This window comes from Panthera tigris, chromosome A1, assembly GCF_018350195.1.
Source record: "Panthera tigris isolate Pti1 chromosome A1, P.tigris_Pti1_mat1.1, whole genome shotgun sequence".
Lineage (NCBI taxonomy): Eukaryota > Metazoa > Chordata > Mammalia > Carnivora > Felidae > Panthera > Panthera tigris.
The window spans coordinates 101,093,145-101,381,502 of NC_056660.1; the positions used below are offsets into that span (position 1 = coordinate 101,093,145).

General features: G+C 40.3%; 1 protein-coding gene and 1 long non-coding RNA gene across 7 annotated transcripts; both read left to right on the forward strand.

Moving 5' to 3' along the window:
• Nucleotides 1-49,771: 49,771 nt before the first annotated feature.
• On the forward strand, nucleotides 49,772-54,164 carry LOC122231264. Its single transcript, XR_006208454.1, has 3 exons — nucleotides 49,772-49,962; nucleotides 52,403-52,514; nucleotides 54,047-54,164. It is a non-coding gene; the product is annotated as an uncharacterized LOC122231264 (long non-coding RNA).
• A 31,792-nt stretch (nucleotides 54,165-85,956) lies between these two features.
• On the forward strand, nucleotides 85,957-189,079 carry CSNK1G3 (casein kinase 1 gamma 3). 6 transcript variants are annotated; one of them, XM_042982865.1, is made up of 14 exons: nucleotides 85,957-86,406; nucleotides 116,134-116,561; nucleotides 124,438-124,478; nucleotides 129,145-129,214; nucleotides 143,014-143,162; nucleotides 144,720-144,954; nucleotides 160,107-160,192; nucleotides 160,317-160,401; nucleotides 162,745-162,893; nucleotides 164,897-164,992; nucleotides 168,665-168,760; nucleotides 178,109-178,215; nucleotides 178,822-178,845; nucleotides 188,599-189,079. In XM_042982865.1, the coding sequence occupies exons 2-14, from the start codon at nucleotides 116,384-116,386 to the stop codon at nucleotides 188,651-188,653; spliced, it is 1,371 nt and encodes a 456-aa protein (XP_042838799.1). In that variant the 5' UTR covers nucleotides 85,957-86,406; nucleotides 116,134-116,383; the 3' UTR covers nucleotides 188,654-189,079. The 6 variants fall into 6 exon arrangements, with proteins under 6 accessions (XP_042838799.1, XP_042838808.1, XP_042838815.1 ...); XM_042982874.1 differs by having other exon boundaries at nucleotides 162,748-162,893; XM_007086857.3 differs by having other exon boundaries at nucleotides 85,960-86,168.
• Nucleotides 189,080-288,358: the final 99,279 nt, after the last annotated feature.

Consider the following 288,358-nt stretch of genomic DNA (forward strand, 5'->3'; position numbering starts at 1 on the left):
AAACTCTTCGAGAATTTCCTGTACTTTAGAAACAAAAACACTGTCACGTGGGTAGGGGAATTAAAAGTATAGGTTTTTCCGGTCCCCTGACAACCGAGTAACTAATTAGCACAATCAAGACCCCAATTAAAGAAGGCATTCCTCCCAACCTTCGGCCTTTATTTTAGGAAAGATGAGAAATCTTTTGGGGGTTATCTACCTTGAAAATGGACCTCGGGCAGGGTAGAGGGAGAGAACAAGGAGGAAAAAACAATCCCCACCCCACCCCCATTTGTGCCCAAAAGGAAAGGAGAAGGATGTGAGATCGGGCTAGACGACTTCTAAGACCCTTTTCCGTTCCCTTCAGAGCCCCTTGAAATGAGGCATTATGCAATATAAAACCAAATCATCTACTTTGGGTTCATCACTGAACAATGCATTGTTTTGTGTAAGATGTACATACAGAATCCAAAGTAGATACCATAATATAGTAAACCATCAAGTACCCAGAACCCAGCTTCAACAATTATCATTTAAAGACCAATCTTCATCTGCTCTGTTAACTTGCAGGAAGCCCCTAATATCGTATCAAGTCATCTCCTTCGATATCTACCTGTGAAAGAGAAAGATTTTTTAAGTAAGATTTTAAGAATCTTAAAAGATCTTTTAAGATTCTTAAAATCTTACTTAATTGCATTATTTTACCTAAAAAAAAATAAAATAAAAATAATACTCTAAAACCTTTAAGTATACACCGTTGAAATTTCCCTGATTGTCTAATAATTGTTTTCCAGTTGTTTTCTTCAAATCAGGATCCAAAGAGGTTCCAAAACACAATGTACTTGGTTGACCTGTCTTTTGCCTCATTTAATGGATAGGTCACTCCCAATTTTTTTTTTTTTCCCTTGAAACTCTTTATTAAATCAGTTGGTCATGTATCCTGCGGAGTTTGCCACAGTCTCAATTTTGTGGATACAATACAAATGTCATTATTTTACACACCCTCTATGGAGCAGTCTAATAAATATGTCTACACCGACAATACTCAAAGATCAGCAAACAGATCAACAACAGCAAGCAAAATACAAGCTTATTATGATGTAAAACACTCTTTAGTTTAAGCCTTAGACAAAAGGAAGCCAAAGCAATGAAACCAGTGTCTCCAAAGGAGAGAATACTCCTGGAAATCAGAATCTGGGACCTACTTCTACGACTTACCTGCTAGGTGACCTTAGACAAGTCCCTTCACCTCTCTGAGCCCCCGTTTCAGCTCTACAATAGTAGTATACATAATTTCTTAGTTCAGGACCTAAATGTATTAAAGGCCGTTTGGTTATCATCTTTTGATATGAGCAATAACAGACCTTAAGTTAGTAGCTGTAGAGAACTAGGAATTGCCATCAACATGGCCTCATTGTTTTTGTTTTAGGATCTCCATCCAGCAGGGCTGAAAAGCTACATTGTAAGCCATCACTGGATGCCAGAGAATAATCTCAAATCAGAAAAGAAAAATCTGACAAATCAGTAAAATTAACTCAGAAACTTTTTCACATAGTACCATTTTCATATAGTTCCCTTTAACTGGACTTTCCCCCTCCCCTGAACAACACGATTACTCTCAAAATCATGTCATCAGAGCTTCTGAAGTCATCGACGTAGCTGGTTCTCTTTTTACATACTGTACAAAACTAACGACAGAAAATTCCCCATCTATCCCATCCAGAAATGAAATTATAATGCGAATCCGCAGCGATAGCCTCTTCACCTGTTATTCTATCATCTAATTTTTTCATATGTGATATTCAACAGTGGTAACTTCAGTTCTGGCATAAACCCTATGTCAGCTTAAATTTACTTAGGTAAATGCTAATAGGATATAAAAATGTTGTCTAGTCGACAATGTGAGATCCATTATAAACATGCAAATTCAAATTGTCAACCTAAAAGCGTATCACATTAGGTAGCTTTCTCTTTCTATGAATTTCTATCAAAAAAACAAACCCCAAGAAAGCAAAGTATTTTGACTCATGTTAGGTCTTTTTCTGGAGCTATTTTACATTTTGGAAAAACACACTCCTTATAGTATGCCTCTATAGTTTTTACCTTTTCAGCAATATTTCTGGCCCAAGACAGGAAGGATCAGGAACTATGTTCCCCTTCCTCAGTCCTTTCCCTTGTCTTTTCCCCTTGTCACCCTACACACACGCACTCACACACACATGCGCTTAGTACAATTCCAGACAAGCTAACAGGAGTAACAACGTGAACACATTTATTGAATAAGTGCTATTTGTAAGAGCATGGGGCCAGACCCTGACCCTCCAGAGAGTCTTAGAAAATAGTTTCCTTCTGGCAGAGGGAGTGAGAGTGGAGGTACTAACTGGTACTCAGTGTCAAGATGACTTCACTTCTTGGGGCGCCTGGGTGGCTCAGTCGGTTAAGCGTCCGACTTCAGCTCAGGTCACGATCTCGCGGTCCGTGAGTTCCAGCCCCGCGTCGGGTTCTGGGCTGATGGCTCAGAGCCTGGAGCCTACTTCCCATTCTGTGTCTCCCTCTCTCTCTGCCCCTCCCCCGTTCATGCTCTGTCTCTCTCTGTCTCAAAAATAAATAAAACGTTAAAAAAAATTTAAGATGACTTCACTTCCAACTCAGCCTCTGATATCGTTAAACTTGGCGATGAATTCAGGTGTCCTTACTCCCCTGAAGAAGGGCCACTAACACCCATGATAAGAGAGGCAGGGGAGCCCCAGAGGGAAGACCCATGCATACCAGCGTTCCAAGTTTCCACCCTGTTATTAGCTTTGTGACTTGGCCAAGTCACTTTCTTCTGAGCCTCAGTTTTCCCCTCCGTGAGACAGGGTGTATTTGTGAGGATTAATTGGCATTGTTTCTGTGAAGAACTTGGGCCATAATGAAATCTCTGAATGTGGTAGCCATTTTTATTGTTCACGTGGACGGATAATTTATTCTGGTCTTCGTCATTTGTTTCTTTTTTGGTTCTACAAAGACAACCATATTTTTTTTTATATCCCCTCACCTTGGCCTATATTTATGTTCTAAGAGTTCTAAGGGTGATATCTGCCCCCCCCCCCAAAAAAAATGTTTGTCTCCCTGGCTCTTGTGAAAGACCAGAAGAGAGAGTTCCAAAGTCCAACACTCCTTCAGGTCAGGCAGTGCTATTAACTAGTGACGAATGCTGGGCTGCACCAGGACAGAAGCAGAGCACTGTGGTTGTCTAAAGGGACAGCCCTTCTCTCCCCAGCTGGTTATTGCCATGCAGCAAAAGCCAGATTTTCCAAAATTCCTTAAGAAGCTAGAATTATAGATTTTAATGTGCACGCATTTGATTTTTAAATGCTTGTTACTAATTTCAGTTAAAAACCAAAACAACAAATGGCAGCCCTTGGATATACACAATGTGGTGGACCTCACATGCTTTGGTCTCCTCAGATGCTATAAATATATTCTCATTAAAATCAAAGACATAACCCCCCCCCAAAAAAAAACCCATAACAACACAATACAAGCCAACCAAAACTTTTTCCAGCCACACTTTAGTTACCTCTGACCTACATTCTGTAAGGTGGTTCTAATAGGCATCCCTGAAGGGCAGAGAAAGGATAGTAGAAAGGAAAAGAGAAGAGATTATCTTAAAGTGGGAAGGAGAGGGGTGAGGGACAGTGTGGTGGGGACCCGCATTCCAACCCTTGACAGAACTTTCAGGAAGGGATTAGCAACAGGGACTAGAGCTGATGGATCCCCAGGGAACAGAGACTGTAGACCCCCGTTTGTCATACTTGGCACAAGTTCTTATGCCCCTATTTTTTTAATGTTTATTTATTTTTTAGAGAGAGAGACAGAGCATGAGCAGGGGAGGGGCAGAGAGAGAGGGAGACAAAGAATCCGAAGCAGGCTCCAGGTCTGAGCTGGCAGCACAGAGCCTGATGCAGCGTTCGAAACCACGAGCAAGATCATGACCTGAGCTGAAGTTGGACACTCAACCGACAGCCACCCAGGCGCCCCATCTTATGCCCCTAATTTGACACAGAATCAATCAGCAAAGTCACTAGAAGAGGCCATGAAGTCTTGGATGATGGTTGGCTTATCAGTGACCCAGAAGAGCAAAACCTTGCAAACAGCCCCCCGCCCCGCCAAAATTTGCCCTGGGTAAGGACCCCAGCACCTTTGCACCACATTTTGTGTGTGCAGTAGGAGCCCCCGTGATGACTGAGATTGAACTTCTGCCTGGCCGGGGAAGCTTGAAGTAGAATTGAAGAATCTGAAGAAAACCCACATTTCTTGCTCTCCCTCCTTTGTGGAGTAAGCTTCATGGGGTTACTTTTGGGCTGGGATGAGCTTTGAGGCACCCAGTCATGGTGTTTGTCACAGTAGCTCTCTCCCGGAGGCAGGGTAGACACCAGAGAGTGGGAGACCACGTCCTACTCCATAGAGACCCTTCTGGAACTGTGGGAAAGGGCTGCAGGCCAACAGACGGTGCTGCTCAGATTTGTTTTGAAAAGACAAGGACATCAGTAGAGCGCCCGCTTTCCAAAGGCAGCCAACTTTGAGGGGACTTCATCTGAGGGAGTAAAGGACACAACAGATGGTATGTGCTGGGATGAAACCCCCACCACTGTGACCCTGTGTCATTGAGAGACACTATGTGACCCTCAGGGACTTTGACTCACCTGTTATGTAATCTCTGATGGGTGTCAATTTCTCCCTCCTCGAAAAAGCTTCCTTTTGAAACACCGAAGCCAATAGTAGAGGAAGAACTGGTGCGGGCCTACTCAGCTGTCCGGAGGAGACATTCCCCAGGCTTCTGGGTGTTTTGGCCCACAAAAGTCTGACCCCGCCAAACCGTAAACCCAGTCTTCCGTACTATAAAATACCTCTGGCACAGGAGTTCTATTTAATGCCGATGTTACAAGTGCATCTGAAGGGTATAAAACTATTCCCTGCCGCTCTGCCTTATAGTCACCATCAACCACCAGAAATTACAACAGACAATAATTGCCCAACATCCCTGCCCCCCACCCTGTGGATTCAGACAAAAAAAAGCTCTAAACATATGGCCTGGATTCAGAGGGAGACAGAAGGCTCTCTCAACTTCTCACCCACATCCCTGAGCGCTAGCCCAAGCGGCCCCCACAGCCAGCAGCTAAGCAAGCTTAGTCACGTCATTTCATGAGTGGTCTAACGGAGCCGATATCCCTTGGCAGCTGCATAAATCACAAAACTGTCCTTCCCAAGTTACTGTATGTGTTTTTGCCGCCAGCCCAGAACTTTTCATTTGCCAGAACGTGAACACTTCCAGAGAGACCCTATCCAGCAAGTGTAGCAGGTAACGGGGTGTCGAATGGGGACTTTGTTGCCTTGGAGTCGTCACCCATGACTCACAGGATGACGAAGAGGTGTCGTGCCTCCTTTGTTCTGAAGAGCACCCGGGACAACAGAGGCCCAGGCGCCTCTCCTGGCCTTTGGAGGAGGTGACCACACTGGCTCAGCATGACCATCAGTTGAGCAGTCACCTAACGCTGTGCTCAAACATGATGGGCTGAGGTGTGGCCAGTGACAGGCCTGAGGGTCTTCCCATTGGGGAGAGCGAACGTGCCCCCCTCCTCAGCCCAGGCCGAGTAACGAGGAGTAAGTCAAAAGGAACTTCCCACAGACATGGATGGTCTTTCTCATCAGCAGCTCACTGTGGCTACTCAAGTAGTTAAGTAGGAAGAAGTGAGAGAGAGAGAGAGGCTACGCGTGTATGTGTGCGCATGGGTGTGTCAGAGAGAGAGAAAGATTAGCATTAGCAGCCGACATCATGTTTCGTTGTGGCCAAAATGCATGAGATCCCCATAGATGAAAAGAATATGGCAGAAGGTCATTTCTGCCGAGCCATTCTGGCGTCCAAGAGGCCAGACCACCAGGTAAGGAGACTGCAACCTTGAGAAGCTGAGGCGTAGACTCCAAGAGGGGAACTGATCTGGTTCCAGAAGTTGAGCAGGGGGAATCAAAAATGGCTGAGTTAAGGCAGGTCTTCGAGAGCACGACGCAGTGTTTTGGGAAGCTCCCCACACCACCTCGACCAACATTGCCTCTAGAAAGGATTCGCACCTAAGTCCCAGGAGAAGCAGCAGTTAGCTGGGAGCCTCTCACACGGCAGCAGAGACTGACAGATCTTGAACAGAGAAAGAGCAACGGACAAGACAGGACCACACCTGCAGCCGCTAAGTTAGGGATATTTGCAGCCATTCTCCATCTTGGATCCCAACTCTTTGGAGGAGTAAGGATCTCAAAAGAAAGGGAGGAGAGAGGTGAAAAAGTGGATCCCACTTCTCTCCCCATTCAAATCCCATAGGTGGAAACTTTGCTGAACAGGGAAAATGCGAGGAGATGAGAATTCAAACAGATGTGAGTTAACATTTTTAAATGGGTTAAGGGGAACCTGGGTGGCTCAGTCACTTAAGGGTCCGACTCCTGACTTTGGCTCAGATCTTGATCTCACTGGTTTGTGAGGTCAAGCCCCACATCGGGCTCTGCACTGACAGTGAGGAGCCTGCTTGGGATTCTCTCTCTCCCTCTCTTTCTGCCCCTCGCCCGCTTGTTCTCTATGTCTCTCAAAATAAATAAAAATAAACTTGAAAAAAAATTGCAGCAACATGGATGGAACTGGAGGCATTATGCTAAGTGAAATAAGTCAGTCAGAGAAAGACATATATCATATGGTTTCACTCATATGTGGAATTCGAGAAACTTAACAGATGACCATATGGGAAGGGAAGAAAAAATGAGATACAAACAGAGAGGAAGGCAAACCAAAGGAGACTCTTATAGACAGAGAACAAATTCAGAGTTGATGGGGGTGGGGATGAGGGGGTGGGAAAAATGGATGATGGGCATTGAGAAGGGCACTTGTTGGGATGAGCCCTGGGTGTTGTATGTAAGTGATGAATCACAGGAATCTACTCCTGAAGCCAAGAGCACACTGTATGTTAGCTAACTTGAAAATAATTTTTTTTTAAATAATAAATAAATAAAATGGGTTAAATTGGGGATGCCTGGGTGGCTCACTTGGTTGAGCTTCCAACTTCTGATTTTGGCTCAGGTCATGATCCCAGGCTCATGGAACTGAGCCCTGCATTAGGCCCTGTGCTGAGCATGGAGTCTACTTGGGAATCTGTCTCTCTCTCTCTCTCTCTCTCTCTCTCTCTCCCCTCTGCCTCTCCGCCCCTCCCCCCCCCCGCTCACTCTCTCTCAAAATAAAATAAAATAAAATAAAATAAAATAAATAAAAAGGGTTAAATTGGTCTGAACTAATATTTTTTATAGCTGGAAGTGATCAGAAAGGTATAATCAAGCTGTCGTTAAGGGGTGGGAGAAGGAGACTTAACGGAGCACAGTTGGAAGGAGTAACTGGAGAAAAATGGAACCATTTCATCTTTGTACCTTGACCCAGACCCGAGTTCAGACTGTTGAACAAAACAGTAATTTAATAGTAATCAGTACAAATCAGTACAACAAATCAGTACAACAAAACAGTAATTGTAATAATAATCAAATCCTATCAACCCTTCTGAGCTTCCCAGCAACCATGTGGAGAGAAAAGCAGGTATTTCATTAACATTGAGCACAGGAGAAAACATGAAGTTGGATAACTTGAAACTGGATAATTGTGGAAGATCAGTTCTTTTGACAGCTTGTGTTAAGCTACTCCAGTGATTTCAAACTGGGATACACATAGGAGCCAATGGAGCTGTGGCAGGAAACTGGATTATACCAACTTGTATGCCCTATCGTAAAGCAACCATGTTAGCCAATGGTTAAGAAATTAAAACATGAAGCTATATGGACACAAAAGACCTTTTGCATGACTTTAAAAGAAAAAAACTTAATACTTCAAGGAAATTTGTTTGTACTACGTCATCAGCCTTTAACGTCCCCACGCGCCCCATCAATATCGACCCCGCTCTCCAGCTGAGGGATCACTGGTTGGATTTTTTTGAAAAGCTCATCACTTGCATTCTTCAGCCACATCTACTTCACTATTCTCAGGGGTGAAAGGGAGAAAGATAATATCTAAGGGGAAGGAATGTCTTACTTCCACATAGTGCTCCCAGGGTTTGGAGAAGATTAAATTTATTTTCCTAATTATACGTTGAAGTCATTGTTATTTCAATACGGTGAATCAAGTTCTTAGGAAGTCTGACTTGGACATTCTAATTCCTCCAGATTTAAATGGTTGGATGTTCAGTTGTGAGGTCCTCTTGGGTTCATTGAGTGTGATAACAGAATGTTAGTGTACTCTATAAATTGTTACAAACGTGAACTGCTTTTTCATCATAAAATGATTCATGTCCCAGACAAGAGTTGATTATAAGGTAAGAGTTGATTACGGTGATTTTTTTTTTTTAACTTTTGGCTAAAAATCTGCAATGTCAACATTGACTGGATTATCCTAGCATTAGCCGGAAGTATGGAATCTCCCAAAAATCAAGATAGCAAATTCCAGTAGATTGAAGAACACGTTTAATTTGTTCATTACCATACTCCTGGTGCCTAGAAGAGTGTCTTGAGTGAATTTGTAGCAGACGCTCCATAAATTCTTGTTAAATAAATAAAGTGACATTTACAATGATGTTAGAACTGTATCTGCACCAAGTGATAGACAGTATTAGAGATAAGACTTAGATACATGGAGGACAAAGGTGAATTCGTAATTCGATGCAGAGTAAGACATGTAGCTAGGGAACTGTCTTGCTCAGATTGCACTAGTCATTCTGTGATGCATGAAGAAACACTTTGCGGTCTGTTTGATTTCACAAGCTTTCTAACAAAATGAGAAGAAGTGATTTCTTGGGCTAGAGGAGAAAAGAACAATTTACAGTGATACTTTGGGAAAAACTTGAAGGTTAAGATAAACAGATGATTTTATAAGGATGTCAGGGATGAGAGTGGGTAGGTTAACTTAGAGAAATAAGATTATTATACTAGTGTCAAGAAGAAAAAGAGGAAAATTTGAAGGAAAAAAAGAGAAATAAATTATTGGACTTTATGAAACACTAATGTTTCATTAGTGTTCTAATTAGCAGTACCACAGAAGTCTGATAAACAAAGATGATTGCTTTATTAGGGAGAGAGAAGGATACTTAAAATAACACAGAGAAGTAATTAAAAATCTAGACGTTCACAGAACTTAAAGAACTTTTTATTTATTTGAGAGAGACAGAGATAGAACAGGGGAGGGGCAGAGAAAGAGAGAGAGAGAGAGAGAGAGAGAGAGAGAGAGAGAGAGAGAGAGAGAGGAGATCCCAAGCAGGCTCCAGGCTACCACCACGGAGCCTGACATAGGGCTCGAACTCACAAACCGCAAGATCATGAACTGAGCCGAAACCAAGAGTCAGACACTCAACTGACTGAGCCACCCAGGCGCCCCATAGACTTTTACAGAATTGAAATTTTGCAGAATTGAAACTGATGCTCACAGATACAAAGAGGAGTATCTTCCAAATATGTTTTCAAAAGTATGTGTTTGTCAGCTGTCTCTAATAATTCTTACCTAAATAACATTTGTATTAAACCAAGGCATGGGATATTATAGTTTTGTCTACCATCCAGGCAGTGTGGACTGACAAACCAGGTTCTGTTATCTCCATGAAGGAATATGAACACACCAAAATGATGTCTATTCAGCAGGTTAAGGATAAAAAGACAATGTATTACTTGTTCGTTATTATTTTCTTGTTGGGAATGTTAATACTATTTTGATACATTGCATCCCAAATTCTTGTTGAAATTAACAACTCATTTTGTCAAGAGCACAAGTACCAATGAAGTACAATCTATTAATTAAGTTCCACAAGACCGGGACCTTGTTTGTTTCGCTCCCTATCCCCAGGGTCTAGAACAGTGCTTGGCACACAATATAGGCATTCAATGAATATTTGTTGCACAAATTGGCGACACTATGATGGATTTTAGCCAGTAGATGGGCTCTAAACCTAGGCTTGTGTGATATATTTGACTAATGTCCTCTACCATGAATGTATAAAAATGTTAAACATTTTCTTGCAATATTCATTTCTTCAAAAGAAAATGCTACATTATTTTTTTTTGTATTTAGCCAGCGGCTTTCCGCTTTTGTCAAACTTTTAAACCTCAATTTTTTAAATGTAGAGATCAAAAGTTTTCAAGGACTTTCTCCTATGTCTTAATTGGGCCAAAATAGAACCATAAGGCACCATCAGATTCCCAGGGGTTTCTTTAAATTTCAAATATCCAAGTTCACACTGCTGTCTCACTTGGAAAATATACTGCTGAACTCAATCAGAGGGATTGAATAAATTTATCATATATCTACATTCTGTCAAATTCACTGGTGATTTTTTTTAATTAAAGTAAGCTTTCAAGTTTCAGGAAAAGTGATCAGATATTCCACTTTCTTTCCATTTGAAAAGCACCAAATGGTATAACAAACACATTGCAATGAACCCAGTTATCATCCTATCCAAATAGTTAACTTAACCACTTCTGAGACTAGTGCCTAGGGAGAGCTCGTCTTACACACACGGTTAGGTTTCTTTTTCTTCTTGTCCTTTGCCTAAAGCGTTTCTGCCTAGATCAATTAGCTTTCGCCCTACCCAGCTTGGTTCTCATGAGTATGGGTGCCCTAATGTTATCATTTTGACAGAATCCATTTAAAACAAACTACATACTTCAATCTGATGCTGATAGTGAGACAAAATGATTCTATACATTTTTTTCTCCCACTCCTCTCAAATTCACATTGGCTATATTCAAAGATAATAACGTTTCCAGGTATGTTATTTATTTTGGTTAAAATTTCACTTATTGAGATATTTTGTTCACAAGTGCTACCCCCTAAAGAAAGTCTTCATGTGTTAAAATATTCTATATTTTAGGGGCGCCTGGGTGGCTTGGTCGGTTAAGCGTCCAACTTCGGCTCAGGTCATGATCTCCCAGTCCGTGAGTTCGAGCCCTGCGTCGGGGTCTGTGCTGACAGCTCAGAGCCTGGAGCCTGTTTCGGATTCTGTGTCTCCCTCTCTCTCTGCCCCTCCTCTGTTCATGCTCTGCCTCTCTCTGTCTCAAAAATAAATAAACGTTAAAAAAAATTTTTTTTAAATAAAAAAATAATAAATATATATATTCTATATTTTTGGAAACAGAACCCCCAAATAGGCTCAGATTCGCTCTTTGGACCTCATCGGAGACTGCTTTCCATTTTAAAATGTGAAATATGAACCTCCACACGCAAACAAACAAAAAAAATGGAGTTAATTTAATACATTTTCCCTTAATTTAAGAACTCTTTCAGCGTCACTATTTCTTTTTCCCACTTTCTTGTGTCAGCAAAGTGGAAATCAATTTCAATCAATTTCAATATTCAGCTAGCCTGTGCGGCCACATGCGATTATGATGTGCAGGAATGTAGGAATCTAGCAAATTAAACATAAGTAAATAATGGGGGGATGGGTGGCAAAGTGCCTGTGCTTCTATGACGTACAGCATGGGGGCGCCTGGGTGGCTCAGTCGGTTGAGTGTCCGGCTTTGGCTCGGGTCATGATCTCACAGTTTGTGGGTTCGAGCCCCGTGTCGGGCTCTGTGCTGACAGCTCAGAGCCTGGAGCCTGCTTCGGATTCTGTGTCCCCCTCTCTCTCTGCCCCTCCCCCACTCATGCTCTGCCTCTCTCTGTCTCAGAAATAAACATTAAAAAAAATTTATAGTATACGGCATAGATGCTGCTGAGTTTAATGGAGAAAAAGTAGAAACCTCAAAATAAACATGTTTGAAGGGCAGAAGATTTCCCATCAAAATGGAACACAGCGTTTCCACCATTATTTTGGCACCTAAGTAATATTCAAAAACATACACTTTCAATGTAGCTACGTAGAAAAGAATCATGTAGATTACCTGGGATTTGGGTTTTTTTTGTTGTTTGTTTGTTTGTTTGCTTTTTAATTACCTCTCCTTCCCACACATTTAAAGGTACTGATTTCTTATACACACAAGTTATAGAACAAAATATGAAATGAGGGGCACCTTGGTGGCTCAGTCAGTTAAGCGTCAGACTTCGGCTCAGGTCATGATCTCACGGTGGGTTCGAGCCCTGCATCCGGCTCTGTGCTGCTAGCTCAGAGCCTGGAGCCTGCTTTGGGTTCTGTGTCTCCCTCACTCTCTACCCCTCCTCCTCTGTCTCTCTCTCTCAAAATAAATAAATAAATAAATAAATAAATAAAATGATTTCACCAAAGAGGGGAAAGGTGTTGTTTTTTTCCAAGTGTCCCTGCTTTTATTTTTCTAGTTTTAATTTATTATTTTAAAATATTTCAATAAATGTAAAGAAATGAATTATTTGAAAAGGCATCATTTTTCAAAAACATGAGGATTATTTTTGTGATACTATAAATAGTTCTTGAAATCTCTCTTCACTGTAATAATTCTTCAACTTGATGATCTGATACATGAATTATTCACAAAGAAATGTATCTTAATCACTTATCAGCACTTATATTTTAAGATTAGAGCTCAAGGACATTATAGGTAAAACACAGTTTAAGCACAAATCCTATTATTGAGATTTGCTTCAAGATCATTGGCATTTTGTGATTGCTAAAAGCCCTCCTCTCTTATAACCAACCATATTATTATGCTGTATTTAATGGAAACTTTTGGTATTAATATTTAAGATGCTATGTAAGGGAATTAACTTAAATTGAGAGTTAAAGAGACTAAGTCAGCTTCCCTTGCCCTATTCACTCCAATCTATAAGGTGGAATTAAGTTCACGCTAGAATCACAAATCTATATTTTGAGGAATTCTTCAATATTATACACATGGTATCAGCGTTAGGATGCTTTCAGCTGTGAGAAATGGAAAACTTTACCCCAATTGGTTTACAGAATAAGGGAATGGTTGCAAACGGTGCTTTAGAAGCAGGACAGGGGTTTGGGGTAGATGTAGTCCCTGTGAATTCCTTCTCCGTGCTCTCTTCAACTAGAATCGTTCCATTTTCAAGGTCAGCTTCCTTTGCTGGAGAGAGACTAAAACAGTCTCATACTTCACATCAGCACAAAATGGCTTTCAGAGAAAGAACTTGTTTCTTCTGGGGGCTTTTCTCCTAACAGTAAGGAAATTTCTTTCCAGCCAGCTGAAGTCCATTGGCTCACATTGGCCATTGGTCGTTTCTGAACAATTCTGTGGCTGGGGGAATGCACAGCCAATTCCCTGGGCTCTATTCCTAAACCAATCACCGTTGCAAGTGTTTGAGATTACCCTTACACCACCCAGGCCTAGTTCTGGGACTGGAGAGGAAGTCACTTTTCTCTGAAGCACGTGGGTTTTGGAGAAAGTTAGGGCACACTGAGGTAGGGTGAAGGGAGAATTCTCACAATGTTTAGCGGAATATTGTAAAGCGCTTTTTTCCCCTATGTGATGTGGATCTAAATATTCAATAAAAGGCAATAAAACACTATAGAACACTAATCATCAAAGTGGGGGGATATCAGAAGCAACTAGAAATAATTTTATCCAAGTAAAATTACTTCCCATTCTGATTTGCACCTTATGAGGCTCTCTTGCTTGCCTGGTGGAAAATTAGTTACACGTAGGAGCCATGTTGGATCCGATGGATGACGGGGGTTAAAGAGATTGAGAACCATTGCCATGGAAAAAGCTTTATGATGTGAGAGATCAAAATAAATGGTCCATAAGAAATAAAATAATGTATCTGGTTATTGATATTCTCTATCTTGGTGCCTGCCTCTTTTCACTTGCTATTTTGGTTTTACTAATCCTGTGGTAAAAGCTATTATTATTTTTTTAATTTACTATTATTACTATTTCTTTCTTCAAGAAAAAAAAAAAAACAGATTTCCTCTAACCTAGTGCTAAGAAATTTTAGCCAAACTTGTTTTGTTTTGTTGACCCTGTATTTCACCTAAGACCATGTCTCTTGGTAGAAAATGGCTCAGGACTAACTATAGCATTTCTAAACCTTTCTCAGCAAAGAGCAAAAGAAATTTCTAGAAGAGTCCTGGCCAGCAGCCCTGGTCACCTTTAGATGGTAGAGACTTCCTCTTGGAAACATTTGAATAGAACTGTTTTGTTTTGTTTTGTTTTGTTTTGTTTTCACATGAGGTCCGTTTTAAATTTACTATTTTTATAATTTTAAACAAAATAAAAATTAAATGTAGAAAATTGAAAACGTGTAGAAACATAAAGAATAAAATTAAAAATGCTTTTAATCTCTTCAGTTAAAGAACCATTAATAACATTCAATTACATATGAATCAATTGTTTGCACAATATCTATATATCTATATATAGATATATAGAGATATATACTCACAGACACATATAGTGTTTTTATTTACTTTATTTCAAATAAACCCTTTTCTCCTTTTTTAAAAAAAATATTCATTTTTTTAGAGACACAGAGAGAGAGAGAGCACTAGCAGGGGAGGGGCAGAGAGAGAGGGGGACAGAGGATGTAAAGTGGGCTCTGTGCTGATAACACATAGCCTGATGTGGGGGGTCTAAATCACGACCCTCGACATCACGTCCCGAGCCGAGGTCAGACACTTCACCGACTGAGTCACCCAGCGCCCCCATATAGTGCTTTTAAAACGTAGTACTTTAGGGGAGCCTGGGTGCTCAGTCTGTTGAGCACCCGACCCTGGATTTCAGCTCAGGTGTTGATCTCAGGGTCGTAGGATCGAGCTCTGCATGGAGCTTGGAGCATGCATAAGATTCTCTCTCTATCCCTCTGCCTTCTCCCCTGCTTGCTCTCTCTCTCTCTGAAATAAAAAATTAAAAAAATAAGCAATACTTTAGCAGAAATGCTGTTTTGTAAACTGTTTGCTTTGTTTAATATACATTTCCCCCATGGATTAGTAATTCTTCTAAAACCGTCACATAAATAGCGGTATTTAACCAATCCCAATGGGGAAACATATCTTAGTCTTGAAAATAAAACATATTATGAAGCTAGAACATCTCAAACAGACATAAACCAAGCTCCTTTTTGAGCTACCTGAGTCCGAATTAGTGCTAAATCAGAAAACCAGTAAGCAAGTGAGGAACAAAACCACACATTGTAAAACAAACGTGTGGCAAAGAGAGGGAACAAGGTTGGAAAAGAACTATAAATCAAATGTACACTGGAATTTCCCGGAAATTTCAGATCCAGGCCAGAAATGTTGCTTTGTCTACGTGTGTCTGCCCTAAACTTCTATGATGAGCTGCTCCTTTGCCAAGATGAGGGTCTTACTGATGTCAAGGTTGGAGATGAAGGAAAAGGGAAAGGACCCAGAGGTGGAGGCCCCGCCCTATGCTCAGAGGTCTGTTTAGATCCTGGATATGGTATTTTCCAGAGAACACACAGAGAAAGCAGCTCTGTCTCCTCCCAGCTTGCAGTGGACAAAGTGTGCACTCAGAGGAGGGACGTCGGACCCTGGAAACATGTACTGACCCCAATACTGACAGTGGTGGCTCAGGGTGGATCTAGAAGTGTCCTTGTCCTGAGGAGTATCCCTTCCCGGACAACTCAAATACTAGAAGACCATTATTTCCTCTTACCTTACATGGCAAAGCCGCATTTCTAAGATCCTTTGTAAACCGCCTTCACGATTTTTCCATATGTGCCTGTCACGAGTACGATCGTTAATATTTTTCTTCCAACGGACTCGCTTTTTTTAAGCTTAAATACTTTATGTGAAGTAAAAAAAATATACATCCTGAATTCAATCGGAAAACAGAATCACCACAAATGGAATGGTGGGTGACCTCATGAATTCAATGAAAATAAACACACAACAAAAATATCTAGTATCTAGTGAGGGGTGGATGCTGTTGCTTGCCAAAGGCTCTTGAGCCTGAGGCCTGATTTCTGTTTGTTTAGGAAAAGCTGGGGAGGGGGGGACGGCTATGGGTAGGGAGGAAGTAGCAGGTGTTAAAAACATTACTAGCAAACTCAGACTGCCAGATGACTTCCTCGGATCTGCAAGGGAATTCAATCACTCTCACTACGTCATTCAACGTTAGGTGTCCTGTGGGGTACCTAGAAACACTGTGCTGGAGAAGCGACCCTCCTCTGAAAAGGGCTAGGGAGAACCTCCCAATGGCACCTGTAGGCCAACCTTGGGAGGTGTTAGGATTTGAGGTGTTCCCGTAAAACCCTATATACTCTGTAACGCAGTGATGGGTTGGGTAGGGAATGCTCTCATCTCTGACGAACACTCCTATTATTGCCTGTGATTTGCCATCACCCCGCCCACCCCCAAATTCCTATCTTGAAGCCCCAACTCCCAGGACCTCAGAACGCGACTGTATTTGGAGACAGGGCTTAGAAAGAGGTAACTGAGTTAGGATGAGGTCATTACGGTGGCCCCTAATCCAATATGACTGGTGTCCTTATAAGAAGACAAAATTAGGACACACACACAGACATGGATACACAGGCACACATAATGGAAGACCGTGTGAGGACACAGAGACCACAGCCTCTTACCAGCCAGGAAAGAGGCCTCAGGAGAAACCAACTGTGTCGACACCTGTATCTTAGACCTCTCGCCTGCAGGACCTTGAGAAAATAAACTGTTGTTCAAGCACCTAGTCTATGGTACTTTGTTACAGCGTCCCTAGCTGACTAATACCTCTCCTAAGAGGGACAAAGTTTGTTTGTTTTTAAGCTTATTTATTTATTTTGACAGGGGGTGACGGGAAGGAAGGGCAGAGAGAGAGGAGAGAGAGAGAATCCCGAACAGGCTCTGTTCCATGAGCACGGAGCCCAATGTGGGGCTTGAACTCACGAAACCGTGAGATCATGACCTGAGCAAAAATCGAGAGTCAGACGCTTAGCCGACTGAGCTACCCAAGCGCCCCCAAGTGGAACAAAGCTTAAAAGAGATTTTGTACAACTGCTTTGATTTGTTTCCTGAAATATTACAAAGGTACTAATGCCTGGCACACATGTGGAGCCCGTGTGGATTTGGTTCTCTGGATGGTAATGGGGATTGTGAAGGCTACGAATGCTAATTACATATTGAGACACGTCCAATAATGCATACACAAGGTGTCTGTTCAAGTCAAGTGATTAAAAGCAATCCTGCGTATTATTGATGTCACGAAGTATGTATTCAAGGGAAGAAACAGTCTTAGGTTAAAATAGAGCATAAGTCTGATGGATGGTGTTCTCAGAGGTGTGGCCCTTGCCCCAAGAGGCAATTGGAACTTACCCCAAAATATGGCCCCCATAAAATCATAAAATGATCCATTAATGACATAGTGATTGTCTCTATCAACAGATAGCCATGTTCTGGTGTACAAATTTGAAAAGCCTGACTGTCCACCCGGTGTCTGAGACCCAGTCTGGCCACTTTGGGGGAAAAGCTTCACTCCTGAGGCTGGCAGCAAGCTTCTGACATGGAATGTGGATCATCCCTCCAGGCGTGTTTCCATCTAGCTTTTTTTTATGACTCAAGGGAGGAGCCAGATGATAGCTTTACCAGTAACACAAATGAAAGATTTTTCTGTATTCTGTTCCTGCAACCTGCTTGAGAATGGAAACAGGGCAGGATAGTAGAATATCCCTGAGATGCTTCTGCATGAACTTGATGACCCAGTAATGCCACAGCCCCAAGAGATATATACACCTGTGCGACCACGCTTCACAGAAATGTGATTATTTGAGCCATTTGTCCTTTTCATATTTTGTTTTTGTCCCTCTTGCTAATACCCACTGCGATCAGGAATTTTTTAGTTGATCACTATACCCTCAGCATCTATCCGAGTGCTTCACACGTAGTATGGGTTCCATAGGTACTTTTTGAAGTAATGAATAAGAGCCCAAGGACATAGACTATGAAGCTAGAACAGCTAGATTGAAATCTCAGCCAGGTCATTAAGTAGTCCGGTGCCCTTGGGCAAGTTTACTTAATCTTCTGAAGCCACAGTCCCTTCATCCCTAAAATGGCTGTAACCATACCTACTTCGTAGTGTTGTTTTAAGGATTCAGATTAGCATAGCACCTGGCACATAAGTGCCTAATAAATAGTAGTATCATTATAAATATTCTAAGATAATAGAAGAACCAAATCTGTTTGTTTAATTGACAGACAATGGACTGTGTGGACAAAAGTAGATCATACAAATTATTGGTTTTATTACTTTTTTTTTCTGTGTGCCCTGTAGAGTCTTTTTTTTTTTTTTAATGTTGATTTATTTTTGACAGAGCATGAGCGGGGGAGGGGCAGAGAGAAAGACACAGAATCCGAAGCAGGCTCCAGGTTCTGAGCTGTCAGCACAGAGCCCGACACGGGGCTCGAACTCACGGACCGCGAGATCATGACCTGAGCGGAAGTGAGACGCTCAACCTACTGAGCCACCCAGGAGCCCCTGTAGAGTCTTATTAAAAAAAAAAAAAAAAAAAAAAAAAATCCTGCCGTGCCTGGATGGGTCAGCTAGTTAAGCGTCTGACTTAGGTTCACGTCATGGAGTTCGAGCCCCGCATTGACTTTCTGCTGTCAGCATGGAGCCCACTTGGGATCCTCTGTTTCCACCACTCTACCCCCTACCCCGTTCTCTCCCTGCCCCTCCCCCACTTGTGCACTCGCCCGCACGCTCTCTCTCTCTTTCTGTCCCTCTCTCTCAAAAATAAATAAATGTTAAAAAAAAAAAAAGAAATTAAAGAAAAATCCTGACAACCAAAACATGTTTGAAAATACTCACAATATTATACTCCAGTATAGGAATCAGCCTATTTGTTTATTTTAGAATTTTGGTATTCAAATCTAGTCAACATATTATATTTTATTTGTAATTAATGCATAATTCAGTATATGCAGACTGTTGCATATATTTATTGAAAATAGTCTATTATAGCATAAAACGACTTTAAATATTTTTAAGATTTTTCTGTATTTAATGGAGCATTCCACATATTTACCCACTATTAAATGTCCATAAAGAATAATGATGTTAACATAAATCACTATGAAAAATTCAGATTATAACTGGTTTATGTTAGCATCTAAATGAAACACTTTTGTAACAAAAAAATACATGCAGTCAACGTCTTTCAATTGCCTGTTATCTAGAAGCGAGTGTGGGCGTGTGGGTGTATATTTCAGGAACATAAGACACTCTTGGGTCCTCTCAATATAAAGGGTTGTAGTTAAAAAGGGAGTCTCACAAAACTGGAAATTCCAGTTTAGCTTTAGAGATATGTCTACTGACAGCCTTTCATGGAAGAACAAATAGCTAACAGTGAATTTTCCATTTTGATGGTTATTTTTGCAGGAAAAATAAAGGCTTTTTAATCATGTATTCTTACCTGGGAATCAAACTGTTATAAAATATTGTGTTTATATGCTTGATTATTTATCAGGTCTGGGACTACATCTGATTTTCCACCATAGTAGGGAAAGCATATGTACACATACATGCACACACACACACACACACACACATACATAATACACACAGAATACATACCGACCTATTTTTAGGGGAGATTCACTATACTCTATGAAAACTATTATACGTGTCTTTATTCAATTATTTTGAAACAGACCCTGTCTTAAGGAATTCTTTAATGGAGTTTATAATATCTTCAAGGCACAATTATAAGTAAATTGTGTCATAAAACTGTAGACACTTTTAGCTCATTTACCCAAAGCCTTGCAAAAGCCATCTATAAATAAATACTCATATATGCTGTGAGAGAATACAGGAAAATTATGACATAAATCCCCACCCAAAAGGAAATAAGATATCCTTGTAAAATCAGTAGTGACCATATGAACAAGACAGGATTTTGCACATATATGCAAATTGCATTTTATTCTGATTTTATACAAACATTTGGCAGCTTTCCCCATCTTTTCTGTTTTAAAAGACCGAGTTAAGGAAGAAGAAAATCATGTTTGTATTTTTTATCTTGCATTACTTGTGTCTTGACCACGTAAATGATCCTATGCCTTTCAAGGATCATTCTTGGAATGTGTATTGTGTCAAAGTGAGACACACTGAGTAAAGAACTCATTCTTCTCACTGGAAGGGGAGAAAGCAGACATGCCTCCTCTCTCCTCAAGATATGGTCTGAGAAATTCTGCTGTAGATTTCTTTCTTGATGACCTGTAATTTAAGCCTGAGTCCCTCGTCGCTGTTTCTATATAGGAAATCTGCATACGTTGTATTAGAGACCACATATGTTATACTTCTTTCTACTTTTTGTCTTGTCTGCAGGCCTGGAAGGGGGGTTTCTCTATACCCTTTAGAGCCCCTGGAATAACACGGAACCTCAAGACTTTGTTGAGCAGGTGTCTGAATTTACCGTGTTCCTCAGGAAACAGTGGAAAAGCACTAACAGAGGGTGGCTTTCTCTCCCGAGCATGTGATTGCCCCCAATTAAAGGATAAGTGGGGACACAGGTGGCTACATGATTTTCACAAAGGCAGTGTGCTGTTGTCCTCATTCACTTCGTGAGTTTCAGGGTCTTTTGTGTCAATGAGACAGAGAGTACACGTTGCATAGTATCGTTTTAGAGAGCACAATACAAGAATTCACAGGGACTGTAGTCTGAAGCATGCTGATGCAGACCTAGATTAGTTCTGTGGTCTCTGGTGTGCTTTGACTTTCACTGCCAGTGACTAACCGAGTTCTTTAGATAATGACTATCAGAAATTATTTTTCACAGGGGCGCCTGGGTGGCTCAGTCGGTTAAGGGTCCAACTTCAGCTCAGGTCATGATCTCGCGGTCCGTGAGTTCGAGCCCCGCGTTGGGCTCTGTGCTCACAGCTCAGAGCCTGGAGCTTGTTTCAGATTCTGTGTGTCCGTCTCCCCTCCCCCGTTCATGTTCTGTCTTTCTCTGTCTCAAAAATAAATAAACGTTAAAAAAAATTTTTTAAAAAGAAATTATTTTTCACAATTGTCATGTGGACTCTCTCCGTAGAAAACAAAGCCTTTCAAAGCATTTTGTCCTAGCAACGTGCTTTTTTCTTTTTTTTTTTTCTTGGCGGAATTCTAGCAGTTTGCCTGACATTTAGGGACAACGTTTTACATATGAAGCTTTGAAACCAAAATGTAGGAAAAGCAGCTCCTTTAGCTAAACTCGGGGCACCTGGGTGGCTCAGTCAGTTAAGCATCGGACTCTTCATTTCAGCTCAGGTCATGATCTCATGGTCGTGACATCAAGCCCCAGATCGGGAGGGCTCCGTGCTGTGTGTGGAGTCTCCTTGAGATTCTCTCTCTCTCTCTCTCTCTCTCTCTCTCTCTCTCTCTCTCTCTCTCTCTTTCTCTCTCTCTCTCTCTGTTCCTCTGCCCCTCTCCCTGCTTGTGCATGCCCTCTCTAAAAAGAAACAAACAAACAAAAACCTGGAGTGCCTATGTGGCTCAGTCAGTTAAGTAGCCGACTGCAGCTGAGGTCATGATCTCATGGTTTGCGAGTTCCAGCCCCGCAACAGTCTCTGTGCTGACAGCTCAGAGCCTCGAACCTGCTTCAGATTCTGTGTCTCCCTCCCTCTCTGCCCCTCATGCATTCATGTCTCTGTCTCTCTCTCAAAAATAAATGTTAAAAATTTTTCCTAAATAATAAAAAAGATTTATAGAACAAAGTATGATATTGTCACATATCAGAACACTATGCATCTGTCAAAAATGATGGTGATTAATTCCACCTGCATTTATCATGGAAAAGGGCACAGAACATAAAGCCTATTTTAAAAAACGGATTGCCCCACAACCTATAGAGTATTATCCTAATCTCAGAATCCCATGTATTGAGACACATCTGGAAGTATGTTACTCAATCTATGAATAGAGATTATCTTTAGGTGCTGAAATCCGGCATGGTTTTTGTCGTATTCTAAACATTCTTCTGCATTCTTAAAACTATGACACTGAACATGCTTTGCCTGTATATTTTGAACAAAAAAAGCAGGTGACCTCTCCTCATTTTCAGGTAAAATCTTTTTTTATTAATGACAATGGTTGCTTTTAAAACGTGGGAAACACCCAAGTCCCTTACACTCTGTAGAGGCACATGCGTTTTATAATTACACAGTATTTTTAGTAAATCAGCGTGAATCTTTTATGCCTGAGGCTTTGTCTAAGAGTAACCAGTAAAACAGGTGTGCTAGGTGGAGTAGACCATCTGTTTCTCTTCATAGAGATTTTTTTTTAAGAGGATGGAAAGGATTTAAAATATATCCTCATTGACTGAAAAGCTAGAAGAAGACAATTGATACCTTTCCTACAATCCAGCATTACCTTCTGTTGTTGTTTTTTTTCAGGGAACATGTATTCAAAAACAACCAACACACACTGGTCACAAAGTTTTGCAAAAGAAGGCTTTGACTCAGGCCAGAGTGTCAAAGTTTACTTGCCAAAGGATGTTAATTAATAGCTGAGGTTAAGATGAAAAGAGCCATAAATGACGAAGTTCTTTCCAGAAAGTCCCAGTTGTGATTAAAGTTTTGTCTTGTACTAGAAAAGTCTGGGGGTCTCTTGAGTCAAGCAGAGAAAATCTCTCTTTGTTTTCCCTGCTTTATCATTTCCGACCACTGCCTAAAGAGACAATTAAGGAGCGCCTGGGTGGCTCAGTCGGTTAAGTGACTGACTTCAGCTCAGGTCATGATCGTGTGGTGTGTGAGTTCGAGACCCGTGTCAGGTTCTGTGCTGACCGCTCACAGCCTGGATCCTGCTTTGGATTCTGTGTCTCCCACTCTCTCTCTCTGCCCTGCTCGTTCTCTCTCTCAAAAATAAACATTTAAAAAAAAAAAAAAGAAAAACTTCAGCCCTGAATTACTTTAACAATACCTTAGGCAACGTCTGTTGTACTCATCTCAGAGATTTCCAAGCATGACAGAGGTGACCCGGAGGGGTCTGTAGTGTGTCACCACTAAGTCTAGATAACTATGTAGTTTGAACAGGCAGAGCATATACTGCTTTTGCAACCCTGCATTTTATGTTTTTGAAACGACTTGGCAAGAACCTCCAGTAGCCATGAAAATGCACCGTTCACGTCTCCTGCTGCAGAGTGCGCAGTTGATGGGCAGTCCAGCTTTCGGGATCCACATCAGTGTACGACCTGAGGACACATTTCCGCTGGGCTGTTCCCAGCCGGTGACTAAGCACAGAGGGCTTAGCAGGGCACACCTCTTGCTGCCCAACACGGACACGGGGCTCTCGTACAAGGCTCTTTCCACTCAAGGACTCACCCTTGGGAGGCACCTGAGTGGCTCAGTAGGCTGAGCGTCCAACGTCGGCTCAGGTCACGACCTCACAGTTCATGAGTTCGAGCCCCACGTCGGGCTGTGTGCTGACAGCTCAGAGCCTGGAGCTTGCTTCGGACTCTGTGTCTCCCTCTATCTCTGCCCCTCCTCCACTCTCATTCTGTCTCTCTCTCAAAAAGTAAATAAACATTAAAAAAAAATTAAAAAAAAAAAAAGATTCACCCTTGGGATGGCCAAAACTCACTTAGACCCCTACAGTCTGAGATTTCTTTTCTATCCTCTTTACTTTCCTTCACGCTTCACAGGGTTAGACCTACATTATGGTCTGATGTCTCCTTCTTCAGCCTCCTCCTACTTCCTTCCCTTTATCTTCCACAAATAAATTTCCTGCTTGTCTAATCCTATCTTGGCATCTGCTTCTCAGAAGACCTGAACTAACACAAAGGCCGATCTCTAACACATGGTCATTTTAATCTTCTGAAACATAATCATATCAGCGAAAATCTATAAACCCAACGTTTATGAATGAAATGCTGATAGCCAGAAATCACAAAATTCTTAGTTACCATAATCACATATTCCATGTAATGTTTTTAATTAGAGGAATGTCAACTTAATTGCATGTGGTTTGTCATGCAGTTCCCAAGGAGACATCGTATCTCTAGAACTCATGTGTTTCTCTCTTTCTCTCATGGGTATGAAGAACAAAAGAGAGAGATTTCAGTATAACACAAGTTACTTGGTAAGCGTCGTTGTTTGCTAAGTTATGTGCCATCGGATTCTTTCCATATAAAAGCAAAATTCTTTTCATTTTAAAAAGCATACCTTTTCAAAGATTTTTTTTAAATTTTTTTTTAACCTTTATTTATTTTTGAGACAGAGAGAGACAGAGCATGAACGGGGGAGGGTCAGAGAGAGAGGGAGACACAGAATCCGAAGCAGGCTCCAGGCTCTGAGCCATCAGCCCAGAGCCCGACGCGGGGCTCGAACTCAGGGACCGCAAGATTGTGACCTGAGCTGAAGTCAGACGCTTAACCGACTGAGCCACCCAGGCGCCCCAGCAAAGATCTTTTTTTAAAAAAAACTTCTAATTTTGAAATAATTATACACTCAGAGCAAGTTGTAAATATAGTACAGAGAGACACCATGCATCCTTCATTCAGCGCCCCCCCATAATAATAAAGATTGACTTCCATTTCTATACACAAATATTTCAAGCTCTAGTTCAGTGGCCAATTTATTCATTTAATTTAATTTATTTATTTATTAATTTTTTGATGTTTATTTATTTTTGAGAGAGAGAGAGAAAGGGCAGGAAAGGGGCAGAGAGAGGGAAACACAGAATCTGAAGCAGGCTTCAGGCTCTGAGCTGTCAGCACAGAGCGTGATGCAGGGCTCGAACTCATGAACCACACGATCATGACCTGACCCAAAGTCAGACATTTAACTGATTGAGCCACCCAGGTGCCCCTATTTTATTTTTTTAAAATATTTTTTAATGTTTATTTCTCAGAAGGAGAGAGAGGGAGAGAGGGAGGGAGAGGGAGAGAAGGAGGGAGAGGGAGAGAGGGAGAGGGAGGGAGAGGGAGAGGGAGAGGGAGAGGGAGAGGGAGAGGGAGAGGGAGAGGGAGAGGGAGAGGGAGAGGGAGAGGGAGAGGGAGAGGGAGAGGGAGAGGGAGAGGGAGAGGGAGAGGGAGAGAACCAGTCGGGGAGGGGCAGAGAGATAGGGGGACACAGCATCCAAAGCAGGCTCCAGGCTCTGAGCTGTCAACCCACGAACCATGAGATCATGACCTGGGCTGAAGTTAGATGCCCAACCGACTGAGCCCCCAGGTGCCCCTCAATTTATTTTTAATTAAACAAAATTGATATCCTTCAACCATTTTAACAACCTTCTGGAATTCACTCTAGCTCTCCCATGGGATTTAGCTCACGTGGTGCCTCTGTAGCATGCACCAGAATCACCTTGGGAGCATGTTTACACAGAGACCCTGGGCTTTTCTCAAATTCTCTAGATTTAGGTGAGAGTCCCAGAAGCTGCAGTTCTGATAAATTTCCTGCCGACGCCAGCGATGGTGGCCGAGGCATCTCGTCTGTGAACCAAAGGATGAAAACCGCGGGGAAACTACAGCTAATTCCATGTGTTCAGAGAGGCAGGGGGAGCAACTCCAAACTCTCTGAGAGTGAAAACGCCCCTCATGGAACTAATTGTTTTGTTCCCTGTAAATGTGTGATGGAGAAGACGGCGAAACAGCGAAGCCCGGCCAACATCCGAAGGTTGTCTTTTCAATGAAATTAAGTTACTAATGAGTGACAGTGGCATAAAAAGTCAAAACCTGATTAGTTGAGTTGCCATCTGTCCAAAGCAAAAAGCCACCCACAGAGATGAAATGGTTTGGATAGATGCCAAAAAAAAAAAAAAAAAAAAAAAGCCTTCAAAGTAACCTCTGTAAGTGATTCAGTATTATCCAGAAGAGAGAGGCATTGACTAACCGGTGTGAACGGTCAACCTGGAACAGGACCTGATGTGGTCATGTATGTTTCAGACCCCTCCCACTCCCCCGCACTAACCCTGGAGAAGACTTATTGCTTCCATGATTACACTTGACACGCCTATAGGAGAAAAATGGCATTTGCCTTTCTTTCCCGGCAAACTTCTCATCTGCTTGGAAATATTCCCTACATAAACGGACAAATCAGCATTATGGACTATATCTCAGACTCACAGGAGTTTTGTTGGTCCCTAAGTTGTATCAACTCTATAAACTCAGATTGCAGAGAATTTCTGGAACCGCAGGTACTGGTATCTGTGAGAGTGCATTGCCTTGGTCAGTCCGAATTTACACATACACCTGTATCTCATCCCTACACTACACGTCCTGAAAAATCATCCACTTTAAGTGCATGAAAGTTTTTCGTCACCTACAAACACTCCAGAGAAGAGACCACTACGTTTCCAATGTGAGGATTGTCAAGAGCTGTGAAGACTGCGATTTTTACTCTGCCTGCTACCTCACAACTTAGCCTATCACAGTCTCATGGATGCTGCTAGAAAACATGAGAGCCCTGGATCAAAGATGCGGGGCAGCGATAGGAGTAGCCAGGGCGTCAGCATTGTTGTGCTGGTTCGCTGACCCCCATCACTCGCGTGACAACATGAAGAGGGCCAGGTGGCCGCAGTAACACACAGGTGGCTGTGTTACAGGAGAAAAACCCTGAGACGAGAGAGCCAGGATCTTTTACAATGGGCAGTAAGCATGCTCTAGTGGGAGGGGTTATCTTTGTTATGCTGGATATTACGCATGCCTGCCCATCGTTCCAGAGGCTGATACTATCCCTATTTTCTGGGCTGCAAGCAAACCTAACTTTTGCTCTAAAGGGCAGCAGTTTATTCTCCAAGTGTGCTCACTATACAAACATCTTTGAGAGTGTCCAGAACAAAAGGCAGTCAGTACCTGGCTTATAAGACGTGCAGAAATGTGAAAGACCCACAGAGGATTGCCTCCTATCAAGTATATTTAACAAAATTCTGAGTCCTGAAAGCATGAGCTAATCTTAATGGTTTTCTTCGAGAAATCTTGTCTGTCCCTGATGCTATTCATATAAATTAGAACTAGGTAAAACTTACGACCCAGGCTAGTCTACTTTCAGATAAAGACAGATTTATTATAATACGTAATATAAAATGGCAGAATATATATATATATATTTTTTTTTTCCAGTCATGCCCTTTCAAATACATGCCCTTTCAAATATCAAGGGAAAAACCTTGATATTTCTAATATTCCCATCATTGTAAGCTTTCATAATGATTATTTGGATTCTGTTTTTCTTGCGTTTAGAATTGTTAGGAAATAGGCCAGTTCTGACCTTATCCAGCAAGACGACTCACTAGTGTTTAGAGCCAGTCCCGAATCTTGGGCATTTTGAAAGGTTAGTAAAATGTTACACTGTTTCATTATTACTACTGTGGTTACACTTTTCTTCTCCCTTCTGCTTTTGTTTATGTGATGCTACAAAATACTTGTGATGCTCCCTTGATAACTCATACCAGACATAAAGTCTCCTATCAGAGATGAGAGGGCAGTGGAAAAGAAAATCTTATTGTGTGTTTATACTAACTGGAACATACCGTCTTGTTCTCTCTTTCTGATGAGATGGTGAAAATGATCATTTTCATTTGTTGAATTTTGTGTACTTTTATTTTTTTTTTAATTTTTTTTAATGTTTATTTATTTTTGACAGAGAGAGACAGAGCATGAGTGGGGGAGGGGCAGAAAGAGAGGGAGACAGAATCCGAAGCAGGATCCAGCCTCTGAGCTCTCAGCACAGAGCCCGACGCGGGGCTCGAACTCACGGACCGCGAGATCATGACCCAAGCCGAAGTCGGACGTTGAATCGACTAAGCCACCCAGGCGCCCCTGTACTTTTCTTTTTAAAAAAGCATTTAGCATTTTACACAGAGCGAGTGTAAATCTTTAAAATACAGTGGGTATGGGGCGCCTTGGTGGCTTGGTCGGTTAATCGTCCGACTTCGGCTCAGGTCATGATCTCACACTCCGTGAGTTCGAGCCCCGCGTCGGGCTCTGTGCTGACAGCTCAGAGCCTGGAGCCTGTTTCAGATTCTGTGTCTCCCTCTCTCTCTGCCCCTCCCCTGTTCATGCTCTGTCTCTCTGTGTCTCAAAAATAAACGTTAAAAAAAAAATTAAAATACAGTGGGTAACCTTGAGGAAATTCCCTGTCGCTTGTGGTTAAACTCTAAGGGGAAAATGATGACAATCCTTTCTAATTTTTGTAACTGTAATTGTCTACGGCAGATTCATTTGATGTGGATATTAACTTTGAAGGCAATAGAACACTCCTCCCTTGGAGTCAGTTATTCTTTCATTATAAGCAGGCTGCTCCCTGTAAGAATAAAAACAGTTTTAGCCTCTTCAAAAGCTCGTTATTTTGAGGGGCAGGCTCTGGCTTGATAACTGGAACCAGTTCTGGCTCATGGCCAGCTTTGTCTCCTTCCACACAAACATCCAGCGGTTGCCTTGGATCACAGACCTGTAGTGTGGAAGACGCATTAGGGAGTTCTGGGAATTCTCCACACTTTAGGCAGACTAAATGGGCAAGCTCCAGGGTCCCACCATAACAGGAACGACAGAAACAAAAGCAAAATACATTTTCTGGGGGAGGTTTTGTACTTTTCGGCTGGTGTGATAAAATCTTAGAATTTGTTCAGAAGACGCGGGCAGGCCATCCATGTACACTACGCCTTTGTTTTTCTTGGTTGATAGCCAACGCTGGTTTCAAGGTTAGGGAATAAGCCTTGATGGGCCAAGGTCATACAGCTGGCTGGTGGCAGAGTCAGGAGTAAAACCCACCGCCCTTCCCTGTCAGAGGTGTTTTTCTCTCTCCTGCCTCCTCGGGCACTGGGCAGATGCTATCTACCCTTCTCCTCGTGCCTGTACTCTGGGCAGTACTGTGTCGGATGAATTAGCCTCAGGCATAAATTAGGCAGTTTTCATTAATGCTTAAAGATTATTAGGGTGCCATTAGCAAATGAGACTTTTAGTGTAACTAAAGGCATGCTAGTAACTTAAAAGAATTGATGTTCGGGGCACCTCAGTTGGTTAAGCACCCGACTCTTAGTTTCAGCTCAGGTCATGGTTTCACTGTCTCATGAGTTCAAGCCCCGCATCGGGCTTTGCGCTGACAGGGCAGAGCCTGCTTGGGATTCTCTCTGTCCCTTTCTCTCTCTGCCCCTCCCCTGGTCACACTGTCTCTGTCTCTCTCAAACATAAATAAACTGAAAAAAAAATTTATCTTCCTCAAAGTACCTTGAACCAAAATTGAACATTTTAATTGAATTGACTAATTTAATAATCCAAAACTTTTGTCCTCCCCCAAATTATTTAAGAATGTATACTTTTCCGGGCACCTGGGTGGCTCAGTTGGTTGAGTGATCAACTTCGGCTCATGTCATGATCTCACAGTTCATGAGTTCGAGCCCTGCATCGGGCTCTGTGCTGTCAGCCCAGAGCCCCTTCAAATCCTCTGTCTTCCACTCTCTGCCCCTCCCCTGCATGTGCGCCTTCTCTCTCTCTCTCAAAAATAAAATGAACATTTAAAAAAGTATGTACACTTTTCATTTGATGAATATTCTATCGTATTCTCTTCACATATTCACCTTGGTGTCTATTAATGAATCCCTGAGTGGTTGCATAGTGATTTACCTGTGTCACATACTTTTATTCAGTGACAGAAACTTGACAATAAAGATAAATCCAATACTCCCTGGACTCATGTCTCTCACGATTTAAGAAAGAATAAAAAATACATAAATAGAAAGTCACCTGGCTTGAACAGGAGTGCAGGGAGTCGTAATGTTGAAAGACCTTCACTTTCTAAAATATATTTGAAAATCTCTGCTTTTGCTACTAATACAAAATCTTATTTTTCTCAGATAATCAAGACCATTAGTTAATAATATTAATGGATAACTAGAGCATATAAATATAAAATATATTTCAATACTGCTTATTAAAAACAAAAGATTTTTATATTTTTCTAAGAACTTACATGTACATAGTCTTACTTCATTTCGAAACAACTCTGCGGGGGGCGGGGGGGTGGTGCCTGGGTGACTGTCAGTTATGTGTCTGACTCTTTGCTTTCTGCTCAGGTCATGATCTGGAGGCTCCATGGGTTCCAGCCCCACATGGGGCTCAGTGCTGACAGTGCAGAGCCTGCTTGGGATTCTCTCTGTCCCCCTGTCTCTGCCCATCCCCCAATCGCATTGTGTCTGTCTCTCTTAAAATAAACAAATAAACATTAAAAAAAAAAAACCCAACTCTGGAAAGTAGGATATAATGCTGTCATCATTTTACAGGTGAGGCACTTGGACTCAGAAATTTGGCATCGAGCATATTGTAATGGGTTAATACACTGTGAACTTACTGATATCTATCTCTGATCCTTGCCCCTGATCAAGGTCCTCTAAGCTGGGGCTCACACTTAACGCAGATTTTAACCCCAGGCCATTTTTTTTGGCCCCCTGAATCACTTCCTCTTTTGCCTACCACGGGAAGCCAGAAAGAAACGTAAATTCACTTTTGCCTCAGCCACTGAAGCCTGGAGTAAAACTTCAACAGAAAGTAGCCCATTGTATGTTCTTGGAACCCTTGCCAAAGATCAGCTGCCTGTACATGTGTGGGTTTATTTCTGGGTTCTCTGTTCACTGGACTGTCTTTATGCCAATACCATACTGTTTTCGACAGATGAATAGACAAAGAAATGTGATATATACATACAATGGAATATTATTCAGCCTTAAAAAAAGGAGGAAATCTTGCTATTTGTGACAGCGTAGACAAGCCTGGAGGACCTTATGTGAAATGAAATGAGGCAGTCACAGAAGGACAAACACTGTCTGATTTCACTTACAGGAGGTATCTGAAATAGTCAAACTCAATAGAAGCAGAAACCTTAAAAGTGGTTGCTACAGGCAGGAGGGCAGGGGGAAGGAGGAGCTGTTGTTCAAGGATATAAAGTTTCAGTTAAGGTAAATGAATAAGTTCCTGAGACCAGCTGTGGAACACAGTGCCTGTGCTTAACAACATGGTATTGTGTACTTCGAGAAGATTTGTGAAGAGAGCTGATCTCACCATTGGTGTTCTCAACACACACACACACACACACACACACACACACACACACATTGTAGCCTAGATTAAAAGGTTAAAAAAAAATGGTCTTAACCCGTCACAGGCTAAACTGTCAAAGACCAGAACTCCAAACCAACCAACCAACCAACCAACCAACCAAGCAACTACATCCAAAAGACGTCCTTAGCATTCCTAATGGTCAGGTAGAACCTTCTCTCCTCAGATACACATCCCATCTTCAGTGTGTAAAGTTTCTACTTTCCAAAGGCAGAATGAGTCAAAGGGAGAAAGGTTGGCCTTCCCAGTCCCCTGAGTTTGCTATTATTCTACTCTCTTTCCATCATTTCCTGGCTAGCTTACCACCGTCAACACTGTTTACGTGCTTCCGGTGATTTGGGGGTTTTTTTGGACTTATTGCTTTTCTTGTCATCAACTAGAACCCCTCAGAGAGGAAATTCAAGTGACTAGGGGTAAAAAAAAAAGTGTGGCCAAAGAACCAGTATGGGACTACTTTTGTCTTACTTCAGGTTCATCCCATACATCAAGCCCTATCTCCGAACCTCTTTATATTTTTAATTTTGCTTCAGTCATTTGAGGGTTATTCATGAGTACTTAAGTAAAACTGCCCAAATTAAGGAATAAAAAATTCCAGAGTTTTTATATACTGATTAGCCACCCCTAAGTTAAAGAACTATTTGTCTTTCAAAGCAAACTATAGTTAGAAATCTTTCAACACTAATTAACTTATAGTAATGTAAGCAGTCTCTAATTTTTACTTTGATTTATAAGACTAACGAGTGGGGTCTGGAGTCAAACTGCCTAGGTGTGCCTGATCGGGGACTTCCCCACTCATTCACTGTGTGATCTTAGTTATTCAACTTTTCAATGACTCATTTTGCTCATCTAAAACAAATCATGGATAACGAAAATATCTATCTCATACAATGGATGCTTTAGGACACATGAGGTGTTCAGAAGAAATGTCGTCTAGGTCACGGTGGCACATGAGCTAGTATTCATGTGAGGACACTGGCTTATTCCCTTACCTGTTGTTGCAAGACTTCTGGCACCCCTTAAAGTCTCACCAGTTGATTTCTGGGATTTTCCAATAATGGTTCCCATGAGCTCACAAAAAACTCGTATTCTTCCACTTTGGCCTAAGCCACTGAAGGGCATCTTTTGGCTCTGTGCTTTTGGCCCTGTGGTAAGCTGGTGATCAGCCATGGCGAGGGTGCCATTTCTAGACACTTCCAATACTGGATTCCCACTGCACCAAAGCCAAAGTCTGTTCCACCTGGGAAGGAAAGGAATATCTTTCCTGCCTCTCGATGTCATAGTCTACCTTCCGGGGGTATGTCTCAGGGAATTTGCTCCTTTGCCTCATGCCTTCTGCCTCTTTCTCCACATAAGCTCCACATCTGGGGCCCTGGTTGGAAGAGCAATGATAACTGAGGCCAAAATCTCCTTGTCTTCTCCACACCTTCCTTCCTCTTCAATTAAAAACTCTTCTGCAAAGGGACTCATGGAAGTCCCACCCAACAGTTCCTCACATGAGCTTGGTGAGCTTGAATCTTACCTTGGGCTGAATCCAGGACTCTGATTTCCCCCCTGCACAATTACATAAAGATACTAATGAAATCCTGACACCCTCTTTGAGCCAACAGCAGACAGAGTTTCCTTTTAATGCTCCCTTTTGGGCAGTTCCCGCATTACTTTCAGTAACTACATTTTCTAAACAAAGTGAAGCTTTCCATATGCTTCAGTGATTTTTAGCACGTTGCTAAGTGGGTACAGTAAAAGCCTGAAATGTGTGCGGTGTGGGTAATACAGTGCCAGAGACAGTGTCACATGTCTACTTCCTTGAATAACTTTCCATCAAAAGTACTAAATTTCTCCATAATAGCAACCATTAATAATGTTCTCAGTTCAACGTTATATCATTCGAAACAATCAACTGATTTCATGTTTTGAGGCACGGTTTCTCTTTGAGATTCAAAATGGCAGACCGAAAGGGAATTTTGTTATGTATAAAGCTCTGGGAAAAAATACGAAGGCTTTCACGGTAGTAGAGAGTGGCAAACTGTATTTCTCCGCAGAGCATTCCTGATGGACAAGCTTAGTGAGGGGACACTTGACTGCGGGCTGTACACAGTAATCCGAAGGCTACCTTCTCTTCATCCCTCACTCATCGTCCACACACTGGTGATTAGGAATTCCTGCTCCCACCATTAATCCTTTCCACCATGAACACACTGCCATACAATTTATGATTGCAGTTGCTAATGTATCCTGAAGCGTATCTAACCTTCAGTTGCTGTCCCCCCCGGCGGTGTTTCCAGTTTTGTGAGTTTTATCTGACTCAGCTTTCATAGAAAATGGCAGTGTCCTGAAGAATTACTAATCACCGGGCCCGGAACTCCATTTACCGCTGTATTTCAATAACGTGCATTTTTCTTTAACCCCGGTGATCTGGGGAATGTTGAAAGAAGGCTTTATATAGCGTTGCCCTAATATCTGCCGAGAGATTCCCTAAGCCTCTAACTCTGTGCCTTTCAAGTGTAGTGTCAGCTAAGGGGATGGATTAGCTCGGCACGGAGAAATTGGAAACAAGGCAGCTTGCCCGAAATAAAGGCTAGGGGAAGATATTAAAGAGTAGAGACACCTGCTTACCAGCAAGGCCAGGCTGTACAAGTAGCAGTGGAAGCCTCAAGCCCCAAATTGACATGTACAATCGAAAAGGACTATCATTCCCGCGCAAGCTTTTCAAATCGCTACTAGGGCCCCATCACCATCAGGAACTTCCCCACTAACATCACCTTGTGAACATTTATATTTCAAAAATAGCCTGCATGGAAAAATCAGGGTGTTTGTCTTAATGTAAAATGAGATTTTATGATGGAGTCAAGAATATATTATTTATAAGTTGTAAAGGGAAGAACGCCCGTCAAGGAACTACCCCAGTCATTCAGAAACCACTGTTGTTCCTTCATCCTCTAATACAGCTCGCGGGGACTTTCTAAGCCAACATCCACTTAGACTCCGGCAAATGACTGAGCTAACTGTCCGAAGTTTCATAATTTTAGAAGAGACAGCCACCACCCTGGAACGCCGTCATTCCTCTGAATATGTGTGAAGGATATAAATTGTGATTACTTTCGATCACAGAGACAGAGAGACAGAGACACTACACCAGGCCTGCGAATTTTGTAATGGTGCCCCTGGGCTGCCCATCACTGTCAAATTCCTACTGGTATTTCCATCAAAAAGGAAGGGAAGGGAGGGCAAAAGGAATGTGAAAGGAAGACAAAAATCTTAGTCCTTGAAAGTCGGCTCACATATCTGCAGTTAATATATTCTAAGCTTTGATGATTTGGCAGGTGCAATGGTAGAGACTAATGTCCAAATTTACCTGGCATTTATCTCAGTGTATCCTTTGTCTCCAGACCCAAACTCATCTGGAAGCACCATGCACAGCACACCATGATATCAGCCCCTTAAACCAATGGGCTCTTTCGTCTATCAAGACAACCCACCAAAAAAATAAGTTATTACTTTTGAGTGGTTTTTCTCCCCCTAAAGGGGTAATAGATTTTCACCTGACCGTCTACATACACTCATTCAGTTCCTGCTGGTGACAAAGTCCAGTCTTTTATCAAGTGATTACCGAGGGCATGGAGCACAACGTATGATCACATAGACAGAGGTCGTTCTCCGTGGAGTGAGAGAAGACCCATATAGAGAGTGAGCCCTTGACCCGGGACTCATAAACACAACGCACTTGCCAACTGAAGTCACTGGTTAAGAAAAAGGAAAGTACGTCATATTAGGAAACAAACCTGGTTGCCCAATGTTTTCTGTTGAGTATTAAGTTATCCTCAGCACTTTTGCCTCAGGTTAAGTAATTCAATCACTTTCGTTCTTTGCTCAGAAAACTCTCATTTCCAGATACTTAACAACCAAGTAGTTCACACTTTAGCTGTGAACTTGGATTGGATCCTGATTTGAACAAAATAGATAAAAGATATATTTAGGGTGATTGGAGAAATTTGAAAATGGTTATATTAGGGAATTAGTGTTAATTTTCTTAGGGGCTACCATAGTTTTACATGAAAACATCCTTATTTTAGAAGTTACAGCTGAAATATTTAGGCGTGAAGTGTGACGTCTGCAACTTTCAAGTGCTACACCCACACGCGTGCACACACACACACAAACCCAAGAAATCATGAAATCTTTAACAAGGTATTGAGTAGTTATTCAATGTAGCATTCTTTCTACTTTTCTACATTTTTGAAATTTTTCACATTAAAATTTGGATAATAGTAATTTCTCTTCCACAAGTGGAGAGAGCTTGAATTAACCAAGACACTTCAGGCAGGGCCAATGGTTAAAATTCAATACAATAAAATAAAGGCAAGAATTCTTCTACCAAGTTAGGTTGCAAAGGAAAAGAGATCTGAATTTATTTCATTCATTCGTCTACTCAACAAATTTTTGCTGCATATTTATTTATTCGGTGCTACACGGTATGGGGTCAAGTGAAAACCAGAAATTCCTTCAGGAACTTGTAATTCAACAGTAGAAATTGTTAATTTTGCCTCCTACAGCTTTCCATCCCCTTCAACAACTCTATCCCACCGTCATCTAATGCAGGTACAACACTGCTGAAAATCTTCATCAACCCTTGTGTGGATCACTACAATTGCCACGGACTTGGTCATGCCATATTCCCTTGCTAGAGATCCTGGCCCTCCATGGACCTCATACCTCTATGATTAATTGGGTCTCCAGGCTTATCTATCATCACTTCACACCTCAAAATCTACACTCAATGTAAATGAAATTGCTTCCCATATTCCAGATGACCATGTTCTCTCTCAGTTTTAGGGTTTGCATGGGACATTCCTTCTCCTTGAATTCTACTCTCTACTCTACTCCTCCTCTATCTTTGCCTGTCTACCTCTTATTCTTTATGCCTCATATTACATATTTCCTGCAGGAGGCTTTCCTTGACCTCCAAGGTCATTGCCTTGATGACACCACGTCTACTTTCCGTATCATTCCACTTAGCACACCATATTGTAATGGCCAGATTAATAGCCTGTTCAGTACTTAAAACTTAGGAGGGTGCACTTCTCACTAGGAACTCTGTATCACTGATAAGATAAGGATAATAACATTGACTGGAAACATCCCATGGATATTGGAGAAGTTTTCAGTTCTTTGTATATGAGTAACCTGAAAGTAATGGTTATTATCATATGTCACTAGGGAGAAATGGTTTTTTGATGAATTTCCAATACAGCCCAGATGGCAATATATTAGCTGCTTTTTGTGTGGAATTCTAATCTATTTAGGAACCTGAAGGAAAGAAAAACTTGACCACATGGTATATCCTCAGTCGGATACCATGTGCCTTCGTTTAAAAAAAAATTTTTTTAAGTCGATTTATTTATTTTGAGAGAGAGAGTGCAAGAGAGAGTGCGTGTGCACAGGTGAGCAGGGGATGGGCAGAATCCGTGCGGTATGCACAGAGCCTGATGCGGGGCTTGAACTCATGAACCAGGAGATCACGACCCGAGCAGAGATCAAGAGTCAGACACTTAACCCATTGAGCCACCCAGGTGCCCCAAGATACCATGTACTTTTAAATGGCACATGAACACACACACACACACACACACACACTAAAAATGTAATAGGACAAGTGAAAAACTCATAATCTGACAATATGCTCCTTAACTCCCCCAATTATTTGTTGAAATATTGACTAGAAAGCCTTTCCTGGGTCTTCTGGTAATATAAATAATTCTAATTATAGTACTTTTTTTAAATGTTTTTTTATTTTTGCGACAGAGAGAGACAGAGCATGAGTGGAGGAGGGGAGAGAGAGAGACAGAGAGAGAGAGAGGGAGACACAGAATCCGAAGCAGGCTCCAGGCTCTGAGCTGTCAGCACAGAGCCTGATGCAGGGCTCGAGCCCGTGAGCCATGACATCATGACCTGAGCTGAAGTCGGACACCCAACCGACTGAACCACCCAGGCGCCCCCTAATTATAGTACATTTTGTGCTTTACTGAGTATCTTGTTACTGAATGCTCGCTCCTACGTTTCCCTCTCTTTCTTTTCTTTCCCTTTCCCCTTCTGTCATGGATTATTAATGATGGCTGGCTCTGATTTATTAGCCTTCTTGCACAGCGTTTCTTAAGTGCATCGTTGACATTAACAGGTTGCCAGGACCGTGACGGCCATAATCCCTGTCGCATTTTTCCATCGAAACACTTGCTGTTTTCCCCAAACTTCATTCATCACTGATATCTTTCCAAAAACCAAATAAATATGCTGTCTACTAAGCTTTATTTTTAGCAGTATTTTGATTCAGCATATTTTAATTTTGCAATTCGGCTTAAAGGAAGCTCAAATGTAACATTATATATTCTTATGCACACATCCCTAAGAATTCCTTTTATAGCTATAAAAACCAACTAGTGCACATAGTATACCAGTTACTAGGCCAAAGTGATAACTCATCCTCTTTTGAAAAATGAGGAATCACCCTGATTTATATTTATCACAGTAGTGTATCTACCCAGGTTTCTATCATCGGACACTTTCAAATATCTACAGTAAATGATGTTCATAATGACGGACTTGAAGAGCCTACAAGGTCAGGAATACTAAATTATGGGCGGTATATTTTTAGTGTTGAGTACATTTAAACTTTAATCCTTTTGAAATGTAATGTGCGTGTGATATAGGTAATCTAGATGGGCATATTTTTCACCACTAACTGTCCTTAGTTTCGTTTGCTTAATAGAGGGCCCTGCAGGCACAAAGTTGTTAAACATTCCAGGTATTTTCCTGGTTCTCATGTAGATGCTTTTGTTTTCTGTATGGGAATGTTAAGTGGGTCATTTCAAAATTCAGAGAGAAAAATGTATAATACATAGTTATGAAAGTTATTTATCTACAGTTATCACCAGAAAGAGAGTGATACTGAATTTTTCACCAACTGCCATTTAATGGTGTCGTTTACTGGCAAAACATGTGAGCACAGCTTGTAGTAATTTGAAACAGATTCCTGATCTACCTGTATATGGCTCTGTGGTCATCCCCAGTCTCTGCCTTCTTCTTTTGGAGAAACTGAGGTACAAAGTGTTCATAATTCTATATAAGCAGGGCATGAAACTTGGCTTTGAATGCTTTTTTTTTTTCATGGCCAACCATGAATCTTTTCTTTAACCCAAGTGCTCTTAGAATATTCAGGATTAGAAAAAAGGCGGGGGGTGGGGGTGCCTGGGTGGCTCAGTTGGTTGAGCATTCAACTCTCGATTTCTACGCAGGTCGTGATCCCAGGGTTGTGGGATCAAGCCCCGTGTTGGGCTCTGAGCTGAGTGTGAAGCCTGCCTAAGATTCTCTCTTTCTCTCTGCCCCTCTCCCCTGCTCATGCTCTCTCTCTCTCTCTCTCTCTCAAATTAAAGAAAATATATATATTCAGGATTAGAAAAAAAAATCAGCATCTGTCATTGACTAATCCAGGAAAAAAAAAACATGCAGTGTGTCTTAGTTTAGATTTTAACGTGTTTTAAAATAAGCTTTAGATTTCTGGCGTTGTTGATAAGAGATGAAGCAGAACCCAAATGTTTCTTTCTTTGCCTTTTTTTCACTCAGTGAACTTTGTATCTTTTCCGGTAATGAAAGTCTTGTTCTAAATACAAAATTTGAAAAAAAAAAAAAAAAAAAAGAGGGGGAACAAATATATAATCATTTCTAATCTTTCTGGATTTGCAGAAAAAAAACCTCTACTAACATGGTGGATTGTGTCATCACGTTTGTATTTGTTTAATGTTTGCTTTTCCCTGAAGGCTGCAGTCTTCTGGAAGCAGCATTGTCTCTGCCCTAGGCCCTGTCCCAGCCAGAGTGCCTAGTACAGGGCGTGCTCATAGCAGGTGCCCAATAGATATTGGCTGTTGAAATATGACTGTCTTCTGTGTGCTCTTATGTATGTATTTTTGCCTCCAAAAACATAGTACTATATAGTCCAGATGGCATGCGTTTTCAAGTAAAAATCCTTAATACACTATTTAAAAGATTATCTCAGGTGATACAATGGTTGATACCTTCCTCTGCTTCTAGTATAAAAAATATATATATACTTCATAAATCTTCAAGTAAATACTTCACCACATAGTACATGTTCTAAGCCAGATCACACTCACATGGCAAGAAATCAATAGAGCCAAGCATAGATACCCAGCAAAAGACATTTATCTAAATATTAATAATGCTACAGTGGCTTTTCCAAATTTATAGGACCGCATCTTGTTAATTTGTGACAACTTCTCAAAGGAAAGCAGTTGAATTACAGTGCTCTCATGAGACTAGCCTAAGCTATAACAAAAAGGAGGGTAGGAGGACTGGGACAGAAAAAATCACTAGCCTATCCAGAGCAGATGGAGTTTTCCAAGAAACTGTAAAACCAATGTATAATTATAATGGTGACAGGTGCTTTAATGTAGAAAAAAACCTGATAGAACCTCTCATCGGATGCCTAATAATGATATTTCTCTGAAAATCGGAAACAGTATCTAAAATGAAAATATTGGATTTGATGCCTGTACTCACTGTATACCTCCCCATGAGTACCAACAACTCATTAATCACCAAATACAATCGTTATCTCTTTTCAACCATTGATTTCATTGACGTCTCTTTTTTTTTTTTTTTCATTTTTAATATATGCAAGGCACATCCCAATTGCTGTGACTTCCTTTACCTTCAACACTTTGTATTGGTTTTCGTCTTCCCTCTCTGACCATGATGTTCCATCCTTTCAATGTACTGGGCTTCCTTCCCTTGCTTTGTAAGTATTGATATTTCATTTTCTGACTCTCTGAACTCCCCTCAGGCAATTTCATATGCTTTCATAGATTCAATTTTAGGAAGCTCCAGAACCGTATTTCCAACATCCTGGTCCTTTCCCCTCCATCCTGTGAAATGTTTGGCACCTAGCTCACTCTTATTCTCCACTGTGAGCTACGTTTTCATCATAGGTGACTCAGTATCCTGGATGGCCCGTCACCTGCCTCCCACATCTTCTATGACTTATTCACAGCACCTTCGCCACACACTTCTGTGGTCATTCCTTGCAACTTTTAATGAACTGAAAACACTCCACCATCAGAATGACTAATTTAAGTATTCTGTGCTGGGTCCAAAACTTCCTCTTTCTCCAGTTTCTTCTTGAGCTATATTCCCACCACAATTTTTCTAAAGCCTCATTAGATCTCCAGTCCTTTGACCTTTTATCTTTCTCTGACAATCAACCCTTTGACTTTCTTTCTTATCGAGTGTAGTTACTATAATTCAACACTTCAGCAATCTCCTCCCAACATCCCAAACTTCCTTCACTCGATTGTTCTTCTCTTCTGCCTCCTCGCCAAGCTCATTCAGGCTACAACACGATGGTGGAGAAAATGGTACAGTAGACAGGTTAATATAGCCCAAAGTCGTGACTGTGAACTTCAAATCTCCCAAGGCCTGGAAAGATATTTATGTTACTTAGCCAACTCTCCAGCTCTTCACCATGTTATTCCAAAATATTTCTCATTATCCTTAAAGATCTGACACCCTCTCGTCTACTTCTAAATTCTTTCACTTTAAGTAGGCTCCACACCCAGCACAGAACCCAATGTGGGGCTTGAACTCACGATCCTGAGATCAAGACCTGGGCTGGGATCAAGAGACAGACACTTAATAGAGTGAGCCACCCAGGTACCCCACTTCCAAATTCTCAGTTACCTGCAGATGTTTCCATTTCCTACTTCACAGAGAAGAGCATAATCACAAAAGCAATTTCCTCAACTTGTCATTTTCAGATGTCACTTTAAGACATCTACCTCCACCCTTTCTTCCTTCCATCTTACTGTCGTCCATTTCACACACATTTATTGAATGTCTTCTATGGGCCAGTCACTGTGCTAGGTGCTGGGAATACAAAGACGAAGAAGATAGATGCAGTCTCTTACCTCCTGGACCTTATAGTTTGGTGGAGAAGAGATCCATTAAACAACTATCCTAATAATTAATTAAATACATTTGTGACAGGTGTTGTTGTGAAAACAGGATCATATATCAGGAGGACCTAAACTATATTTAAAATAAGACTTAATGAGAAGTAGGAGTTGTACAGGCTAAGGTATATATATATATATAGAGAGAGAGAGAGAGAGAGGGAGTTTCAGTCAAGAGAATGGATAGGAGCATGCTATGTCCAAGGAAATAAGAAACGGTTGATGTATCAGGAATACAGAGAAATAAGTATAAGGTGAGATTGAGGACAGATAGATCCTTGTCAATCACGCTAAAGATTTTGGCCATTTTTCTAACAACAGAGGGGCGTTTTGGTCAGGGGGAGTATATAATTGAGTTTAGTTTTATTTTTAACAAATGAAACACATAATTCTGGCCTTTGAAAGAGATTGCTCAAAATTGGGGGTGGGGGTAGGTGGAGACTGACTGGATTGTAATGAGGAGAAAATGTATAGGGCAGTTTGCTTCTACATGGAACACATTTGGGGATGGATATTGTAGAAAGGGCAAGAGTGGAGGTAAGGAGCTTACCCTGTAAGTATATATACACTTGAAAAGATCCCTCCTTATACCAGGAAGGACACATGTCACAATATGGCACATGTAATAACTTACATAGTTTAGTATGAGGAAAAGATTGGGTAGGGAGTTAGAGACAGTGCGGTATGTCAACTTGGCCTGGGGAAATGGGTAAAATAAAGATGTCATCATCTATGGTGATGTAAGTTTAGACACAAGACACATTTCAAGAGGAAGGTCTATTTTATGGAGTGAGACACTGGGTGTGAGGGAAACTCCAAGGTTTCAAACTTGGGTGGGTGAGTTGGTGGTACTAATTTTGGAAATAAAAGGCTGTTGCTCTGTTTCCATCTTAGAGATTTTTTTTTTTCCTCCCTTAATGAAGCAGGGAACAAAAATAGGGACATGCAGGGCAAGGAATAAAATGGCGAAACTGACCAATATCCAGAGGCGACTAAACTCAGTCTCCATTTCGTGACTTATTTTTTCGTAAGGTTTCCCAGAATGGCAAATCTACATTCAAGTAGAAGTTCAAAGTTATTACCCATTTTTGTCTGTCAATTGGCAGGGGGAAAAAAAGAGAGTGATAATGCCTCATATTGGTGACGGTACGGAAAATTCTGCACTCTCACGTACTTGGAGTCAGATAGTGAAACAGAACGAACTTTGTACAGGTGGCAATAAGCAGAGAAACTATTTTCTTGGGAAAAGTTCCATTTCTCCAAATTTACCCCAAAGAATGAATTGCAGGGGTGCCTGGGTGGCTCAGTCGATTAAAAATCCAACTCTTGATTTCAGCTCAGGTCATGATCTCAAGGTTGGTGAATTCAAGCCCCGTGTTGGGCTCTGTGCTAGCAGTGTGGATCCTGCTTGGGATTCTGTCGTCCTCTTTCTCTATCCTTCCCCTTGCTTGCTCTCTCTCTCTCTCTCTCAAAAATAAATGAAAATAAACTTAAAAAAAAGTGGATTGCAAAAAGTATAGGTATGAAGATGTTCACAGCAGAGTTATTTATAAGAGTGAAAAATTTGGAAACCACCTAAATGTCAATTTTCTGAATAATAATTAAAGTATGGCATATGTGTACAAGGAAATGCCATAGAGCTGTTACCCAGAGATATGGATCTTTATGTATCAACACTGAAAGGTGTTCACAATACAGGCAGAAAACAAGTTACCAAATATGGTGTGTATGATTGCATTTACAACACCTAATAAATGTCTGAAAAGAGACACAACCAGAGAAAGATAAAAAATTATTTTGGAAAGATATGCAACCAAATGTTCAATGTGACTAAGAATGGGATTATGACCGTTGCCTGGTTTATTTTGCTGGTTTCTACTCTCTTGTATTTTCTAACAATTTGGTAGCTGATAGAGATTGTTCTTATAAGGAAAATGTTACTTTTAAGCTTAAAAATCCAAATCTAAGCAATTTGGCATAATACGTACATATCAACATTCCCACCCATCTACGTGTTTAATGGGCTATCCATTTTAAAAGGGAAAATAAATTGAAACTTTGGAGCTGAGATAGGTAAATGAAAAGCCATTTCATACTTGGGATACTACGGACTACTTTCTTCTTAATGTGATAACCTCTTGAATGGTTCTCTAGAGACTTGAAAGTGTTAAATCACCTCTCAACAGAGAGTAAGATGCAGTAAGTAAAAATGGCCTGTCAAAATTGGACAAATACCCACATAAAATCTAATTGGCGGCACCCTCCCCCAGAGTAAAGACTAAGAACCCATTTCCCGCAGAGTGGACCTGGGTCCAGAGCAGAGACCATTCTTTTAGGGATTCGGGTCTCTCCACTATGGACACAGCTCACTTTCAGATTCTTGGAATCTTAATGCAGAAAATGATGATGAAAGTGCTTTTTACTTGGACCACTCAATGAAATGAATGGATTATTGAAAGAATAATTAAGATAAATAATTATAGGGCCAACAAGACAGTCTGAACATCACAAACTTTACGAAGCTGAACGTGACAAAATAATAATGCTGCTGTAAAGTAAGGCAAAGACGTTGCTCTTAGAGTTTACTAAAACCAATACCAATGAATGATATCAGAAAAATCCCGTGTCAGATAATTCCGGCTGCCACAACAAATACCACAGACTAGGTGCTTAAACAACAAACATTTCTTTCTCCCAGTTCTGAGGACAGAAGTCTGAAAGCAGTCGAATTCTTGATGAGGGCTCTCTTCCTACTTTTGTCCTCATATGGCCTTTCCTGGGTGCGCGCACTCAGAGAAAGATCTCCTGTGCCTTTCGCCTTGCCTAAGGGTATAAATCACATCCTGGAGACCCCCCTCTGAATACCATCACAATGCAGATTAGGACTACAGCATATACTTTTGGGGGGAGATACAATTCAGTCCATAGCAAATGCCCACCTTACTGCCAGAGACAAAATGTCTCCTTAAACATACTGTTACTAGTTATATGGGTTTTTTTTTTTATTATTACTAGTTATTTGTTTTTTTTCTGTTTTCTTTTTTAATTTTTTTTAATGTTTGATTTTTTGAAAGACAGAGAGAGACAGAGCACGAGCAGAAGAGGGCCAGAGAGAGAGAGAGGGAGACACCGAATCCGAAGCAGGCTCCGGGCTCTGAGCTGTCAGCCCAGAGCCTGATGCAGGTATGGAACCCACAAACCCGAAGTGACCTGAGTCAAAGTCGGATGCTCCACCAACTCAGCCACCCAGGCGCCCCAATGCAATTGGTTTTCTAAAGGAAGAAACGAGTCAACAAAAGTTCATGCTGACTCCTTAGAAAAAGGGAGAGGTCGGAGAAAAAAAACTTAGCAATACCCGCTCAGCACATCCAGTGGGGAGGGGATCCTCAGGCCCTATAACTGCTCGACCCAATCCTTGTGGCAGGTGACCATAGCTCAGAGGCTAAGTCAGGTTATCATAGGGTCTAAAGCATTTAGACGTTACAATTGTCCCTCCACCCCTCTCAACTACCACTGCTCTCTCTCTCTCTGTGTCTCTCATTCTGTGTTCACGAAATAGCTTCTGTTTGTAATGTGCTTTCCCGTACGGATTTTGTAAAGGGCAGGAATGTGCTGTTCTTGCAGACTGGGGAAGTCCGTGGAATGCCTGCATTTCTCCTCTCAGCTAGCCAACTGTCATTCTCATTTATACAAGCCACCTTCTATGAGCTCACTGGGTGTAAGCTGGATATCCAGAGATTAAATATAGTCTAGGAATGTTGATCAAATAAGAGAACCTCTCTTAACTATTTGCTCATTCATGGAATTTGACCCCTTGTTCACAGCCTTCCTCTTTATTTCAGACTCTGCCATCCTCATGGGTGATTTCAACATCCGTATAGATATCCTGTCTAACATTCTGGCTTCTTTGTTCTTTGACATGCAAATGTTCCATTCGTTTTTCCTTTACTCCACCTCACCCACCTGCTCCTATGGCCAGTTCCTAGACGCCCCCGCCCCCACCTGAGACTCTTTTACGTTCCAAATCATCAACTCATATTTCTTCTTCTCTGACCACAATCTCTTTCCAGCTGGCTCATTCACTGCTCTCGTGTCAACTGCTTCCTAAGTTTCTCTAAGGAACCAGAGCTATTTAGAGATTGCTCCCAAATTTTTGCAGCCAGTTTTTAAAGATGTGTTCTCATTTGTCTTTCTTTTTTTTTTTTTATCAGGATAACATAACATAACATAACATAACATTTACCATCTTGACCGTTTTCAAGGGTGCGATTCAGTGGCTTTAGGTATGTTCACACCGTTGCACAACGGTCTACCTCCAAAACTCTTTTCATCTTGCAAAACTGAATCTCTGGACCTATTAAACACGAACTCCCAGTTCCCTTGACCTCTCCCCACCCCCTCTCCCCAGCCCCTGGCAGTCACTAGCTCACTTTCTGTTTGAATTTGACTACTCGAGGTGCTTCCTAGATCATACAGGAGTTCCCTTTACGGGACTGGCTTATTTCAGTTAGCATAATGTCCTATCCGTGTTCATCCCTGAGTCTATCCAAGGTTCTTCCATGTTGTAACGCAGGTCAGAATTGCCTCCCCTTTTAAGGCTGAACAATACCCTATGGTAGGGTATAGACCGTGTCTTGTTTATCCATTCATCTGTGGGTGGACACTTAACGTTGCTTCCACTCTTTGCCTATTGTGAATGATGCTGTTACAAACATAGGTATACTCATTTATCTTTCTTGTTGCTGTGAATCTCCAGAAGGTTATATAATGTACTCATTTATGAACCAAATGAGTATGAACGTAATTCCTCAAACATTTGCCATCCTCAAACATTGCCTTTCCGGAAAATGTAGCGATAATTCAGATCTACCTTGTGATGGTGCTGTTTGACCAACCCATCTTATACTTGCAAAATGCAGTTCACTGACTGGCTATGCTATCGATGGTTTTGAATACGCCATTAAAGCTGGCTACCTACCATATATTTATTAAACATGGAAGGTATGTGAGGAACCTCCTTGAGAGAGTTTAGACCAATAACATGGCTGTCAAATATAGCTTTTCAGCGGACTTCTAGTTAATTGCATGGTCAGCTCCCCTCTCCTTTGGGTACATGGGAGGATTTTACTTCCCTACTCTCACTGCAGTTATGAGAGGCCATGGGATGAGTTCTGGCAAATTGGTCACATGAAGAGTGTGTGCATCTCTCCTAGGCTGAAGCAATGTAGGTTTACTTCTGGGCCAAAACTTTCTTCTTCTGCTGCATCCACTAAGGAGGCCACTTGTGCCAGATGGTACAGCTATAGGATGGTGGGACCGCTAACAAATGATCACTGAGTAGCCATATGGAAAGGCATTTGCCCTGGACAGTTGCCCAGAACCTCAACAGACATTTTGTAAGCAAGAAATAAACAACTGAGATTTGTAGGACTATTTGCTTCTGTAATATAACCCAGGCTGTTCTGCCTAATATGATAGTGGACCATTTAAGCAAATTGTGGGTTGGTATACATCCATTTTTTATCATGCAATTAAAAAAAAATGAGGCTAGTATGTGTTAATACAGAAAGATCTTCCAAATATATTAATTTAAAAACTAACATACAACAAAATATATATGGAGTATACATTTATTCTATAAAATAGAGTATATATTATGTTATGTACATAAAATACAAATAAACACTTACCTAGGTATTGAAAAATCTGTCCAGAGATACAAAAAACTGGAAAGGGAGCTTGCCTTTTGGGAAGAGAGACAGGTGTGGGAGAGATAGTTTTCACTGCTTGAATACTTTTTCATATTTAGTATTTAATAATATTTTAAAATAATGAATGTGCATGGATTACCTGGTCATAAATAAATAAACATTAAAAATAGTAATGAAAGTCTCAATCAATCCATTGGTTAGGGAAACAGGAAAAAAAGAATAAACTTAAGAAATCATGCAGTAATCAGGATGACAAGTCTTGATAGCTAGTAAATACTGGAAATACAGGGAGGAAAGAAGTCAGAGATAACCATAGCATAAATTCCATGATGGCAAGAATTGGGGTCTCTTTTGTTTACTGATAGTAAACAGTGAGGTATGGACTCACTGACTATATAAGTTATCAATTATTGCTATGTTGAAAAAAAGTTTTTGTGCTTTGCCATTTATGTCAGGTTTAGAAGTTGGTAATGTCTTTCCTTATTCGTGTAATGAAATTTCAATAAACGGTTCCTTTATTTTTATTTTGGCCTACTCGCTACTGTCCACTGCAGGTTGAAAACGTTCGATGAAAACATGTTAACAAAATATAAAACCACATCACGGAAATATAGAATTATACATAATGCATTTGAAGTTATCAAACGTTAAGTTGTTGGGACTTAAAGGTCTTTATGAACCCATGGCCAACTAGAAAAACATAAGCCACTTTAGAATTCAGAAATCACTGTATAGAAAATAACTTTGGCTTTAAGTTATGGTACCATTTGTATGAAGTTATTCCTGATTTTAAAAATTTTATTTTTCGGGGCGCCTGGGTGGCTCAGTCGGTTAAGCGTCCGACTTCGGCTCAGGTCATGATCTCACAGTCCGTGAGTTCGAGCCCCGCGTCGGGCTTTGTGCTGAAAGCTCAGAGCCTGGAGCCTGCTTCCGATTCTGTGTCTCCCTCTCTCTCTGCCCCTCCCCCGTTCATGCTCTGTCTCTCTCTGTCTCAAAAATAAATAAACGTTAAAAAAATTTTTTTTAAATTTTCTTTTTAAATAATCTCTGCACCCATCATGGGGCTTGAACACACACAATCTTGAGGTCAAGAATTGCACATTCTGCTAACTGAGCCAGCCAAGTGTGTCTCTTCCTGAATTTGATTTAAACGGTGTTGTTTAGAACCTTCCAAACGACAGCACCAATTGCTTTCAAGTTACTCTATATCTTGCCTACCAAGTCTAAGTTTGGGATCCTTTCTTCTCTCTTGTGAGCCGTTGGAATTTTGTACCGATACGCGATAAACAGGATTGCCCATAAGAACCACTGTCCTTGCTCTTGAGAATTTTGAAGCTATTTCAGCCATGTAAAGGCAGTGGAGTCATATGCCACAGAACAGTTTCTAATCTCTCAAATGTGTCAGAGGAAGACAAATCATCTGGTGTGGAGGGAACCCCTTTATGTGTCAGCAGCCCAGTACCATCTTCAAATACAGGCGGAAGAAATGCTGAGAATCCTCATGTTACTTGAGGAGGCAGAGGGGATCACCTTTCTTCTTCACAGGCACAGGTAGCCCAGTGACCCAGAAAGGGATATGGGAGGCATCCCCCAGTGGCAGAGCTCGCCTCCCAGTGACTGTGCTGTGGGCACGTCCGCAGGTGAAAGCGGACCTAACTCCACAGTCCACTAGGCTTGGTGCTCAGTGATGCCTGGGCTGAAATCGAGACACTTTACCATGCTAATAAGCTGCTACCTTAAACTCAGCCTCCCCACTCTGGCCCAGAAGACTGATGACCAGGCACCTGGTCTCACATGGCCTCAACTTTTTCTGGGCTGTTCCCATGCCATAAAGCTACTTGGGTGTCCCGTGTGAACTCTATGCAGAAAGCTTTCCCCCTAACCTTTCTACTTTCAGATTTATTTCTGCTTTCCCAACATCTGACTTCATTCATCACTTTTTCTTTGTCGTTGGTATCCCTCCTCCATCATGATGTATACTCACCTCCTTGATGCTGCTGCGACCAGCCGCTTCAGGGAAGTATCTTACCTTGCCCTGCTCAGTCTCCTTCTCTCAGGCTTCTGGAGGCAACAACTTGCACGGTACCCTCAGCCCTCCAGTGGAATCTAGACAAATGCTCAGGAGATTTCTGGATACTGAATTCAAGAACTCCCATAACTGGTCACCTCTGGTATCTAAAGGAAATAGGATAGTCAACTTCTCACTGCATTTGTTAGAGTACGATGTTCTGCTCCCCCAAAGTTAAATTTCATTTCAATAAATTGCAGGAAGTTGTCAAAATTCTTTTGCAACACAGAAATTGTGTTGTCTTGAAACCAGGTTGTGCTAAATGTAAATTGTTTTCACGGAATCAGATTTTTATTTATTTATTTAAAATTTTTTTTAATGTTCATTTTTGAGACGGAGAGTGAGACAGAGCATAAGCAGGGGAGGGGCAGAGAGAGAGGGAGACACAGAATTTGAGCAGGCTCCAGAGGCTCTGGGCTGTCAGCACAGAGTCCGACGAGGGGCTTGAACCCACTAACCGCGAGAGATCATGACTTGAGCCGAAGTCAGACTTTTAACCAACTGAGCCAGCCAGGCGCCCGTTTTTTTTTTTTAAGTTTATGTATTCTACAAGAGAAAGAGAGAGGGTGTGTGGGTGCGAGAGGGGGAGGGGAAGAGAAAGAGAGAGGGACACAGAGGATCCAAAGCCGGCTCTGCAGCAGCCCGTGCTTAGGTTCTATAGAGTCTCAGGGTCACCACTGTGTTAACCGGCTCATCGCAGGCACAGAGTGTCTCAAGGAATGTCCAATTTTATTACAAACATCTCATTTGCAATAGGAGGTTCATGAATGGAGTTCTCAGGACAGGTGTTCAACCCCTACCAGGAACCAAGAGCAAGCCAACAGCTGTTTCTCAAAAGGAGAAGTATTACTGGTCAAAGAGTATGTGCTTACACTCAAACACCCTAGGGGCCTCTACGGTGGTTTGTTTATTGGAATTTTCATAGGATTTAGACAGCATTCCAATCTGCTGCGGAATTTTTGAGTCCTTCTGGATTCACTAGGTCATAAAGAGCTGCCTACTACAAAACTTACATTTTCTAGCCTTCTCAGATCCCACGTTCCGCTCAAAATTCGCAGCCACTTGGGCTTTCTTGTAAATGAATCAAAGGAGCACACCTGTATCATATGTTACTTCCAAAACCCAATGAGGCTTGTCAAGTGTTACAACTTTTTGTTTACCGCTGTCCGATGCAAGGTGTATTAAGTTGTCTTTCGTATTGACAAGGATATCCCTATGTACCTCAGACAGGTGAGAGGCCCATCGAAAGTCATTGCTACTTTCTATTACTGGGTATTCTCAGCAGGAAACAAGATATATTCGACGAGCGCGATGCCCTCTGAAATGATGAGACCATCAAGGACGCTATGGCCAAATTGGCATAGAGTTCAAGAGCTCCTGTACTCCTGAGACAGGATCAGTATACTAGGCTCCTGCCAAGTGATAATCACCTTCTGAGCTTATTTATTGAAATAGCATTGGTGAGATCAATAGACATAAACCCAAAACTGTTTTTATTTGCTCCAGTAAAGAAATGATGTCTGGATGGGCCTCTTTGATTTGAAAAACAGATTCAGTTCGCGATCATCAACTGGGCGAGAATGTTTAAGACACATTTGGGAGACTCAGGTGATTTCTGCATGGGTCAAACGAGCTACTGCTGCATCTTTTAAGTCTTTGAGGGTAGCAGTTAACTTTGTATTTCTACCCCACCTTTCCCAGCCTCCTCCCAAGGATATGATATGGCTTTCAATTTACTTTCTGATGGGAAGAGGAAGTTCTAAGAGTTTTCCTGGGTCCTTCCTACCACAATAGGCTGGGGTGACCATACAATGTATCACTAAAACCAGTGTATTTTTGATAGTGAATGGAGTACTCTTAATGATTATGCTGGAAAAACACATTTTGGTGCCTTAAGGGTCAGTAATCCAGTGCCGGGATTTGGTCAATTGCTGAGGTTATCTGTATGGATAGTGCACTTAGGAACCAGGAAAATCATCGGATGTGATTAGGAACATGCTGGGCCTCCTCAAGCTGGATTCGGGTCGCAACTATCGTCATTACCTGATCTCTTTTAGCCTCCATTCTCACCAGTGGACCACACCAACAGTCTCCCCAAAATTAGCGTTCCCAAAAATTAGTGTTAGCTCAGAGCCAATGTCCAACAACCCCTGAGAGGACGGGGTATTTCCCTCTCCTCATTGCGCAGTCGTTCTGGTGAATGAATAATTTCCTTTGTGGAGAGCTGGAAACAAAATCATAGAACGTACTAGCATATTACAGGGTGCTTTCTTCAAGGCATCATGCCTCCTCTCCATGCGTTAGGGATACATGTGTATGGACTCCGGTCTGAGACTTGTAGGTGAAAATCTGTGGTCATTCTGGGAGCTGAAAGCAGGCCTCTCCAGGCCCAGAGGGGGTATTGCTGTTGTTAATAGAAATCAAATAGAATCTCTGAGGGCTATTCTCTACAGGCTGTAATTATAGGCTTGGAGATTATCAGGGTCGGTGGAGGTCAGGCACAGGGACTCAGGTTTCCCTTGTGTGAAAACTTCCTCAGGTAAGGCTATTACAAACGCTTCAAGCAAGATGGTTGCAGACTTATCCAAGGAGGAAAGAGACTACCCTTTGAGAAATTCTCCGCCTTCCACGTATCCTCATTACTCTCCTTATAGATCCACTCTTTCTCCACAACTGCTCTACTTGTCACACAAGAGATGGAGAAGAGCTGTGGATTCCGTGGACATGATTCAACAGCCCACCAGATCAAATTCTGAATTTTATGTCTGGCCATTTTAGTCCAGCAACTTAAAGAGATGGAAGATTGTGTGTGTGTGTGTGTGTGTGTGTGTGTGTGTGTTTTGTAAGCCCTGCTGTAGGAAGTCGCTGTCATTCACCAACTTCAAGCCTTTGGGAACCAAATGGAGCAACTCTTTTGTCCGGTTTTCCTCAATCCTTATCCTAGGTTAACCCTGAGATTCATTGTCCGTGCCAGGACCCTTGGGAGAGTGAAATGGGTATGCTAAGGAAAGTTACACTAGGACAGGAAGCATAAAGGATCCAGGAGACACTGGACGTGTCAACATTCACCTCAGGCTCTGTGTATTGTGTTATGGCATTAGCCATGGGGCTGCGGAAGGTCTTATCTTCAGTGGATATTTCATTCCAGGTGATCATATGATTAAATCTGAATGAATAGGCAGCCAGAGAAGCGTGTCTTAATACTTGCTTATAAATCCTGGCACAACAGATAACCGATCCCAGACTCTCCGCATTTCCATCGGCATCTGTTGCCAGGAGTTTTCCTGTGTTCACTCGTCTTACCAATTTCTTACCAGTTACAGTATGACTATCAAATGATACCTGACAGAAAGCGTTGCATTGCCTGGATTCCCATTAAGTACCTGTTTTACTTCAAAGGATGGTATGTTCCAGAGTGCCCAGAAGATGTGATGTGGGGTCATCTAGTTCAGTGGTATCTGATACCAACATCAAATCTACCACAAACGGCCTAACAGCTCTCATTCAGTTATATGTTTGACATCTAATTACTATCATGTACTCTAACGGACCATCGCCTAATTCAAAAATAATTAACACGAACCATTTGCCTTCTACATAAATGAGGGCATATTACATAGTCATTTAAATGTGTGTTTTAGCCAAAGCAATATATTTGTGTAATTTGCAGGTCACTTCGGGCTCCATGATTCTATGAATGTAGAAAACTCCAGCACGGAAAAATATCTGAATAATTACTTATCCCTCAGTGTCACGTCAGAGTTACTGTAATTAATTAAAAGGTATGTGCTTACAAAGCTTAGGGTGGTTTTGGTTTTTGTTTTTCGTGCATGCAACAGAGGTGGGCTGAAGGGAAAAGAGCTGTCAGGTTTATTCCATGCTTTGGCAGAAGGAAGTCAGTGTAGGCGTAGTTCAGGAAATCACTCTGTCACCAGTCTGGAAGATTCTGAAGAGAGATGCTTGACAAGAGGGTGAGCATGCCTGAGTAGAGGGAACCACCCTTACGGACTTTGCAGATTTCAGCGTGGGTGTGGTGCTGTTGACTTTTTCCTTTTTGACATGGGTTGCACCCCTTACCTGCCAAGTTGGATTTTAAGCCTTTCCGGCTATAGGACTCTACCATTTGCAACAAGATATATACATTTCCTATGTGGTTACAAGAAGCCTTGCTTTGGGAAAGTTGACGTGACTCATGATCCAAATGTTGCATTCTGGAAAATGAAACGATCTTTTCATGGTTCTATTTTGAAAAGTTCTTTGGCGATTATTTAAGCGACCCACCTTTGATGTCAAATAATTGTGGTCTTCTCTTGGACGGAAGCCTTGTTACACAGTAAATGTTTCCCAGAAACTATATTTTAGAAAAGAAACCGAAGGAAAGAAATATTTAAAAGCAGATGTCTTACAACCGCTTTTGTGCTTTAGAGGCAGACACGGTTCATCTGCCATGTCTGCTTTGTGTGTGTAGGAACTCTTGGATTTGGTTAATAATGATGAAAAACAGTATTATAAAATCAAGAAAGCAACCACAGCTTGTCCCTGGAAAGTCATTTTTATTGAATTGCCCCAAAACTACTCAACTGACACGTACCAAGCAAAACTCTGTGATTTGATGTTCCTTTATCTTGAATCCAGTTTTCCCAGTTGGAAACGTGGGCTTTGATCTTTATCTGTGAATTGCTTAATGTAGGCCTCAACATGTTCCATTTTGTAAGAAATTACGGTGCTCCACTTCTGGAATGAATTTCCCCAGGGCTTCTTAAATGGTTTGCGCTTTAATGCATGATAGTTGAAAATTTTCCCAATTTGATCAATTCCTTTTAAATTTGAATGAGACGCTACTTTTCCTCACGTACTCAGATAATGCCATTGACTCACGGCCAGAGGGGTGTGCATTTGGAGTAGATTTTGTAGCAGTGGTGATGTGAATCCATCGAGACCTGGATTACTCTTGGCCACTGGAGACGCTTCTGTTAGGATACTGGTGTAGTCTTTAGCTGTAGATCAGAATGAAACCCGGAAGTTCACACAGGCCCTACTTGTAGCCTGGGTCACCTTGCCACTGTTTTCTGACCAGTAGAATTAACTGACAGCAGACAGTTATTTTCATCTCTGAAGTAGATCCAGGCTTTTGCTGTCTTGTTTTCTCTTTCCATTTCCTTAGGTTGGAAATTGCTTTATTTGCTGATATTTCCTAGCTTGGGTTGAGTTTCAAGCCAAGGACATTACTGCAAGAGGAACAAGAATAGAAAATCAATACCATATTGATTGCCCGTGAGAACGATTATGAATAACTTCAGTTTCCTCTTTGCAGGTTTGGGCTCATTGTTCTATCTTCGCCATTTACGGCTTTCCGAATTTTTACAATGAAAATGTTGCGATTGAATCAAAGGCGTGGACAAAAATGATCGTGTCTATACAAGTTTGTAAATTCTTAAATGGTATGCATTTTGAAAAAAAGCTTTCATAATGGATATCAAAAGGATTATTTTCCTCTGTAGCTTTTTCATAAGAAAAATGTCATTTTCCTGATCACATTGATGGTAAAACGGTCATGTTTAGCCTGATCAAATTTAAGCTAAAAATACTTACCTGTCCACAGTAATTTTCACTCAATTTCAGTACATAGGAAAATATATTGTTTGTATGATGATGCATTTATTTTAGATCTGGCGTTCCTTTCAAACTTTGAGCATGAAAGAGACTATTTAGCAAGCCTATGAACTTAGACATGTTTTAAATTTTAAAGAGATCCTAAAGAACTAGGTCAAGGCTTAAGCAATTTGGGGCTTTGGAGAACGTATTCTTTAGCTGTGTCAGAAAGTGGGGTAGGAGGAGGTTGAGATGGAAGAATCTGCCTTCCTTGGTAGGCTCCTGAAGAAATACCATTCTGCAGATAGAAGGCGGTTCTTTGGGGCCCTCTAAACTGCAAGGACATTGAACCCCACTTTACCTTTGGGAAGGCTAATTCCGAAAAGAACCAGAATCTTACTCTCCTCTTCAGTGCTGAATCACTGACGCTCCTTTGGTTGCAGGCAACAGATACGACCTCAGCTCATCTAAAGGAGAAGTCATTCACTGGAGGGAGATGGCTATTTCCAAAATCCAGGAAATACTGACGATACAGACTTCAGTAAGGACTGAAATCAAAGCAGTGTTGGTGATCTAGGTGTCCCACTGAAGTCCAGATTCAGGAGTGAAACAGCATCGATTATTTTTCATCCCTCCTGCTTTCCTTTCAGATTCAAATGCTGAGAGAAAGAGAGAGAGAGAGAGAGAGTACGATTTACCTAGGTAGGGCTCTGGACCTAGGGCGGGCAAGGCTCTTTGATGGATATATTATTATGCCTTTATTCTTGGGGGATGGGGAGGGGGTCTCAAAAGGAAGCAGGAAACTATTACCAGAAGGGCAGGGACAAACCAAGAGATATCCCCTACAGGCAGTATTTTTCTCCCTCTAACATTTTAGGACTTGTTATAATCATTGTGCCCATACCTTCATAGCCCTATATACTCGACACTGTCCTCAGCTCTTCCCTACTCTTTCCCCACTTTTTCCACCACCCAAAAAGGATTTTAAAACTCTAGTTAGCTTTGAGAGGACTAGGCATTGAGGAGTTCTTGCTTTAGTTAGGCTATGCCTTATGGTTTAGTTCTAGCATAGGCTCTGCCTTGCTCTTGAGGTCCTACCTTCTTGTTTCTGAGGTTCCAGTTTCTGTTGACCATGACCTTATCTTATTTCCTGGATCTGAGTTGGACTTGAGCCCTGATTTGCTTCTTGCTAGGCTTGGGTGATTTCCTTCACTTCCAGTGGGTACCCGGTGCCCTGTTCTCTTCCAGAAAACTCCTCTGGAGCTCTCTGATTGCTTCTAGATTTCCCAGCATAGTGTTTCTCTCATCAGAACACTTTTGATATTCCTGGTGGGATCCTACTGAGGCCAAATGACTATTTGCCAAATTTTCTCTCTCTTTTTTTTAATGCAGGAACACCTCTTTATACAGTCTTGGCTCATCCAATATTCCCATTTAACTCTACCTTTTAAATTTGCTTTAGTTAAATATTGAATAGACATAAAATCCTAATGATAATACATGTAAAGTTTAAAGAAATACCAAATAATGATCTCCAATGTACTGACCGCCCAGTTTAAGAAACATGATGCAGGGGTGCATGGATGATTCAGTCGGTTAAGCCTCCAACTTGTGATTTTGGCAAAGGTCATGGTCTCACTTTCATGAGATTGAGCTCTGCCTCAGGCTCCAGGCCTGAGAGATTCTCTCTCTCCCTCTCCCTCTGTCCTTCCCCCACTTGGGTCTCTTGCTCTCTTTCTCTCCCTCTCAAAAAAAAAAAAAAAAGAAACAGGATGCAATGTCATTCTCTCTCTCTTTTTTCTCATTAGATATTAATATTTTATTTATTATTTTTATTTTTTGAAGTTTTTATTTAAGTTCCAGTTAGTTAGCGCAGTGTTATATTAGTTTCAGGTATACGCTATAGTGATTCAACACTTCCGTACATCACCCGGTTTCATCACGACAAGTGCCCTCCTTCATCCCCATCACCTGTTTCACCCATCCCCCACCCCCACCCCCCTCCTGGTAACCATCAGTTTGTTCTCTCTAGTGGAGACGATTTCTTAGTTTGCTTCTCTCTCTCTCTCTTCCCCCCCACTTTGCTTGTTTGTTTTGTCTCTTAAATTCCACATAGGAGTGAAATCATATGGTATTTGTCTTTCTTTGACTGATTTTACTTAACATAATACTCTCTAGCTCCATCCATATCATTGCAAATGGCAAGATTTCATTCTTTTTATGACTGGTTAATATTCCATTATATATATTACATACATGTAATGTATATATACAAAGATATATATATATACTTTAATATTTTATTTATTTTTGATGGACAGAGAGATGCAGAGCACAAGCGGGGGAGGGGCAGAGAGAGAAGGAGACATAGAATCTGAAGCAGGCTCCAGGCTCCGAGCTGTCAGCACAGAGCCCGACGCGGGGCTCGAACTCACAAACTGGGAGATCATGACCTGAGGCGAAGTCGGACGCTTAACCGACTGAGCCACCCAGGCATCCCTATATACATATATATTTGTATATATACATATATTACATATGTATATGTATACATACATATATATGTATATTACATATTGTGTATATACAATATATGTATATATACATAATATATGTATACACACACACACACACACCACCTCTTCGTTATCCCTTCATCAAAGCCAGAAAGAATATCCAATGGGAAAAAGACAGTCTCTTCAACAAATGGTTTGGGATAAGTGGTCAGCTACATGGCAAAGAATGAATGTAGACTGCTTTCTTACACCATACACAAAAATAAATTCAAAATGGAATGAAGACTTCAATGTGAGACCTGAAACCATAAAAGTCCTGGAAGAGAACACAGGCAGTAACCTCTTAGACATTGGCCACAGCAGCTTCTTTCTAGATATGTCTCCTCAGGCTAGGGAAAAAAAAGCAAAAAACAAATGATTGGGACTACATCATAAAAAGCTTCTGCACAGCAAAGGAAACAATCAACAAAAATGGCATTCTCTCTGAAAGTAATTCTGCCCGACTGGTTAGAATGGGCCCATCCACCTTCGAGGTCAGAGAAAGCGTGTTAGAGCCTCAGCTCTAATACTGCCTGAGTGATTTTAGGCTACTGCACCTCTCTGAAACTTAACATAACCTCACAGTTTTGTTATTTTTAAAAAAATTTTAAACGTTATTTTATTTTATTTTTTTAATGTTTATTTATTTTTGAGAGACAGAGACAGAGTGCGAGAGGGGGAGGGGCAGAGAGAGAGAGACACACACACACACACACACACACACACACATAGAATCCGAAGCAGGTTCCAGGCTCTGAGCTGTCAGCTCAGAGCCCGATGCAGGGCTCAAACTCACAAACTGCGAGATCATGACCTGAGCTGAAGTCAGATGCTTAACCAAACCGAGCCACCAAGGGCCCCAATGTTTATTCTATTTTTGAGAAAGAGAGAGACAGAGCATGAGCATGAGCATGAGCATGAGCATGAGCATGAGCATGAGCAAAGGAGGGGCCCAGAGAGAGGGAGACACAGAATCTGAAGCAGGCTCCAGACTCCAAGCTGTCAGCACAGAGCCCGACGAGGGACTCAAACTCAGGAGCCACAAGATCATGACCTGAAACGAAGTCAGCGCGTAACTGAGCCACCTAGGTGCCCCTCACCTCATAGGTTTGAATTAGATGACAACATGTTTAGCGCTCCGTAGATAGAAATGTACTTTTTTTTAATCTGAGGGCTCTCAGTGAAGGTCTAGCACACTGCCCCTCCTCTCAACCTTTTCAAGCCCATTTTGCTCTGATGTAGGATGTTCACTGGGAGTCAAATCAGAGATCTTAAATTCATTTTGATTGAATACTACAGGATTGGCCTTAGAGCAGACCAGTGGGGACCTAGGGGTCCTGATATGGGAAACAAGGATACACAGAGAGGGACGCCTGGGTGGCTCAGTCAGTTAGGTGTCCGACTATGGCTCAGGTCATGATCTCGTGGTTCATAGGTTCAAGCACCCCGTGGGTCTCTGTGCTGACATCTTGGAGCCTGGAGCCTGTTTCACATTCTGTGTCTTCCTCTCTCTCTCTCTCTGCCCCTCCCCCTTCATGTTCTGTCTCTTTCCCTCTCAAAAACAAATAACCATTTTAAGAAAGTAAAGAAGGATACACAGAAGGCCATGTTATTTGAGGATTCGTTATCCATACCCTGAAGTTACAAGGTTACATAGGGAACTGAAGGTTTCATAACAGAAAATGATCCATCTTTAACCTGATTGCTTAATCACTGATCCCCTTTAAACACCCCTTCTATCTTAACACTAAATCATCTTCATTGTGGGTCAGTCTTTGCTGGAGTGTCTCCATTGTAGAACTTATTATGCTAGATGTTTACTATTTGTTTAAAGATTTTCTTTCATACTAGACAGAGCTCCTCAAACGTAGACATCTTTCTTGCTTTTCCTGTTATCTCCCTGTACTCAGCACTGACTGACTCTTAATAATAAATGTTTCATGAAAGTTGGAGAGGCAGGATTCAGCCCACCCAGACTTTCTTCACATAACTTTGATCTAAAAATAGCAATTAAGTTTTACGTATGCAAAAAAAAAAATGCTCTAAGATTGCTGCTTTGATACTTAAGAGGAACCAATAATCAAATTTCACACATGATTCCTAGAAACGTACAATGGTGTCAAATTGCCCTTTTGTATAAATTTTAAAACTCGTAGCCTGTGTTCCAAACTTCTATCTTGTGATTCCGTCGTTAACTGCTACCCAGTTCTGATTCTCTGTTTCAGGCTGGCCTTGCCTTTTCTTGAGTGGGCAGGGAGAATACTCTATATTCAGCCAGTGACAGTGTGCAGGAGCTCTTAATAGGAGCACTCAATCTGCCCCACAGCTACCACATACACTCTGGGTTCCCCACCCCCAGTGTAGTGTCACATTATGAATTTAGGGAATGCTCTACAAAGTTGGCAGACAGAACCACACCCATCGGTTAGTTAATTTCAGTTTAAATGGTTACGTCCAAGGGAATTGCCACCCGTATGTGAAATTCCCTGGTTTATATAATTCCAGTTTTTCTTTTCTTAAAAGAAACCCCATTCTGCTAGGAATAAGAATTATGCAAAATTCTCACAATTGCGAAGTTGCCTTGCAGAGGTCCTTAAGAGTCTTTTAAAATCCATCTCAGAGAAAAGGCTGTAAATATGTAAAATGTTGCATTCAATTAGGAAAAACAACAGAATTTAACGTATCAGAGTCTAAGGAGGACATAATCAGTACTTTAACAGTTACTGCGTGTGGGTTGATTCTGCAGTGGCTGAACAGCTCAGAATATTGAAAGAGCAGTATTTCTATGCGTGGGTAGTGGGCGGGAAGGGATGTCCTAGATGCAGGCAGCTAAATGGCAAACATGTTTGCGATTGCAACGCAGGGGGGAAACACTGGCGAGGCTTAGGAGGGTAAAACAATTAAACACAGACTTCTAGTCGCCGGCATGCATCAAAGCCAGGGTCAGTAACCTAAAACCCATAGTCTAATTCTGGCTCTCTTAAAAGAGTCCTGAAGAATCCTCGGTCTGGCTCTCACCAGCCCAAACTAGATCTGGCCAGACACAAGCTGCCAATTTGAGATATTGTAACTTCCCTTTTTTCCCCCTGAAGCCATTAGGGCTTCAACAAAATTGTACCACTGAACCCCATTCCAGGTTCCTGAATTTAGAATTCAGTTGTGGTTGGCTTTGCATGACTGAGAAAGAGCTGAGTGACATTTTAATGAGTAAATTCCAAGGCGTATCATTCTTAAAAAGATGAATTTCTAGGCTTTTTAGGCATACTGGGCTTTCAGTCTTTCTTCTCTTGTCAGTTCTTGTTGTGTTTAACCACGTTAGGGAAGTGAAACCTGTTTGTTTTGGAGGGGTGGGGAGGATAAAATCATATTCAAAGGCAATTTGAATCTCGAATCCTTTTTAAAAATTTTATTTATTTATTTATTTGAGAAAGAGAGAGAGAGTGGGGGGGGGGGGAAGGGGCAGAGAGATGGAGACAAAGGACCAAGCAGACTCCACGCTGTCAGCACAGAGCCCAATGTGGGGCTTGAACCCACAAACTGTGAGATCATGATCTGAACCGAAATCAAGAGACGGACGCTTAACTGACTGAGCCACCCAGATGCTCCCGGAAGTCTTTTTTAAGTGAAGATAATTATTATTAGGTTAAGCACACTAGAGAAAAGAACCAGCAGAAAATGAAACAGCCATCACACGCAAACACACAAAAACACCAATCAAATGACAACTCTTAAATATAAAAAAATGTTTGAAAATGTATGGGAGTAGGACAAGAAGAGGCTCCAATGGGAGCACTCTAGGAAGAAGACAAGACTCTTGGGAAGAAGTCTACGCTTTTCGAGGGAAGACAGTTGGGCATTCCAGGAGGCTCATGCGCAGAGGTAAGGAAAACAATCACTTTCAGAGTTGGAGCCCAGGGATTCTGGGAGGGTTTGTCTGCAACAAAATTCTCACCTACTTTTTGGTATCTCTTTCCCTTGAAATTCCTCCTGGAGAGATTCTTGGGGGCAAGGAGTGTGAGGGGTTGTGTCCACCAAGTACCATGATGGGTGTTGCAAATGTCCCCAGAAGTGGTTGTTCTGCATTATTATTATTAATGGGGAATTGTTTCATCTAACATCTAAAGACTTGGATGTTCAATGAAAATTAAGAGAGGGTGATCATTTTGGAGCATGGACCACTGCCATGGAAGTATGAGAGCATTTGGTTAGGACTGGAAAGATGGGAAAGATTCTAGTGCATTAGGAAATGTGGAAGGAGGAGGCATGCTGGGGGATGGGGTGGGGAAGGCATTCTATTTAAGTTATAGTTCTTCTTAGGACTTTAGGACTACTTCAGTTTTAGTTTTCTTCCTTTTTCTTTATGTTGATTTATTTTTGAGAGAGAGAGAGAGAGAGAGCTCGTGTGCACACACAAGTGGGGGAGGGGCAGAGAGAGGAGGAGACACAGAATCCAAAGCAGGCTCCAGGCTTTGAGCAGTCAGCACAGAGCCCCTCATCTGGGGCAAACTCACCAACTGGGAGATCATGATCCGAGCAGAGGTTGGACGCCTAAACGATTGAGCCACCCAGGCACCCCCAGTTTTAGTTTTCTAAAGTTAGGATAAGGATGATGTTTTATGCTTTCCGGTAGTTTCTCCAATCACGTGATACAATGTGAAGTGAAAAGAAGCCACGCTTCAGAATCAGAACCCAGTTTGAAACCACTCTCCACCTCAGGCAACGCGTGAAGTCTCTGAGACTTAAGCGGGGTTAACGATATGGTTAGTGGACTTATGTCAGTTACCTATCCAGGCTTCAGTTCTCTCATTGGCTGTCTTGGGAAAATCCCGTATGTCACAGCCAGTGGAAGTCTGGCAAAGATGAGAACCCAATCTTACCTCTAAGAGTTGACTTTCATGGGTGTAAGCCAATCATTTCACCCAATTTAGGCTAGAGCTGTATGGAGAGACATTTTAGGGGGACTTTCGGGATATGTACTAACTCTCCTACTGTAAGGAACACTCTATCCCTATATATGGTGCCGAGTGTTGATGTGAGTCTCAGAGCAGTTGCAGCCATTATTCTACCAGAAGGAAGTCAGCTGACAGTGAATTTGACACATGAAAGAGGGCAGGGCTAAGGAAACTGCAGAGAAATTCAGCCTCAGCAGTCTTGACACTGTACCTGAAACCCCACCTACTGCTGGACTTTTTAGCTGATATATTCCTTCTGTTACCAAAGCTGGGTTTTGGTGTATGTGCTGTTATTTGCCATCAAAAGATTGCTTAACCCATACGTGTGTGTCTTGCAAGTTTTGTGAAGATTATGGCCTAGCACAATGCTTCGTATATAAATAGTAGTTCAAGCAATTGTAGTTCCTTTACAAAAATTAATTGAACAAATACATGGGAGAACGCCCATTAGGCCATTCTATATAAGACGTGGCACCAAGTTCTAGGTCTAATGCAGATAAATAAGACTGGATCCCTGCTCTCAAGGAGTTCACAAACTACTAACTGGTGTGTACTAGTCTTTCCATAAAGTCCTTGACGATCACTGAGAAAGTATAAGCAAGCAGAGACTGGATTCTTGCATGTGGAATAGAAACTTAGGGTACCCAGAACTTAAAAAGTTAATTCATGAATGCAGAAATAATAGACTATAACGCTAAGTCACCTGACTATATTAACATGGGCTGTAATAAATAAGGCAGTCTAATACTTTCTTGAGAAACTTACAAATGGCACAGAATCAACGTTAGGTAGGTTTTAGTTGTGCTTTCTACGTCTCCACAAATTCCAGTGACTGCAGGGGCCCCTCTTGGTATCGTTTAAAAATACAAACATTCTTCTGTGATTCAGAAGAATCCTGAAGTCTAAGTACAGCACGATTGTGAACATGTTCTATTTAAGTAAATTTAACACAGTTCTAAAGGATCTGTAGATATTTCATAACACAGAAGCATTCCTTTCAAGACTTCCAGTTGAACCTCTGTTGCTAGTAGTGTGTGTGCAGTGGGAGAGTAGTATTTTTAGAGCCCAAATACAGTTGCTATTATGAGCATTTTCTTAAGAGGAGTAATACTCACTGGTAAATATTACTTAAAGCCAGTTGGCTTTTGTAGTGAGTTAGATCTATTCCTTGAGAGTTTGGGGAACACTACCCGGTATATTGTTATGACTCTACCTAATGTACTTCTTACATTAGTGTCACATGCAATTGGGTTTCATAACAATTATTTGCATATTATAACTGTGCAAAGTAATTTCCTTCCGCTATGTCGTTCTTTGCAAATGGGAGCACCAACCCCAAAGTGGGTGGATCATCCTGAAGTCAGAATTGGGGCACCTGGGTGGCTCAGTCGGTTAAGCGTCTGACTTCGGCTCACGTCATAATCTCGCGGTCCGTTGGTTCGAGTCCCACGTCGGCCTCTGTGCTGACAGCTCAGAGCCTGGAGCCTGCTTCAGATTCTGTGTCTCCCTCTCTCTCTCTGCCCATCCCCCCACCCCCCAATAAACATACTTTGAAAAAAAGTCAGAGTACATCAATAAAGAATTTAGAAAATGTCACTTATGTGGTAATTAGGCTGGTTTCAAAAAAGCAAGCATAGGACCCAAGCTGTGTCTAAGATAATTTCCTCTGTTATTTCAATGCAATCCACTTTAGCCAAAGGATGTGCTACTCTTTTTTTAGAATCTCAAATGTTGGCCTATTTAAATGAAATTTCAGTAAGGAGTTTCAATAAATAATATCCAGTTTCACTTTCACAGGCAAAAGTTAATCGATAATCAAGTGTATGGAGTTAAAGCAGCTTCTCTCCCAGGTAGGACATAATATCCATGTAGTGCTTCTTCAGGAAGCAATATGGTTTCTCGAAAAACGAGGATTGAACGAAAAAAGAAGGAAGATAAGGTACTAACATAAGGAATAAATACATGTTACTTCTAATCACCATCCTGATGTCTCATTTAATTCAGGGTTGCTGGGGGGCGCCTGGGTGGCTCAGTCGGTTAAGCGTCCGACTTTGGCTCAGGTCATGATCTCACGGTCCGTGAGTTCGAGCTCCGTGTCGGGCTCTGTTCTGACAGCTCAGATCCTGGAGCCTGGTTCAGATTCTGTGTCTCTCTCTCTCTCTGACCCTCCCCCTGTTCATGCTCTGTCTCTCTCTGTCTCAAAAATAAATAAACATTAAAAAAAAAGTTTTAATTCAGGGCTGCTGGATGATAAGACGTTCTGTGCTCGCCCAAGATTTTGAGCTAAACTTTTGAATCTCCTGTTTGATCGATAGCTACAGCTGCCCTCCACATTTCAGAAATCTTTCCCAGTGCAAGTAATACAATGTTAGATATAAAAAACTTTGCTTTACATTGAAAACATGAAGCAGAGAGGTAAATATCCAGAAAAGATGGACTGGCCAGCAGCGATTACAAAGAAGAGAAATTTGTTCCCTGTTTCATGTTGTTGGTTTGTTTTTTCTTCTTTGTTCATTTGTGCTGTATCAGCTTGAGGTCAATTCCAGTGATGAATGGCTCTGTCTCCTCGTCTTCTTCATCGTCGTGGTAAATCCTTGTCTGCTTATGCAGAATTCAAGTAATTCAAGACCTTTTGGAACTGAGTCAGTCCTTGTGCATCTATGATGAAAAGTGAAGGTCACTTCCAAATGAGACAAGGTGGTGTAGACCTCTTTTTCCCCTGTGCCTTCCTGCTAAGCATAACTATAAGCCTTAGAAATGGTGCAAGAGACAACCAAAGGAGAAATGTAAAATGTGTTTACAAGAACGGTAGTTAGGGTGTCTCCTGTACTCCTACCCAACAAAAGAAGGTCACCCAGATCCAGAGTTTCTTGACTTTCAACTTAGCAATAGAAGGCAGCTCAGGTGGGCTCACTCCTTCCCCCAGATTACACTGAAGTCCCTCTAACAACATCAAGTGAGCCTGACATTGCCAAGAAGGGGGATGGATTGGGAACATTACCAGAAATAAGAGACCAGAGGAGGTACTGTTTTTCTCTGCTGGATCTGAGACTCTCCTTTTCAATCCTTTCCCACTGAGAGATAGTGAGGGAGATAGGCAGGGCTAGCAGATGAGAGTCCATAGCCTGATCTGGGAGATCTCTTTGTCCCCACAGGTCTGAAACTGTCCTCCTTCACTCGTAAACAGCCAGAGCAGCATGGGGAGGTGGGGTGAGGAAGCACAAGTACCAGAACCTCTTTTAAAGATGAATTGATACCCATTTTACACAATCTCTTCCAGATAAAAGAAGAGGAGATAATGCTTCCCAACTTACTTTTTGAGGCTAGTATTATCCTCATACCAAAACCAGACAAAGTCCGCACCCAAAACCAAACGAACAGCAAAAGTACAGACTAATATTTCTCATGAACATAGATGCAAAAATCTTTAACCAAAACATTAGTAAACCAATCGTAACTGTGTTAAAAAAAATGTACGTCATCATGAGGAGGGATTTATTCCTAGTTTTACAAGGCTGGTTAAATATTCAAAAATCAGTCAGCGTAATCTACCATGTAATAGGCTAAAGAAGAAAAATCATAACATCATGCCAGCCGATGCCTAAAAAGCATTTGGCTGCAAACACCTGTTCATGATCAACATGTCCAGAAAATTCGGAACATCAGGTCATTAGCACAACCCTCTACAGAAAACCTGCAACTACCATCATACTTGATGGTAGAAGACTAAGGTCAAGGTAAGCACACCCACTCTCAGCATCTTAATCACCATAACAACGGGAGTGCTAACCACTGTGGTAAGGCAAGAAAAGGAAAGAAAAGGCATACATTTTAGAAAGGAAGAAATAAAACAATCTCTCTTGGCAATCGACAAGATTATCTACCCACAAAATCTCAAGAAATCTACAAAATAAAGCCCCATGGACTAGTAAGGAAGTTCAGCAAGATCACAGAGTACAAGATCAATACCCAAAAACCAAACACATTTCTATATACTAAGAATGGATATTCAGAAACTACAATTAATAATGCAGTTACTGCGGTGCCTGGGTGGCTCAGCCGGTTAAGTGTTCGACTTTGGCTCAGGTCATAATCTCACAGTTCGTGGGTTTGAGCCCGCGTTGAGCTCTGTGTTGACAGCTCAGAGCCTGGAGCCTGCTTCCGATTCTGTGTCTCCCTTTCTCTCTGCCCCTCCTCCACTTGCACTCTGTGTCTGTCTGTCTGTCTGTCTCTCTCTCAAAAATAAATAAAACATTGTAAAAACTTTTTAAATAATGCAATTACCATTTATCATTGCTCCAAAGAAAATGTAATACTTAGATATGCCTATAAGAAACTTTGTACAGAATCTGTATGCAGAAAATTCTAAAAGGCTAAAAAATTTTAAATGCTGACAAAGGAAATCAAAGGAGACATAAGTAAATGGAGAGACATATCAAATTCACAGAGTGGAAATCTCAACTGAGTAAACATGTCAATTCTCAAATTCTTCTATAGATTTAGTGCAATTCCTATCAAAATTCCAGCAAGAGTTTTTGAGGACATAAACAAGCTTATTTGAAAATTTATATGGAGAGTTACAGGCCCTAGAATAGCTTTAACAATCATGAAAAAAGAATAAAGTGAAAAGCATTACTCCTCCTGATAGTATGGCTTTATAATTATATAGCTACAGTAATCCAGAATATGGTATTAGCAGAGGGATACCCATAGAAGTCAATGCAACAGAATAGAAAACTTAGAAATAGACCCCCACAAATATACTTGACTGTTTCTTGACAAAGGGGCAAAACCAATTCAAAGGAGAATGGTAGATTTTTTCTTTAGAAACAGAGCTGGAGCAGTTGAAAAAGCAATTAAATAAGCAAAATGAAAAAAAAGACCACACACACAAAACCTCAAACTTAACCTCAAACCCATATAGATGGCAAGGAATCACATGAAAAGATGTTCAAAATCATTAGCATTTAGGGAAATGCAAATTAAATAACAATGAGATATCACTACACACCCACAAGAATGGCTAAAATAAAAAATAGCGACAGCAGCCAGTGCTGGTAAGGCTGTGGAGAACTGGGGCACTCATGCATTGCTGATGGAAGTTTAAAATGGTTGGGCCATTCTGGAAAAGAGTTTGGCGGTTAAAACAAAAATTAAACATCTAACTACTACCCAACTCGGCGATTGCGTTTCTGGGCATTTATCCCGGAAAAATGAATACTCACATTCACACAAAAAACTGTACTCAAGTGTTGATAGCAGCTTTATCCATAGCAACTAAAAATTGGAGTCAGCCAAGATGTCTTTCTGTAGGTGAAAGGTTCAACAAAGTGAGGTAAATATGCTGCATGGAAAACTACTCAGCAACAAAAAAGGATGGGATACTGATACGTACAACAATTTGGGTGAAGCACCAGGAAACTTTGCTAAGGAAGCCAGTTCCAAAAGGTTACATACTGTATGGGTCCATTTACATCCCACTTTTGAAATAACAAACTTTCAGGGGAAGAACAGGCTGCCGGGAGTTGCAGTGAGGACGGTCCTTTCAGAGGAGGTGGGAGGAAGGTGAGTGTGCTTATTATAAAGGAACAACTTTTATTTTACAAAGAGAATGCAGAGGGATCCTTGAAGTGTTTAGTATCCCAACTGTGGTGGATATATGAACCTACTCAAGGGATAATATTGTATACAAGTTCACGTACACACAACTAGGTATAAGTAAAACTGGGGAAATCAGAATAAAGTTGATGGATTTTATTAATGTCAATATCCTGGTTGTGATATTGTACTGTAGTTTAGCAAAATGTTATCATTTGGGGTAAACTGGAAATAGTGTACAAGGGATCTCTGTATTATTTCTTTTTTTTTTTAATTTTTTTTTTAACGTTTATTTATTTTTGAGACGGAGAGAGACCGAGCACGAACGAGGGAGGGTCAGAGAGAGAGGGAGACACAGAATCTGAAACAGGCTCCAGGCTCTGAGCAGTCAGCACAGAGCCCGACGCGGGGCTCGAACTCACACACCGCGAGATCGTGACCTGAGCCGAAGTCAGATGCTTAACCGACTGAGCCACCCAGGCGCCCCTGTATTATTTCTTATAAATGCATATGAATCTATAATGATTTCAACAAAAATTTCAGTTAGAGGTGAAGTCAGCTATATACATCGAAACATAAAGTTTGCAAAGTTAGGACAATTAAAAAGAAATCGGTTGCAAATGTATGCACCTTCATGGTCTAATTTCAGAAGCTGGAAAACAAGGACAGAACGAAATAATCTGAGATAACTTGATACAAATGATGCATCCATAAAGGATTCTCCTAGGTAATTAGGTTCTTTGTCATTATATTTAAGCTTTAGGAGAATTCATGCCCTTTCCAAAATGCTCTTTGGTAGGGGCACCTGGTTGGCTCAGTGGGCTAAGTGTCCAACTTCTGCCCAGGTCATGATCTCACAGTTGGTGAGTTCAAGCCCTGCTGACCGCACAAAGCCTGCTTCAGATCCTCTGTTTCCCTCTTTCTCTCTCTGCCCTTCTTCCACTCACACACACACAGACACACACACACACACACACACACTCTCTCTCTCTCTCTCTCTTTCAAAAATAAATAACAAAATGTTAAAAAAACGATCTTTGGTGCTTCTGACAGAAATAACACAGTATTTGGAAATTGGCTGGTAGCAATTCTAGCATCAGTGACTAGAAATATTTTGACATGTTTTTGAGGAAATATTCCTGTATAAGTTCAAATTCCTCCAAGTATTTAAAAAATCTTGTAATGTTTATTTATTTTTGAGACAGAGAGGTGGGGGGGGAAGGGCAGAGAGCAAGGGAGACACAGAATCTGAAGCAGGCTCTGGGCTCTGAGCCGTCAACACAGAGCCTGATGCAGGGCTCAAGCCCACCGACCATGAGGTCATGACCTGAGCCAAAATCGGACACTGAGCTGAGTCACCCAGGCTCCCCAAATTCCTCCAAATGTTTTTAATGTACAAGGAACAATCTTGCCTTATACTCAAATTTCGTGTTCTCAAGAAAATGTAATTTTTAAAAAAGTGTTTATTTATTTATTTATTTAGAGACAGGGCATGAGCAAGGGAGGGACAGAGGGGGTGGGGGGTAGAGAATCCCAAGCAGGCTCCAAGCTGTTAGGGCAGAGTCCAATGCAGGTCAAACTCACGAATCATGAGACCATGACCTGAGCCGAATTCAAGCGTCCGACGCTCAACTGACTGAGCCACGCTGGTGCCCCAAGAAAGGGTAATTTTTAATAAAAGTATAACTTATAAGAAGAGCTTAGCCATCTACTGTGACCATTTTCTACTTTTGTGCTGAACCAATTCATGAGGTCATCCACTGGGACGTTAAGTTTTCTACATGACCAACTTTATCGTTTTTATAATAATTAAGGTCATTGTAAGGAGGCTAAAATATAAATCATTCCAAGATATGTAACATATCACTCGTCCAATGCTCCTTTCAGCATCGTTTCAAAAGTTTTAGTGTAAGCAACCTTCAAACAAGAAATTTTGGTATGGTTCCTTATCATCTGTTGTCCCCCTTAGCACAGATTGGAAGAGAGCAAAAAGGAAATTGGTGAAAACATCAGTTGGTGCTAACCTTTTTTTTTCCTGTATAAGATGAATATATAGGGGTACCTGGGTGGCTCAGTCAGTTACGCATCCAATTTCAGCTCAGGTCATGATCTCATGGTTCTTGAGTTCGAGCCCTGCATAGGGCTCTCTGCTGTCAGTGCACAAGCCTGCTTTGGATCCTCTGACCTCCTGTCTCTCTGCCCCTCCTTCACTTGCACTCTCTCGCTCTCAAAAATAAGTAAACATTAAAAATTTTTTTAAAAAGTTGAATATAGAGAACGACTTATCCATGCAAATGGATAAACCTATGCATGACAGTATGCCAAAAGGCTTGATATGTCAATATGGTTTTCATTGCAATGTGGTAATACGATTTCCATCTGAGCTTCGTTCTGAGGTTGTGATCTTCCCCGGTTCATCCCTTGGCCTACAGAAAACTATTGAAAGGTTTAACTTTAATCAAGGGGTCAGCCTATGATGGCGGTGAGGATCCCAAAACAACAATAACGACAGTAATAAATTAACGTATGAGAAGGCAGTGAAGTTAAGTCAAAGCTATAAGCAGACCAGAAATTACATGCCTAAAAGCCCTTCAGTGTGGAAATGGTCTGAGTCAGCCAGAATTCCCCTGGCACTTACACCTCCAAGAGTCAGTGGAAACCACATCAGTTCTCAGAAGCATGTGTGCGTTTGGAGCGGTGGGCATGTTGCCAGTGCAGTCTCTCCATGGTGATCGTCTTGTTATAACATCAACCATCAGAGAACCATCAGCCCGTGAAAGACAAAGCAAAGGCAATATTTTAACCTTAGTTAATATTTTAAAAACACATATTAATATTAGATATTTGTGTAGCTGGTACTAGTTTTATGGGCACTGCAAATTTGATTATAATTTCAACTCTTAACAGTCATTGGGTTATCTGTTAATCTTTCAAAATGTACTCCATGGTGTTTCAACCCCTGAGAGTTAATTAAGTTAAAATGAAATGCTATCCTGAGCATCAAAGAACAATCCCACTAATGAGGAAAATAAAAGAAGGTCCCTATTTTCAGGAGTTCTGCTATTAAAAAGGATATTATAATAGAAAAGGCTGTTTTGTGATCTCTTACTGATAGAGAATAAAGGACAAAAGCTGGAGTGTCTTGGCAAGCATCAACATCCAGAATATTTTTCTAGGACCTATACTGATACCAAGAAGTATTCCTAGTATGGTAATAAGGCAGATTGACATGGTCAGGTGCTGGACAGCCAGTTGCTAAATAATGAGGAATTTTGTAAGATGATTGGTACCACGTTGGCAGCTTAAAATTGGCCATGGTGGGAATATTTATATCGCAGAAATTAGCAAATTCTGCAAACCATATCTCCCTTCTCTTCGGAGAGCCATTAGTTAAACACTGACCGCCATACCACTGGATGTAACTTACATTGGTGGTGTAAGTGGTCTCTTACGTTTGTAATTTTGAGAGGAGGATCTGAGAAAGGTCCTACCTATTTTGAAATCACTTCGTAACTAGTTTGCTACAATAATCATGAGGCCACCGTTCGATAGAGTAATGTACCCAGAAAGTTGGTCTGATGGTGAGCGATAACTTAGAAAATTAGAGCAAATTGCTGTGTATACTCTTGTCTAGTTTACAGAGCTCTCAACGTGGTTGGTGCCATTCGATCTTTACAAACAGTCCTGGAAGGCAGGTTTCAGTGTTATTCTCATTTTACAGGTGTGGTAATTGAAGCTCAAATGGATTTAGTATCTTGTCCAAGGTTACACACCAATGATGGAATGGATCGACTTAGGCTTTCCATTGTTAACTTCGGAAAACTTCTATGTCAGGTCTTAGAAGGAAAAGTATGCTAAGTTGGGCACACACGCTAATTTGTTTGGACTGGGAAATCTGGGTTGGAGAAGGGTGTGGACGATGAACTGGGGCTCCAATAATGGGTAGAGTATTCCCAAGCAGCAGGGAACAATAAAATAGTACTCGATAATTAAGCAGGGAATAGCTCGGGAGAAACTATAATATCAGAAGAAGGCTAGGGATTGTGCCAAAGGTAAGGCTGCCTTCAAACACAGGTGATTAACTGAAGTCATCAAAAAAAAATCTAAAGTATTATAAGATCTGGAGATTAAAATCGGGAAGTTAATGTCTGGAAATGAGCAGTTTTAGGAAGTGGCTCCACTCCTAACCTTGAAGATACTTAGAGACGTAAGTTTGGTTAAGGGTCACTTTAGCAATTTACATCATTCTAGTTAATGGGGTGGTTTGTGTGGGTATAGAAGTAGGTTGGTGTGGAGAACAGGAAAGGTAACTAAAGAGGCCAGGGAGAAATGATCATAGGGACTTTGTTCTAATGTACAGAGGCCTAGGATGTAGACCATTTGAACCAAAGAATGATGTTGCGATTAGCTCAGGTTCTAGAAGTGGGATTAAAGTGGAATTCATTTCATAACACTTGGATCTGACTTAGCTTCCAAAAACAGAGGTACCCTTTACTTCCTGGGCTTTATTTCCAGTAATTTTATGAAGCCAGTCGTCATAATCCAATCTGAGATCTGGGAGTCTACAGTTTGTAGAAAGAGATGGAATTAAAAATGGGTGGGGGGAACCCATTTATACCAGAGATCAACAAAACTTTACTCTGGAAGGGGCATGGGTCCAGGAGGTTTTTTGGAGGTTCATGTGGTTCAATTTGTTTGCTCACATGAGGCCATATGGAGTCAAGGTCCTTAAAAGTATGTGTGTGCTTGGGTGGTGGTGGGGGGGGGGGGGGTGGGTGACATAAAAAACAACTACACTCCACAACAGAACACCTATCTGTCTTTCTATGTTATATACATAAACATGCTTATATATTATACACACATATATACATTCTGTAACATATATTATGTATGTGTTATAGAAAGGCAACATATTATACACACATACATTTAGAATCTGGGCAGCTACAAATTTACCGTGACACCCCTTGGGTCTGCCCACCCCATCCTGAATCTTGTTCAGGCCTGCCCAATGGTATGGTGGCAGTCTCCTGCCACATTAAAGAATCCCTGAAACATATAATCGACTTGCAGACAGTAGAGAGATACATGGGAAACTTTTATTACTGAGACCACAAGAGAGAGATCGTAAAGGGAGAAAATACATTTGAGGCAAGAAGGGGATAAGAATTAGACCTTTGGGGGCACCTGGGTGGCTCAGCTGGTTAAGCATCCAACTCTTGGTTTCAGCTCAGGTCATGACCTCAGGGGTCCTTGAGTTCGAGCACCGTATCAGACTCTGCACTGACAGCATGGCACCTGCTTGAGATTCTTTCTCTGCTCCTCCCCTACTCATGCTCTCTCTCTCTCGCTCTCTCAAAATAAATAAACTGACAAAAAAAAAAAAAAGAATTTGAGCTTTGATGGGCTGGAGTGTCTACAACATCATGCTAGATCATTTTGTGACACGTTTTGTTTTTCAGAAGCATAGATTTGATAACCCATGATAAACTTATTTTAGTCATGTTCCTTAGGGTGAGACCTGACAAAGATGTGGGCTGATTCTCACATTTTCACCTCAGACTTTCCAGGCTGTTAGAGTCCCTGCTGCATTGTTTACGTTACATGGGAAAACTCTGTGTTAAGGTGAGACGGGTGGGGAAGGCATGTAGAAGGGAAAAGTCAAGAAATAAGTAAGAGGTTTGGGGATCTAAAGTTATTTCAAAGTTTTTGTCTCCATAACTTCTGCTCCCCTGTGTTCCTCAACACGGTGGATTATAATGATCTGTTCAAAGGAGAACTGACGTGGCATTCACCAAACGGGAACAGAGTAAGGAAGGAGGCGGTGTTCTCTTATTCTCCCCACAACAAAATCACAACCCTTCACTGGAATGCAGCCCATATGGGTAGCATCAAATCATGAAGCAAAGAAGGCCCTGGCTTCACCCTCAGCATGGACTGCAATGACAGGGGCACTTTAAATTCCGAACACTTGACATTTGATAACCTTCATTTAGCCTAATGAAAGCCTCTTGGCTTGGAGAAAGAAAAGTGGTGTGCCCTAACACGCACGCACACACACACACACACACACACACACACACACACACACATTAGTTATATTCTGAATCGAACACCTCTCCACACCTCCACACATAACTGCCTGCACAGTCTCACCTCTTCAGAGCCACGAGAGAGGTCTTCCCATGGAAATCCAATTATGGCCAATTCTTTTCTAGAATTCACCAGCCACTTCCCTTTACATACCTCATTTGCAAAATGGACTTAATAAAAGTCCGCACTCACGGGGGTTCTGAAATTAAAGGAGTACTTGGTATATGGTAGGCACTCCATAAGTGTTCAGTGGTATCTTTGTTATTATTAGTGTTGGTATTATATTGATTTGATGTGTAATGATTTGAGAGTTATTTTGTACTTAAGATTTTTGGGGGGAGGCGCCTGGATGGCTCAGTCGGTTAAGCATCTGACTTCAGCTCAGGTCACGATCTCAGGGCTCGTGAGTTCGAACCCAACATCAGGCTCTCTACTGACAGCTCAGAGCCTGGAGCCTGTTTCAGAATCTGTCTCCCTCTCTTTCTGCCTCTTTCCTGCTCATGTTCTCTTTCTCTCAAAAATAAATAAATGTTAAAATGTTTTTTTCCATCACTCATGGTGGTTTAGTTGATAGTAGCTTGGGAGCGTCATTAACCACTGCCAAATAAACAAGTTCCCGTGATTATACATTTTGAGGCAATACATAAAGAATGCCACGTGAAAAGCATCTTCTTGCGCAAATGATTGCCTGCCCTCGCTTCTCTGTTTGGGACTATATTTGAAAATGCTGTTTGTTTTCTCTGTGAAAAATGTATTGATTTAATAGCACATTTGTCCTAATTGGCAGTCATACGGGTTTCCTTGTACCTAAGTTTTGGCTGCATCAGAAGTGAAAGGCCTTTCTCTTTGAGGCACCTCTTTGGAACCCCTGGTGCGAAATTGCGGAGTATCATATTTAGGTCACACCGGCCCAAATACACTCTCCAAATTTGAAAGAACAAAACTAGTCATTTTCATGGAATGTGCCAAATAAACAAACAGAAAAATTTTTGTCACCTATTTTCTATACTTCTGTGTCATTATCAAAAGAACCACAACAGATAATAGTATAACAAGATAAAAATAATAGGGGAAGTAAGAATATGTAAAACAAGATTATTCCAGAGTCGGTTGACCAACATGCATGTCATAAGGTACATGGACTATTTAGAAATAGGCTACGAAGCCAGCTCTACACTTCCTAGGAATCAGCCCCTGAAGTAAATATAAGAGTTAAATGATTTATCACATCTGGTAAGATGAGAGCAAACGAGCTGTTTAAAAAAAGCACAGCTCCACCTGGTATTGTAACTGAGAAATTTGTTCCTTGGGTCCTCGTGGAGAAGACATGATGTGATATAGCCAATATCATCCCTAAATATATTCCTAGTAATTACCATAATGAGTTTCACAGGCCTGTTCCTTATAATGTCCCTTGATGTCAGCAAGGTCATAACAGAAGGGAACGGTTTGGTAAAAGCAAATCTATAAAGGTGTGCATTGGGGGCAGCGGAAGAGACACAAAATAACGTGGGCCAGGTCTATCTGACTAAATACAATGATAAATTTAAGAGCATCTCCAGAAACTAGACTGTATATATTTTAAAAAACCCCCCAAAAATATTTTTTCAGATTCATTTTCAAGAAGTATTGCATGATAAGGTGGTTTAAAGTTACCCTCTCAAACAAACACCTCTCTTGCTAGGTAATGGCAAACCCTTTAATTACAGTGACATCCTCTTATCAAAGCCAAGTGTAACCAGGGCGTGTTTGGACAAACACTCACTTCGAACAATGTAACCTCCTACCGAGTCCTCAAGGATAAACTAGCTGAAAAGAGTATCTGGTATATGGAATTTTAAGGAGTTCAAAGTTGGAGAATGTTTACTAAGATTAATTATTAATGACGATTGTGTACATATGTGGCTGAAAAGAGCAATATACCGTACAATGAAGCCAATTGTACACAAGCAAATATTGATGCTTTGATTTAAAGAACCTCTCGCTCTTTGGGACTTGACATTTAGAGGCAGAGTTGATCAAGAAGCATGACTACAAACCGAGGTAATTCTCTGACTGGTGCTGTTTCCGGTGAGTGCTCTAATTCTCGAAGCTGTGCATAGAAAAAGGTCTCAGTTTTTCCTCGGCCTGCCCTTCTCCATCTCTCTCCCATACACGTCCTTACAGTTGCTCTGATTCGGCTTGGTATAAATTACTAATTTAGGATCCCTCTTCCCTGTGTTCCTCCTTCCCTCCGTCACTCCTTTGCCAGCTGCGATGCACGGGAGTCGTTTTACTAAGAAATTCCTCAGTATGATAGTACGTGCCAGGGTCTCCTTATTTACCTCTCCTGCTACATCCTGAACAGCAGTATAAATACACGGACTTTGGAGTCAGACACACCTGTATTCAAATCCTAGCTCTGCCATTTACTAGCTGAGTGATATGAACACTTTGCTGTAATTCTCTTCGAGTCTTACCTTTCTCATCTATGAAAAGAAGAAAATGGGGTGTCTGGGCGGCTCAGTTGGTTGAGCCCCTGACTCTTGATTTCAGCTCAGGTCATGATCCCAGGGTTTTAGGATTGAACCCCGAGTCGGACTCTGTGCTGAGAGTGGAGCCTGCTTAAGATTCTCTCTCCCTGTCTCTTTCTCTCCCTCTGCCCCTCTCCCCTGCTCTCTCTGTCTCTTTAAAATAAAATTTAAAAAAAAAGAAAAGAAGAAAACGATACTTCTCTATGACGATTAAGAGATGTTTTCTAGAAAGTGCCTAACACTTTATTTAGGCACTCAGTAGTTGTTAGTTTCACTCTATCCCGGTTCCTATTACATAAGGCTTACAGGCAATAGTGATAAAATGATTCTAAGAGTGATGTTTGTAAGTATGGGGTTCTTAACAACTGGGGTTAGGATTTACCTTTTTTTTTAAAAAAAAAAATACTCAAACTCAACAGAACAAATGAATCACCAAACAAAAAGCAGAATCAGACCTGTAAATATAGAGAGAACAAACTGATGGTTGTCAGAGGAAAGGGGGGGGGTGGAGGGATGGGCAAACGGGTGAGGGGGGAGTGGGAGGAACAGGTGTCCAGTAAGGGAATGAGCAGGTCACAGGAATAAAAGGCACAGCATAGGGAACATAGCCAATAGCATTGTAACAGTATTGTCTGGTGCCAGATGGTAGCTGCACTTGTGACTAGCACAGCTACTGTATAGAGAAGCTGAATTACCACACAGTGAACGAATGTGCCATTGTGTGCCACCTATACTCAAACATTTTTGAAAAATAAATAAAGTCCTCAAACCCTTCTGTTTGACGTGGTGCCTCCTAGAATAATGGCCCCCGAAGATACTCACACCTTAATCCCCAGAACCTGTGACTATATTATCTGACATAGCAAATGAGGCTTTGCGTTGAGATTAAGTTAAGAATTGTGAGACAGGGAGATGATCCTGGATTATCCCCGGTGGACTCAATGCAATGACAGGAGCTCTTACGAAGGAAAGAGGAAGACAGGAGAGTGAGTGACAGAGGAGGTGTGGTGAGAGAAGCAGAATTCAGTGAGGTGATGCTGGTCTGAAAAATGAAAAGGGGCCTTGGGGCGCCTGGGTTGCTCAGTTGCGTGGGTGTGTGACTTCTGCTCAGGCCACGTTCTCGTGGTTTGGGAGTTAGAGCCCTGCGTTGGGCTCTGTGCTGACAGCTCGGAGCTGGAGCCTGCTTTGGATTCTGTCTGTCTGTCTCTTTCTCTCTCTCTCTCTGCCCCTCCCCTGCTTGTGCTCTGTCTGTGTCTCTGTTTCTCTCAAAAATAAATACAACGTTAAGAAAAATTAAAAAAAAAAAAAAAAAGAAAATACCTGTCAGGTCATGATGATTTCTTTGTGTGTGTTTATTTGAATTTCCAATTCAAATTCAGGATACAAGGCCGTTTAGTTGGTCTTCTTTTTTATTTTTTTTATTTATTTTTTTTTTTAATTTTTTTTTCAACGTTTTTTATTTATTTTTGGGACAGAGAGAGACAGAGCATGAACGGGGGAGGGGCAGAGAGAGAGGGAGACACAGAATCGGAAACAAGCTCCAGGCTCCGAGCCATCAGCCCAGAGCCCGACGCGGGGCTCGAACTCACAGACCGCGAGATCGTGACCTGGCTGAAGTCGGACGCTTAACCGACTGCGCCACCCAGGCGCCCCAAGTTGGTCTTCTTTTTTAAAAAAAAAAAGGTTATTTATTTATTTTGAGAGAGAGAGAGAGAGAAATAGAGTGGGGGAGGGACAGAGAGAGAGGGAGAGAGAGAGAATCCCAAGCAGGCTCCATGCTGTCAGCACAGAGCCTAACGTGGGGCTTGAACTCACTATTAGATTATGACCTGAGCCAACGTCAGATGCCCAAATGACTGAATTGCCCTGTACAAGTGCTCTGTAGTTGGCCTTTTTTTTTTTTTCTTTCCCATCTGTATCAATATCAGGGATGGCAGAATTAAAACACGCCATAATTACTCATTTTGCTTCGTCCTATATCACAGTCTCAGAAGAACTACATCAATACTACTACCAACAATATCATTACTGAAAAGCCAAATCAAAACAAAACGAAACAAAAACCACATCTTTTTTTTTTTTTTTTGGTAATTTTTTGTCCTTAGGATATATCTCATGAGGGATATATAGTCAAATTACTATATTTTAAAATCACTTGGAAATACAATCTTTTAAAACATCATTTAACATGTGCAGGAGAGAATCATCCTCTTTTCCCTCTACTTACCAATCATCATGTCCATATCTGCCAGATAATTATTTCTATTGCTGTGGACAATGTTGTAGTCTACTGAGTTTAATACTAACAACAACGATGACGATGATGATGAACATTGACTGTAGCAATCACGTACAATTGGGTTTTCTTTACCTGGATATGAATGAATGCTGAAGCCAGCTTCTATTTTCTCTTTTGCAACCTTAATCGTGACTCAGTAGCCTGTTCAACACTACTGATAGACTTCCAGTAAGATATTAATGCCTTGTTTAGAGGCGCAGAGGATGAAAATGAGGACCACAGCCCAAACACTGCACACATAGATTCTCTTTAATATTTATTTTTTTAAATTTTTTTTAATGTTTATTTTTGAGACAGAGAGAGACAGAGCATGAATGGGGGGAGGGTCAGAGAGAGAGAGGGAGACACAGAATCTGAAACAGGCTCCAGGCTCTGCGCTGTCAGCACAGAGCCCGACGTGGGGCTCGAACTCACAGACCGCAATATCACGACCTGAGCCGAAGTCGGATGCTCAACCGACTGAGCCACCCAGGTGCCCCTCTCTTTAATATTTTAAGACCAGAACGAAGCTGATAAGGCAGCTTGCAAAAACAAAGACTACCCCATCACTAAGTACTGACATAACTGTAGTAACTTTAGAATGCGCAATGTGTTATTTGCTCCATCGTAAAGAGACCCAGCTGATTTGTCTTTGCTGATATGAGTCAACAAGAGTTAAAGAACACAGGTAATATATGGAAAGGAAACGAGACAGAGGGTGAGATTGGCTTTGATGGTCATGACAGTGATTGACAAAAATACACTCGTAGGAGTGAGAGTAACAGTTCTAGAAAGCAGCAAGTATTGGCATTTGGTTGAAGTTTCTTCTCAGTTACATCAGGTCACCCAAGCTGGCAGAACACAAAGCATTAAGTCACAGTCCAAAGGGTTAGGTCTGCGCTTGGCAGGGTTCCAGCCAGAAGCTGAGGTAGGGCTCCGGGTGACTGAAGCAGACAGCTGCACTGAAATACAAAGCTTTAGCAGGGTGTGGCCGGCTTTGTCAATTAGGAGAATATGAGCCTAAAGCCACGGATCCTCACGACAACAGTAAGGCAGAGATTATATTAGGGTGAAGCCAAGGGAGCGAAGCAGGACTGAACCACAGCTCGGAATTCAAGTGTTCGTGTGGACACAGAACCAGGCCTCACGAGAAAGGATACAAGTAGGAGACAGCACTGAGCGGAACCAAAAGCCTAGTGATCAAGATTCTTCAGTTGAAAACAGTAGAAATGGACTCTGGGGAATGCAAACAAAACAGAGTTGTATGAAAGTTGTATCTCTGGTTGGGGCTGGGGTGGGGGGTGGGTCTTACAGAATTGTCAGGAAGCTGGAAGTCCTATTTTGGGCAGAATCCAAAATACTCCGAAGGCTAAGATGCAGAATGTAGGAGCTACGTGGTCAAGGTGCTGCTCTTGGAATGAAGTTGTCATTCCAAATATTTTTAGATTCCATGTACCTCCGCTCAAGATTCAAATCTAGGGAGAGAGCATCCATTTGGCATTCTTTAGACAACGTGTTCCCCATTAAGTCTCCCTCACCTAATACCACAGAGCCCCTGGCCAGAGACTACAATGACAGGGAGAAAATTCACCAGAAGTAAATTTGGGGGCTATTTAAGAGAGGGTAAACAGGTGCTGGACAGCCACTACACCATAAATGTCCAAAGATACATGGTAAAATCAAGAGAAACGGGGCCTGAGGCAAATTTAAATAATGTTTTGCCTGTAGACACAAAACCCATTCTGTATGTCTTAGACTTTTGAAGCTATGGAACTGCTTGGAGACCTGACATATTCTACTTTTTATTACCATTCACGTTGGATTAGAAAATACAGTTTCCTAAGGGTCACGTGACAGCTAACAATACATATATACTTACTACTTACTCTACGCCAGACACTGTGGTAAGCGCATTACAGATATGTCGTCGCATTTAATCTTCCGGTATCAGTGTGATGTAGGAAATACCGACTCACTTTACAGTTGAGCCAACTGAGGTTCAGAAGCCTTAAGTGGTTCAAGGAAGGGAAATGGGAGGAAACTGCAAAGCGGTATAGTCCTACTTATAGGAGAAGGAGAATGAGAACCAAACGCAAGTGAGGCTCTAAGTAGGGTATCCTCCCACATCGATTTTAACTTCTGTTGACCCTGCGACCATGTTCAGTCAGACACGGCAACAATAGCATAATAGGAACAGTGGGAGGATGAAGACATGTCAGGAATTTAGCAATACTGGTTGGTGAAGAGGGGGCTGAATTTAAGACCAAGCATGACACAGACTAAAGAAACAATTAGACACAGATGCTGACCCAAACGAGGTAGTCCTCTGTTTCCTGTCCAAAGGGCACATGAAGGTCAGACATGACTTAGACAAGCTTTAGTACCAATGTGGTCTTGTCCAGAAGAAGATTATAGTAAACCAGTAAGCCTAGTCAGTGTGTGGTATTTGGAGAAGTTCATTGGTCTGAGAGTAATCCATCCTAGCAGGACCCTGGCCAGAGACGTAGGGTGTAGTCAGAGCTGGGATTAGAGAACAATTTTCCATGTTGGATGGAGTTCTGGGAAAGTCTATAGTTTCAATTAGAAAGGGACACTAAAGGAGGCGATCAGTGCTATGGACTGGGAAAATATTACAGGGGAAAACAGATAGGGAAGGGGCATAGTTACCCAGAGTAGCACTCTGCTTCTTCAGCCAGAGGACTGCATGATTCTCATGGGTGAGGGCTGATGAGACACTCAGTCTTGGTCAGATTTGGCTCATGCAGTGGGATCTTGGAAAATATAGTTGTGGGGAGAAAAAGAATACCAAGGGATGGAAAATGGAGCAGGGGCCAATCATTACAACCATCTCTAAACCTTAGATTCACATATTACCCAGAGTTCAAGTTGTTCTTAAAACCAATACAAAAAAAAAAAAAAAAATCACAGCTTTAGCTAACTCTTCCATTTATCACAAAACATTCTTCAGATAGCCACAGTTGCTCACAAGCTGCCAAAATTCAGGCCTACTAATGGAAAAACACAAAAATTAAATTGCCTAGCTAGAGATTTAGCCATTCTTTTTGGCAAGACTCTTTTACACTTTTCATGGTGTTTAGAGCGTTTCTCTACACGCAGTTTTCTTTATTGAAGCTCTTTTTCTCAATAATGTATTCTTTCCCTCTTTGAAGGTTTAAAATTGTTTGTCTACCAGTTGTCTTCCTTAACAAATGTCCTAACCTTCAATTTCTCTTTTATTTATAGATGGCATACTCTACGTAGAAAGTATTCCTTTGAGGATTGGTATGCCCTGAATTGTGTCCTCCTCCCCAAAATTCATGTTGCTGCCTTACCCTCTAATATGATGATATTTAGAGAAGAGGTTTTTTGGAAATACCTAGGTTTAATTGAGGTCATGAAGGTGGGGGCCTCATGATGGGATTAGTGTCCTTTTAAGAAGAGCTAGAGAGAGCGTGAGAGAGATCCCGTGCAGTGAAGAAAGTCTGTAAGAACATACAGTGAGAAGGCGGCCAGCCATCTGACAGCCAGGAAGAGAGCTTTCAGCAGAATCTGACCATGTTAGCACCCTGATATCAGTCTTCTGGCTCCCAGAACTGTGAGCAAATAAATTTCCGTTGTTGAAGCCCCCCAATCTATGATATTTTGTTTTGTGAGCCTGAGCTAAAACAAGGAGTCTTAACAATGTGATTTTTATTGCACATTACTTAAGATTATTATTATAAAACACAACAAAACCTTTCAGAGAAGTTTTGTGATTCTGTACCTGGTTGTTGTCTGTGACTGGCTTTTTCCCAGCATCTTTCCTTGCCTTCCCCTTGACTGCAGGCTTGACTGGGAAAGGTTATTTTCCTGGTCTTAGTAGAATACGTTGCTGTGCTCCCGGGCTCTGACTGTTATGACAACGTCTCATTTTGCATCCCTCTTGTTTCTACTTGAGCATTTACTTTTTCTTGATTACCTCTTTCTTCCAGGTAGTTTACCTTAACGATAAAAATGAAAAGGAAAGACATAGTTTGGCAATTTCTCAAGTCCTAGCCTTTGTCAGTCAGCAAATCACCATTCTAGGTTTACCATTACAGTTAAATAAAATATTTGCAAGAAGAGAATGAAGGCTTCTCGTTTTCATTTTGAAAAGTTTTCGTAAATATCTTAATCTCATGATTTTATATTTAAACATATTTACTTATTACATCATCTTGGGCAAGCTAATTAACCTCTCTGAGACCATCATTCCTCACTCCTAACAGGAAAAAATAATAACAGCTGCTATATTACTTGACAGGGTTGTTGTCAGAATCAGACAGAATGATTACAAGGAGTTTGTACAAATGTCTCCTGTTACATTGTTAGCTGGGAAATATCTGCCTGTATTTAACTCAGCCACATTGGCCACATAGTTGATACACTGCACCAGACTAGAGGGCTAGGTTCATCTTTGGTGCTCTTTTGTATTTGGGGGTTATTTCTTGATGAATTTCTGCAAAACAAGTTTGGCCAAGGAGGGCAGTTTAATGGCATGAACAAGGTGTGTAGGATGGAAATGATTATAGTACAAATCTCTACGATGATGCTCTCATAATCCTCAACGGTGTGCTAGGAACTTGGAATTATCAAGTTTCTCTTTTGACAAAATGCTTTCTTTCCAGGTCCTACAAACGCGTTGCCTGAGAGAATGTAGGTATATTTTGCGGAGAGTAAAGCTGGCCACTTCCACTTTTTGTAAGCAGTAAGACTTGAAGTGGAAGCAAGAAGGAAATGGAATTGTTTTCCTGCTTAAAACTCTCATCGAAGACCTTATTTCGACATTCTCCATGGGTGTGTGTGTGTCAGCGGGGCTACTAGGCATGCACAGGTGTGAGAAGGGGAGAAAGAGAAGAATCAGAACATGGAAGGGAGACACTGGAATATTCACACTGTCTCAGATGTGAAATTAAAGGCCCCCAGAAAATTTCACTTTCTTTTTCTCCTTTCCTCAAACATCCACTTGATAAATCCCCTTTTTTCCCCCCTAAGAAATATATGGGTAAAACTTCTGTTGGCTCTTTTATCCTGTTTTTCACAGTAATCTTTATGGTTGTTACATGTCTAAACAGTGGAACAAATATTTACTTGTGTCAACAGAGGTACACATTCAAAAGAATAAAGTTCTGGGGAAAAAATGTGACACTGCTTTGCAAACATGTAAAATATTAATAGAACATAAGTATCTGAAGAGTGGCAATGCTAGGGAACATAAAAATTAATTGTCGTTGATGTATCATACAGCAGATGAAAAACTGTGATGTCTGTTTATGTTGAGACATTATGCTGCAAAACAAAGTTTTGGTAGAGATACCTGTGGTTTTTTCTGTCATTAACATAAGCTATCTTCACACTAGCAAAATCTTCTTACAATAGAATGATATGGCCATCTCATCGGCTTCCTACCTAGGTTACTTGCCAATTTTAATCTATAGCAACTTCTAAGCCTAACTTCAACAAAAAAGTCTTTACCTAAGGGTTAAAAAATGTAAATCTTTATTCCTATTCACATCTAGACATGTGATTTGATCATATACTTATATACCTGTATTTCCTTTTTAAAAAAATATTTATTTTTGGGAGAGTGCAAGTGGGGGAGGGGTAGGGAGAGGGGGACAGAGGATCCAAAGCCAGCTCTGAGCCGAGGCCAGCAAGCCAGATGTGGGGTTTGGACTCACAAACCATGAGATCATGACACTGAGCTGAAATCAGAGCTGAAGTTAGATGCTCAACCCACTGATCCACCCAGGTGCCCCCATATACATGTGTTTCTTTTCCTTTTTTTTTTTTTTTTTTTTAGCGTTTATTATTGAGAGAGCATGAGCATGGGAGGGGCACAGATAGTAGGAGACACAGAATCTGAAGCAGGCTCCAGGCTCTGAGCTGTCAGCACAGAGCCTGATATGGGGCTCAAACCCACGGACTGTGAGATCATGACCCTAGCCGAAGTCCACACCCAACTGACTGAGCCACCCAGGCGCCCCCATATACATGTGTTTCTTAAGCATTTCTTAGAACTTTGAGGGGTGGGTAGGAGGTATTCTTGATCTAAACTGAGCTTTTTGAGGCAGAGTAGAAAAGGGTTTGTTAGTTGCCGATTACAATGTTTGGAGTTCCCTGTATTGCAGACATTTTTTTTTTCCCCTTTATTTGAGATAGGGTTAACTTTGTTTCCTGTCTGGTATTGGACCCTGGCAAAGATCAGAAACCTTGGGATATTCAATCTGATTAGGCAAATTATTCTCAAGTCTGATCATGCAAAAATCTTAGTTGCTTCTGAGTAATAAAATGATGGTGGTCTGGTAAACACAGAAGCAGGGCTCTTATCAGTACCAAGTGATAGCCAGTTCTTCACCTCCAGTTTAGGAAAGAGTGTGAGGAGAGTGGTAATCTATCAATAAAAATCGATTGTAACAGAAAACAAAAACAGCCTCTTTCCGTATAATTACGCCTGTGAAGTTTACACATTAACCTTATCATCAGGTAGGGAGGGTATCATCAGGTAAGGTAGGGAGGGAGAATATTTTCATTATTTTAAAGCGCATTGGTTTCACTGGAGACTTTTAAGTTTTTCCTGAGAGTGTGAGACAGAGACTCAAGCGTCGTGACACAGAGCGCATCAAAACATAAAACTGTTCGATACATGAATTTTTAAGCAGCGCCAGGCTATGAGTTTTCTTCATGCACACCTTAATGCTTGTCTTTTGAAAGAACTCGAAACATAAGTCGTATTAGGCAATCGCTAACAATTAAAAAGCTGTATTTTCAGTCCTCTGCAAATGCCTTCACGGCGAATCCATTTCCGTAGCGGTCTTTCAAAGTGGCATTATCTTCATCCCACTTAACCAGCTGTTAAGAGACAGAGAGAGAGAGAGAGAGAGAGAGAGAGAGAGAATGGCATCTTCTGCGTTTTCCGTGTGGGCAGATTGGACTGGGAAGTGGAGTTAGAAAACACCGGTTCCAGTCTGTGTTCGACAACTCGACGACCTGACGGATGTTTGGCCTCCCGAAACTTCAGGAGGTTCCCTTGAGACACTGAGATGGTAACGATCACGTTATACACGACCTGAGCCCACCAACGGAGTTCTCTACAGGCAGCAGCTGGGATGCAAACGTCAGCCACAATTCCCATCTCTAAGCAGCCGCATCCCTGCTACAGCACTGGGGTTATAACAAAGTGTATGTGGGGGGGGATGTCAACCCAGTGAGGTCACTCCTTTAGGCCGGGGCCCCCAAATTCTGCACCTGGAGGGCTGTGCCCCGCAAAGCCTCGCCAACCCGATTTGGCACAATGGCGCCCTTAGGCTCTTGGCTCACCCAAGCCGCGGAATTTTTAGCAGCTCTCCTTAATCACGGGAGCCTTTTTCTCCCAGTTCTCCCCAGAGACCTCGTCAAGCCTCTCCTCCCCTGGCCTCGCCCAGGGAAACGTACCCGTATCCACTATTACTCCACATTCCCCCTCACGCACCGCTCGTGCGGAGGTGGGGGAATGGAGGAGTGGCTTGGCTTTTATATGCCTTGCCAGCCAATGAACGTGCCGCCATTCTTCCGGTCGGCGAGCCGGCCAATCCGAACAGGCCGGTGTAATCTTCGGCTCTACTCGGCTCTTTTCGCTGATGCGGGAGCTTGGGGGCCACCGCCGCTAGAGAGACGCTTTCCTTTTTTTATTTTTTTTCCATGTGTTCACTTCCGGGTCCGGCGCCGATCCGGATGCCCGAGGCAGAAGGATGTTTGACCTCCGGATAAGCGAGGCGCCGCTGTGCATTCATTCCCGGCTGCATCGGTGGCGACAGCAGCGACCCGGGCGGCGACTCTCCGGCCAGAGGCGGCGGTAGGAGGCACCGGCAGTAGTGCGGGGACCGAGTCCGAGCCGAGCTGCGTTCCCTCCCTCGCTCGTTCCTTCCCCCCCTACCTCGCTCGCTCCCTCCCTGCGTGGCTCGCTTTCCTCCTCCGGTCGCCGGCGGGTGTGATGTGCCGCCGCCGCTGCCCCCGCCGCCGCTGACTGACGGAGCAGGGGGCGCCGCCCGCGCCCGGGACCGACCCCGCGAGCTCGCGGCCGCGCCTCTGAGGTAAAGCCCCCTCCGCGGTGGCGCGCGGCCGGCCGGCCCCGGCCCGGCGGCAGCCTCGGCGCGGCCGCGGCTCCCTCCTTCCCGGGTGGGGCTGGGTGGGCTGGGGTCCCGGGCCGGGAGGGCTGGGGGTGCGGCGGGGGCGGCGCCGCGGGCGGGGGCCGCGGAGGAGGGGGTGGGCGAGGATCCCGGCGGGCGGAGGGTGGGCGGGAGGGGCCGCGGCCGGGGGTGAGGGCGCGGAGGGCTGGGCGCGCGGGGAGGGGGCCGCGGGCGGCGGGCCGGGCGGGTGCAGAAGTTGCCGAGCGGTGCGGCGCGAGTGGGGACGCGGGGGAGGTGGGCGAGCCGGGAGGAGGCGGGGGCTTCCTCGGGGAGGGGTTTTGAGGTCGCGAGCGCAGCCCCAGCGCTCCCGATTGTGTCCAAGACAATTACCTTCGGAGTGGGGGGTTCGGGAGGGCGGGAGGCATCGGGCTGCTGGAAGGAGGTGTCAGGGGCCAGCATTCATTCCAGGGGTAAACTTCCCGCTGGCGTGTTTGTTGGGGGCTGGGGGGGGGGGGTCCGGGGTTTACCTATTTCATAGAGCTTTCGACTTAGCTCAAAACTTAACCGAGGCATATGTGGGGGGTAACAAAATTTCTCTGCTGGCTGCTGTTACCGTGCTGGTTTGTTTGTTTATCCCACATGCAGGGGAAGTGACACACGGAAGCGTCCACAGCTCCCACATTTCTTTTCTGGGCGGTGGGGGGGGGGGTGGTGATGGAGATGTGTGTGTGCTCGTGGGGTGAGGGCAGTTAGGCCTGTGTTAGGATCCTTCCAGTTCCCCCAGGGAAGGAGGAAAAGTTAATGGGTGGGAGAGAGCCAGGGAGAGTGTGTGTGGGAGATGGCTACTGTTGCTACACTGTGCGAATTAGTTGTAACTGTTGTAATGAGGACCCAGGCTGGCCAGTAAGTGACCCCTTTTTAACCTTTTGTTTTAGAACGTCGACTTTAATTGGAAAACTAGAAACCTACTGATTTTTAGTAAGTGAAGAAAATAAGTCAGTATTTATTTCCTGTGCAGTTGCTTCTTGTGAATGACATTTGCCCCCAGAGAGGAGAAGATGTTGAGCTCCATCTAAGGAATACTTAGGATACTTTTTAAAATGGAAAATACCTACTTTTTAAAGCCTTGTATGTATTTGTGAGGAATATTTGCTTTCCCTGTAAATAGAGAGTGGAAGAAAACACACATTGTAAGAATAAGGCAGGATTAGAAAGATTATGAGGCCCGTTTAAGAAAACGTTTTCCACCAAAAATCAGTTACAGTTTGTGACATTCTTAATAACTTTTTGGGGGGGTGGGGTGGAGAGATGTGCTTAGTGTATTTCATAACTATTCCCAAACTTTGTTCCAACCGTGTTCTGTATTTTGTATATATTAGCTTTTATAGTTGGACATAAAGTGAAAATTGTATTTATGGGCATTGAAAAAAGATACCAAATAAACTGCATTGGCATAGATTCTCTGAAGTGTACAGACTCATTTGCTTACAGGGAGCTTGCATTTCTGGAAATGCATCAGGTAGTAGTTTTTATTAGAATGGGGACAGAAAGGTTCATTTTAATGTTGATATATATGAGACATTTGACGGGAGGGGATCTTAGAAAATGATCATCTTCAGGGATGATTTATTGTGCTCTTTGCCCTCCTCTGCTATTCATCAATGCAAACATTAATGTATTATGTAATTATTGAATTTTCATTGTTAGATTTCCAAGCGGTAACCGTTAACAAAATCTTCAACACAGGCACTTCATTTATTCCTTCAACTAAAATGCCTGGGATTAAAATCAAGGAATAGTGTAGTTCAACCTGGACCTTAACCATGTACAAAGGACCTTTACTCTGTGGTTAGAATGGAAGAGTGGGTCGACTATGAAGATGAGTCAGACCCTGTAGCTGTCTTAAAGGGAGACTCGGACATGCAGAGATAATTGCAACACAGGACACCTGTGGGATTTATTAGAGGTGAATGGAAGCATGGTGTGTGTGTGTGTGTGTGTGTGTGTGTGTATGAGAGACAAAGAAATACTAATTTTTGAGTGAGGAATTATTAATGACTTTAGAGCTGCTAACACTCCATTTGGGCATTAAAATATGTTAAGGGACAAAACGGGGGCTTCGTGTATGTGTGTGTGGTTGGGTATTATAGGGCCTGTTGGTCTGGACATGAGGCTGCTGTGCCACGAGGTCTGTGTGGGAGAGGAAGCTGTGAAAATAGGTGGATATCAGGCCATGGAAGTCCAGAATGCCTTGTATTTAAAAATGAGTCAGTTTGAGATATAAAGGTCCAAATGTACAGATTTTATGCTTAGAGGAAGTAGGTCGGCAAATAAGGATGGTAAGTTGAAGGAAACAAACTATAACAGAATAATCAAGTTGTTACCATTCCTGCTGATGGGAGGAAAGCAAAAAAGTATGTAATCTAAAACACTTCATACCTGGCTTTGTCCTGTTTCTTTACTTGAACTTGAATATGGGTGTGTCTGGTAATCTGGTAATTGGTTTTATATGAAATGAATCCAGGCTGTGAAAAATGTGCCTTTGGAAGAAATGGGCAGCTCTCTGTTTATTTCTCTATCCTCTCTGTAATCCCCTGCATACTGGCAATAGAATATTATTCTAGTGTAGTTTATAGATTAAGAGATTTTCAGAATGGAACAAGTGGTTGTTTAAATTTCAGAGGGTTTCCCAAAAGGATGTATCAAACTATAGAGGGAATGCTGAAGTATTAAATTTTTTAAGTGTTTATTTTTGAGAGAGAGAGAGAGAGAGAGAGAAAGAGGGAGAGAGCGCAAGAGTGAGTGTGAGAGGGCAGAGAGAGAGGGAGAGGCAGAATCCAAAGCAGGCTCCAGGCTCTGAGCTGTCAGCCCAAAGCCCAACGCTGGACTCGAACCCGTGAACCATGAGATCATGACCTGAGCTGAAGTCGGGCGCCTGACTGATTGAGCCACCCAGGTACCCCTTGGGAATGCTGAAATATCAAACAACAAAGCAAAACACAGGTCATTGGAGAGTTAGATTATTGTTAATACATTCGTAGTGAGATTCATCATGAGTAAACTGAAATGTAAGGAATCTGTGTACAAAGAGAATTGACCATAACAGTGGAATGATAAAATGGGAAATGTCCACAGTTCTGGGTAATATGTATAAGGTTTTTAGTTATCTTAAATATTAAATGGTCCTAAAATAATTTAACCCCTAAATTTATCCCTATCAAAGAAGTGCTTCAAAAAATACTACCCTCACGGTAACAGTATTTAAGTCTGTGTATACTCACGAGGAAAATTGTTTGATGGGTTTTACTAACTGTTGCCCTCTAGGTTTCCAAAAAGGATTAACATTATAACTGAATCTGTATTGTCTTGAACGTTCCAGTGACAACACTAATACCTGTTAAAATTTATTAAGTGCCTACTTTGTAGAGGGAGTATATAGATCATACTGTTAAGACAACTCTATTTGTTAGATGGCGTATAACCCTTGTTTTTGACATTAGGAAATGGTCATCCAGAGTTTAGGCAACCTTTTTAAGATCTAGCAGAGTGCGTATTTAAATCATTTTCTTTTTCTGACTTCAGAGTCTTAAACTCACCGATCTGTTGTTTTTATAATTTTCCATCCTCTTTGTGTTTTCTCGAGTGGTTGGTGCTTAGTGGTATTGATTGGTGTTGTTAGTGTATTTCTGGGTGTCAGTTCTTCAAAATGTAACTTCTTTTTTGGAAATGGCAGTTTTTGAGGTGTCTGTAGTTCTCTAATTATAGAGATTCTATAGGAACAGACAGAATGGTTCTGCCGACAAAAGCTACTTCAGAGTATACTTTAGTGACAGTCTCTAGGACAGAACTGTATTTGGGATTATTAATGTGTAGAATCAAGTGTGTATTATCTGTTAATGTGAAGTGAGTTTGGAAAGGCTCTGTATTACTCAGAAAATAAGGAATGAGAGAGAGATGTGAGGACAGATAAGTTTTGCAGACACTTTGGAGCCTGCTATTAGGCATGTTTTTTCTAGCTCCTCGCTCAAAGCTGGGATTTAGAAACCATAAATGTTTGGGTTTCCTCCTGTAAGGGGAGCTCAGGAAGGTGTGTGGTGATTTGTCCTTAAACTATAGTAAGTGACTGGTTATATTCTCTCCTGCCAGTCCCTGCCCATCATTTTTTTTTAATGAGAAAAGAATTCTTGACAATGATCTTGAAGTGGGTATGTATTTGGTAGAAAAGACACACACTTTGGTCATTTCCTTTACTAATGATAGATGTATCATACAGTTATAACTTACTTTCGTGGAAATCCATAGCTAAGTCATGTCCACATATGCCTAAATCACATCCACATTTGTTTTTACAGCTTTCACTGGAATTAAGTAAAATCTCAGAATAGCCTTTTTCTTAAGATACAGATGAGTTGTTAGAAGGTTGATTGGTGGCTAGAATAGGCAGAGACTCTTGGGAACAGCCTACTGTTGCAGGAGACTCTCTTAACCCTACCTGTTCAAACCCACTCAGAAGAATTCATTCATTTACTGCTTGATGCCCATGCTACATCGAATGGCAGTAGACTAGGCTCTAGTGTTTTTTGTTAATATTAAAAACATTTTTCTTAATGTTTATTTTTGAAAGAGAGAGGGGCAGGGTGTGAGTGGGGGAGGGGTGGAGAGAGGGAGACAGAATTTGAAACAGGTTCCAGGCTCTGAGCTGTCAGCACAGAGCTGCATGCGGGACTTGAACTCATGAACTGTGAGATCCTGACCTGAGCTGAAGTCAGCCGCTTAACCAACTGAGCCACCCAGGTGCCCCTTTTTTAATATGTTTTTAGTGTTTTATTATTTTGACAGAGAGAGGGTGTGAGTGCGAGAAGGGGAGGATCAGAGAGAGAGAGAGAGAGAGAGGGAGAGAGAGGGAGAAAATGAATCCCAAGCAGGCTCCATGCTGTCAGTGCAGAGGCCTGATGCAGGGCTTGATCCCATGAACCATGAGATCATGACCTGAGCCAGACCAAGAGCTGAATGCTCTACCAACTGAGCCACCCAGGCGCCCCTCTTTAGTTTGTTTATGAACTTTACTTTCTTTCCTTTTTTTAAAAAAAAAAATATTTATTTTTTGAGAGAGACAGACAGAGTGCATGCATTGGAGGGGCAGAGAATGAAGGAGACACATAATTCAAAGCAGGCTCCAGGCTCCTTGCTGTCAGCACAGAGTCCGACACAGGGCTTGAACCCACGAACCATGAGATCATGACCTGAGCCAAAGTTGGATGCTTAACTGACTAAGCCACCCAGGCACCCTTGTTTTTGCACTTTTAATCCCACTAGTTATTTGATACTTACCAAGAATTATTTGTGTTTGCACCCAACAAGTTGTTGATGGCAGTTGTACTTGATGTCTTAATTACGTAGTTGAATGAAACATTATTCAGTGAACTTTGGAGGCAAAAGTTATAGGGGAATGTAGGTGTGGGTAAGAACTTTTTAAATTTTTTTTTAACGTTTATTTATTTTTGAGACAGAGACAGAGCATGAACAGGGGAGGGGCAGAGAGAGAGGGAGATACAGAATCTGAAACAGGCCCCAGGCTCTGAGCTGTCAGCACAGAGCCCGACGCGGGGCTCGAACTCATGGACCGGACCGTGAGATCATGACCTGAGCCGAAGTCGGACGCCCAACCGACCAAGCCACCCAGGCGCCCCAGAACTTTTTAAACAATTAGGGGAAAACACCCTAAAAATCTCAAAAAAACTCTATAATAAGATTGCTTTTAAGCTCTGTGAGATGTCTTTCTATGTTTATGAAACAGAAACTGGAAATCACAGGTGATTTATAGTAGGTGTGGTTTTCTCAAGAAAGACAAAATAGAACTGCGGTCTGTACATCCATCCATACTTGAAGGAAAGGCCTTGGCCTTACATTCAAAGATTGTCTTGGGAATGTACACTTTTATATTTTATTTGCCATAAAATGTTTAAGATGTAGATTTTTTAATGATCCCCTTTTTAGCTTAGGAGCTCTTGGTTAATATATTAAAGAGGGTATCTGCTTCTATTATATCATCTAGCTTATGCTCTCTCTTAGAGATTGATTTAATAGCATCCTCTTATAAAAAAGAAAGAAATTCTCGTATTCCTGGCTGTATTCATTCAGACCTCAGGGTAAATTGTTTAATTATGTAGTCGGGTGATCAAGCTGCAGTTCTCCCATATTTCCCTATATGGTCCCTGATCTGATTTCGTATTCTTCCTTTCAGTTTTTATGTAGAGAGGAGCCTTCTTAGAATCCCAACATCTGCTCAGCCTGTGTAGGGACTGCTGGAGTGAATTGGTAGAGGAAGTTGTCCCTGGGAAGAGGAAATGCCATACCCTTGAGGTGTAGCAGGAGCCCTTGAGCTTGGTACAAAGCATGCTGGCTGGCCTAGCAGCTTAGAAGAGCTGTCCTCCTGTCTTGTCTAGCTCAGCTCAAGTAAAAAGGAAAACTTTTAGGTATAAGAAAGGAGGTCCAGGTTGGGGAGGAAAAGACAAATGGGGTAGACTGTTTATCTTGGTGTTGCCTCATTATACTGCCTGAAAGGCAGTAGGTAGTTTCTGATATGGAACACTGAAATACTGAGGTAGGCTAGGTTAGTTTTTCAGAGCTTTGGTCTGCCTCTCAGTGATTTTTTTGGCTCTGCTCTTCTCTTTGTGTTGGATTCATCCTCAGGGTGGTAGCAAGATCACATCTAGACATGCATTGGCCAGGAAATGTTTTGCACAAGCTCACCAGCATACTTTTCCTTTCATGTTTTATTGACCAGAATTAGGTCATGTGTACTTCCTCGCCAGTCATGACAAAGGGAATGGGGTTATCATGGCTGGCTTCTGTTAATCAGGATATATCCCCTGCCATAGGGAATGGGGTCACATTTTCCTGAGTTACATGGTGAGGGGCGGATGTTTATATATTTTTTTAATTTTCTTTTAATGTTTATTTTTGAGAGAGAGAGAGAGAGCACGAGCGGGCCGGGGAGGGGCAGAGAGAAAGAGACGCAGAATCTGAAGCAGGCTCCAGGCTCTGAGCTGTCAGCACAGAGCTCGACGTGGGGCTCAAACTAACAAACTGTGAGATCATGATCTGAGCCGAAGTTGGACGCTTAACCGCCTAAGCCACCCAGGTGCTCCAAAGGGTGGATATTTTTAAAAGTTGTGGGAAAGAAGAACATGGAAGCAAATGGATCTGTTAAAGAGGCAATCAATAGTGACCACTGCATCTACTTGTTTTGAGAATGAAAATAAATAATGCATATAAATGCACTTTGAACTTTAAAGGGTTGTACAAATGTAACGGATGAAAGATTAGAGAGCTGCTTCTATGTTGCTATCTTAAATATGCTCAGGTATGAATATTTTAGGAGCTAAAACACTGTTAGTTTTCATATTGACTAACTTTGAGTCAATAAAATCAGTTATCTAAGTTGTAACATTGTACCTTTTTTCCCTGAAACTCATAAAACTATTATAACTTTAAATTAAAATTTGTACCTGTGAACTTATTTAGAAATATTTTTCTGAGTCGCTGCCCTCTCTCCTCTCCAAAAATTGCACATTGCCCAGGCTTTTGATCTCATCGCATTTCTTTAGTCACACCTAGAAGACAGTAGGTACCTTGGGGAAATGGGAGTTTATCAGTCAGAGGAAGGGTTTGACTTGAATCATGGAATCATAGTAAGATAGGAGGAAAGGATAGTTTTTACCCATCTTGAGAAAAGCAAAAAAAAAAAAAAAAAAAAAAAAAAAAAAAAAAAAATTGGTGGGGGCATGGGGAGGCAGGGGCAAATCACAGAATTTTGGAATTGAAATGTAATGAAATGAATCCTGGGACGGTTTGAGTGAAATGCTCAAGTCACATGCCTGGTGGGTGGACTCTTCTATGCTACTTGCTGGTGAGGTGTTCTTTCTGACCCAAGAGGTGGGACGCCATGAAAACATTTGTCTGCTTTGCAGTTTTGCTTGGGACCATGGGCTAGTTCTGGAAAGCCGTCAGCCAGCTGCTGTTAGTACAGATATATGTTTCCAGGCTTTGGAAAATTTTAGCTAGAGGATTTTTTTTTAAATAAAGCAAACAGATTTTTAAATCTTCCCTGAAGCACAGCAACACAGACACACACACACAGACACACACAGACACACACACACACACACACACACGTAACCTCCAAACTGGCCTGCTTAAATAAAAATGCAGAAGTAGAATAACATATATTTTTAAGTTCAAGAAAGTTGTTATCTTAAAGGTTTCTGTTTCTGTAATATATATAGAGTGTGTGTGTGTGTATTGTACATGTATATTGAGATATGTGAATGTATATATGAAGGATTTTGACCGTTGTAATTCTGGTCATTGTAATTGTTGCAGTTGTGAATATACAGAGTAAATCCATCCATTCTCTGCAAGGATATTTATGTTAATGGCAGTTATTTATGAATAGTGACATTTAGAATGATTTTAATTTTTATACTCTTTATGTGTCTCTGTATCGTTTGGATTTTCTGCTATAATATGCATTATTTTTGCCATCAGGAAAAATAGTAATTTTTTTTTTTTTTTTTTTTTTGAGGAGGAAAAAAATAGAATCCTGGGGTAGGATGTTTTCCACCAACTTAGATTTTAACATATGATTTTGCTTTTATTGTATATTATCTTGAGTGAAGTGTGCCTGGAATGTACTCATACTTTGCTTTTAGAATTTGCTTTGCTTTTAGAATTGTACTTATTCAAATTGTTTACCTTAAAATTATAAGTTGAATTTGGCCATGTAATACCTTTTGTGATGCAAGTGAATAGTATAAAAGCAGACTTAACGAATATTTTGTAATAATTGTGTTACCTATTTTTTTAACTTGTTTAAATTTCAGGTGGTGTACTTGGCATTGATTTAGAGTATGTTGTATTAGAGTCAGAGGTGAAGTCACAGTTTCCCTCTAGTAAAAAGGGAAGTGAAAATGTTTTTTTCCCCATATAGCCAGTCTATGTCATGTCTGTTTTCTATTTTTGTGAAATACTTATATTATAGTCTAGCAATGAATATTTTCAAATGGTAGGCAAACATAGCAGGTAATGTCATAGGCTGAGAATAGAGAAAATTCCTGGTATTCCACTAGTTTTATGGTGTGCAAATACATGCCTACAAGAGCTTTTAGCAAAATCCTCATGTGAAGAGCAGACGTTAATTAGTATTGTTTTGGAGGTGGAAGCAGTACATGTCAGTTGTTGGCGACATTTTTAAATACTGGTGTTTGTAGATGCAGATTTTTATAAGATTTTTTAATACGATTTTAATATTATTTTATGTGCTTTTATTCTAGAGATATGAAAACAATATGAATCGAAAATATACATCTTACAGATGTGGAATCTTGTAATAGCAATATTCATTTAAAAATGGTAGATTATTTACTGGGTTCTTTCTTCCTTCACGTGAGTGTCAGGGCATATTGTGGCTCATATTCCATTATACATTGGGGTTCTGAAAATACTTGTACTTAATGAAATATCAAAATGTAATCAGCTCTTCGAAATCATTCCTTTGATTTTGATTTATTTTCTGATAATCTGTTAAGGTTGGTAACTGACATGTGTACTGTATGTATGTATATTGTATGCTATGCTATTTATACACATTCCAGTTACCAGCTACTCATGGACTGACTGAAAACTAAAATCCTGATTGTTGGGAATGACAATATGAGATAAGTCGAAGTGAATTTTACTATATGCACTTGTTTAAAATTTTCCAATTGAAAATCAGTAACTTTTTTTTTTCTGTGACCGAGGAAATGAGAAGAAAAATGGGTAGTTTTAAAGATAATGCTTGCAGCCTTTGCTGTAGGGAGTATTACCACTGAGTTAAAAATAAGAGAGGCGAGCCTGGGTGGCTCAAGTTGGTTAAGCGTCCGATTTCTGCTCAGGTCATGATCTCACAGCTCCTGAGCCCCGTTTTGGGCTCTGGGCTGACAGCTCAGAGCCTGGACCCTGCTTCGGATTCTGTGTCTCCCTCGCTCTCTGCCCCTCCCCCACCTATGCTGTCTCTCTCTCTCTCTCTCTCTCTCTCTCAAAAATAAACATTATAAAAATTTTTTTTTAAAAATAAGAGAAAGCATTTGTGGAAAAGGCAGTGTATACCAGTGGCTCTCAGCCCTGACTTCACATTAACGTTTTTTGGGGACCTTAAAATGGTAGATACTGGGCTTTTATCCCTGCTAATTGGTATCTGAATCTGGGGAGTGGGGCCAGGACATTGTTACATTTTAGGTTACTACAGGTGATTCCAATGTGCTGCAGGGTTTGACAATGACTGATTTCTCCTTGTCTTTATACATATCCCTTAGCTCTTAAATTTGAAGTTCCCTTTTTAATTGGGATGGGGTGTGAAAGTGAGACAAGAAATGCACGGACATTTGCAAGAGGACCAGGTTAATAGCAACTTCTCTTTATAGTTTCATACCCAGAATCCTTAGGGATGCCATTGTATTCATTGCTTATTAGCAATTGTTGCTAAGTCCAGCAGCAAAATTAGAGGATTTTTAAAGTTTGGAAAATTTGTTAAAGGGAGATTTATCAAGAATAATTTAAGGCATCGTCTCAGATGCCCCTGAAAATGTTAAGAAACCTAAGTGGTAAAAACAGTCTACTTTTTAAAGTTATGTAAAGTATAAGAAGGCAAGAACTGTTGCTCATCAAAGATGTGTTAGTTTTAGCATATATTTATAATATCATTGAGTTGTATTTTTCCTGGGGCATCAGGATGGAAGAGGTCTTAATAGTTTAGTGTAGCTGCACTTCTGCTTTACTCTCTTTCATACCCTTGTTGATGAGGAATATGTGTGTTCCCCCAAGTGGAAACAGTTTACTTCAGTAACAGTATATTGTGTATGTAGTATGTTGTCTGTATTGTACATAGTCCGTAACTGTGTACATATAAATGCACTATGATAATAGGGTTTTCTGGTTATTGTATCTTGTCGTTTATGACATATCAGGGTCCTTTTTTGTGACTCATTTGCTGCAGCTTCCTAGGTCACAGACCCCTTTACCAGTTATAGCCTTTTGTGGCAAAATGAGAACAAGCCGTTTTATAATGAATTCATTATGTTAAATTCCATTCAAAGAACATGGCTTTCATGGTGGCAAAATTGGATTTAGCAGTTCCTCTGTAAATTTAAGGGTTAGATATTTTGTAAACTGCTCTAGTAGGAGAATTTGTGGTAAAGAAATTTAAGAGTGGGGGTGCCTGGGTGGCTCAGTCGCTTAAGCATGTGGCTTCAGCTCAGGTCATAATCTCATAGTTTGTGAGTTTGAGCCCTGCATCAGCCTTTCTGCTGTCAACATGGAGCCCACTTCAGATCCTCTGTTATCATCTCTCTCTGCTCCTCCCCACCTTTTCTCTTTCAAAAAAAAAAAAAAAATTAGGAGTGGCGAGAGTATATAGGACATGTTCTGTGTGAACCTGAAGAAGACTTGTAGAATTATTTTGTGTTCACCAAAATTCCACAAGAAAACCAGCACATGACAGTGAGGTTACCGGTAACATTTTGTATATACAATTAGTAATTGAGTAATGGCTACCATTCTAGGGGACCGTAATTTCGTATCAACTATTCTAACATCCAGAGTGCTTTGAAAACCAAAAATATTTTCTTGTATGTTTGGCACAAATTGTGTTTTTTTCCATGAAACTTGTTTTGAACTGTTGTGTCTCTTTTTCATGAATTTGTAGGTTTCAGTGCAGAAATAGTTAAGTGTCTGATTATAATGTTCTGTCCTGTATCTTCCCGGCCTTTGCACAGAATATATGGTGCATACATATGTATCACCCTTCAGACGCCCCTAGAATTCAGAATTCCCAATCACGTTTGACTGCAAGAACTTTGGAAAAGGGCCTGTGGAACTGCATTAATTTGTTTCCACTTCTTGCTTCTTGATAGAACCTACTCAGTATCTCATTCCTCTGAAATGGACTTTCAGTAAGTCGCTAGTAAATTTCTCTCGCTCTTCTGCTCTTATAAATCTATACATGCCAAGAGGCACTTTATTTTAATTCATGTTTGTTTAACAGTTGTTGGAAGCTTTTCTGTTTTTTTGGCACTGAGTTATTAACCCTGGTCCTGTGGGCCCCAGTGTGGTCCCAGAAGCATTGTGTAATTAGGATGCTTGGGATGGAAAATGTTTCTGGTAACTGGCATAGCTGAGTATTCATCACACACTCTTTTTAGTCCTTGGGGTTATGTAATTTTACCTCTGTGCCTGGTAACTTCATGCCAAAACACCTGCAGGCAGCCCTCTTTTTACATATCTTGGCTTCCTTTTTCATAACAGAAAGAAGCAGGGGTGTGGTTGTAATGCCTCTGTTTTAGTTTCCTTAAACTTCCTTAATTTGTTTTTAAGACCTCACTGCAAAAATCTATATACTTAACTCAGGCTTTTTGCCCCCCAGCATCTTTACTAGTTTTTTTCTTTTCTTTTCTCTCCTTTTCTTTATTATTTCACCCTCCCTGCACCCTTGAAAATAATACTTCTCAACAAGAGAAGTTCATGATTATGGTATTGTGAATTAGGGAAAGTTCCCTGCTGGTGGGAAGGTGACAACTATGCATATCTGGTAGTTCCCTGGAGAGGACCTTACTGTAGGGGAGTGATGACTGCACTGCTAGATAGTATTCTGTGGACATGGTCTTTGCCTGCTTTCCCTCCCTAAACATCGAGGGGTGATTGGGTAGTGACCACTCTGGTGCATGCGCTTTTCGCTGTGTTTCTGAGTTCACCAAGATAGTAGGCGTTTTAAGGTGTAGATCCTAATGGGAGATACAGAACTTACAGAACTTATGTTCCCTTGCTGTGTGCTCTGAAAGCACTATAATTCTCATGTTCATATCATCTTTATATTATTATTTGTTTAAGCTGTGTGATGTGGCAGGGATTGTGATGGTCTTGGGTGCCATTTGACTTCCTGTTTTGGCACATGATAGGCCTCTTGTGATTGCTCTTTTGTTGAATGAATGGATTGATCATTTTATCTTTTTTATTAGGGAGATTTAACATGGAAGAACCTTGATTAAATGCCTCCAGAGGCACCGTGCTCACTCCAAACCACTTTAGTCTGAATCATCAGAGTCGTATGAGATATATCTCTAACAAATACATTGGTTCTCCTTTAAGTAAAGCAACAAACACAAGCATCTGACTTTGTTACTCAGGCTTAAAAGTAGAGAAATACTTTATAGAAAGGTTTTTCTTTCTTTCTTTCTTTTTTTTTTTTTAAATGGTGGAAGTTGACATTAAATGCATTTATGGGCTACCTGGAAAACTTAAAGGAAATACTCAATTTTTTGAGCATTTCACTTAATTCTGATTTTTTCCCAAGGTATTTTTTACATTAGATACAGTTTTTTCTTTCTCTTTTTAAAAATGTTTATTTATTGGGGCCCCTGGGTGGCTCAGTCCATTGAGCGTCCAACTTCGGCTCAGGTCATGGTCTCATGGTTCATTCATGCGTTCGAGCCCTGCCTCCGGCTCTGTGCTGGTAGCTCAGAGCCTGGAGCCTGCTTCGGGTTCTGTGCCTCCGTCTCTCTCTCTGCCCCTCCCCCTCTTGCACTCTGTCTCTCTCAAAAATAAATAAACATTAAAAAAATTGATAAAGTGTTTATTTATTATCGAGAGAGAGAGCCAGTGTGCGTGTTGGGGGGAGGGGTAGCAAGACCAGGAAACAGACTTTCAAGCAGGTTCCTCGCTGTCAGTGCAGAGCCTAACGTGGGCCTTACAAACCTTGAGCTCATTATCTGAGCCCAAATCTAGAGTGGGCCATTTAACCAACTGAACCACCCAGGCACTCCTGTTTCTCCTGTTCTTAAATTTTTGCACGCTAAAATTCACTGCCCCTATAATTGATGCACAAAACAATTCCATTAGTCCAAAATATTCCCTCCTGCTGCCCCACTTGTAGTCAACTCCTTTCCCCACTCCCAGCCACTAGCAATCCCTGGTCTCTTCTTGGTGTCTTTAATTTTGACTTTGTCAGAATGGCCTGTGGTACGTAGCCTTTTGAAGCTAGCTTCTTCCACTTCGTATGGTGTATTTGAGATTCATCCGTGGTGAAGCCTGTGTCATTTCTTTTTGCTGCTGGTCAGTATTCCCTCATGTGGATGTACCTCAGCATGTTTATCCATTCACTGTGCGAAGCGTTAAGTTTCCCGATTTTGGCAGTTAGGAATAAAGCTGCCCCAAACACCCGTGTGCAGTTTTTTGGTTTTTTTTTTTTTTTCGTTTTGGTGAATTTAAGTTTTCATGTCATTTGGTAAATTTCTAGGGTTGGAATTGTTGGGTCATAAGTGAAGTGTGTGTGTGTGTAAGTGTATTAGAAACTGCCCCAATTTTCCTAAGCAGCTGTATGCCCTTTTGCATTCCCACCAGAATATAGACGAGGTCTAGTAATAAGCAATTCCTAAAATTTAAAATTGCCATATTGAATTATTTTTTAGTAATTAGCTTGTGAACTTGGTTGCATACCAGAACATCATGACAATAACATAGTTTTGAACGTGATATTTTTATTGCTGTAAACCTATCAGATAGATAGTGATTGGGGTGGGGGGGTTCAGTTTCTAGGGCATGCAGTCTTCATTATGTTTTGGAACTTTTCTTTCTTGCTCAGGTAAGAGAGCCCCGATCTCCGTAAGAAACACTAGACCTTAACCCTAGTGTTCCTATTGGGGCCTAAGTGTCTTTAAATTCTGTGTCTCTCTCTTCAGGCTTTTGCCCTTAATTTTGAGAAGGATTCTCTTGGTTTGGTCCGGGCCGAAACAAATCCTTAGTCTGGAGAAGTGGTAGTTTAATATTTTCTATCACTTGTTGCATGTTTCATTCTAAAATTGTGTAGAAGTTGACTTGGTTGTTCATGATTTACTGTCAGTTACAACGTCAAGTTCTTGCTATGATGAAAATTGACACTATTAGCTTCCGAAATAAAATTCTCAAACGTTGATTCCCTTGAATGAACCTTTTAATTTTGTGACCTTTGCCTACATGAGGCTGTTACTTGTAATTATATTTTTCTAAATTAGGAAATTGGCGCTATAGTCAGGAAGAAAAATATAATTTCATTATGAGAACTACATATGAAACAGCTACTGACTTTTCTGAAGTACTTTCTCATTTATCTGGCATTATTAGTCACTGGCCTGTTAGACCAATTAGAAGATTGAATTTATACTAAAATGTTTTCTTTTAGTATTTTTTCAAGCGGTAACCTTTTCAAGTACACTTCTCAGTGTTTTCTAAACATACTCAGATCTTGCTGAGTCAGGGTTCTCATTTTGCACATCATTTAGTGTGCTGTTATGCATAGACTGTGAATCTATTGAGGTGTATAAAGTTGTCTTCTTGGTTCTCTGTCATGTTTTGACTAGTCACTTCAATTTTTCCTTTTATGTTTGATTTCTAATAATAAACTGATCAGGATTATTTTAAAATTAAGGTAAAATATAGTTTAGGGGCTCTTTTTGTTTAATGAGCAGAGTACACATTTTGTGACCTCCTTTAAGTAAATTTTTTTCCTCTGGTTCATAGCTCTGTTTTGGAGAGTTGAAATCACAGTATAAATGACCTTTGATTTGTGAGGTGTTACTCTCCTTGTAGTACCTCTTAGAGCTATAAATTGCCTGCCTGTCCATACCTTTTTCTTTCCGTCTCTCCTTGAAAAAGATATGATCTTAGAAATTAACATTCCTGACCTTGCAAGAGGTAGTTTCTCTGTCCGTTCGTTCATTCATTCATTCATTCATTCATTCACTCATTTCTGCACTAGGCCTTTAACAAATGTCTGCTCTGTATTATGTGTTATATTAGACAATGGGGAGACTGAGTTGCATAAAATCTCCTTCCGTTGAGGACATCGGATTAAAAAACGGGTTGTCTCAAAGTTGAATAGTAAAAACATTGCATCTTGTCTTTCCTTTAAATTGGTTGTAAGGTGGAGAGGTTTCATCAGTTGTCTTTTTCCATCAGGAAGCTCAAAGGTTGTCTTTCTTTTTGTGAAGTTAGCAGCAGTTGGTACTTTCCTACTTCCATTAGTTCATTAGGAGTTGCATAATGATGGTATTGGAATTCTGTCATTTCTTACTCATTAGATGGGAATGTATTTAAAGAGAATATTCTCCTCATCAGTTAGGGCTGATCCTCATGATTAACAGATTCTATATTTGCAGTTTTCTCTCCTTGCTAACATTTATTTGTAACCCTCAAATCCACATTCTTGGTGCTTTTCCAGGCATTCACGGATATTCACATGCACGGAGTGGCAAAAAATTCAAAGTACCTGATGTGCATGTTCCCACCTAAAATTGAACAAGGTGATGTTCTACCTTCTTTTGCTTTTTGGTGCATTTTTGAGGCCTTTGGATTTTGCTGCTTAAAATGGCCCCCAGTGTAGCACCGAAGTACTCTCTGGTGTTCCTGAACTCCAAAAGGTTGTCGTATGCTTTATGGAGAAAAGTATGTTACATGGGCTTCATGGAGGTATGAGTTTTAGTGCTGTTGGCTCTGAGTTCAATGTTAATGACTTAATAACATGTATTAAATAAGGCATCTTTAAATTTTTTTTTCAACGTTTTTTATTTATTTTTGGGACAGAGAGAGACAGAGCATGAACGGGGGAGGGGCAGAGAGAGAGGGAGACACAGAATCGGAAACAGGCTCCAGGCTCCGAGCCATCAGCTCAGAGCCCGACGCGGGGCTCGAACCCACGGACCGCGAGATCGTGACCTGGCTGAAGTCGGACGCTTAACCGACTGCGCCACCCAGGCGCCCCTAAATAAGGCATCTTTAAAGAGAAACTTCTGTGAAACAGGTTGTATATTAATCATTGGATGAAAATGTTGTGACCACCGTCTTGCAGGAACTGAGCTTCCCTAGGAACAATGGTCCAGCGTTCCCCATTGCAGGGTTTGCTGCAACCGTATAGAACATAACTCCTGGGACCAGCTATTTTTAGTTTTGCTCACGTACAGGAGAATATCCTTTTTAATCAGAATAAAAAATATAGTTAAGAGAGGCACGGAAGTCGGTAGTCTTGAAGAGGCATGGTGAGACTTTCTCTGGGACAGGTTCACTGCTGTATCCTGAGACCCTTGCACTGTGCCTGGTACAGAGTAAATATTCAGTAAGTATTTGTTGAATGAGAGTAAGTGCTCCAAAGCAGAACAAGACTTTCCTTGATGGCTTGGAGTTGTTTTTTTTTTTTTTTTTTAATTTTTTTTTTTAACATTTATTTATTTTTGAGACAGAGAGAGACAGACCATGAACGGGGGAGGGGCAGAGAGAGAGGGAGACACAGAATGGGAAGCAGGCTCCAGGCTCTGAGCCATCAGCCCAGAGCCCGACGCGGGGCTCGAACCCACGGACCGCGAGATCGTGACCTGAGCTGAAGTTGGACGCTTAACCGACCGAGCCACCCAGGTGCCCCGATGGCTTGGAGTTTAATACCATTCCTGTGTTTGGGGTTTTCAGCCATGTTTACGTTTATAGACGATGAGATGACCTCCTCATCGACATTGATATGGTGAATATTCCATTAATACAAATTTGATAAGACCTCTACTTGATTTTTCATTCCCATCATGCTTTTAAAGGATCAGGAGATGAGGGTGATGTATGCTTCTCTGGCTGTGTATATAATAAATGTTTGGGGTGCTGGACGTTCTCAAATGAAACATTCCCTCCTGTTCCAACTATTGAGAATCTAGCTGTGATAAGGGGTATTTACCAGTGAGAGTATAAATTCACCTGTGAAACTGCAAAGAGGAGGAATAAAAGATACTTTGAGGACCTATGAAATAGTCATATCCTAGTTACTAGAAAGTGGTCAGACCTGGATAGTTAGAAAATTAACTTAATTAGGGGCGCCTAGGTGGCTTAGTCAGTTAAACGTCCAACTTCGGCTCAGGTCGTGATCGCACAGTTCGTGAATTTCAGCCCCGTGTGGGGCTCTGTGCTGACAGCTCAGAGCCTGGAGCCTGCTTCCCATTCTGTGTCTCCCTGGGTCTCAGTCCCTCTGACTCACCCCTGTCTGTGTGTGTGTCTCTCTCTCTAAAGAATGAATTAACATTAAAAAAAAAATTAAAAAAATTAACTTAATTAGATATTCAGTAATATTTATGTACATTAAGAAAATTGAGACTTCAATAAATTTTTCTCTTTAAAAATTGACTCAGTTAGGGGCCCCTGGGTGGCTCAGTCGGTTAAGCGACCGACTTCGGCTCGGGTCATGATCTCACGGTTTGTGCGTCGGGCTCTGTGCTGACGGCTCAGAGCCTGGAGCCTGCTTCGGATTCTGTGTCTCCCTCTCTCTCTGCCCCTCCCCATTCATGCTCTGTCTTTCTCTGTCTCAGAAATAAACATTTAAAAAAAAATTGACTCAGTTATAACTGGTTATAATATAGTATGTTTTGATACTCCTAGGCTATCTCTTTCAAACTTAGGAATACATTTTGACCACAACTCATAGAAATATATTTGTCACAACCTATAAAAATATATTTTACATTGTGACCCAGTGATACATATGCATTGATATAAAGAACGAAAACAAAATCTCATTGAACTAAACTATTCTTCATGACATATGTGTACTCCATTTTCTTTTCTAATTAATACTATTTCATTTAAACAAGTGCTGCTTGAGACTTACTATATTAGTTTAACAACCTGCTAATTTAGGGTCATGATCTGCAGTTTGGAGAACACTGCTCTAATGGAACTGATGGCTGTTTTTAAAGACTAGAATATCCTGGATCTTGATAGGCATATACAAGGGGCATCACTGAAATCAGGTTTAAAAAATGTTAAGTGTTGTAGATGAAAGTTACTAAATATCTGTGAGACAAAATAAGTTTCTGTAGTATGCAATTAGAGAAATTAATCTCCATTTTTGACATTACAGTTAATGATTTAGCTTTTAAAAATAAGTGTTTAGTCTTTTCTTAGACAACCACCGTTGAGCTCATGCCAGAAACCAGTAACTGGGACATTTGCTGCTAATAGAAGCATGTGATATAACAGCGAGCCGTCATATCACAGATATCTTTCTTCATTTAAATTTCGGAGAAGCCTGGAGACATGTATTGTAATGTAATTTTTAGAGACTGAATAAAGCATTTGAAACACTGAATGGGTTATTTCATATACTAAACGTGGACTTTTTCATTTAAGATAACAAAGCAGTGAGAAGTCGATGCTCTGACAAGCAACATGTGAAAAAAAGTTAATTTTATTTTTGTTTTTTATTTATTTATTCAGTTTTTAAAAATGTTTGTTTATTTTTGAGAGACAGGGAGACAGTGCACAGGCAGGGGAGAAGCAGAGAGAGGTAGGGAGACACAGAATCCGAAGCAGGTTCCAGGCTCTGTGCTGTCAGCACAGAGCCCGACGTGGGCTCGAACCCACAAACCTTGAGATCATGACCTGAGCCAAAGTCAGATGCGTAACCGACTGAGCCACCCAGGCACCCCAAAAAGTTAATCTTAAAATTTCTGTCACGTCTAATTTTGTGTTTGCAAAAGACATTGATTAACGTGTTCAGCATGAAAAGATAACCGTAGGAAATGTTCATGCTTGATATTACAGATTCACGAAACAGTCTGTATGTACTGCAGCAATATTTGGGAAAGTAGGTGGAGTATTAATCAGCATTTAAAAAGATTTAGAGTTGCTCATTAATATTTGAAAGCCTTAGCTGGCTCTGGGTGGTTTTTTATGAGGTAGAAGATACTATACTGATAAGTTCTCAGACTACCGTGTTTCATCTAGTTGCAATCTAAGAGAAGGTCAGTTGGCTCCATAACATATTAAATTATTGGGCCATGAAGATGAGAGAATCTGATTTTCTGTTTTCTGTTTTGAAGATTCATCAGCGATCATCAAATGAGAAGTATGCCAGTGGCCTACATTTCTGTTCATCTAATCAGATTATGTCTAATGTTTTTTGTATTTAGCAGCTCTTTTTTATCTTTATTAGTGGATGTTACTACATCAAAATTGTAATTGCTTATGAAAAGCAAGGCAGTTGATGAAGTTTATTTATCTCCTCTTGAGGATAATTTAAAGATACATCACTTTAATAAATTCTGTCTTTTAAATATAGATATTGAAGTCAGTATGCCCAGAATAATGATAGAGTCAAACATAATTTGGAAATATTTTGTTAGTATTTGTGCACATTCATGTAGTTTTAAGCACATTAACTAGATCCGGGTCTATTCATTTTGGTTGTAGAAGGTTTAGGGTTTCAGTTAAAGGGGTAGTATCTCTTATAAAAGTTAAAACATCCTTAAGCCATATAGATCATTATTTAATTCGTGTTAAAAGGAAGCATATGCCAGCCATATTTGTATGAAACTTTCTTCTCTCAGTAGTTTTGTTATCTCTGGATGCCTCATTTTGAAGTTTTCACGCTGTATTTTTCCATTCTCTTCCTTGTAGTTTTTGAACTTAAAACTGCGGAGAGAAATGTTCTCTTATTGCTATCGACTGCATCTATAGGTATAATACTCTACCAGGATTATGTGTGGGCTTTTAGCAACTGGGGTAGCTTTAATGGACGCTCTGAATCTTGTATCTGCTTATATTTGTTTTTGCGTGACAATTAGACATCAGAAATCAAAAAAATAAATTTGTTAAGTATGGGTAGTGAACTGCATGGTATCCGTTTTGTATTTAGTATTACATAGTTCTGTTTCTTTTGCTTTAAATTTCTTTCTTTATTATTATTTTTTTAAATTTTAGAGAGAGCATGAGCAGGGGAGAGGGGCTGGGGGGGGGGAGAGAGAGAGAGAGAGAGAAAGAGAGAGAGAGAGAGAGAATATCTTAAGCAGTTCCCACATTCAGTACAGAACCTGACGCAGGGCTCTATTGCACGACCCCAGAATCTTGACCTGAGCTGCAGTCAAGAGTTGGACGCTCAACTGACTGAGCCACCCAGGCACCTCACATAGTTCTGTTTCTAACGTGACTTAACTTTTCGCTTGATTTCCTCACTTGAAATTTTTCTCAGTTGTTTTGTGGTGTGTTTATTGAAAACTGCCCTCAGTTCGATAACAAGGTTGGCTTTTTAATAAAGTACAGGTGTTATCTGGTTTTTAGGATAGATTGTTCCTGAAAATGTACCTATAAAGTAATTTAGTGAGAAAATAACAATACACTTTTCAGTGGTTCTTAACTTTTTTAGGATCATATAATGTTCTGACGATCTGTTGCAAACTGTGGATTCTGTCTTCATGCTCAGGAGGTCCCTGGAGTCCAGGTTAGGAATTCTACAACTGTTTCCAGTGTTGGTGGACTCTGTTGTCATTCAAAATAAACCAAACCAAAACAGAACAAAAACTATGATTTGTAGAAGCACTTAATACTTTACTTTTCAATAACTTGAAATATTCTTATCAAGTTTTGACTATTTTTTAGTTATTTTAGGATGAGTTATGTATTTATTCACGGTAGAATTAACATTTTTATTAAGTTAATGACTATATTTGCTAAAAGCAAAGATGTATTAGTCTCTTGCCTCATATTCTAATATTTGAATTTTTCAATACCACTTTTTTTTCTTGAGGAAAAATTAAAAACCTGTCAATCGAGGTGCCTCGGTGGCTCAGTCGGTTAAGCGTCTGACTCTTGATTTTGGCTGAAGTCATGATCTTACGGTTCATGGGATCGAGCCCTGAGTTAGGCTTTGCACTGGCGAGTGCGGAGCCTGCTGGGGATTCTCTTTCTTTCTCTCTCTCTCTCTCTCTCTCTCTCTCTCTCTCTCTCTGCCCTTCCCTGTGCCCTTCCCTTGCTCACGTGTGCTCTCTCTCAAAATAAATGAATAAACATTAAAAAAAAAACACAACCTGTCAGTAAGTTATAAAAGGGGAAAAGAAAATTCCTTTGTACAGGGTTGTTTAATCAGGGTCATAGACTGAGCCACCCAGGCTCCCTCACCTGTTGTCTTCTGTGGCTTGTTGAATGGTGAGTTCCCTCCTCTACCCCAGGTTGGTTCAGGTTATGATCTGGCAACATTGAGGTGCTGTAGATACTGAGAATATAGGCTGGCAAAAGGGAGCAGTCCCATGCTGCAGATCCAGATAGAAAGGTACCGGCTATACACTAGGAGGTAAAGTGGATAATAACATGAACTCAGGAATTCTACTTTTTGTTCATCATGTTCTAGCTATACCACGCACATACAGACTTGTTGATGCTGGTCATGGTGGTGCGATTTCTTTACATGTTTGTTTCCTTCTTGGTAAAAGTAGGGGTTCATTGTAATCCTACTTACAGTTTTGAGAATTGATGGGCTCATCTATTTAAAGTACTTAGCATAGTAAGTGCTCAGCAAATAGCAACGATAGAAATTTTACATAAAAATATTGGCTTCTGGATTTTCTGGAAAAATTGGAACATCTAGCTTCCTGAATGGCAGCAGTTGTTTACAGCTGAGTAATAGCTGCCCCTTTGGAATGGGGATATGCTTTCCAGTTTGCTCTAGTCCTCAGTATTTCTTCTTGTCTTATTCTCTGCTTGATTCACCCATGTATATTATCTGCCTTACTCATTTGGACATTTGGATTTGTGACTCATGGTCTACTGGTGTTATAGCTGAAAAAATATCTTCACTTTTCAGAACCGATTTGTCTCTGGTGCTAGGATGAGTCAGTATGGAAAGCAGAAATGCAGACAGTGTTAACAGAGTACTTCAGGCGAGGGAGTGCCCTCTCATCCAGGAGATCCTTGGGAGCTCTGGTAGCACACTGACTGGCATACGAGAATGAGGTTCACTGAGGTGTTTCAGATGAACGAAGAGCCTGATGTTAGGGAGCCTGCTGATATGTAACTGGGAGGGCTCTAAGTTGGAATCGTGCAACTGAAACCTGGAAATGTTTAGAGACAGGAAGAATTCATTTATTAATATGCGCTATCTCTTGACTGTCCTACATGCCCAGTGGTGTGCTAGGTTCAGAGATCACAAAGTTACATAGAAGAGTACTTGTCATCAAATTCAACAGGCAGTTAAAATATTGCACATAATGTAAGAGTATCCTTAGAAGTCTCCTGGTGTAATTCAATTTTATAGTTAATAAGAGAAGCATAGATGAAGCCTTGCCCAAGCCTTCACAACTAGTCGGTGTTCCAAGACTTCTTTTTTCTAATCCTCCGTAGGCAGGTAGCATCAAAGAGGTCTAGAAGGATATAGCAAGGATTCCCAAGACCTGGGAGAACTGGCATATTGGAGCAGGGTACAAAGATTGGGACTTAGGTATGAGGGAAGGTTATTTGACCTTACATAGAAAATTGGAGCTCGAGATTCTTTTTGGGGACTCAAAGAAGTAAGTGGCTATGTTGGAGAAACCCATGTGGCAATGAACTGTAGATAGCTTCTGGCACCTGTAGGTATACTGTGTAGGACCTGAGGGTATCCTCCATCTGGGAGCCAGCAAAAAGCACGGGCCCTTACTTATCCATGGCGAGGATGTGAATTCTGCCCGTAATCTGTAGGGGTTTGGAAGAGAAATCTTTCCTACGTCAGCCTCCAGATACAAATGCAGCCTAGCTGATACCTTGAATGAAGCCTGTGAAACCCTGAGCAAATGACTCGGTTGAGCTGTGCCCAGACTTGTGATCCACAGAAACTGTGAACTAATAAGTGTGTATTGCTGTAAGCCATTGAGTTTTTGGTAATTTGTTATAGTGCAGTAGAAAGCTAGTAGTTTTGATCACATCCAAGTGTACCGTATTCTCCAGTAGAGTGCTAAAATAAACACATTGCTTTGCCGTCTCATTTGAAATACACAGTCCTCACTCCACTGTGCTTTAGAAGCGTGACAGTCCCAGCAGTTTGTGGTTTGTGCTGCGTTGTGCAGCAGTGGGAAAGGGTAAGAGTGCCACATATGGTCTCTCGTAACTACTCAGCTCTTGTAGCATGAAACAGCGGTGGAGATATGTAAACAAAGAAACGTGGATTCATCCGTAACACAATTTATTTGTGAACAATACAGTTTGAATGTCATATAATTTTCATGTGTCACAAAATATGATCACTCTTTTAATTTTTTCCCCCAGCCATGGAAAAATGTAAAGACCATTCTGAGTCTGCAGGCTGTTCAAAACAAGCAGCAGGCTACATTTAGTCCGCAGGCTGGAATTTGTGGCTCTAGCGAATAGCCACAGTTGTAGGCAATTCTAACACTGTTAGACAGTTGCTATAATAGGGGAGAGTACTAGCACTGTTTGAGATCCTTAGTAAGAGAATATTCTAACAAAAAATCTAATTTGTTAAAAATATTTTAAAGACTAAGAAATCTATTATTACAGGTTTATGAAGTTTCCTGAATGTGGTGACCTGGATGGAGTAAAACAGGAAACAGCTTCATTTCTCACTAACCAGTATTATCATATATCTACTTCGATTATTCCCCCTTTGCCACTCATAGATGGCGTCTCAGTGAGTTTCTATTGCTTCCTTGTCACATGTTTATAAGAATAAGTTCACGTTTAGCAGTGGACTTATTTTCAGGTATTAAAAGTACCTGTTGCAATTTTGAAGTTCAGTTTTAAGCTGATAGGTTGCTTATTTCTACCACTGTCTCCCCACGTCCCTCTTTCAGGTTTGGCCCTTGGCTCCAGAACTTTGGGGAAGGGATTTGGGTTTGTCTCATGACTCTTTGTTCCCCCCATTCATTATGCTGGTTTGCTCCTCCCTGGTCCATGTCTGGTAGAGGGGTACGAAGGAGAAAGGGCAATAATAGCCCTTTAATGTATGAAACACTTTCAAATGCAGGCAGGTTTGGTTCTTTAGAGGTTTCACAAGGACTTCTGTAAAACAAACAGCAGACCGAGAAATAGTGCATTTTGTGAGGCTATGCATGTATTATAAAAAAGGCATTACAAAAAAAGCATACATACCAAACTGAAGGTAATTAATGGTTATTACTTCTGGGTAGGTAAAGGAGACGAAGGACAAGGGGTATGGGTATCCCAAGGGGTATTTTTACTTTATTATTTGAATTCCTGTTATACATTGAATGTGTTTTGGGTGTTTGATTAAATATAAACAAAAAGCTACATGTATTGAAAATAACATGAAAAATTATAAGAGGAAAATTACTTCTAGAAGTAATAGAAGTATAGAAGGGCCCTTTAAAACTTCTAAAATAAAATACTGATATGTTCCTTAGCTTTAAAAAAAACATTTTAAGATAACTTTTATGATAATGTTATAGTAGGGAGAAAACATACTTTCAGCTAACGCATTAATTGTTTTGGATGTGGGTTATTTCTCAAAGTCACATTTAAAAAATAAATAAAAGTCATACTTTGAAGTGTTCCTGACATATAATATGATGCAGAGGTTTTAAGTATAGTTTGATGAGTTTACAAATGTAAACTCCTTTGAATACTCCTTTGAATACAAATGTATTCACCTTTGTAATCCTCTCAGTTACAGTGTACATTTCCTTTCCCCAAAAGGTTCCCTCATGTTACTTTTCAACCAGACTTCCTAACACCCTAGGCAACACTGATGTGATTTCTGTCACCACAACTCATTTTTGCCGATTCTAGAACTTCATATAACTAGAATCATCACTCGAATATCTGAGAGGTTTTTCTAAAAAAATTAAAAATTTAAAATATATACAGAGCTTGGGGCGCCTGGGTGGCTCAGGCAGTTGAGCATCCGACTTCCGCTCAGGCCATGATCTCGTGGTCTGTGAGTTCGAGCCCCGCGTCTGGCTCTGTGCTGACAGCTCAGAGCTTGGAGCCTGCTTAGGAGTCTGTGTCTCCCTCTCTCTCTGCCCCTCCCCCACTCATGCTCTGTGTCTCTCTCTCTCTCTGTCAAAAATAAATAAACATTAAAAAAAATATATATATACAGAGCTGTTGATATTTTCTGTTTCATCTTGTAACCATATGTTGGATTTTTCAAGAAATTTGTCCATTTTATTTGACTTACCAAATTAATTGGCATAAAGTCGCTCATAATTATCCTTTATCCTTTTAAAATCTATAAGTTCTTCAGTGATATTCCTTCTTTCATTCTTGTTTTTTGTTTTTTGTGGATTTTCTCTTTTTATTTTTGGTCCTTTTTTCTAGGAGGAAATTTTCTAGGTCACTTTTATTGACCATTTTCAGAGAATGAATTTTTTGGCTTTATTTACTTTCTCTATTATTTATTTTCTATTTTATTGATTTTGCTCCCTGGATAATTTCTTTGGATCTCCTTTCAGGTTCATTGACACTTGGTTCTGCTTTATGCAATTTACTCTTAAGTGCATCCATTGAAGTTAGTTTTTCATTTCAGATATGAGTCTTTGAGTTTGCATTTTTTTGTTTGATATTTTGTCATTTATCTGCTGAGAATTCCTGTGTTCATTCATTGAAACTATATTTACGTACACGTCCATGGGATATTAACAATAGCTCTATTAAAGTACTTGTTCAAGTATTTCTATTTTGCTCTTCTCTAGCTTTTTAAGAAGAAAACCTAGATCACTGCCTAAAAACTTCTTTTCTAATGTAGGCATTTAAAGCTTCTAATTTTGTTCTAAGCATTGATCTATTTGCAGCTTATAAAATTTAATGTTTCATTATTACATTTAGTTTTTTTCTGATTTCTCATGTGACTTGTTTTTCACCTTATGAATTATTTAAGTGTATTTAGTTTTCAAGTATTTGTGGATTTTCTAGATATATAGTTTTTGACTCCTTATTTACTTCTGTTTTTTTTTTTAAATGTTTATTTATTTATTTTGAGAGAGAGAGAGAGAGAACACAAGTGGGAGAGGGGCAGGGAGACAGAGAGAGAGAGAGAGAGAGAGAGAGAATGAAAATGAATATCCAAACAGGCTCTGCTCTGTCAGAGCCTGCACTGTCAGCGCAGAGCCTGACCTGGGGCTTCATCCCACGAACTGTGAGATCACGACCTGAGCCAAAACCAAGAGTTGGATGTTCAACTGCCTGAGCCACCCAGGTGCCCTAATTCTGTTTTGATGAGAGAATATGCTCTATAATATTTTAGTTATATGACACTTAAATTATGGTACTGCATATGATCTTTCTTGGTGAATGTTTAAAGGAAATAGTATTCTGCAGTTTTTGGATGTTGTATTTTGTAAATAGTACAGGGTCATTGATGGTAATATTTTGATCTACTCTATCAGTATACATCCTAATATTTTTGTCTTCTGCTTCATCATTTACTGAAACTACATTGTTAACATTTTCAACTATCATTGTCTTTTCCCTTTAGTTTTTTTAGTTTTAGTTTTGTTAATTTTAGTTTTTAGTTTAATTTGCTCATACATATTTATGACTTTTATGTCATTCTGTTTAATATTTTTGTATTATGAAATGGACTTCTACGTCTTTGGAGATATTCTTTTGTTTTGATATTTACTTTGTATGATAATATTATATAGCCTCTCAAGCTTTCTTATACTTGCTGTTTGCATAGTATATCTTTCTCTCTTCTTTTACTTTCAGTTTCTTTGTGTCTTTGTATTTGAAGTTGTTTTTAGAGATGCATAGAGTTGGCTGTTGCTTTTTTATATTGTCTGACTATTTTTGACTTTTGAGAAAATGGTCCATTTTCATTTTATGTATATTTATAAGTCTAGCGTCTTGCTGTTAATTTGTCCTCTATCTTGTTTCTCTTTTGTTTTAATGAAATGTTGTTTACTATTTTTATATTTTGTCTTAGCTTTTTGGCTATTCCTATCGTAATTTATTTTTATATGTGGTCTAAGTGTTAGAATACATATCTACTTAATATTGAACCACATTATTCCTCACCAATATTGTAATTTATTTTTATATGTGGTCTAAGTGTTAAAATAAATATATATATGTTATATGTATATGTGTTCTTTATACATATATATATATGTAGCTACTTAATATTGAACCACATTATTCTTCACCAATATAACAATCTGAAAATAATGTAATTTCATATACCATCCCCCAATGTGTGTTTCCATATATTTTACTTCCATTTTTGTTATAAATGACCCTGAAAAATTATTTGTGCTTCAAACAGTATTTTTTAAGGAAATGAATACCATGCATTTCTGATTTCTAGTGCTCTTGATACCTTTTGAAATTTCCACATTTCCTCAATTTGTAGGTTAATGTTTTTCATGGAACTTGGGACAATTTCAACCATTATTTATTAATTTTTTTTTTTTTTCTGCCCCATTCTCTCTCTCTCTTTTTTTTTTTTTTTTTTTTTTAATGTAATAGAACTTTAATGGCTATTTAGTAGTTTTGAAGACCTCTTTTCTAATTTCAGTATCAGTCACCTTGGAGTCTCATTCCTTTGACAGCTTGGTTTCCTGACTGTGCAGGAAATCTGTTTATTTGCATCTCTGGTAATTTTTAACTGTGTGCTAGACATTTGATTTCAACTTTGTTAAGAGTCCGGGTCTTTCGTCTCTTTAAGTTTGTTGAGTTTCTGGAATGGAGTTAATTTAATTGGATTATTCTTAATCCTGTCTAGGCTTGGTTTTAGGCTTTAGTTGGGCCAGTCTAGGGTAGTTTTGATTCTAAGGTATGGACCTTACTCTTAAGACCTGGCCTTTGTGGTGGGTCAGCTCAGTTCCTGGGACATTACTGAGATTTCTCCATCATGACTACATAGGAACTTAAAGCTCTCCCAGCACTGTGCAGCCTTTAGTATGTCCATTATTCATTTAACCCCATAGTAGCCATGATCTACTAGATATTCCAGAATATCGCCACCCATATGTGTAGTCTAGTTTTTTGCCCTACCACTACCTACCCCCCAGCACTGTACCACTGCCTCACTTTGTTTACCATGTCCTGCAAATTTCACTTGCTTCAGCAGTGACTCTGATCTGTGATCGCTTTGTACTATCTGTGTTTCACCTGTTCGTGCTGTAGTCACAAAATTATTTCTGGCTAGAGAGCTTGGGTAAAGGTGGGACTGACGTTATGCATTTCCTTCTTCTCAGATATCACAGACCACAGTGCCTATTATCCAGTGTCTGAAAAAGAAGTTTCCTAAGTTTTATCCACTTTTACAGTTATTTACAGTAGGACATAGTTTCAGTATCAGTTATTTCAGTATCAGTTTCCTGTGATGGGTGGCAAGAATATTCTTCGTACTACCACTTCTGAAGTACATTTCTGTATATAGGTAATGGGTAATAAATATTTGAAATAATGAAGATCAAATGAGAATGTGTATTCAGAAAGAACTTGAGAATTATTGTGTATGGACATGTGGGAGGACATTTTAAGTAAAGTCTTTCACTCATTTGCAAAATGTATTCTCTTTTTCTGCTTTTAAATGGAAAATCTTATATTGCCTTGCTGGTAAGAATTGAAATGATTTTAAGTTGGGAGGTCTTAAGTTAGTGAATGTATTATATTAGCTTATGAAATAGTACATTTTTATTACATTTTTAATTTTTAATACTTTTTCTTTGGTTTTGTGATCTCTTTGGTATTAAAGTATAGGACAGATAGTAATGGCCACTTTAAGTCTCCTGTGGTTTGATTTAAGTGGGAATCCATAAATTGCAATAATCCATTGCCTAAACTTAATGTTATTAATTTCCCCAGAACACATTCTTTTAATTCTCTAAGTTGACCAATTTTCTTTTCTTAATATTTTAGCTCTCTATCAATATCAGCTTACATCGTTGAAAGGATAATTTGGAAGACATGTTTTGCTGAAAGGACAACTGAGAAAAATTTTACGAATGGGATGAACACGCGCCAGTTAACAGACTACCTACTGCAATTTGAATGTTAACAATTACCCACCTGGTACAGTTAACCTAGTGATGTACCTATTCTCACAATACCCTATTTCAGTGTGCTTGTCTTGATTAAAGAATTCAAAGTGGAGTACCGCAAACTTGATATGGATAATAAAAAGAAAGACAAGGACAAATCAGATGATAGAATGGCACGACCTAGTGGTCGGTCGGGACACAATACTCGAGGAACTGGGTCTTCATCTTCTGGAGTTTTAATGGTTGGACCTAACTTTAGAGTTGGAAAAAAAATTGGATGTGGCAATTTTGGAGAATTACGATTAGGTAAGACTATTTTGTTTATTCCATTATGTTTGAAGCGTTTTTTTAAAAGCTAAAAGTACTTTCTAATGAAAATCGTTTAGTTACTGTTTAGTTGTTTACCTGTGGTAATTTTAAAGAACATAAATATTGGAAATTTCTTATGTACTTGTATTTTTGTTTGTAAGGAATTCCCTACTATAAGAATGTGTATTTACTTGAGATCACCCATCTGGAATATGAGTAAAAAGAAAGTAAATTTCAAGCCCCGACAAGCTGATAAAAAACACCCCATAAGGTGCCATTTGCTGTGTATTTTTAAGAATGATGTTTAGGCTACTTTTTCAGATTTGAAAACATTTAGTTAACTGATCACTTCAGGAGGATATGTATGGCTTAAAGTCAAGGTAATATACTGAAACTGCCAAAAAAAACCCCCCAAAACAGTGAAATTTACATATATCCAGAGTGGCACGAAGAAATCTATATTCTTAATAAGGCACACAAGGTGCTGATTCAGTTTATTTTTTCTAATCAGGCAGGTTTGGTAAACATTGGTCTAATTAAATCTCCTAACTCTACATTAAAGGCAATTGAAACTCGGTGAGGGAAAGTTATCTGCCAGATGTTACACAGCAATTTAATGACATAGTTGGGACTAAAATCTAGGTTTTTAACTCCTACAACAGTAGAGATGTGGCTTTCTTGAGTGAAGAGAAATAAGAAGAGGGTAGCATGGTTATATGGGCGTCAATATTGAGGTACCCTGAGGCTGTGGTCAGTGGACCACTGAGAATGCAAACTTGAGAAGGAAAAAGGAAAAACTTGGCTTCACAATTTTCCTTAGATGCAATCCCACTTAGAAGAAATAAATCCAATTGTGTGTTTATCTATTCGATTAGTTCTCTTCATCTTGTAAAACACCTGAATTTGTAGGTCACCCTTCATTTTTATACTACTTTGTGTTGTTAAGGCACATTAAATCTTTGAATGAAGCAAGCCAGTAAAAGCCAATGACATACTTTGTAAATAGCTGTGATTGACGTGTTTGGCAGACTCTTGCATTTTAGTAGGGACTCAAATGTTTGGAAGGGTGAATGTTTCACAGTTTACTTTTTAGGAGATTGAGCTAGATATTTTAAAATTCTTGACTGTTTCTGATTTTGGAATTAGAAAATCTAGGTTATTTACTTACTAACTCTGAGCTCCATTTATCCATCTATTCAAAGCGTGTTGCCTGTCCATCATGTATGAAGCATGACTAGGCACTGATAATACTGGAAAAATAGAAAAATTGTTCTTGCTATTATGGAAAACATAAGTCATTTAACCACTTGAGGCATCAAATTCCTCAACTTGAAAATGGAATTCTTCCTGCTTGGGATTCTCTCCTCCTCTCTCTGCCCACCCCCCCAAACATAAATAAATAAACTTAAACAAAAAGGGGCACCTGTGTGGCTTCGTCACTTAAGCATGCCACTCTTGATTTCTGCTTACGTCATGATCTCATGGTTTGTAAGATTGAGCTTGCATCCGACTTTATGCTGACAGCAAGGAGCCTGCTTGGGATTCTCTCTCTCTCCCTCTCTCTGTGCCCCTCCCCCACTCGAGCATGCACATACATGTACTCTCTCTCTCTCTCAAAAATAAATAAACTTAAAAAAATGGAATTATTGCTCCTTCTTAGTTGGTTGTGAAGATAAAATTCAGACGATCATGTAAAAGGACCATCAGTATACCTGCATATTTTAGGAAAGCATTGACCTGCATGCTTAAAAGATATTAAAATACTTGTTCTGTTTTAAAATAAAAAATATGGCCTATTGTAGTGTATTTATATATATATATATATATATATATGAAGTAGTTTTACAGGTGCACATTATTTTATATGTATGTGTGTACCCTATCTCTCTTTGGGATCTGACTGTTATTACTATAGTGCTTTGGCCATTTTTATTTAAAAGTGATTACATATAATTTATTTCAAAATAAATACGTATATGTTTACGAACACATCTGTGTGTATGTATGCACGTCTGTGTGTGTATAAACACACAGAACAATTCTAGCTGGCCCTTTTAACTGGGGTAATATGAGAAACTATGTGTACCTTATATTGAAACTATATATGCTGCATACAGTGAAAAAGCAGTAAAATACCCCTTTGTGGTGTGTGAATAATTGGAAACAGGAATAAGATGATTAGTCTGTCCATCCACCCATCCATTTGTCATCTACTTACCTATCTGAATCTCTGTATCTGTCTAGGGTTATTTGTTGTATATTTGTATAAATTGATTTATTTAAATGTGTTCTCTATACTCTATTTTTGTGTTTTATGCATATTTATAAAATAGATAACACCTATACTTAGCTAATTTATTAATTTTATTCCTTCTTACTGACAGGACACTAAATAAAGTGGCATTTTACTCCTTTTTTAAAGGCCCCAAATAATTTCTTTCTATAAAAACAATTGTTGAAACATGGTTTGTATACCTGGATAAACATGCTGATGTTGAAACCTGGTTTGGATTCTTAAAGTGCTTGCTTTAAAACTACATTAAAGACACATCTTGTGTATTTGATTCCTGGCACTAAAATTTTTGTGATTAGTGTTGGGTGAGAAAGAATATAAGGTATATGTGTTATAGGTAAGGAATTTTCAACACAGATGCTGTTGGCACTTTAGGCTAGGCAGTTCTTTTTTCAGAGAGGACTTTCCCAGATATTCATGTTGTTTACAACTTCTGACTTCTTGGGCACTAAATAAAAGTTGTAACTCCATGCACAACCCCAAATGCCTTCCCCCAGCCATTTAAAAATTTTTTTTTTTTTTAAACGTTTACTTATTTTTGAGACAGAGAGAGACAGAGCATGAACGGGGGAGGGTCAGAGAGAGGGAGACACAGAATCTGAAACAGGCTCCAGGCTCTGAGCTGTCAGCACAGAGCCCGACACGGGGCTTGAACTCACGCACTGTGAGGTCATGACCTGAGCCGAAGTCGGCCGCTTAACTGACTGAGCCACCCAGGCGCGCCCCCCCCCCCCCAGCCATTTTTAAATGCCCCAGGAGGAGACAGTATTAAGCACTGTTGAAACTACTCATACAAGTAATGATTTAAAAAAAAAAAAAAGTGGCATAAAACTTTGGCCTTGAGATTTAAAAAAAAAAATAGGTAAACATTGCAAATAATCTAAAATCAAATTTAAGTAATTGAGAGTACATTTTTATTTGTAAGTGAAATGTTCAATGTGTTTTTGTTTTATCTTTATATGTATGGTGGTAAGGCTTGCATTCTGTGCGTTTCTGATCCGTTTCTAGCTTAGACAATCATCAAAAACCCCTAGAAAGTTTCTTTTTAAAAATTTTAAGGCGTTTTTTTTGTTTTTTTTTTGTTTTTTTGTTTTTTTTTTTTTTGAGAGAGAGAGAGAGAGAGCGAGCAGGGGAGGGGCAGAGAGAGAGGGAGACACAGAATCCGAAGCAGGCTCCAGGCTCTGAGCTGTCAGCAAAGAGCCCGACGCGGGGCTCAAACCCACAAACCGCGAGACCATGACCTGAGCCGAAGTTGGATGCTCAACTGACTGAGCCACCCAGGCGCCCCTGGAAATGTTTTTGATAGGTACTGAATGAGAACAAACATAGCTAGCTAAAATATAGTGTTTTATTGTATTTATTTGTTTTTTTGTGTATTATATTTTGACCTCTTAAAAAAAAATCTTTCTGACTGGAGAGAGACTACTCCTGCTGGGGCTAGCCAATTCTTAGAGACAGCAAAGGATTCAGCTGGGAGCATGCCTCTGATCTGCAGAGTAACCAATCTGGAGCCATACCTCCTTTGCCTGGCCTGTATATTCCAGCAGGCTGGCTTCTACTTCATTAATCATCCCATGACGAGGTACAAGACAACAAGAGACCCCTCCTATAGCCCAAAGACCACCAGAATTACTCAGACTACTTAATCCTAAACTGTTTGCCCTGCCTTGCCTTGGTTTTCTGTAGAAACTCCAATAAAGGCTTTGGCCTGAGCTTCTCCTCCCTTGTTTCTGTCTTCCACCACTTGACCAAAATAGGATCCTTCTCCTCTAGGACCTCTGAGCATAATAAACTTTGTTTTCCTGAGCCTCTGCTATGTCCCCTCTTGAGGTTGCAACTGACTGACTGTCACCTAAAAGAACACAAAAAAGGGTGCTATAAATTGCTGGATGAGATACCATGTGAATGTGAAATAAGCGGCTCTAGTTTTTGACATCATTAGGTATATGACAGGAGTTTCAATAACTTTTCTTATTTTTGTCTTCTTTTTTATGTATAGTTCACAGTTCTTGTTGGTTTTTATTTAAGAGTTGTTTTGAAAATTTTGCAGGCCCTACATTCTATATCAAATATGCAGATTTGAGTGCATTCATCATTTTTTTATGCTTACTGATTTTTTACTGTTACTAACTGTAGTGTATTATAAAACTTAATTGAAAAATGTACTAATCAGTAACAGACGGTGATACTCTAAGAGATCCTAGAATATAGAGTGTTAAGCAAAATAGGTTTTTTTGCTTTTGGTTTTTGGTTTTTGTTTCACGTAACACCAGAGGGAGAGCCCTTGGGGCCTTTTTTTTTTTTTTTTTTTTTTTAATGGTAGCACTAGGGTTTATTAAGCTGCACCTTAGTACAGGCATTGGGGCTTGCCCATGGTGCTCTTGACGTATAAAGCTGGACAATCTGCCAATTCTTCTTTAGCAATGACACCAGGAAATTGACAGTTAAGTGGATGTTGTGTACAAGCTCATCATCTGTCATGTTCACGTGGCCAATGGCCACTGCCAGGCAAAGCAACTTCATGTGGAATTTGATCGTGGACTTCACCTCATCCACTTCAGCCACCATGTTCTCACTGTGGGTCAGCAAGGAAGGAAACTTGCCAGCCTTATTCAGGCCAGGGCCCAGGCTTTGTGGGGTCTGCTTGATCAGAGATTTGGAAGCCGAAACGGCATCATGGCGGTCAGGACGCCTCTGCGCCCTCAGTATATGGATTCAGTCTCTGTGTGCAAGGTGATTGCTCCTGTCTTTGTCATCTGCCAGCCAGCCAGCTAGCAAGAGGAAGAAGAAGGATCAGAATGTCAAAAACACTCATTTTTGGAAGTGAGGAGTGACAGACCTATGTCCCCTCATACCCAGAACTTAATCACATGGTCACACCAGGCTGAAAGAGAGGCTGGAAATGTAATCTCTAGCTGGACAGCCATTTTAAAATGGACTGGTTCTATTATTATAGAATGGAGGGCATGGATACTGGTGGGTAACTAATAGTTCCTGCTATAAACAGATACGTAGTTTTTGTAGAACAGGGTTTTCTATGATAATTACCACCCAAATACTCAAAATTGGTAAAACCATCTTTTCAAGTTCAGTAGAGCAGAAAGCTCTCCTGGAAGTGACCTTTGAAATTGGATTAAAATAGTAGTTCCAATCAGTTAATTGGAACTACTTTGCTTGGCGCCTTGTCGTAACTGGATTCCCCTTATACATACATTCCCTCCCTGTCACACATGTAATACACACAAACACATACCTACAAGCAGGTCATTTGTTCATGCCCGAAACAACAAACACTGATTAGAAGCCAAGTGTGTGAGCCTATGCCTATGTTAGGTGATGGGGATGTAACAAAAATGTATTGTTTAACCATTGTTCATGTCTAAAAATATAATCCTCGAAGTTCAACAAAATCTGTAATGTTCAAAAAAAGGATCATGCTTTAAGGATTAAGTGCTTTGTACCATGACCTAAAAGACATTTGAATGTAAATGCCAATAAAAGCAGTACTTTTAGATGAATTGGTATATTTTGGTTCTGTGGAATCTATATATAACTTAACTTCTTGTCCTGTGAATAATTTTCCCTCTGTACCTGTGACTAAACATCATATAGTTAGGAAAAGATAATAATGTCTTGAGGAAATACAAATTCTGTCTTTGAACTCAAAATGGAATTATTCCTTTGTGAGACACAGTTCCTCAAGATAAAGTTCCTCACCATATCATTAAAGTATTCACTCTCTGCCTACTAGTGCATGTCTGAAATTTCATGTATAGTATATTCTTGAAAGTATACATGAAGGCACATCTAAATGTTGAACTAATTGACTAAAAATATGATAGGTTTCTGGTATGATTGGTTTCATATTTACGGGATCGGCAATTTATATTCATGAGCTATTTAATATATATATTATGTATATTTAAATAATACATACAAATATATATAGTATAATAAATATACTTATCATTTATAATACATTTTTATATATACAATATATACAAATATATTTGTATTTGTAATATATTTATATTGCTAAACGTTCACCACATTTGGCACTCCTGTTGAGTTCCATCTCTGTGCCAACTGTCATAGGTTATGAGACCTATCTATTAAGTGTTAGTACGAATGCTTGTTTTTTTTTAATCTCTCTTTTTTCCTCATTCATTCTTATAAAATAGGGACGAGATTCAAAAAAGGAGTACGGTATTTGGATGAACAGACACTACTGTATAATGGCGGCGACCTATCAGAGACTGAAATTTTGCCTACAAGTTTTACTGCCGTTCATTAGCTGCTGTAGAAAAGGAAGTTAGGGGTATTATGTTAGAAAATCCCATGTGTCAAAGTTGCTCATTCTTTGTTCAGCAGCCACTGTGACCAGGGCCAGTTACTGTCACAGTTAAAAAAACAAAACAAAAACACTTAATCGTTTTTCTGTTTTTCTCATTATAAAAATAATGAATGCCTATTGAAAAAATACTGGAAATTCAGAAATCACATGCTATTTTTGTTTTTTTTCCTGTGCTTGTGAAGAAACACTTTAATTTAGGTATTAGATTGTCTTTGTATACTTATTGCTTCTAAACTTTTCTGTACTACTTCACTTGGGCTACAGATGCTGACTGACCCAATGGAATTTTCTAGATTATTTTCCATTGGCAATGCCAAAGATTACTGTAGTTCATTTGAATTCTTTACATGTTATAGATACTGAGTTTTTATTTTGGTTTGTCAGTTACCTATTCTTTGTATATGGTAAATGTTTTTCAATATACAGATAGAGACGCTTAATATATTTTATGGTTTCCAGTCTGTATAAAATCTTCTTTTTACCTTTTCCCACCTTTTAAAATGCCCATAAAAACTTTCATATATTGGGTGGTAAGCATTTTTTCTTGTTTTATGGTTTATATCTAAGTTTTTAAATGTTCAGCATTTAATATGGGTATAAGGTAGGGTGCTAATAAACCCATTTCCCCCTCAAAGTCATTAGCTAGTTTGTCAGAGCCAATTATTAAATAATATGTTTCTTACTTTATTTCATTATTAATATATTCCAGAGTTTCCTGTGTGTATAATATATTTACTAGATGGCATATGAGCTCTAATGAGATTACATACCATAATAACGAAGGATTTATTTATTTATTTATTTATTTATTTATTTTTAATAATGAAGGATTTAAAATGAGGCAGTGATTGGGAAAGGAATTTTGTATTCCTGTTTTCATATAGGAGTTCTGGTTTTTAAATGTATTTTCAGCATGTGTTTGACTATTGATTTACTTTCTGAGTTGTGTGCAATATTGCATCAAAATAAGAATCTTCTTATTTTTGTAAGTGGGCTACCTTATTTAAGTATCACTTTCTACTCTGAATCCAGGTGAAATGCTAAATATGTCCTTGGGTGGATCAATTTAAGATTTCCTTGTCATTGCTTCGATCTCTGGAGCAAAAACCTTTGCTTCATTTAAATGTGTTAGTGCTTTCTTTTTTCACCCAGAGTAGAGTTTTACATAATGTACCTTTAAAAATCAGTTATTGATACAATCTGACCTTTCTTCTTTCTTTTTCAAGGGAAAAATTTATATACAAATGAATATGTGGCAATTAAACTGGTAAGTTTGTGTTTCTTTTTTTTCCCTTAATTATTTTCCTGTTTTTCTTTGATGATTAGTTTACATTTTAATTACTTTTTTGGTTTCATATCATTTATAACTTGAGTGTTTATTGGGAAAATGATATGCATAACTGGTTTTTTGTGTGTGTGATTAAGCTCCTAGCATCCACATGCCTCTCAAGTATATGATAATGTGTAAAATGTCTGTATTTTCCATGCTGTGAAAACTCAATCCCTTTACTTTGATATCATAGAATTTAATATTTGAGTTTTGGCACAATTTGTAATTTAAAGAAACTGGCCTGTTGGCGTTTTTAATTAGAGAAAAACTAGAAAGCAAAATTTCTCTTAATGATTCAAGTATTTGGACAAATGTGTCCTTAGTATTCTGGATTACCCTCTTTCCTGGGGTGCCTGGGTGCTTCAGTCGGTTAAGCATCCAACTTGGGCTCAGGTCGTGAGTTCGAGCCCTGCATTGGGCTCTCTGCTGAGAGAGAGGTCCCTCTCTGCTGAAGCAGGTCCCTTGTCCCCCTCTCCTGCTGCCTTTCCCCCCCCCTCAAAAATAAACATAAAAGAAAATTTGACAATGTCCTTCCAGGTAGCTTCCAGTATCTCTTTTTCCGTTGATATTTTGAACATGGTAAAAGTGGCTATTAGTTGACCTTCAGGGGTTCAGAAATTACTGATGTGTGAGGAAGCTAGCAGGGAAAGCAAACTCCCATGGAACCACTCTCAAGTCCTCAGTGTGCCATCTCTGACAGCTGTAAGGCAGCTCTGTTCTGGAAGATTGGAGATCTGGGAACTTTTAGAAGACACAACTTTGTTCAGGCACCACTTTTCTCTCCGTCTTGCCAGCCAGGTTTCCCTGAGGCTAAGCCTGGCTTGGTTTTTCCAGTCTGCCTGCCATTGTCAATCTTGCCTCTGCCAAAATAACCACTGTTACTGGGGTAATGTGAGATTAATAAATCAGGAGAGAGAATTAGAAGAAGAGGCTATAGAGAGAAACAGAAAAACTTTGGGGATGAGGTAGAAAACCGTACTACTCAATGTGAAGTGTCTCAGGGAGTGTAGACCAAGTTTCACCGTAACGAATGCTGTGTATTTTCACTGGGAAGTAAAGATGCACAGTAGGTTGTTAGAGCCCCAGGAGAGACTGGCTGGCTGGCTGACATGTAGTTTGGGGCTGGCCTTGACCTAGATGAGTTCACCTTGGTTTAAGGTCTGGCCCTTGGCTTTATGATGGCAAATCTGGTTGTGTCTCTCTTCAGATTGTCCCTGTTAATTAAAGGTAGATGCACAGTAATCATTCAGTTCACACAGTAATCATTCAATTCCCCAGTAATCATTCAGTTCACACAATCAGTCAGGCTTTCAGAGATGTAAATACTTGGAAGCGTTAACTTCTAATTTCAAACGAGGTATCTTGCCATTAACGTCCACAATGCCCAACTCAGTATAAACGATATGTTTGCTTTCTGTAGGCTGATCTACAGAGAAAGCAACTTAAAATTACAGGGTTCCCTTCTGAGCGTGAAATCAGAACAAGGGGAGTTAGTCTGTATGAATCAGAATAGGGAGGCCCAGGATGCAGGGACTGGACAGTGTTTGAAAGGGCATTGCTGACTTTCATTTCTTTGGAATTCTTCCTTTTTCCATGTTCTAGGCCACCCGTCTAGGATCTAGACAATGTGTGGTGTTGAGAGTGGGGGTGGCCCGCAAGGATAGGAATGTAGCAACGCCCAGATAACTGCTGCAGCAGCCTGTGGTGAGCCGCTCCGCTCCCTGGGGCCTGTGAACGATGCTCCCTGACGCGCTGAGACACGGAAACCATTGTGTCAAAGCAGGAGCCACTGCTCTAGACTGTCCTTTCCTGGTCTGTTTCGGTCACTAATTGGTGACCTGTGGGTCCTGTTCTGTTCAGATTTGGGGCTTGTTGATGCTGTTGGCACCATTGGGGCCTTAGTAAACAATCAGTCTGTCATCTTCCAGCCTTCTTATGTATACACGCGTGTGTACAACTCTCTTTAGTTTATCTTCGTGCTGTGTCACTCTCCCCTCGTTTCTTTCCTCCTTCCTTTTTTTGTGGACAGTCATTCTCTGGTGTGATGTTCCCCCTTTTAAAGCACAGTGGTCAGCAATACATATAATAATAGTGTTTTTTTGTAAAACTGGCAATTTTGGGGGCTCTTTTTTTCGTATTTTGAAGTATGCTACACAGTGTCGTCTTCGCCTCCACTTGATCCAAAAGTCTATTTGGTAGAACAGAAAACGTTTCACATGAACGACTGGACCATAGTTTGGTACTTACTTCATTAAATATTTATGTATATAAAATATGTATAAAATATCCTTCTGTGTTTTATTTGTATATATTGTATCTTTAAAACAGATCCCAGTTTTCTTCAGAAGCTGCTTTAAAAGTAATCACTTGAAAATGTTAAGTTTGGATGCTTTCAATGCTATCTGATTTCTCTAGTTTGGTAGAAATAGGGGCATTTTGATAACAGTGGTGTTGAGAGAGCATAGTCACTGATAACTTCAGCTCTGCTATCTCTTAGAAAGGTTTTTACGTTCATTTAACATTATGCTAGTTCAGATGGATAGTTAGTTTCAGGGTAAGTTGTTAATTTGACCTCACCTGGCACCCTTATATGTTGTTATTTGCACTTATATAATAACCTGTTGCTAATGAATCATGAAAATGTCAACGTGTGATGAGGTGACTTTTGTTATATGGTGGTATAATAAAATTTTACTGCTGGTAAAGTACTGGAATCAAGCTGAACTGACTCACCTAAATTAGATCTGAGTTTCTGTTTTTCCCAAGGGAGTTTGAGTGATTGAATAAGTTATGTGTTTAATTTCATTGGTGATTGCATACGTGGGCATCTTTCTTTACATTTTATAGTTACATACTTCTGTACAGTTAACTGAAGAATTTATAGTTATGATAGCACTCACTTTGTGGAGGGCACTGTTTTCAGTCATGTATATAAATGTGTATACATATATATATAAAATAGGAATAAATATATGCATATATGTATAATGAAAAAAGATAAAGTTTTATTCCTCTTTTATAGAGGAGGAAACTGAAAAGTACAATAAGGTTGGTAATTGGCCAAAGTCTACTCAGCTAGTAACTAGTGGATTCAGGATTCTGACTCCAGACGCTTTAGTTTTAGTGTCTGTGCTTTTTCGTGTCTGTCCTGCCTCTCAACAGCTAAGCTGTTGGTTTTCTCTTACGACGATCTTTAGGCCTATAATTTTTCCCCTGGGATTTTAATCATTCCTGGTCTGAAGTGTTTGTCATGGGTCATAGTTTTCATGACGCTATATTTTGAGATAGCCTTGTTTTTAGTTATTCTGTTTGGGATCCATATTCCTCCTGAATTTGTGGTTTGTTGTGTTTCATCAGTTCTTGCAGATTCACAGCAATTGTTTTTTCACTTAACTGCCTCTGCTCCCTTGTCTCTCTTCTTTCCTCCTGAGACTCTTATCGAATGTCTGTAGACCTTTTCATTGTATTGTCCAGATCTCTCATGGTTTGTGTGTGTGTGTGTGTGTGTGTGTGTGTGTGTGTGTATTTTCCATTTTTCTTCTTTCATATTGCATTCCATATGATTTACATAGATGGATTCTACATCATGTTTTAGTTCTGTAGATGTTTTTCCATGTATCTTCGAGTTTCCTACTTCTCTCTTCTGTTGTATTAATCTGCTGGCAGACTGAGTTTGTTATTTTGGTTATGGAAGCTTTAAAAATATTTTTGAGATTCTGTTGATTTTGTTCAAATCTTGTTACTTTGTTATACTTTTCTATTGGGTCTGGTATAGATTTCCTGTTCCTCTGCTTTGTAGTGTCCCGCAGATGTTTTCATACCTTTATTATTTATTTCTTATGTCTAAAATTTCTGTTGCTTCTGCTTACGTTGTTTCTCTGTGTGTAAAGTCTCAAAAACATTATGTTGAGTGAAAAAAACCAGACACATATAAAACATAATGTCATTTATATCAAATCCAACAACAGACAAAACTCATCCAAAGGTGACAGAAGTCCAAAAGTCATTACGTCTGAGGGAGGGATGATGGGAATGTTCTAGAGGTTTTTTGAGGTGGTGGTTGCAGGAGTATGTATAGTTAACTAAGCTCTCGGACCTAATGCTCACAAATGGTGTGTTTTATTATAAGCTATACCGTAGCTAAAAGAATTAAAAAATATATTATTGCTCCTGTGGAAAGTTTGATATTTTCACCCTTGTTCTTTCTTACTTGTCTATAGTTCCCTTTAACCCTAGAAGCATTATGTGAGAAATACACAGTTCAGAGGTGAATTCCTGGGAACAGGAGAAAGAGTAAGGGCTACCATTTCCCTAGTCGTGAATGTTCAGAGTCTATTTTCCTTTAGGGTCAAAGAGTCAAACATAGATTTCCTTACTGCCTCATCTAATAGCCACTTAACCTTATGTACATGTATGGCATCAATTGATTTTAATTGAATGCAAAGTTCATTTTTATTTGGTTCTAACTTTAGAAAAAGCTGCCTAGTAGAATGTTCAAGTATGTAAGAGTTGGTACCAAGATTTGGAACATTTCGAATAGGGACTTAGTGATCTTTTAGTAACTTAAATATTTTTTTGTTATTTTTGTTGATTTTTTAATTAGGAGCCCATGAAATCCAGAGCACCACAGCTACATTTGGAATACAGATTCTACAAGCAGCTAGGATCTGGAGGTAAAGTCTTACATTAATTTTTAAATTTGTAATAAAATGAGTTGTCATGATTAATAACTCTTTGGTTTCAAAGAATAGTATTTTAAATTTGGTGAAAGTGAATCACTTCTTAAGGCTATGCTTACGAGACACTTCCTTACTAGACTGTTAATGTTCTCTTTTTATTTTACTTACGACATTTTTGGAGCTGACTGTGTTGGTGCTAATATGAATAGAGAACATTGTGAAAAAAATTTGAGAATACAAGCTGCGTATAGCTAATATCCTTAGCCTTTTTGGTGACATTACACTTATTAAAATGGCTTAGCACATAGTGGTAGGCTGAAAAATGGTCCCAGAGAAGAGATCCATATCATAATCCTTGGAACCTGTAAATTCACCTCTGCAGGAATGATGAAGTTAAGGATCTTGTGATGGGTAGATTATTCTGGATTATCTCCATGGCCCTGAACACAGTCATAAATGTCCTTGTGAACGAGAGGCAGAGGGACATTTTACATACATAGAAGAGGAAAAGGCTAAGTGGCTACAGAGGCAGAGATTAGAGTGATAGAGCCATAAGCAGGGAATGCTGGCAGCCACGAAAAGCTGGAACAGCCTTCTAGGATTCTCCCTTGAACCTCCAACGGGGATGCGCCCCTGCTAACACCTGGATTCAACCTGGCGAGACTGATTTCGGATTTCTGGCCTCCAGATCTGTGACCAAATAAATTGCTCTTTTAAGCCACAAGCATGCAGTAATTATATTAGCTGTAGGAAATTAATACAGGTGTATTTTTATAGAAAGTCTAAAATTAGTGATAATGGATTATTTTTTGCTGTTGGAAAAAAGTAATGAGAAATTTTCCTATAGTATGTTGCATTTCCTTTATGGAGAAGCTTCTCACAGCTATACTTTCTCTGTTCACATCTATTCTGCTAACTATAATGATTTTTGTACGTGTGGTTTCTTACCAGGTAGGGATATTTTGTTGCCCTGGATTTAGTAGAATGTGGTTTTTTTTCCCCATGTGTCTTTTTTTGTACGCACGTGTTTACATTTTAGTTGATAGAGTTGAGCAGTTCTTAACACATTATTCATTTTGCACATTCTTTTTTTCTAAGAGCATACTTTTCAAATGAGTAGTCATTATGGGGACGATGAGTTGACATTTTGTATTAATGTTTTTATCACTATTGGCTTCTTGTAATGCATTTTTAAGTCTGATACAAATAGTCCTCCAGGAGTTATCAAAATTTTCACTGATGACTGAGGGATTTAAAGAATAGGAAGATAAAACTAATTCTAAGTGAAGCTGTACATATTAGTTAGGACTAGCAAGTGTGATAGAAAGCCCTAAGAAGCGAATTGGGGGGGAAAAAGGCTTTATTGGCTCATATCTTGGAAATTCAGAGAAGGGACCAATACATTAAGACATTATTGTGTCCAGGACTTCAAATACTTTGATCAGGGACATTCGTGAGTTTGTGTCTGTGCTCTGCCTTTTTGTGTGTGTGGAAGCTTCATTTTCTGCTTGGCTCTTTTTATGAGATAGCAGAGGTGATTACCATTAGCCTAACTTAGCAATTATAATAGCATTCCTTTCCTAAGAATTCTAGCAGAAGATTTAGGACTGAATCTGTCTTATTTTGTGTCCTGTGCCTTTCCTCATTCTAATCACTATGAATTTGATTTCCCAGACTTAGATCTTATGCTCATTTCAGGAGCTACCTGAAACTCAGGGACTGAGAATGGGGTGAGGTGGTTGCCGAATGCAAAGCTGAGGTGTTAATCAGAAGGAAGATTGGATGCTGGGCCAATAAAGACAACAGATCTATCATTACTTAAGTAGTAAAACTATCATTTGGAAAAATAGGATTGAACACTTTAATTAGGTAAGAATGAATAAGTCACTTTAGAGTGCAGGGAGTCATTGAATTGAATACCAAAGGCACCCTTTTATTATTATATTCTTTGCCTTTTTTACCTTTAGAAATTATGTCAGAGTAGTAATAAAAATGAAACCTATGTCTCTACCACTTGAATGCCAAAGGACTGCAGTGTTCCACAGTGAGCAGGGGCTACCATGTTCCAGACAGTCTGTATACATCAGGGTGTCCCCTGTGCTCCATGGCGTAGCATTTACATAGGTTGAAATCTGAGTGGTATTGCATGAAGCTGACAAATAGGAATATTCTTGAGCGATTTATGTGAATCATGTGAATTTTGGTTCCTAGGTAGTATTTTATGAGCCACGAATTTTAAAAGCATCTTTGAGTACACATGTGAGCTCTGTAGAAAAAAAAAAAGTTTAATTGTTTGGGGAGAGAACCATGATTTTAAAATAGTTTGATTTTGGAATTGATACTTGATTATCTTTTCAGACTCTTCTTAATCAAAAATGAGCCATTCAAAGTAATTTAACTCCCTCATGGTTATTTTATTTGAGTAGTAGCTTGCTTGTTAGTGTTCTCTTTAAAAATAGGTTATTAACTCAATAACCAGACTGTTTAAAGAACTCCTAAAACTTGACCACAAGAATACAAACAATCCAGTTCAAACGTGGGCAAAGGGCTTGAGTAGACATTTCTCCAAAGATACACAGATGGCCAATAAACAGCTGAAAAGATGCTCAGTGTCACTAATCATTAGGGAAACATAAATCAAAACTACAAAGATAGACCACTCCACACCCATAGAATGGCTCTTACCAAACAAATGAGAAACAAACCAAAGACCGGTAAACAAGTGTTGGTGTGAACGTGGAAACATGAAATCTTCATGCGTTGCCGGTGGGAATGTAAAATGGTACAGCTGCAGACGATATGGAAAATGGTATGACTGGTCCTCAAAAAAAAATTAAGGATAGAATTCCCATCTGATGCAGCAATTCTCCTTCTTGTTATATATGCAAAAGATTGCATGCTAACAGAGATTTGTACCCCTACGTTCGTAGCATTATTCGCGATAGCCAAAGGGCGGAAACAGCCTAAGTGGCCATCACTGGATGAATGAAATGTGGTGTGTTTGGACACATGCTACGAGATAGATGAGCCTTGAGGACATTAGGCTAAACAAAGTAAGCTCGTCACAAAAGGACGACTTCGCGTATTTGAAGTACCTAGAGAGTCAGGTTCATAGAGACAGAAAGCAGAATGGTGGTTGCCAGGGGCTGAGGGATGAGGGAATGGGAAAATAGTATTTAATGGGTATGGAGTTTCAGTATGAGGTGATGAGAAAGTTCTGGAGGTGGACAGTGATGGTGGTTCCACAGTGCTTGTGAATATTTACCTCACGGCCCTGAACCGTATACTTAAAAATGGCTAAAAAGAACAAATTTTATATTATGTGTGCCTTACCACAGTAAAAGCAGAAGTCAAAAGGTGGATTTACTCAGAATCACTTAGTGAGATGTGAAAACATCTATAACGTATCTAGTTCTGCCTGTCTGGATTTTGAGCCTCCGGTAAGTCTTTATCTTTCTCTAGTTTCCCTGAAAACATCCCTCTTTTCTCTATTATTTGTTCACTGAATCCGTTCTGTACATACAGTAGGACTGTACCACTTGACTGCAGTGTGTACGGCTGACAGGTTACTACTCAGCTTTCCGTGGGATTAGAATATTGTTTTATACCATTATCACTTTCTTCGGTAGCGAAAATGTAATGTATCGAATAGCCTTATTTTGTCACAGACACTCAGCATTTATTGGGTAAAATGAGGGTTGAGATTTAGCAGTCATCAGCACGTAGGCGGTTTCTAAAGCTAAGGGAATGGATGAGGTCTCCCGCTCGGGTAGAGTGTCACGTGAGAAGAGGAACGGGGAGGAAACCATGCTGACCCCTGCATTGGGCACGAATGAATTTGACAGTCGATAACAAAAATCATGACGACAGTAGTTTAAACAAGTCAGGGGATGTTCTGTGAGGGAAAATAAACAAAGAGTTGGAGGTAGATGGTTCTGAGGTTGATACAGCTTCCCAAAAGTGAGGAATCTACTCTCGTTAGCTTCCTGCTCCTGTGTTTCGAATGTGGCTTTCATCCTTACGATCCTGGAAGTTTTTGTAACAGGAGGGAGGGAGAAAAGGATGAAATTGCTTTCTAAATAAGGATAACTTCTAATTCTTTATCTCCTGCTTCCATTCTTAAAATCTACTTACTTAAAATCTACTTACACGTATATCCATAGTGGAATCAGATATTTTTTCTACGTAGATTTTCAGTCCCTCCCTTCTTTTCTCCTTTTCCAGTGATTTTTCTCTCTTTCCAGAGAACTGTTTGCTCTTCTGGATTATCTTGTTCCGTTAGTGGCACACCCATTCAAATTGAGAAAGTTGGTTGTCTTTGATTTAAGCCTTTTGGGATGATCACAGAATTCTGTCGTATCATTTAGTGTAAAGTCCGAACTTTTTTCTCTTTTCTACTAATCCACTTTTTGGTTGCACTGAACGTACTCTTCCTTGAATAGATCTTATTATTTTCATCTGCCTGTATTCTCCTTTGTGGAATGTCTTTCTTTCTCAATGAATTCCTTCTTTCTTCAGGCCCTCGCTAAATGTCACCTCTTTTGCAATGCATGTTCTGACATTGGTTTCTCTCCAGAAATGCTTATGTTTTGACCTGAAATTATTTTGAACATATCTTTACTTTTGTATCTTACTATGTGATGTGATTATTTGCTTGTGTCTGTCTCTTCCACTGACCTATGAACTCTTTGAGGGCAGTGAAATGCTATATTTGCTTTTTTATCCTTGAAACTGAGCAAAATGCTTGACAATTGTAGGTCCTTGGTAAATGGTTGAAATGATAAATTCTTAAATGAGAAAGACTGTTTTTTCTCATAAGATGTGAAGTTACGATATGTAATGTCCAAAATTTCCTGTAGCTTTTTTAAACTTGTATGATTGATGTTGAAAGTTTGATATTCCAATATTATAAAAGATTGTTATGTTATTAAATTTTGAGTTTCATTTCTGATATAGAAACATAGCCATACAGTTTCAAAAAATTTTTTTTAAGTTTATTTCATTTGAATTTTTCTCTAATTAGGTAATTTTAATTCCTCATTTTAGGGATCTAGAAACAGAAGGAAAAAAATCAATGATAAGTATTTTTTAAATGAATGGAAATGGTAAACCAAGGAGATATGCAGATCGTTATCTAATTAACTGAACTGTACCATTCAGCCATCTAAAAATAATCACTTTCCAGAGAAGCATAGGTTTTTAATCATTTGAATAATTTATTTTTTTATGTATTTGAGAAAAAGTTCAGTTGAATTGTTGATACTTTATGAGAATGCCTGGAGTATATTTTGAAATTGATGGAGAGATTTCCTTTGATGAACAGTGATTCTGAGTATTACTTCTTTATGTTATTTCCTTCCCGTCAGTTGGTTTTAATGGGCTATGTTCGGGGAAACGTTGCAATTATGTGTTCCTCAGAATTTCTCTATTAACTGATACCTTTATAATGGTAAAATAACCTTATTTTGTCATAAACTGTTACTTCCCAAAAGAAGTAGAATAATCTTTTTTTCTGTTATCAATTACTGTTGTTGGCAACTCTGTAAGTATAGAAATGATATTAAATATACTATTTGAGACTATGCTTATGTTAAATCATCGTTTCTAAGTTAGTGTCTTGACTTTTGATGTGCCCTGAACTGTGTAGTTCTAAACAGTAATTTGATAATGGCATCGGTGGCTGTTTCAAAATTATACCTCTTCATAATACTGCCTTCTGAGAGCTGTTACTTTAAAAGGCTTGTTTTTCTGCCTTATACTGACCCCTGTGCCTTCTCTGTTTGTGCCTTGTTAAGTCAGGATTTAGATGTTCCCTCTGTGTTTTGCTCTGGTGTATAGATGCCTCCATTTGCACATCCTTTTCCAAACTATTTATAGGGTCTGTCTGCTAGCTAAAAGACTGTTGGTGATTCCATAATGTATGGACATTTGATCATAGTACTTTTAAGAACGGTTGTATTAGGGTCACACCTTGAAACCTGGCTATATACATTGGTTAATATCTAAAATTCCTTTAATTCTTTAAAAGCCTGATTCTTAGAGTTTGTCTGTTTTCAAGAAATTTAAGAAATGTTCCTCTTTCTGTGTAATCTTGTGTCTGAGAAAACAAAGAGAACATTGTAAAAAACCATGGCAGTTAAGTGAATAAACTAATGAGAACATCGCCTGTTGTATTTTGGTATTAATGAAAATCGTGAAGAACACTCTAGCGGTGGGTCAGTGGTTAGAGTAGACGTCATCTCAGCTCACGTAGGGGACAGTCGACGTAGCAGCTTCTGAGAGTTCCCTTCTCTGTCTCTGCTTGCTTGATTTCAGAAGACATCTTAAGTGTACGTAATACTTCTGTTCCCTGTAGAGGCTTCTCTGTATGGGAATTTCTGTAAGTTATGCATTGCTGAACTTTTACCGATTTGTACATGACTGCATATGTACATTGCTACTTTGCATAGAAGCGTACACAGTTTTTGTGTTAAAGTCATTATAGTTGATGGAGAAGGTCTATTTGTAAAGAATGCTATGCATTATCAGTGTAAGAAAGAAGGGTTAACTGATAGTGGTTTCAGTTGGGTTTACCTGGTGCAGGTATTAGGATGGTTGTATGGTGTGTTAATTAGAGCATTTTTAGTGATAAATTAATCACATAAGAATTTTAAATAAATCCGTACCTTGGAATAGGGTAGGACTAAATGGTGATGGGTTTAATTTTCTACGATGCAGCCTCATTTTTAAATTTCTGTACGTAAGAGTAAAAGATTGAAAATGCAAAGCCATTAAAAACAATAGGATGATTTTTTTATTTCCTTTTTTTAAATGTTTGCTTATGTTTGAGAGAGAGACAGAGTGTGAGGGGGGAGGGGCAGAGAGAGGGAGACACAGAATTCGAAGCAGGCTCCAGGCTCTGAGCTGTCAGCACAGAGCCTGCACGGGGCTCAAACCCATGAACCTTGAGATTGTGACCGGAGCCAACATCAGATGCTTAACTGACTGAGCCACCCAGGTGCCCCTTCATTTTTATTTTTGATTTAAATATAAAGTAGCACATGGTGAGAAAAAAGTTTGTAAACTGGAAGGTTGGAGGTGAAAATGATACAGAAATCTTATTTTTTCCTTAATTATTTAGGCCCAGAGGATAAGTGAATAATGAATAATAAAATATAACATAATGAATGTGATTTTATTCGTTATTCATATAACATTCAATATTCAATATAATGAAAAATACTTGTTTGTAGGTGTTATTTTTTTTTTAATGTTCTTTAACATTTTGAATAATGTCAGAATTTGTAAATAGAATTGTCACAGAAAGGACTATTTTTTTTTTTCTCTTTACAGTGCGGTGGCTTTATTTTATTTGGGGTTTATTACTAGAATTTTATTACTAAATGTGGGTGCTGGGTGCTGTGGTATTTAATGGAACCACTCTTTGCCAAGTCTGGAACTCATTGCACCTGCCGTTCAGATCAGAGCTTGGTGTTCAGTTGGGTCAGCGATTCTCAAACTTCTGGGTCTCAGGATCCTTTTTTACAATTGAAACTTCTTGAAGATCCCAGAGAACTTTAGTTGTTGTGAGTTAGAGCTATTATTTACCACATGAGAAATTAAAACAAATATAAAAACACTGGTATGTTAATTCATTTTAAAATGGCACTAATGTTTTAAAATCCCAACTAACCATATTTTCCAAATCAAAAAACTGTGAGAAAAGTGCCCTTGTTTTACAAATTTGCACAATTCTTTAATATCTGGCTTATGAGAACACAGCTAGATTCTCCTGTCATCTTCATTACTCAGTCTGTTGCCATATCGCATGTCGTATAGTCTCTACAAAATTAGCCTGTTCGCTTGTGAGAGAATAAGAGTGAAAAAGGTAAATGACATCTTAGTATTATTATAAAAATAATTCTGATGTCAGTGACCTGAAAGGGTTTCGTGGACCACCCATCCATTCCCCCACGTATCTCCAAACCACATGTCGAGAGCTACTGACTTGAGATAGAAGCCTTTATCTTAAAGGTTGAGAAGGCCTTAAAGTAAAACTTCTTTGGAAAAGGAAGTTTTCTATGTGATAATTCTCTATAGTATTTCTAATCAGATTTTAGGTTTTTTTAGTCACCTCTGTGGGGTTGAAATTTCCCAGTCAGAGCCTGAATGCTTTTGTTCTGATCCTTCCTAGATGAACAATATGAAAATGGAAAATGGAAAGAAACATCATGATATTCCTTCTTTTAATGACAGGCTACACTATCACCCAACTGGAGGGAACTGAAGTACTTGACCGCGTGGCACAAAGTACTACGCAGTCTTTAAGAGTGTTTGTTAGACCTCCTAATGTTGTGACTTGAATTAATTAATATTGTTTTGTCATGGAAATAGCTGGACTATAAATAATGAAGTGTTTAATGAAATTAATTTTGGGAAACTGCGGGTGAGATTGTATTTTCAAATAATATGTGAATTTTGTATTCTTGCCCATTCTTCAAATTCTCTTGGAGAAAAAAAAGTATACTTGTCTTGAAAATGAGGGCTGCGTAGTATTCCATTGTGTATACACAATGGAATACTACGTGGCAATCAGAAAGAATGAAATATGGCCTTTTGTAGCAACGTGGATGGAACTGGAGAGTGTGATGCTAAGTGAAATAAGCCATACAGAGAAAGACAGATACCATATGGTTTCACTCTTATGTGGATCCTGAGAAACTTAACAGAAACCCATGGGGGAGGGGAAGGAAAAAAAAAAAGAGGTTAGAGTGGAAGAGAGCCAAAGCATAAGAGACTGTTAAAAACGGAGAACAAACTGAGGGTTGATGGGGGGTGGGAGGGAGGGGAGGGTGGGGGATGGGTATTGAGGAGGGCACCTTTTGGGATGAGCACTGAGTGTTGTATGGAAACCAATTTGACAATAAATTTCATATATTGGAAAAAAAATAAAAAAATAAAAATTCTCAAAAAAAAAAAAAATGAGGGCTGCCAGTAAGCATCAGTGATATTGGAAGTTATCAGAACTGACATTCATAAATTCACAGTGGATGACCCTTTATAGCTGGCTCTTTATGGTAGTCTCAGAAATAATTTTAGAATTGTGTGACATATACATTTATACTTGAAAATTCACTGGTTGTAAGACCAAGCTTGCTCTTGCCCTTCGGTTGGATTGCATTCATGCGATTCAGTCCCCAGATACTTTGATCAAGATACTTTGATACTTTGATAAAGGGGTTAGTAACTTAATCCCTTTCTTACTATTCTTGCTAAGCCTTCTTTCTGCCCTGTGTGCTCTCCTTTTGAGCCCTCTTTTCCTTCACCTGTCTTTCTTCCAGAAACCCTCTTTCCTGTGGTCTTGCTTTCCATACTCATATTGGCTGTGGTGGTGGTGTTTTATTTTTGCTTAGGGTACTCCCCAGCCCCTGTTTGTTATTTGCAATGTTTCCTAACTCCTAGCAATTTAATTTGTTTGCTCAGTGTTAGAAAACTGCCCAGACTTGTCCTGGGAAATGAAATTCTAGTTTGACCTTTACAGTGTTTGCTTTATGTTGTTGATTTATAAAAAAAAATTACAACTTTTGATTTTGTCCTTCAGTGACATGAGATTCATGTTGAAATACGTTATTAATACTTATCTGAGAAGTTTCTACACTCATTGGTTTATAGAACCTTATGTATCTTAAGGAGTCATTTAGAGTTGATTATCTTTTGTTATTCGCCATCTATGCTGACTCGTATTTGAAGGTAAAATTATATTACGTGATAAAGCTGAGGTATTTTCATTCAAATTGAAGACTCCGTGTCTGTTTAATTTACTCAGTGAAATGTAATACTGTGTATGGAATTTAGCCATCTTGGGTAAGTTAGAGATACATTCTTTTGAAACGCTTTGAAACTATTAAAGAAAGGAAATTTTGGAGAAACCTGAAGCAATTTTTGTCCCTTTACTGATCTTTGTCATGGTGTTATTATAGAAATACGAAGGTGTTTTATGTAAATAGCTTGATTGAATGTACATGGTTGGTATGCAGTAATTCTCCTCCCCACGGCCGAGTTGGCTTATCTGAAGCAGAGCAGAGCAGATTTACTTATGCACGCTTTTCCTCATCTAGGAGAAATTGTGTGTGAATAATTATAAATTTCGTGTCATGCTTAATAGAGATAGTTTGGTAAGAGGAGATTGGAAGGTTGGGTCAGAAGAGAAGTTGGCAGCTTGGATGGCAGAACTAGAGTAGAAATTTTTGAAATGCAGCCTTAGAAGAGTTCAAAATGAGGCAGAGTAAATCTGAGCCTTCGAAACGGTTCTTTTTGTTAGTGAGGTGTGGTGGGAAGGCAGGGGGAAGCCAAACTTAGATTATAGGGCCACAGAGTCCCAACGGGTGTCCCTTGCTTTGTTTCTAGGAGCTCCAGAATGAAGCTAATGGTTGATAAGAGTAGGGGTAAACCTATGTAACTTTCAGCGTTGGGGAGACTGTTTTGGGAACTACTTCCTGCTCAGTGACAGTTAGTTCGCAGATTAAATAAATGTAGCCTAAATCTTTTAACAATTCAAGTTTTTCTTCGCGGTCCCAGAGGAATCCAAATCATGAGCATTTTATTCCTGGTTGCAAAAATAGCATGTGTTCTTCTTAACAGTTTGGAAAAGTTCAAAAAAATATAAAACTGGAAGGAGAAATCAACTGTGCTTCCAGTAATCGCTGTTAGCTTTGTGGTTTTTCCTTCTAGTATGTTTGCATATGTGTGTTTAATGAGTCATTAAAGACATTTTAAAAGTAATGTATGGCTGTTGTAAACAACAAAATTAATTGATCACTTTAGAATCGTAACAGTAGCAGAAGTTTGCCCTTCACAGTTTTCTCTAAAGGTAGTTAAAGGTTGTGTTATGTTCCACAGTATGGGTATGACATAATTGGTTTAATTCGTCGGGGGGTTGATGAATGTGTAGGTGGTTCCCAGTTGCTTTTTTTTTTTACACTGTTAACAACCATGCAGCTTGAACATAGTTGTATGCATACATTTGCTTATTTTGAAAACGTTAGGGTACTTTTCCTCCAAAAACATCCCAATTCATGTTCTCCCCAATCAAGTTTTTAACTCACAACTTTGTAAATCTCGGTTAATTAGCTTTTAAATTATAAATACCCTTCTGATACTATACTAAAACTTGACCAGTGATAGTTTCTTAAAGTTGCAGTGTAGAGTTAGTAGACATCAAAACAAAACAAAACAAAACAAAACAACTTTTCCTACTCTTTCTTACATTAAAATCCCTTGTACTTTATAACAAGATCATTTGCCTGTGCATGATTTTGTAAATACATGCATTGGTGACTGGGAACATACTGGTTTACTGAAACAGATTTTCAAATATCGCCATATTCATTACCTAACAATTAGGGCATAATAATTACTGTCACTACAGTTTCATCAGAAAAAAGGTACTGTGTTTTTCTCTTTTTATTTTTTTAAGTAATATAAAATTTTTATCTATCTATATCTATCTATCTATCTATTTATCTATCTATCTATCGAAGGAAAGAGAGGGTCTCAAGCAGGCTCCACAGCATTGTGAGTGATGAACCTGGAGATAGTGACTTGAGCAGAAATCAGGAGTCATTGCTTAACTGACTGAGTTACCTGAGTCACCCAGGCACCCCATGTGTTTTTCTCTTTTTAGTATTGGGAAGCTTTCAAAGGTCATCCTGGCAGAAATGAATTTAGCCAAAATACGGTTTTTACGTGAAAGGTTGAATTGTATTATTGGTAACAAATAGGAATGAGTAGTTATTTCACTTTTTCTTTCTTTAAAAAAAAATTTTTTTTTTTAATGTTTATTTTTGAGAGAGAGAGTCAGAGCACGAACACAAGCAGGGGAGACATGGGAGAGAGAGGGAGACGTGGAATCTGAAGCAGTCTCCAGGCTCTGAGCTGTCAGCACAGAGCCCGATGCGGGGCTCAAACCCACCGACTGTGAGATCATGACCTGAGCTGAAGTCCCATGCTCAACTGACTGAGCCACCCAGGCGCCCCTATTTCACTTTTTCTTAAAATAGGAGACTCTGTTTCCTAGAATGTCTGTCTGTCTTCCTTCCTTCCTTCCTTCCTTCCTTCCTTCCTTTCGTTTGTCCTTCCTTCCTTCCTTCCTTTCGTTCTTTCTTTCTTTCTTTCCTCTTTTTTTTTTTTTTAACTTCATTGCACTGTTAAATGCAAGAGGTAAAAGCGAACATCTTTGTCTTACTCTCAGTCACAAATGGAAAGCATTCAGTCTTTCACCATTAAATATGATGGTAGCTGAGAGTTTCTCTTAGATGTCCTTTACCAGGTGGAGGAAGTTACCTTCTGTTCCAGATTCGCAGATGCTTTCTCCATCTCTATTAAGATGATGACTGGTTTTTCGTATTTATTCTGTTACTCTGATGAGTTACGTTGGTGGATTTTGGAATGTTCACCTCAACTTGCGTCCCTGGGCTAAATTATCCTTGATCATGGTGTCTTGTCCACTCTTAATCCCTAATGTTTCTCCTAGTCCCACAGGGATGTATTGGATGTTCAGTAAGCATTTGTTGAATTAAGACAGTGAGATTTCTTACATGATTTTCTATTCTTGGAAACCTTTGAACACATTTGAATAAATCAGTCATTTAATAAACCAAAATATATTGCTACCTTATTGAGCGATCATTTCACAACAACTTCAATTAGTAGGAGTGTAGGTGATGACTCAGAAGGAAGTCAAAAAGCTCTTTGACAGTCCTTTCATTGAAGAGCTTCAGAACATGTTTATTTTTACATTCCATATATAGTCCTAACAAGCTTGATGATCTGGTTCTCTTGCCTCCTACAGATCAGAAGCAACAAGCCAGAGCGTAGGAGATACTAGAGATTGCTAAATTAAGAGTATAAAGATTAACAACTGTCAGTGGCAGAGAGGGGAAAAAAGGCATTGTAGGAATAATTTTAAAAGCTTAGTAGCTGGGAACTCTTCATGTCTTAATTGCGGTTCCAGGCTCTTAACAGCATAATAAAAGCAGCGTAGAGCATAATAAAAGTAGCATTTTCGAGTTGGAATACACTTCAGTGAGCTTCTCATTGACTATTTCTGAACTTGCTTTCTGCTTTTACAACATGTGAGGGGTAGATCTGACACATGCATCCGGGACTGGCTCTGGCAAGAGTGGCTTACACCAAAATAGTGATTCCCAGTGGCAAAGGGAAATTTGTAAGTTGGGTGGGTGTGTGTGTGCGTCCCCCTAGTGGGACCTTAATCACCTCACCTTTGTCACGTAACATAACCTGATCATGAGAGTGAAATCCGGGGTCTCACCCCCACTCACAAGGAGGGAATCAGCTGGGGTGGGTGCACCCGAGGTTGAGGATCCTGGCGGGTGAGCCCAGTGTGATGCTTGCCTCAGGGTTATTAAAGAGAGCAGTCTCTTCTGTGTTAAAATAAAAATTGAATCTTTCCTATGTGACAGGCATTTCTCTAGGCCCTGGAAACATGAGGCTAAGACGCGCAGCCCCGCCCCCGTGTCTGGTGCGGTGTTGGAGACCCACAGTGGAGCACTGTGTGTAATGTAATGAGCTGCAGTAGAGGTGTAACCAGGCTACACAGTGAACGTCCAGGAGAAGGTGCAGTGAGGGAGAACATTGGCTCGGGAAGAGTTAAGTGTGCGAATGGAAAAAATGAACACGTTGCTGCAGTTCTTGAAGACACAGAGAATGCTTAAAACTGCTCGTTGATTTTCCAGGAAGGGCAGTTTGGGATTCAGGATGAGGAAACAATTAAAATCCTTCTTCTTTCCCCCCAGATGGTATACCTCAAGTTTACTATTTTGGCCCGTGTGGTAAATACAACGCCATGGTGCTCGAACTGCTCGGACCTAGTTTGGAAGATTTGTTTGACCTGTGTGACAGGACGTTTTCTCTGAAGACGGTTCTCATGATCGCTATCCAGCTGGTAAGGCAAGCAGGAGGCTCTGAGGCTGATCGAACTGCCGTGCGGTTCGTTTGGTCCCACGTTTATGTTGAAAGTTTAAAGTCTGTTCTCTTTACAGAACGCGTGACCTCATGAAGTTTCTGCTTTTCCTCCCATTGTCTTTTTAGGATGCAAATAACTTAAAATAACTGAGCCAAGTGTATTTTATTTGGGTGGAAGAATTAATATGTTAACTGCTTTCGGATCAGAATGCTGAGCTTGAGAATGGTTTCCAGCCCTCTTTTCATGTCACTGATGAGTGCTTAGAAAAGAGAGCCCTCGGAAACAGGGTTTATAATGTTAGTCATAAATTCTAATGGGCTAGAAAAAGAAGAAACAATGGAAAGTCTTATAAATTATTGAAATCTCAGGGAGCCTATGGGAAAACAGCTTAAGAGGATGATTTAAGGTAGTTTTGAAATCAACTCCAGTAGTATGTTCCAGAAATCTCAAAATGGTTTTCCTCCATTGACTCATTAATTTATCCTATGGTACTGTTCACATATGTACTTAAAGCTATTTATGCAACGATGTTTGTCATAAAATGGGAAACAACCCAAATGGAGAGAAATAATAGGGTTAGTTGAGTAAATTATTCATAGCCATAAAATAGTACCCAGCCATTAAAAAGTGTGTATTAAAAGAATGTCTTATAACCTGGAAAATGCTCGTAATATATCATTAATGAAAAGTGTAGGTCATACAATATTGTATACCGTGATCCAGAATTTGTTAACAATCTAAAATGGCCTAAGTGGCTATATGTTTACATTGTGTTGTCGACCATTATTATCACTAAATGAAGCAATTTTATTTTCTTATTTATGATGTCCTATTTTGTGACAGTTTGTAGTATATTACTATATTATGTGAATATCACATATAGTATGTATACATTCACTATATACTATATATCGTATATAATATATACTATATTATGTGAACGTGTACTGTATAATCATTAGAGTGGTATCCCAGAGTTTTCTGGTTTCAAGATCTTTTAAAATGTTTAATACCTAAGGAAAGACACGAGTAAGTTATAAAAAAAGAAGAAAGATATCCCAAAGGGTACTGTGTTGTTTTCATTTAACAGTTTAGACTCTAAGTTTCTTTAATATAACTGTAAAAGTTGCTTGGTGATTGAAATAATTGGTAAGAACAAATTGCAACTTTATGAATATGTCTGTTTATACGTCTCAGTTCAAGAGTTAGTAAAGCTTTTTGATTGTCTGAGGTGGCATCATCTGTAAGCGCTGACTGAATCAGGCTTACCAATATGAAAGGCATTCATGAAATTCAAATACTTGATTTATAAGTGATCATAGTAATACTGAAAGCAAAGACTTTTAGGCATAACTGGATATATATTTGAGAAACTGTAGACTGATACCATGTTATTTGTAATGGGTTGAAACAATTTCTGATTTTTATGTTGTTTTCATTATAAGAATTTCATCTTGTGTCTATCATGCTTTTTTATGCTAGTCAAAGCCTAAAATAAAACATTCTTTCTTTTTGTTGTTGTTTTTGTGAATCAAGATTTCTCGCATGGAATATGTCCATTCAAAGAACTTGATATACAGAGATGTAAAACCTGAGAACTTCTTAATAGGACGACCAGGAAACAAAACCCAGCAAGTTATTCATATTATAGATTTTGGTTTGGCAAAGGAATATATCGATCCAGAGACAAAGAAACACATACCATACAGAGAACACAAGAGCCTTACAGGAACAGCTAGATATATGAGCATAAACACACATTTAGGAAAAGGTATGTGTACCTTTTGTAAGTATGGAATTTGAATTCAGTGCCTATGCAAACAGTGCGAGTTTTTATTTGTTATTATGGTTCAGTTTTGGGGGGCTTACGCTTGCTTCTGTTGTAATTTTTATTTATCCCGTCTAGCTAGAGTTTATATTTAATAAAACTCTTTTAAAGTAAGGTGCCCTAGAGTAAATGAACGGCAAATTTCTTATTTTACTGTGTCTGTTTTTTATATGACAACTCGAAATGTTCAACTTTGATACATTTTAGGTTGATGCATTTGATAATTTTTGTTAAAGAATATGAGAGAATCCTTAACTGTGGCTGAATTTAGTGTGTGAAGATTCTTGATTGAGACTGTGGCTCTCTGATAACAGCTAGCCAGGGAGACATGGCATCCTGCCCAGTACGTTTAATGCTAGAAGTACATACCTTAGTGGTTTTCTTCAGTGTAGAAACTATATGACTTCGGGCAAATTATTTAACTTTTTTGAAGGGAGTTCCTTATTAATAGAAAGGATAAACTAAGATCAATCTCACAGAGTTCTTAAAGGCTTTTTTTTTTTTTTTTTCCCCTGTCCAGAATCCAGTTCAGGACCACACATTTCATCTACTTGTCACATCTCTCTAGTCTGTTTTTATTTAGAACACTCCCTTGCTTTTCTTTGCGGTTCACGTCCTTCATATTTCTGTGGAGTACATACAGGGTATTTTATAAGCTGTCCTCAATTTGAGTTTGATCATTTCTTCATGACCATATTTGGATATGCATTTGTCGCACAAATACACAAGCGCTGGGTTGTCAGTGCATCGTGTCAGGAGGCATGTGATGTCACTTGGTTGCAAGTAGTTTCGGTCACTTGCTTAGGGTACTGTCTGCTAAGTTCTTCTACCTACCAGTTTCCTATTTTCCCTTTGTAATTAAAAATAATTTGTAAGCAGATTTTTGAGATGATGTAAATATAAGTATGTTGTTCCCATTAAATTCTACCCACTGGATTTAGTATCCGTTGATGATTTTCTAATTTATCATTCCTTGTGTATTCATTGGTTGATAATCTAATGTAAGCAAAAGCTTTTACTTCTTTTCCCGTTTATTCACTTATGTCAGTGTGGACTCATGGACTCCTAGCGTACTGACAGCAGTATAGTACCTTACTGTCAGTATTTATTTTGATACTCATACTGTCCCACATTTGGCCACTGGTTGTTCCATCTGGCTGACTGCTCTGTCTTTGTGGCTTGTTCTCACGACTCTTTGAGAACTTCTTTACTTTCTGGTGCAATGAGTTATTATAGATTTACCTTGTAGTTTCTGTGCTCTAGCCCAGAAACAGACATTTCTCCGAGTAGCTCTGGAGCTCCTTTTATTGGGTAATGTTAGGTAGAAACCAAGATTTGGGCACTGGGTATACTCATTGCTACTGTTGTGTTATTGCTGGCCCCGTTGGTGGCGGAACTGAGAAATGCACGTGTGTACATGAATCACATGTACGCACAGATACACACATGCACATATGCCTGCACACGTATGTGCATCTATGCATCTATTAATGCCTATCTAATAAGAATCTTGAGTTTATATTGATAGTTTTAATTTCATTCCAACACCACAAAGTAGTGTCCCCCTTTTCCACATTTGTTATTGCCTTCTCTTGTCTGTATTTTTCTGTCTTCTGGGCTGACAGGGAGAAATCTGGCTACCACTTCTCTCTTTACTCATTTTTGGAAGCCTACTACGATCCTCAGAATCTAGTTTCAGAATTGGTAACTGATAACAGTATGTCAAGCAAGCTTACCAAAATTAACAGTATTTGTACTTAATTTACTGAAAAGTTCGTTAAAAAAATTTTTTTTAACATTTATTTATTTTTGAGAGGTACAGAGAGAGAGAGCAAGAGAGCACCAGTTGGGGAGGAGAAGAGGGAGAGAGGGAGACATAGAATCTGGAGCAGGCTCCAGGCGCTGAGCTGTCAGCACAGAGCCTGACATGGGGCTCAAACCCACTGTGAGACCATGACCTGAGCCGAAGTGGGATGCTTATGAGCCACCCAAGTGCCCCCAAAAGTTCATTTCTTAAATTGAAATAGAATTTACATTGAATTAAGTTTATAACATTTGAGTGTATGATTTGTAGTTTTTGACATATGTACACACCTACATAAGCCCCAACTCTGTCAAGATTTAGAACATATCATCATCTCATAGACTTCATTCTTGCTCTTCCCCCACCGTCTCCCAAAGCAGCCATTGCTGTGATTTCTATCATTAATCTAGCATAGTTTTTTTTTTTTTTTAAGTTTTAGTGTTTTGGTTTTTTTAGTTTTTTAGTTTATTTATTTATTTTGAGAGAGACAGAGCACAAGTGGGGGAAGGGCAGAGTGAGAGGGAGAGAATCCCAACTAGGCCCCCCACTGACAGTGGAGCGCCTTATGTAGGTTTCGAACTCACAAAACTGTGAGATCATGACCTGAGCCGAAATCAAGAGTCACTGACTGAGCAACTGACTATGCGCCCCTTTCATCCATTAATTTTGCTGATTCTGTTGCTTCATATATATGGAATTATCTGGCTTCTTTTGCTCAGTATAAGGTTAGGGTTTGTTTTTCAAGTATCAGTAATTTGTTTCTTTTTAAGGCTAAGTAGTATTCCATTGCATTAATATACCATAAATTATTCTAATGTTGATACACATTTTGATTATTAGCAGGTGTTTACTATTATGAATTTTTAAATCTTTCAGTGGACATATGTTTTCAGTTCTTTTGGGCAAATACTAAGGTTGGAATTACTGTGTCATGTGGTGGGTATTGTTTAACTTCATAGGAAAGTGCCAGTCAGTACTCCAAAGCATTCATGCCATTTTCTGTTTCCACCAGCAGTAAATGAGAGTTCTGTTTGTTTCATAGTATTGACAGCTTTTTGGTGTTAGCCTTCTTTTTCCTTCTAGCCATTGGAGTAGATATGTGGTGGCATTTTGTTTTGCTTGACTTATGATTCTGAGCACTGTTTCTTGTGCTTGCTTGTTGGCCATTTGCTTATCTTCTTTTGTGATGTGTGCCATTTTATTGTTGATTTGTAGGAATTCTGTAATATTCTGGATATTCATTCTTTCCCAAATATATGTACTGTGAATAGATTCTTCTGGTCTGTGGCTTGCCTGCTCATTTTCTTAATGGTGTCAGTAGATGTGCCCAAGTTGTGAATATTTGTGTGGTCAGTTATTTACCAGTTTTTTGTTTTAGGATTGCTACTGTTTGAATCCTAAGAAATCTTTGTCCCCGTGAGATGCAGACATTTATGTTTTCTTCTACCATTGAGAATATATTTTTGGATGATGTGAGTTAGAGGCTGAGGTTCTTTTTCTGATGTCATATTCTTTCCCATTGAGTTACTTCTTTGCCTTTCTAAAAAAATCAGTTCTGGGTTATGTTTTTGGTAGTTTATTTTTAAGTCTTACAAACCATGGTCAGTTTTCATATCAGAGGGAGACTTAATTCTCTGCTTTTATTTTACTTATTTATTTATTTTTAAATGTTGATTTATTTCTGAGACAGAGAGAGACAGAGCATGAGTGGGGGAGGGGCAGAGAGAGAGGGAGACCCAGAATTCAAAGCAGGCTCCAGGCTCGAACTGTCAGCACAGAGCCCGACAAGGGGCTCGAACTCACAAACCATGAGATCATGACCTGAGCCGGTCAGTCGCTCAAGCGACTGAGCCACCCAGGTGCCCCAATTCTCTGCTTTTAGATTGCATTGCTGACATCTCACTCACAAGGAAGAACAGACAAACGTAAACCAGTCAGTACTTACCCGGCATCACTGCCCACATGTACCCTAAAGACCTACTTTTTGTACAAGACCTTAGGAGTCATCTGACCCAGCCTTCAACTCGTGGTCGTAGCTTCTTCTCTATCCATTCTTCCCAGACTTATCTGCTGTTTACTGCATGTCCCTGCTTCTTCCTCTCAGTCAGAACAAGTAGCACTTGGAATTTTCCCTGACAGCCTCCTGATAGGAGAGCCATGGTATTTTTTTGTCTTCAGGTGTCTGAAATGCCTGAAAAATGTAAATTTGTCTTTCTTTAATAAAAGTTTCATGGATCTAAAATTATAAAGCACACGTTGCATTCAGGTGGTATTTGGGGGAGGGGTTGCCTTTCAATAGCAAACTTTTACGATAGATTTAAAATAAGATTGAGGAGATACACAACTTTCAGGATTGTGTTTGATGTTACAGTCAGGCACACCTGTATGTATATGAGCTGTGTCTGTGAGAGATTTTCATTTTGTGGTAGTTGCTAACAGCCTATTTTATAACAACTAACAAAGGTTCACCACCATTTTATTGTGAGACATGAAGTCACAACTTCCTTATGGCCCGATGTTTTTTTATCTGAACAATGGTAAATGTAACAGCCTTCTATTTGTAGAAATGGCCAAGTGAATCTGATATGTTTGTCCTTGTTAGGAGAAGCCTTCAGAGCTTGGGAAATGGCATTTAACTATTGTAGTCATCTCTTTTTCCTCCTTTTTCAGGAAGAAAACATAAACAAAATATTTCTCGGGCAGGTACTGCAAAGAACAAAAGCTTTAATCTTAAACTTACTTTATCCCATTTGTAAAAGCCCTGCTTCCAGTCTCGATGTAGAACTTGGAAGTAGATGGGCAATGTTAATAGTGAGAAGATTTGTTTGCCAGGTTATGTGAGTTCCTGTTTTTTAAGAAATTAAGAGTAAGCTAAAGTCATGTGAGTTTAAGTGCTGAAGAGTTAAAGCATTTTATAAGTGAGATGGCAGTGAACACGGACTTAGTCGTGTGTGGCGTTTAGAGCACTTGGCTTTGTGAGGAGTCATGAGTAGATAAAAAAGAAAAAGTGGTGAAAATGTGACCTTTTAGTGGCGATTTTTAATTTGTGTATATATAATTGCTGTCTTTCCTACTCTGCCTGGACTTTGGTGATTACATTTAAAGCCTTCTTATTCATTGCTTTATTCTTGTGTATTTAAGGACTTTGTACACACAGGAGCGTTTTGAAATAGAGAATTTGGTCAGACGAACATTTGCGCAGATTTATAAGTATTTTTCCTTTGTGGAGATCAGTGCACTGTTCCAGGTTTAAAAAGGAAAAAGGCAGAAGAAGAGTGTAACATCACATTGTGGAATTTTAGCCTCTTTGTTCCTGTGGTATAGATCTTTTGATCTTAACTGGGTGATTAATATTCGGAAGGCACAGATGTAGTGATTCTCTTGTGTACCTTCTCATACCTTCTTAAGTCCTTGTTTTGGATGCAATCTCACTAAAGCTGTGTGTGACCTGACTTTCTTTGGTCGCCTCTTGTGGAAGCCTTCTTTACCATTTTCATGTCGAATTGTTATTTTAAATTGTGTCTGCTCACGGTCTCCTTTTTAATATCTTTCCAAAGACTTTTTTTTTTTTTTTTTTTGTCAAATGCTTTGAACCTCATTTCATAATCTTCCTTTGGATCACTCTCTTTTCCCTTCATGAAAAGGCAGCTTTTGTGGAAGTCATTTGAAATTAAGTAAATACCCTGCATTTCTCTTTAGTAGGTAGCATTAGAATTGTCTTGTTTTCAAAATTATTATGGAGTATTCATTAATAAAGAGACTAGGATTTGAGGAATAAACTTCAGTTGCTTTGCAAGTGTTAATCTGTGCTCTGTAGAAGAATTAACATTTCAAGCCACTACGTGGTAAGCTCTCTGAATAAGAGCGAAGGGATCACAGAATTTATGGTTTTACAAAAATGCCTTCTTTCTGTGTTGTCATCTTAGGATGTGATTCATTTAATTTCTAGGTTAATTGCCCAAATTCCTGAAGACAGCTCTTTTTAGCCTCCCAAATAGCTTTTTCGCAGTTTAGAAACATGTATTTACGTTTTATAATTATGTTTTAACAGTTTAAAAATGTATTGCACAATCCCTTGCTTTCTGAAGCATGATGAGCATAATTTACATTCTCTGGGTGATTCAGCATCATAATTTTTGCATGATTACTATTATATAGTGATGACCTCAAGTTTAGTGGAGGAATGTTAGGACGTATACCTTGAACTAAATAAGTGTAGAGAAAATGCGTTTAAATAGTAGTGTTTTTTTTTTTTTAAACAGATGTTACTTTTTTTGAACAGTTATTATTTTTTTTTTAAGAGCAGTTTTTGATTCATACCAAAATTAGGCAGAAGGTACACAGGTATTCCTTATATTTCCTGCCCACACACATGCAGCGCTGTCCCCACTATCAACATTCCCCACTAGAGTGGTACATTTGTTATAATTGTTGAACCTGCATTGACACATCCTTATCATCGAGAGTCCATAGTTTACTTTGGGATTTCCTCTTGGTATTGTACGTTCTACGAGTTTGGATAAATTACAATTTTTTTTTTTAATGTTTGTATTTATTTTTGAGACAGAGACAGAGCCTGAGCAGGGGAGAGGCAGAGAGAGAGGGAGACACAGAATCCGAAGCAGGCTCCAGGCTCTGAGCTGTCAGCACAGAGCCCGACCCAGGGCTTGAACCCGTGAACCGCGAGATCATGACCTGAGCTGAAGTCGGATGCTCAACTGACTAAGCCACCCAAGTGCCCCTGGATAAATTTATAATGACATGTGTCTACCATTATAGTATTATACAGAAGAGTTCCACTTCCCTAGGCATCCTCTATACCTAATCATCTTTCCTTCCCCACCAACCCCTCCCTCCCTCCAAACCCCTGGCAACCACTGGTCTTTTTATTTATTGTCTCCATGGTTTTACCTATTCCAGATACCATATAGTCAGAGTTAAGCAATATGTAGCCATTTCAGACTGGCTTCTTTTACTTAGTAATATGCTATACTTTTAAGGGTTCTGCATGTTTTTCCCTGGCTTGATAGCTCATTTCCTTTTAGTGCTGAATAATATTCCATTGTCTGGATCCTCCATAGTTTATCCACTCATATACTGAAGGATATCTTGGTTGCCTGTAAGTTTGGCATTTATGAGTAAAGGTGCTGTAAACATCCATGTGCAGGTTTTTGTGGGACCTAAGCTTTCAACTCTCTGGATAGACCCCAAGGAGCTCAGTCCTGCATCATATGTCGAGAATATGTTGTAAGGCACCCCCACACTGTCTTCCGAACTGGCCATACCGTTCTGTGCTCCTACCACCGATGAATGGGAGTTCCTGTGGGTCCACATTCTTGCCAGCGCTTGGTATTGTTAGTGTTAGACATTTCCACCATCCTAACGGGTTCCTGGGATGAGCTCCTATGTGGAAAAGGGCTTTTCCCCTCCACAATACCAAGCAGTTCTCAGCCACCAGTAGCATGTCTGAGAATTCAACTTAATACTGGCACTATTTATGTGGAGAAAGCATCAGATCCCAAGGTTGAGGATTCTGTCCTGTAAGACTGCTCCCCTCCCCCTCTTCGGGATTCCAGTTTCAAGCTCTGGGCTATTACTGGTGCTTCTGACTGATCAGCTACAGATTAGAGGTTCTAGCTACCTCCTCCTTAAGTTCAATTTATTTGCTAGAATGGTTTCATAGATTCACATTTATCAGTTTATTGTAGGATATGATAAAGGATACAAGTGAACAGTCAGATGAAGAGCTATGGACAGTGAAATCCCAAACAAAGGAGCTTCTGTCCCTAAGGGGCTTGGGGCCTGGCTTGGTGGCACATGGGAGTGTTCTGGTTCCCCAAGTGTGGAAGCCCTCCCAAAAGGACCAAAAAGCTGCCCTCCTGGGTTTTTATGGGGGCTTCATTACATAGTCAGGATTCACTAAGTCCATGGCCATTGGTTGATTCAGTCTCTAGCCTCTCCTCACTCCCTGGTGGTTGGGGGGTACAACTAAAAGTTCCAAACCTCAATAATCATGTATGGCCTTCCTGGCAATCAGCCCCTGACCTTGGGTGGGTCCAAAATTTACCTTCATTAATAATAAGACACCCATTTCACCTTTCTGGTTCTGAAGTGTTTTCAGGAGCTATGGATGAAGACCACATATACCTGAGAAATATATTTTGGTTATCTGAGTGACGAAATATATATTTCTTGTAAATCATTATTTCAAGTAGTGTTATCTCATTGTCGTTTTAATTTGTGTTTCCTGATGACATATGATGTGTATGTACCATCTTTTCATGTGCTTATTTGTCATCGATATATCTTCCTTGGTGAGGTGTTTTTGAAGGTCTTTGGGCCATTTTTAATCAGGTTGTTTGTTTTTATTATTTTTGATTTTAAGAATTCTTTGTATATTTTGGGTAACAGTGCTTTATGAGACGTATCTTTTGCAAATGTTTTCTCCCAGTCTGTAGCTTATCTTTTTATTCTCTTGAAAGTGGCTTTAGCAGAGCAGAAGTTTTAGTTTTAATGAAGTCCACTTCACCAGTTATTTCTTTCATGAACATGCCTGTGCTTTCATATCTAAAGAGTCATTTCCAAACTCACAGTCATCTAGATTTTCTCCTACATTATATTCTAGGAATTTTATAACTTTTCATTTGACAGGTCTTTGATCCAGTTGTGTTACTTTTGTGGAGGGTGTAAGATCTGTGGCTAGATTTATTTTTTTTATATATCGATATCCAATTGTTCTAGTACTGTTTGTTGGGAAAAAAAAAACAAAAACAAACCTTTCCTCCCTTCTGTTGCCTTTGCTCAACTGTCAAAGATGAGTTGACAGTATTTACGTGGGTCTGTCTTTGGACTGTCTTTTCTCTTCATTCATCTGTTTGTTCACAAATACTGCATTGTGTTGATGACTGTAGCTTTATAGTTAGTCTGAGGGTAGTGTATTTTTTAATAGGGTTTTTTTTTTTGGTATTCAGATGTCTTTTAGCCTAGTATTTTTTATCATGGGTGGTGTACCTATTGCTAGTGGTACTTTGCTGTTCCCTTCTTTTGATTTGCTTCTTTTGATAGCCAAACTCACTGGATTTTATCCAATTACGAGAACTGGATTTGAAGAAGACTTCTTCAGGAATTGCATGCATGTGCTGGGTCCTGTTGCTCAGGAAACTTTGTTTTTTGCTAGATTAGGTATCTGGACTGGTGAGTTGTTACTGCACATTGTCTTATATATTTGTGTCTTTTCTTTTCCTGAATAGGTTCGTGTTTTCATTTAACAGTACAACCATTTTAATTATGTAATCTCGCAAAAACGTTAATGAGCTCCATGAATCTTGAGGAAGAAGAGTATTTATTTATTTATTTATTTTTTGGTGGGGTGCTGGGGGAAAAGTAATTTTTAACTGTTTAGGAGGAAATATAAAGTGAAACTTTTACTTGTTTCTTTTTTTTTTTTTTACTTGCTTTAAAAAATGTGAACAGGGTGTATATAATAAGGGCCAAATTACCTTGGGAGTTTTTTTTTCCCCCATGAAACAGAACTGTTGAAGGTCTGAAAAGGTATTCTTTAGTTACTGTGTTTCCAAGATGAAGCCTTCCCTATGACTTACTACTCACTATGTGGTGAAATTTACTTCCTGACTAGTCAGTGGATGAAAGAACACAAGGAAAGAATTAGGAGGAGAAGGAGCATTTCAGACTGAGTTTCAGTAGTGGTTAATTTTACTAGCTTGTTTTTATGGCTTGAGTTTTTAAATACTGTGTAGGTTTTGAGACTAATACTGTTCTTTGAGACAGTCATATAGGCAAGATCTAATCATCACGGCTTGTTGACACCGGTAACTAAAACTTCCAACTTTGGATGGAATTTAGAGGGAAGTGCTTTTTATATTGAGTTCTTCTCCTTAACAAAGAACACACTACTCTAGGGGTCAGTATTTACGATCATTTGGTCTTTTAAACTGCATGCTATATAATATGCAGGTCTTGCCTATGTATTGATAAATTTTCCCCTACATGTTTCACATTTGTTGGTGCTGCTGAAAATGGTATTGCTTTTTAAATTTGTTTTCCAGTTGCTCATTGCATGCATAGAAATACATTTGATTTTTATATATTGACCTTGTATCCTGTAACCTTGGTAGAACTCATGCACTAGTTCTGATAGAGTTTTTTAGGGGTAGATTATTTAGGATTTTCCACATATACAATTATATGGTCTGCAGAGAAAACTGGTTTTACTTCTTCATTTCCAATCTGATTTGAATCCAGATTCAATCCAGTCTGAATACCTTTTAATATTTTTTCTAGCTTTTCTGTACCAACAAGAACTTCCAGTACAACACCGAATAGATAATGTGAGAGTGAGCATCCTTGTTTTGTTCCTAATTATAAGGTTGCCTTTCCCCATGTAAGAATTATGTTAGTTGTAGGTTTTTCATGCAAGTCCGTTGTCAGAATGAAGTTTTTTTTCTATTTCTTGTTTAACAAGTGTTCTTATCATAAATGCATGTTGTGTTTTAATAAGTAGTTTTTCTCTATCTTTTGAGGTGATCTTATGATTTGTATCTTTTATTAATAAGGTGAATTATATCAGTTGGGTTTTGAATGTTAAACCAACCTTAACTTCATAAGATGAACCCTACTTAGTCATGATGTATTATCTTCTTAAGGATTTTGTGTCTGTGTTGAGGAACATTTCGTGTATTTTCCTTTGCTTGTATTACCTTTGACTGGTAATATCATGAAGGAAATAAGAGTTTGTGTAGAGTTGGTATTATTCCTTAACTGCTTAATATAATTCACCAGTGATGCCATCTGGACCTTTGGTTATATTTTGGGAAGATTTGAAATTATAAATTAAATTTCTTTAATTGGCATAGAGCCGTTCACATCTTCTTTGTAACTTGTAGCTTTTACAGTACTTGTCCATTTCTTCTAAGTTGTATGGAGCTGTTCACATCTGCTGTGTAACTTGTAGCTTTTAAGATACTTGTCCATTTCTTCTAAGTTGTTGAATTTATTGGCATAATGTTAGCTCATAATATTCTTTCATCATTTGTTTAGTGTGTGTAGGGTCTGGCCTGATGACCCTTTGTTCCTCCTGATACTAGTAATTTGTATTTTCTTTTAGGTTAGTGATAGGATCAGTTTTATTGAACGTTTCAGATAATCAGCTTTTGATTTTGATGGTTTTCTCAGTTGATGGTCTGTTTTGTCATCACGGTTTCCTCATTTATCATTATTTTTTCCTTTTTTTTTTTTTTTTTTTTTTTTTTTTTGGTGTTATTGGCCCAGACATAGGTAAATGAGTCAGAATACAGAGTCCTGAAATGGACCCCTACATAGAGGTCAGTTGATATTTGAGAAGGTGCAAAAGTAATTCAAGGGGAAAGGAAAGTATTGTAAAGAAATTGCATGGTAATAACTAGATATCAGTATTGAAAAAAAAATGAATTTAACCCCTTTTACCCCACAGTGAACAAAAAGAAGAAAAATGACTTCAAATGAATCACAGATTTAGATCCAAAACTGTAAAATTTCTTTAAGAAAAAATAGGAGAAAGTCTTTGTGACCTTAGACTAGTCAGAGACTCTCAGATAGGATACAAAAAGCTCCAACAAGAGGCACCTGTGTGGCTCAGTCGGTTAAGCAGCCGACTTTGGCTCAGGTCATGATCTCACAGTTCATGAATTCAAGCCCCACTGTCTGTCTCTCTCAAAAATAAAGGAATATTTAAAAATTTTTTTTTAATTTTTTTTTTAACATTTACTTATTTTTGAGACAGAGAGAGACAGAGCATGAATGGGGGAGGGGCAGAGAGAGAGGGAGACACAGAATCGGAAGCAGGCTCCAGGCTCTGAGCCATCAGCCCAGAGCCTGACTCGGGGCTCGAACTCACGGACCGCGAGATCGTGACCTGAGCTGAAGTCGGACGCTCAACCGGCTGAGCCACCCAGGCGCCCCTAAAATTTTTTTTTAAAAGCATAAACAAACACAACCACAAAAGCCCTGATAAATTGGGCTTTGTCAAAGTGTGAACTTGAAAGCAAGCTATAATTTGGGAGAAAATGTTTGCAAAACTTGTTGTATGAGAACAACTTGTATCCAGAATACACAAACAACTCTTAACTTTCTGACAAGACAAACAGTACAATTAAAAAAAGTGAGTAAAATATTTAAATATTCACTTCACAAAAAAAGATGTATGAATAAGCAGTAACACATGAAACAGTGTTCAAAAACATTAGTCACCAGTGAAATTCAAATTAAACCACAGAGCCACTAGCATGGCTAAAATATAAAAGAGTGGCCATGCTAAGTGTGGGATGGGCACTTACACGACTGGAATTCTCTTAGGTTGTTGGTGGAAACAGAAAATGGCACAACCCCTTTGGAAACAGTGTATTCGTGTCTCATAACGTGAAAATTACACTTTTCCATATGAAGCAATAATCCTCCTCCTAAAAATTTACACAAGGGAAGTGGAAACAAGAATGTTCATAAAAGCTTTATTCACAAAACCCCCACCTGGAAGTTATTCATGGTCCATCGGTAGGTGACTATATACATATATTGTGATATATTACTCAGCAGTAAAAAGTAATGAACCACCAGTGCGTGCAAAACATAAAAACATGATGTTGAGTGAAAGAATTCGGGCCCAAGGGTCCATACTATATGATGCTGTTCATATGAAGTTCTATAAAGAAATCACATTTAGTGTAGGCTCCCAGAAGCAGGTTAGTGGTGGTTTGGAGACAGGGGAAGGGGAGAGTAACAGGCAGGGGGGCATAAGGGAACTTCTTAGAGTGCTGGAAATACTTCTTGATTGTGGTGGCTCGTGTGTGTGTGTGTGTGTGAGTGTGTGTATGTGTCGTTAACATTTTTTAAATGGATCCTTATAATGGGTGCATTATATGGAGATTATGCTTCAATCAAGGAAGTTTCATTTTTAGTGCTTATCAAATCTGGCTGTATTTCAGAATCACCTGCTAAGTCCTTTCAAAATGCACATATTCTTCTAGCTCCTGTCTTAGCCCAGGAATCAGACTCCATTGAGAGGACTTGCTCACCTGAGGTTTTTAAAAGTTTCAGAGGTGATTCTGATTGTCATTGGGACTTTAGAAGTAAACTTTTTCCTTTGCATGACTCTTTATTCTTAAGGTTCCCAGGATCTAATAAGGTGAAATTGTATATAAAAAATATATTTGTTTTTTTTTCCATGTTATTCACATCCCCACTTTTATTAAAGGCTACAAAGAGACCTTAAGTCTCTTTTACTTATTTTGAAAGTTTTCTATTTTTAATAGCTTATGCTTACATTGTTACAATAGAAAATACCAGCAAAAAAGAAAAGCTAGCCATTATACCAAAATTTGAGTATATAAAATGGAAGGTGAAATGTCCTGTGTCATCCTCCAATCTTATAGCCCTGATTGCTAACGATTTGATGCATATTCTTCTAGATATCTTCCTTTACTTCTAGGAGAGGGACACATAACTAGTATTATGTCTTTTCAAATATTCATTTTTATATTTAAAAATTTTTAAGGTTTATTTTTGAGAGAGAGAGGTGGCGGGGGGGAGGGGTAGAGAGAGAGAGGGAGACACAGAATCCGAAGCAGGCTCCAGGCTCTGAGCTGACAGCACAGAGCCCCACGCGGGGCTCAGATCCACGAACCGCGAGATCATGGCCTGAGCTGAAGTCATATGCTTAACCGACTGAGCCATCCAGGCGCCCCTTTTCATTTGTTTATATCTAAATAGTATGCTCTGTGGCAGCCATTATACAGAGTCCTGAGGACAGTGAGCCAAAAGACATCTGCCATCCTATAACCTCCTGTTTGGTGGGAGGATAGATATTGACTAAAAAATGACGCAACATATATACACAAACTGTAGGAAGTGTTACAGAAGACAGTTATAGAGTGGGATTGCATAGTAGAAATGATAACCTGTTCAGAGTCATGCTTTGAAAAGTTTTCTTTTTCAAAACCACTGCTTAGATAGTATGATGATTACTCATTTGGATAAAACATCTTACCCATGAACATCCTTTTAGAATTAAACTACCGTTTTTGCCTCTTACTGTTAGAGTTTTTTATATTATTTTTTTAAAGCTTATTTATTTTGAAGGAGAGAGACAGAGCAACCACAAGCAGGGGAGGGGCAGAGAGAGGGGGAGAGATTATCTCAAGCAGGCACCGAACTTTGAGCACAGAGCTAGACTGAGGGCTCAAACTCAAACGGAGATCATCCATGACCTGAGCCCAAATCCACAGTCGGATGCTTAACCGACTGAGCCACCCAGGCGCTCCTGTGTTTTTTTAAAATAGCAAGAAATTGGGGCGCCTGGGTGGCTCAGTCGGTTGAGCGTCCGACTTCAGCTCAGGTCACGATCTCGCGGTCCGTGAGTTCGAGCCCCGCGTCAGGCTCTGGGCTGATGGCTCAGAGCCTGGAGCCTGCTTCCGATTCTGTGTCTCCCTCTCTCTCTGCCCCTCCCCAGTTCATGCTCTGTCTCTCTCTGTCTCAAAAATAAAATAAACGTTAAAAAAAAATTAAAAAAAAAAATAGCAAGAAATCTTCATTATGTAACTTCAGTGACAAAAAATTTCACTCAACAGATAATCATAAGTACCGTTCTGAATCTTCATCTGTAATTGTCACTCAGTTATGTGCTGTACCACATTTTGTTGCTAAAACGACAGTAGCAATTTGAAAATGGCAGTTTGTTCAAAGCAGCACATTTTTGGTGGTGGCAGAGGGGTTATTAATGTTGATATGTGTCAGACACGGGTGCTTTAAAAAGTATATTGCACAAAATCCTAATTGCACTTAATATTAATGGGAGAGTGTATAGGATGGGTGTTTTATGCTCCTATAAGTTCAGTAAGTGCAGGGTTACATTTTATCTTTAGGTTTTTCCAGACCTTTTAATATGTTACATCCTGGGTCTTTAGGATAGAGCTACAATACACAGTGACCCTGTATTTGACCATGGAACCCTTTCTGCCTTGCTATATACTTCTTGGGATAGATATCTAAGGAGAGAAATGAATGCCCAGTAGAGTCTTTAGAAAACAAGAATTGTAGGGCCATGTTTTAAAGATGCACAGGAATTGTAATGTTAAAAACATTGTTTAACCGGACGTGATTGGTTGCTTAAAAGCACTAGATCTCTTATATTTATATACTGAACTCTGGGAATTAATTTGTATGTAACAAAAGAATCAGTTCTCCATTCTTGCATCCTTAACTGGGAATAGAAAGTGAAATTGATGTTTCTCTTACATTTCAGAACAAAGTAGAAGAGATGACTTAGAAGCTTTAGGTCATATGTTCATGTATTTTCTGAGGGGCAGTCTTCCTTGGCAAGGTTTAAAGGTAATTGTTTTTGTGTTTCCTTTTGAATTTAATAAATTGGTGCTGTGTTAAGCTTCTGTCCTGCAAGTGGTTAATTTTAAAATTACCACCTTGCCAAGATTTTTTTTTTTTCTTTGTGTTTCAGGCTGACACATTAAAAGAGAGGTATCAGAAAATTGGAGATACAAAACGAGCCACACCAATAGAAGTGCTGTGTGAAAATTTTCCAGGTAATGAATGACGCCACACTGACACATGTGCTTCTATGCAGAAAACCAGAGCGGTTAATTTTATTGCTCAAGTTTATAAATACTTTTTCTTCATACTCAGATGAGTTCACAGTAGGACTTAAAAGATGTCACCATTTGATGCATAGACCACAGGGTCAGTTTTTAAATTGCTTTATTAAGATGGTATTAATAATAGAAGAAAGTCCCATCTTTTAATAGTGTTGACCGGTATCAGCCAAAATAATCACTGACATACTTTTACTAAGTTAAAATATTTGCTGAGAAATGCCAACTGTAAAGTTTTGGCGTACTTGGCTAGTCACTTGAGTCTCCGTGCCATGCTCAAAGGGGGGTGTGATTTAGTTTTCGAAGTACATTAAAATCTTACCAACCTTTCTACTCTTAGGCTAATGTTACCTGGGGGGATGGGGATGTGAAAATAGTTTTATTTTCGTGTAGATTCTTGACAGTTCCGATTAAGCCAACCGAAATTCACTTGAGATTCCTGAATCAGTCAAGGAATACGAATAATGTGTTACTAATGAATTAAGCAAAATGTGACCCAAACGTGAAGATAAAAGACTGAGTTCACAGCCCGCTTCCATATTCACAGGCTCTCCTGCACAGGGCTGGCCTTCTGGTGGTAGTCGTAGCAGCCACGTAATCTCAGGTAGCCCTTCCTCAAGTTTGCTTATATCGTTCTCAGACAGCTAACTTTAATTTCGTGTTTTTCTCCTTTGCTGTAACATCTAGAACTAGTAGGTTAAAAACAAAATACGGGTTGGCCCTAGCAGTATAGGCGTAAGCAGATTGGCCGTGTGTTATTGGGAATTTCTGTACAGGCTTCCACAGGAAAAAATGGGGTGTCAAAGTAAGTTAACCTGGTGTAATTAGCTGGAAGGTAATGCTGAGAGTCACCCTGTGAGGACGGTCCTTGCTGGGTTCCGCTCTCACCTCCCATTGGGCTGGGCGTCATCCTGTTCTTACCGGATCTGCACTGGATCAGAAAAGCACCCAGGAGTAACTTTCCATCTGTTACTACAGTGAATTTCTGTATCCTGATGGTGAAACCCTGTTTTACTAATTGCTCACCATTTTACCTCTTCACTTTCATGGCTTACAAATACATGTCTCTAAAACATTTGGGAATTACAACGGCATGGAGAGATTTATGTATTACCAAAATAATTGTTAGATGACCAGAAATCCAAAGAAGAATTAAACTGTGTTTCTGTGTTCTATTTCTGAGATCTCTTAGCTTTATTTTGCTAGGTCAGTTGGTTAGAATTCTGTACATAGCCCAAGTTCAGAATTTGAATCCTCTCTGGGTCGTTTAGTGTATGTGACTAAAAGAAATCCAGCAAGGTAGTGCAGATACTTTCATATATAAACCAATTCCTACCACTATTTTCTTTTTTCTTTTCGTTTTGTTTTGTTTCTTTTCTTTTGCTTTCTTTCCCTTTCCTTTCCTTTCCTTTCCTTTCTTTTTTCTCTTCTCTTCTCTTCTCTTCTCTTCTCTTCTCTTCTCTTCTCTTCTCTTCTCTGCTCTGCTCTGCTCTGCTCTGCTCTTCTCTGCTCTTCTCTTCTCTTCTCTTCAGCTTACTTAATATAATTGTTTGAACTGAATGACTGAAATGCCCAAGGCTTTCTTTGCTTTGAATCCCTTCATCCAGTTGACAAGTTAAATGTTCAGTTTCTCAGAACTTACATTTTTCCATAATATTTTTTCCTACCAGTATTTTAAATAAATTAGCTGAGTAATGTGCTTGTGTTTAGATAATGATACGTTATTTTATTTAAAAAAAATTTTTTTTAGCGTTCATTTATTTTTTTTGAGACAGAGAGAGACAGAGCATGAACGGGGGAGGGTCAGAGAGAGAGGGAGACACAGAATCTGAAACAGGCTCCAGGCTCTGAGCTGTCAGCACAGAGCCCGATGCGGGGCTCGAACTCACGGACCACTAGATCATGACCTGAGCCGAAGTCGGCTGCTTAACCGACTGAGCCACCCAGGCGCCCCAAAATAATGATACGTTATTTTTAATTCAACCTTTAGTACAAGGTTTCTCTTCAAACTAACAATGTAAGATAAAAAATTTAGCCCTTCCTAATAAAATGAAGCAAATGTATTTGTTAAATGAAACCTCTCGTTTTTCTTTTGACTGTATGTTTTTCTTGCCTTCTCTTCTTTTTAACTTCATTTTGATTAAATTCCTAAAATTTGAAATTGCGTTAGAATGTTGTTACTGTTTTCGTGTTTTTATAACACTGTGCTTTTAGATATGATATTGTATTATCAATAAGTACATAGGTGTGATCAGAATAATTTTTATTCCTTTCCAGAAGAAATGGCAACGTATCTTCGTTATGTAAGAAGGCTAGATTTTTTTGAAAAACCAGATTATGACTACCTAAGAAAACTTTTTACTGACTTATTTGATCGAAAAGGATATATGTTTGATTATGAATATGACTGGATTGGTAAACAGTTGGTGAGTACTTTATTCCTATATAGTGAAAGATTATTTGTAGTACTTCATTTTCCACAGTACAGTTTTTTCAGTGAGAAGAGTTGAGTACAAATACCTTTTTTTAAAAAGATTCATTTTAATGGACATTTTAAGTAGCCCCATACTAAAATTATTCCTTGAATTTTACAAAAAGCCCACATTAGGACTCCTTACTTTTTGTTTTTATTTACTTATTTTTTTCAAAGTTTATGTATTTATTTTCTGAGAGAGAAAGAGAGAGAGAGAGCGAGCACAAGCCGAGGAGGGGCAGAGAGAGGAGAGAGAGAGAATCCCAAGCAGCATCTGGGCTGTCAGTGCAGAGCCCAATGAGGGGCTTGAACCCACAAACTGTAGAATGACCATTTGAGGCCAAACCAAGAGCTGTACGCATAACCGACTGAGCCACCCATGAGCCCCTGGACTCCTTGCTTTTTAAAGTAATGAGTTACTTTGCACTTTTCATTCCTGATTTAGTTCTTTAAATTTTTTTTAATGTTTATTTATTTTTGAGAGAAAGACAGAGCATGAGTGGGGGAGGGGCAGAGAGAGAGAGAGGCGGGGGGAGGGAGACACAGAATCCGAAACAGGCTCCAGGCTCCAAGCTGTCAGCACAGAGCCTGACGCGGGGCTTGAACTCGCAAACTGCGAGTTCATGACCTGAAGAGGAGTCGGACGCTTAACCCTGGGCCACCCAGGCATCCTGTCATTCCTGATTTAGTTCTTAATATGAAATATATATTTTTTTGCATAATATCCCATTATTTTAAAAGATCTGTTACACATTTTGCTTATTTCAGCCATTTCTCAAAACATTTGTAATTTAAATTTGTAAGTTCTAGCTATACTAGCAGTTTTAGGCTATGTCTTGAAAGAGATACTTAAAAATTGGAGTGTGTTTTGTGTTTTTAAATCTGTTCTAAGTTTTTATAACTTAAGAAAATTTATCTTGGTTATAACTAGGATTGGTGATCACTTATAAAGGGACTTGCCATTAAATTCTTTATTTTACTTATTTGTCTTTATTTTATTATTATTATTTTTTATTTTGAAGAGAGAGTGCATGAATGGGGAGAGGGGCAGATGGAAGGGGAGAGAGAGAGAGCGGGTCTCAAGCAGGCTCCATGCACAGTGTGGAGCCTGAGGCAGGGCTCAATCCCACAACCCTGGGATCATGACCTGGGCCCAAATCCAGAACTGGCCGCTCAACCGAATGAGGCACCCAGGTGCCCCTAAATGTTTTCTTTGAAGAGGCATCTTTTAAAATACTTATTCTCACCAGTTTTTTTTTTTTTTTTTAATAAGTATGAGTGTCATACAAGATTTTCTTTACTTGTGGCTCACTGTTAGTGAATTTTTATCCGTATTTGGAACTACCAAACTCTCAGATTCACATGTTTTTGAACAATGGCTTATTTAAGTGTTTAATCTATATTTTTCTTTAATCCAAAGTGATTTGACTGTATGTGGTATCTATGATGTCAGCCCGAATAAACTGTGCTTAAAGTATTTATGTTAAGTTTTGAAATATATTTGAAAAATAAAAATTTTTGTAAGTCTCTCCTGTGCCAGAATATTGACAGTAAGCCATTTCATGACCTTATTTAAAAAAATCATTTCCTCAATTTTCTTAAAATAATTTATTGTGTTTATACATTAGCCTTGAAATTGAGAGACATGCACACATAAACTTTCATTTTTTTTTTGATACGATAAAGTAACCTAAAAGTAAAGACAGCATTAGAAAGTCTTGTATTGATGTAAAAAAGTGAATGCTTGATAAAATATCTAAATATTTGGAAAACCTCTAAAGAGTAGCTGCGTTTCCCTTGTGTTAGCGTGTTATTTTTAATGACACAGTTCAAGGATGGTATCTTCTCTTCAGGCTTTAAGTGTCTTTAGTTTTTCCTTGATTCCCTTAAGCAGCTAAACGATTTTAAGTGAGACTTCTGAAATAGAGGGTATTGATGTTAACTATTGTATTGTAGCCTACTCCAGTGGGCGCCGTTCAGCAGGATCCTGCTCTGTCCTCAAACAGAGAAGCACATCAACACAGAGACAAGATGCAACAATCCAAAAATCAGGTTTGCTGCCCTTTCAGATTTGAAATGTCTAGATTTCCTTCTGTACTACCTTCTGAGAGCTTAAACATATTTGGTGGTTTACCATGCCCAGATGATAGCTTTATATGTGTGTGTATATGTGTGTGTGTGAGCGTATACACACATGTAGATAGATACCGAAGGATTGAAATACCTAGTTTTTCTTCAATAGACAAAAAACAGATTATATACACACCCATATTAAGGATTGAAGATACATAGATTTGCAACAAATAAACCTACTCTTTACTGTTTACTAGTTTCCCTGTTCACTGTTTACTAGTTTAAAAGTCACATGAAATGTGTCATCATAAATTTCTAATTAGCAGTATAAGTTGGTATAAACTTTGAGAATATTTGATATTCTGTTAGAATGAAAGTATTTGGATATGCTGTTGGAATAAATTGTAATAGCGGTTGGTATTTCTAACTATAGTCTGATTTAGTGGAAAGTAAGGAAAACAGTGTGACCTGTAAGAAGTTGTTGTGTAATGAGCGGTTAAGAGCTCACTCAGTCTCTGGAATTGGGTAGATCTGGATATGACTTGATCCTGGAGAAATTACTCTATCTTTCAAAGCCTCAGTTCTCTCTTCTGTGAAACAGAAATAGTGATTGTTAATTCCTAGCATAATAGTAAGCATTCAGTAAACCTCCACTCTCAAGGCTGTTATGATTATTATAATACACTCGTAAATAACTATGTTGCCAAGCAGTGTAAGCTCGATCACATGAAACATACTAATATAGTACCATGAAGGATCACTGAGTATGTGGCATCTATAGAAATTTTTTGGAGAAGATGGCTTTTGAGATGAGCCTGAAGAATGAAGGGAATTTTTAAAGGCAGATGAGGCACAAGGCCATTTTGGGGGAGAGTGAACAGGGTAAGATATGAAGCAGAAGTTGAAAAATGGAGAGTTTGAGGAATAGTGAGCTTTGCAGTTTGCTTGGAGCCGAGAGTAGGTTTGAGGCAAAGTGTAGAAGATAAACGGGCAGCGAAGAGTGTGTGTTTCCTGGGCAGGGTAATTGAAAGCTGTTGAAATTTTTGTAAGACGAAGCTTTATTTAACCCATCTTTGACCTGAAACATTTTGCTAATTTGGGTCTTTAGAATTTTCAGTTATAACCCTTTCTGGGGAAGGATCATGTTAACACATGATCCTTAGCCTTTCTTCCTCTTCTGTCTTTTATCCCACTGGAGTTCCATTGAGTTAAACAAGAGATGAAAATCAAAGGAAAGAACACAACTTATTAAAAATCATAGCAAAATAAAGTGCTCCATTTAGGGGATATTTAAAACCATTATGCTTTAACGTACAGCCACTTTAAAAAGAGTAGTTTTAGAATTTTGCCTTAGAAAAATTGGGACAGGAAATGGTCTTCTATAGAAGTTACTTCATATATAAATTACTACTTGTTAATAGCTTGAATACTCTGGTAAGGTGCTGCCTATAGAAAGAAATGGCTCCAAAGTCCAAACTTAGGGTTGGTGTTTTATAAATCACAATTAATTTCTCATTGGGATGAAGAGCAGTAATTCATGTTCTCTGGAAATCACTACTTGAGCTATTAGGTATCACAGTAAGTGAAGTTCTTATTGTCGAGTACAGTTAGATTGTAAGTATTTTCAAGTTTAAGTTCTATATGTTTTAGACTTGTCTTCCTAGCTAGATTGTGAGCTTACTGGGGGTAGGAACCATATTTGTGTGTGTGGAGTCCTTGTTGCACTAAATGTAGGGAGTCGAGTTTTGTTTTTTGTTTTGTGTTTTTTCAGGAAACCCTTTAGGGTAGCTTACATATTAAACTTGAAACCTGGCTATGCAGACTGTCATCATAATGGAAAACTCAAAAACGTTTCCTAAATACCTGTGAAGCAGTAGACAGATATTTCAGTCCTGTGAGAAACCCAAAGTTGACAGTCGCAAAAGAACATGAAATTGAACGGCTGAAATGTTGTAATGTCCCCAGATACACAATTTGTAACCTGAAGTCGATGGTTGAAGTTGCAGGTTTCCTGAAATTTTAGACACAGTGTCAGGTGCGCGTGACAGTGGATTCTGAGGCGAGGCTGTCGATAGAGCTTTTACTGTCTTCTGAATGCAGTCCATGACCCTCTCATGTCACCTGTTGTTCTGGGCAGCATGGAGGTATTTGTCTCTATTTCAGCAGCATTTTCGTTCTTTCTTCTTCAGATTCATTCTTATCTAATTTATCTCAATTTAAGCTACACACCTGCCAGATTTGGGTCATGAACATGGAGGGTTTAATGAAAAGGCCGAGAACTCTTGTAATTGTTTTGATAGACATACTTCATGCCATCTCACACTTCGTACATAACTTGGCCTTGTACAGTTTGTTTGGGAAGCTTAGTGGTGGAACATTTATTCATTGTGCTCCTTGCACTTAACATCTCTTCCTGCCCAGGGTTGCTCTGGCTACTGATAGGCTCAGGCTCCCGACAGCCTAGTATACTTGGCAGATTGTGGCACGTTGTTCTTTTTTGTGGCAAGTTTTTCTTGACTTAGGTTGAAAAAGAGAGGAAGAAAGGAGGACTGAAGACTTGAGAACTTGTGTAATTGTATTAAGGAGCTAGGTAGTACTATGGGCAGAGCAGAGCAGTTGGCTCTTGAGTTTGAATCCCTGCTGTATTTTGCAATTTCTGTGTTCTTAGGCAAGTATTTAAAGTCTCAATCTCTTCATCATTAAAATGAGGATAATACTTTGTATCTCAAGATGAGATAACACCGACAAAGAAGCTAATGCAGAACCAAGTTGTAAAAGAATTTTAAATATTTTATCCCTTGCCCTTCTTTTTATTAGTGTCATCCACATTTTCCTGAAACGTACACATTGACCCCTCTTAAGCAACTCCTGATTCTGCTGGTAGATTATTAGTTTGTGGTTATTGCCATGCACGTTTGCCGAGTCATGTAAAAGCATCAAGAATTATCAGCCTGTCCTGGGAATGGGTTCCTTAATTGGAACCAGATAAAAAGAGGTGAAGGAAGCAAAGGGATTCATTGAATAAGTAGGAGTGTCAGTGAACAACAACAAAAAATTGCTCGTCATATACATTTAGTGTTCTCTATAACACTGTTCCCTTTTCAGAGAGCTTTTCTGTTTTCTCATATTAACCTCACAATCAGAAACATGGTACTAAGCAAGAGAGAAAGATTTTTTAGGATCTAAGTACAGCTATTTAAGGACTATCTTTTTTAACATTGCTAGAAGTAGTCCCTCATCAGAAAACCAAGGGGGACCTCTACTGTAAGAAAATAATACTGGATGGCATCGTAGTACTTCTGTGATTTATTTGGAATGCTTTCTGGGGCACATCATTTTTTACCTCCCTGGTTCTTTGTTAACTTCACTTATAAAATTTAAGGGTGGAGCCCATGGTATCTCAAGTCCTTTCACTTCTAAATTCTATGGTTCTGTTTTACTTCTTGTGGTTGATCAATACCTAATAGTAGCCATTTAACTAAGAACCTCTCCACATCCAGTACGCAAAGGTAACTGCAGCTGTGATTCAGAATAGTGAGGGTATTTTAAATTTCCTTTTATACATTTGTTTTCTCTATTATAAGGATGAGATGTTTAACATATTGGGTTTTTCTTCTTCCATGCATGCCACATGCATTAAATAAATGGCAGTCGGCAGACCACAGGGCAGCTTGGGACTCCCAGCAGGCAAATCCCCACCATTTGAGAGCTCACCTTGCAGCAGACAGACATGGTGGCTCGGTACAGGTATTTTCTGATTTTTGCATGAGTGATTATTTCCCAAATTTATACAACTAACCCTTTTTTGAAACTCATGGCATGACTTCATATCCTAATGAAAAACTTGTTGCTGAACTCTCCATAATCCTATTCCTTTGTATTTAACCAAAAAAGTGAAATTAACATGGCCTAGAAAGACCACCAGCGAGAGATACTACGATTTTACCTTTGTTCATTTTTGCAAGTATAATCAACAATAGTTAGGTAAGTCATACTCACAACAGGTTAGAAAGACAAACTGTATTGTGTGAAATATGTGTTAAGCTTGATTTTCCAATAATAAGCTCAGTCTTTTTTAATGTGTTAGGTAATAGAACACTTTCGTATCTTTTTTCCCTTTTGTTGATTTTGCCTTCTTCAAACTTAAGTCAGCTAAATAGATATGAAACTTTTCCGTCCTTCATACTCAGAATGTACTTTCTGATTAACTGGTCAAATAAACATGCCCTTAATTTTTATAAAGGTTTATTTTGTTTGTATTTGTAGAAAATAGCAGATGGAGAAAATAATTTCAAGGGCAAGTACTTATTGAATGCTCCCTTCAACTTTCTTTATAAAAATTTAAAACAGTCCTTCATTTATTTATTTATTTTTGATGTGTTCGTTCCCGGACCCGTTTTCTGTGCACTTAGAGATAGTTATATCTTGCCCTCTCATGCCCCCTAAATTTCCATCTTTTATGTGTATTGTAGAAAGAGAAAGGTTGCCAAGTCTTTTATTTCTTTTAAAATGCCAGCTTAAGGTAATTTAAATGCTGGTTTAAAGTAATTGAGATAACAAATGTTATCTCAGTCCATTTCAATTTAGAACGTTCTTTAAAAGTTTTGACTTTTTTCCTCCACGTATTTCCACTTGAATAATTTTCCATTATGCTTTACCAAATTTGCATTTTTCTTAGTGTGTATCTATATATATTTACTTTATTGGAGCTCTGCTCTGGATTTTAGTCTTTCTTGCTTTGAATTCTAAAAATCCATTCTTGATTAAATCTCCTAAGTTCTCATGTTTTTCTCACATTAAATCTTAGAGGCAATTTAAATTACGTAACCCAATATTTTTATAGAACTTTGGAGTATGTGGAACTTTCAGTCCTGCGTAACAGAGATATTTGAAGAGTTTATAAAAATTTACACTGAGGGACTCAGAGACAAGGGTGCCTGAATTGTAAAACTTTATTATGACTCCAATTCATATCCTTGGAAAAGTTAATGGAGCAAATTACATTTAGTTTCATAACACAAACTGGATTGTGTATGTGTCTGTATATGTTTACACGTTTCTAAAATGTTCTTTGTTACAATAGCAGGTGTCTTGCTCAGTGTTCAGGGATGTCACAACAGTTAAGACACTATTAGAAAGCCTTCCCACCACTTCTGTACCATTACCACTCTTGTATTTTCTTAGTTTCTTTTTACTCTGTGGGATTCCCAGAGGTAGCTCATGGGATCTCTGGACAATCAAAGGGTGAATGAGTTTGATTGTGGGCTCATGACTCTGGTATTTTATGTTCTCTTTTTTCATATGTTCCCAAAGAGACGTTTCAACTCTGGTTCTTTCTCATCCCCTCTTCTTAAAGCTTCTCTTCCTACAGAGACTACATCTGGCTTTATCCTAATATGTAATAAGTGATCAGTTTTACTTCCTAGAATTCTGTATTCATAAGTAAAACAAAAAAATTTCACTATTTTCATTGACTTCCTAATTTATTTTACAACACTATTTAAGCTGACATGATGGGACACTAAGCCAATTTGACTCCTGTGAAAAATTTACTAGCAGAGTAAGTAGGCTCATGCCTGAATCTTGTTCTATCCTAAAATATTGACTTCATTTATGCTCTGTGTCCTCCCCACTTAAAAAGTTGAAAAAGTTACAACAGGACACTTGTGTAATTGGACTAATAAAATTGTAATCTAAAACTAGTAATAAGAGGAAAGAAAGGTGCCTAAAATCCGAGGTAACGTGATAATTATAATAAATGAATACTACGTTTGTTTCTGAACAAAGGAATCTTGTCTGATAAAGGGAAGAGATAAAGAGAAAAACCTTTTTGTTAATACACAAGTGTGAGGATAATTTGCCTTGAGATTCTTTGTGTGATGATCATTACATGACCCATTGGACAAAAGTTTCCAGTGTTGACTTCTTATGGCAAGTAAAAAATTGCCTTCAACAAATATTAAGGACATGTTATCTAGTAGTTTCTTAGGAAAGATGTTACCATAATAAGTAAAGAGCTCTCTGGTGATAAGTAAATACAGTACACATTTAGGATATTTGGAAGCAGAATCAAGAGTTACCCCAAGTGAGCGATTTGGGGCCCATGGCATTCATTCTGCACCTATTACTGCACCCTTTTCCTGGAACTCCGAACTGCTCTCAGCACGGCACCTCAAAGCATTCCAGGCTGCTTCCAGTTGACATGCAAGATGAAACCTCTTGCCATTTTGACCTACAGAAGGATCCTCACTTACTCATTATTTTGCATGTGCTTTGAATAGGAGCTGAATAGTGGAGTCCAAATGTGAACGCCTGGTTTTTCCAGAATTACTATATGCATTACAGATCAAACAGATAGGTTGCCAAGTTGATTTCACTGTGTATAAGAGCGCAAGCCCTGGAGTCAAATTCGAGTTCACATTCTATGCCTTATATTATTCATCAGTAAAACGGAAACATGAATAACGCCTCTATCTCATTGTTTTGTCATGAGAACTTAAAAAGTATTTAGCATAGAAGGTGGGGCTTATGAAATACTATATACTAGAATAATCTGTTGCTTTTTCAGATTAAGAAACTTGATTAGTGTCTGGGAAGTGAAGTCTAGTGGTACAGCCCAAAGAACGCATTGTCAAAGTGGGATTTATCTAATTTTATTCAATATCTTTAGTGTAATCATATTAATTCACTGACCAGAAGGCTCCAGCCATACATTTGATAAACTTTTCCCACTTGAGAGATTAAAAATAATATTTAAGTATCTGAGGACTTTATTTTGCATCTGTTCTTGGCTTATATGTGTTTTGGGGAAGTTCCCAGGGCAGTCAGCTTGTGCCCCTTTCTGCTTCCTTTAGAATCCTTGGTAATAAATATGGCTGAGAAACTTAGACCCATTACTTCCAGTTTCTTGGCCATGACATCATTCTGCAAATTTATGTAAATGTCTACTGGGAGGTGCTAGGCACCCTCCTGGAGTCTTTGAATAAAAAGGAGGAGTAACAGATACAAGGTGCCTGTTCCCATGGACCTTTCAGTCGATGGGGAGGGTTAATTAAACAGGCCGTGTGATAAGTGGAGAAAGTACAGTGCGCTCTAAGAACGTATAGGGAAGGACCTAACTTGGATTTTGTAGGTTTAGATTTCCTGGAAAAAGCAATCTCTTTTTTACCTGAATCTGTGTTTTCACCTGTTTTTAACGTGCAGAATCAGTAGGGGTTACCGGTTGAAGAAGGGAGAAGGGTCAAGGGAAGACGGTCCCAGGCAAGAAAACAACACATGTAAGGTTGTGCAGGAGAGAGAGGCTTTACACTAAGCCAATGACTACCGTCCATTCAAGCTGGTGTGTGTGTTGAGAAATGAGACTGAGAGGTGGTCAGCAGGAGAAAAATCATGAAGGACCTAACAGGTCCTGTTATTAAATTTGTACTTTATTTGAGAATGTTGGGTGGCCGTGAAGAGATAAGCAGGGTAACCCGGTTAGTGTTTTTTTCTAAAGGAGACTTTTGCTGGAGACTAAACTGGAGAGAGGAGAAGTCTAAGGCAGGTCTGGCCGAGGGAAGTGATGGGCAGCGGAGATGAAAAGACGGGAGGGGTCTGGAGAGATACTTAGCAGGTAGAATCTAGTTTGGGGTGGGGGCTGAGGGAGGAGGTAATGTCATTTAGCCCTTTTTGATCCCTTTCTGCCTGGCGAACCAGGATCTCCAAAATGAGCTTTTATTTATTTTTTATTTATTTTTAAAAATTTTATTTACAGAGAGAATGCACAAGCAGGGGAGGGGCAGAGAGAGGGAGAGAGAGAGAGAGAAAAATCCTAATCTTCACTGTCAACACAGAGCCCGATGCAGAACTCGATCTCACGAACGGTGAGATCGTGACCTGAGCAGAAATCCAAGAGTCGGATGCCTACCCCACTGAGCCACCCAGGCGCCTCCAAAATGAGGTTTTAAAATGTACCACTGGCAGCAGGCAGTGCTCCTATCGCTTCCCATGGGAGCCATGCCAGTGGCTGTAGCATGACTCCCAGGACACCAGGCCACCTGAGAGCCTGGTCTGGAGAGTGGACAGGTGGTTTCTGCCAGAGGGAGGAAGACAAACGGTAAGGGGGCTCCTGGCAAAGTACGTGAGATGGCGCAGCTCCTGATGGTTTGGAAATCTCCTCTAGTTGTACAGCCTTGGGTTGCAGTTAAGGAACTCCGTGGCTCCGTCCCCCTCCACCCCCCGACCAGGGGGGAAGGCCAGAACCGCAAACAGTGCTGCTGTGTGGTGCAGCCAGGTCCCGGGGATGGCCACGAAAGCGTGACAATTGTCGTACCGGGCGCTGTGATGTTGTAGTCAGCGTGACTCGAAAAATACAAATGCAGGTGATGATAGCAGGAAAGAGACAAGTGTCTTTTGACAAGGTAACACGTATGGTTACAAGTCTCAGGAGTCAGTACCACATCGCAGTCAGTCCTCCGTTGTGCCCGTCGTGAATACTGATCTGTCTAAAACACTGCAAATAACCAGTGTCAGCTTTCTTCATCAAATCTTTCAAAATACGGAGGTACTGACAAGGGGGAGGAATGAGTGACCAGTACAGTCCTATCTTTCTGTCCTGTTTTCCAGGGCACTGAAATCTGCTAGGGGGAGGTTGTGCAGGGAGAGTAGTGTGCCTTCAGGAGATAAATCATTTCCAGCTCAGCTCCTGCCGTTTATCTCAGGAGACTCTTTGTCCCGGTGCCACTGGGGTAAATCCGCATTACAGGTTTACTTTCAGATTCTGCTACCGTAACATTTCCAGTAACATCTCTAGAGCCTCGAGTACTCAAAGAGTAGAGGGCTCTGCTTAGGACTTGCATCAGCGGAAGTGAGATTGAAATCCATTTTGGTGCATCTTTGCCGAAAGTCCGTGAGGATGTCCCTGTGCCTTCAGGATGTCAGTTGGAAATATCAAGAACATCAGTTAGAACTGTCGCTCTAGGTTTTTTAGAATATGTAAGAATGTTGGTTCATGTGGTAGGTGTGAACCCTGACCAGGGTCCAGTGATCTCTTTGGAAATTGTTCTAAACTATGTCTTCATTTCTTAGTGTGCCTTCTTACAGATGACTTTTAGAAAAAGCTTAGGGCGTAAGTGAGATATATAACATTTCAATATTTCTAGTAGATTTACTGGCTGGATGGAGATCTGGTTAATGAAGACAGAGAGCCTGTACTATGCACCTGGCAGCATGCTTACCATAACTCAGATAGAAATTAGGAAGGTGGTAGGTAGTATAACTCGTTTGTATGAAGTCACTGGATTTGGAAAGTAAATTAATTGGCCTTCTAAAGTCATTGATGACAAAGGTAGCGTGTGTTGTCTTTGTACTCAAAAGTCTATGAGAAGGACTTCTTTTGGAATCAGGTATAGTGGGCAGCCCTTAAGTGAACCATCAGTTATCTCCCACACTTAGCTGCAGGCTGTTTCCACATTCTCTCCCCTTAAACTCCGCTTCATCTGGTTGCCTTGTTATTTCTTTTATTTTTCTGTAACCTCTTAAAATAGAAATTAGACTGAGTTTCTTATCACCGTGAGACTATCAGAGAACATTCCTTTAAGAACAGCAAGAACAAAACACCCTGTAAAACACCTGAGTTATTTTTTCAAATGTCAGACTTGAAAGCAGCTGTCATCTTAGATACACTTTTGTTACAAAAAATCAGCCATTGGACGCTCATATTTCGTGGACTTGTAGGTTCTAGTTCAAGTTATAATTCTAGAAATGTCACATAAATGAAATCATTCTTTAGAATTTGGTTGATAAAAATCATTTGTGTATATGTGATCGATTTAGGTCTCCAGGAATATAATGACCTAGCATTTATAATACTATGTCTTTGGGGTTTTTTTTGTGGTGTTTTGTTTTTTTGTAAAATCCCCCTTTGCAAAAAGACCTTAGTTTTCTTAAGTGAAAGCAATTTTACTGCCCTGACATACTCTTATGTCACCGGTATTAAGTAGGCTGCTTTTATAGGAGAACTCTGTTACCATGTTGCTTCTCTTCTTAGCCTGGGATGTTAGCTTCTACTTAGAGAGTTAGGGAATCTGGGAAAGCAAAGAAAAATTACATTAAAGAAGGACATAATGGAAGATGTTATTTCCTTCTGGTCTGGTTCTGGTTGACCACGTGGAATGAGATTGGAAACATTTCAGTAGAATAAAGCTAATTAGAGTCAGGTATGACTGTGTGTGAACTGAAGTAAGTCGGATTATATAGTCAGCATGCTCTTACGGTTGCTCTTGCTGGAAATTTAGAATACGTGAGGTGTAAATTTTCAATTATGCCACTTAAAGTAAGGGAAGACATGTTCGAGGAGCTGCCTGTAGGTTGAGACGGGACCCGTCCAAGTGTCTAGGGCTCTGGAACACAGAGAAGGAAGAGAAACCTGTGACTATTACGTGGAGAGAAGAGCAGTGGAAATTGTTCAGTGAACTGTTTATCTTCTGTATGCAAAGCATCCTGAAAATTACAGGTAGTGGCGAGTACAAGAGTGTAAGATAAGAATCCTGCTCTCCTTTGTAATTCAGTGTAGGAACTCTGACGTTGTAAAAATTAAGAATAAAGAGCTTAATTACGTTTGATAATTAGAGCAAATAGCGACTGTTACGTGTTTTCAGAAAGAGGGAGAAATAAAGAGAAAAAATTGCCTTGGAACTCAGTAGAATGCCAGGAAGGAGGAAGCTGGTGTCTCAACAGAGGGGCAGACTTAGAAACAAATGGGAGTGTTTCTCTCCTTGGGTTGGCCACGGTTTTCAGCCGTGGCCACAAATGTAGTGTTCATTTGTAGGTAGTAGGTCCACATAGGATATAGGAATCTCAGCCTCCATGATTCCTGCGTTAATCTAGATTTGTAGGTTGACGCATAGTTGCTTTTCCTGGCATGTCGTGACCTCTTATTAAGAACATGTGACCTAGTGAAGTTTCAGTAAAATGGGGGCTCTGTAAATGGACCCAGTAGCCAGCTGTCAATGTGGTGTCCAGGCCCATGATACGTTAACATTATTTTTCTTACGACGAGGTCAGGTGGGGGAAGCAGCAGCCTGATTCTTCGGTTTTGAGCCTGGAGTCCAGTCTGGGAAGATGGTAGGGGTTACTGGAAATTGGAACCGTAGATACAGGAAGAGAAGCACATTTAAGAGGGAGTATGAGAGGTTCGATTCTGGAAGTACTGAGTTTGAGGTACCGAACTTGGTCCGAGTGAGTGTGTGGGTCAGTGGTTGGCTCAGCAGGTGCTTTACGTAGGGGTTGTGGCTGAAGCCACGAATGCAGGCAACACTGGCAGAGTAGTGGTGGCCGCCATTCATGGAGCTCGTATTACATGCCTGCCACTGCGGTTTACATAGCGATTCCGTTTCATCCCCGTATCAGTCTTGTTAAATAGGTATTCCTGTTTCCCATTTCATAGTTGAGCACACTGAAGTTCAGCACGATGACATATCTTTCCTGGGTTGCACAGCTGTTAGAGCTAACTTTTGTTTCTAGACCCATCTTACTCTAAAGTACCAACTGGTGCTAAGTGATACAGAAATGTACAGGAAAATGCGGACCGAGCAAAGAGCAACTGAATCTATTTTCTAGGAATCGGTAACCTTTAAGAGCAATCTTAATAGAAATCTGATGTAGGGACAGAGTACAGATTGTAGGAAGTTAAGGAATGAGCGAATGGCAGATGAAAGTGTTAAGACTGTTGTTTTGAAGAAGTTTAGGGGAAAGCAAGAAATAGGATAGTAAGATGACTTTGTACGACCAAGAGGATTGGGGAGAATGTGGGTGTTTTGCCATGATTTTTATTTTGTTTCAGGATTTCACTCATCCTTGCATGCATTCATTCATTTATTTCAACAAATATGTATTGACTTCTTATTCTGTGCCAGGTGTAGCGGGTAGATATAGAAGGGAGCAGTACAAAATTCTTGCTGTCATGGAGCAGGAGGAGGTGGGAGTGGGTGTCAGTCCACATAATCAGAGGATCACCTCTGAGTAAATGCTATACAAAGAGTTAGCAGTAGAGTATAACGTGACATAGTGTGTCTGAATGGAAGTCTTAGATTGTGTGACGGAAAAGGCCTGCTTTAGAAATGTTCTCTGAGAATCTGAAAGATAGGAGAATGGCCATTGAGCAGGAAGAGAGTTCAGGCATTGAGATGATACCAAAGCCTTAAGGCAGGAATAAGTTTGACATACTGGATGGAGGCTAGTGAACAAAGGAAAAGGTAATAGGAGGTCAAGGGGTAGGCAGGGTTCAGACGTGGCGCTTTGTAAATTGGGGTAAAGAATATGGATCTTTATTTTAAGTGAAACGGGAGGTTGACCCTTGAAAAGATTCAAGCAGATAATTATATGTGATCTGATTTCCATCTTAAAATGAGCGCTCCGGTTGTCATGTGGCCCGTCCATTAATGGAGGGTAGGGACAGGTGAAAGCAGGACTAGTTAATAGGTTGTTGCTCTCATATCCACAAGAGATCATTGAGGTGGCCTGAACCACAGCCCTGGTGGTAATAGAGGTGGCCAGAACTGATTCGTCTGGGGCTGTGTTTTGGGGGAGGATTTAACAGGCCTCGCTGATGGATGAAATGTAGGGTTTCAGTCTGAGAGTGGAATCACAGTGACTCCTGGATCAGGGGCCTGACCAGCCAGGTGAAGGAGTCGGCAGGAGGCGAGGGAGACCCAAGCAGGGGGTGCAGACAGAAGCACAAGGTCTGTCGGAAGGAGCTGTATGGATGTTCACAAAGGGACCAGTTAATGCCGTAGCCAGGTGCCTAGGGAGATGGGCACACCTGGGGGAACTGATGGGACTGGAGCACAGGAATTAGCCTTAAAAATAGAGGCAAAGAGACAAGACAGAAATGTCAAGATGAAAAGGGAGTTAGTTGGAATAGCCAATATTGGATAGCCTTGATTTTTCATACAGTATTAGACCTGTTACTTTATTCAGTTATGAACAACTCAACTACATACTAATTGTTTTGTGTTCTTCGTATTAACTTTCTAATTTGCATACTTTAATCTTAATTTTTATCATTGTATAATCTGTTACTTTGTGTATATGTAATTTTTTTTTTCTTTTCGGCAGGTTGTAAGTTCGACAAATGGAGAGTTAAACACAGATGACCCCACCGCAGGACGTTCAAATGCACCCATCACAGCCCCTACGGAAGTAGAAGTGATGGATGAAACCAAGTACGGATTTGTTTTCCTTCTTTGTTCTTAAACTATGCATGTTTGAGAATTATAGTCATATACAAGTATTCCTGGAGACTTTTTTTAAGGGAATAGGTGCATGCAAAACAAGTGATATTTGTAGTTATTTTAACCACTAAGTTGAAACTAGTGCTATTTCAGTAAATAAGTTTTACAATACAAAAATAATTATTTAGGAACTGTGCTCAATTTCTTACTTAGAATTAACAGCCTGTTTTTAGCATTTTATTTTTAGGAGCGTTGATGCATGAAAATTATTTCCATAGGATAGATGCTCGTTTTTTTCTGTAAGCATAAGAATATTAATTTTATAGTATGCTGCATGTGTTCATGTTAGTTTCACAATAGTTCTTCTATGAATGTAAATGATAAAGCTGCTTGGAAAAAAATTAAGCATGAAAAACAATGTGATGTTTTCAATGTGGGCTACTTCTGATGATCTCTCTCTCTCTCTCTCTCTCTCTCTCTCTCTCTCCCTCCCCCCCCACTCCCTCTCCCTCCCTTTCTCTCTCTTTTTTCCTTGTATTTTTTTTCTTTTTCTTTTTCTTTCTTTCTTTCTTTTCTTTTTTTTTTTTTTGTGTATAGCTGCCAGAAAGTGTTGAACATGTGGTGAGTTTGCAAGTGTAGGCAGGCAGAAATAGCTCCCTTGACTGTCATTTCAAAGATTTTTGCTTTTTTAAAAAACATACCTTTCAACATAGAAATTATAATTGGTAAAAGTTGTTCAAAAACATTTGGTGTCATTTATTTGAGGTCTGAAAAGCAAGAAATAATTGTTTGAGGAGCTCTTTTGCCTGCTGCAACTTTTTTTTTTTTTTTTTTTTTTTTGCTTTAAGTGACATAGACTTGGGGGCACTTTTTAATTGAGTAGTTGATAACACCCACTCTGCTTGTGCTTGTGCATTTGTTTTGTAACACAGAGGCTTTATTTGCTGTTTAAACAGAAGGAAGTTTGAGTTTTAAGCTCTCTCTTTTCCTGTTTGTAATTTTTAATTCCCGTAGCAGATCCCCCACCCTCACCCCTGTAGTGTCACTAAAACCATATGTCATTTACTAATTGTGTTGCCATTGAATATACATGGAATACACTGATACATTTCATGATTAACTCTAGAGAGAGAGTGTTAGGGAAGTCCTCATCTAAATACTTCCTGCTACATGCAGATATTATGAAAAAAAAATTCTGTTAGTTGAATTAATGTTGAATTTAAACTATCCTCTGCTTTTTTCTTTTTTCTAGTCCTAATGCCATGTTTAAAATGTTCCTCTTAGGGCACCTGTGTGGCTTAGTCCATTAAGCATCCGACTCTTGGTTTTGGCTCAGGTCATAGTCTCGTGGTTCATGGGTTCGAGCCCCATGTCGGGCTCTGTGCTGACAGCTCAGAGCCTGGAGCCTGCTTCGGATTCTCTGCCCCTCCCCTGCTTATACTCACTCTCTCTCCCTCTCTCCCTCTCTCAAAAATAAATAAAAGCATTAAAAAAATTTTTTTTTAAAGTAAATAGAATGCTCCTCTTAGGGCACCTGGGTGGCTTATTCGGTTAACTCTTTGACTCTTGGTTTCTGCCCAGGTCAAGATATCACGGCTTTATGGGTTCAAGCCCCACGTTGGACTCTGCGCTGGCAGTGGGGAGACTGCTTGGGATTCTCCCTCTCTCCCCCTGTCTCTGTCCCTCCCCCCACTCACGCCGTGTCTGTCTCTCTCAAAATAGATAAATAAATTGAAAAAAAAAAAAAAAGATCTTGGGGCACCTGAGTGGCTCAGTCGGTTAAGTGTCCGACTTTGGCTCAGATCATGATCTCAAGTTTTGTGAGTTTGAACCTCGCCTTGGGCTCTGTGCTGACAGCTCGGAGCCTGGAGCCTGCTTCAAGTTCTGTGTCTCCCGCTCTCTCTGCCCCTCCGTTGCTTACGTGTGTGCACGCTGTCTCTCTCTCACACAAAAATATTAAACATTAAAAAGAAATTTTTAAATATGTTCCTCTTAGTTTTCAGGACAAATTTTGAGTCCACCTGGGGGTAAATAAAGAAAGTTCCTTAGATTAGTAAATTTTGGAACATTCTTTTCATATCCGAGAGGAACCTTACATAAATTTCAGAACAATGCTTATTTGCTGGCTGCAAGATCAGGAAACTTCTTTTGTGAATATTTCTTTTTCAAGAGCCGTAGTGTAGTGATCAAGTATCCATTTTTATCACTTGTGACTATGGCCCTTATTGACAGTCTGACTTATTTTAGTGGATTTGAGGGTATAATTAGCTACATACTTGGGCACTTTTACCTCAAGAATAAAAACCGCAGTTGATGTTTGTGCAGACGTAAGCTCACTTACAAAAGTAGGGTGGCAATGTGTCACGGTGGGGAGCACGTGTCCTGTGCAGGCAAGCACAGGCTGTAGAACCCTGCTTGTGTCACAGTTACCTTCTTGAAGTGTACTTCTTGTTCTGCAGAACGAGCCTATGAATACCTCCTTCGTAGGCTGTTGAGGAAACGAATGGGGATAAAGCACCGCTTGTTTGTCTGGTGCGTGGAGGGGGCTCCGTAACTATCCCCACCCTATTTATTCCTCCGCTTCCGGCTGCCAGTGACCTTCCCCATCTCTGTGTTCTCAGCTGTGTGCTTCTTCCATCAGTGTCTCATATTTTCACTTCCATACCCACCCTCTTCACTGAGACTGGCCGTTCTGTGCACACGTCGTGCCAGACACCTGCTTTTAGCCAAATCGATGACCTTTTCCCGGTTTATTTAATCACCAGTTACACTGCTTGGATTTTAGAATATCTGAAACTCCTTGCCCTTAAGTCGATTGCACACCAGCAGGGGGGATTGCAGTGTATCCGCATGCATACGTAATTTGTACATGATAACTACCATGAAAAGGTATAAAAAACCTGTAAGGGCTTACAAAGAAAAGGCTTACTTACTGCCAGGGTGATCAGAGCACGCTTTCTGGAGGTGGCTTGGAAGAATGGCATGGTGATTTATTTCGCTGGGATGGGTGTGGGTGTATATGTTGTAGGTTTGCGTTTCTATCTGTAGGTGTTAGAAGATGAGAAAAAAAGCAAGTGTTGTGGGAAGGTTCTTCCTGAAGGAAGGGTCCTCCGTTGCCTGGAGATTTGAGTCCAGGTTCCTTGGCATGGTTGGCCCCAGGCCCTTCATCCCCCTCCTAGTCTGGCCTCTGCTCATCCTGGCCAGCCCCATTCTCCATTTTGAACACTATTCTGTGGGTTCTTTCAGTCTGCTGTCGGTATATTGTTCTCTTGACCTCTCTCCAGCTTCTTGAAACTTCTTGAATTTCTTGAAAGCAAGACCTTTTTCATCTTCAGATCCCCAGTGCCTAAGACAGGATGATGAGTTGTTACTAGATAATTGCAATTACATAATGTGGTGTATCCATACAATGGACTGACCATTGTTTGCTGGCCACGTACGACACCGAAATCAGGCACGTGATGCTAAGTGAAAGAAGCCAGGCACAAAAAATACCCCAGGATTCCATTTTTGTGAAATGTCCAGATAGGTCAATCAAGAGAGGAATCCAGTCATTGCCCAGGGCAGGGGAGAGGGGGTGGGAGTGACTGCTGATAGGTGAGGCTATGCGGTTTCTTTTGAGGGCAGTGAAAATGTTTTCAGGTTTGATTGTGGTGACGGACGCAGGGCTCTTTGAATATATTAGAAACCACTGAATTGTACGCTTTAAAAGGGTGAGCTGTATGAGATTTGAGTTGTATCTTAATAAAGCAGTTATTTAAAAAAAAAAATGGATAGCAACCCATGATTTCAGTAAAGCCTTCCTGCAGACGGGCTACAGAAATCCTCTGAACTTCCCTGCCTCGTCACTGGCTAAAAACTCTTTCAACACCTCGCATTGGTTTCCCTTTAATCAGGGTGACTGTTACATTCATACCTTCTTAGTCTGTAGTGAAGACACGTGAGTGTGTTTTTTCCTAAATTGCATCACCTGTCGAGAATTCTCTTCCACACTGCGTTTCCAGCTTCCCCTCTTTCTTCTTCTCTGTGACTGACAGAGATCGCCCTCACCCCACCCTATTGATTATAATTTATTTTACATTGGGCATTTTATTTATTTTTGAGTATTTATTTTGAGAGAGAGAGAGAGAGAGAGAACAGGGGAGGGGCAGAGAGAGAAGGAGAGAGAGAGAGAATCTGAAGCGGGCTCTGCACTGTTAGTGTGGAAGCCAACTTGGGGCTCGAACTCACAAACGGTGAGATCATGACCTGAGCCGAAATCAGGAGTCAGACGCTCAACCGACTGAGCCACCCAGTGCCTCTGGATATTTTCGAGTCTCGAGGTTCGATACGTGATTTCCCAATGATGGAAATTACACTGTTGTCCAGCACATTAAATGGCTCCTTCGTTAGTGATGAGATTTCACTTTCTTCACTGTATCAGAGAGTTTTTTGTTTGTTTTTCAAGTTCGGTGATACAAATGGTAGCACCCTTATCTTTCCCTCCAGGAATTTAGGAACACAAGGCTTCTTCTGGTTTAGTTACTGACTTTTTAAGTATTATGCCATTGTCTTTTTTCATCTCCTTTACTGTCTTTCCCTTTTGCAACATTTGCCGAACAGTTACTGCATATCTGGTAATGTCACGATGAGGAGGAGAAGTCAAGGCCCTGCTGTTCCCTTAGAAAAGATAGCAAGTACCCAGTAACTGTCAAGTGGTAGTCCTCAGTCCTGGCTTTGAATCACAAGCATCTGGGGAGTTGGCAGAATAGGCCAGCCCTCAGGCTGTGCTATCAGTTTCCGATTTCATTGGTCTGTGGTGGGGGTCCGGTTGGCAGTACTTTTAAAATGCTTGGAAGCTGATTCTAAGGAGCAACCAGGATTGAGAATCATTGGCCTGATACAAGGTATTCCAGGATTGGCCTCTAGGATATGGTGTTACTGGATTGAAGAGACTGGAGTGTGCACTTCCAGCTGAGAGATCAGAGACATCTTCCTGGGTAAGGGCACATGGGTCCCGGTTCTCGAAGATGAGTAGATTTGGCAAAGGAGTTGGATGCAGGAGACAGGGAGAAGTGGCCGAGCAGCACGGGAGCGAGGAAAGAATGAGGCAGGTGAGAGGAGTAAACCCAGGCACGTACAGAGTGTGTGAACGCATCACAGTGGGAAGTCGTCTAAGTGCCTCATCGCAAAGGACTTTTGTAGGCAAGTAAAAAAAAAAAAAAAAAAAAAAAAAAAAACGACGTGATCGGTTCTCAAGACAGAAGAGCAAGCTGTGGGTTTTAAGCCAAGAAATGGTACCATCAGATCGAGCCTTGAGGCATTTAGTTGGGCAGCACTTTTGAGGCTTATGTCATTTCCTGGGGCTCATTACATTCTATAAAATCCATCCGCCCTCCCTCCTTCCCTCCCTTGTGTCGTATGGGCTGCCTGGACAGGAAGCTTGATGCAAGGTGAGACCAAGAGGGGAGTGGAAATAGATTAGAACCCCATTGTAAGAGCTGTGTGGGCTTAACATCTAGACCGTGGAGAACCATGGGTGAGATAGTAAAGGCAAAGGGCAAGGTCATCTCTAGGAGACAAGTTTGGATGATACACTGGGGAGAAGAAGAGACTTAGGCTGGATGTGTGTTAAGAAGCTCTTAGCAGTGGTGGAGGCCACAGGTTCTGGAGTAAGCTGGCACGAGAGGATGGCCCAACTTTGAAAGTCATTTCAGACTTGAGGGACCGATTGCCCGTGGATGGAGAGGAAGAAGTTGAAACTGAGGATAGATCCGTGGTTCCCAGTTAGCGTGGTTTTGTGGATGGACATGGGCTTCTGTCTAAACTCTTCTTGCTTAACTGGTCAGTTCGCATGTTTTCCATAAGGGATCCAGATATATGAAAGTACGTTTCATTTATAGATCTGAAGGGAGAAAATCTTTTGTCAAGGAATTAAAGATACGTGTATACTCATCGACCCCGATAAGGAGAGCCTAGGCTCCAGAGTCCTAAGTGGGACGGGTCCAGCAGGTACAACACAGTCTCGCAACCAAAGGTGGAGACAGTGAGTTACTGCTGAAGGGACAGGTAGGAACTTCAGATCCAGACAGAGCAACATGGGTCATTTTCTGGGTAGATGTGAGAAGAAAGGATATGATGTGAATCTCGGAAGACAGTCACATCCTAGAGGAAGCAAAAAGGCATTGAATAAAGGGGAATTGGCGGTATAATGTCCCAAGCAATGCCTTGTCCCTTGTGTTTTCCTCATAGTTGAGGACTTTGATCCATTATGATTTCCCGTTTACTACCTAAACAGTATTTATAGCGACAACCCTCAAGTTCATCGGAAGCAGCATTTACCATTTATTTCCAAAGAATTTAAGAGTAGAGGTGTGGCTTCAACGCTTTTAGGCTAGCTATGGAATCATGTGAGAAGCATGAGCCTGACCTGGGAGAGCATATTAGCTTGCTGGAACCACATAGGCATAACCAAGAAAGAGCCAAGAAAAAAAGAAGCATTGACAAGAACATGATTTAAATGTCTGGTAAGCTTAATCCATTTCCCCAGGGTTGTCAAGAGTGGAGATCTGAAGAGACTGCAAATGAGGTGTAGACTAATAACATAAGAAAATAGAGCCCCTGAGCAGCCTGGACAAAAAATGGACTTAAAAAATGTAAGGGTGTGGCTAATTTTCTAAGGCCAGCTACTTGAATTTAGTGACCAAAAGAGCTCGCTCCCCGCATCTGTGAGAACTTGTGTATGTGCACATTCCTGCAGTATTGGCTGTTATTTGCAGTTACTGTTAGCAATAACTTTTTTCCTCTTTCAGCTGTACCAAGGGTTAAAATCACATGGCCTCTTTTTACACATTTGCCTGCACTCATATAAATTGATGCCTTGGTGGCCACTCAGTGTCTCCAGCCCTCAGCTCATAGATTCTGGTCCAAGGACTCACTGGAGGTGGAGAAGCTGGAGGGGGGACCTGGCAGGTGCCATGCAGACAGAGCGGTGCCACTTGGGATTAGTCTCCTTGAAGAATCTGGCGCAAACCGCTTTTCCCCAGAAAAGCTTCCACAGGCACCAAAGTCTGCATTCAGTGAGATTTCACTAGGGCTTGTGGGCCCCAGGTAAGAACTCTCGCTTTAGAACATGCTTTGGAATTTTGACTCGGTTCTTAGGCTAGGAGTTGCATCTCTGAGGCAAGTCCTCCACTTTTTATTCGATAAAGATTTTGGGGGGATTTTTGTGCCCATTTGTGGGGCGTATCTGTGAGTAACCCCTTAAGAAGCTTACATTCAGTGTAAGATAATAAGAAAATAAATAAGATAAATTCAGATGAGTCCTGAGGGCGGGGGAGGGGGCGGGGGGGGGGTGGGGGAAGCAACGTAAAATGGTCACGTGACAGAGTGGCCACGTGGGAGCAGCGCTGTTTTAGATTGAAGGGAATTGACACGAGACCCACTTTCTTAATCACTAAGACTGTAAATCATCCGTTTTGGTAATGAGCTTTAAGAAACCAGCCACAGGTTAAGCATCAGTTTTCTTCTCAACTTCTACAACTGTAATTCTACTTCTAGAGCATCTGGTCTATGTGGATGCATTCATATTGCATGCAGCAATGCTGCCCTCTGGTGGTAGTGAGTTAAATAGCATGCCAGCTTCCCTGGCAAGTCTTGTTTCAACGGTGTGCTCTTTACTGGTGGGATTTATTTTTTAAAAATAGATGTCTTTTTAAGATTGCTTTTTAATTTAAAAGGTCTCTACAGTTATGATTCATTTGAAAATTTTATTTAGGCTCAAGTGAATGCTTGGGCTGGTTTTCTGTGTTAAATAATACATAATTGAAGGAAAGATTACCTAAGAAATAGGAAGAACTTAGCTGTCTGGTGAATTAGAAAGAAGATTAATGTCACTAGGAAAACAAGTCAGACATGGTGAATTGCTAATAATAGAAGTGTGAGAAATATGGAACTTGTTGGTCAAAATATGTATTGCTTTAAATTCCCTGCACCAAAAGGCTCGTTTAAAACAATTTTTAAACACTTCTTAGAACACCTTTTCAGCAGAAAACTTTTAAAAGATTGTAGTTTGGCATTTGAAAAGACAAATGACAGTATTTAAGAACAGTGAACATTATCAGAACTTTATACTAAATAATAAATATCTATTGAAATGTGATCATGTTCTTAAATTTAATATTCTAAGTCTTTGGTCTCTTCTCACTATCAATTAAAAAAAATTTTTTTTTACAAGATGAACATTTTATGACTCTTTTCTAAGTCCTTTATTAAAATATCTTTTTTTTTGACTAATGGTTTTCATCTCTAACACTTTGACTTAAATAACTTTTTTTTCACTTTTTTATTTGAGAAAATGTATATGTATAACACCCATTTGAGAAAGTATTTAGGTAGCTGATAGTTACAAGACATTTTTATAAATCCAGGAAAAATCCATTGTACCTAGAGCCTTCTTTTCTAGAGGTAGCTCTTTTCAAGACCGTTGATGGGGTAATTTCTCTCTGGTTCCTCTGGTGGTCACCTCAGAGTAAAATTCATAAAGATTGATAGCTGCACATATTTCTAGTTGAATCTTTACCCACTGATATATATAGTTTTGAATTATTCACGCTCCACGGTCTAATCACTATGTGCGGTTTGAGTGGGGTTAAAAAAACACAATCGTGTAATTTGGTTTTGAATGCCCCATAGTGATTTCATAGTCATGCCGTAAATCTCGATAAATGGTCTGAAATTATTTTTGACCAACGATAATGTGGGTGGAGCAATTATGTAATTTAGCCAGACAGTATGGGTTCCTGTTTACATTTCTTTCGCAGAAAGATAGAAAAGATATCCGGGAATTATTTCATCTTCCACCATATTTTGCTGGATAGGACACTTGAAGTTATATGGTCTCCGTTATGCTTAGCTTGAAGCCATTCGTGGACTATCCTTTTATGCAGGCGGGCTGCTAAGGATTACAGGAACATCTTTATAAGGTCACATTGTGTTCCGGCTTTGAATTGGCAGTATTGTGTTAATTGAATCACCATGCATATAAATATTTCTTTAATTACAAAATAGGACTGACATATTTGTCTACGCACACACATTGGACTTCAGTGGAAAAATGGAAGCCTCTATATGCGTTGCCTGTCCCCTTGGTATTCTGATAGGTGGACTTTGTGTTCCGTGTGGCAGAGGAAAACAGCCAGACCTTTATTTGAAGGAATGCCAGGCTTTTCGAGTACACATATGCGTGTATTTTGTTGTTGTTAGTTGCTACTCAGTGTTTCTCGTTTAACTTTGACTTTGTACCACCCTCGCCATTGTTCTTCACGTGTTACATGTGCTGTCTTCTCATGACGAGGAGAACTTACTGTGGGAAAAACTAGGCCTGTGAGGGGTCATCTCTAGAGTTGTTTTTTACCTAGGAATAAAAATCAGCATGCTGTTCCCTCATAGTCTACAAAACTGAGTCACCTCAATTGTGCTATTTTAAATGTTCAGCGTAATTTTTACCTTAATTTGCCTACGATGAGCTTGACCTTAACCCTTACAGAATTAAAGGAGGCAAGTCTTGACATATTTTATTTTCTCACTTCCAGTTTGTAAGTGTGGTGGAAAATGTTTGTTGAAGAGTGTATTTGGGATTCCTCTTCTTCCTTTTGGAATCTAAACTAATTCTTGCTGGAAATAAAATCCTCACTCTTAGGATCATTATTGGTTTTCTTTTTTTTTTCCTTTTCTGTTTATTCATTATTTATTCATTATTTATTTATTTAATATAATTTATTGTCAGATTGGCTACAGTGCATACCGTGTGCTCCTGGTTTTGGGGGTAGATTCCTGTGATTCATCGCTCACATACGACCCCCAGTGCTCGTCCCCACAAGTGCCCTCCTCAATGCCCGCCAACCCTTTTTATTCCTTTTCTAATTCTAACTCTAGTTCTGACTCCCCTTATGCATTCCGTCTCTTTCTTCCTGGTCTTAACAATCAGATATAAATATCAGGGAGAAAGGGAGAGAGTGCATAAGGTGAATTTTATAAAAGCACGCCATTGCCAGAGGTTAATGAGTATTCAGAATAGAATGCAGTGGGGTCAGCGAGGATTCACAGTCCCGTGGCTTCTCCGTTAGGCTTGGTGCAAAGCCTTTTCAATTTAGCGGCTCCTTTTAATGTTGCATAGAGTGTCTTGCTATGTTCCTAAAAGGCACGTTGATGACAAACTAGTGATAACTCTGCCGTAGTCTCACTAATCTGTTTGCTTCCTTGGCATGTTCACTGTGTATCTTGCATTAGCGTGTTGCTTTCTATGACCATTGAAATTAATAGGCTAAATTCTGCCTTTCCTTGGCGACCTTTTAGTGCTTTCATAATAAAAGAAGTGTTTCCCTCCGCCCGCAGGTGCTGCTGTTTTTTCAAACGAAGGAAAAGGAAAACCATACAGCGCCACAAATGACTCTGGACACAGACAGATCATGGGGAGTTACTTACGTGTTCATCTGCTGTCTTGTGATTAAAAATCATCTCCGTAGTGACCACATACATTTTCGAGGACTCACTCGTAGAAACAAAAATGTCATACATACTTTCATACTTCATTTTGTGGTTGTCTTACATTCATATTTTTTTCTAATTTAACTTTTATGGAAGCTTTAAAGTTTTGTCGAAACATGAGTGCTTTGCCCGTCGATGAACGGAATGGACCAATGAGGTGGTGTCGATGAATACCGTTCTAAGGACATTTTTCAGAAGCTCTCCTCCTGTTGTAGAAAAAGCAGTACAGTATCTTCAGTGTCAGCCAGTTATATACCTGATCTGGTTTTTGATAACTTCTGTAAGAGCATAATCAAACAGGAATGTCCCTCCTCCCCCACCGCCCCCCCGCCCCCCCCCCCGCCCGGTGGATGGTGCAACAGAGAAGACACCGTTGCCCCAAAATGTAAAAGAAGTTATTTTACGGGACGTTCCTTTCTTGTGTGGCATCTGCATCGATTTCAGTATTACTGACGGTACGGCTGTGCGTGAGTCATATTAACATTCTCTCTGTGAAATCATGGTACAGTCACTGCCCAGAGGTACTGAGGAAAAACGCTGTCGGGGTGCGGCCGATGGTAGGTGGTAAAATGGAATCACGAGTCGCGTGGTAAATACGAGCTCTGCTTTTGTTGCACCACTTTGTGAAGTTCAGTGTTGCTGAAGTGGCAAAAGCGCTTTTTTTAAAAGAAGAAAAAAAAAAGCAAAATATTTGTATAATGTAACTTTATGCTTCCAGATAATAATGTATGTTAGACAGCAAGAAGCGAATACTTTGAGAAATGAAATATGTTGGAGTTTTGTTTTTGTTTTTGTTTTTTTTTAAAATACACTAAGGAGAAGAAATAAATGTGAATCTCATCGCGATGTGTAAGGTTGAAGTCTGAGGAGATCCCACGGAAGCCTCCTGCTGAATGATTACACTCTCCCTTAAGCAGAAAACTTCGATGTGCCATGCAGTGGTGTCTGTTTGTTAATTATTTGCTCTTTGATTAAAAAAAAAAAAAAAAAAAGAAAGGACCCCCAGCAATAAAGACTGGGTCACTCTCTTGCCCTCTGTGCACATTAGCCTCTTGTATTCAACTTTGCTGGTTCTCTGGAATTTTCCTACCTTTTAGTATAATTTTGATGAGTGAGAACTATTTTGGGAAGGATGGGTCAGGTGCTTTGCCTCCACAGTCTGTTGAAGTGCCTGCATATGAACAAAGTTAATCGTTCTGCACAAACAGGAAGCCCAGTCTGCTCTTTTAAGTGTGCTTTGTTTGAAGCCATAAAGATACAGGTGTATTTGGTCACATTCTGCCAGCCAGAAGTTTCAAGCAGAGTTAAAACAAAACGACTGGCCAGAAAAAGAATCATGTTTTTCAGATCGCACACTCACCTTTCATTTATGAAATTGTTACTTACTCTTCCCACGCAGCCCTTCCTTTGTCTTCAGGCAGCATGCCTTCAGGCGTGCTTATTTATTTTTCTCGTCGCAAGGTAACATTTAAAATGTGTAATGAAAGTAAATAAATTACCTTTTTGACTTCCTTATTGCATTTACAGGGATTTGATTGTATCCGTAATTTATTTTTCTTAGTAGCCACAAGTTCCGTGTATCGTTTTTGCTGAATTAGGTGCCCACACAGATACCGCAAATCGGGACATTGTTTATCATCGTTGCTCTGAATCCTGCGATCGTTTCAAGTTCTTGATTTGAAAGGCCCACACTCAGCCTAGAAGGCATTTGCTGTATAGTTTGGTCAACAGTTTTCCATTCTGTCTGTCTGTATACTGTCATGATGTCTCAAACGACAGGAGTTCCATACTGAGGTTTTCTTTTCGTTTTGCCTTGAGCAACCTAGATGGATGTTTTGGCCGTTATAATGTGAAACCACTTCTTTCTTTACAGTATTTGACCAAATTTGTGTGTCTATGATATTTGTAAATACATGCGATACCTGTATTTCTTATCATAAGCCTATTTAGTTTTATTCTCAGTAGGGTTTTTGGACTGTACAGTGTTTATATGATCTGAACTCCTTATACATAAGAAGGTGTGTATATTAATCCAATTATGGACTTAAAATATTTTAAAAGTATAAATACCCTTATTTGCTGCAAAGACCAGTGTGCAGACATTTGCTTTCTAGCAATATTTTTAAGTGCTCCATTTTAACGCCAAGGAGAGAGTCTTCTGGCGACACAAACTGGTCGGTAATAGGTGATGCAGGTATGTTCAGGTTAAGCCAACAATGTTTTGCATTTTTATGCTTCTTTTCTGTCAACACTAATGAAGTCAACATTGCCTGAATGTCTGAATAATGAAACACATCCCTGTTTAAAAGTATGTAACTGAAAAAGAAATAAAAAATAAAGGTAGTTTTTTTAAACTTGCTTTTTCCCCCCTTCCTCTAATCGTGGGTATAGTGATGCTACTCGTACGAATGTAAGGTAGGAATTGAAAATCTCCCGATTTCCACTTGGTTTCGCCTGTGTGAGATGCAGAGCCGAAGGGAGGGATAGGCTCTAGGGGTTTGCATCTCTGTTAGGATTTTGCCTTGTTGGAGCCCCATCCTAAGAAGTACATACCAGGGAGTATCTGAGCTTTGTTTAATGAGAGTTCAAGAAAAATCCTTCTACACTTCCCTGAGCCACTTGATAGAGCACTTAATTAAAACTAATGCCGCTAATAAACCAAGGAAAAGAGACAGAATCGTTTTATTCCCTTTTAAAAATGAAGTCATACTCGGGTGTTCACAGAAATGAAACCTCATCCGTCCAATTTTAAGTGGATGACTTTGTCACTGCAGAGGGAAAGCACAGACCTGTGACAGTGTCTCACAGTTTTGTCTTGTGCCTGGTGCTTTAAGGAGTCTCCCCAAACGGTATTCGTGGTGCCGGGCTGATCGAAAGATGCTGCAGGTAAGATAAGGCAGAGCAGCACACACGAAGCACCAGCATTCGGAGGCAGTAGAAGGAGCTGGAGAAGAGAGCCGGTGGTCAGAAGGCGCTGTGTAGAAAAACCCGATTTCAGATGGGGGTTCAGTCTGAACGATCCCGTGAGCTGAATCTGCCGGCACCTGTGAATTGCCCGTGGCTTACGCAGGGGGGTGGACGTTCTCACACGTAACTGAAAAGACCAGTGCGAGCCCTGGCTTCAGACGTACTTGATCCCGGCGGAGAGTCAGGAATCGGTCCCTCTCCGTCTCTCTTTGGTTTGCTCTCTGCTCTGCTGTTTTCATCACCGGGGAGACTCTCCATGAGTGATAGTAAAGCGACCCCCCAGCAGCTTCGGACTCGCGCTTTCTTGGTAACCTCAGCCAACACAGGGCAACATCTCTGAGCGGTTGCGACAGGATCCTAAGACTGACCTTTATTGCTTGATTGGTTCGCAGGCCCACCCCTGAGCCAAGTCCTATGGCCAAGGGAATGCTGTTTTCCCACCGTCAGAGGACACTTTGGACTGAGAAGTGAGGTCCAAGGAGGTGTTACCCGAAGGGAATTGAGGGCATTGTTGCCAGAAGTTTAGGGTGATCGGAAGCCGTGCAGGCAAAACCCACAGATCGTCACCGTTTTGGTGAGAAAAAGAAAACTGCAGCCGGAAGGCACCCCTCGTGATTTTAAGTTAGAAAAACATTTTTATTACTCTGAATGTGTTCCTAGAAGTTACACGTAGTGAGTGAGTGCATTTGAAAAATGTTCTAGACTCAGGTAAAAACAGAGGTCGTAAGTACCTTAAATGGGATGTTTCTGTTCTTGCCTCGTGTTTGAGGGTTTGTGCTAGAGCTGGATTCATAGAGTAAAAAGCTGATTTTTCTACGAAGAGTAAAAATAAGTGGAATTATAAAGTTCTGCGGACATTCAGGAGAACTAGTTTCTTCTCTGCCTGCGTCTCAGGCAGAGCCGCCTGTTACTTTCTTAGGAAATTTACTTCGTGAGAATACATGGGTCGTAACCACATATATACTTACTTACGTGTAGAAGTATTATCCAGTAGTGTTGCTGGGATATTAAACTGCTTTTGCTACAAAGAGCAGTTGTTCACGGGGATGTTCACCATATCACAATTGTATTTAAATGTAAAAACACCCCCCGCACTGCTCTAGACTGAGGGTTGGCACATTTTTGTCAAGTTCAGGCTTTGTGGGCCAAGAGACAAAAAAGGATCTCCTATACTCCTGTAACTGGAAAGAAAACAAATTTCCACTAATGTTTCTATTGATGAAATCCAAACTATATATTAATACCTGAGAACACTTTTTTTCTTTGTGATACAAGTTTACTAATGATAAGAGCTGGGTTATGTTGAGGGGATAATATTTCACTTAATTGGGGTTTGAAGTCATGGCAAATGTTCATCTGTGACACCGATTCATAATGGGATTTTACCTATTTCCTCTTTGAAAATGGCTTCACGCAGGTAGATAGTACCAAGTAATGTTATCAGTCCTCACATGTATGATTTTAATTGAGCGGATTTATCATTTGGAAGGTATCTATAGCATTCCATTAGATTCCACTTTTGACATTTGCCTTTTGGTGTATCATTCCTTTGCACGTATAATCACGTCCTATTAAAGCCTAAGTAAATGTTCTTCAGTGCTACAATTAGATGGCTTTTGAAGACGGGAATATCCTTTGAACTCACATTGAGACCCAAAAGTCCGGCTGGAACTGTAGCTGAGTTTGGAAAATAGATACACTGCAAATTTGTGTGGGAATGGACCTTTGGCTCCCTTTGAACTTGTGACAGCGTGTGGGAAGTTGGGTCAAGCAGGTTGACACCACTTGTCATTTACACGTTAGCCGTCCCCACATTGACTTGGCTGCGTGCGGTGTCCGTGTCATGGAAGTGCTATTCTGCCTTGTCACTTTCAGTTGAGTTTCTTAAGAAACATGATCACATCTGCAGCACAAGCAAAATTCAGGGTTCGTGTCTAATAGGCAAATGTGGCGCTCACTCAGAAAATTTTGTCCTGGTCCTGAGCGGAAAACATCACCGTAAAACTTGACCACGGCCATCACAGTGCTGCGTCGCTGGGCAAGTCAGGATACTCCGTTTGTATTTCGGACAGAACTTAATGGAAGTGATGATGGTTGAGACCACAAGTCTGAATTCACTCTTGTCTATACTAGTTCAATAACACGACAAACGCACATATTTTCCACAGACCACCTGCTCACGAGTAATATAAAATACATACATGGACCTTAAACGTTTTACAGTTTTACAAGCTTTGTAAATGTGTGCAGGATACCTTTTCCACTCCACACGTTTTTACCGCCAAACGTTTGTGGCCACACATCTTAGCAGATTCCGTTTCATTTTGCACCGAATGGGTGTTTTCTCAAGTTCCTTAAAAATATTCGTTGATACAGTTGCTTCACAGAGGCTGTTCATAAAGGCTAGTTCTTGAGTCACTGCACGCTTAGCATTGACTTCTCTAGTAAACAAAAACTGGGCAGTGTTGAGAATGTCTGTTGACTCATCAAAGCTAAGGACAACTGCTTGAAATCATTGGCCTTGGTTTCTGGTTGACTGTCCGTGACTTCGAGGCTTCTGAGCACCTGTTCTTGCTGGAAAGCTAGCGTTGAACACATTTATTTTCTCTGGACATACTTTCCGGCTGCTGCAAACAAAGCTTAGCCCACCATCAGTAAACAGCTCTGTTTGGCTAACAGTGAGCCCCTGGGAAGTAACTTCGCTTGGTTGCACCCCTTGTCCTCATTTTTTGTGTCCGTGAAGGAATTCTACTGTGATGAGCTATTCTGTTTTAAGTCTTCTAACTTTTCTGACCGTGGCTCTCCTGTGAGCCGGGGGATATTGCGATGAGTGCTCAGTCTGATAATGTCACACTAAGTTGTATTCCTTTCGCACAGCTAAAGTGTCATTGCATAATAAACACGATGCTTTGCCATATAATTGTATAACAGGTAATCCACATTTCACTGTGCCTTACAAGTGCTACACTTAAAGTTCACTCTACTTTTTTTTTACATGATTAATATGCATTAGTAATAAAAAATAGGACAATGTCTATGTGACAATATGTGTGGCACTTGAGCTGCTGTTGAATTAATAACTGCATCTTTGAGATTTGTAGTGTGTTGAACAGCAGTGTGAAGCCATGAGAATACCACATATGGTCTCTGTCACAACTATTCACCTCTGCCTTTGTAACATGAAAGCAGCCATAGACAATATGTAAATGAATGAGCATGGCTGTGTTCCAATAAAACTTTATTTGTGGACACTGAAATTTGAATTTCATATAATTCTTAACGTGTCACGAAATATTCTTTGGATTTTCTTCAACCTCTTGTAAAACCAAATACCACTGTTAGCTCGTGGACCAAATCAAAGTAGGAGGTGGGCTGGATTTGACTTGCAGACCATAGTTTGCCAACCTCTGTTCTCGTCCACATTGGACAGATTTGGCCCCTTATTTTGTTATCTAATTGAATGTCCCTACTTACCAAAAGAGAACCTATCTTCCCTTTGTAAAAGGAAGGGCCATTTGGAAATAGCGTCAAGAATTACGATGATGCTAAGAGGCACCACAGTGCATATGGGAGTTGGAAACAATGCCAGTGACATATCTGGCTTTCATATGAAGTTAGATGTTGAAGCAGGAAGGAGCATGAATTTTGAGATCAGACACATTTAATAGGATTCTCACGTCTTCACTGAACTTCTCAGAACGGTGGCAAGTTATTTGAATTCTTTGCTTCGGTGTCCTCACCTCCAACTGGAGATAATGCCTTCTTCCAGCACGGCTCTGAGGCTCAGCGGTAATATTTATAATAGCTCTTAACGCAAGGTACCTTTCACCATCCCCCTTATAACAGTTTAAAACTGAGCAACACCTTGATTTCTCATGCAGGGAATGTGCGTCTGGTCTGTAAGACGGGAGTAAGGTCTGGTGTTTATCAAATTTTGTCTTGGATGGAAGCTCTCATTCCTATCTCTTTAAAAAGACTTGCCACCTCATCCTGTCACATCACACAGCTCTCTTGCCTCACTTAATGGCATTGGTAAATTCAAAACCGTCTATGCTATGCCTTTGTTGATAAAAATGTCAGGCTGCAGAGAGCCAGGACACAAAGCCGTGTCACGTGACTGTCATCATCGCTTAAGGTCAGTATCCGTTCACTGAACCAATAACACAATCTCTAAGCATGCCAATGTATGATACTCCTCCACCAGCTTCTTACCCATGCTTTGCAGAAATCCACGGGAAGAGTTTAGTTTATTTCTTTTGTCCCATCAAAAAAAAAAAAAATAGGAACTGCATTTACTCTGTTAGGACTTTTCCTGGTCAATCCACGTGTACTGCCAATCACCATTTCTGTTTCTACTGTTATAATTTCTTTTAATGTTTATTTTTGAGAGAGAGAGAGAGACAGAGTGTGAGCAGGAGAGGGGCAGAGAGGGAGGGAGACCCAGAATCCGGAGCAGGCTCCAGGCTCTGAGCTGTCAGCACAGAGCCCGATGTGGGGCTCCATCCCACGAACCGCGAGATCATGACCTGAGTCAAAGTCAGATGGTTAACCGACTGAGCCACCCAGGCTCCCCTCTATTTCTAATATTATAAATTGCCTTTTTAAATAATACACTCTGAATCTTATTTAGGATCAACAGTATCAGTCTGTAGCTGTATAATGCGCCTTTCTTTTTTTTTTTTTTTTTAATAAAAATTTCACTTCCCGTCTCTATTCTGTCTTGCTCCGTTTACCACCTGCATGGTCTCTCGGCATGAACTCTCTCCAGGTCTGAAGGCTTAGTTCTCCTTTTTAAACATCTGTACCTGTGATGGCCTTCATTTCCTTCTTGTCATATCCGCCCCCTTAACTTTCCTGGCTGAAGGTTATTCTTGATGCTTAAAGAAAAAACAAAAGTAAGGGTTGTAGAAAAAAATGTAATAAGCGAGGCTTACATTCTCTTTGTTGTCCTCCTGTGGTCCTTTTTCTTCATCCAGCTCAACACACAGTTTCCAAAACCCTTTTTTGTTGTTGGCTTTAGTCTTTATTTTTTGTTTCTTTACAAATCCTCAACTAATTTTGAAAACCCCAACTGAGACGTTACCTTTTCTCATATTCATTTGCTATGCACGCTGTTTCATCACTGGTACCGATTCTTCTAAAGGCTGAGCTTGTCAGAAGAGACACTTTTTTTTTTTTTTGGCGAGCTTATTCCTTTTCTTTCCTTATCAGGACCATTTTTAATAGCAGAACTGGAAGCACAGCCTTGAGCTCCCTTTACGAGGTATCACACATCTTAACACACGTCTTAACATGAGATGCTCACATTCTCTCCAGGTGCTCGACACTTCTCCTTTATCATTCAGTTCCTTCTTGCTGGTCATTTTTGTGGCCTAGAGAAGTAGCTTCGATTTTTGCTCTCTCTCCTTGCCGGGAGATTAGGTTTTTGGCATATAAGGAAGTGGTCAGATGCTCTGGTTTTAGGGGACAAAAAAGATATTGTTTGGACTTTTGGTATTCTCTGTCACTGCTACGTGTCCCTGTTCTGTGTTCTTTTATTTGTTTAAAGTTTATTTATTTACTTTTGAGAGAGGCAGAGACAGCGTGAGTGGGAGAGGGGGCCAGAGAGACAGGGAGAGACAGAGAATCCCAAGCAGGCTGTGTGCTGTCATTGTGAAGCCGGATGCGGGACTTGAACTCACCAACTGCGAGATCGTGATCTGAGCAGAGACCGAGAGTCAGACGCTTAACCGACTGAGCCACCCAGGCCCCCCTCCCTATTTCGTGTTCTTTTAATTAAAGTTTATGTATTCAATCTTTTTTTTTTTTTTTTTTTTCACACTTAGCACATTGTCTGATTTCCTTTCTCTGTCCTGGCACTCTGCAATGAATGTTCATAACCGTATCCCTGTTTTCCCTCTCTTCTTGGCCGGGATATTTTCCACAGTGCCTTTCATCTTGGGTGTCCTCAACTTCAGTGCCGGTGTCTATCATCCGAGAACCTTCCCCAGCATCTCCCTTCTTATGCGAGTGTTCCAATCGGAAGCCTTGCACTCACTGGCAGTGACGTCTCGGTCATATTCATCGCGTTCCGCTTCTACCTGAGTCTTCCTGTTCGTAGCTCCTGTCTGTGTGTTACTGTTTTCAGAGTTACTGCTGAATGCTCTGCTTGAGTGAATTACTGGGCCATCTCGAGCCTGGTAATGTACCTAACAGCCCCTCGCGTGGTTTTCAGCTGCTCTTTTGGCCTTTGTCCTCGTTCAGTTTAAAACTTGCTTTAACAAGTCAAATATGCTCCTCCCAGCATCTCATGAGATAACACTCTAAGCCATCTTAACTTGTGCCTTGGAAATTAATCTCATTAAACATTTTTTTAACGTGTACTTATTTTTGAGAGAGAGAGAGAGAGAGAGCGAGAGAGCGAGCATATGAGTTGGGGAGGGGCAGAGAGAGAGGGAGACACAGAATCCGAAGCAGGCTCCAGGCTCTGAGCTGTCAGCACAGAGCCCGACACGGGGCTTGAGCTTATGAACCTCGAGATCATGACTTGAGCTGAAATGAAGAATTGAATGTTTAACCAGCTGAGCCACCCAGGCACCCCTGTAATATATTTTAATGTCAAATTAGGTAAGTTACCCACATTTTCATGCTTATTTTTTTTAATGACTGAGTAGTTTTTATTGAGGTAAAATGTATTGAGGTGTATAACATTGTGCCAGTTTTGGGTATTCACCATAATCATTCAATATTTGTATGGGGCACCTGGGTGGCTCAGTTGGTTCAGGATCTCAATTTGGCCCAGGTCCTGATCTCGCAGTTGGTGAGTTTGGGTGCCACATCGGGCTCTGTGCTGACAGCTCAGTTTTGGGTTCTCAGTTTTGGGTTCTGTGTCTCCCTCTCTCTCTGCCCCTCCCTGCTTGCGCTCTGTCTCTCTCTCTCTCTCAAAAATAAATACGTGTTAAAAAATGTTTAAATAATTCAATATTTGTATACACTACAATGTGTTTAATGCAAGAAGTCTAATTACCATTCATCGCCATGCTATTCACCCTTACGTGTTTACCTTTTGACCTTAAAATTCATTTTCTTTTTTTTAGGGTAAAAAAAATACTCCTTTATGAAGTGTTTTTTTGGACTCACACTTAATCTATGGATTGCTTTATGGGGATTTAAAATCAATGAAGAGTCGTCTTATGTAATAACAGAGTATGCATATTATATTAATTTACTTGGTTGTATTATTATTTTTTATTTATTGTTTTTTGAGAGGGAGAGAGAGAGAGAGAGACAGAGAGCGAGAGTGAGGGAGAGAGCGAGCACACAGGAGGGGCAGAAAGAGAGGGAGACAGAATCGCAAGCAGGCTCCACACTGTCCGTGCAGAGCCTGATCTGATGCGGGGCTTGAACTCAGGAACTGTGTGATCATGACCTGAGCCAAAACCGAGAATCAGATGTTTAACCACCTGCACCACCCAGGCACCCAGTTTCCCTGGTTGTGTCACTTTTGGCATCGTCTTTAAAGCGTTTCCCTTTATATTCTAAAATATACTTATCTCCATTGCTCACTTAATCAGCTCCAAACAATTTCTCATGCTCATTTCGGAAAACTAGAAAAATCAGTGTGTTTATTATATTCCTTATACCTTATTCTTTCCTTGCTTCTTCCTCTCCGTGTTTGTTAGATTTTTTTCAACGTGTTCATCATGTGTAGCATTTATATCCCTCTTCGTTCACCACCATTTCCACAGTTTTTTAAATTCGAGTAGCATCAATTTACTGTGCCAGTCCTCCAGCTGTCATTTTCCCGATTATTCTCAAGTCCCAAATTTATGTTATTTGCCTTTATTTGTGCAAAATAGCGTGGTGGGGAGGACAATTTCTCCATCAGCCTTTTGCCCTTGGGCCTTATGGCTCTGCCTCACTGTCTTCTGTCAGTGGGAGCTCCGTGGAAAGTGAACTCACTTCTCTCTGAGATAACTTGGGGGATTTTTTTTTAACCTGGTGCTCATGGTATCTTTTGAGTTCCTCTTTAAAATCTTGGGGTTGAGGGGCACCTGGGAGGCTCATTCGGTTGGGCGCCTGACTTCTGCTCAGGTCATGATCTCATAGTTCAAGAGTTCGAGCCCTCCGTTGCGCTCTGTGCTGCCAGCTCAGAGCCTGGAGCCTGCTTTGGATTCTGTGTCTCCCTCTCTCCCTGCCCCTCCCCCACTCATGCTCTCTTTCTCTCTCTTAAAAATAAACATTAAAAAAAAAAATTAAAACCTTGGGGTTGATTGTTTTTAATCAGCTTTGGAGGAACAAAATACACCTTTTCAAACTTTATATTTCAGGAAAGTTTTTTACCCCCTATTGTTATCTTCTCCTTTTTCTTTTTCTTTCTTTTTCTTTTTTTATTTTTTTAATGTCTATTTATTTTCAAGAGACAGAGAGAGAAAGAGCGCAAGCAGGGGAGGGCCAGAGAGAGAGGGAGACACAGAGTCCAAAGCAGGCTCCAGGCTCTGAGCTGTCAGCACCGAGCCAGAGGCTGGGTCCAAACCCACCAAAGGTGAGATCATGACCTGAGCCAAAGTTGGAGTTTACCCAACTGAGCCACCCAGGCGCTCTTCCCCTATTGTTATTTTTTAGCAAACTTGTCTTATTTGTTTTGTTTCCTTTTTCAGCAACATTGTTTATTCTTGTTTTGGAACTCTTTTGTCTGTTATATTTTTTCATTTTCTCTTTACTATTTGTGCAGTGTTTTCTCTTTTTCATTTGATTTTTTTTAAGTGTTTATTTTTGAGACACACACATACACACACACACAAAACATGAGCGGGGGAGGGGCAGAGAGAGAGGGAGACACAGACTCCAAAGCAGGCTCCAGGCTCTGAGCTGGCAGCACAGAGGCCGACGTGGGGCTCAAACCCACAAACCGTGAGGTCATGACTGAGCCACCCTGGTGCCCCTCGTTTGATTTCGTTCCGTGTTATCAGCATGACTCGTCTTGTTCCTGACTTTTCATTAGTGTCAGTGCTCTTTATTGATGCTTCTTGTGTTTCATACATTTAAATTACAATTTTATTTTCCTATTTATTGCATTAATTTTTAAAATTTGTATTATATTATATTATATTATATTATATTATATTATAATAGAGAGAGAGAGAGATGCAAGTGGGGGAAAGGGGCAGAGGGAGAGGGAGAGAGAGTCTTAAGCATGTTCCACACCCAACATGGAGCCCAATGTGGGGCTCGATCCCATGACCTGAGCCAAACTCAAGAGTTGGGTGCACAACTGACTGAGCCACCCAGGGGCCCCTATTTCATTCATTATATATAAAAGCTCTCTACCACCTTCAACTGTTTGTTTTGTGTGTGTGTGTGTGTGTGTGTGTGTGTGTGATATTTGGTACTATGGGGTATATATGCTTTGCGATATAGTGTTTCTGGTATAGCCCCTGGCTGTCTTTTAAATTTTCTTCTTGAAATGTTTTCAAATATACTTTAGCATTTTTTCGTGGCATATCTCTTTACATAGTTCATGTTGGCTTCTGTGTAGTAATTATCTTAGAATTAAGGCTTTTGAAAAAAAAAAAGGAGAGGGGAAAACTGAGTGGCTTGGCAAAATAAAAGAGTTCGAGCCCTTTGAAAAGGAGCATTGAGAAGTGATGAAAAAGCCTAAAGGCGAAATGATAAAACGGCAGAAAGAGCTGGGAGAGCTCAAAAAGAAGTGGGAGAGAAAAATAAAACCCTAAGAGAAATCAAGACAACATTAGACGCTGCAAAGAATAGAGCAGACAGCCGCAAAATACAGTCAGTGATGAATAGAAAAGGCTGGGAACTCCATTTTTTTAGTGGGCCATCTATTTCTTTGAAGATAAAGTGTAGTGGAAGGGCCCCTGGAGTAAGCTGGCTTAACTAATTGTCATTGTAGATCTTACAGAAGAAAGATCGTCACCCCTTGTGGGTTGGATTCTGCCATTATCTGGTAGACCTTCTCTAGGGGTCCTACTGAAAATTCCCGTGCCATGGATTTCTTGTGTCCTGATTTCGTGGGTACGTCTCGTCTCACCAGGAACTGGTGACGGTCCTCCATCAGGTAGATTTTTCTTCCAGTATGTCACGTTTTCCTTACTTACCTCCATCTCCCTCACCACAGTTGGTTGTCAGAGGGCTATAGGCATTCTCACGTGTTCTGTCACACCCCTACACCTCACCTTTGCAAATAAGGAGTTGTTGATGTCACTTCCTCATCTGTTGACCTCTCTGTAATGCCGGAGATCTGCAGAATCCTGTGGCTGCTCCCAGCTTTCTCTGTCACAGAGGGCAGGCCCTCCCTGTCCTTGTCACCTTCTAGAAGGGAGCTACTGAGTTAATGACATGATGACCCTTTAAGTCAGAAACGCTGGAATCTGACTTTATTTTTATTGCGTGTCGTAGGGCATGGCAAAGTGCCAGGGAAGCATGAGAGGCACCCGTCTACAGGGGAAGAAACTCAAGAGGGAAGAAGTATTGCCTGGTTGCTCCGGGCCTGGACTCTCCCAGTCAAAGACCCTGCTGTTCTCCTAATGACTCTGTGCTTCTGTGGTTCCTGACACCGTCCTGAACAAGGTGAGATGTTAACAGTTCCAGATCAATTGCTTGGTAAGACCTGGAGTTAGGAGGGCTGTCCAGAGATTAAGGTAAGTCCCAGGTATTCCGGCGGTTGGCAAATCCCAGAAACACCTCTCTGTTCCCCAGCTTATCTTAAATTATTGGACCATGCCCATCAAATGTGCCCCTCCATAAAATAGCTGCTGAATGAAGGAGCACTTTGATTCCCTTCTAAGACTTGAGTCATGCTTCAAACCCGACTGATCTTCTGGGGCCCTGTGACTGTGCCTCTTGTTACATGGCCTCCCGCACCATGTTTATGTCTTCTTTTCCGTCTGTGACAACAACACTGTCACTGGATTTCGGGCCCACCTGTTTGATCAGCATGATTCCATCTTGAGACCTTTAACTACATCTGCAAAGACTCTTAATTTCAGATAAGGTCACATCCACAAGGTTTAGGTGGATACGTATGTTGGGGACCACTATTCAACCCACTGCGCTTGGAAAACACATATTGGGGAACGTTCTCATATACATATGTAATCAGATGATATATAGGAAAGTTGTACGCTGGATGTATGTGGAATTCTTGTGTGAGCGGTAACCCCGCCTCCTTCTTGGGCTCGGATCTCCAATATAACTGAATTGTTACAGTGGTGGTTGGAAGCCAGTGGACGATTCTAAGGCCACTTAAATACTTGTCTTTGTAGATTGCCAGGATCTTACATGTTGCTGTGCCTCACATACAAACTCGGAGGCCCCTGACATTGATCCTTGCCCCAACCCCATCTAAGCTTGCTATGTTCTTTTTGCACTTATGTTGCCAGAGCACAAAACGTGACACACTGCCCGGTCCTGTAGAACTTCTCATATTCTGGGGGTCCTGATCTGATTTCATTGCCAAGTGCATATTTGCAAAAATATTTGCAAATTCTGCAATTGTAGCGAGGTTTTATTTTGCCACGGTTCCCTAAGCAAGGGGGTAATAATAATAAAACGATGGGCATCCCTTTTGTTGAATTCAGCATCTAGGAGGTTAGGCAGCCCACCTGGGTTCACCCAGCAAATAACTGACTAGAACTAACTTTCGAATCCAGGTCTTCCGGAACCCCCAGAATTCAGCCATTCTGCTGTAAGGCTCCATTGGAAAGCAGCCACTCAAACGGGCGTTGGGCTTACACCTCCACTGTGCGCAAGTTTAACTGGAACCCAACAGGAGGCAATCTGTGAGATCAGTGGACTCCTCAAAATTGAGAATGAAAGAAATTATTTTATCCAAGGGATTAATTACTTGATTAAGGAACGTTGCACAACCGTTTCATGAATGCAGTTCTTGCTTTCTGGTAACAAAGGCTGTTCTCAACTTAGATTTTTGACGCTGAGCACATTACATCATTTCCGTAGATGGTAGGGCATTAGAAGCAACCTTGTCGAGTTAAACAGGCATGGGCGAGAGGGCAGGGGGGGAACAATGAGTAAAATGAAGACCAGGTTAGGGTGTTTCCGTAAACAGCAAGAAAAGAGTTGAAATTGTACTGCACAGCCTGAAGACACAAAACATTTCATTTCCCTTTGCATGAAGCTGGTCTGACCTTCACAGTGCTGAAATAACAGGAAATATTATTTTTCTGGTAGCTGTACTGCATTGTAGGCAAGTAGTTAAGCAGACTGCTCAGCGTGAATAAATACAGTTAGGAATTGTTAGGGCAGGTTTCTATGAAGAGTGCCTGTTAAGCAGTAATATAAATGTAAGAGCTTACAGCAGAATGAAATTCATAATGTAAAGGTCAAACCTGCCTAAGAGAGACTTTTAGGTAAACTATGGGGTGAAAAACTGATTCCCATTTTGTTTTAATAGTTAGCGGCGTATGGTGGATGAGGTGATGCGTTTCAGTCGAGTGGATCTTGTGGCATTCTCTCGTGCTTGATTCAGCAGAAATGTGCATGACTTCTGCAGGGCTGTGAAAAATGGCTGAATTCCCTCTTCCCGAATCTGAAATTAATGACTAGAAATATTACCAACCAGGTAGGTTGTCAAAAAAATAGCATAAGCTCTTTATAAATATATGAAGATCTATTTTCCCGTAGATAAACGCGGGGGGATTTTAGGGGATCGTTTAGGGGGACCAGTTTACGTAATGTTGAAGTTAGCCATAGTTATTAGTTGAACACAACTGGAGATGAGGAACAGAGGTGCTTGTTTTACTGATTTGCCTTTTTATCTCCCGCCTGATCTTTGAGTTTGATGTGTCTTGTCTAGACTTGTTCCTAAGTAATGAGAAGAACTTGTAGGAGGAGGAGAAGATCTCTAATGTCTTATCTGGAAAGGTGGATGAGTCTTGAAAGGTGGTCATCCTTTGGGGAATTTTGTAGTTACTTATTTAACCCTTAATTTTGTTGGGGCACCTGCGTGGCTCAGTCGGTTGGGCGGCCGACTTCGGCTCAGGTCATGATCTTGCAGTCTGTGAGTTCGAGCCCCGCGTCAGGCTCTGTGCTGACAGCTCGGAGCCTGGAGCCTGTTTCAGATTCTGTGTCTCCCTCTCTCTGACCCTCCCCCGTTCATGCTCTCTCTCTCTGTCTCAAAAATAAATAAACGTTAAAAAAAAAATTAAAAAAAAATCCTTAATTTTGTCATGCATTTATTAAGCCCCAACCAAATACCAGCCACTCTTCTAGGGATGTAGAAATAAATAAAGCATAGTCACTGTCTTCAAGGCTGCGTAGAGAGGCGGGGGGGGGGGGGGGGGGGGGGGGGGGGGGGGGGGGGAGGGGGCGGTGGTGTCGTGAACGAGCAGGTACACCTGTTACAATGCAGAGTGCCCAGGGAAGGCTCAGGTGAGGGTTGTGGAGAGCCCAGCTGGTTCCACCCAATCCTCAGAGGGAGGAGAGGGCGTTCAGGAAAAGCTTGTCGGGGGTGAGATTTGAGGGGAATGTAGACATTAATCTCTGACCTGTTTCCTCTTCTGCAAAATACTGAGAAGCTAGCACCTATCTTTCAGGGGTCTGGTGAGCATGACGTAAGACAGTTTGTGTGAAAAAGCCTGGCGTGTGTGGAAACTCTGTTTTCATTACGAGCACTGTGGCTGGATTTCTGCTGTCTCTCTCTAGTCCTGAAATGCTTGAATCCCAAAGGAAAATTAAACTCATCATTAGAGCAATTTCACTCTTAGGCCAGCCATGGAAAAGCACAATGTAAATTACCAGGCCCTGTAAACTCATGATTTATTACTCTGAATGTGGAAAAGAAGAGCTATCTATTAGTTTCTTACTGCACTTGTAATAAATTACTATAAACTTGGTGACTGAAAATGACACAAATTTATTGCCTTGTTTTTCTGGAGGACAGAATTCTAGACTCAATCTCACTGGTAAAATCAGGTTGTTGGCTTCTTCTGGAAGCTTCAGGAGAGAATCCGTCCCTTACTCTTTCTGGCTTCCCCAGGCTGCCCCGTATCCCTTGGCTGGTGGCCACATCTCTCCAATCTTTGCTTCTGTCGACACATTAAGGTCTCTTCATATTGATTTCCTAACTCCCTTTCATTAGGGCATTTATGATTACATAAGGCCCACCTGGATAACCCAGGATAACCCATGATTATCCATCAAGTCCCTTTTGTGACACAAGATAACATTCACAGGTTCTGGAGGGCTGTCTTCGGCCTGCCACATGATGAAAAGATCAGAAGAGACCATGCTTGCTTGCAGAGCGACTGTGTTTTGTCCCAGACACGTTTTAACTCTGCCCCCATCGTATGTGTGTGGGCCATTGTACCTAGATAGGAGGTGTCTACCAGAGTCATTGAGCTGTGAACATCCACCATACTGATTTTCAATTTTAGCAAGTCCATAGCAGTCATGGTGATTCTCCTGGAATTTAGAATTCTGTCCCATTCCTACATACGTCTCATTTCACTGCTGTTAGATCACGGTATTTCTCAACATTTAAATTTGTTCAACAACCACGTCGGGGGGAAGTGTCTGAAGAGAATGATGGGGCACTAAAACCATCGGGTAACAGTTAAATTAAATGCAGTGATGTAGGGGGACGTGGGTGGCTCAGTTGGTTGAGTGTCCAACTCTTGATTTTGGCTCAGATCATGATCCCAGGGTCATGGGATCGAGCCCTGCATCAGGCTCCATGCTCGTCATGGAGCCTGCTTAGGAGTCTCTCTCTCTCTCTCTCTCTCTCTCTCTCTGTCTCTCTCCTTCTGCCCCTCTCCCCTGCTCATGCTGTCTTTTTCTAAAAACATATATAAACAAACAAACAAATAAATAAATGCAGTGATATTATTTGAGCATGATACAATTTTGCTGAGGGAGAGTTTGTGCTGACTGTGTATGACTGAGAAAGCCAAACAATTGAGACAGAGCTGTTTTTCCTCCATAATACTCAAGTGCAAGATACTAAAATATATAAAGTTTTGTTAAAATTATATTAAGTAGAAGATAATCACATGTCATATTGCTTTATTTTTCTAAAGCCAAATTAAATCTGATCCCCTGCTTACAAAGGTCGGCAAGGTATCCACCGTCAGTCATGAGGGGCAGGCCTTTCCCCACCCTGGCCTTGAACAAGTCCTTGGAAGTTTAATTGGGCCAGAAACCTAGGCTAAGAGATCTGGCTTTCTGTGAAGCAGAGCTGATCAGACACTGCCCATGGTTTCGGGCCACTTGGAACATTTAAAAATTAATTAGTGTGGGGGCGCCTGGGTGGCTTAGTTGGTTAAGCGTCCGACTTCGCTCAGAGTCTCCTAAGAGATGTAGAGTTGAGTGTGCTTTCTCTTTATGCCAACGTCCCCTCCTACTTCCCCTTCCCTTGTCTCACCGCAGGTAGATTGCATTTCTAAATTGCTATGGTCTATTACCTTTATGTTCTATTCTACTTTTAATTCTCACAGTCCTGACACCGATTTCTCTATTCATCTCTCAATTTATGGGAAATCATACTACAGGTGTGGTTGTAAAGAGGAGCTCAAAGGAGATACGTTCCCCATCTCTTGCCTGTTTCCCGTTGGCTGTCAATGACTTTGTACTCGAATGATAACTTGTTGCGATTGAACATTCTTGGTTTCTATTTTCCTTCCCTGAGAACTTGGTAGATACCGCTCTGTTCCCTTCTACAGTGACCTTTTTGTTTTAAGTCTGAGGTCAGCCAAATTTCATTCTTTCTTACAGAAAAAATGGATTCTTTCTTGTCCCCTACAGAATATGCTAGCATTAAATTCCAGTAAGTTTCTCTGGTTATGTGCTGATGATTCTATAGCTACTGTTTTTCTGGTGCACAGCGTTCTAGCTACATGTTTGATTCTTCCTTTATTTCATGAATTTTTCTTTTATTATAGCTTTGAATATTTGTCATTATGTTTCTTATTTAGGATTGTCACTTACACATGTTGGGTCTCCTTTGGCTTCAGAACACTAATTTACTTTCAAATTCTCCAAAAATCTATGCCCTTTTGTGTTTCTGTGCTTTTAGAAATGGCTTTTTTTCCTTTTGATGCCTTCACTGTGAACTTCATGTAGGTAATTGTTTCATTTTTCTCTTCTTTTCTTTTTTTGACTCTGACACATTACTTTTCATCACATTTATTTTGCGATCTTTTTCCTTGAGTTCTACAATACCTGTCTGAATTTTTGTTTGTTTGTTTGTCTTTAAGATTGTATTTTTAAGTCATCACTTCACCCAACATGGTGCTTGAACTCACAACCCTGAGATCAGGAGTCACATGCTCCATCGACCGAGGCCTCCAAGCACCCTTGTCTTGTCTGAATTCTTATTTCAGAAAGGTTGTGATTTTAAAAATAACTTATTTAAGGAGTACTATGTTTTTCATTTTTGGCCTTTTGTGTTATTGTCTTGCAAATTTTTATCTGCCTTCTGCTTGCCATATTCTTTTTCTCAGGCTTTTGGCAGTACTTTTGTTTAAGCTCCAGCTGATTTTTTTTTTCTATTATTCATCTGTAATTCATCTGATTTTTTTTTCTATTCATCAGCACACCTGAATCTGCTATTTGATGATGGATAGTATAGAGGAGGCTTAGGTAGAGTGCGGCATGACATTTGAAGTTTAAATAGACCATGGCTTTTGAACATATTCTCACTAATATTCTGCCCTAGGTATTTAAATCAACTCTGAGTTAGCCACAAGTCTCTTGGCACATAGTGAAGCCACAGATGTTTTCTTTCTTCCCTTCCCCTTCCTTCCTTCCTTCCTTCCTCCCTTCCTTCCTTCCTTCCTTCCTTCCTTCCTTCCTTTCTCTTCTTTCCTCCTCCCTCCCTTCCTTCCTTTCTCTTCTTTCCCCCTTCCTTCCTTCCTTCCTTCCTTCCTTCCTTCCTTCCTTCCTTCCTTTCTCTTCTTTCCTCCTCCCTCCCTCCCTCCCTCCCTTCCTTCCTTTCTTCCTTCCTTTCTCTTCTTTCTTCCTTCCTTCCTTCCTTCCTTCCTTCCTTCCTTCCTTCCTTCCTTCCTTCCTGCCTTCCTCCCTCCCTCCCTCCCTCCCTCCCTCCCTCCCTTCCTTCCTTTCTTCCTTCCTTTCTCTTCTTTCCTCCTCCCTCCCTCCCTTCCTCCCTCCCTCCCTCCCTCCCTTCCTTTCTCTTCTTCCTTCCTTCCTTCCTTCCTTTCTCCCTTTCTCTTCTTTCCTCCTCCCTCCCTCCCTTCCTTCCTTCCTTTCTTCCTTCCTTTCTCTTCTTTCCTCCTCCCTCCCTCCCTTCCTTCCTTTCTCTTCTTTCCTCCTCCCTTCCTCCCTCCCTTCCTTCCTTTCTTCCTTCCTTTCTCTTCTTTCCCCCTCCCTCCCTCCCTTCCTTCCTTCCTTCCTTCCTCCCTCCCTCCCTTCCTTCCTTTCTTCCTTCCTCCCTTCCTTCCTTTCTTCCTTCCTTTCTCTTCTTTCCTCCTCCCTCCCTTCCTTCCTCCCTCCTTCCCTTCCTTCCTCTCTCTTCTTCCTTCCTTCCTTCCTTCCTTCCTTCCTTCCTTCCTCTTCTTTCCTCCTCCCTCCCTCCCTCCCTTCCTTCCTCCCTTCCTTCCTTTCTCTTCCTTCTTCCCCCATCCCTCCCTCCCTTCCTTCCTTCCCTCCCTCCCTCTCTCTCCCTTTCTTGCTTGTTTCCTTCCTTCCTCCCTCCCTCCCTTTCATTCTCTCTCTCTCTCTCTTTCTTTTTTACATAGTAATTTTCCCTGCATCTCTGCAAGGCTACTTGCCCCTGATAATTTCTCTATCACCCTGTTTAACCTACAGTAGCTCTTGAAAAGTTGGCACGTCTGTGTGCTCTCTTTTTCCACGTGATAAGATCTGCTACCCTGTCCTACAAAATAAAGTTTACTGAGGGTCCCACCACTTCTTCATAAACCCATGGGCCATTCCGGTGAAGAGTGATTCTTTTTTGTCTTGGTACATCCCACCCAGCTAGTGTGACAAACATCTCACTCTCCTTAGAGCCTGCAGTGGCTTGTGGCTCTCACGGAGCTCTCCCCCGTTTTTGTACTATTTTCACTGCACTTGGCAGCAGTTGTGGTTTCTTCATAGGTTGTGGTTTAGGGCTCTGGTTGTTTCTTAGTGTTGTTAATGATCTCTTGTTACATAATAACCACCCTAAGACTTAATGGGTTAAATCAGCCGTAACTGATGGCATCTCCTGATTTCTGTTGGTGGCCTCGGTGATACTGCTTGTTGTCACCTGCATTCATTTATGTGGCTGCAGTGACCCGGGGACTCGGTTGTGATGGCCTGGATAGCTGGGATGTCTGGGCCTCTCCTCGCGGTTTCCGTTCTGGGTATCTTCCTAGCACGGTGACCTGCGTGTTCCGAGAGGATGAGCTGAGGATTCAAGGTGCCTCATGCTGAGCCTAGGAAGTCTCAGAGGAACACTTCGGTTGCATTACAGCGGCCAAAGCAAGTCAGAGGACCAGCCCAATGTCAAGGGCTGGCGAAGTCCCGCTGTGACTGACTTCAGGTTGTAGGCAGAATTACTCTTTCTCTCCCTGGGCCAACAGTCTAACGTGCTGAGGCTCATTTTTTGATTTACGTTTCTTGACCTTGTTTTTGTTTGGTTTCACAGTAACCAAAGGAGCAGAGACCATTTTCCACTGTTCCCTTTACAGTCACTTGTTAATAGTCTTAATGGTGGTGAATAATGAGAAAGGAAAACTCACGCTGCTGGGCCTTCTTATTAAGAATGTAGCACCTTTCAGTTTTTACTTATGAAAGACCATAAGGTATAGCTTAAGAAGTGTCTCTCTTTATTTAATGTTTATTTATTTATTTATTGAGAGAGAGAGCAAGCGAGCAGAGAGGGGCAGAGAAAGAAAATCAGTTCATTTTTGTCCCTCATATAGTAAAATGAGCAGTTTCTGAAACCTCAAGAACATGAAAGTAACCTACAGAGTTTGTTAAAAATTCAAATTCCACCCTTTTCTCCCTTGGAATTCTGACTCAGTACGTTCCAGATAAGGTCTAAGAATCCCATTGTGAATAAGCATTTTATATGATTCTTTTGCACGTGGTCTGTTGACCACATCTTGAGAAATGCTTTACGCCATAGGTTTTATAGAACTTTGAAAACCCCAGGACCAGCTCTTGCTTCCAAAATTCTGTTAATTATGAAATGTAAGTTTAAAATGTATTTGTTCACTAAGCAGTGATGAGCTATGTAATTGCCTACATCATTTAGAAGGTCTGTGAGAATAAACATCCCCAGTGGGGCTCACTGCTTTCACACATACCATTATGTAAACAAAAGAAAAATTAGTGTCTCACGAACATCATTAAAATCTGTCGATTAAAAAAAAAAGCATGTTTTTGTCATTCTCACTTCTCTTTCACAGTTTTCTTCCCTGCCATGCAAAATGAAAGTAAGTTAACGTTACAATTAATCATAGAGATATGGGAGCCCGTCTTTAGTAAGTTAAAAATCTGTACCTCCCGTTGCCTACTATGGGAACATGTCAGGCTGAGTCCCTGGGAAGCTGGTTCTCATCAGTCAGATATCCTCTCTGCTTCCAAGTTAATTATAAGCAATGGACAATGAAAGTTATGAAAACAGTTTGCCCATATTAGGTACTAAGATTTTTGAAACAATTTCTTTATTGACATCAGAAAATAGAATTCAATGCCATTTAACATGAAATAGGTTAAGTTCAGTGCCACCAACATATAACACTGCCACAGACTGGTTTTGAGGTTTTGGCATATGATTTACTAATAAGCTACTACTATGGTAAAGAATATTCACTTGTAGAGTACGGTTGTAGGGTTTTTTGTTTTGGCTTTGTGGACCACGTTTTTAGCTTGAGGGCCGTTCAAAAACAGGCCAGGGGACACATTTTCCACACAGATCCTAGTTTTAAAGCCCCTGTTTATGATAAAAATGCTCGTCAAAGGCTGAGCAAGATTGATTCCAGGTTTTAAACATTGTGTTAGTAATTTAGTTGACAACTTTATTTTTTGTTAGGACAACTCTCTATTTGGCCACTTGATGGCAGCATTTACTACGTGCTAACACGGAACGCTGTTTTTTTTTTTTTTTTTTTTTTCTTCCTCCGGTTGTTCAGCCTCGTTTAACATTGGTAGTGGAAAAGATTGATAGCAATGCAAATGTATTTATAACCACAAGAGATAGTCACCTTCCACCCCAATTAGCCTTTGCATTGATTTACTGAGGAAAAACATCTATTACCGAAAAAAGTCTTAGAGATTAGTGTTGCATTATTTTGTTACAGTTGAAATATGTAGGAAAAGTGATCTCAGAGAAGATACACTTTAATCTAACCAAAAACGTACTTTCCCAATAATTAAAAAAAAAAAGAAGATACATCACTGAGAATGCAGCTGCTGTTCAGAACGCTGTACCACAATTTTTCCCCCTTAAAGCTATATACTTAGTTATTTGAATATTTTCTAATAATGAGCTTGTGTCACATTTTTAGATCTTTAAAAAGAGATTTATTCATGAGCTGTTGCTTGGATAAAGCCATTGATCTACCAAAAAAAGAAAATCCCATTTCTCAATTTCTTTGTGAGACTATAATTATGGTTGGAACTAAAGTCTTTTTTTTTTTTTTTTTTTTTTTATGAAAAGGCATGCTGACTCCTGAAATACATTTTCGCACCCCCTAAAGAATGGAGCTGCAGCCATGACTTTTTTTCCCTTGCAGAGAAAAACCTACCAGTAATGATTCTATGTAAACATCCTGGCAAGCACTTTCCAGGGGAGGGTTTGCTAAGAGAACTCCTGTTTGAGATTTACATGGAGCACAAATTGGTAGAGATTTACAAGGCAGTTACGATTTAGGGTTATTGGCTGGAAAGAAGGGAATAGTATTTTTGTTTATTTTTGTTTGAAGCAATCTCCTCTTTTCCCTTGATCCCTTATTTCTCTGAAACAAGCAAACAAACAAACAAAAAAAATCATGGCATTTGAAAACGTTTGGTGAGGGTTTTTTTTGTTTTGTTTTGTTTTGTTTTTTTTAGCTGTTACCAGAGAAGATTCCCCATGTTATAATTTACTGCCATTTGAATTTAGATGCCAGGGTAAGGTTAAGGTGCTCAACAGAGTGTTGTATATGTGCTGCTGAAGCGAGCACTGCTCAATAGAGTGTTGTAAAGAAGGTTCTGCTGGAGTGTCGAGGCTGTGTAAATGGCAAGACAGTAACATGAGAAGTCTCGGATGATGAGCTTATATAAATATTGTCGTGGGTGTACATAAAAATATTCTGGGGGTGATTCCAGTTCTGCTGTTTTCACAAGCTCAGCTCAATTTTCCTGAGCTCTGTGTGTGTTTATTTGCATACAGTTGTACATTTCCTTCTGTTTATATACACTTGGCCATTCTGGGTCTGTAAGGAGACTTCCGTTCCTTGCCCCCTCTTCCTGTAGCCCATCTCACGTTAGTGTAAAATTTTTCCTATTATTTTATAACAAAAGCAGTGCAAGATTGCTATAGAGACCTTAGGAAATAGAGGCATGTGAAAAGTACGCAAACACGTATCTCTTACCCTGCTTTTGGGTTTTGTGGTCTTCTAATGACATATATATAATACATACAAAAACAGCATGAAAATCGGATCAGCCAGTAGCTTTGTAAGAGTGTTCACAGCCCAGCTACCTGGTTTGCCTTTGAATTCTTTCCTTTTTCACATGAGCACGCAAATTCCTGTTTTCGTGCTTGTCATTGTGAGACATGTCACCTGGCTTGCACCCGTGGACCAGGAGCTCTTAACTGGTTCGGCTGTCGTCAACCACCAAACCAGGTCTGCTCATGTACACGTGGGGATTCATAAAGAAGACGCAACTCCAGATGGCCTGATGTCAACAGGGGATACTTTCAGAAGTGTATGGGAAGTGTAAGTCTGGATCTGACAGGCATAACTGCTGATAGGTTCAGTCTCAGATGAAGTCAATGTGGAAAAGAAAAAGGAAATAATAGCCCCGGCAGCTTCCGGGATCTGCGGCCTTTGCTGTATGGAAAGTGTGTAAATTCTAGCCGGCAGTTTAGAAGGCAAGGGCAAGCTTATGTGGACGCACCGGAGAGCCAGTGGTGGTTTCTTCCGCCGAACCTGCTTTTCAGCTTGCCTCTGCTCGGGAATCCCGAGTGCCCCCTGCACAGTCCTGTGTCCCTGCCTGGCGAGGACAGGTGTTGTGAGCTACGTGCCCATAGATCCCCGGTGGGAGTCAGAGCCACCACCAACCAAGCTCTTAGGGGTGTGTGGGTACCTACGCATGTATGCTGAGTTTTCCCGTTAGCATGGTTCCCCCAAAGCCTGGCTGCTGGCACCCGAGTCACTGTTGACGGGGTCACCACCACAAACCGTGTGCAGTCTCTGAATACGGGAACCGGGTCGGGCTAGAGTGAGGCCTGCTCCTCTGTGCTCAGCTGTGTCTCAGCTGAAGCAGAACAAAAGGGTCTTGGGAACGAGAATGAGGCCGAAACCGTGCTGGCGGTTTAGTCTGAGGGGAGGAGTGGAGAAAGGGCCCCAGTGATGGAGGGGTGCCCGCCTGTTGGAACATTCGGGAAATCTCCCTAAAGGCTGAAGCCGGCTTCCATCTGACGCAGTTGCTCAGTGGGTTTCGTCCGCCCCGTGGCCGAAAGCTCTTTTCTGGGTTTAGAACAACTGAGGTCTGTGTCAGCTTTCTGTTTTGTTTTGTTTTGTTGTTTTGCCATTTGCAGATTGTTCAGCACCTGTGAAATGTGTGTCTGTTCAGTAAGAAATTACCCAGAGAGTTGAAATTGGCATTGATTTTTAATTTATACAGAAGTTATTACAAATATCTATCAGTGTCAATTAAAAGAGTTTCAGTGCCTGCAACATATAGGAAATCAAATCTCATAATTGCATTTACCGTGTGGGCAGCAGCACTGATTTCAGAGTTTAAAGGTCACTCATGATTAGGCTCTGAGTTTAAATTACATTGCATTACATATTTTCCTTTCCCTCCTCGATTGCAAATGTGACAGATGGGAAATACTGGCAATCATTAGCATTTTCTAGTGAAAGAAATGGGATGCCTCTTTTCTGTTTGCCTTCTTTCTTGCGTCCCACCCTCCACAATTGCAAAGATAACTTGCAGGTAAAGATATCATTGTATGAGCAATGAGAACAGTAATACCAACTTGAGTCATAAAAAACAAATGGGACCTTTGGCTCTGATTTATGGAAGTGACAGGAAGAGAAAGGTCGGTGCTCATTTATTATCATATGGTAATTTAAGTAGTGTTCTCAGATTCTGTGTCACTGTGCAACTGCTCTGTAGGAATCCTCCTAGGTTCTATTTCCCCTCTTGCACTCCCCATTCTCCATTCTTTCTTTCACACTTCCAAGTCCATAGTGTCTAGGAATTGTGTTCTTTTTCTAGCATGTTCCAGTAGGGAAAAAACCAATTCAGTTCCGTATATGTCTGTACTCAGTGATCTAGTGAGTTCTGGTTCACAGATATCATCTGGTGCATGGCCACTGTCCCGGCCAACACTTCTTCGACTGCAAAATGAGGGTAATGAGCTATTTGATGTCTTTGGTTACTTTTAATTTAAAAATCCTGTGGGTCTTAGTTTCCTTTCCCTATGAAAGGGTTCACTTTGCTCGCTTTCTTTCTTTCTTTCTTTTTTGGAAAGTAAGTACAGAGAGGTCTCTTCCAGCCTTTTCTCCCTTCCTTCCTTCCTTCCTTCCTTCCTTCCTTCCTTCCTTCCCTCCTTTCTTTCTTTCTTTCTTTCTTTCTTTCTTTCTTTCTTTCTTTCTTTCTCCCTCCCTCCCTCCCTCTCTTTCCCTCTTTCTCCCTTTCTTCTTTCTCTTTCTTTCTTTCTTTTCTTGGAAAGTAAGTACAGGGAGGTCTCTCCCAGCCTTCATTTTTATCAATGGGAAGAGAAATGATGTTTGTTTTTTTTTTTTTTTTTTAATTTTTTTTTTTTCAACATTTTTTATTTATTTTTGGGACAGAGAGAGACAGAGCATGAACGGGGGAGGGGCAGAGAGAGAGGGAGACACAGAATCGGAAACAGGCTCCAGGCTCCGAGCCATCAGCCCAGAGCCTGACGCGGGGCTTGAACTCACGGACCGCGAGATCGTGACCTGGCTGAAGTCGGACGCTCAACCGACTGCGCCACCCAGGCGCCCCTTTTCTTTTTTTTTTTTTTTTAATTTTTTGATGTTTTTTGTTTTTTGAGGGAACATGATTTATATTATGGAAAATGCTATTCATCATGATGTGGTAACTACTGGAATAAAGCTGTTGTATGAACAACTCACATGCTCGGAGTGTTCTAGTGGTTTCTTTATCATAACAATGGGTAAGACATATGGCATGATTGAGGTGATTAGTAGGCATGAGAGAGGGCTAGCCCAGTGAAAATCTGCCCTTAATAGCGAAGAGACCCCATTGATCTCAAGCGCTACCTAGATTTAAATAAGTTCTTGACTTGCTTGATATTTTGAATTTATAGCTGTACAAAACATTTTTATAACAAAAATGTCTGGATGATATTAACTTTATGATTCTGTGTCTAAAGTTCTTTAGTAAAGAACAAAATCAAGAGCTGGTTGGAAAAGATTTATAAGAGACAAACCTCCATCAAGAGTGATCTAAACTAGATGAGAAGAGAAAGAAGACGAAGTACAGGAGAAACTTTCACATAATTACAGAGAGCACAGAATTAAAAAAATTGAGAATATTATGAAGAAACATATGCATACTGTTCAAAAAGGGGAAATGAGTGATTTTTGAAAATGGCAAAGCTGATATGAGGAAGGAGAATATGAATAGACTGATAATCATTAAAAAACACCAACTGCATTGGAGATTTAAGACCTCCTGCTATTAAAGTTTCATATCCAAAATACTTAGTAAGAATTTTACCAAGAAATTGAGCGGTAGAGTCTCCATATTATGCAGATTGTTCCAGAAAATAGAAAAAGTTAAGCCACCCAACTCATTTAGAAGCTCCTGTAATCTTGGTTACAAAGCCAAATAAAATTATAAGCCTATTTCAGTTAGGAGCCTGGATGATAAATTCTAAGTAAAATGTTAATTACAAGAATTTAATAGTGTAATCAAAACAATAATATTTCACTTTCCATCTATCTTAATAGAATTAAGATGTTCATATTACAAAAAAAAATGCTGAATCGTCCAGAAAAGTGTAACAAATCATCCTAAATATGTAACTGAGCTCTAAGAAAGTAAAGGTAATCATTAGGAATCCAAAATGGAGGTAGGTGGTGATGCTAAAAACCAGAGAAACAAATATGAGTTGATGTTGTAGTTACCTTAGAGATGGGATACTAGTCTTATTAACCAAAGGACTTGGTGTAAATAATGAAGCCAAGCATGTCAAATGAAGTAGGAATTTTGAATTCGGAGGTGCTTAAAGTTTACGCCTTCAAGGATCTATACCCTGAGTGCAAAATGGACTAGAAAACTTATGGCATTTTTCTAGTCTTTTGTTAACTCACCAGCATAGAAGGAAAAAAAATTCTTTTCATAGAAGAAAAATACTTCTCAAATAGTACTTAATTATGAGTACACTATAATGCACGTGTACATTCTTAATTGACATAAAAATCAGTCCTAAGACAATACTACTCCTGGAGTGCTTTAGGAGAAAATGTAAAATCATGCAAGCAGCATAAATCAGGTTACAGTGAGTTTCTGCTGGTAATGTGTCATTAAAGTGGAGATCACATCTTCCACAAAACAAAACATACCTGGAAATAATCAGTCAGTGGCCAGTGAAATTAGACTTCCAAGAAGTTCACAGATAGTGTTTTATGATACTTATATTACAAAAGCAGCACATTTTATATTCTTAAGGACTTCAACATTCAAAAAGTGAGAAAAAGAATGGGAATAAGTAAGTAAAATAGAAGACCTAAAAGCTAAGTTCAGCTTCGTGGCAGGATACAAGATAAACATATGAAATCAATTATCTGTCTATATACTAGCAAAGAACACATAGAGACACTGAAATTAAAATACCATCTACAATTGCTCACCAGGATCAAATGCTTTAGCGGAGATCAAACAAAACTTGTACAGGATTCGTGTGCTGAAAAGTGCACAATACCGGTGAAAGAAGTTACAGATCTACCAAAGCGGCGAAAAATCTGTGTTTCTGTATTGGAAGGCTCAACCAAATGATGGTGTAAGATCTCCCCAAATTGATAAACAGCTTTAATAGAAATCCTGTCTAAATGCCAATGATATGTATATTTTTTTGTAGGTTGGGACAAGAGTCTATAACACTTTTATGGAAAGAAAAAGGAACTAAAGTATCTAGAATGCTTTTGAAAAAGTAGAGAGTGGCAGGAATCCATCGCCCCAATCTCAAGTGTTACTGTGTAGCTACGATAATCATTATTATGTGCTGTTAGGGGTAGGATAGGCATACAGATCACTGGAACAGCATAGAGTACACAGACATGTGCACAAACATGCCTGACCGAGTCTTTACAAACATGCCAGAGCAAGTTCATAGACCTAAAACAGAATTTTCACCAAATTGTGCTGCATCAATTGCACATCCGTTAAGTTAAAAAAAAAATAAACCTTGAACCTAGACCTCACACTTGAAGAAAAAGTTAAAATGAATTGCAGATTTAGATGTAAACCAGAAAACCGAAACAAGTTTTAGGAGAAAATATAAAAGAAAGATTTCAAGATCCAGGGCCGGGCAAACGTTTTTAGATTTGACTCCAAGACACAGTCTATAAAAGGAAAAACTGATAAATCGGTCTTTATGAAAATTGAAAAGTTTGCCCTGTGGAAGACTGTTAGAAAGATTAAAAGAAGGTACCGAGGGGAAGAAAACCCGTGTATGTGACAAAGGACCGGTGAACCGCACATCAGGCAAAAGATTGGTTCCCAGGGTCTATAAAGGCATCTCCAAACTCAACAGTATAAAAGCAAGCAGTCCAATTATCACACGGGCAAAAGGTCTAGACGTTTCACTGAAGATACACAGATGGCAAATGAAGCACATGAAAAATTATTCAACATCAGTAGACAACAGGGGAATTCAAACCAGAACCACGAGGATAATATCACTACACACCTATCGGAATGGCTCAGATAAAAACTAGTGACAACATCATAGCCCGATGAGAGGCGGGAGAAACTGGGTTACTTGTACATTGCTGATGGGAACGTGACATGGTCCAACCACTCTGGGAAATAGTTTGGCAGTTTCTTTAGAAAACTACTCATGCACCGAGCGTATGACACAGCCATTGCACTCTTGTCCCTTGGAACCAGGTAAATGAAGACTTATGTTCACCTGTGTACACATGTGTATTGCAATTTTCTCTATAACAGTCCCAACCTGGAAACAACAGGTACATGGTTAATCAACTGTGGGATATCCACACTGTGGAATGCTCCGCCACAGTAAAAGGGAAAGAACTATTGGTAGACAGTGATCCGGATGAATCTCCAGAGACTTACGCTGAGTGGATAAAGCTAATCCCAATAGGTTCCATAATGTATGATTCCATTTATCTAACGTTATTGAAATGACAAAACTATAGAAATGAAGAAGAGGTTGGGGGCGCTAGGGGTTGAGATGGGAGGGAAGGAGATGTATTTATAAAAGTCAACGGGGGAGATCCTTGTGGTGATGGAGTGTTCTTTATCTTGGTGATATTACCATCATGCTCCTGGTTGTGATGTTGTACTATAGTTTTGCAAAATATTACCGTTGGAGGAAGGTAGGTAAAGGGATCATGAGACATTGCTATATTATTTCTTATAACTGCATGCTAATCAAAATTACAGCTGATGCTTGAGCAACATGGGTTTTAACTGCACTGGTCCCCTTCCACATGTTTTGTTTTTGTTTTTGTAAGTGCAGTGCTGTAAATGTATTTTCTCTTCCGATTCTCTAAATAACATTTCCTATTCTCTAGCTTACTTTATTATTAAAAAATACAGTAAATAAGACATGTAAAATACAAAATACACGTGAATCAACTGTTTATTGGTAAGGCTTCTGGCTAAAAGTAGGCTATTAGTAGTTAAGTTTTGAGGGAGTCGAAAGTTGTACGTGGAATTTTGACTACTTTGGAGCAGCACCCTAATTCCCATGTTATGCAAGTGTCAACTGTATATCAAAATAAAAAAAAAACTTAATTAAAAAGCACAAAGCAACAAAACACAGAGTGGGTCCAATAAAAAGAAAAAAGTGGTTATCCTGGGTCAGACGGCAGATATGATCACCAAGCAGACTGACTCCTCTCAGTAGAAACAGAGATACTTTTTAGTACATGCCTCTTTCTTAACATGCTTGGAGGAAAATACACGAATCCTAAGTTTGTATCTTGATGACTTATGACAAAATTGACCTACCCCTGTAGCTACCACTCAGACTGAGAACTAGGATATAACCAAACTCCAGAAATTCTCCTTGTGTTATAATTTCTTCCTGTCACCCTTACTTACAAATGTAACCACTGAGTTTAAGTACCATAGCATAGTTTCAGCTGTTTTCAAATTTTATGAAAATGGAATCATAAATTACTCTTTTGTGTCTGGCTATTGAAACCTAATGTTAACATTTACGAGGTTCATCTGTGATGCTGTGTGTAGCAATAATTTGTCCATTTTTACTGCTGTATATTATCCTGTTATATAAACTGTAGCTTATTCATTTTACTCTTTATAGACATTTGGTTTTTTTCCCCAGATGTCAACCATTCTAAGTAATGTTGCCACAGAAATTATTTTTTTTCTGTGACTTTTGGTGCACATAGGTACACATTTTTCTTGGGTGAATCAATTAAGAGGAAATTGCATTTCTTTAGAACAAATTTTGTTAATGTTTATGTATTTTTGAGAGAGAGAGAAAGGGGGTAGAGAGAATGAGTGGGGGAAGGGCAGAGAGAGAGGAAGACAGAGGATCTGAAGTGGGCTCCATACTGATAGCAGAGAGCCTGATGTGGGGCTCGAACTCACCAACCACGAGATCATGACCTGAGTTGCAGTCAGATACTTAACCCACTGAGCCACCCAGGCGCCCCAAAACTGCATTTCTTCTAAGGCAAGTTTAGTGATGATGAACTCCCTCACCTTTATTTTCTTTCATTTCTGAAGTGAAGTTTTGCTAGATATGGTATTTTTGGTTGGTCTTTTTTTTTTTTTTTTTCCTTTCAGCCTTGAGTCAGAATTTGGGACACATGCTCTGCTCTTCTGTTTCCTCAGGGAGTGGCCATGGAGCTGGATCATCTTGCCAACTCTACCACAGGTCCTCAGGAACATCGTCAGGCTGGCCAGCTATTTTTGTCATTCAGCATCGCCCGGGTATCTAGAGTACGTTTTGTCCTATCAGCTCTCTGACACAGGAGACCAATACAGGTCCTGCTGGAAGCCCCCAGAAAGGACAGTATGTTGGACCTATGTTTTACTCTTTCACTTCCCAGGAGAAGCTGGGAATTGGGTGATTTTCTCCCGCATTCCACACTGTGCTGGGGAAGGGAATATGGCAAGTGAGTGCCACAAACCCTTTTTCCCTTGGTCCCAGATTTGGTGCTCTTTCCTGTCAGTGCTCAAATTGTGGAAACTGGTCCCTCAGGAAGCTCCTCCAAAAGTCAGAATGTTAGACAATAATATGTGTCAGTCTTCTCTTTTACTCCCCAGAAGGAAGCTGGGAGCTGGGAGTTTTCTCCTGATGGTGCCATGTTGAGTAGGGGGAAGAATCGAGGTGAGCGAGTGTCATGAATTTTCCTACTGGCTCCAGGGTGGCTGGTTTTGTGCTTTTGTGGGGTACAGTGTTTTCTTAATTCGTTTCTAGGTTTCTCACAAAAGACAATCAGTGCGTGTACTGTTGTTGAGCCATTTCTGTGGGGGAAAACAGGGTCTGGGGCTTCCTGTTTTGCTGCCTTACTCTGGTACTCTCTGTTCTTACACTGGTTTCTTTGTCTACTTTTGCACGAATACATAGCTGTTTTCATTAAAAGAGCTTTGTATCCAGTCATAGAAGTTATCCAGTTTGTTTGTTGCAAGAAGTCCTGGCTATTATTAATCTTTTTTTTTTTTTTTTTTTTTTTTTTTTTTTTAGTTTCCATATAACATTTAAGCTAGCCCGTTTCCACACACACCCCTGTTGGGATTTTGTTTGGAATTTCATTGAATCTATAGGCCAGCCAGGGAAATGGCTAGCTTTCCAGCATTCGTTCACCAGCCATGAACATACCACATCTTACTACTTACTTAGTTAGGTCTTCTTTAATTTCACTCAGTAGTATTTTGTAGGATTTTACGTCGTTCTCATTAGATGTACTCCAAGCCGTTGGGTGACTCAAACATCTTACTATAAATGTTCTTTCAGTTTTAAGAATTTAAATTCTGTTTGTTACTAGTTTTTAGACCTGAAACAGATTTTGAATATGGTGATTGCTCTGACTTCTTGTATTCATTCTAGAAGTTTACCTGCAGAGTCTGTTTTGATTTTTTAATGTACTTATTATGCCAAGTAGGAAAAAGTAACCGTTTTGGTTTTCTTCTTCCAGTCTTTTTTATCATGTTTTTCTTGCCCTATGGTCGTAGCTAGGACAGTCGAGATTAAGTGGTGGCAGAAGGGGTGCCTGGGTGGCTCAATCGGTTAAGTGTCTGATTCTCGGTTTCGACTCAATTCATAATCTCACGGTTTGTAGGTTTGAGCCCACATTGAGCTCTGTGCTGACAGTGTGGAGCCTGCTTGGGATTCTCTCCCTCCCTCTCTCTCTGCCCCTTCCCCACTCATGTGCACCCTCTCTCCCTCTCTCTCAAAATAAATAAATAAACTGAAAAAAAATCTATATGAAAAAAAAAAAGAATGGCAGTAGACATTCATATCTTGTCTTCATTCTCAGAGGTAAAGCTTCCAGAATTTTGCCATTCAGTATAATTTTGCAGTAGGATTCACAGATTTTTTTTATACAGTAAGCTCTCCCTGTCCATTTCTAGTATAGTAGCATTTCTAAAGTCATGAATAGATGTTTGATTTAATAAAATCATTTTCCTGCATCTACTGAGATGATCATGTGATCTTCTAATTCAATCTTTTGATGTAGTGAATTACATTGATTTTCAAATGTTCAATCAGCAGCCCATCTTACTGGAATAAACCAGATTTCATCTTGATATATTGTCCTTTTTGTATACCTTTGTACTTTGTTAATACACATTTTATATAGGGTTTTTACATCTTGAATCCTTTTCTTAGGGTCTGCCTCTGGGAAAACCTACAATAAGACAAAGTGTATCATTTAGGATTCAGTTTCAAGTCACAAAAAACAGCCATCCTTAAACAAATAGTGGTTTATTTTTCTTACATAACAAAAACGATAGTCCTTCTGGTTGACAGAATGGATTCACTTACTTGCTGATGCCGTCCGATGCCTGGTTTCTTTCTCGCTGCCTTCTCTACCGTCTTCATAATTGCCTTTTTATCTTCATGGTTGTTACTTCATACTGTAACTTGGAGCCTCACAATCTCACACTTCACGAGGAAAGGAAGAGGCAGGGTGAGGCTTTCCCCAAGCGTAGCTACTTGTCCAAGAAGAAGGGAAGGTCCCAAGCACATGTCCTTTTATGTCTCTTCACCAGCAACAGGTCCTACACTGATACCCAGAGAAATCACTGGTGGCAGTGAGCTGAATTCCTTTGACTGGATGAAATCAATCGTAATTCAACTTCTAGGGTCAGAGCGATACTTATTTTCCCTTGACATCGAGGGCTCTATCTCGGTTATAGTCTCTCCTTTGTTAGCCAGGGAAAAGAGGGGAGTCATATCCGCTATGAATAGTTCAAGAAAGAATAATTTTCCGTGGCTCTCACATATGAAAAGAGGTACAAAAATTCTTACCAAGTGCTAGTAAATTGAATCTAGTAACTAAAAAATGTCATAATGTGGTTGAGTTTATTTCAGAAAAATGTACGTAAATCTCGAAAGGTAAGATGACTACAAAGCCGTAAAAATGACACAGGACGGTGCAGAAACATGTAAATAGATCTGTGGACTAGAATAAGTGCTCCAAAAAAGTCCATGTTTGCTTTAGAATCCGATGTGTGTAGGAGGGGAACCTAATAGAAAAGGGTGGTTTCTTTATTAGATGAAAGTGAGCAAACAGAGCACTATTAGAGAAAAATAGAATTAGTTCTCAAAAATACAGTTTAGATTAATTATAGGCTTAAGAATAAAAGGTAAAACTAAAGTGAATAAAGAGTATATCAGAAACTATCTCCGTAATTCTGAGTGGTGGAAGAATTATTCGTTAAACCCCCAAAATTACAAAGCATATAAGATTTTTAAAAAATGATAAATTTGACTACGTTAAAAATTATAAGTTTCTATTTCATGAAGGGCACCATCAATAAAGTCAGTTTATAGGGAATTGGCTAAGAAACATTATCTGAGAAGTGAAAAACCGGCAAGGAATAATATCCATAATATTTTTAAAAATGTTACAGGAAAGAGGAAACCCAGAACAATGGATAAAGCAGAGACAATAGGCTCAAAGAGCTAATCTGGCGAACGATCTGGAGATACTTAGTTTAACTTAGTACGCGTGGGTCTCATGATACATTCATTCCACTCATGTGGAACTTGTGTTCTGGTCCCTGAGGAGGCATGTATAAGAATGTTCCAGAAAGCATTATTTGTAATGCAGGGTGTGGTTGACGACCTAGGTATCTATCTTTAGGGAAATAAATGGCTGAAATGTTGTGGATACTGACAGAGGTAACAAATCAGAAATAGTATTAGGAACTCTTTCCAGAGAAAGAAATCTTTCAAACATGGTGTTGAGAGGAAAATGTGAGGTAACAGGACCTATAACATAGTTGACTTAGGCAAATTTAAAACAAACACACAACAAAACAGCACTGTATTTCAAATATGCCTAAGTCGTCCAAGAAAAATGTTAAACACATTACAGTGCTTTCCTACAGATGGAGGGGTGGATTGGGAGTGGAGATTGAGAATAAGGAAAAATAAAGTAAAACAAGATGAAGGCCTTGCACAGGTGGTTGATGATGGTTGTGTTAGGAACTTGGGAATACCACCAACTCGGCTATCTGTGTTTTAGGTTATATGTTTATTAGCTAAGTCATATTAAGGTTCTCACTTACATGCTAGCTCTTAATCAGGTACATGGCCGTGATTTTACATATTTGTTGCCAGGATATAAAGTTTAAGCAGAGGCTTTCCTGTGATTATTTAATTTCTAGAAGCCAGTATGTACCCTACTATGTTCTAGAGTGTTCTAAGGCCACTGTAAACAAATGGGTATCTTCTTCCAGAGTCATGCTTTTAAATTATCGATGGGAATATATTGTCTTTATCAATGACAAATGTTAACATTTAAAAACTCTTCTGGGATAATGATCAGGTTTTCACTATTTTTTTCCATTTTCCTAAAACTGAAGTTTGCAAAGAAGTTTGAAAGAATTATACCTTAGTCTGAAGACATTTTAAAAGTGAAGATTTGACAGGTATCATAGTAATGAGAAGACTTTCCATGTAAACTCTCTTCTTGAATTACTGGGTCCATTTCCTTGTCCCATTTATAAACTAAATTTACTCTCTTCCTGATGAAGTTATTATTATTTTTTAAAGGATTTTTTAAAATATTTATTTTTGAGAGAGAGAGAGAGAGAGCGAGCTGGGGAAGGGGCAGAGAGAGGGAGACACAGAATCCAAAGCAGGCTCCAGGCTCTGAGCTGTCTGCACAGAGCCCGATGTGGGGCTCGAACCCATGAACCATGAGATCATGATCTGAGCTGAAGTCGGATGCTCAACCAACTGAGCCACCCAGGCGCCCCCTGATGAAATTATGGTTTAATTTTTTTTATTGATTGCTATTGTGTGCTCAGACACATAGGTTATTTTATTAATCATAGGTTAAGTTAGTCTTACCTGAGACGTTCAATAAGATTTTAATAATGGTATAATCAATCAGTTGATGCTGATTAGTATATTGCTACTCAAAATGTGATCTAAGCCAACAGAATCACTTGGGAGATTTTTTAGGCATGCAGAAACTCAGGCACGGTCACAGACCTAGTGAATCAAACCTGTATTATAATAAGATCTCTAGGTGACTCTTAGGTAGATTGAAGTTTGGGAAGCACTGGGCATCATTCCTTGGCAGCTGGGCAGTGATGGCAGGTTGAAGAAAAGCTATTTTTAAATTAAATGTATTTTTACATAATTATGCGTGCTTTTTTGATTGCTTCTACCATTCCTTCCTTCCTTCCTTCATTCATTCAAATAAACATTGTGTGAGTGCTTATTGTATTGCAGACTCTGCATTAGGGCTATACATAAGCAAATAAGACATGCTTAGGAATTCCTGGTTTTTTGAATGCTAAAATAAACGCAGAAAGAAACATAGAAGCCGGAGTGGAATATGCTTTTGGTCCTCTGGAAGGGGTTCCCAGCTCAGCCGTCTGACAGTTATGGAGACTGTTATGGAGACACAAGTTATGGAGACAACCATCCAGAACCTGTTCAGTGGCTTTGGCTGTGCCGCAGAAGCTCTCAACAAAGAAGTCAGGCCCTGCTTGGCTGGGGAAGCTGGGTTTCTGGCCTCCCAGTCAGGCCTGAGCCAACTCTAGCTCTCCGAGTCAGAGCTGGCAACTGGAGCCCCCCCCCCCCCCCCCCCCCCCCCGCTGCCACCTCCTGAATTTCAGGGATAGCCTGATGGGCACAGAAGGAGAGAATGGAATCTGGGCGACAGGGCGGGGCAAGAGTGTCCCACATGGTGTCTCTCCCGTAAACCTGTGTGGTCTGATTCGGGGGCGGTGAGCAATGACTTTCTGAATTGTGAAGGGCTAGAAATGATTCTGTAGGTTCTAATGGAGAATCTTGGAAAACAATGTGTCCGGGCCTAAGGGGCGGCAGGAAAAGGAAATGCTACCGGCAAGTTCTTTTAGACTCAGTTTTATGACCCACCAAAAACCATGTTGCATTAGAATTGTTAAAATAACGTGTACATTGATTTCACAATTCTTGCTTCAGGACTGAGAGTTGAAGAATATCTCTTAGCCAGCCCTTTTTATGCAAAATAGCCACGGAGTGAATTGGGTCTAGGAAGGAGGTGTGAGAAGTGTCTAATAGCAATTGCCATCTGTCCAGATCCAAATACCTGCATTCTTTTCCTTTTTTCCTTTTTTCTTTGTCTATGTAGTGTTGGTTTCTCCTAAGTTGGAGGTATTGTTAAGAAAAAGGCCAAAGGGGCGCCTGGGTGGCTCAGTCGGTTGAGCATCTGACTTCGGCTCAGGTCATGATCTCGCGGTCCATGAGTTCAAGCCCCGCGTCGGGCTCTGTGCTGACAGCTCGGAGCCTGGAGCCTGTTTCAGATTCTGTGTCTCCCTCTCTCTCTGACCCTCCCCCATTCATGCTGTCTCTCCCTGTCTCAAAAATAAATAAACGTTAAAAAAAAAAATTAAAAAAGAAAAGAAAAGAAAAGAAAAAGGCCAAAAAAGCAAACTCTAGGTATGGGAAGAAAATAGCTTTTCATGAGCTGAATTTTCTTTTTCTTTCCAACCCACAACCTTCCGATCTGTCTCTGCAGTATCTGACTGGTGGATAGATGAAGAAGGAAGGAAACATTTGAAGTAACTGACTCTTCATTGAGGTATTTTGTGAAATACTGTTTGGCTGTAGATCACAGTTTTAGCATATCTTTGTCATATATATAATTTTGTGCATCCTTGGATAAGTTATTTAATATTTGTGAGATTCAGTTTCCTTACCTGGAAAATGAAGCTATTTGGCCACACCAAGATCTAAATGAAATAATGTTTATTGCATTTAACTAGGCAATGACTGGCACTTGGTCAACACTCAATAAATTCTAGCTCTAAGAGTAGGGTCAAAATTTACACATAATGACTGATGGGTTTTTCTAAAAGAAAATTCTGTTTTCTGTAATTAAGCACACAGTGTCCTTGAGTCTCCCAGTCTGCCTTGACCTGACCACTTACTCTTTCCTAGTCATATATTCTCGGTCCAATCCGTGACTTAGCTCAATTCAAATGTTTTCTAGAAAATAGAAAAAAATCTATCTCTAGAAAGTTCTACTTCTAGAAAATAGAAACAAATCTATTTTCACAGAAGAGGTTATGTATGATTCTGGCATCAGGAAAGTCATACATGGTCTTGTTGGCATCTACTTGAATTTTCTCATCCTGTTTGGACTTTGGGCACCAGTCTCTGTTACTGTGGAAACTTGGTGTGCCTGTTCCCTGAACTTCCTGACCTGGCATCCACTGATGTGTGGTTAACCCAACTGGCCTCGGGGGTGGCATGGTGATAATTGGCCTTTGCCTTTAACTGCAAACCTCTCCCCTTGACAGCTATCCCTCTCTTGACCTCAGACATCTTTCAGCTTACCTGCCACCCCCCAACTCCCATATTACTATTTTTCCCAAATGGTGGGAAGGGTCAAGAACTCTTGATTACTTTTCCTGTATCACCCTAGTGTAGAACATAGTAGTCGCCCTTATGCCTACCTGTGCTCAGCTATCGCTACTCTAACTTTTTTGTGTTGAAGGTGGCGCTTTTCTAAGATGCTTGCTGTCATCCTAGGTTAGGAGAGGAGAGGCAGCAGCCCCGATATTTGTGAATTCAGGCCTGAACTGTCCGGGTAGTTCTTTCTCCCACAGGTTTTTATTGTTGCTGTTTGACCTTCTGAGGAGTGAGTGAGGAACTTTGAGTCTGGGTACTTTCTTTTTTTTTTTTCTTAATTTTTATTTATTTTGAGAGAGAGAGAGAGAAAGAGAGAGAGAGAGAGCAGGGGAAGAGCAGAGAGAGAGGGAGAGAGAGAGAATCCCAAGCATGCCCTGTGTCATCAGCGCAGAGCCCGGCATGGGGCTTGAACCCACGAACCGTGAGATCGTGACCGGAGCCGAAATCGAGAGTTGGATGCTTAACCGACTGAGCTACCCAGGAGCCCCTGGATACTTTCTGTCTTGCCCTCTGCTCAGTGTTCCTCTCCTGGTCCCTGGAAAGGCTTATTGGGTCCTGTGTAGCAGGGACATCATTACTTCATATGCCCCATCCTTCCTCTTTTATGAGTCATTGTAAAAATTCTGTGCTATGGTTGTCCATGCTTAGGTCTTGACATATAATGCTTAGAGTTTCTTAGACAAATCTTTTTTTTCCCCTTTAGCTTGCCTAACTATTGAACATCAACGAAAACATAGAAGGAAAAAAGACACGAAGAGAAGAGTTTTGGTAGCTAGTTTAAGCAGAAGATGTTTAATGAGGTGCTTACCAAATAGAGGGCCCGAAACAAAGTCTTGGTGGGGCTTCCAGGACTAAATCAGAACGGTGCCAGGAACTGCCCATCACAGTGGCTCATCTGCACCTCTGTGGGGAATCTGCCATGCAGATGTTTGTTTCTGGACTCTCCCACCTCAGACAGGATCCAAACCGTGAAAACAGGGGCTCTGGTCCTGCTTCTTCACATTCACAATGCTAAGGACCAGACCCTGGGTTCTTTATTTCTCCTGCTACAGAAAAATCTAAACATTCCACGGCTCTTCCTGGCAATGCAAGGAAGCAGCAGAAGCTCACGCCGTGTGCCCCCTGTCTGCCTCCCGCATCACAAGCAACACATCTACCTGGTAGAGACCATCAGTGGATGGAACCCAAGCTACACAGGGCCTGGGCCGTCCTTGGCTCTCTCTCCCCGGTGGTCAGTGCCCTATACCTCAAGAAGGCTGGATTGGAGTTGTGAGAGAAAATCCACGCTCAATGTCACAGGGAGGGAGGTTAGAAAGTCAGTGGGTTAGAAGTGTGAGATGCAATCTGTGTGGGAGATTGTGGAGGGAGGGAAGGGTAAGGATTTTGAGAGCCCTGTCATCTGCTCTCTGTGTAGATTTTTTTCCCCCTAATAAGTGCTACTTATATAAATATTCATGAGTTCAACCTTCTTCGGACTAGAGCGGGAGCAAATCTCTTTCAAAGTCAAACAGTTGATGTGTCCGGGATCCTGATGAATAACTTTTTCATGTATTTGCCTCAAACAGGTGTTGATTACGTAAAGGTTGATTCCATGAGTATTTATGGAACATGTGCTATATTTAAAGCACTTTGGTTAGTAAGGAGGAGATTTACATTTCTTCATTTGTTCTTTTTTCTTTGAGATTGTGGTTTTTAATGCGTATTTATTTTGAGAGAGAGACATGAGTGAGGGCAGGGCAGAGAGAAAGAGAGAGAGAGAGAGAGAGAGAGAGAGAGAGAGAGAGAGAGAATCCCAAGCAGGCTCCATGCTTGGTACAGAGTCCGATGCAGGGCTCGATCTCACAACCATGAGATCGTGACTTGAGCTACAATCAAGAGTCAGACGCTTAACTGACTGAGCCACCCAGGCTCCCCTCTTCATTTCTTATCAAGCTCTTAGGTAGCCATAGAAGAAACCTATGAGAAACAAGCCATTTACTTATCAAAATTGCCCAGAAAAGAAAGATATCTTGAGCAAATAACACATATAAAGAGCTACGATGAAGGATTTGCAGTACTGACATTCCAATTCTTCATTGTTGTTCCTGTTGTGTTGGGTGAACTCCATGGTGATGGCTCTCGAAACCGCCCCATGGTGACCCACAGCAGAAATAGGAAATCTTTCCGTTCTCTAGCATCGACTGCATGAAATTGGAGTATTTCATTTATTTGTGGCTTATTACCTTATTTATTACCTTATTTGTGGCTCTCCTCCTCCGTCAGGGAAGAGTCAGCCAGGTTCTTTTAGGCTTTTCACATATTTCTAAATCACCCTGTTTTCTAGCACTTAGGAAAAGCATCCTTTTTCTTCCTTGAAACCCCGACCCTATAACGTATTTACCCCATGGGATAGTCTCCCTTTGAGGAGGAAAGATCCCATTTCACTGAACAAAATGGCTTGCCTGCCCTTTGTATCTTGGCGTGGAGAGGCGCATCATCTGATATTGGATCATCCCACCTGAAATGCAGCCACTGGCCTTGCTTGGGCCTACTTGATCCCACTCGTGTTAGCTCCTGCTTGGTTATGTTATACTTAGTTTACTCACCATTGCAGTGTGGGAAGGGGAGCCTGGTTATCAATGCCATTCAGACATAGAAGACCTGTAGATGGTGCAGAACAGACTCACAAGTCCGTTGGTTCTTAAAAACTATGGGCATAGCTTTTTATAGACACAATATGTTTTTCAGTAGACAGTCTCCCCATCTCATGGCTGGGGCCCACTGTAAATGGACTCCCTTCAAAGAGTCTGCTCTTTGTATGTAAAGAGGCACTTTATTTACTACAAAATTCCAAAATTGATAAATATAAAATACTTTTTGGAGGGTTTTTGATTCTGAACATAGTACTCTACTGAAGAGAGGAAAATACCAAAATACGTCTGTCAAAGTTCCAATTTATTAGTCCTAAGAACCTATACATTTCAATGACACCAATGACACCCGATTGTGTGTCTTTCTTGCCCATTGTAGGATTTTACATCGAGGTTCTAGGTCTTTAATTTGTCAGGTGGGGTGTAGAGATGTGTGGAAATTCCCAGCAGGACTAAGTTTTACTATGTAGAGAGGATTCTCTAGCTTTTGTTTTTTTAACTTAACTCTTAAGTTTTTATTTGAGAGCGCAAGAGAGAGAGAGAGAGAGAGAGGGAGAACGAGCAGGAAGTGGGGCAAAGGGAGAGAAAGAAAGAGAGAATTCCAAGCAAGTTCCATGCTCAGCAAAGCCCGATACAGGGCTTGATCCCACGGCTCTTGGATCCCATGAGCTGAAATCCAGAGTTGGACACGCAGCCGACAGCCACCCAGGTGCCTTCTCTGGCTTTATAATTGCTTACTGTTTATGTGTTCTAGAAATTCAGGGAATGGATCATGAGGGTTTTGTTGTTTTTTGTGTTTTGTTTTTGATTTCGTTCTTTTTTGCTTGTTGCTTATGATGCTTTACGGATGCTTGAATTTCATGTTAGGTCCCTTAGTGTGTTCGCATCAATACCATGCAATTTGAGACCAAACCTGGCAAAATAAAAATAAGTGAAAATTGGAACTAGGATCTTCGTAATTCATGCAACAGAAAAAAAATTGCTTTAACCTTTAAAGTAAAAAGTTGGTTTTAAGGATACGTGATCATTTCTGGCGAGATGTGCATTGCTTTTTGTTCCTTTTGCTGTTATCTTCATTTTAGGGGTTGGCCTGTGCTCATTCCGGCTTTCTGACATTACAGTCATGTTAAGGAAGTCTCATTGAAATTCCAAGGCACAGAGTGAAATGAGGTGTTAGAGATTGTGCGTTAGAATTGGAGACTGAGTCATGTGTAATCAGAATCCAGAGTATCTATTAATCTCCAGGTAGAAACAGATTCACTTTGCATACACGTAAGTTCAGTTTTCAATGCCTTCATGGACTTACTGTCACCTGGATAAGGCTTTCTGCTTGGGGCCATGAGTTTTCTACTCAAATACTGGTATCTTCTGGGCTGTTACATGAATATTCTGAGGATTAGTCCTCAGTGATAGTTTACCTTCCCCACATTCACATATTGGTTATTATACCCGACAGGCAGATAGAACCAAGAATTTGATCAATAACCAAATTAAGGAACAGCCCCTTGCACTCTTCATATAGGAGCACCTTTCGCATTCTCCTTTGAGGCCGATGCATGACAACTTACGGTAAGGTGGCATGTGTTTTCTAAGCTATGGTCACTTGGGAAGGTCCAGATTTCTGGCTGGTGGAAGAAGTCCTGTAATCAGACACACTGTCTGCAAGGACTCTTATAACAAGAGAAGCCTGCAGAGTTGGAGCTGTAAGGAGACAGGGGGCAAGAACAGGTGGAATTTACACATGAACTCAAGAAGCATAGGTATCTGGGATGAGTTCAGAAAGCAATAGTCATCATGATTGCACTGAATTTATTGAGATGTCCAATTACACTTGATAGCATTTGATTAAGAACATGGAACCCATTTTGAAAATTTTTTTATGTTTTTATTTTATTTTTGAGAGAGAGAGAGAGAGAGAGAGAGAGAGAGAGAGGAAGTGGGGGAGGGACAGAGGGAGAGGGAGACACAGAATCCAAATCAGGCTCCAGGCTCCGAGCTGTCAGCTCAGAGTCCGATGCGGGGTTCGAACTCAAAAACGGTGAGATCATGACCTGAGCCAAAGTCGGACGCTTAACTGACCGAGCCACTCAGGTACCCTGCAACACATTTTGAAGTTTGCCAACCAAATAAATAAATAAAAATGAGACCCTTTTGTTACACAAGGGTTATTGTCTCCATTATCTGCAAAACGTGGCTTCCTCAGCAGCTAAAAGAGGAGACTGGAAACTGTAGCCCATGGGCTATATTTGATCTACAGATGTGTGGATTCAGTGGAATGGGAACCTTTGAGTATGTCACTCAAACTAGCTCCAGTCCAGACTTGTGCCCGTGGCATAAGAAGACTGTTTTAGAATCGCAACTGCAAAGAAGACTGGGAGTTTTCTATATATTCACAAACACATAGTTAAAAAAAAAAAAAAAGAAAAGAAAAAAGAAAATCAACCCTCCTCCCCCCCCATTTCCCCTTCTCATTTGATTATCAGGATTTCATTTTCTGTAAAAGGTAACAAATTATTATGTTGTACCTTCATTTTTTTTTTTAAAGTGAAATGAAATGAAATGAAAACAGCTACATCTTCTAAAGTATGAAGTGGGTGGAAAATAGCAAAAATATTTGAAAGCATGTAGATTTGAAATAACCCAAAGTTTGTTTTTTAAAGGATCACGTTTTAGAAAAATGTTTAGTTATTTATTTTGAGGAGGGGGGAGGAAAATGAGTGGCGGAGGGGCAGAGAGAGAGGGAGACACAGAGTCACAAGAGGCTCCACACTGTTTGCACAGAGCGTGATGTGGGGCTCAATCTCAGGAGCTTTGCGGTCATGGCCTGAGCCAAGATCAAGAGTCAGACACTCAACTGACTGAGCCACCCAGGCGCCTCTCAACCAATTGTTTTCAAACAGAGGGAGGGGAGCATGAGTATCCCAGAAGGTGCTCAAGATAATCCCTGTTAGAAGAGGTACAAATGCACGTGTGGCCACATCCAAACTGATATTTTCAACGTACATTTCTGGATATGTTTTTATAATATACATAATTTGTTAACCCTTAGTACATGTATATAGTATATACATAAGCATCTAGAAGGTGTGATGGTTGCCTGTATTCATCAACTTGACTGGTCTGCAGGATGCCCGGATAGGTGACAAAACAGACTGCTTCTAGCTTGCCGAATGCGCGTCACAGGAATCTTCAGCCTCCACAGTTGTGTGACCCAATCAATCTCTCATAATGATCCTTTTCCTTATGTATGTGTATATGAACATATATGTATTTGCATAGGTGTATACATATGACATGCATACCTATAGCTCTCTGTCCCACTGGTTCTGTCTCCTCGGAGAAGTGACAGTTACAGAGGGCACGAACGATTGTGGGTTTTTTTTTTTTTTCGTAATCAAACCGTAATTCCAAATATTTTGGAGATTACTTATTTCGATGATCACCAGTGCACTTGCCCATGAAGCTGTTCTTGTTTTTCAAATATTTGTGATAAAACTTAATGCAATCATTTGTCTTTAAAATTTCTCCTTTTGGTGTCTCTGTTCTCACACTTGCCATTGGTCGAATGTATTCTATTGTGTCAGATGGAGAGGGCTCGGTGGGTGGTTCTCATTTGGGCTCTGGGGGTTTGACTTCTGGAAACTACCCTTACTTTTCTCATATCTCACCTATGCCCTTAAGGTGCTGGAACTTACACTGAATCCAGTGTTCCGAGATGCTTTTAAATGATATATCGTATATACCATAATTCCAGAAGTGGAGTATATTAAGTTTTAGTCAGGCTAACTTCTTCCCTACTAGCCTTCTATTTTGTGTCAATACACAGCTGAATAAATTCTTCCATATTACTTTATTTTTTTCAGAATTCATTAATATTATTACCTGTTCATTCTTTCAGGAAAATTTAGTATTAATTTTGTCAAGTTCGAAAAGAAATTGCCGTCAAGAATTTGATTAGATGTGGATTAATATTGTGATTGCTACACACTTTGAGGAGATGTTTTCCTGAAAAGTTCTTTCCTCCTACCCCTAGTCAGAGAGCTACGCTGTCTCTCACAAATAGAAATTTCAAAAACATCATTTCCTCCCGGTCTGGCCCATATATTAATAAGATAGGGTTATTGCAAACATTTTCAGATTTACAGAAAAGTTGAGAGTGATATACCCACGTACCCACTCCTTGTCTCTAACATTCTATTGTACTTGCTTTATCATATAGCAATACTCAGGTCAATCTGTATTTTATCTTAAAAAATTTTTTAATGTTTATTTATTTATTTATTTATTTATTTATTTTTAATATGAAATTTATTGTCAAATTGGTTTAATGTTTATTTTTGAGAGCGAGAGAGACAATATGAAAGGGGAGGGGCAGAAAGAGAGGGAGACACAGAATCTGAAGCGGGCTCCAGGCTCCGAGCCCTCAGCACAGATCGTGAACTGAGCCAAAGTTGGACGTATAACCAACTGAGCCACCCAGGCAACCCTATTTTATCGTTTGATGCCCTGCAAGGTAAATTGCAGATAACGATACACTCCCTGATGTATAAAACTCCAGTGTGCATGTCATTAACCAGTGTTCAACGTTCGTTTACAGCTTTTATTCTCTTAGTTAAAATTAGATATAATTACACACGAATCCTCAGTGTACATTTGCTGAGTTTTGAAAATTGCACACTTGAACCTCTATCAAGATCTTGAACATTACCCTCACCCTATAAATTTTCCCTTTGCTAGCAGCAGCTGTTTTCAGAGGTCTGATTTGCAGACTTGTGGAGTCCGTAACGTGACTCTACAGGTAAGTAATGCTTTTGGCCGCAAGTAACAGACAACCAGACACAGAGTGAATATGAAGTAGAATTAAATGTTGTCACGTAACAAGGGAGGGAGGCAGCTGTTGGTGTTAATTCACTGGCCCAGTGATGTCAAGGATGACATCTCTGGGATTTGCCTGATTTTCCCTCTATGTTTTCAAATAGCTGCTGTGACTCCTGGCATCGTTCAACACTATTTATTTATTCCAAGAAACATCTGTGCGTATTCTAGGTACTTCCTAATGCTTGGAATAGAGCAGGAGACAAACAAAAAAGTTCTTGTCCTCCAAGTAGGCATAAAAAGGAATTCACAACCTAGGTCTGACTGTCCATTTATCATGAAGGCAAGAGCTTTCACAGCACACCATTGATCCCTTTGGCAGAATTCTTTTTATTTCTCACTGGATGGTGTAAAAAAAAAAAAGAGCATTTGTATTTTCTCAACTCTTTTCTGTGAGGGCATTTGGAAGAACTGTGGTGTCAGCTAATCAACATTGTTTGCCAGAGGAATGTTAGGAACTAATTTATGGTCTACTCAATTTCCTTGCACCTATAAATCGTCTCAGCCACTTATGCTAGCATGGAGATGATAGTGGGATGGGTTTTTATCACACTGGAGGGAATGGGATCATTTTCATTTTCAAGAGTGATGGGATCTACACTCATCTTCTCCTTCATGCTGACAAGTAGCAAAGTTATTGAAGACCCTCAGTCACCAGCATGTGGCCTTGTACAGGCAAAGAGCTCTGAATTGAGGATTCAGAGACCTGGTTTCTTTTCTATTTTATTTTATTTTATATTTTATTTTATTTTTTAATTTAATTTAATTTAATTTTATTTTATTATTTTATTTTATTATTTTATTTTATTTTATTATTTTATTTTATTATTTTATATTTTATTTTATTTTACTATTTTATTTTATTTTATTTTATTTTATTTTATTTTATTTTATTTTATTTTAATTTTAAAGAGAGAGTGCACACACACAAGCATGAGTAGGAGAGGGACAGAGGGAGACAGAGAGAATCCCAACCAGGCTCCACGCTCAGAGCGGAGCCCAATGTTGGGCTTGAACTCATGACTCTGGGATCGTAACCTGAGCCAACATCAAGAGTTGGATGCTCGATTGACTGAGCCACCCAGGTGCCCTGAAAGATCTGGTTTCTAGGTCCGTCTCCAACTTACTTAGTATGAAAATGTAAGTGAATCATAACACCTCTTTGGTCCTCTATTTCCTTGTGAAATGAGTGGCTTTCATGTTTTAACTTTCAAGTCTAATGGAGCAACTTTTGTGGTAGAGTCAAAAGATTAAGCAGCTTTCTATTGTAGAACGCGGACACTCCTAAAGCTATTCTATTCGCAGAGGGAGTGAACCTCAGTCACACAGAGGAGAGAGGGTCTGACCATTACAAATTGTGTATTATAGTTTTGTAGCGGCAGTGTGTCATTACCTTTTTGGGAACAAACGAACTTGTAAAAGCTTTCTGCATATTCTTTGGTCTTTCTCTAGCTGTGACCCCATCCCCTTCTGCAACAGGCAGAATAATGGCCCTCCTAAAATGTCCACGTCTCTATCCCTGCAATTTGTGAATGTGTTACATTATATGGCAAATGGGGATTAAGGTTCGAATCAGCTGACTTTGAGATGGGGAGGTTATCTTGGTTGATCCTGGTTGACCCAGTGTAATTCCAAGAGTCCTTGTAAGTGAAAGAGGGAGGCAGGAGAGTCACTATGAGACTGATATGAGGTGTGAAACACCCACGGTCATCGGTGGCTTTGAAGATGGATGAGCCAAATAAGGCAGGCGACCTGTAGAAGCTGTAAAAGGTAAAGAACGATTTTCCCCTAGAGCCTCCAGAAGGAATTCAGCCCTGCTGACACCACACTTAGCTCGCTGAGACCAATTCAGACTTTGCATGTCCAGAACTGTGAGATAATAGATTTTGTATTGTTTTAAGCTGCTAAATTTAGAGTAATTTGCTACAGTTGCAGTAAAAAATGAATACACTTTCCCATATTGCTACGTGTGATAAACTAAGTTCAACAAATCTAAGCAGAACTTAGCACAAGAGAAATCATGGAAGCTAAGGCAAACATAATGCCACATTTCAGCAGGATAGAGCATCTAATATTAGGATAGATGTTATGTACTTATTTATTATTTTATTTAATTTAATATTTTTTTTAATGTTTATTTATTTTTGAGAGAGAGAGAGAGAGATAGAGCACAAGCCAGGGAGGGGCAGAGAGAGAGAGAGAGACACAGAATCTGAAACAGGCTCCAGGCTCTGAGCTGTCAGCACAGAGCCCCATGCGGGGCTTGAACCATGAACTGTGAGATCATGACCTGAGCCGAAGTTGGATGCTTAACCGACTGAGCCACCCAGGTGCCCCTTTAGTTTTTTATTTTAGTGAGACAGAGCATGAGCCGGGGAGAGGTGGAGGGAGAGAGAATCCCAAGCAGGCTCCACGTTCAGTGTGGAGCGTGACACAGGGCCTGATCCCACGACCCTGGGATCACGACCTGAGCTGAAACCAAGAATTGGTCGCTGAACTGACTGAGCCACCCAGACATCCCTAGAATATGTTTTTATACATTAAGATACATAAGGAAGTCAAGCCATCACCTCTACAGGAATAAGATTTTTCTTCCTCAGAGAGACACTATGTTATGGAGTAAATTCATTATAAGGCCAGGATTTCAGGAGGAAAAATCATACTCTTCCTAAGTACTAGAAACCCGGTGACTTAGACATAGGCAAATAGCCCAAAAGAACGTGGCTAACTATTCCCTGGTGGAGAAGGAGAGCCACAAATAAGGTAGTAGGATCCCAAATTCATGAAGCCAGAATGGAAACATGTCCCCTTTCGGTCATGGGTCACAACGGAGGTGGCTTCGAACTGAGTTCACACACCATTAAGAGGTTACCAGCTGGAGGCTTGGAGGCCAGCATTTCCATTTTCCGAACCTTTCAACCTTATGACCTGCGTTATTATACCCCTGCTCTTTGCTTTGGGTCTTACCCCCCCACCCCCACTTCGCTGTAATCCTCAAGTATAAAAACTTCCTTATAACAGCTTTTCTTTTAGAGTGTTGAATATTTGTTTTGATAAGCACAGTTGAAGACATGGGAAACCCTTCATTGCATTACAGAGTGCCTTAAATCGAGCACACCCTCCATCAGTATTTGTTGAATCAAACTACGTTTAATCGGCATATGTTTAAGGTAAATCCATAGAAAAATGTTTCATTGGTGTTTAAGACACTTCTTCCGTTTGTTTTCGAATGAGAGAGACTCATGCTGCAGTATAAGAATTCTTCATAAGAAGAAATCATGTTCGAGAATACTGTCCTATTGTAGGTCTGACCTTACAGAAAAGAACATCTCTGAAAAGAGGCATTCAGATTAATTCAACGTTTCCAAATATTCAAGCAAATGCCAAATTGCAAGACATATTTGGGTTTTTAAAGTCATTCCTTCCTTTTTGCTGAGTTTGAAGATATGAACTAACTGCAGGGTTTGGGCCGCGTGGTTCCAGACCGTGCTGGGGTCCACTCACGCCAGCTGGTGAGAGTTAGAGTCACAGTGCTTGTCTCTCCCCAAATCTGGGGTCAGTGATGTCACACCGCTAGTGTAAAACCGGTCATGGTGGGCGTATGTGCGTGATAGAGATTGGCAAATGCTACAAATCCAGATTGTTTTGCTGTTGTTGTCGCCTTTGGAGAGCTGGTTGTGAAATTTTTACCTGCACATGATGGCTAATAGAGCATATACCCAAATAGACCATGCACAGCGAAGTGGACCAAGGTTTTTGGTGGGTTTTTTTTTTTTTTTTTTTGGCAGGGATGAGTATGGCAGGTCATTTTGTTCCTGTAAATGTGTTTATTAGGGCTCAGATGTTTTCCCCCTCCTCTGAGGATGTAGCCCTTGACCGTGGGTACAGCTCTCGAAGTATATAGAAATTCTAGCCCTTGAACTTCAACACCTGTTTCTCAGGCCAGGAAGCACCTCTGTGCTTAACTTTCTAGCCTCCCAGCTGCTGTTTTCTATTGTGTGTACATGTGTGTGCATGTGTGTGTGTGTATAAGTGTGTGTGCGTGCACGTGTGTGTAATATAATTCGTACTAATAAAGCCTATAGGCCGACTACAGAAAGGGAATTTGTTGACAGATTTTGAGGTTCTCTTCTCTCTAGTCTCCTGGTCTCTGGGGCTTTGCCCTTACGTTCTGGCTTCTGTGGCTGCCCTGACTTGGACCCCTGCCTTGTCAGCCCAGCAAGACCGCTGTTTTAGCCCAGTTACCATTTTTTCCTCAGCTCTGTGAATTGAATGTCCTTAGGAAAAAAAAAAGCCAAAGTGAGCACAGAGTTTATTTCCTGTGTTTTCCTTTTCTCAGGGAAAGCAAATCCTTCAATACTGCCTGCATCTGCTGTCTAGAACACCTTCGAATAATTTTAAAGTATGTCGTCCAGCTTTCAGGGTTGTGTTCCGTAGGAAGGTCACTCCAGCACCATCTCGGTTGTCGCAGCCAAAGCCAAAAATCTAAAGGAAAGCTTTTATGTTCAAAAACATTGTCGAGTCTTTGGCAAAACTAATTTCAAAGGGCATTCAGTGCTGGATAATCATGGTTGAAGGTAGTTCTTGTCATTCAGAACAATTTCGGTTTTGGCCTTGAGCTCAAAAAATAGAAATGAAACTTTTCTCTACTAGCCCTGGAACTGCTGTATAGTATGATAAGTGAGAATATTCAGCTTTGGTTTTGACAGAGTATATAGAACTGACAATGGTTTAATATAATCTTCATGTGTCATGAAACCTTCTTCAGTTTTTTTTTTTTTTTTTTTTTTTTTTTTTTTTTTTTTTTTTACTATTTAAAATTTTAAGAAATAGTCTTTGCTCATGGGCCTTACAAAAACAGGAAAGGGGCCAAGGTTTGCCAAGTGCTGGTATACAACATGAATTTTAAACATTCATTTTGAAATTCAGAGGCCAAGGATTAGGTCTTTTTCTTTAAGTTCCTGTTGTCTCTGGTTGCCAGCCTTCCAAAATTTCATTTCCTACCTCTCAATTATATGCTCTCTGATCTTGGACAAATTACCTAACTTCTCTCTGCTTTGATTGCCTTACTGGTGAAATTAAGATATTTTATGAACAATTTGTCTGAAAGTATATTGTGTGTGATGTTATTATAACCATTCTCACTCTTTCTTTCTTTCTTTCTTTCTTTCTTTCTTTCTTTCTCTCTCTTTCTTTCCTTCCTTCCTTCCTTCCTTCCTTCCTTCCTTCCTTCCTTCCTTTTTTCCTTTCCTTTCCTTTCCTTTCCTTTCCTTTGGGGGGAGAGAGAGAGAGAGAGCGAGCGAGAGAGAGAGAATGAATCTTGAGCAGACTCCACTCCCAGGGTGCAGTCTGATGTGGGGCTAGATGTCACAAACCAAGAGACCATGACCTGAGCCGAACTCAAGAGTGGGTCGCTCAACCCACTGAGCCACCCAGGCGCCCCTCATTCTCTTTTGATTCCTGTTTGCATGGTATTGTTTTCTCCTCTTTTCCTGTCAACTTTTTTTGGGTCTTTGCTTAAAGTATGTTTTAGATAGTTGGGTCATATTTTTTAAAAATTCCATTCTACCAGTGTGTGCCCTTGTTATTTCTTGAACCATTTTTTAAACGTTATTTTCTTAGTGTTTGCTCTGGGATTCAAATTAACATCCTAACTCAAAACAATTTAGTTTGCATTGGTACCCGCTTAACTTTAACAGAACACAAAACTTTACTTTGGCATAATTTTATTCTCTTCCCACTTTTTGTGCCATTATTGCCAAACAAATGAAATCTTCGCATGTTGTAAGCCAATCACCCTTTTTATAGGTATTGCTTTATAAAGCTGTCTTATAAATCAAGTAGGAGAAGAACATTGTTACAACAATGTATTTATATTTCTTATAGTCTCTGATGTAATTATCTTTACCCATGTTCTCTATTTGCTCCTGTGGATTCAAGTTACTCTCCTGTGTTCTGTCATTAAGCTAGAAGGAATCCCTTCAGTGTTTCTGATAGGACAGGTCTGTCAGGGATGAATTCTCTCAGTTTTTATTGATCTGGGAATGTTTTAATTTCTCTTTCAGTTTGGAAGTGTCATTTTTCTGGATATTGAAGTCTTTCAACACATTGATTATGTCAGTGGACTGTTTTGAGGTTTTTGATGAGAAATTTGTTGTTAATCTTATTGAGGATTGCTTGTATATCTTGGATCGTCTGTCTTTGGCTGCTATCAAGATTTTCTCTTTGTTTTTGTCTTTGACCGCTTTAATTATGATGTATCTAGATGTATATATCCTTGAGTTTTTCTTCTCCTTGGAATTCATTGAGTTTCTTGGGTGGTAGATTAATCTTTTTCATCAAATTTGGGATGTTTCAACCATCATTTATGTCTTTCTCTTTCTTTTTTTAAAGTAGGCTTCATGCCCAGCACAGAGCCCAATGTGGGGCTTGAACTCATGACCTTGAGATCACGTTTTGAGTTGAGACCAAGAGCCGGATGCTTAACCAACCAACTGAGCCATCCAGGCGCCCGGACCATCATTTCTTTGTATATTCTTTCTGCCCCCTTCTCTCTTTCCTTTCCATCTGAGACTCCCATCAGGCTTATGTTAGTATGCCTGGTGCCTTCCCTCTTTGAGACTCAATTCATTTTTCTTCATTCTTTTTATTTCTTGTTCCTCAGATTGGATAAAGTTTGCTGGTTCTGTCTTCTGCCACCTGAAATGGGCTGCTGACCACCTCCCTTGCATTTTTCATTTCAGTTATTGTGCTTTCCTGCTCCAGAATTTCTATTTGATACTTTTTTTTATAATGCCTTATTCTTTACCGATATCTACTTTTTTCTGTGAGACACTGTTGTCCTTCTCTCCTTTAATTCCTTTTTGTCTGTGTCATACACAGACTTAATTTTTGGAACAGTTTCAGTTGCACAGCAACACTGAGCCGTAAGTACAGAGTGTCCATATATTGCCCACTTCTCCCAACAAACAACCTTCTCTACCCTCAACATCCTGCACCAGAGGGCAGACTCAGTGAACCAACACAGGCACATTATTACCACCCAGTGGCCACACTTCACGTTAGGTTTCACTCTTGGTGTTGTATATTCATAGGGTTTTGACCGATTCATATTTTGACATGTATTCCACCGTTATAGGATCAATACATAGTTTCCCTGCCCTGAAACTCCTGTCTTCGATGTTTTCATCCCTCTCCCGATCCTTGTCCTATTTCCACAGGTTTACCTTTCCCAGAAGGTCACATGCATTTCAGATTCATCCACGTTTTTTTCTTATTTTTTAATCCTTTTTTTAAATGTTTACTTATTTACTTTGAGAGAAAGGGAGTGTGAGTGGGGGAGGGGCAGAGTGAGAGAGAGAGAGAGGGAGAGAGAGAATCCCAAGCAGGCTCTGCTGTCAGTCCTGAGACAGATACAGGGCTTGAACTCATGAACTGAGAGATCATGACCTGAGCTGACACCAACAGTCAGCGCTTAACTGACTGAGCCACCCAGGAGCCCTGGTTCCTTCATGTTTTTAATGCCTTGGTAGCCCGTTTCTTTTTAGTGCTGAATGATATGCCTTTTTCTGCAGGTACCGCGGTTTATTTATTCGTGTCTCCTATTGAGGGACATCTTTAGTTGCTCCCAAGTTTTAGGAATTATGACTAAGGTTGCTCTGAGCATATATATTTTTTAAAAAAGCAGGTTTTCATGTGGACAAAAGTTTTCAACTCATGTGGGTTAAAGCAAGGAGGGTGACTGTGGGATCACATCGTAAGAGTATGCTGCATTCAGTAATTAACTTCCAAGCTGTTTTTCCTAAAGTGGCTGTACCCTTTTGCTTTCCCACCAACAGATGAATAAGTTGCTGTTGCTTCCACGTTCTTGCCAGCGTTCGGTATTATTAGGGTGTTGGATTTCTACCATTCTATTAAGTGTCCAGTGGTTGCTTCTTACTATTTTGATTTGCCATTCCCTGATGACCTGTGATGTGGAGCATCTTTTCATGTTTATAGCAGTGCTCATTTTTCATTTCGGTTGTTCCTTTTCTTATTGTCGAGTTTTAAATGTTCCTCATCTATATTCTGGATAACAGTCTTTTATTAGCTATGTGTCTTGCAAGTATTTCTCCCAGATGATGGTTTGTCTTCTCATTCTCTTGATCCTTGAATTCTTTTTTTTCTTCAATTTTTTTTTAAATTTTTTTTAACGTTTATTTATTTTTGAGACAGAGAGAGACAGAGCATGAACGGGGGAGGGTCAGAGGTAGAGGGAGACACAGAATCTGAAACAGGCTCCAGGCTCTGAGCTGTCAGCACAGAGCCCGATGCGGGGCTTGAACTCATGGACCGTGAGATCATGACCTGAGCCGAAGTTGGATGCCCAACCGACTGAGCCACCCAGGCACCCCATTTTTTTTCTTCAATTTTTAAAAAATGTTTATTTATTTTTGAGAGACAGCATGAGTGAGGTAGGGGCAGACAGAGAGGGAGACACAGAATCCGAAGCAGGCTCCGGGCTCCGAGCTGGCAACACAGAGCCCCACACAGGGCTCAAACCCATGAACTGTGAGATCATGACCTGAGCCCAAGTCAGATGCTCAACCGACTGAGTCACCAAGGTGCCCCTGGCGTTTACTTTAAAAATTTTTTTTAACGTTTATTCATTTTTGAGAGACAGAGAGAGACAGAGCATGAGTGGGGAAGGGGCAGAGAAAGGGAGACACCGAATCTGAAGCAGGCTCCAGGCTCTGAGCTGTCAGCACAGAGCCCGACACGGGGCTTGAACTCGTGAACTGTGAGCTCATGACCTGAGCGGAAATCAGACACTTAACCAACTGAGTCACCCAGGGACCCTATCCTTTAATTGTTTATACATGGTTTTCTTTGTTTCTTTGAATATATTTATACTAGCTAATGTATAAGTTTTATTGAGTAAGTCTAATTTTGGGGGCCCCTTCAGATCATTTTCTGATGACTGTTATTTTGCCCTGTGTATTGGCTATAGTTTTCTGTTTCTTTGCATAGGGAAAGGGGATGGGAATAGGTCAAGCCACAGTTCCTGAGAATTTTAAGAACTAAATATAAAGAAGCAATATCTTAAGAATATCTTAAGAATTAAATATACTATGTATTCATTTCTTCTCGAAGTCGACAGTCTACTGAGTTGTGTTGCATTCCTCTTATTTGTTTTTCCTTACTATTTACTATATATATATGTATATACTATATATACATGTATATATATACATATACTACATGTATATATGTATATACTATATACTATGTGTATATATATGTATATACTATAGTACTATTTACTATATATATATGTATATATACATATATACATATATATGCATATATATGTGTGTATATATACATATATACATATATATGCATATATGTGTGTATATACATACATATACATATATATGTATATATATATACACACATATACATATATATGTATATATATATACACACATATACATATATATGTATATATATACACACATATATATGCATATATATGTATATATGTCTATATACATATATATACATATATATCTTAAAAAATATATTATTTAGTTTTGCTTCTTTTTATGAAAACAGTTTTATAGTGAAGCTACTTTTTTATGAAATGCATTCCCCCTCCTCAACTTTGCTTCTAAGATTCTTTGATGTGGGCAAATATAGAAAATATAGCCATACATCTGTCATTTTCATGGTTCTAACATATTTCATTGTAAGGACGTTTATCACACATTGTATAAAAGTCACTTACCTCAAGTCGGCTCAGACTCTTCAAGTTACTGGATTCTTACTGTCTTTCTGTCTAGTTCTGTCAATTATTATATTAAAATCTTCAGCTATAAGTGATGAAATCAATAAGTATGAAGAATAAGGGAAATGATCCAACTAAAGGAAAACAAATATCCTTGATAAGTAAATAAAAATATATAGGGCACATGTCTTAATCAGTGCTGAGTACAAATTTTCTCATAAGCATGAAAAAAAGTTTTAAATATCAAATTAAGGGGTGCCTGGGTGGCTCAGTAGGTTAAGTGTCCGACTTCGGCTCAGGTCATGATCTCACGGTCCGTGAGTTCGGGCCCCGCGTCGGGCTCTGTGCTGACAGCTCAGAGCCTGGAGCCTGCTTCAGATTCTGTGTCTCCCTCTCTCTCTCTCCTCCCCCGCTTATGCTCTGTCTCTCTCTTCTCAAAAACAAATAAACGTTATAAAAATTAAATATCAAATTAAAAATGCTCACTGTGGTCTTCACCAAATGAAATGAAAGTAGAAACACATCAAGATTTATTATGGCAAAATTTTGAATTCTTGTGATATAAGAAAATCTCTTGCAAGCTTCCAGGCAGGAAAAAAGTTAGTGCTGCATTTCGAAGGGCTCAAATAAGGTGAGTCTTAATATTCCCTGCAAGGCAGAACCCTGGAAGATAATAGGGCATCTACTAAAGAGATATTTGTGAGAAAAATCTGTCTTCAAGTATACTGTTGCTAACTGTGAAAACGTTATTCACATGTATAAACAGTAGACATGCATTCTCAAATATGCAAAGACGCAGAAAACACACTACTTGAGTATCACTGAAAAATGTACTTGAGCTCCTTGGTGATGAAAAGTGATGCATCAGATCCACCGGGGAGCTAGTTAATAATGCAGAATATCAAGCCCCTCCCAAGACCTACCAAAATTAGAATCTGCATTTTAACAAGATCCCTAGGTGATTCATACGTACATTAAAGTTTGGAAGGCACAGCTCCTAATGATCAAAAGTCAAAAAGAAGAAGTAAAAATTGAGGAGGTCTGAGTAAAAAAAGACTATATTATTCATTTATACAAGTTAAATATATAAACTATCTAGATAATCCTTGAGCATTAAAAATCATCCTTGAAAGATACTCTGTATAACATAAAAATGTAGTAAAACAGTAATTTGTGTTTAAACTCCTAGGTTATATTGGCCGAGATCAGCACAACGTGGAAAATAAGATTGGGCTGAATTCCTCACCTTTGTAAGAGTGGGATCGTTTGTCAAAGGAAGCAATGTGGAAATGCCTAAGACAAGATGACACAGGTACCTATCAGCTGTAGAAATCAAAGTGAATAGATTAAACCATTGGACACAAATACTTTAAGGTAGTGGTAAGAGCATCTCTGGGAGGAAGAAGATGGCAGAGCACTGACGTACTCTTACTACTTTGTGATTTCTCTTCGATGGCCTGGCAAAAATGATCTCCATGTTTATTTTCTCAGGCTAAGATCATACTATGTTTCTTTTCTTTCTTGTCGAATTGCCACAATGGTAGGAATTAAAAGGGTGCCGGAAGACAGAATGCTCCGTGAAACTTGTATTCCCTGTTAATTGCAAGGTCGAGCATTACTGGACCTTTACTTGTCGGCTCCCAGGCTCTTCCTACGAGTGGGCTTCTCTGTAGGTCCAAATGGTCCTTGGGCTGACTGGACACGAGCCAACATGTCAACGTGGGGGGTGGGGAGTAGAAAGTAGAAAGAGGATGGCCCAATTCTTTTAATTTGTTTTATTTTATTTTTATTTTGTATTTATCTTTTTACATGTGCATTTATTTTGGAGAAAGAGAGAGAGAGAGAGAGAGAGAGAGAGAGAGTTCACAAGTGAGGGAGGGCAAGGAGCAGAGAGAGAGGGAGACACAGAATCCAAAGCAGGCTCCGGGCTCTGAGCTGTCAGCACAGAGCCCGATGGGGGGCTCAAAGTCACAAACCACGAGATCATGACCTGAGCCGAAGTCAGAAGCTTAACCTACTGATCCACCCAGGCGCCCCTAATTTGTTTTATTTTCTTATTTTTTTCAAGGTTACTTGTATTTATTTTGACAGATAGAGAGTGAGTGGGGGAGGGGCAGATAGAGAGACAGAATCGCAAGCAGGCTCCCTGCTGTCAGTGCAGAGCCAGATGTGGGGCTCAAACCCACGAACCGTGAGATCATGACCTGAGTCGAAATCAACAGTCAGACGCTTCGCCGATTGAGACACCCAGGCACTCTTAATTTGTTTTATTATCAAAGATAGAGCGAGAATGCACGGTCTCAAGTTCTCTTTCCCTTATTTCAGGTACAGGGGAACAATTTCATCCAACTGTATTTTATTTTCCCTCTTCTTCAAATATCAATAATGTTATTAGGAAATATTTCACATTTGTAGACAAGGACAGAGGCTACCTTTGGGAGCATGAACATGTCTACTAAACAGATTTATTAAATCTGAAGATTTGTGTGATATTCGCTTGAGATACTTTTAAAGACACAAAACATTACAGTTAGAATTGAGGACAGCACTACACTCCCCCCTAACCTTGTTCCCCAGTCCCCACGCCCAAGAATTTAATGTCTTTCATGTTAACGGTTTTTAGAAATACTTGTATACAAATCTAAATCTCTATAATTTTTTTAATGTTTCTTTTTATTTTTGAGAGAGACAGAGACAGAGCGCAAGCAGGGGGAGGGGCAGAGAGAGAAGGAGACAAAGAATCTGAAGCGGGTTCCAGGCTCTGAGCTGTCAGCACAGAGCCCGACGCGGGGCTCAAACTCATGAACTGAGAGATCATAACCTGAGCCGAAGTTGGATGCTCAACCAACTGAGCCACCCAGGCGCCCCTAATCTAAACCTCTATAAATATTTAGCCCTTTTTCTTGTAGAATTTGAAAGGATATGTTATCATTACTCTTTGTTTCTTCCTGCAACTCATTTTTTTTAACTATTGTGTTTCTCAAGGCTCTCCGTGTCAATTAAAGGTGACCCAAGTTTATTCATTTTAACGGCCGCAGTTTTCCATTGCTGAATGTGCTATAATCTCTGAAATGTCCTGCTCATGGGACGTTTACTTTGCTCCCCAGCATTTGCTCTTCACACGCAGTGTGCAAAGAACTTTCACAGCCAGCTCTCCTCGAGCACCCACGCCAGCTCTTTGCTAGATGTTGCCCACTTGCTCGGCACGTGTCTGTGTGGTCTCCTCTCTCCTCAGAAGGGAAGGCGAGGTCCTGCTGCTCCACATGTTCATCAACACTTGGTATCCTCAGAAGTTAAAATGTTTGCCAACACGGGACGCCTGGGTGGCTCAGTCTGTTAAGTGTCTTTTGGCTCAGGTCATGATCTCATGGTGCATGACATCGAGCCCCATGTCAGGCTCTGCCTGTCTGGTGTGGAGCCTGCCTGGGATTCTCTGTCTCCCTCTGTCTCTCTGTCTCTTCTTCTTCTCCTCTCTCTCTCTCTCTCTCTCTCTCAAAATAAATAAACTTTAAAATGAAATGAAGTGAAATAATAAAATAAAAATAAAATAAAATGTTTGCCACCTTAATGGGTGTGAAATTACATCTTGCTGCTTTTTTTTTTTTTAAGTTTATTTATTTTTGAGAGAGAGAGAGAGAGAGACAGAGTGCAAGCAAGGGAGGGACAGAGAGAGAGGGAGACGCAGAATCTGAAGCAGGGTCCAGGCTCTGAGCTGTCGGCACAGAGCCCGCCGCGGGGCTCAAACCCAGGAAGTATGAGACCATGACCTGAGCCAAAGTCAGAACCTTAACCAACTGAGCCACCCCGGCACCCTTCCTTGCTGCTTTATTTGGTGTTGTCCCTGTAACTTTAGGGGCTGATGACTTTTTCATAAGTTTATTGGCTCCACAGATTTTTTCTTTTATGAATTACTGCACATGTTACTTTCCCATTTTAAAAATCAGGCTTTTAATCTTTGTTTCCCATTAATTTGTAGGAAATGCTATATGCACTCTGGATACAAATTCTTTCCGGATTATGTCCCTTCTTCCAACCTGTAGCTCGATTTTTGTTGCTGTGCTTTTTGTTTTTCTTTTTGTTTTTGCTTTTTTTTTCAGAAGCTTTGATTTATTATATAATCACATAGAACAACATGGATTTTGCTTTGTCTTCTAGCTCAGTATTTTTTTCCTACTTGTCTTATAGTTCAGTATTTTTTTCCTACTTTCCTACTAGAGTATCTTTTACATTTTAGTCTGAAAATTTCTGTTATTGTTTTTATGTCCAGTATAAGGTAGGGATCTAATTTTATTCCAGATGGATAGCACTATTTATTGATGGGTTCATCATTTCTTTGTAATGTCACTTTGGTCCTAAACCCAGAGTTGTTTTTCTAGAATGTGGTGGCAGAGATCTTGGTCTGTTTTGTTTTCTGATATATCCCAAATATCTGGAATAATACCTGATACATAGTAGCTATTTAAATTTATTGATGAATGAATCAAAGTATAAATGGTGTTTCAGGGTAGACTGTAAGTAAGCATGATTTCTTTCTTTCTTTTTTTTAAATGTTTACTTGTTTATTTTGAGAGAGAGAGTGAGCAGGGGAAGGGAAGAGAGAGACAGAGATAGAGAATCTCGTGTGGGGCTCAAACTCATGAACCATGAGACCATGACCTGAGCCGAAATCAAGAGTCAGATGCTTAACCGACTGAGCCATCTAGGCGCCCCAGTAAGCATGATTTCTAAGCAAGAGGAGTTTAAGTTTAAATCAGGGGGTTTAGGGGTGTTCACTGTTGTGTTTTTTCTGAAAGGCAGTTCATGTCTCTGAAGGTTCATGGATACCTTATAATGCTTCATATGAGAACAAAACTCATACAAACCCCATCTTTTCTTGTGAAAAAGAGAAATAGTTTCACTACAATAATGGATGCCACAGGACCCATTACTATGGATTTTACAAATAGATTTTAGTGATAACATTCAGATCTGACGGGAGAGGATACATGGTAAAATTTGATTGGTTGGGCATGCCACATGACTTTTATCCCCACTCCCTATTGCCTTTTATAGGGACCATAACTGAGTATATTATTACAGTAGTGGTCTTGGAGGAGGGTTATTGGCAGATCATGAGTGTGCTCCATGACAAAACTCATAATCTTACAAGGAATCGCCATAGATGCATTCCTTCAGGACTTTATTCATATCTAAAGTTGGAGGTTTTTGGGTTTATACTCTATTGCCCATGATTTGATGGAGGCTTCCTTGGTTGATATAAAATGCAGGGAGAAATAAAAAACAGTGATCGGTTCATGTAATTCAGTTCATTGAGGAAAATCAGAGAGGTTTGTCATAAGTAACTTAGATGAAAACTTTAGTTGGAAAGAGTTGCTTTAATAAACCATTTCTACCCAGTGAGATCACCGCCATGCTGTGTGAGAAATTAGCACCACAAGGAGCTGGAGTCTAATCTCTGTGGCATCATAGTCTAAATGGCATTTGGGGTTGGCCATTGGAATCTCTCCACTTCCCCTGGGTGCCCATAGACGCACATCCCTTCATGTACTGTGTGGCACGAAAGAAGGCACCTCACTGTGCTGTGGCCAAACCTGATGATACACCTGTTTCAGTGGCCCGGTGGCAAAGGGTGGATTGGGAATGCAGAGCCCTGGGATCCTGTCCTGTTCCCAGGCACTCTGGTCATGTTACTATGGCCACAGAGGTTAGGTCAACGGTGAGATATTTGTTCATCCACTGCTGCAAATGACATCATTTGATCCCCTTATCACTTGTCTCAGGCAGAATCTCCCTCTCCCTTGTGATGGGAGAAGTATGAGTTCCTCTGTGCTTGAGCCTTGCTTAAACCTTCATACCCCTCCAGCGTCCTCTGGCATCAGAGTCAGGTTTCCTTCCTGTCTCCATCCCTATCTACATGGATGCTCCCCTTGCAATACTCTTCTTATGGGTTTTGCAAAAGCTTGTGTTTTATCTCCTCTCTGTTAGTAAACTGAGAGGTCTTTGAGAGTAAGGAGTTGGAGTCATTCACATTTGTACCCATGGGCTTAGGGCAGTGTCTGGAACGCAAAGGGAACAGAGTATGTGAAGTGAAATAAAGTAGAAACTCCCTTCAGTCCACTGAATCTTTCCTTTGGGCTCTACTAACTTTCTTGTGACCCAGATCAGCATTTAATGATTAACCAGCTTCCTTTCCCTTTGCTTTGTACCTATCGTTTTTCATTTTTGCTTCTTTATATGTGTTTCAAATTTTTAAATGCTTGCAGAAATTGGCAGAGTAGGTGTATATGTCAGATTTAAAGAATAACAATTTCTTTAAGGTTCCTTCTTCTTATAGCCTTGTCTGAGTCATTAGTCAAGAGTATTAGGACCAGCGATAACATTAACACAGGTGTTAAATTCCAAGTGACAATGTCAGAAGACACGGTGAAAATTTCAAGTATCCCGATATATCGGAACTTGTATATCAGAGGTAAAACCCATATGAACAACTTGAATTTTCATATCCAGCTCTCTAAAAAAATTTTTTTTAAGTTTATTCATTTCGAGAGAGACAGAAAGAGTGAGTGGGGGAGGGGCAGAGAGCAAGGGTAAGAGAGAATCCCCAGCAGGCTCCACACTGTCAGCGCAGAGCCCAATGTGGGGCTTGAACTCGCAAACCATGAGATCATGACCTGAGCTGAAACCAAGTGTCAGACGCTTAACCAACTGAGCCACCCAGCCGCCCCTCTCCAGCTCTTTTAGTACATTTGTCTTAGATCCGCTTTCTAAATACAAACTGTCCAGGGATGACTTCTTCTGCAAAGCTGGTTATCAGAATCGGTAGAATCTGAGATCCCAACTCGGCAACATTTTAGTGAGTCATTTACTGCAACTGCTAAGAATGGTCCCACTAAGTAATGATGTTTTTTGTTTTTTTTTTTTTTGTTTTTTTTTTTTTTTGGATGGACAGCTGGATGAGAAAACAGTAAATAGGCAGACATTTAATTCTCCTTTTGTTCTTTTCTTTTTCTTTCTTTCTTCTTCTTCTTTTCTTTCTTTCTTTCTTTCTTTTTTTTTTTTTTTTTTTTTTTGGCTGTTGTGATATTTTTTTGTTGATGGATTCTATTTCTGGGACAGAGGGGAGGTTTCTGGATAAGTAGGACCATTCTCACAAATTGAAAACTATGAAATGTGTTAAGAGTTCCTGGGGACTTGACTGAATAATCAGTTCTAGGAGCTTTGTCTGTCTGTAAGACCCAAATTTGCTTCCCTGGAAGAGTGTATTGGTCCTTGGGGCCCACAGGAAGCAAATGCGGACAGCAGCACTTAAATCAGCGTGCGGTTCCTCCTGTCGGCATTTTCGCCTCATAGAGACATCACGGTCGTGCTGTTATACACTTTTCTCCCCCCTCATTGTAGATTACATTTTCCAGGTGAATAGAACTTGAAGCCCTCAGATGATATAGCATCCCTGTTTGAAATTATGTAGCTAGCACAGAGATCTATTTCCAAACAATTACCAAATAAAGCAGCCTTCACAGCCTGCCATTATACCACTGTTATACGCAGTCAGGTACGGCCATCCATATCATTTCCTAGGCAGGAAGCACATCATTTCAAGTAGCATGCTGTGGCCCCTTGTGTCAGATAGACTTTGGGTGCTGGGCTTGAAAAGGTCTTATTTACTATTTTGGCCATGACTCGTCTTTCCTCAGCCCAGCTGCTTTTAATGCGGGGGGTGTGATTGGTTAATACATGCTCTCTCTCCTTTTTTTTTTTTTTTCAGTATTCATAAAGACAAGGACCCTGCAAAAGTTTCCTTTTGTGCACTCATCGGGATACTATTTTGGTAAGTGCTGACGCCTATTTTTTTCCGAGTGATCAGCTGTCTCTTTTTTGCTCACCTTGCTACACCTCTATTTTTAATACCCCGGTCACTCTTTCAAATGCCTCGGGGAAGTAAGTCGGAGGTTCACTGGGAACAGGGAGAGGAAGAGATTTACGGCAGTGTTTTCTGGTTTGTATTATTTATGAATTTATTGGTGGTATTTGTTATCTTCCCGATGTATGGGGAGTTTCAATATTGTAACTGTCGTTGTGATACTTTGTTCTAAGTAGCAGTCTAAACCCCGGGTTTTATAAGGATGGACCCTTTGCAGAGGAATCCCCAAAACAGAACATTAAGGTACCCAGCGCTGATTCACTGACATGTATATTTCTGCCTAAATCGTAAAGCAAAAATCCTAGAAGCTTAGCTCATTTGATCAAAATCATATTTGTCTAACAGCAGTTTCTCTTCTCTCAACATTCCCTGACAATTTATCCAGTGAGTTGCTTAGAACAGATAAATGTTAATTTGGTCTCAAAGGCTTGAGTCCTCATGAAGTGAATGACTGTTCATCTCTTTGGTAATTCATAGGTCACCAAGTTAGAAACCTGAGATGCCGCCTCATAGGCGTGAAGCTTCTTCTCGCACTGCTGGTACCCTTGCTGTGAAGAAAATATGCTGTGATGTGGCAAGACACAATCGCAGAAAAGGAAACCAATGGGAAGACGTAGCCCTGGTGAGCAACCTCAGGTAATGCCATTGTGTTTTGTGCTTTAGTGTGTGGACATATCATTTGACCTTCAAGTGTTGTGAGGTATTATTATTCCATTTTCCAGACGAGGAAACTGAGGCCTCACAAAGGCAAATAATTGTTGGAGAAGAGGAAGGTGAAAAGCAAAGGAAACCGTATTTCTCTGAAGCCAAAGTCCTTACTCATTCTTTGCATCATCATGCTTCCATAACGAATGCCATGCATGGAGGCGTAGATTTGCTGTTCCAGAAGCATATCATTTTGCATTTAGAATTGTTTCTCGTGACGTGATAGATGTCGCTCCTTACTCCTCAGGGTTGAAGTTGAGGGTTCTGCAGGGAGGGAGCGGGGAAGAAGATTTTTGAAACGTTTTCTGGGGTGCATTATTTATAATCCTATTTGCTGAGTTTATTTTCTTACCGATGGATGAAGAGCTTCAATATCTCAATTGTTATTTGGAATTTTCTAGGGAAAGAGATGCTTGCAACAACCTTCGACCTTCATGTAGAACCCTAGCCTTATTGGAATATGCTCCTATAAAACATAATTCATCCCATACATGGCGTTTCAACCTTTTTGTTTGATAAGTATGAATTTCTCCAGTTTGTGAACTAAGCTGGCACCTCTTTTAAGTCCGATTCCTCTGTTTTTTCCAGCCTGATTATGCACTGAATCTTATTCAAATGAACTAGAATTTCTCTGAGCAACGTTGGGTGTAAGAGGTTCCAAACAGAATTGGACCTTGGCTGTTAAATGGTATGTGAGATGCTATCTGTTGTCTTTGTGCTTTTATGATTGTATTGACTTATCATCTGCACTGTCAATGACCTTCAAGAAAAGAAATGTAGAATACACAGAGGAATTTTCATTACTTGAAAAATAGTAAGTGAAGTGATGACAGATGGGTAACGAATACATGGTTTGTGCCAAGTAACACTTTTTCCTTAAAAATTTTTTTTTGAAGCATCTTTATTTCATTGTAAACCAGAAAATTGTGACTTTTTTTTTTTTGCCTCCTAAGTATCTGTGTTAATGTTAACGTGTTTGCAGTTGTATTCCATTCATTTTTAATAGGAGCATTAAATAAAGATGATTCATTTTAGCTGGAATTTAAAATAAGCTTTTAGGATTACAACTTTCAGATGCCAGATTTTTAAAATGCCCCCCCCTACTTAGTTTTTCTAACATACTCTTCCTCCTCCCAATTCTCCACTTTTAGAGTTTTTAGAAATTTAGAATCTGAGTAGTTTTGCAGTCAAATTTGTAGGTAAGAAGATTGTCTAAGTCTGAAGGCAAGCCTGGGAATGGTGAAATTTTAAAGGTAATTGATCTCCAAATTTACTGGTCAACGGGCAATGTTAGAGTAAGACTCTGAGTTACGTCGAATCTCTCTGCATTTAGAGATTTAAACTCATGTCAGGACCCACTGCATTCACGTCAAGCTGCCTACAAACATAAGTCAACTTGGAAAAAATACATCACGTTGTAATTCAAGACAGGTAGAAGCTCTAGGAAATTTGCAAAGAAAAACATAAAGGTCAGCCTGGCCTTGGTTCTTTGGGGCTCTTTTGGTAATTTTCTCATCTCCAGATCTTCACAGACATGCCCGTAGCCATCAACCCACTCACTCCCCCTGGGAGTTCCAAGATCTCAAGGAACATGTAGAACTACCTCCGGAATCAGAAAGTGGAAGAAGAAAGGTCAAGATACCACACTAAAATCTGTCATCTGTTATCGTTGCCTCTTTAATATGACTCAATACTTCCTGGAAAATTTTACAGATAGAAGAGATTGTTTGACACCATACACACACACACACACACATATATATATGTGTGTGTGTGTGTGTGTGTGTATATGTATATATATATATATGTATATATATATATACGTATATATATATATGTATATATATATATGTATATATATATACATATATATATATACATATACATATATATATATATATTTAAAGGTTTATTTATTTAAGTAATCTCTACACCCAATGTGGGGCTCAAATTCACAACCCCGAGCTCAACAGTTGCCCGCTCCACAGACTGAGCCAGCCTGGAGCCTCTGTTTCATGGCCTATTTTATTGAATGTTGTGTCACAGGCATTTCTTTTAGAGCTTGGCAGTAAGTTGGTGTCCTACGATATTGTACTGGTTTTAGCATAAGTGATATTGGTGCCCAGAAACTTCTGTGGGAAGGTAACTTGCAGAATGTCTAAGTATGGCCTGTAGTTGTTTTGATAACTTTGGCTCAGCTGAGTACTCACTCTAATTTCTTGTGTGTGTAGAAAGAGAAATCCCACAGTAGCAGATTAGTATGCCATATACAAATACAATGAGTAAGACCCACATGGCCTCGCGTTTACAAGAAAGTCAGTCTCACGCTGGGTAGAATAGCGTTAAGCTGTATTATTGGAAAGGCATCATTGGAAAGAACTATCAGCCTCAGCCTCTATGGAATTTTCAATCTGATGGCCGAGACAGGATCTGCACACAGGTGAATCCCTGGAACCTTACAGCGCATCCTGCAAGCAAGTAGAGGTCTGTTAACCCCATGCTAGGAGGCTTGCAGTAAGTGTATTCGGTCATCTTCCCTTAAGGAACACTCCATGGAGATGGAAAAGCTTTCTGAAATGTTTTTGAACTTTTAAAAATTAATGCAATTGGTGTGCTGGATGGCTCAGTCGGTTAAGTGTCTGACTTGGGGCTCAGGTCATGAGCTCACAGTTTGTGAGGTCGAGCCCCACATCGGGCTCTGTGCTGACAGCTCAGAGCCTGGAGCCTGCTTCGGATTCTGTGTTTCCTTCTCTCTCCGTCCCTCTCCTGCTCGTGCTCTGTCTGTCTTTGTCTCTCAAAAATAAACATTAAAAAAATTAAAGTGATTGCATGTTCTTTGAAAGCTTAAACACTTTAGAACTACGTATACTCCTGGATATCAATTTCCCTTCACATCCTTCTTCGCGCTTACAATTCTACTCGCCTAAAGGTAACTTCTGTTAGCATTCAGTATATAACATACTATATATCCATTCAGTTGTCTCTATCTTTCTCTGTATGTATGTATCTATCGCGTCATTCTGTATTATTTTGCAATTTGCTTTTTCACTTGTCATTATGTATCCTAGCTGTTTTCATGTTAGCATATGTGAGTGTGTGGGGGTCTCATTCTTGTAAGAAAAATTTACATACCAGAGGCATATCATAAATTGAAACTTACATTTATTGATTTACATTTTTTTCCTATCACAAACAGCATGGCAGTGAAAAACCTTGCAAGTAAATTCCTTCATTCATTCACTCGTTATTTTATTGAGCAATTACTGTATGTCAGGCATTGTCATGGGTATGGTAAACATGAACACAAAACATGAAACAAAGAATGATAAAAAGATATGGGTTCTGTCCGAATTGGGACCAGGATGAGATGAAGTGACGTACTTGCTTTTGGCACAAAATTTCAGGAGGCAGCAAAAAAACTCAGTAATCAAGATAAATAATATTTTAACACAATACTAAAAAAAATCAAAATTAATTTTAAAATTTCATGATAAAATATGAGCATTGTAGACAAAAGCAGAATCTATGCTTCGCTTACAGTCTCGCCAAGGAAATATCAAATGACCACAAGTTTATTATTATTTATTATTTACAAATTATGAAGGGAAAAAAGTAGGGTATTACAAGAGAGGATCTTTAGCTAATGTAGATTTACTTACGTCAGACACTGTCACAGGTTAGGTTCCTGGAGAGGCCGACTCTGAGACGAGCATTTAGAGGATTCAGTAGGGCATGTGCTTGGGGTCAACGCCTGGGAAGGAAGGAAAAGAAGCAGGATTTGGTAGCGTGAGAGATAGCTGTAACACGATCTCACTGGAAACCTCACGTGACCCCTTGGGGAGTTTTGAAGATGGGATGATGGCTCTACTAAATGAGGATGGAATTATTGGATGGTTTCTTTGCAGTGAACTTGTAAACTATGTCCTGTTATGGTTCCCATTTTAAAGATGAGAAAACCGAGGTTCAGAGATACTGCTTCTTTCCCAGGGTCCCACAGCTGACTAGAGTCGGAAGTAGGATTTGAACATAAAGTTTTCATCCTGCAGAGTCCTCAATTTAACATTGCCTTATTATTGTGTGCCTGTCAGAACGTTCCTGTGTTACAGATTCTTAGAAGTACGATTGTTGGGTCAAAGTGCGTACGCGTTTTTGAATGTTAGTAGATAGTACCGAATTGATCTCCAAAGAGTAACAATTTATGTACTCATTGAGTTTCTGTGAAATTGCCCATTTGCTCATAGTCTCGTCAACTGTGGATATTAGTAATTCCTTTCATTGCTGTGAAAACTAGCGGGTGAAAATAAAACACGACTTACCTTATTTTGACTTCCCCTAATAAGCAACGCAGTTACGATTTTCTCATGTTTATTGACTGAGTCTTTTGTTTCCTATGAATTGGCACTTTTTGTTTATGCTTTTGCACACTTTTGTTGGGTCATCTTATTTCTCAGTAGTTTGTAGGAGATCTTTGCCTATTATAGATGCCACAATCATTTTTCTCAGGGTCTTTCTGGTCTTTTAATCTCATTTATCCATCTTTTATTACATAAGCTTTTAAAAAATTAACTAGTCAAAGCTGTCCATCTTTCCTTTAAATTTCTAGATTTTATGCCTTGCTTAGAAAGGCTTTTTCTGCCACAAGAGTATTAAAAACATTTTCTATTTTCATTTATATTCATGTTATGGTATATATTATATGTGTTATTATTTATGAATTTATTGCATTATTTATAAGTATAACATACTCCCTATAAATACTTATACGTTTCTATGACTATCATCAGTTGATATAAGATACGTAATTCAATATATTTTGCATTAGGTTTACGAATTCATTCTATTAGCTTCATATATATGTATTTATATACACACATTCATTTATATGTGTTTAGATACATATTCATTGTTAAAGAAATGATTATTTGGAATTTATTTTTATAAATAATAATAATTAACAATAATATTAATTAATATTAATATTAATATTAGATGTTAGGCATTGTGTTGAAGATCTTGGTTTTTGTGTTTTCTTTTAAAAGGTATGAAATTTTGTTTCCGTCTTTATCTTTTCTGGGCTTATTTTCAGCTTTCTTGCCATGGGCCCACCGCAGCCTTTATTTAGGGGGGAGTGAGCGACTAACTAGTAGTCCTACTATTCAAGCATAACCCTTTGGGGATCTTTCTTCAACATACTGTGCTCTCAGCGAGGTCTCTTCACTATGCCTTATCAGAACTTGAAATTTCTTGGCTCTGTGTGGGCTTCGAGATCGTCCAGGTAAGAATTTCCCTACACTTCCTTGCTGCTTGGCTTGGTAGAGGTTGACATTACTCATTACTTGTGATTTGCTTGCAGTCCCACTCTATGCTTTATGCTCTAAAAAGTGCCTTCGGGCAGACAGACAGAATGACCACAGGGCTTACTTCAACTTTTTCCTCTCCTCGGGGATCACAGCTATGTGCTACCTATTACCCAAAGTCTGAAAGCAGTTGTTTCTTGGAATATTCCCAGTTTTCTATTTATTTATCCTGGGAGAGCTAGTCCACTACCATTTATTGCCTCATTGCAGAAGTGACAGTTTACTTCCTGGCTTTTAAATCTGTTATACTGAATTCCATTGCCGATAATTCCATTGATATTTGAAATCCTACTTTTTATAATATATTACCCACTTAATACATTTTTTTGGATAATTGTACTAGCATTTTAATAAAGAATTTTGTGTCTGCATTCATAAGTGTGGTTGGCTTGTAGTATTTTTTTTTAAGTTTATTTATTTTGAGGAAGAGAAAGAGTGTGGGGGAGGCTCAGAGAGAGAGGGAGAGTGAAAATCCCAAGCAGATTCTGTGCTGCCAGCAGGGAGCCCAAGGGGGCCTGGATCCTACAAACTGTGAGATTGTGACCTGAGCCAAAACCAAGAGTTGGACGCTTAACCGACATAGAGCCACCCAGGCCCCCCTGGAGTATTTTTATATCCTACTTTTCTTTGACTCGAGTATCAATTCTGGTACTTTGTAAAGTTATTTAAGGCATTTAAAATTTTGTAACATGTTCCAGAATGGTTTTAAAAACATAGAATTGATACATAGTGTATTAGGTTTCCCATGAAGGTACCTGCATCAGATGTTTCAGGAGGTGGATGGGTTTGATGCTTTCACCTGCCTTTGAATAACTTTTATTATTACTGATATATTTGGATTTTCTATCTCTCCTTTTTGACTTATTTTGCTGATCTTTTTTTGCATCTCATCTGTGTTTTTTTTTAATGAATTTTTTTTTTGATGTTTATTTACTTGTGAGAGAGAGAGAGGGAGACAGAGAGTGCAAGCAGGGGAGGGGCAGAGAGAGAGAGGGAGACACAGAATCTGAAGTAGGCTCCAGGCTCTGAGCTGTCAGCACAGAGCCGGACGTGGGGCTTAAACCCATGAACTGTGAGATCATGACCGGAGCCGAAGCTGGATGCTTAACTGACTGAGCCCTCATTTCATGTGTGTTTTAAAATTTATTCCTATGAATTTAAATCTATAATTCCTTCATTATTTAGAAAATGTTCTCTATTTCTCTCCATGTGATCCTTTCTCATTTCTAATGTTTTAAGATCTGTTTAATGTTTTTTCTTTGCTTCCTTTGCCACAGTTTTGCCTATTTGATTTGTCTTCTCAAATCATACATTTTGAAGTTTTCCAAACAGATGAGTATTTTCAGTGAAGTTCAGGAAAATGGAAAGGCTAAAGAGAGAAGAGAGTGTTATGGGAGGAGAGACGACGTCTGCACAGGCAAGTGGGCAAGGATGGAAAGTTGTGGAGAATAATGACATAAAAGAAGGGGTAGTGGTTAAGAATTGTGAGAAGCGTCTTAAAAGTTAGGGAAGAAATTTCTTTTTTTTTAATGTTCATTTATTTTGTGGGAGAGAGAGAGAGAGAGAAAGAGAATGAGAATGAGTGGAGGAGGTGCGGGGGTGGGGGGTGGGGGAGAGAATCCCAAGCAGGTTCCGTGCTGTCAGCACAGAGCCCAACATGGGGCTTGATCTCACAACTGTGAGATCATGTCCCGAGCCAAAATCAAGAGCTGGACACTTAATGGCCTGAGCCACCCAGGTGCCCCTAGGGAAGAAATTTCTGAATGGAAATAGTAGGTTATGAGAAACAATGCAGTGTTTGTAAGCTTCAGAATTATGTAGCACAGCCAGACTTTTTGGAGAAGATTATTTCAGCAGGTTTGGGTATATTGATGTGTGCAGCTTCTAGAGGTAAGAGATGTCTTCTTGGAGTGTTGTTGCTGAAGGTCCGGAAGAATGCAGGTTAGTTTTGACGAGGCGTTTGAAAACGGAAAGACAGACCCAAAATACGTTAGTGAGGACTGTGTGGTGGGACTTGACTCTGAATATGTGTGCGTGGCCAGGGGTGGGGAAAGAGAAATTTTAAAAAGGATCACACTGCAACGTGACAAGAGGTGGGGTCCTGAAGAGGGGTGTGGTGCATATGGATGAAGAATTTGGGTAGAGGTGCCTGTGCGGGGCTGGCTGGGGTCGGCTCAGGATGCACAGTCGATGCGAGGTCCTTAGTAAGTGCGCCAGGCTCTATGGAAATTCCTGGGACGTGAATCAAACGCTAGACCATGATCAGGGTCCCCAGTGACCTCGAGGGCCTGGCTACCCCAGGCTTCAGAGAGCACTTTCGGGTGCCAGTTTTCTCTTCTTGGCTTAGTCAGCCCTGAAATTAGCGTGGGTTATGACCTTTGCAGGTGACTCTTAACCATGTGAACAGGAGGAAAGTCAGGCAAATTAAATTTTTAAAAAAAGACTATGCTCTATCGAACCGTTCACTAGGGGTATTTGAGAATAAAGGAGATCTTTAGGGAGGAAGACGCAGGGGTGAGAGCCTGTGTGATGTAGTCCTTCTGTTCTTTTTTGTCTTCTAATGACCAGCAGGAACATTGCCATTTGAAAGGAGGTCACCATGCTGTGAGGGTCCTTTCTTTCATTCCTTGCACTCTCTGGCCCTAGGAGAAACCGCGACCGTCCCCGTAGCAGCTGCAAATGTAAGCATTAAGGACCAGACCAAGAATGTGCCACTCTAACACTCTGACCTTACTGCGTTGGACCCCGGTCATGTGATTTATGTATATATTTAAAATATTGTTTAATGTTTATTTATATTTGAGAGAGAGAGAGACAGAGAGAGGCAGAGTGTGAGTGGGGGAGGGGCAGAGAGCGAGAGAAAGACCCAGAATCTGAAGAGACTCCAGGCTCTGAGCTGTCAGCACAGAGCCCGACGCGGGGCTCGAACTCACGAGCCGTGAGATCATGACTTGAGCCGAAGTCGGACACTCAACCGACTGAGCCACCCAGGCACCCCATTGTCATACGTTGTTTTAAAACACAACATTTGACAGCTCCTCTTTTCCCAATACTGGAGCAGGTTCTTCCCTCTCCTCTAATAACTTATTTAAAGAGCCATTTCCCCAAGTTACCCAAGGAGGTTGGAAATCATTTCTGCATTTCCCCTGGCTTGTATTCTACTTGTCAAAAAGTCAAAACACAAACACTAGCTGAACAGACTCAGTTACATCTCAACGCAGTAATTGTTGAATCACTCAGTAAGAGGAAAACCAAAAAAAAAAAATAAATAAATAAAGTCACGCAAGGAGTTATTATTATGCATATGCATTTTTAATGTCTGATTCTCTGTATAACCTTAAATTACAATGCAGGTTAAATTTCCCTTGCTGATTTATAAGCATAATGTAAACTCTAGGCACAGTTAATGATATTGCGATGTAAAACGGTTCTGTTGCAGGCTAAAGACCTTGCTTAGCACTGCAAAGCTCCGGGTTCATTTCAATGTGATCATTGAGGCACTATGCAGAGATTATGCATTTATTGTATTTTTTTCATGAATACATGAATGAATAATAAGTTCAACAAACAAGAGTTTCCTACTGGGAATGTCAAACAAATCATTCTGCAAAGCGCTCTGAATTTCAATCAATCACTCCATCACACTTGTCTCACTGAGGTCTTGGGCTTCGGCAGAGTCAGCACTTGGCAACGCTCCGGTCTTGGTGGGAGACGCAGGGCACAGCAGTGCGCAAGACGGGGCGCCGTCGGGCGGGGCGTCCCTGCCAAGGCCCCTCCTGGCTGCTTCTGCATTGGTGGGGACCTGGTCGCCTGGGTGAATCGTATTCCTGTGGTCTTGCTTCAGCCACGCCCCTGCTGTTACCCCTAAGCTGGAATCCAGAAGCTTTAGGGGGACGGGCTCAGTGGAGAGAAAGCCCCCTTGAGGTGAGTGGCTAGGACAGAGCAACATGACGAAAGAGACTGCAGAGTTGTAACGTGGTTAAGGCCTGGGTGAGCGGGGAGATTGGGCTCCTGCGTGTGAAGGCGCCACCCGAGGTTTGCTCAGGGAGTATGGAGTCTTCTTTCTTTCACGAAGTGTCGCTTGAGGTTCTCTAGTTGGATTTTGGCATCTCTGCTTAGAGAATCCTTACTGGCATCTTAGAAAATTCAATGCTGCTGTTATGGGGGATCTGATTGATATTAAGGCGGGGGAAGGAGAAGGCTTGAAGAAGAAGACACTCCTTTGTTTGGAATTGTTTACCCCAAGGAAGTTCTGGGACAGACAGCTCTTTAGATGGAATCGTTTCCTCTTTCTGTCCCTTTGCTTACATGGTGCCCTGAGGCAAATTCTCCCCCAAAGTTGAGAACCTCCTGGTGGGGGCGGGTGGGTGCCAGTTTGGGGTAAAGTTCCTATAGCTTGAATCAGCCCGCTCAGTCTGGAGAAACTTGCCCTGGTACCAAGGAAGCTTGCCAGTCACTACCTGCCAAAGCAATGAATAGCAACACATTTCCAGTGAGTTCCAAAGGCTGTGGTAATCAGGTTTCTATTTCAGTAACAATGTCCGTCTTAGCTCCCGGCAGCCAACTAAATGTTACTAAACAATACAATTGCTTTTTTTTTTTTTTTTTTATTTATAGCCTCTGAAACAAGAATCTTGTTGTTACTATCTCTTACTAGACCCTTCTGGCCCCAGGACCTTTCCATGGCCGTGAGGACCAGAAGTTGCTTGCCAGCATTCATAGTGCGCACAGTGCCAAGCTGAGTGACTGCTTGATTAAATCTCATTCCCTTCCTCTCTTCCTATTCTTTTATATTAAGCATAAAAACAATCACCATCAGTTGCAAATTCATCAGGTTTTCTTACTAAGATGCCTTCCCTGCTATGAAGCCGATATGAATAAATAACACGACTCATTGCACTTTCTGCAAAAGAAAGTGGGTGGATAAAATGTGCCAAGCACTTTCAGGGCAAGCCCCAGATTATTCATGTGACGCCGGGGAGTGTTTCTGATGCAAAAAGGTTCTCGGGTTCCCTCAATGGGCTGACTGTGTTGGCCATCTGTGTGACAGAAAAGAGAGAGCGTCACAAATGAAAGGCTCAGTTTTCTCATCTGTAAAATGGAGAAGTTGAACAGATTTGTTCCAAGACCCTTTTGATAACAGAGCGTCATTTCTGGAGTGCAGACTCTAACGCTAACCTGTTCGGGTTTCACATTCTCGAAACCGTTACTTAACCTCCCTGTGCCTCAAAGTCCTCATCATGACAAGCGGAAAATGAGGCTGGGTGCTGAGTGGGTTACCCGAGGCCCCACAGTTAGTTAGGAACCGGACAGGCAGGACTCCAGATCTCTCTCTGTACGCACACACTCCTTCCAGCATGGGTTTCCCCCCCCCCCCCCACACCGCCCTCTCTCTCCAGGGTTCTACACCAGACCAGTCGGCAACGTTGACCGGAAGACAGAAGGAGCAGGAAGGAAGGCTCCTTTGCTGCCTCTGTGTTAGCTTAATGTCAGGCTGAGAAATAGTCTCCGTGGAAACGAGTTCCTCCAGTTTCGTAGCTGACCTCGGCACTTCGTTTCACACGTAGCGTTTATCTGAACGAGTTCAAGCTACTTGCTGTTTGCACACTCACCTGTCATGACCGCTCACTTCTGAACTAATGACAAGTGCACTGTGCCGCAATCTGCTTCTCTGCCCCCCCCCCCCCCCCCGCCCCGCTGACCTTCATCCTTCCTTCTGCTTCCTTGTCTGTTCCCGCCTCCTCACTGTCCCTTGTCATGGATAGGAGGCAAAAGGCACTAACTCTGGCTCACGTTGTGCCCTTAGAACTTGTCATGGTTCCCCTTCCTCTTTACTGTGCGTGTGTGTGTGTGTGTGTGTGTGTGTTTGTAAACACACACGCGGGCCATCCTTTCTTTAGATCTCCCACCAGAACTGTCCTCAGTATTTTGGTACCTGTAATGGGTTTTTGTGGTGGGTGACAAAATATCCGTTTCTCACTTGGGACAGCCCAAGCCGGCTCCTGATGCTGGTAGGCAAGAGATAAAACTGGCGTATTTCTCTAAGTCCGCTTAAGTCACTTAATGCTGCCAAGTCCTTGAATCAGAATTTGATGTCCCAGGGAGAGCGCCTTAAACTCTCTCTCTCTGAGGACAGGAAGGCTGGGGCTGCTTCTGCCAGAGGCAAGTGTATTTGGGTCGTTGATTTACAAAGGGAAATACACTCAAGTTACCGACTGTAGGGCTCATTTTATTTTGCTAAACACTTATTTATTTTGAAAGAGAGACAGAGAGAGAGTGCAAGCGGGGAAGGGGCAGAGAAAGGGAGAGACGGAACCCCAAGCAGTCTCTGTGCTGTCAGCGCAAAGTCTGACGCGGGGCTCATAACTCACGAACCGTGAGATCGTGACCTGAATCTAGGTCAAGAGGCGGATGCTTAACTGACTGAGCCACCCAGGCACCGCCATAGTACTTATTTTATTTTATTTTATTTTATTTTATTTTATTTATTTATTTTAAATATAATTTATTGTTAAATTAGCCGCCATAGAGTGTATACAGTGTGCTCTTGGATTTGGGGTAGATTCCCGTGATTCGTCACTTACATACAACACCCAGTGCTCATCCCAACAGGTGGCCTCCTCAGTGCCCCTCCCCCACTTTCCCCTCTCCCCCTCCCCCCCCTCCCCCCTCAGTTTGTTCTGTGTATTTAAGTGTCTCTTATGGTTTGCCTTCCTTGCTGTTTGAAATTATTTTTTCCCCTTCCCTTCCCCCGTGGTCTTCTGTTAAGTTTCTCAAGTTCCACGTATGAGTGAAAACATATGATGTCTGTCTTGCTCTGACTTATATCTATAGTGCTGATTTTAAATAAAATTCAGCATTTCAGGCTTCATCAGATCTGATTTTCTGCAGTTCGTCAGTTTCCCTTTGAATCTCTAGATCAAATAGGCCAAGGATTCTAATATTCTACACCCCCCCCCCCCGCCCCTAGTGTCGCGGCTGCACAGTGATTGGTATTCAGTGAGGTCCGTGTGTGTTTAGTATTCACAGGGACATGTACACATCAGTATAGTGAGAGCTAATGGACAGGGCCCCTTCTTGGGAAATGGGGGCTTTGGGCATTCTGAGCATGTTTCATCATTTGTAGAGAGACGAGAGCATCTGACACTCTGTGACCCCACAGAAATATAAAGTTGAGCCACGCTGCGATGATTACCTCTCAAGCCTAGAAATGACAAAAACGCAAGTCACCATCAAACAGAATACAGATAGAAGAAAACCCTTCTAGCCGTCCCCCTTTCTATCTATGGAGCACGTTTTGTTCCGTGGTAGCTGGTGGAGGGTTTACTTGGTGCTGTGACCGTTGTCTCTGTGGCTCTGGTTTTGTGTCCTCTCCCTCGCGTCTTAAAGGTGCAGGCTTTTCTTAGAGTTGAAAGAACCTCCGCTAACTGGACTTCTTGCTGTTCCTCCTGGAATGTCACACGCCGTCGTCAGAAGTCTTTCCTTCCAGATCTGGGCTCTTCACACTGTCAGCACGTTTGTTCCATTTTGAGTCTAGCTAGGGGGGTTTACTGTTTGTCCTTGATCTGTCATCTTGCCTGAGGAGCACATCCTCATACCTTCCTGTCTCCCGGCATCACCCTTAAAATATCCTCAGATCTCTCAAAGCTCCCATGCTTGGTGGTTGGTGATCTCTTGTCCTTTCTTGCTCCAGAACCCACTCCTCCTACCGTGTTCTCTTTCCCACTTAACAGCCTCATCCTTCTTTTCAACTCCTGCTAGAAATTTCTACTTGGAGGGGTGGCTCGGGCAGTTAAATGTCCAACTTCGGCCCAGGTCATGACCCTGCAGGTAACGATCTCACAGTCTGTGAGTTCAAGCCCTCATAGGGCTCAGCACTGATAGAAAGGAGGCTGCTTTGGATCCTCTGTCTCCCTTTCTCTCTGCCCCTCCCCCGCTCTCTGTCTCAAAACTAAGTAGACATTGGGGTGCCTGGGTGGCTCAGTCAGTTAGGCGTCCAACTTCAGCTCAGGTCACGATCTCGTGGTCCGTGAGTTCGAGCCCCGTGTCAGGCTCTGTGCTGACGGCTCAGAGCCCGGAGCCTGTTTCAGATTCTGTGTCTCCCTCTCTGTCTGACCCTCCCCCATTCGTGCTCTATCTCTCTCTGTCTCAAAAATAAATAAATGCTAAAAAAAATTAAAAAAAAATAAGTAGACATTAAAAAAAAAAAAGAGGGAGTATTTTCTCCTGGAAACTTTGGCCTTGTCCACACCTCCTCCTTCTTCTACTCATCACCCCCCCGCTGCTACCCCTTTCCCTGTACACACACTTGCCTTCATTTTGAAGCCCTACTATTCCCACATCAGCCCTTTCTCCCACTTTCGGATCTCACCTTCTCTTCACTGGTTTACTTCTATATCCTCCTAACTGGATACCCTGTGTTAAGCCCCTTCTCTCTTAAATATGGACTTTCAATCGGTGTCGGGAAAATAACTCTAAAATTCCGTTTGTTCTCGTGTCATTCGCATCCCCAACCTCTAACAGGGGCTCCCCTTTGCCTGAGATCAAACTTCCGAACAAATCATACAAGTCTTCTCACGCTGGGTTATCTCCCCAGAATAGCAACCATATATCCTGTACCACACTCAGCCGTTGCTTCCTGCTCTTTGAACTTTCCATGAAATTTTATATCTGTACTCATTTTTGCCTTGTGCTTATGTATGAGGAACTAAAGCAAAGAGCCCATGTCTGTTATGTCCAGTGTTGAATTCCCAAGAACCCTGCACAGCAAGTACAGAATGGACACAGAAAGAGAAATGGATTGACCCAAGGACACAGAAATGCAGGCAAGAGAGAGCTAGTGATTGGATCTGTTGACTCTCCACCTTCTATTATCTGTTTCAAAATATTTGACGATTTGAGGATCTGAGATAACAGGTTTCTTGAGTGGTGTCAAGGAGATCCTTCGTTCGGCCCTGGTACTTTATACAATATATATCAAGTTGACATTTTCCATGAAACACAGGAAAGATATAAAGATAATACATTGGGTTTAATTCTTCTTTTTGGTCTACCTTCATGAATACCACTACGTCAGTGCTTTTCACAATTCAGCGTCCACATAAATCACCCGGGGATCTTGTTAAAAAATGGATTCTGCTTTGAGAACTCTGTTGGTACCTGAGATTCTGCATTTAACATGTTCTCAGGTGATGGTAACAGTGCTGATCCCTGGACACACACTTCAAGCAGCAAGGAGGTAGATAATTATATACAGACCATTCAGGTTGACTAGTTTCCTTTTTCTCTTTTGCCAAGAAATTTGGTGACTTTAGAGACGTCTCTTCTCTATCTCCCATGACAGTCCGAAGTGAATTATTATAACAATATTCAGAACAAATTGTCTTGATGCAATGTTGCATCTGTCAAACCCAAGCACAGGTGGCAGTAAGAATCCATGTTTATCCATAATAGCTCTCTTCTTAGATCCTATTTCAGAGAAGTTTCCTAAACTGCCACTTCTCCATGACGAGGCAATGCTTATTGGTCAATATTTCTTTGAGGAAATCCAGTATGGTCAATCCGAAGGTGTATCACAACTGATCTGGAGAATGCACCGAGAAGATACTTGTAACCGAACTCTCACGAGAGCCTGGTTCCTTTCCATTCCCAGGTGTCTGAATCCAAGGGGTATTTAGCCATTCTACATGGCTAAATCCAGACCTATAATTTCACTGTTGCCCTGTGGACTTTAGGAAATCCAGAGTGTAGGGGTACCTGGGTGGCTCATTTGATTAAGCGTCCGACACTTGTTTTCCGGCTGAAGTCGTGATCTCACAGTTTCGTGGGTTGGAGCCCCATGTCGGGCTCCATGCTGACAGCATGGTGCCTGCTTGGGATTCTCTCTCTCCCCCCTCTCTCTATGCCCTTCCTCCACTCATGCTGTCTCTGTCTCTCTCACAATAAATAAATAAACTTAAAAAAATAATAATCTGTTAAAAAAAAAAAAAGAAATCCAGAGTGTAGTAACTATATGCCATGTCAAAGAGAGATTCAACAGCTATTGCTGGTCTGGGAAATCTCATTGCGTAGATGGCAGTGCCACCAGTATGTAAGCTGGTCAGTGTCCCATTAATGATGATTAATATTAAATTTGGTTTGTGTAGCTATTACAACATGTTAGTGGACAAGTTGGGTACATACATTACTCATATAATCCCTACACTCTCAGGTTTATTGATCTTTCTTTCTTTCTTTTTTACGAAGTGACAATGAACAACGACACAGATAGTATGTAGCTTGGCTCCTATAGATATTTCTTTGTACTATATTGAATGTATTCAAAATGTCTTACTGAAAGTTAAAATAACACAGGATAATTTCTCTATGACTGGCTCGAAGGAAAAATAGGGTTTAATGAGCCAGGGAAGGGGTTAGCATGATTAATCTGGGAGCAGAGTCCTTTTATATATCTGGTTAATGTTGGCACTCGGAACCTTATGAACAATATTGGATATCGAATTATGAGATGGTTGGGGAATGATTTTATAACTTAATGACAAGTTCTCTTAAGCCTTATAAGGGATCCCCAATTTCCATAATCCATAGGAGACCCAGTCCTTGTGTAATAAACATAAAAATGGTCTGTTTTGGTAATACTGTAAAAATTAACTTTCTCCCTCCCACATCCCCAACTGGAGGCTTCCTGGTGTGAATGTTCAAGTGTGTTCATTTTGAACAGCCTGAATTCCTATCATCATCCCATCTTTGAGGCAATGTCCTATGCCGGTGCTGTGTTTGCCTTGAAATGAAAACGATGTTCATGAGGAAACAGTTATTGTCCTGGTTTAATCTACTAAGAATCTGTTTGGATATTTGACATTTCAGTGTTGAGAAAGTTCCTAAGGTTCTGTTGGGGGAAAAAAGTGCATGTTGAGTGGCCAGATTTCTTTAAAGTTGATATTTTATTTCTGGGTATATGTCTGGAGTTTCACTTGAGTGATTTAGTTTAACACTTTTCAGGAGTGGTAGGTCCGGGGGGAGGCTCTTCTTGGGGGAAGATGGGCTATAAGGGGGGAGGGTTGGAGAGCTACATAATGTTGAAGTGTGTACTTGAGAGCAACACATTCTGCTTTAATTTTTAGGCTTGTTCCTCTTCACTTTCCAGTTATGGCTGGCGGCAGAGGGGAGGAGGCTTTGGCATATGTTTGGAACGTTTCTCAAAATGCTCTGGAGGAAGAACAGAACATCCTTTTTTAAGGCGTTCTCCATGGAACCCATTTTAGGATTAAACACTTTTAGTCTCTGTTATGACTTTCATGGAGCCATGTCTGTTTTTCTATTGAGGTCAACCTCCTTGTGTTCCCCAGTGAGTCCAAGGGAAGTGTGAGTCATTGTCAGTGAAATCACCCTGGGGAAGGATCGGTTTGTTACACTGTCAGACCCAGAGTTGGATGTTTTTGCAGATGATGTGTTGGACAACAGAGGAGCCCAAGAAGATTTAAAAATATATATGTGTATTCGGTAAATATGAGCAAATTAGGGTAGCTTTCATTTTGGGCCTGGCCTGGGAACCAGGAGACCTGGGACTCTGCCATTTCTGGACTTTGTAATCTTGGGTGAGCAACTTGACATTTCAGGGCCTCAGTTTTTCCATTTAAAATGAAATTACATGATCTCAAAGGTCCTTTTGGCCAGGTTGGTTCTATAAGTTTCCTTTATTTAAAAAACATTTTTTAAAGCTTTTATTCATTTTTGAGAGGCAGAGAGAAAGAGCATGAGCAGGGGAGGGGCAGAGAGAGAGAGGGAGACACAGAATCCGAAACAGGTCAGCAGAATCTGTGCTGACAGCTCAGAGACCGATGTGGGGCTTGAACCCACGATCCATGAGATCATGACCTGAGCCGAAGTCAGATGCTTAACCGACTGAGCCACCCAGACGCCACTATAATTTTCCTTTAATTTACCACAAGGAGAGCTGGGCAAGAAAATTTTCTTAAAACTTGTTTTTAACTTAAGATCAATCTGATGAATGTCGCCAATGTAAACAATAAATCATTAACAGGTGCGTATGGTATTTGTAGTGTTGTTTCTTAAATGCTAATCTTCGGTAAATTGCTTGATCATTTGGTGTGCAGCTTGTTTTAAATGTATTAAACACTGTGTTCATATTGTATATTTGGAATTGCTATTGAGCATTGCATATGGTTGTTCTGGATTTGTCAATAATATTCCCTGTGCAATCCATATGGGAAGAGCCATGCAATCCTTATATGGTAATATCCTGTTTACTTTTATCTAGAGTGTAATTAATGTTTGGTTCAATCAATGCATATATTTTTAATAGTCTTGCACTTTCCCAAATTATACTTTGAAGGTGGAAATGGTGATTGGAGCCGTTCTGTATAGACAAAAGGGCTAACTCTATCTATCTATCTATCTATCTGGCTATCTATCTATCATCTATATCTATCTATCTATCTATCATCCATCTGTCTATCTAGATCATGAATCAACTCTAAGTAATACTATTTTCTAGAGGAAAACCTGTAATAATGTTGTTAACTTTCAGGAATGTGTTTGACTAGCAAAATCGTATGTATTCAACTTCCGTGTTATCAAATCTTAGTTAATTATGACTTCCCAAATATTATTTCAAGTCTTCCACTCTCATATTTTGATAAGGGAAAATTTGTAGAGTTGGAATACATCTCTTTATGTATTTTGCATGTTAATGTCATTTATATTGTGAAGGCTTAAAAAGATTGCTAATACTTCATATCCTTTTGGTTGAAATTTGTATGCTTTAATTTATGTGGAATATACTAGGGAGTGTTCTGTTTTGTGTGAGAAAGCATCAGTTTCTCTTGTCATGAATTAGCTATGAAGTGGTCTCATTTTCAAAGAGATATACAGGACATATGCTTGCGCATTCTGTTAACAGCTAGTGATCCGGATGGAGAAAACCATTTCCATGAGAAAAGTGAGTCATCTATTGAAAAGGCCCCTAATAACCCGGCGGAGACTATTAAAAACATTCCAGAGGGTCCACGTTGACAATGCACTTCGAAATGTTTTAAATCAGAAGGCTTTACTTTGCTGTTGATCACCGTATTTAGTTAATGACCTAACAGGTTCACCCAGGTTATTTTCTTTGGTCAAATCCTTCCCTGTTCTGAAAAGCATGTTTATGTGAGACAAAGAGGCTCTTCTCCATCACTGTTGGCTAGAGCACGTACCATGGACACGCTGTTGTTCCATTCGTTTTCCTGACTCATCTTTAGGTTCAAAAATTGCATATTTGTGTAGCTATTTGCAAAACCCTTCCAGTAATTTCTTTTCTCATGTCTGAAATGGCTCATATTAAAGCTTTCATAATACCCTTCAGTTTCTGTGTTAAACTGATGTTTAAATTGGAAAGAAAGTGGGAACTTTGGCAGTTTAGATAATTCACTTCATCTGGTGGCCAGCTATGTTAACAATCACATCACATGCCAACGCTCCGATGAGATGAAAGGAGCCCTCGGGGCCCTGAAGCGACATTTTAGGAATGAGGGAAAATACAGTTAGAATACTTGGTTTCATCATTTTATTCTATAAAATGGCAAATTATTGTGACCGGAATCTTCAAGTGCTAAAAGAACAATTTAAAGGTTATGCGGTGGCTTAGCTGTGGAAGCTGAATGCAGATTGTTGATCCGTATGCTGGACGGAAAGCGTGGAGCCTCAGGTCAGCAAATGATGTCTTTTATTCCCTGTGTATTGAGGACTGTGAGGAAAAGCTGATATTGTTAGCATATGAATCACATCAAAGGCCTACGCTGGAAGATAAACCCCCGTCTTCTGAAATGGAGTGCACGGCCTCCCCTCATGGACTGAAGCGCCTCTCTTTCTACCAGTGTGCTCTGTCCAACCCCAGCGCGGTTTCTTCCAGAACAGGCACGTTGATATTCAGCACCCGGTTGCTGGTGCACGACTGCACATTCCATCACTTAGGAGAAAACATTTTCACATCAGATTGCCTTTCTACGGGAAGGGTGGGAAGACTGTTCGTTTTTCTTGGGTTGTTTGGGGTTTTTTTGTTTGCTTGTTTGTTTTCAGTGTTTGTTGGGGGGGTGGCGGTGACATTTTCTTTGGAGGTACCATATAAGATGCTCACAATTTCTATTGCTATTTGTCCTAAAAACTAGAGACTGGTCCAGCCAGTTGACAAGAAATAGAGTGGATAACTGCCCCTTCATCTCTGAACGCGGACCTGACTCTCTTTTCTCTGCTGCTGGATTCTTCAATCAATACTGACATGCTGGCCAGACACGATTTAAAAATAATGCGCCCGTCCTGTTATCGTCTTCTGCGTATATTATTGGGGCGTGATAAGTAGTTTTGTTCAAGCCCAGTCTCTTTCCACCTGTCCTGGTGGTCAGCAGATGCTGCTTCTGTTGCTCCAAATGGAATTTTAGTTCAGCAGCAGAATTACTGGGGCTTTTAAGAGCACCAGCCATGTCAGATGGGTCCCGGGATGATAAACTGTATGACAGCCCATCGCAGAGCAAGGAATTCCAGATGCCTTGGATGTTTCGTCTATTAGCTCATGGCGACGTGTAAGGAATAGTCAGTTTCCATTAATGTTCAGTTTCTTATTGGCCAAGATGCTTAGGGTATGATGGGGCTAGTCATTTTCTATAACAACTTTATTTATACAGGAAGTCTTTTTCTGAAAGGTACATGGCTGGAACTTCATTTCTGAGCTCACATGTTATGCTGACCCAAAACGCCTGTCAAAACTTAGAGCAATGTCATCGGCTGTATTTTCATTTTCATTACTTTCAGATTCCAGCCCCCCCCCCCCCGCCTTTCTTTTAAATTCATGTTGCCAGCTGTTATGCGAACATGCCGTCAAGTTTAGGTTAGCCGAATTCCAGCCGGTGGTTTAGAAATAAGCAGAGCGTGATGTTGACATGATTGATTTCCAGTTACTCGGTGTGGTTTCTCTTGCCTGTTTAAAGACATATCTGTGCACAAAAGCAGAGGAACAACACATTTGTTTTATAAAGAGCTGAATGCACTCTTGAGGGAGAGCTGTTTTACTGTCATTGTCATAGAATGCCTTCTCTTACTTTCTGTCTCTCACCCCATTCACCGCGTTATTGCTCTCACGTTCTCCCTGAGTGATATACATGGAGAAAGTGAATCTTGGTGAGTCAAGCTTGTCTGATTGTTAGATTCTGGATTGCTTCCAAATGGGAGGTTGGAATCGAAAGAACTAACACAAAGGCTTCCGGGACATGTTAAGAATACCAAGTACTATCTCCAGATCTTCTAATTAGTTTTCAAGACAAATGCTCAGTAAGTTACAGCAAGGTACCTGATTCAGCTCCAATTTCAAACCGACTAGATTTTCATAAGAATTGCTATTTCTCTGTTTAGACGATTCCATTTCAGGCGTCAGATGATTCAGTTCATGTATTTTAAGTCTCAGAGTTTTTGTTTTTTGTTTTCTTCACCCACATATTGATCAGCGGATGTCATTGTTCTGAACTGGATTTTCCTCTCCGAAGAAGAGACGGCCTCATCTAGACTATTCAGGGAAGGTGAAAAGAATGCCATGCTTAATTCAATAATTGCTAGGTTCATTTGCATGGCAGAGCAAAAGAGCTTGCATGTTACTCTTCTAATTATTTGTTAAAGAAAATCTCTTTGTAATAATTCACACGTTTCATAGAATACTTGATGGCAAACGTGGGAGGGTAGGGTTTAGAAGGGACCAAATGATTTCACTGATAAAAAGAATAGTATTATTTCATGATGTCAGAGTTGGATGAACTCATGGTTTTGTAGGTCAGAGATTTCAAGGCATGTAAATTACTCTACAGTTGTCCGCTTTGCTGATTGTTTGGGAGAGCCGTTAACTATCACAAGTACTCGTTAATTCCTGTGCTGGCAAAAAAGAATTGGTCAGGGTGGCCTGTAAAAATAAGAACTATCATACTAACAGATTAAAAAAAAAAAATCACCTGGCCAAATATTGTTTTGAAACTGAATAGAGTATGGAAAAAAACCTTTTCATCAGGGAAGCTTAAAGCCTTTGATTCCTTTTCTCTGTGAGTAATGAGTCAATAAGGTTATATTTCTGTTCTGTAATCAGGACTCATGATTTGATAATTTGCCAGCAAGTCTAGTGACTAATTTTGTAGCTGGATGTAGCTCTGAAAACACCTCTACGTATTTCGTTCTATGAATATTACTGATAATATCAATTCCCCAAATCCAGCCCTTTTGAGAATTCTTTCTTAAATTCACAGGGGAATTCCAAATGTGGAATTATGGACCTCAGAAAGAGAGAGAGAGAGAGAGAGAGAGAGAGAGAGAGAGCAGGGGGAGGAGAGCAAGAGATTGGATGAGCAATCCAATTGCTCAAGAGATTGGAGAGCAAGATGTTGTGTACCTGCAGGGGTGGGCAGAATTTAATGGAATAACAATTTCTGTTTTTTTTTCATACTTATTTATTGATTTTGAGAGAGACAGAGGAAGTGGGAAGGAGCAGAGAGAGAGGGAGAGAGAGAGAGAGAGAGAGAATCCCAAGCAGGCTCCGCACTGTCAGCACAGAGCCCGGCATGCGGCTCGAACTAACGAACCGTGAGATCATGACCTGCGCTAAAACCAGGAGTCGGATGCTTAACCGGCTGAGTCACCCAGGTGCCCCTGGAACAATAATTTCTAAGCCACCTTCAAAGTATATTTTTATTCAAAAGTCTGCTGAGTTATTTCCTGTCCTCTTATAAAGTCATTCCACTCTTTCGCTGTAAAACATTACTATTTAGCAAGGACTTAGAGAAATAATTTTATTTCCAAACAAGATAAGGTATATACTCTATATCTGTGAGGTATATACTATAATTCTTCAGAAGCAGCTGTTTTATTTATCTCACCAGTTAAACAATTGGTTGGGATGTATTTTTTTCCCTTTCCTCAAATTATATATTAATTGGTCAAATGAATTATTTGGGGGAGTTAATGATCTAGAAAACTGCAGAAATATCTATGTACTGAGGTAACTAATTTAGGGGCGCCTGGGTGGCTCAGTCGGTTGAGCATCCGACTTCAGCTCAGTTCATGATCTCGCGGTCTGTGAGTTCAAGTCCCGTGTTGGGCTCTGTGCTGACGGCTCAGGGCCAGAGACTGCTTTGGATTCTGTGTCTCCCTCTCTATGCCCCTCCTCTGCTCATGCCTCTATCTCTCTCTTTCTTTCAAAAAGTAAATAAGCATAAAAATAAAATGAAAAATAAAAAAAATAATTTAATGAATGGCATGTGTAAGGCTTGAAAATATGCTAACATGATTTTTTTAAATTTTAAATGCTCATTTATTATTGAGAGAGAGACAGAGTGTGAGTAGGGGAGGGGAAGAGAGAGAGAGGGGGACACAGAATCTGAAGCAAGCTCCAGGCTCTGAGCCGTCAGCACACAGCCCGACGTGGGGCTCAAACCCCCGAACCGTGAGATCATGACCTGAGCCGAAGTTGGATGCTCAACTGACTGAGCCACCCAGGCGCCCCTAGCATGATTTAAAATATGCATATTACCAATTAAGTAAAATTTTGCCTTTGTAGTAGGGAAACAAAGTTTCAAGTACTGAAGAAATGCTTTATAATGAAAATTATTTTTCTTGATTGAGTAATGAGGAGGATCATGAGGCTGGAGAATCCCAAATAGATTTTAGTGAATCAAAATCAGTAGCCGTTTGCTCATTTATTCTTTCACTGCCAATGAGGGTGGCAGGTATAGAGCTGGAGACAAGGCGTGAAATGGCAAACAGCCTGTTGAGTGAGGTGAGAAATGATAAAGGTGTGAATGAAATAAGGGTAGAGGGGATCACAACCAGGGGGCTTGGAGATCAGTCTAGAGGGAAGCGTGGAATGTAACTCAAACTATAGAAGCAGCAGCCCTTACCAGCTTGAATGCCAAGAGATGTGTCCCCCCTATTTATGAGGCCAGGATATTATGCCAGCTGTACTCAAGAAGAGGCTCTGTGGGTCTTTGCCTTGGGTCTACTCACCATGCTCATGTGACCTCCCCTGTGATCAATATCTCCCGAGAAATCACTATTTCCACTGAACACCGAGGTTGTTTGCCAGTTTCTACCACCACCATCTTTCTGGTATGGAAGAAGTGACTCTTGTTGGACAAAGGGATCTTCTTTGCTCAAAGTATAGGACGGATATTTTCCCAGTTCCCCATGGTATAATCGTCTTAATTAAAATACTAAAGTAATTGGGGCAACTGGGTGGCTTAGTCAGTTAAGCACCTGACTCTTGATTTCAGCTCAGGTCATGATCTCAGGGTCGTGTGATTGAGCCCTACATCAGGCTCCGTGCTTAGTGAGGAGCCCACTTAAGTTTCTCTCTCTCTCTTCCTCTGCCCCTCCCTCTCCCCCACTTGTGCTCACACTCTCACTTTCTCTCAAAATAAAATAAAATAAAATACATTATTAAAGTGATGCATATGATGAGGCATAAGAAAAATTACAACTGTATATTCCCCAGTCGGTTCTCACTCCCCCAGCTGTACTTCCAGAGGTAACCATTAAAGTTCAAGAAAATCTTTTAGGTTCTCAAGAGAGTATGTTAATTTAAGAGGGGTTTGTATTTTTAAATATATTAATATTCTCTCCCATTTGGCCCTTTCTCTGGTTAAATTGAAGTATCAATTTGCCTAGGGGACTAGGATTAGAATTTTTACAGTAGAAATGGAAAGAGACAAAAATGAGATGATATTCAGCTTCTGATGCTTACAAGGGATACTTGAAGTCAAAGCAGAATGACAGGCTTGAAATCTGGAGATCTCTGAGAGAGATAGAGACTTTGTAAATTGCTTTACCTATCTCTCTAATGCATCAAAAGGCAGGTGGGGTGGATGAGACCGTAGAGAATTATATGCCTAAAACAGGGCAAAGAAGAGTTCAACTAGAAAGAGTGGATGCCCCAAACCTGTACCTCTGGTTCCTAGAGGTTGACTGTTGAATACAGGAGACAATGGTGGAAGACGTACTCTGGGGGTTTCGATACACTGGGGAGATTATGTTAAATAGTTGAGGTGAATGCTTATTCCTTGATTGGGCCAGTAGAACAGGGTGTTCAATAAACTTCATGGGGGAAGGCAACACTTTGGGGGTTGGCAGCAGTAAGGTAAGCTCAGTGGCCCAAGATTGTTTGGATGAGGTCGCCAGGGTTTATTTTCTGAACAATACTGAGTTCCCAGAAGACATATGGAAGTTGGCTGAGTTGCAAGCCCAGCCTGTTGTGGCAAGGGGTGTGGAGCCCCAGGAGCGTAAGCCAAGCTATGAGGACCAGGAATAATACAAAGAGGAGACTCAGAGAATTCCACATGCCTTTTAGAACTGGAGTGAAGCCACCCCACCCGGGGAGCACCAGCAAGCCTGGCCCTTACTTAGCCAAAAAGAGACCAGGAATAGTCAACGATGGCATGTTCTAGAATACTCAGAGACACAATAAGGTCAACTAAAACAACCGGCAGTCCTGGGATCCCCCAATCCCGGGGATCTGCAGTAGAGAGGAACAAGAGTCTGGGGATGCTACACCCATGGATATGAAGAGCTGTCTTGTCCTGTCTCATGCCGCCTTGAAGCCACAGATGTGTCACACCTTTTCTCCCCCAGCTGCCATCTTGGGGGACCAGAGGGAAGGAGAGGAAATCAAAAGGGTGGGCTTTACCCAAAGAACTTTAAAGCTAGTGCATTGGATTGAATTTATTGATTTGAACTCAAATACAGGTTTCTGCAGCTGATTAGGTGGGGGTGCATGAGGACGATCACATTATTTATCTCCAAAGAAATCAAGAAGCCACTGGGAGCATCTCAACGCATTTTGAGTAAACTATTTGGATGTTGGGTCTCCTGAATCGATAGTTCATGACTTCAACTGCTTTTTCTCATCCATCCCATTTCCACCTTTTCACTCTACATCCTGGGAAATTTGCTCAGGTTTTTCTTCCAGAACTTCTATTGGATTTTTAATTTTGATACCAATAGTGTTCATTTTGAGGAATATTTTCTTGTCTACTGATTGTTCCTGTCATAACAGCTTCGGCTTTGATTGTATTTTATTTGTAATGGATGTAATGTACTCTCAAAGATCTGATGACAGCAATAAGATGTTTTAAACACTTCTCCTTTTTGTTATGAATCATCTTTGGCTCTTCTGAGGTCACTTGTTCTATTAGTTAGTTCTGGCCCCTCTCTCTCAATGTTTATAGATGCATGTAGATGATGCATCTGCAATGTAGTCTTCACATGACTTCTGAAGTTCCAACTGGGTCCCTTTTATTCTCTCCTCATCAAGACTTGGAGAGTCTTCAGTCCTCGTCAACCACGTTACATTCTTATAGTTTCACATGACGAAGGTGAATACAGGAAAGGAGAGACTCTATCATCATATACATGTTTCCACTGATTTTCTATACTCTCATGATTTCCAAAGTTATATTTTAGTCCAAATATCTCTTTGGCGATTCATTGTTTAAAATATTTCTTTATTTATTTTGAGAGAGAGAGGGCATGCGTGTGCCAGTAGGGAAGGGGCAGAGAGAGGGGGAGAGAGCATCCCAAGTAGACTCCACACTGTCTGCATGGAGCCTGACTCAAGGCTTGAAATCACAAAGTGTGAGGTCGTGACCTGAGCCAAACCAAGAGTCGAAGCTTAACCGACTGAACCCCCCAGGTGCCCAGTTAGTGTCAGTTTTTTACAAAAAGAAACCCATTATGTAAATAAGAAATTGTCTTTACTTGTTAAATTGAAACCCCTGATCAGTAACTTTTTTATTTTTCAAAATTAATTGTTTAGGTCTCTGTCTTTATGTGAAAACAGACAACGATTCAATGATATTCACTGTATGGAGTTTCAAAGGTGGTCATTTCGTGAACTTCTTGAAATCAATTTTGCAGAAGCAATGATAATGGAAGCTGGTTGCTATGGATTAAAAAGAAGATGTAAGGTGGGGAGGCGGAGAGATTTTTGTAGACAACTTTTCTAAAATATAGGACTCTGATGAGGAGCAAATCAGTATGACTATTAAAGCCTAGATAGAGTGGAGTGTGTTTGTGTGTGTGTTTCAGTGGTAGGGGTGTGAGCATGTTTCTACGCTGACAAGAAGTCAAAGGCACACTCGTTCCTCAAATAGTTCCTCAATGGGACTGGTTTCTTTCATGCCTGCATTCCTGGTTTTCCCGACACTCCCAGACATTTCTCACCTCCAGGGAAAGACAGAGTTCAGGTTCTTGTTGGAACCCTCTTCTCTGCCAACATGGCTTCCTTGTCTGCTGACTAAATAGACCTTCGTTCTAGATGGCAGGATGTAGCCTCTCCCTCCCCTCTTGGCACCCCTGCAAGATGCAACTTCCTGTTGTCCGTGTGGGAGGTGGGGATTGTCTCCCATCAGTTATTAGCTCGCTTTACTCGTTGCTTTCACTACTCTTTCCTGGATCCATCGTGTAGCTACTCCTTGGGGCTCAGCTCAGTTTGCCAGTGTCCCTGCCTAGAACAGCCTTTTGCTAAAGGATTAGGGAATAGTAAAGAAGCCATACCACATAGGTAGAAAGAGTTTTTCAGCTGTAATATCATTCTTGGAAATTTGTGTACAATTCTTGTCCAGCAATGCCCCTCTTGGAACCCTGGCTCTCGGCCATGTTGCCTAGTTCCTCCTTCTTGACCCTTCTTCCTGTTTCCTCTTTTATGGTTCCAACTCCTTTCTCAAAGCCTTGGTGGATAATTCCACATTCTCTCTTCCTTCATTACACAGAGGAATTTAAATCTTTTTTCCCCTTAGCTTTGTCCTTATATCGTGGGCCCATAGTTCAGATGTTATCAGGTTATTAAGATAGTTTCCTAAAAAAGAAAAAAAAAACCCAACAGTTGTTTCTATCAGAGGAATATGGTTGTCTTTCTCAGCCAATTGATTCAAGTGACAGTTTATAATAACATTCATATACCTGTATTTTGATTTCTATCTATCAGCTTTCTATTTTTCTATCTTTCTATTTGTCTTGAAAATACTAGATAAGGTTGCTACAGAAGAAAGTCACCCTTGTAGCATACTTGATATTAAAATTTCCTTTTATCAATGTGGATTGTCTGGGACAACCATATAATTATCACCTTCCAAAGCATGAGCCTATAACCTCAGCATTTAATTTTAGAATTATTACATAATTACCTGACATTTCAAATTAGATAAATTGCAAATGTGGCCTTTCATTACTTTCTCCTCTATATTTCACAATGAAAAGGCAAGGTAGCCCTTCTTCCATCCCTAGAAATTCCACATTAATGTTAAAAGAATAAGAGACTTCTGATGGTCACAGTCTGATATTTCACTTCAGAGGAAAAGCATGTCGAAGGTTTACTGAGGTAGAAAACTCTTGTTAGTAAGTATCCAAGCACAATTTTGAAGCTGTAGGATTATTTTAGGACAGTTGATGATAGAAATTGCCTGTAGAAGAAAGGGGCGTTATGGTGGAAGATTTAACAAACAAATATTTTTATGCGGCAAAACGATATCGGCCTTCTTGCAGAGTATTCGGGTAACAGATGAGGAGGCAGAGGGGTAGAATTCCAGCTCCCCATAGCTGTGGTCTTCTCACTGCTCTGGAAACACACATTTCACTGGACAAAGCAGATGGGAGAATAAGCTTAAGTGCATCTGGTCAAACAACTCGCTATTTCTTTTTTTTTTTTTTTTTAAATATTTTTTAATCTTTATTTTTGAGAAAGAGAGAGAGAGAAAGAGAATGGGTCGGGGCAGAGAGAGAGGGAGACACAGAATCCCGAGCAGGCACCAGGCTCTGAGCTGTCAGCATAGAGCCTGACGAGGGGCTCGAACTCACGAACTGTGAGATCATGACCTGAAATGAAGTCAGACGCTTAACTGACTGAGCCACCCGGGTGCCCCATCAACCGTCTCTTTCTGTGAGGACAGTTCAGTTTGATCTTACTTGTGGTGAATGATGTTTTAAACAAACCCAAAACAGAATCTTATAAACCATAATAAATACACACTGTGTATAAATTAACCATCCATATGTTTTACGTTGTGACCAAGAAGAACGTTACGTAGTTTTGCGTAACTTCTCTTATGTATTCAAAAATTGAGGCTTCCCTTTCAGTCACATTCCTTGATATTTGAAATTGAATGAACTATGAGAAATTTCAATGAAACACATTGATTTTGACTAAATATTATAAATGATTTTGTCAAAAGTATATCAAAGTACACGCTGGCATTGAATGCATCAGTTTTAAACAACTTTATATTGACATTTATTTTTAAAGCGACACATCTTTGATAAAATTTTCGAATGGTTTCAACCTTGTTCGCACGGGTAGATGTCACATAGATATGTTGATTAAACTGAGTGCTCTTAGGTTCCCTGAACTGTTACTGGCTAAGTTTTTAAGTTTTTGATCACATATTACCATTTTATTCTTTTTTTTTTTTTTTTTCAGTGTGGTTGACATACAATGTCACATTGGTTTCAGGTAAACAGCGCAGTGATTTGAGAAGTTTATACATTATGCTGTGTTTACCACTCGTGTCGCTACCGTCTGTCCAGATACATCTCTATTGCAATATCATTGACTGCATTGCCATTTTATTCTTGGTGTGGCTCTGACACCTTTATTTTCTAGGTTTGACTCATGTTATCTGAGCCTGGACACATAAAGAAGGAAGCAAAGGAGTGGATGCACTGTGAGCCATGTATCTGTTCAAACACTGCCTGCCTCGCCTTCCAACCATTTTTCCAGAAAAGGAATTTATTGCTATTACAGTCAGTGCTAAAGATAAGTTGGGATATCAGATGCTTTGGTAGCCACACGTCTAAATAATAGTAATTATTTTGCTTCTAGCTCTCTCTAATGTAATTTGGCTTTGAGAGCTAATGGTATTTCTGTTTTATTCCACAGTAAATATCACTTTCACTAAATCACTAGGGTTGGGTCCTACCATTATAAAAGTATTGATTTTTATGTAAACCAGCAGAAAATGCTAACACATATAAAATGTTTGATAGTTTATTGGGGTTTTTCTGATAGCCACTTTACTTTCCGTCAGGCAGCATAAAGATTGGAGATATTGGATTTGGGGTGGGCTGAACAGGCAGCTGGAGGGAGAAGGGTTCTGACAAATGCCTTGACATTCTTTCACGCTAAATAAGAAGCTAGGTCATATTCACAATTATAAAGAGTGACAGAAATATTGTGCAGATTAAATGATTAGTGGGGGGCTTGTGTTCCTAGATTATATGATTTAGTAGCTATGCATTGGGTTTTATTATACACAATGCACTTGGAAAAGTCAACCAATAAAAAGAGTAAGTGATTCTACATTTGGCTGTGGCTTCTATTTCATTACACGTAGTAACTTCGAAAAACACAGAAGCGCGAGTGTTCAAATGAAGAAATTAATACATATTGGGGACGCTGAACTAGTCCTCCTATTTTGGAAAATTAAGTTCAGGGTATCTATTGTGGGAATTCAATAAAACTTTTGGCCTTCAATATAAGATAGACCATAAATCAATGAAGTTTAAATAGTTCTGCTCTCTTGAACACCTGCTTATCTGTCTTGAGAAAATTCTGTAGTGTTTTAACCATCATTTTATGACATTAAAAAGTAATGCTCACTATTGCAGTACTTGGAAAGGCTATTAAAGTTAAGGGTCTGTCAGCTATTCCATTATAAGCCCTGATTTCCAGGAGTTTAATATAACCCAGACATTACATGTAATAAACCCTAATGCAGGAATCTGAAACTTGGATCATTATTTTCTCTATTTAAAGGCCAATTGCCCCACAAAGACTGTCTCTAGCCATGGCAAATATCTTTAGGATAAGTGATAATTTTAAAAATTTACCAAATGCTATTTTTTCCTTCCTGGGATTTTTTTACCTCTAAATTAAGGTAAGCCCTCTGAAAGCCAGGGTAGGTGTAAAAGAGCTTTTGAATGAATGAATTTAATCTATGTTTTTTTCAGAGCTTCCCCCGCCCCAGTCTGAACAGAATTTAATGCTTCTTTCCGCACAGAAGAAGCTTTGGGCCTGTAAATACAGCATATTAGTTTTCTGTTGTTGCTATAAGGGGTTACTGTAAACTTGGTAACTTACAACACTGTACATTTATTTTCATAAGGTTTTGGAAGTCAGAAGTCTGAAATCAGTCTCACCGGCTAATATCAAAGGTGTCGGCATGGCTGGTTCCTTCTGGAGGCTGTGAGGGGATAATAGGTCTCCCTGTCTTTTTCAGATTCTAGTGGCTGTTTCTGTTCCTTTGGCTTCCTCCTTGAAGAAGGTCCCTTCTTCATCTTCAAAGTGCATCACTCCATTCTCTGTGGCCATTGGAGTAATGAGTGTGAAAAATATCTGTGACTCGTCTATGAACTCCTAGGAGTCCTGGGTGGAGGTGCTCCAGCGAAATTAAAGGGCAATTTCAGGAATTAGCGTCTGATGGCCTTCAAGAGCTTCACATATGCCTCATGAGGTGGGCATGAACTTGTGAGTTTTCTTCAGAATTATGAATTAATCATGAGAAAAGCCCTCAGAGGGAATTTATATCAATTGCATATTTAAAATTATGCTTTAATGTTTATTTTTGAGAGAGAGAGAGAGAGAGAACATGAGCGGGAGAGGGGCAGAGAGAGAGGGAGACACAGAATCCCAAGCAGGCTCCAGGCTCTGAGCTGTCAGCACAGAGCCTGACGTGGGCTCAAACCCACGAACCCTCTGAGATCATGACCTGAGCCGAAGTCGGACGCTTAACTGACTGAGCCACCCAGGCACCCCTCAATGACATAGTTTGATATTAAGTTTGAGACGCAGTTCGTTGTAAATCTGAGTTTCAGGTATCTGACTTGCACATAAAATAACTGCATATAAAATATGACTGATGTAGACTCACCCAGAACTGGGGAGAGTGGAATATGTTTTGCAGGCATGAAGAAGAAAGAAATGGCAAAGCAGTTCTGTTTCTTGCTAACTGATAATCTTTCCTATTGGGCAGGGTAAGGCCCGGTGGCCCGAAGTCTCAGTGGTCAGCTTCACAGAACTACAACCAGAACAAATTGGCACTTTTTTGATGGAGGCACGGTGGCTGCTGGTAACTCCCTGACAGTGGGAGGAGGTGTTTGGAGGTAAGAGTTCCTTGACCTGTCGTCTGCCTTTTGCCCTGTCTGTTACACAATGTATTTCCCCAAAGAAATCATGTTTAAATCAGATTAAAAAAGGAATCTGAGGGTCCTGGGCTGGCTTGCCAATGTTGTTTTGTTAATCCTTGGTGCAGTCAAGATATGCATGTTTTTAAGTTTGTTCCTTTTTGAGACAGAAAGAGCGTGCAAGTGGGAAAGGGGCAGAGAGAGAGAGGGAGAGAGAGAATCCCAAGCAGGGTCTGTAGAGTTATTGTGGAGCCCAGCACGAGGCTTGATCCCATGAACCGTGGGATCACGACCTAAGCTGAAATCAAGAGTTGGACACCTAACCGATTGAGCCACCAATTGGTACCCCCCCTGCCGCCCCAATATTTTTTTAAAGAATTAAGTGTAAGGAGTGTAAGAACACAAGGCGGAATAAGCCATGGTAATAGTCAAATGAAGGTTACTGAAGAAAATAACCCTGTTCTATATTAATTTCTACTTCATGATGATTTAAAGGGACGGGTATTTTTGTTAGCGACCTAGAAATGAATCGCGCTATATCATTGTTTCTCTGAGTAAAGCATTTTCTAAGTAATGAATAACCAATTAAAGAACAAACTTTCAGAGGGCCACATGGTTGAAACAAGGAGTTATCAGGACTCAGGACCAGTGTCGGGCTTCATGATTCCCTGGAAGGACTCAGAGAACTCACATTTATGGTGTATTACAGACAAAGGATGCAGTTCAAAATCAGAAAAGGAAAAGAGCATACAGGTGAAGTTCAGGAGAAACCGGGCGCTAGCTTCTAGAGGGCTCCTCCCAGCGGAGATGTACAGGGAGCAGCTCACCTCTCCCAATGATGTGTGACAACACGTGTGCAATATTGCCATGTAGGCAACCTTACCTACATGGCACATGGCCTTGGGGTCCATGTGTTTCATTAGGGGGTCAGTCATAACATATAGCACCTTTGTGACCTTAGCTACTCAGGCTATCTCCTGCCCCCTAGAGGTCAAAATGATATAGCATGGCTGGGCGTCTCAGACATGGAAAAACCAGCATTTGCCATAAGACACATTTTAGCAAAAGCTCTCTGGTCAAACAGATACGGTGCCCGAGGCCTCAGGCACACAAAACACTCTCATCAAGCAAGATATTCCAAGGCTCAGAGTTCATCTCCCAGGAGTGAGTCAAGGGCCAGTCCTGAGGACAGGCCTCTCTCTGATATGTGCAGGGTTTGAGCATCCTGGGCCTGCTGAGTTAATCTTTTACTGAATGGTCCCCTTTGATGTACATTTTAGCTGAGGCAGCAAAGGCAACCATATATGTACCAGGAAACTCTTGCTGAAACTTTCAAATGGAGATGGTAGAGAGTGTACAAATAGGGCTACGGTTTTGTATGTTCCAAAGCCAGTAATGGATGGTCTCTGGTGTTAGATCTGCCTTGATGTTGGGGGAGAAAAAGGATTCCATTAGAGAATGAGGACAGAAGTTGAGTGGAGTATTTCTTATCTCTGTGTTCTGCATGCTCAAGGAGGAGAAACTTATGATCTCCAAACAGCCACAAAACAGAACCACGAGAGCCTCTCAGAACTACCTGGAGGTGGGTTTAAACTACCAATGCCTAGGAAGCATTTTCAGGGCCTCTGGTCCAAGTGCCTAGGCTGTGACTTGGGAAGTGGCCTTTAAAATTGTTTCTAAGGTGACTGTGACTCTGCAGAGGCTGAAGAGTATACAGTTGATCAAAGGGGAGAGAATTAGGACACCAGTGATCTTCACTAAGTCACTAACCCTCAACCCTGGTGGCATGTCCGACTGGCCTAGGGAGGGGGAATGGGTCATAAAAGGACTGGTTCCCTTGCTGGATTCTTAGAGATACTTGTTCAGTTGGTTTGGGTGATTCTTGCATCCAATGTGCACTCAGGGTTGAGAACTACTGCTTCCAACAAGTCATGTTCCCCTGCCTTCTCTCTATTCTATTCACTTGAACACGGTATCATCCAATTCAGTTATACAAAACAACTCACAATCTTGAGGAATCTCAGGGAGGAAACAGTGTCCACAATAGGTACACATGGCCTCCGTGTAGGCGATCTTTGATCCGAGATAGGAAAGATAAGGCGAAGCCAGTGATGGGAAGACCCACGAGGAGGGCAGAGAAGCATTGGCAGATACAAAGGAGGCGAGAGAGATTGTTACCTTCAGTGAACAGAAAGGACACTGAGGTACAAATGTGGCAAGGGAGGTTAAGAGGTGGTGCATGTTGAAGTTGGGACGGAAATCAGTAACTAGATCACACAGGGCCATGGAGGCCATTTAAAGGATTCAGAATTTATTCTAAGGTTAATGGGAAGCTTTGAAAGATTTAGGGTTTGGAGTAACATGATTTGTACCTTGGGAAGATCTTTGTGTCTGTGACGTGGATGGTAGATAGATCGTAGAGGGCAGGGGTGACAGTACACAAGTCAGAGAACCTTTGTAATGATCTGAGCAGGGATACGGGTAGTTTGGATCAGGATGGGGTTGAAGGGATGGAAGGGAGTGAAGGGATTCTAGACAGATGCTAGAAACACAAAGGACAGAATTTAAAGAGGTCATGAGCATGGGGTCTATCAAAAGGGAAGGATCACACATGCTTAAGCACTTTTGGGGATTGTGGGACTGGAGATAACTGGGACATGGGGGGTGGGGAACAGAGTTTGACACCTACCACAAACCACATAGAAAGATAAA

Coding starts and splice junctions, on each gene's coding strand:
- CSNK1G3 (XM_042982865.1), top strand. CDS start 116,384: ATGGATAATAAAAAGAAAGACAAGGACAAATCAGATGATAGAATGGCA. Junction 168,761..178,108: donor GACATGGTGGCTCGGTACAG/GTATTTTCTGAT, acceptor TCTTTTCGGCAG/GTTGTAAGTTCGACAAATGG. Junction 178,216..178,821: donor GAAGTGATGGATGAAACCAA/GTACGGATTTGT, acceptor TTTTGTGTATAG/CTGCCAGAAAGTGTTGAACA.